At 36.1% G+C, this 288,358-nt stretch overlaps 10 protein-coding genes, 1 long non-coding RNA gene and 1 other non-coding gene across 27 annotated transcripts in view; 4 read left to right on the top strand and 8 right to left on the bottom strand.

The window, feature by feature from the left end:
• LOC116432284 (uncharacterized) overlaps positions 1-23,336 on the top strand; it is a 23,636-nt gene extending 300 nt beyond the window's left edge. Inside the window, exons 2-4 of one of the 2 annotated variants that reach the window (XR_012999947.1) lie at positions 17,944-18,011; positions 19,446-19,490; positions 19,560-23,336. This is a non-coding gene — a long non-coding RNA (uncharacterized LOC116432284). Of the gene's footprint in view, positions 1-17,943; positions 18,012-19,445 lie in introns of both variants that reach the window. The other variant, XR_004236102.2, reaches the window with a different exon arrangement.
• Positions 23,337-28,680: 5,344 nt separating this feature from the next.
• TRNAS-GCU (transfer RNA serine (anticodon GCU)) lies at positions 28,681-28,762 on the bottom strand. Its single transcript has one exon. It is a non-coding gene; the product is annotated as a tRNA-Ser (tRNA).
• Positions 28,763-29,642: 880 nt separating this feature from the next.
• Positions 29,643-32,185, top strand: LOC116432324 (tubulin alpha-1 chain). The gene is made up of 4 exons (XM_031989000.2): positions 29,643-29,862; positions 30,380-31,209; positions 31,551-31,714; positions 32,056-32,185. Exons 1-4 carry the CDS (start codon positions 29,688-29,690, stop codon positions 32,183-32,185), a joined length of 1,299 nt encoding a protein of 432 aa, XP_031844860.1. The 5' UTR covers positions 29,643-29,687.
• A 24,560-nt stretch (positions 32,186-56,745) lies between these two features.
• Positions 56,746-208,899, top strand: Oamb (Octopamine receptor in mushroom bodies). Of its 11 annotated transcripts, none has more exons than XM_031988908.2 (13): positions 56,746-57,223; positions 58,213-58,441; positions 59,611-59,904; positions 129,442-129,546; positions 182,428-188,014; positions 195,025-195,162; positions 196,699-196,797; positions 196,872-196,999; positions 199,603-199,740; positions 201,701-201,983; positions 204,660-204,821; positions 205,388-205,658; positions 206,668-208,899. In XM_031988908.2, exons 5-13 carry the CDS (start codon positions 187,754-187,756, stop codon positions 206,844-206,846), a joined length of 1,659 nt encoding a protein of 552 aa, XP_031844768.1. In that variant the 5' UTR covers positions 56,746-57,223; positions 58,213-58,441; positions 59,611-59,904; positions 129,442-129,546; positions 182,428-187,753; the 3' UTR covers positions 206,847-208,899. The 11 variants fall into 11 exon arrangements, with proteins under 11 accessions (XP_031844768.1, XP_031844767.1, XP_031844774.1 ...); XM_031988907.2 differs by having other exon boundaries at positions 56,746-57,252; XM_031988914.2 differs by having other exon boundaries at positions 56,746-57,252; positions 205,388-205,698.
• A 187-nt stretch (positions 208,900-209,086) lies between these two features.
• On the bottom strand, positions 209,087-214,355 carry LOC116432287 (facilitated trehalose transporter Tret1-like). The gene is made up of 6 exons (XM_031988903.2): positions 214,204-214,355; positions 213,152-213,410; positions 212,583-212,743; positions 212,043-212,285; positions 211,033-211,280; positions 209,087-210,497 (listed from the first exon to the last, which is right to left on the bottom strand). Exons 1-6 carry the CDS (start codon positions 214,283-214,285, stop codon positions 210,126-210,128), a joined length of 1,365 nt encoding a protein of 454 aa, XP_031844763.1. The 5' UTR covers positions 214,286-214,355; the 3' UTR covers positions 209,087-210,125.
• Positions 214,356-218,387: 4,032 nt separating this feature from the next.
• CPR16 (cuticular protein 16) lies at positions 218,388-226,418 on the bottom strand. The gene is made up of 4 exons (XM_031988902.2): positions 226,272-226,418; positions 221,902-222,094; positions 220,345-220,655; positions 218,388-219,892 (listed from the first exon to the last, which is right to left on the bottom strand). Exons 1-4 carry the CDS (start codon positions 226,278-226,280, stop codon positions 219,428-219,430), a joined length of 978 nt encoding a protein of 325 aa, XP_031844762.1. The 5' UTR covers positions 226,281-226,418; the 3' UTR covers positions 218,388-219,427.
• A 15,965-nt stretch (positions 226,419-242,383) lies between these two features.
• LOC116432285 (uncharacterized) lies at positions 242,384-246,518 on the bottom strand. Its single transcript, XM_031988901.2, has 2 exons — positions 246,083-246,518; positions 242,384-244,054 (listed from the first exon to the last, which is right to left on the bottom strand). The coding sequence occupies exons 1-2, from the start codon at positions 246,092-246,094 to the stop codon at positions 242,789-242,791; spliced, it is 1,278 nt and encodes a 425-aa protein (XP_031844761.1). The 5' UTR covers positions 246,095-246,518; the 3' UTR covers positions 242,384-242,788.
• Positions 246,519-250,352: 3,834 nt separating this feature from the next.
• Positions 250,353-252,323, bottom strand: HtrA2 (HTRA2-related serine protease). The gene is made up of 7 exons (XM_031988905.2): positions 251,735-252,323; positions 251,540-251,663; positions 251,357-251,443; positions 251,095-251,289; positions 250,872-251,022; positions 250,642-250,810; positions 250,353-250,571 (listed from the first exon to the last, which is right to left on the bottom strand). The coding sequence occupies exons 1-7, from the start codon at positions 252,094-252,096 to the stop codon at positions 250,409-250,411; spliced, it is 1,251 nt and encodes a 416-aa protein (XP_031844765.1). The 5' UTR covers positions 252,097-252,323; the 3' UTR covers positions 250,353-250,408.
• A 1,494-nt stretch (positions 252,324-253,817) lies between these two features.
• On the bottom strand, positions 253,818-256,212 carry LOC116432288 (rRNA N(6)-adenosine-methyltransferase ZCCHC4). Its single transcript, XM_076373071.1, has 4 exons — positions 255,815-256,212; positions 255,194-255,741; positions 254,407-255,106; positions 253,818-254,330 (listed from the first exon to the last, which is right to left on the bottom strand). The coding sequence occupies exons 1-4, from the start codon at positions 255,861-255,863 to the stop codon at positions 254,047-254,049; spliced, it is 1,581 nt and encodes a 526-aa protein (XP_076229186.1). The 5' UTR covers positions 255,864-256,212; the 3' UTR covers positions 253,818-254,046.
• Positions 256,213-256,358: 146 nt separating this feature from the next.
• Positions 256,359-263,734, bottom strand: sp3 (phosphatidylinositide phosphatase spermathreecae). Of its 2 annotated transcripts, XM_031988950.2 has the most exons (13): positions 263,503-263,734; positions 262,725-263,101; positions 262,391-262,651; positions 262,163-262,317; positions 261,915-262,087; positions 261,657-261,849; positions 261,257-261,584; positions 261,076-261,146; positions 260,602-260,826; positions 260,096-260,317; positions 259,708-260,018; positions 259,426-259,635; positions 256,359-259,347 (listed from the first exon to the last, which is right to left on the bottom strand). In XM_031988950.2, the coding sequence occupies exons 1-13, from the start codon at positions 263,597-263,599 to the stop codon at positions 258,377-258,379; spliced, it is 3,594 nt and encodes a 1,197-aa protein (XP_031844810.1). In that variant the 5' UTR covers positions 263,600-263,734; the 3' UTR covers positions 256,359-258,376. The 2 variants fall into 2 exon arrangements, with proteins under 2 accessions (XP_031844810.1, XP_031844811.1); XM_031988951.2 differs by lacking the exon at positions 260,602-260,826.
• A 225-nt stretch (positions 263,735-263,959) lies between these two features.
• Positions 263,960-265,700, bottom strand: Ublcp1 (Ubiquitin-like domain-containing C-terminal domain phosphatase 1). The gene is made up of 2 exons (XM_031988906.2): positions 265,392-265,700; positions 263,960-265,171 (listed from the first exon to the last, which is right to left on the bottom strand). The coding sequence occupies exons 1-2, from the start codon at positions 265,549-265,551 to the stop codon at positions 264,345-264,347; spliced, it is 987 nt and encodes a 328-aa protein (XP_031844766.1). The 5' UTR covers positions 265,552-265,700; the 3' UTR covers positions 263,960-264,344.
• Positions 265,701-270,365: 4,665 nt separating this feature from the next.
• Positions 270,366-279,669, top strand: Ask1 (apoptotic signal-regulating kinase 1). Of its 4 annotated transcripts, none has more exons than XM_031988942.2 (24): positions 270,366-270,503; positions 270,873-271,005; positions 271,075-271,295; positions 271,387-271,581; positions 271,659-271,828; positions 271,971-272,139; positions 272,274-272,573; positions 272,664-272,917; positions 273,002-273,161; positions 273,395-273,748; positions 273,819-274,080; positions 274,151-274,288; positions 274,357-274,523; positions 274,600-274,695; positions 274,764-274,903; positions 274,979-275,134; positions 275,448-275,555; positions 276,232-276,344; positions 276,417-276,586; positions 276,662-276,926; positions 277,013-277,340; positions 277,419-277,569; positions 277,652-277,728; positions 277,807-279,669. In XM_031988942.2, exons 2-24 carry the CDS (start codon positions 270,969-270,971, stop codon positions 277,868-277,870), a joined length of 4,095 nt encoding a protein of 1,364 aa, XP_031844802.1. In that variant the 5' UTR covers positions 270,366-270,503; positions 270,873-270,968; the 3' UTR covers positions 277,871-279,669. The 4 variants fall into 4 exon arrangements, with proteins under 4 accessions (XP_031844802.1, XP_031844798.1, XP_031844801.1 ...); XM_031988938.2 differs by having other exon boundaries at positions 270,385-270,503; positions 270,955-271,005; XM_031988941.2 differs by having other exon boundaries at positions 270,385-270,503; positions 270,955-271,005; positions 275,460-275,555; positions 277,807-279,667.
• Positions 279,670-288,358: the final 8,689 nt, after the last annotated feature.

Genomic DNA, 288,358 nt, shown 5'->3' with positions numbered 1-288,358 from the left:
TGTTCGTTATTATTCGATGGAATATCGATGATTTATTATTACTAAGTTTATATTTATGTTATACCTCGCGTGAATTTTTTCTTGTTATTGCCCTTTGGGACTGAAAGTGTTTTTGTTAGAAAGTATTCGTTATTATCTGATGGAATATGGATGATTTTTTTTATTATTAAATTTATGTTTGTATTATACTTCGCGTGAATTTTTTCTTGTTATTGCCCTTTGGGACTGAAAGTGTTTTTGTTAGAAAGTATTCGTTATTATCTGATGGAATATCCATGATTTCTCCTTTATTATTATATTTATATTTATATTATATTTTTGTCTATGTTTACTTTTTTTATATTACTATTTTATTTATGATTTGTATTATTATTATTATTATTATAGCTGCATCAGATTATCAGTGATTACATTTTGTATATACGATCGTAGGTAATTTGCACATCAATGGTAACATTTTTACAGTGATCTACAGGTATATTCGTAATGAACATATATCAGACATATTGCATACATATATTGCTATTTAAAGAATTTAGGATGAACGTTTAATTTATTAACTGGGAATATATGCAATTAAATGCTTTTCTACAGCCACCTTCACGTGTGCATTCTATTTGTATCTTGTAATATATTTAATCGGTTAATATTAAGAATCAAATCAACATGTATCAGGTTAGTGGTGGATGTAGTGGGGTAGCTGGCATTGTTATTGCAAGCTTATTCCTTAATAATTCGATATTTGAATACGATGTTACTTCAGAATTAATACGTACAAATTCGTTTCGCAGAAAGTCATGATCCTTTGGTAATACGATTGCCGCAATAAATGGGAGAAATGTGTAGCGCGCATTACACAACATTGAGCAATTGAAATAACAGACACAACTCGAATATTAATAGTCGGTAACAAGAAATACATGTAACCCTGGCAAGTGCACGATGAATCAGCGGAAACCAATGAATAAATGCAAATAACAAGTCATAAACGGCAAATAGTTATACGGAGTAAGTAACGAAGGCGACGTATGCAAACAGTATGCATAAAGAACAAGTAGTGGATCTAAAAAAAACAGGCGCGACGAATATTGGAGATGTTTGATACATGTAATTGGAGCACGCGAGCTTTATGCGAACTCGAAATTTCATGTGCCATCTTACGGAAAGCAGAATCAAATGACAATATACTTCTCGAAGAATTCATTAAAAAATGGAATTTAGTAATCTATAGCAAAATCTTTTACTTTGTTTATTTTGCAATTTCATTTTTCGTTCGTTACATCTTTTCTTATTTTCTTATTTCTTACTTAATATATATTTTCACTTCTTATTTTTTTATTCTTTAGTTTACCTATCCTCTCTTTATAATATCTTTAAATTTAACATTTACAAAAATATTTATTTTTCATATAACACATCAGTTTATTTTTCATTTTTCATTTATCATACTTTCGTTTTTTTTCCATTGCATTTATTCTTTACTTGTACCATTTTGTATTTATCGTATTTTCATTTCTTTTCCATTTTATTTATTCTTCACTTATTCAATTTTTCATTTATCGTATTTTCATTTCTTTTCCATTTTATTTATTCTTTACTCATTCAATTTTTCTTTTATTATACTTTCGTTTCTTTTTCATTTTATTTATTCTTTGCCATTTTCTATTTACCGTATCTTCTTTTCTTTGCCATTTTATTCATTCTTCACTTATCCCATTTTCTTTATTTTTCATTCCATTTCATTCTACATTGAAAGACCTGACCGACATACACATAACACACTTCATCGCGTCTCCGCGAATAGCTACGCCAATGGTTAGCTCGTATTTTCCGTCGTCGCGATCGTGTGCCGCCTGTGCCCGTGGATACGGTGTGTCCACGTGTACCTCGTACTTACGTTGTTAGAAAAGACGTACCACTCGTTGAGTGGCAAGAGCAATGGGAACAGAAGCAAAACGAATGCGGTGCGCGAAAGCTCTCTTGTACACGGTTCCGTTAAAATTCTTGCACCGCGTGTCGTCGCCGGTGATTGCGCCTTAATGCCTATCCTTTCAGACGCGAACTGTAACCAGCAATCTCGTCGAACAATATCCACTTAAATTGACCATTATTTCACCTGACGTTTCGGCCCAATCTGTTTCACATCGCACCTTTCCGGCTCAATGTTTCTCGACCCCGAAATCCTTTCTTCCTTCCGACGTTAGTTACCCTTTCGATGAAGAACGTCGTGATCTCATTATTTTAAGAGAGAACCAAATAATAATTTCATGCTGAGTTTAGTATTGTTTTTCTTATAGAAAAGTCACTGAAACAGAAACGCAATTCTGGAAGTTGCAGTGTAAATATTCGCCATTTTGGTAATTTTAGTAAAGACTAATTATTTTAGAGTATTTAATACTGATTGAGTACTCATTAAGAAGATTTAATATTTAGTACTGATCAAGAATATTTTTCATTCTTTCGTTTCCGTCTAATAGTAACCTTTAACCCATCGAATGTTGGCGAATTTTCAGAAAACATCATTATACGTAAACAAACTCAAATTTGAAATTACAATTGTTATTTAATTTCATATTCTTGCCTAACGTACAATAAGATTAAACCATTATAAAATTCTTTCTCCGAGTATCTCTCAATTGAAAATGCTTAAATATATTTTCCATCGTAAAGGATAAACAATAGAAATTAAATGCACCAACATATCCACAACGAAAATTACATTAAATCCACATTTCATCATATTTCCAGAACATTATCCGCATAAACGCGGCATACAGCATTTGTCAAGTGAGCCAATAAGCAACAAACGTCGCTAATTAATTGACCAATTTACCAAATAATCATTCCCAAACGAGCCAGAAATGATCTTGAAAAACTCGCCGGTGAAAACCACCACACGTGCGTGTCGGGGCTTACCTCGATTTAATCAAATCCGTTTAAAATCCGCGCGTGATAAATGGCCGCTACATTGAAGCTCGTTGGAGCTCTCCACTTATTTTTATGCCGCGATAAAGATTCGACGTCGCCGTATTGAAACAAATTATAATGTCGTCCATTTTTATTACGGCCAGAATTAAAACTCGTCGTCGCCGGGCGTCGCGTCGTTCACCAGCGGCTGCGGCAACGGTGGCTCGATATTATTCAATATCTTACACGTTAAGGCTGGCCGCATTAAAATCGTACATGCGGCTCAATAAAAAGACAGGTGATAATTAAAGCGGCGCGTATGCACGGGGCAGTGTTAAGAATTTACGCGGGTACGATTGATTTATCGTCGCCCGGCTGTAGCAAGGATATTACGCGGAGAGGCTCGCATGAATCACGAAACCGAAACAGAAAAACAAGAAGGAGGGCATGAGTCAATTACGCTCGGTCCAATTTCAAGCGTTCGTTAAATCGGCCCGATAAACAATAAAATCAATCGTTAACCCGAAAGAAAGGTGGATGAACGTGAAAGAGTGCACGCTGCTCGTACACTACCGTCCAGAAGTATCATTTCGACACTTGTTCGGATTCGATCGAGACTCCTTTTTTCATCATCGTTTTATTGCGTCAACGCGTTACGGGGGAACGCGTCGCGTACGGTGACCCTTTGCACTCGTATGTCATGCTGAAGATGACAATGGAAATTTCTTATAAAACTCGTACGTTGTATTAGAGCTGACAATGCTAATTTAGCCTAAAATACGTACATCACGTTGGAAATTGTTTTAAAAAGTATCATAGTTGAAAAGATTGTAAAAATTAAATTTTATAGTAATGATAATAATAAATAAAATAAATATAAAACGTTGAATTTTACCGCTGTATATTACTTTAATTCATTTGAGACAACTTTGAAAATGAATGGAGTGCGAAGGGTTAACGCATTGTTGACCGGTCACCAGTTAACTCGTCTGCACTTGTATTAGCTACTTGAATTTTTTAAACGCAGGACGAGATAGAATATTGGGAAAGTAAAATATTCAGAGTTATATAAAAGATATGTCCAAAGTTTCATTTCAATGTATCATGTATGTATAAAGTATATTGAAGATTATTTAAGTTGTTTCACTTTCGTATTTAATTATGGAATAATAACCGGTGATATAGGATATCTTTTTCTTGAAATTGCCGGTTAATAATGTGTTAACACTTAATACTTTAACTCTTTGCACTCCAGAGATGCCTCGAGAGGTTGCCATTTGATTTGACACAGCAAAATTGTGAAGTTTGGTGTTGTTTAATATTGAACTTTGTATAATGCATCGATATGTGAAATATTGAAAGAAAATAGTTTTCTTTCTCAATGTATGTGTGATTTCTCAACTCAATTTCGGAAAATGTCATCTGTAACTCCTTAGAAAGTATTGGGTATTTCCAATGAAAAACTTCTGGCAAAGGGTTAAAGTGCTGCGTTTTCTTTCGTTAACTTTATATCAATTCCTATAGTGTCTGATTAATCAGTGTTTCAATTTTTGTCTTTCCTTTCGTTTCTGTTTCTATCAAGAAAAATTTACCATCAAACTTATTTACTTTCATTTTGTAGTTATTTGACTGGTTACGGTAAGAAAAGTGGTGATACGGTTAGTATTAACACTTTATCCACCGCGAGCCTGTTAACCCTTATCACCCAAGAATATGATAGAATGATTACCGGTTGCTCTAAATAAATTTTGTTAATTTCAAAAAGAAAATTCAATTATGACTGTTGGATAAGCATAAAATAATATCAAAAAGCAGGAAATTAATTCATACATATTTTACCGTTGCAATTGTATTTGATGCATCCGTGTTTGGCAGTGAGACTGCCGGTTGGAGTGATAAGAGTTCAGGTTGACTGTCAGTGATATGTTTATTGTGAGCTCAGGCGACATTGTCCTTTCGAGTATTTTTGTTCGTTTAAAATAATATATCTATGGTATAAGTTACTTAATCTCATTATTAGTTACAATTAATTAGTGACTATATATAGAGGTAATTATAGAAAAAATTACTATTTCTTCATGACGAGTATACTCATATTCACAATTAAGGGGTTAATCACAGTGGAGCGTCGAGTTGCAGTTTCTAGTAATTACATCATTAATTATTTTGTTAAGAATTATTATCATTATCAATGCAAAACGTTGTCATTCATTTATATTTATTACTTCTGGAATCTCGGTGTCTTGTAAAAAAGTTAACAAGAGTTTCTAAGATTTTCACTGTAATTATTTTACAATTTATATCTTTCTTTCTTTCATGTTTCATCTAATAAACACCTATCTGGTATTTTCGTATATAATTACATATTTCTAATTTTCTTCTTTTTAGGAACAATATCTATGCTCAATTAAAAATAATCCTTCAATACTGATCTCCAGTCGAAGCAGACAATAATTCGTTTCTGAAAACATATTACAGATGGAACCAGTGTGCTTTCAATATTTCGTCGAATCAGTTTTTACACAGTTATACTAATCATAATCGTTAGAATCAGACAAAAATCGATAGACGATGTTTTATTCGGGATGTTCGAACGGAAACATCTGTGTACGTGCATATTTCATATTTTATAGCGAAGGTGTAAGTGTCCAAATAACTTCTGGACGGTAGTGTATACGATTCGCTCCTACGGAGTCGTCAACTGTAATTACCATATTTTTTGCCACTGTCCACCGGGAGCCGGTTCGGCGAGGAAAAAGAAATCACGGTAATTAAATTACCGAACAAAACATCCGTATCCTCCCGAATGAGCGCAAATCGAGTTCGGATGGACGATGTCACGCGAGCGGTCCCCAATAAAATCACGCTTCAATTCCGTCTGATGCTCCACATACAGTAACGCTCGTAATTATTCGAACGACGAACATTTCGAATTTTACCATTGCAACCTGAACGACACGAGTGTCGATGTTCTCGCATTATTTGTTGACTCAAATAATTTTTTTATCAGAGTCTACACTTACCTAGTTTTAGCATGTTACAGTAGCATTTATCTACTTTTAGTATGTTAAAGTAGCATTTGTCTATTTTCCTAATTAGAAAAATAGAATTACTGTAGAAAATATATTTTTTTTAATGAATATTATAAACTACAACTTGGATAATTTAGTATAATAGATAATTTAGAGTAATCCTCGATCGAAACAGTAATTAGTTTTCGATCAAATCCAAGTGCTAATAAACACAATTATAATAAGAATTATCCTAATAATTAATTATTCAAATTAATACTGCACTGTGATGAGTTCTGTACACTAGCCACGTGAAATAATTTTACCTTTCAGACGCAACACTTTAATTACTAACGCAGATAACTATTTACTCAAACAACAATTAAAAAAATCTCCCAAAACTTTACTAAAACAACAGTTAATGGTCCAACGAACCATTCATCTGGCAAAGTAGTTTCGCTTTCGCGATCCAAAAAATAGAAGAAGAAAGAATTGATGCAATTACACACACGAAGAACCGATTAAGTGCTCGAACAGTAAAATTTAAAAGCGTTTGAAAAGTGGAATGGCCACTTTGACCCGTGAACGATTCGCTTAACTGGCGACGATCCCAGAAACTAGGATGACGCCGGGGCAGAATCGTGATCGCCAGTAATTGGAATGCCATTCGAACGGCAATCGATTGATGAACGACGGAGCAGCTCGGATAGTTATCCGTGCATCACCCTCGCAGGCGTGCGTGCACGCAGCGAACGCGATCGTCGAAATAACGGACGTTGCCGACGAACGTACCGGTTGCAGTTACATGACACATTTTGCTTTTGTTGCTCGCAGCGAAATTAAGCACAGCGTAATTCGATTGTAAGTACATTGCGAATTTGCATGGATTTATGGAGAATTGAAAGTGTAAAGTTGCACGAAATACATAGGATAGAAAGGAATGTATAAAATATCAAATAATACGAGTATTTAATAAATATAAAGATAATTAACATTATATAAAATATGAAAGTATATCAAAGATATAAAACTAGTGTTTCTTTTAATATTCTGATAAGAGACTGTTTTTTGTAGTAGCTCTATATTTGTAATTATTTCTTAAAAAATTGGATATACGTAATAATCGACAGTTCATTGATTATGTATTAGGACTAACGATTCAAATGCAACTTTCATTTGACTGCAAGTTGTTGTAATTATTGATTAGCAATCATTAGGTTTTAGCTAGTTTTCAATTAATGAAATTGAAGATCACAAAAGATAATGTTATAATGATCGTATAAGACCATATACCATATTCGAATTATCTGTTATTTAAATAGTATAAGAACGATTAATGAGGAAATCAAATTTGAATAAAATGTTCGTTCAATCAATATGACGATTCAGTGAAGAATTGATAAATCTTCTTTTTTAACATTTCAATCAATTTCACCGAGAAACCTAAATTTACTGTTAATTAGTATAGATTGACGATCATGAAAGGTAATATGTTACCGAATCAATGATTACATTTGAATCACTGCCAATGACACGTAATCAGATTACATTTCGCTCGACTCTGGTTCGCAGAAACCGAGGAACGTGTTTCTTGTGTGAATGGAAAGAAACGTTCGACAAAAGCAACTGGTCGGTTAAAAAAGAAAACGGAAACGTCCGCGATTTCAGTGTTCGTGTGTGCGTAATGTTTTCAGACCGTTGGCTGCAGCGTTCAGCAAAAATGTTGTCTCGCACTTAACGTTGTTGTTACTTTGTTGTTGGCTCCTCTTCCGTTAATTACCGGGAAAAACTCATTGGGGAGGCGGTTAGTGTGTTTGCGTGCGGGAAAGTACACACGCGTGACGAGAAGAGCTTTGGATGCCTACGGAAGTGGTGCTACTGGACTGTTCAAAAGTGGTGAATTATAATATTGCTTGCCTGTTCGTGTTTCAACGTGCAAATCAAATTTTATAGAATATTTTAGAATAATTATATGGAGGTAATAGAAAGAAGAAAAGTTACTGTGTAGAATTTAAATTGATTTATGGTAGTAACACTTTTATTAATATTAATTTATTTTCTACTCTCATTTTTAATACTTTATTCTACGTTTCTCAAAGTTCTGCATTTTATTCTTCTGTTTATAAGTATTCGAGATACAATGTACAGATAAAAGTTGCCTACTGTAATTCAATAGGGTTACAAGACGATTAAAAAGTGATGGACTGTAATATTACTTGTAGGTTTTCGGAAATTTATTTGAAAGTTTATAGAATATTTCAAAGGGATGGCACGTAAGTGATAGAATAATATTGCTAATATTTATCTAACATTGAATATAGAAACTTTTAATCACAATATAAATTCTTTCGATTCACAATCTGCAACAGTACCTAAAAATATCCAAACAATGATCATTTTCCTACTTAAAACCACAAATGTTCAAAACTAATTTCAGATACAACACATGCCAATTTCTTACACAGTCCTTAATGTTTATTTCATAATTAATCAATACACACTACAGCCATATCTCAATAAAAGTCTCCTGAAAAAGTACCATATCCAAACCTCAACCTACAAATCTATACAAAACCAAAACCTCATCATAATTAAAATAATTTCCCCATACCTTCTCGTAACTTCAGTCCCATTAACACGTTCACTGCCACGAAAAACTTCAGTGCTTTACGTACCCCTAATTCTTCTGCGATGAAGACAAAAGGGAACAATTATCATTTATTTAATATCACAATGTTTACGTTACACTATTATCTAGTTACCCACGCCACTGAACATTTTTATTCAATTATCTTACGGAATATAATTTTCCTCAAATAATTTAGAGGCTCTGGTCATCGGTGACCGTAGCAGTCAACACGTTAAATATTATCACACGCATCCTACAATTACACGATTCAAGAACATAATAACTATCCTCAAACCGAGCGCATCGATCAATACAGCATTGCAGCATTTTCCATAGCAGCTACCATATTCCTCGCTCTATAAACTCTTCCAGCACTCGCGCCGATAAATTCGCGTAAACACAGGAGCGCCGAAACAGAAGCAAAAAACGCAGCAGCCGTTCATCGAACCGTCACGGATTCGCGTGAAACCGCACCGTAATCTCGAGCATCGATCCCTGAACATTGTTCACAGTTTATTTACTCATTCCGCGCGAAAAAATGCCCGAGCGACGATGAATGATGAAAAAAGAACGATTCAACGTCCGCGAGCAAAAAACCCTTACGGGGTAATTCAGTGGCACAGGTGACACGCGGCGCGAACGTATCTCCTGCAATTTTGTTGCGCGCCAGGTAATGGAGAAGCTTTTTGCGACTGGATGTCGGCATGTCAGTGAATTTACATAGAAGAAAATTTTATGTACAAGGCCAGAGAAGCGGACGCGTGTGTTCTTCACGGAAGGGGTGCGCGCGGTTCTGCGGAAGAGCCGGGCTCTGCAACATTGTCATTAATTAGCCTGTCCTCTACTTCGTTATAGCCACTTCCGCTATAAAGAGGATGGTTTCACGTCTCTACCTAAATTTACGGCCAGAAAAGCACATAAACGGGACAAGGGGAGCAACTGTCTGTATTGTAAGCGAACCACTACAGTGCCACGCAAACGCGATGAATTGCGTTCGGCCATTATCTTGTGATGATTTTGATTTAGTCTAGAATTAATGGTATCTTTAATATGAAAAGAGGAGTTTTGAATTAAATAGTAAGTTTTTGAGACTATTTGTGTGCAATTTGTGAATTCTATTCGTTCATGAGGAAGTTCCTTCTCGCTTGTTCGGCCATTATCTTATGATGATCTTCGTTTAGTTTGAGGTTGTTGGTATTTTTAATGTGGAAAGAGGATTTTTATTGAAACAATTAGATAGTGCATTTTTGAAACTTCTTTGTAGGTTTCGGAAAATTTCTTTTCAGTCTTTAATTTTATTCTTTGTTTCATTATTTCTCGTTAAACTCGCGAATGAAATTTTTAATTGAATTTGACGAATCATTTGTTACATTTGCAGAATATCATTCATCTTTCTTGCATATATATGATACATTGCTTTTCTATTATCAATCAGTGATTTACGCAGTAAATGTAACGATAACGGCTTGATTCAACAGTTTGCGGGCAACGCACTGCAACTTCGTTGCGTTTCCTTCTATAAATTAATGGTGGGTTTCCATGGGAGGTTTACACGAATTTACGAGTGGAAAAGCACACAGAAGTCACGAGGAGAGCAATGAACGTTTACGCGATCGAAGCTTGAGAAAACGGAAATAGTATCTCGCTGGATTGTTTTGTAACAAACGGTCTTTGATTCGCTGTTGGTGCTTTAGTAACTTTGTGATGTACCGTGTGTTACGTGTAAATCTATTGTTTGAGTATTTCTGTACCGATGGTACTATGAAGATGTTTTGGTTTCTTAGGAAATCAATTTAGTTCGTATAAACTTTGTGCACGGCAGTTATTATTTACTACTTAATTATTATTTATTTATTCTAAATCCTTCAAAACGGTACAGTGAAAAATTGATTAACTTTCTTTGTATTAAGCGAGAGTATTAATTAGGAAATGAAATTTTAATGAAACCTTCGTTCAGTTAATATGACGAATAAGTGAAGAATTAATAAATTCTATGTTTTAACGTTTAAATCAATTTCACTGAGGAATAGCACATTCGAGATCAATGACGCAATCCTACATCATTTCACACAATTAATAAAAATACCAATCACGTAATCTACATTATTCCTACATCTAAATTATTCCAAAATCCGCAGTCAAGCATCGACAACATAGTTCCCTGATACATTTTTTACATCCACACACACTGAAATAACAAATTGCCTAAAATATTCATCTACAGACTTCAACCCCTAGCCCTATAATTTAATTCTCAACTATAATCAATACAACTACTTTCTTATTAACACACTACATGAGAGTTATTTTGCTCATTGCAACTAATTTATTATTCCATATACTTTCATGATATTCAATTACAAATAGAAATATTTTCAATAGTACATAAAAAGAATCAAACTCTTACTTTCAACTTAAAATGTTAATCAAATAAATCACATTTATTCACTAATACCCAATAGTATGTGAAAAGTGTACTAATACAGTCCACGTAAAATGTATTAATGATGTTCCCCCTATAATGTTCGCTCCAAAGTAAAATGATTAATAACAGAAAAATCATATTTACCTCAAACTCTAAAGAACAAAATAACATTCATTCTTCTTAAATCTTCTTTAACACGCTGAACGCCGCACGGTTTCATAGAGCAAAATACACAAAATGGAAAAGTATAATATATAATTACTGGATTGAATTCCATTATCATTACTCCACGTACATCTATATGAATGCCAATGCGTTAAATAGCATTGTTCGTAATATAGAAATGTTTCCAAATAATCACCCTTTCATTGAATAAACCAGAGTAATTCGATTTGATTGATAATTACCCATTACCTCCATGGCATTCAATGTATCAAAATCTTCACCACGAATCCGACACGTTGCAAAGCAAGGAGCAAAAAAAGCTAGAAGCAGTCGCAAAGATGATACAACGCTGGCAATAATAGACGAACAGTACGAAACCGAAGAAAAAGAGTAAAAAGCGAGACGGTGAAGTTTTGAAACGAAGGAACAAGGACGTCCGCGGAGGGAACAACCGTGGATATACACGCGCGAAATAAACGCGGTCCCGCGAGCGTATAAATAAGCGGTGCGGCGCGCGTGCAATCGGCCGCTCGCGAGCGTATACACCTCTCGTGTCTCGCGATGGAATCCAGTTTGCCGGTGAGTTTTTGCAAAACCGTCGGTGTGCACGTCCAGAGCACTGATTCCCGGACAACGTGACGCAATTATGCAACGAAACAGCCGAGCTCGACCACCACCACCACCACCCCGCCCTCTCCGCCCACCCCCTTGTTCATGCTCCGGTTCCATGGCGTTTACTGGATACCTATCGTTGACCTTGAGGCCCTCGAGAACACACCGTCCACCACCGTCGGCCAGCTTCCCGCGGCCTTGCGCCATCGTCTCGGTGCATCACGAATCGACTTCGGGATACCGACGTCCCTCGACCCTGGCCTGGGTCTCTTACGTTAGCACGGTAATGCTCCGATTAACGCTCGAGATATGCTCTTCGAGGATGTAGCGTTAAACGAAGCAGCGTTGAATGAGGTCATCTTAGGACGATGTGAATAGGGATGAGGGGACGTGAGTAATTGTTGGGGTAGAGAAGTTTTGTTTTGGTTGCGAGGCTGTTCTTTAGTGAGTTGTGAAGTGTGTGTAAGGTGTGTGTGGAATTTGGGTTTATGGTTAAGATATTTGTGTTATGGGGAGATTGTGGATCAGGTCATTTTGGGATGCGATGGACAGGGGTTAGGAGGCAATGCGAATAATTGTTGAGAGAAATTTTGGTTTGGTTATGAGTTTGTTTTGCTGTGATTTGGAATGTATGTAATGTGTTATATAGAATTCGGATTTATGATTAAGGTATCTGTGATTTTGGGAGACGAAGCGTTGGTTAAAATAGTGTTGAGTGAGGTCATGGTGGGATGTGAGGAATAGGGATTGGGGGATGTAATGGTTGGAATATAGGAGTCTTGTTTTAATTTTAAGTTACTTTTATATTAAGCCTTTACAGTCGAGAGGTGACTTACAATCGCCATTCTGTTTGACGTAGCAAAATTATAATTATATGTTATATATAATATATTATACATCAATATTAAAGATAGTTAATGTTAAAAATGTATTGTAGATAATAAATAAATAGAAATAAAATAATTCTGCCCTCGATTCATATATTATTTCTATTTAACAGAGGCCAAAATTTAATAACTATCTCATTAGAAAAGTATGAATCTATGAAGTGAAACAACTTTCGAGTTCAAAGAGTTAAAATATAAAATATATATACTACACATACATTAACAGCTCGCTTAATTGTAACAAAAAGAAATTTTATTTTAATTCTAAATTAGCTTTACATTAACCCTTTCCACTCGAGAGGCGACTCACAGCATCATTTGATTCAACACAGCAAAATAAATGACAAAATTACAAAACCATACGCAGCATGAAAATAAAATAATTCTATCCCTAAATTCATACAAAATTTTTCTTTATGCAAGCTACAAATACTATTATCGATATTTCATCAGAAAATAAAGAATTCATATTTTCTAATGAAAATCATTGTCGAGTGCAGAGAGTTAACACTCGCGCGACTCCGGCCTAAGCGTGTGCACTACCCGACTGCATTACTGAAACGAATCGCGGCGTAACGGCCCGTTCGGACCGCACTTTATTTAGGTTTCCTCGTATAAAACGATCTTAGCGGGCGGGACACGCGTCTACCCTGGGATTAAGCGGGGGACGGCTGCGACGGGATAAGCCCCGTGGAATTCGGTATTTATGCTGTTCCGTCAATAGCACCCGGGAATTTCGCCACATTGTCGCGGCGAACGCGCAACGCTGTACGCTGTGTCAAAGGGAAAACAAGCTAATTTAACCCTCCGCGCGCGGTGGTCTGCGCTGGCGTTAATCTACCAGGGATAAAGTAAGAGATTGTAACCAAATTGAATGCTTTTGTGTGATATTAGATACTGCTGAGATTCTATTAATATTAATAGTATTGTTAATAATGTTATACAAATCATTAGTATTGTTTTAATATTGTCATATGAATTATTAATATTGTTGAGAATATTAGAATATTATATATGAATGCTTTTGTGTGATATTAGATGCCGCTGAAATTCTATTAATATTAATAGTATTGTTAATAATGTTATACAAATCATTAGTATTGTTTTAATATTGTCATATGAATTATTAATATTGTTGAGAATATTAGAATATTATATATGAATGCTTTTGTGTGATATTAGATGCCGCTGAGATTCTATTAATATTAATAGTATTGTTAATAATGTTATACAAATCATTAGTATTGTTTTAATATTGTCATATGAATTATTAATATTGTTGAGAATATTGGAATATTATATATGAATGCTTTTGTGTGATATTAGATGTTGCTGAGATTCTATTAATATTAATATTATTGGTAATAATGTTATACGAATCATTAATATTGTTTTAATATTGTCATTAATTATCAACATTCTATTAATATCGTTATAATAATTATTAATATTGTTAAGAATATTAGAATTATGTATATACTCAATAAAATAAAGTTGCCTAATATGAGAAGTATTGTATAGAATAACTATAACTTTTTGATTGAGAATATTTTTATTAATTCTCAGTAGGTGTTTTAACACGTTGGCAGTCAAGCTCTAGCTCATTAAAATTCTTTAAAGTGTCGAATTAAATTTATCTAATATCTGGTTTGAACGACTCGTGAAACTAGTCTTTTTTTAATTTTAATATTCAACTAGATTTTTTTATCTTAATTATCTACCCGCAATATTTACAACTACATTTAACATTTAATTCTCTGATATCCAAATATACATACCCAATTGCGAAAGTAATTGTACTGTTCTATCGGCACTGTATATCTTGAACCAATAATAATTCACGAGACTAAAAGATTAATCACTACGATAAATCTTAATTTCCCAGTGCCCAATCCATGAAATACATGGTCTCGATTTTGCAGAATATTTATGAACGCCGTTTCAGCAGTCAATGCCTTTACATACACAGATTTTCATAAAGCCATAACCAGGTAATTCAACGAGTCTCCCAAAAAAGCAAGCACTCAACCCATTAATGGTAAAATTCACTGATTAAGCGAGAATGTTAACCCTCATAACAATTTATCTCAGATACTTTTCTCCCCGGTCTCCCGTACACTCGTAAAAATCGTTCCGAACTGTACTCTCTTTCGCCGACAACGAAACCTGCGATCGAAATCAACAATCCAAGAAAATTAAACTCATACCGAGAACGCTCATAAAGAACAATCGCAATAAAATCAAGCCCTTTTTCCTCCGAAAACCATTCGAATCGTCCCATAAGAAAAGAAGTCAATAGCCGTGAATCGTTTTACGTACCCACCATCCGGGGACCACGCGGTGAACAGCGAACGGCCAACAGGATCTTGTAATTGGTCCCCGAATCGATCGTCGACCCGATACAACAAAGGTTGAACGGTAGCTGCGTGCGACGTGTGTGCAGCCGGTCCGTTTCAAAAGAATCAAAGGAAAAAATGAAAAATGAACGGGGTGAGCGGGAGAGGGAGAGAGAAAGAGAGAGGGGGGAGGAGGGGAGAAAAAAGAAGAGGAGGAAGCGGTCGAGGGGTCCCGGCAGGCTCTCCCCGCAAACACCTGCTGGCCGTGTCGTAACTTGTCTGACATCCTCATTGCCGAAAACAGAAGCTGCTTGTGCCCGGATTGGGCCGGTATACCGGTATCTCATAACGGCCTGCGTCGCGAAAATGGTGTTTTAAATTGCAGGCCGGCGTTATATCGACGCCTTATTAACGCTCGGACAGGCTCGCTCACTTGCTGGCCGGTTCGAGGACACCGATTTTTACCAGGACGGTCTCCTGCAGCCAATATAGATTAGCCGAACTTGGTCAGGCCGTTTTCACTGGCGAGCGATCTTCTAATCTTCGTTGCACGCCCACGCGAATTTTCGATTTGAATTTTAATTGATACCCTGTTTCTGACACCGGAGATAGTGTTCCAATTGACTGGTTTGTTTTTTTACTTCGTCGTCTTTGTTTTTTGGAGGCCGTACGGTGGAGTAGGTTTATTGGGAGTTGATTTGTTTGTAGAGTACGAGTGTATTTATTAGTTTGTATTAGTGAGTTCGTAAGGAGTTAAGAGTTCGATTGATTCCGGATGCGAAAAATAGCATCTCAGTTTGTTGAGGTCCTACCTATTGTTTGAATCCATTTGATTTTCTTGAACAACCTTCTTTCTATCTTCCATCATTCTGAGGTTATATTCTGAACCCTCTTCAACATTTACGAAGTACGAGTATCATATTTCAAAGAAACAGTTTTCCAATATTCCCAATAAACACGACTCAAGCAACAAATCGCTTCTAAACCTGTTTGCCCGTATCATTCAACTCGCCCGTTCCTTTCTCTGAAAAACTCTACAGACAAGAACAAACGAAAACAAACGATATACCAATATCTTATTACTTCAATAATGCGATAATTCAATTGCAGCTTTCTATTCCAAATATGAAAACATGATATCCTCAATGTAGCGACATTTATTCTCAATACGTGAAAAGCCTCTAACTCCGCAATGATTGCTACTGAATCGTCAAGAGGTATCGGAAAAAATCGGTCAGCCCGGCGAATGAAATTTCTTTCGCAGAAACGAAGGCAAACTTCCACGATGCAACGCTACCATGTGCATTCTGATACGCGAGAGGAGACGGGGTGGCTGGGGATCTCTGCGGTCTGCTACATCTATTTATAGCGTACGCCATACTAATGCATATGCGCCTATGCACCACGCTAACACCGCGTCCCGAGCATAACGGGCTTTTACATGCTGCACTGGATATTCCACGTGGGTTCCCTCCCTCCGCCTCTCGTCCTCGCGCCCTCCGATCCCCGTTCCTCACCCCGTCGATCTTTCTCAGGATTCCCTGTTTCTCGTGGTGGCTCCGCTGGTGTCTACGGAGGTCGCATCTCGAGTACACGCGTGCGAACGCACGTGCGCCTGCCCCCAGAGGAATGCACCGAGCCACGTAGAGATTTATGCACGGGCGCAGGTCCGACCGTGTAAAAGTCGACCGGCGCAGACCCCGGGTACCTTTTTCCGCGACCTTCCACTTCGTCAATGGTGCTCGCCTGTATTCGAGGAACAGCTTTTGTTGCCGTTGATTTATTGCTTCGATTGTAGCGGACTTTGTTGGGAATGAGTGATTGGAAATGGTAATTGGGTGATAAGAGTTTTAGGAAAAAGGGGGGGTTGTACTGTTGGGAAATCTGGAGATTTGATCTTTTGACACACAGCAGCTGTGTCTATGACTTTCCACTTCGTCAATGGTGATGGCTTGTACTCCGGAGAGTTTTTCTTATTTTTGGTTTATTGTTTCGATTGTAGGCGAGTTTGTTGGGAGTGAGTGATTGGAAATGGTAATTGGGTGGTAACAGTTTTATGAAAATAGGGGGTTGTACTGTTGGGATATTTGGAGATTTGATCTTTTGACCCAGAACAGCTGTGTCTATGACTTTCTGCTTCGTTAATGGCGATGGCCTGTATTCGAGAGAGTTTTTCTTGTTTCTGGTTTATTATTTCGACTGTAGGTGGCTTTCTTGTGAATGAGTGATTGAAATTGATGAGTGGATAATAGTGGTTTTAAAATAATTGGGAGTTAATTGGAGAATTGTAATTGAAAAATACAAAAACGTGATGTTTGTGTGGTATACAATGTTTGACCTTTATCTTCTATCTGTATAAGTATCTTTTTCCACGACCTTTCATTTGAAGATTAAATAGTAGTGGCTAATGATTGGGGGTGGGTCGACGAATTGAAGAAACTGGGAAATATGAAAATTGGATGTGCTTTAGAATTTTTGAATTAGAGAATTTTCTTATACGACCTTCCCCTTGATGATTGAATTGAAGCAGTTTAAAGAATATGGGGGATAGATTAGAGAATTGCAGGAAGTGTATTAACTATTTTCTATAAAAATTAGAGTCACTACATTAATCATGAAGGTGCCTTTGTAAACGATAAAATACCTTTGTAACACGTAAAACAATGAAACTGGCAATTTGTTAGATTAGTTGCCTATAAATCTCAGTAATTAATTTAAAATAATTTATAGTCTGTCTGGTCGAAGTTAAAACTACAACAAGCACACTCAATAAAAACCGTGTTCAAATGATATATTGCAGTTCCAATAAAATATTCCAGAGTCTTAACATTCCCGTGACCTACGAATATCTTGTGACCTAGTAAGATTTTTATCTTTTCAACACCTACTGTCTGCTAATTTTGTTTGACCTAGTTATACTCTTATTTTCTAAAAGAAATGTATCTAACATATGCACTTCTCTTTTTTCTAGGATTCCATTACATCCGTAGCTCAGCCGAAGACGGACAAATGATAAATAATTTTACACTCCCAGTGGCGGTATTTATATTAACAAATTACCTATATTATCATAACTTCATTAGAATAATAAATAAATTTAAACTCGAAATAGTAGTATACATTATAATAATGAACTGCCTATATTATCATAATTATATCAGTAATAAGACAATTTAAATTCAAAATAGTATTACATATTATAGTAATGAATTATGTTATCATAAGTAATTATATTATAATAATAAATCAATTTATACTGAAAATAGTAGTACATATTATGATAATGAACTATCTATGTTATCACAAGTAATTATATCATAACAATAAATCAATTTAAACTTAAAATAGTAGTATATATTATAATAATGAACTATCCATGTTATCGCAGGTAATTATATTATAATATCAGATAAGGTCCCATTCAAACTGGCAGTATATTATCTTTAAGCAACGAATTAAATTCCAGTCGTGGCCGGCTGATAAACGACTGGTCGCGGTATGCGCATCTAAATACCGTCGAGATTTAAAAGTTTCCCGCGCCCCGAAGCACGAAAATTTACGTTCGATTCGCAAGCGTCGCAAGCCAATATAAGGGTGTCGGGGAGCCCACGTCTCTGGGATCGCGGGCGTTATAACTTCGGCAGTTGTTACTTATAAATTACCATCACGGCAGTTATAACTCATAGACTGTACGACGCCTTTATAACTTATACCCCGGCCGTATAAGTTATAAACGCGGTGCATGTAATTTATATGTTACGACTGCCGATGTTATAAAGCGCCTCGGCGAGCCAACAAACGGCATTATTTAATACAAGATTAATTTGCTGCCGACAAACTTGAAGGTCCTCTTCTGCCCATCGACGTGATAGGCCCTCGATGCATCTCGTCGTTTCGTGTGTGCCCGAGGACCAGCGAAAATAACTTAAGTAATTTATTTCGTTTGTAATTAAGAGATCCAATGCCGCTAGGATCTAGAACGTTTCGTGTGTTACTTATTCTTACGGAGAACAGGTGAAAACGATGATTAATTATTTATTACTATGGCTTTATGCTGTTATTTATTTGGTTGTTTGGGCTATCAATACTATAAATATTGGTCAAAATTATGTATTTCTGATTTTTTCTATTAAAATTGTATCTATTTCTTTAGTTGCTTAGGTTATTGCTACTTAGGTTATTCTGATCATTCCTATTATACTTATATTCACTTTGTTGTTCAGGGTATTAATACTAAAACTACCAGATAACTGAAAATAACCAATTTCTGATTTGTTCCATTATAACCATTGAAAAGATAAAAATGCTTTTTGGGAATATCACTAAACAACTGAAACGGTTCATCGAAATCCCAATAAGACACTTTTACTCGCATACAAAAATTTTAAAAAGTCAATTTTTATTACTCAGTAGTTCTAGTATTAGCAATTTTTATTCAACGTCAGTCATCTCACACGTTGTAATTATTTTCAGGCAATTCGAAAGTGCCAGCCATCGGTGACCACCGAGGCATTCAAGGTATTAATCTGACATCGATGGACACCACGGATAAAAAGCGAATAGTTGATAATTCCAATATAATTCCAGTGAGCGCAACTCCGAAGAAAATCGTAGTGGGTTAATCCACTCTCTCTTCAACGGACAATAGACTGACCTCTAATGAACTTCGAAACGAGATCATCTAACTAACCACGCGTTTGAAACTTGCAAACGAGAAAAGAGCGAAGCCGATTAATTTCAGGCAACCGATGGTTATCGATTCGAAGGGAAATTAATGAGTAGTCCGCGTCGACGTAAGACGCTGCTTAGTGTAAGGTCGCGGAGTAATTACCAGCATTACCGCGGAACGATAATAGAAAGAACCGGCGCGATGGCAGATCGCGTTAGAGCACGTTTATAGTGGAGCTGCGATACTCGATAAAAGCGACGCTGAGAGCGAACCGAAATGATCTTTTCTTTCAAATGAAACGACGCGTAGACCTACGATCAGTGAATTGATCAACGTTCAATTCAATTGCTCACAAAAGTGAATGCGATGTTAATTCAATCGATAAGCACGAACTTCGAAAAATTCCAGTCGATAAGCGTCGCCATTAAAAATCCAATTTCTCGGACACCTGTAAGTAAAGTGTTATTTTTCTTATTGTTGACACGTTACGTACCGAAAACGGGGAATCTCGTTTTTATATAAATATTTACTTGTAAAACTTTACTGATTACCGCGTGATTATGAAAATACATTTGATTAGAACCGATTATTTGTTTTAGATATATTAAATAACAAGAGGATATTGTATTTTTCTACATTTGGTGATGTATGTTAATCTGATTGAAAATTGCCGGCCAAACAGCCCAGTTTCCTTAAAATTAGCCAATGTGTTAGCACATTGCGCAATAATTTTCAGAAACTTAGAATTTTTACTAATTTGCGTCGCTATATGTTTAACAAGATTCTAGTATCTTATTACTGAGTATATTCTGAACAGATAATCAATTCTGATAATATTGAATATGTTTAAACATTATAGACCTATCATTTGAGCCGTTTTTTTGTCCATTTTTCCATACATTGAGATATTCAATTATTTGCGTTTGAATCAACTTAAACATATTACCAAACGTTAATCGATTCTAGCAATGTTCATAAATCCATAAACTTGTTAGATTTTATTGTACAATAACAATTTATAAAATTATCAAAGAAAATCAACGATTTCTCTATCTAAAAATGGACTTATTCCAAAGAAAATATATCTACAATAACAATATACAGTTAAACTTCTCTAGATTAATTTATGAAGATATCGTTCGTCATTAATTGTATGAATATAAATATAAAAACAGGATATCTATATCTCACTAAAACTACCATTAACTCATTCCTTTCAAAAAACGGACCTATAGCATTAACACGTTGGATGCTATAGGGGTCACTGGTGACCTCAACCAAATCGAATTACTATTCATTCGATTAACCCTTTGCCCTATCATTTATTTTCCACCTGTAATTAATACAACAACTTCATCGCTAATAATTATTGAAAAAAGAGAAAAATTCTATGCACATTCCATGTCTACGTTTTCCCTACAATATAATCATTGATAACAGAAGAATAATATTTAATCGTAATTCAAAGTAGCTGAGTAATATTTATACTTGTTAAATTCTATTTAAAATCTTCACCACGAGTCTCGCACGTTATTGTAAACAAGGGGTTAAACGATTATTTGAAACTTTTCCAAATCACAAGTAAGACCACCTAATGCAGTGACATTCGACAAGATAAACCTGCAGTAATAATAAGGTAATCCAATTACATCATTTGATGTTACATTATTTTCATTTTGTACATTTTTCTCGCCAAAATCGTGCGGCACTCAACGCGTTAAAAAAGACAGCATTTCCCATTCCCACTACGCGACGTTTAAACAACAAAATTATCCACAGAACACTGTCATTTTATCAGTGAACGTACTCTTACGAACGGACCGGCTGAATATCCAGGGGGACGTTTTTCACGGGCGGCTGTAACGAGATTCGCTTTTTCGCGTGGCAAGACCGGTCACGGTGACGGTAAATTGACCGATAATGTTGCTTGGCACTGATTGCCGGATAGCAATGATGGATGCACGAGGGGCGCCCCTCGGCACGGCCCGTCCTTTACCCGTGCACACCAAGGTCGCTAACCCTACCGAGCCCTCGGGTGCTCTTTGGCGCCACACTCTCTTCACGAGCACTTTTAGCCGGGCTCCGGTGTTGTTGCAGCCGTTGTTCCGGCCGAAACATTGCGTCTGTGTTTTGATGAAACAGTGCGGCACATGCTGCTCTGTGAGGATTAATTTCGTCACTTTGAAACTTGACCCTTTGGAGACGGAAATTGTTTAACCGTCTGAGGCGACATTATTTTCTTAGTCTGATCTTGGTCAACTCTGATTTAATTCCACTGGTTTCGTGATTTCTATTGGACATGAAAACTTTGCTTACAGTTGTTCTGTGTTTAGACTTTTATTGGCGATTGTTTATAAAGAATTGTCGAAATGCGAATATTTTGGTTGGATATAGTGTTGCAATGGATGGTATTGCATAGATGACCTCTTTCAAGAAGTTTGTTTTATTGTATAATTATACTGCAGATTTTTGTGCACTAATTGGAAATTAGAAAGTGAACAATTACAGAACATTCACACGGTAAGGAAGACTATATAAAAGCCAAAGTGTTGTTTTTTTGTAATGTTTATTTTTAAATATTGGAATTTACGTACAGATCCACAGTCTAATGATTAATGGTACTCTATTTCTCAAGGTTACATACATTGTCAAGGTACCTAATCATTTGGAAGGTTTCTGAAAGGATCTATTTTTATCGGTACAGCAAGAAATGTAAATTGTTTACCATACGTAGACACAAGTTGTTTGCCATGTGCAATTTTGTATTCTCAAAAATCATATCTATCAGACGAGCCATTACTCTTGCGCTTGAAACTATCTACTTTATAACTTGAAAGTCTTCCACCGGTTTTAACAGTAGCAATTATTCTGTCACGTGAGAACCTCGCGCTTTGATAGATGCGGAACAATAAGCGTACCGGAGAAATCGTTCATAAAATGAAAAGCATGTCAATAGTCGGGCGATAGAAAAATCGTCTAGAAATCGCTAGTGTGAAACCGCTCTTATTTGTGTCGATCCTCGACCCTCGGTTTCTCCGTTACACGCGCGTAAACAATGTGTCAGCTGATCGTCCACATTTTGTGACACATCGAATATACCCCATCGACTCATAAAAAAGATGCATCTAAAAATATGTTTAAAAAAATTTATTTCAATATGTCAAAACATTGCTAGCTATACTATGTTTCCCAAACCATGTAGAAAGTTATTAATTAATTACTTTAATTGTGTTAAAGTTAAGTTAGTACAACCGTGAATGAAGTTATTTAATTAACACGTTCGCTATTAGCGTCAGATATTTGTAACGGCCGTAATCTTATATTTTACATAATGAAAGTGAAATTAATCCTATAGATATTGTTCTTAGATATTATAAACTATGACATTATATTTAGGAACTCAATAACTCGTTACAGTTTCATTTTCCTAATACTTTGTTTAGAAAATTTATTGGATTGGAGAAAATATAATTCAGGAGACCGTCATCGAAATAAGCGCTGGTAGTGAACGTGTTAAAAAATAAAAAACTAATAAAATAAAAAGAGAACATAGATGAATTAATTCATTAATTTTCACATAATATACTTCGACTTTAACATAATAGTGTTTAAAACACTTGTCAAGTGTCTATTCAATAGAAATCAGTCAGCATGTCTGTTCATGACTTACCACTTCCCCTTATAAATATCAATGCACTCGTATTCTGTAAATGACTGAATTTAAAATAAAGTATCTATGAAAAAATTATATTCTATATTTCTGACATACGTCTACATGCTCATAGATTTACTTTTTACCATTCTGCAATAATATTATACGTTAACCCTTTGCACTCGAGACGTCTCACTCACTACTTGATTTCATGCAGTAAAACTATAAAATTTGATATTTAATATTATACCGCGGATAATGCATCAATTTGAGAAATATTGAAATATTTCATTGTTCTGCAATGTATGTGTGATTTCTCTTCGAATTAGTTTCACAAGATATCATCTTTATCTCATCAGAAAATGTTCAAATATTTCTGGTGAAAAACTTTCGAGTGCAAAGGGTTAATTTATGAAAAATGGCTGCCATCCAAATATTAAGCGGGAAAGTTAGCAAGAATTTGAAAAACTGAACAGTGGCGCCATCTAACGGTTACACGCGCAAGCTTCTTCTGCAAGACAGCGTGTTCGAATTGTGCAACATATAATTATTAATATTGTCGTGAGATATCGCTTTTGCATAATATTAAAAGAGCAATAAGAATGTCGGTTGGGGTACGGTGTGTACTGAGAATCTGTATAGGGTCTTTGCTCGCCTCAGCGACCTCGAGTCAGCTACCTGCACTCAAGTCTCAAGGATACGGGGGTCCTTCGGCACGTGCCGCGAAGTCAGTGGTCAGTGGAGGGGTCGAAGAAAAGGATGCTCGACAGCGAGCCACACAGACAGAGTTTTCGTGTATATTCAATGTTGAGTATTATTCAAACCAAACTTTGTTTGGATAACAACAAAGAATTTCGTAATTAACTCATTAGCTGCCAATTACGAGATACCTGATAGTTTGTGCTTTAACACGTTGACTGCCACGATAATTTCGAGCGTTTTGTTACAGTAATCATTATTCCTTCGTAGTAAAGGCAAATGGTATTAGAAGTAATTAGTAATGATTTGATATTACAGTATTATTTGATATTGTGCTATTATCTAACTGCTTATGTTGCTAAAGATTTTTAGTCGATATCAATTTTCTTATTGTAATTGTTTTTAAGCAATTTCGAAGCTCTGGTCCAACGTGTTAACAGGTTCCGTGCCATGGAAACTTCGGGTATATTTTGCTTATGAACTGTATTGAGTTTCTCAATAAAGTAATAAGTTATATTCAAGTTTCTGGTCATTTTTATATATTTTGATATTGTTTCTTTATGTTTTCACTGCTTTGTAACGTATACCGCCGACTGTGGCTATGTATCTATTAAAAATATTTTCGTACAAACATTGGCGTGTACTATATGTGGTACACGTGGCACGGAACGTGTTAACAATAGATTTACATACGTTTATTCTACACTTTATTCTATTGTTCCTAGAAAACTACGTGTTCATCTATGTAAATAGCGAAAATTGTAACTTCGAGACTAGAGTATTGCAATGCGTATTCGCGTAATTGCACGAATCAAAATCGAAATTAAATTGTTACTAAATAATGTTTAAGAAATTCAACATCCGTCAAATTCATGGGTTTCGTAAATCTAGTGTTAACACTGTTTCTACCGAATGTGTTATACACCCTGTGAAGTTTTATTTTAAAATTATTTTCCAAGTTTAGTTGTATATTCTGAATTGACTTTTCGACTTGTGCAATAACGATTATAAAATTAACAGGAATTGTCTAAAATTCAGTTGAGGAGAAATTATTAAACTGAGGAAACAATTACAAGTTAAAATTTCAAAAAGTGCCTTTTGACAGCTTCGGTAGAAATTGTGTTAAGTCTGAATTAACTGCTACTTTCCACAAACGATAGTTTTAGGGAAACTATAATAGTTAATTGTTTATAGTAAATAAGGAAATAATTCTGTTTCCTTTGAAATCAATGTATGACATCTAGCATAAGGCAAATACACCTATGGTAAAATTTATTAAAAAATTAAAACAACATACAGAAGGGTTAAATATTTATTTGAAGAAATAGGTCATTCATTCGTGGAAAGGATTAGTATTATTTTGGATTTTATAAGATGACTTGTATATTTATCAAACGTAATTAACTGGTTAATTAATGTATGTGTAAATTTGCTGAGATTTATTTCATAATGAAATGTGTTAGGACATAGAGTGTGAATTTTGAATTCTAATATATTTCTTTAATTATAATATTATGTTATATATTTATTCAGTTTTAATGGAGGAATGTAGAGTATGAGAGAATATTAATGCATAATTTAATATTTCCACTGAAACCAGAACGATTTAGGTCAAACGAATTTACTTTATTCATTTAAGTGGGAAAACATGTATTTAGTATTAAAAACAAATCTGTTTCGTGTTATTCGGGGCATGTACCACGCATCTAATTAGAACGTCCAAAATAAAAGTCACAGTATCAAGATTACTTAGTACTGAGTTCAATTATGATTAACGGTTCAAATATACACACGAGAATTACGAATCAAGATAAGGAACAAGAACTAAAAGTTACTTGTTACTTTGAAATGGACACCATCAAATTATTGCTATACTATACATTCAAGAAACGAAAATATTTTCATAAATGAAATTTAATTTAATAAACCATTAAAAGAAAATTATGCATTAGTATATAAAATATCATATATAATATATGATAGTTACACGCAAGAAGAAAATTATTTTAAAAGAAAAGGAGATATAATTTTCCGAGTTTCCATATTACAGTTTCTCAATAAATAATTAACCGTAACATCCAAATTATTCGATTAAAATTACAAAATTACCGCAACGAGTTCAAATAATCCGTACAGATCTGTAACGTTATATCACACTGGCATGTAATACTTACATTCAATTTACCAACTGTAATCTCCGAGAGTTCACGATTGCCAAAAGGAATTCGTAGAAGATACCGGTGAATTCTCGAAATTATCTCTTTACACGATTTCTCCCGGTCTCAGGTTTCCAGAAACACGAACTGGAACCTTAGCAAAATAAATCGGTGTCAATCAACAGCCGGAAGGTGTATGTCTTCGGTCCTTGATCTCGATCCCTTTTAAGAGACGCGGGCAAAATCTCGTCGCTCCCTTCCCTTTTTTTCTTTTCCTTTCTTTTGCGCTCTTCTTATTATCGCTAATATCAGTGGTCGCACATCGGTGTTTCACTGAAACCATCTTGGAATGCGAACCGCTCCGATTTCAACCGCAATTCGACCGGACAAAAATTCTTAACATTGCTAAAACCGGCCGATGAGGTTATCGAATCATCCGGCTGGTATCGGCCTGTAATTACGAGGCGCAATTACATAAACCGCTTTTTTATCTCTGTTAATTAGCCACACGCGCGTTTCACGTCTGGTTATAATCGTAGATTACGCTTCGTTCCCGCTCGCTAATCGAAACGGCCGTTTCGATCGTGATCCGCTTTTAATAATTTCAGCCGATTTGCTCCCCTGATATCGTAAAATTTGCATCCTTTCGGTACGCTCGCAGAAACGGGAGGAAACCTTAACGGGCAAAAAGGGAACACCGTTTCTGTTTCTGTTTTTGATACGCGAGCGTAATATAAAATCCCCCGTGAAATTGCGATTCGTGTCGCCATCTGTCGCGGTCGAAATAACGAGCGATTGCTGCTGATAAAACGCGATCATTCGGTTATTAATCTGTGCCGTGAAGGACAATGTGCTCGATGAAAATGGAGCGGAGTTGAGGATGCAAAGGTTGTTGAGGAAATTTTGTGGAAATTGTCAAGTTATGAGCGGTGAAATGAATTTTTTGGAATTTTGATTTTTAGCGATTGTTATTTTAAGGTTTTTCGAGAGATTTTGATTACGTAAATGTCTTAATGCTAATGCGATCCAATTTTCTGTAATTTGTGTTGAGAGACAAATGCGGAAATATCATTCGTATCAGAATTCTATGTAATTATTGTAATAAATTTTAGATTTTTTCAACTCCCCTATTATGAAGATCAGATTTTACCCTTAAATATAGACTTCAATGATTCTTGTATAATATAGATATAGTAAATAAAGAGAAGAATCATTTGGTTTATGGAACCAGTAGTTTAAACTTAAATAGCATGTTTTAATATTAATATTTATGCAACTTAATGTTTAATATAATTTTACGACTAATTAAATTGACAACAATAATAGAATAAAATGTTAACGTATATTTTGACATTTTTTCATTTTCTATGATACAGATGAAAATGTAACAATTTTAAGGAATTGTGGAGATTATGGAAAACTGAAATAATAAGAAAAGAAGAATATAAATTACAAATAAAAATTTTAATTGTATAAGAAATGCGCGCCTTTACTCGATCGGTAAGGTCACTTTTGGTGCATGGTGACATCCGTGGTAAAATAGTCAAGCAATTTGAAATTCCATTATTGTGTCGATAATACTGATATGAAAATGATAACGAAGCATTAATGTTTTGTAAAGTCCTAAAAATACATTGGACGTTTGAACTATTTCTATATCTTATCAGTGAGCGTTTGTAAACAATTTCAAAACTATAGATAGTGATAAGATGCGTGCGAATTTTTAAAAACCAATTATATTTGTCAATACTAACATCACAATTATTAAAAAGAATAAAATTTTATGAGGAAGCAGCCAATGTTAATTGACATTAATTTTAATATTAAATTACTTCATAATTATGTATGTTAAGTGTTTCTAAATTTTTCATATTAAAATAGAGTTTAAATGATATTAATCCTATTTGATAATTAAAATTCGAATGATTTTATTACTCACCTATATTATCATATATATTATCAATTATATTAATTATACTTTAAATGCATACATTGAAAATATATTGAAGTACTCTTTTTTATACTTTTATATCTGTTTCAGTATATAATTGAGATCAAATTAACACAGGATCAACACCATTAACTGAATACGATATAAATAAAAAAATAAATATATATAATAAACACAGTAAATTAACATCGAAGAATTAGTATTTCTAAAATAAAATAGCACCTTTAATAACGTACAATTAACACAAAAGTATATTTATATTAAGGTATAAGTAGTATTATAAGTATACAAGTATTAATGTATATAATAACGATATGTAACATATTACTGCATTTTCTACATTTATGAAACAACACTTTCAAATAAATTGGATAGTAAATAATTTGTATAATAAATTTGTACTTGAAAGATCAAAATAACGTTTGCATTCGATTTTCTACGACTGCATGGTTCGTAGCTGAATATTTTTTGTAATTGGAAATTATTAGTAAACATTTTAATGAATTAATTAAAATGGCTGCAGTATATAAAAGAATTCGTAGTAATTTGATTACTCTAATACATTAAAAGCAAAAAACAATCGACGAGGATGGGATTCGAACCCACGCGTGCAGAGCACATTGGATTAGCAGTCCAACGCCTTAACCTCTCGGCCACCTCGTCTGATGATACACTTTGCAAAACTGTCCTTGGAACAGGGGTGACTACCCTTAATGATTTAAAAGAGATATTTCAATCTAATAGTGGCATAAACCTCCAGAAATTTATCTATATATTACATGATATTTATAAAATCATCAAATTTACTACTGTTACTTACATTCGAATCGTTTTCACATATAATTTTAGTATTTAGGTACAATAACGAATAACTTATTATGTGTTCTACTAGAAAAAATACATATTTCACAAAATATTCGATAAAATATATAGTTACTCAATAGATTCTCCTTAATTGTAATTCTAACCTCATTATAAATGTAGACAGGGTTAAATCTTCAGTTACTTATTTAAATGATTATAATAAAATATGTTAATTCGATATAAATATTTATCATAATAATTTTCACAATATTTTATATATTTTAATCCATGTATTATAGTTAAATAGAAGCTGCATTATATAAAATTAAGAAACATTATTTGTTATACCCAACCCTCGATAATTTCCTTATTTAATAACAAAAAATATTTTCACAGATTATAGTTAATCTGCTAATTATTTCATTATAATTACATCCGTTTCCTAGCAACGAAAACAAAATTTCTGAACAAATAATCGGTTATTCAATTGGATTCGGGCGTTCATCCTGTCAACGTGGTCGTTCATCTTCCCTTCCGTAAAATCTCGAAGGAATCGCCAAAATGGTAATTATACATAATTAAATGATTCGAAGATTACAGAAATATTATGTCTAACCAGTCTCTCCGAGTCAATTTCCAACATTGTAGTATTAAAACAATTCTAATCTGAAATGAAACTTGAGACTTTCTATGATCTGTGAAAATGTTGATCTTTTCATGAATTTTTCTTTGAATTCGCCAGCGTGAAGTACTGTCAGTCCACATCGGCCAAGGCGGCGTTCAAATGGGAAACGCTTGTTGGGAGTTGTATTGCCTGGAACACGGAATACAACCCGATGGCATGCTTCCACCACAGAATTGCTCCAATGACGATGGTTTCCAAACTTTCTTCAGCGAAACCAGTGGTGGAAAATATGTACCGCGGGCAGTATTTCTGGATCTGGAACCTACAGTCATAGGTATACCATATATTCATTATATCTTAATTAGAAGTTTCTTATCGATGATACATAGTTATTAATAAATTATAAATTTTTATGCATTCATGGGAAATTCGAAAGTGCAAAATTAATGTGGGTAAGGCATATGATACGAAAAAATGTTTAAAATATCCGAGGCATAGTGCTTTTTATAATGTTTGTTAAACAAAATTATTACCCATCGTAATTTTAATTTTCCAGTTGTGTTCTTAATTTGAACTTGCATACGGATCCACAATCTAATACTCGAATAAGTTATCCCTAATTTATCAAATTATTAAATCCCCAATTTATGAAATTCTCAAAACCTCAATTTATCACATTATCAAATTATCAAATCTCTAATTCATCGAATTATCAAATGAATAACTTATGAAATAATCAAATCCTGAATTTATCAAATCTCTAATTTATGAGATAATCAAATCCCTAATTTATCAACTTATCAAATATACCAACCCCAATTCATCAAACTCTCGAACCAACTACTTTTTAGACGAAGTTCGAACGGGGACCTACCACCAGCTGTTCCATCCGGAGCAACTAATATCCGGCAAAGAAGACGCCGCAAATAATTACGCGAGAGGTCACTACACCTTAGGAAAAGAAATAATCGACCTAGTCCTAGACAGGATCCGCAAAATCGCGGACATGTGCGTCGGTCTTCAGGGTTTCTTGATCTTCCATGCATTCGGCGGTGGTACCGGTTCCGGATTCACCAGTTTGCTAATGGAACGTCTGTCGATAGACTACGGGAAGAAAGCAAAGTTGGAATTCGCGATTTATCCGTCGCCGCAGATCTCCACTGCCGTGGTAGAACCGTACAACGCGATCCTAACTACTCACACGACACTCGAGCACTCTGATTGCGCGTTTCTCGTTGACAATGAAGCCATATACGATATCTGCAGGAGAAACTTGGACATCGAGCGACCAACTTACACGAATTTGAACAGATTGATTGGGCAAATAGTTTCGTCCATCACAGCTTCGTTGAGATTCGACGGAGCTTTGAACGTTGATCTGACCGAGTTCCAAACGAATTTAGTGCCATACCCAAGAATCCATTTCCCCCTGGCGACGTACGCGCCTATTGTTTCCATAGAGAAGGCGTATCACGAGCAACTGACAGTGATGGAGCTAACGTCTTCGTGTTTCGAACCTGCTATGCAAATGGTTAAGTGCAATCCCCATAGGGGCAAGTACATGGCCTGTTGCTTATTGTACAGAGGCGATGTCGTGCCTAAAGACGTTAATGCGTCCATTGCGACGATTAAGACAAAGAGAGCTATTCAGTTCGTCGATTGGTGTCCCACTGGGTTCAAGGTACAGTCTGGATTGTTTGAATTTTTATTTAGGATTTTATTAAGGAAATTTTTGTGATTTATAGGTGTACTAAAAATTTAAGTTTATATTATGCATTGTACAGTAAACAGTTTGGTATTTGTTATTTTTTTGTTTGGTATTTTATTGCTTGTTTGTAGGGGGATAATTGAATTTTTTGATAAAAGAAAATGCCTGTTTAGAAATCAACATTTATACTGTTGGATTGGTTATGTTTTTAGAAATCTTTAAGCTATAGAAATATTTTGAGATTCCAGTTATGAGTATTTACATTATTAAGTCTTTTAATACTGAAATATAATAAATATCAATTTAATTTTTAGGTGGGTATCAATTATCAACCACCGACTGTAGTACCAGGAGGCGATCTGGCCAAAGTGCAAAGAGCTATGGCAATGCTTGCGAACACAACTGCAATTGCAGAGGCATGGACGAGATTAAATAGAAAATTCGATTTGATGTTCGGGAAACGAGCTTTCGTTCACTGGTAAAGCTTATCTGAAAATCCTCTGAATAACTATTACGTTTTCTTTCATTTACCCTTGATTTTATATCAATCTCTATTATCATATTTCGATGAATTGATTCTTTTCATCAAACGTATAATTAACAAAATCAACGAAGTTTTCTTGAAAGACTTCCCATGCTGTATTTTCTTTAATTTTCAAACAATATCTGTGTTTATATATACGACTATTTCGATACTTGAACATTTTTTTAATTAATCACATTTGTGTTTGATCCTTACCATTAAATATTGATGAAATTATTTGAATAGATTCAATTTATAAAGAGTAGTACAAATGAGACAAATAATTATTTACACAGGTATATTGGTGAAAGTATGGAGGAAAGTGAATTCAGCGAAGCTAGGGAAGATCTGGCCGCATTGGAAAAAGATTACGAAGAAGTTGGCATGGACTCGACTGATGCTGGCGAAGGTGAAGATGAAAACTAGATCGAGTTTTTCATTTTTCAATGAAACTCAGTTGAAGGAACGATTCCATTATATAGAACGTATACACTGTTTTCGTCGATTTTCTTTATACTTGTCCTTGTACATTGTTTTAGTATAATTCTTTCTACTGTGTTTGTACAAATGTTACTTATTTTATATGTTAAATATACTTTTTACTTTCTTTACATTTCTAATTTCTTATTTCTTTGAAATATTAATAAGATTGTCTTATTCGCATTTTTTGATGTATTTGTTAGATAAGATAGGGTTTTTCTTGTACGTCGGGTTTAACGTTAACTGTAAGTACTAGCAACAATGCTTTGACTTTTTATTAAATTACGGGCGGAGTAACTTTATCTTGAGGTTTCGTATAGAAATATAAAAGAGTTTACGACTCGTAAAAAGAAACTTAGAAATTAAATTGCAAATAAATTGTAATACAGACCATCGATTTCGGTAAATATTAAATCCAGTTTCCGCGACATTGAAATTCGAATGAAAGTGAAATAAATAATACTGGAATATAAATTCCAATGCTTGGTGGGTACAAAATAAAATCTTTTTGGATTGACTGCGGCCCATCGTCAGTCAATTCCAGAGATTTAATAATCACTAGGCCGTCGCGATTTTGATTATGGACACGCAGTTACCATGGATCTTCCAGGAAATCCTTCGCAATAGCATTAAGTGAACAACCCTTCTCGCAGATCTAAAATAGCTGAAAATTCCTTAGATTCTTTCAATAGGTAAATAGCCGCAGGTAATAATAGTGGGGATCGGTAGCGAGTACGACCGGAAGTCGCCGAATATCGCCGAAAAGAGACGAAAAATGGGAAACAGGGATAATGATTCACAATGATACAAGGAAGGAGCTCTCTCTCTTACTCTCTCACTCTCTCACTCTCATCTCCTAGACAATCAGTCGTCTTCGCACAATTGTTGACATCATTACTATTTGAACTACTTTACATTTATCATTATTTATTACATACTGTTACTGTAAGACGGATAATCTCTCAGAAAGAACTTTGTAATAACCTTTTGCCTTTACAATAACCGTGTCACACTCGTAGTGAAGATTTAAAAACAGAATTTAAACCGTGTTATTTACAGTTGTGATTCTTTGTCAACATTTTTCAAATAAATTATATTATCACCTTGTTTTCACTATTATTAGTAAGAAGAATCATTTAAACTGCTCTCTACAAACTAATTATCTCTTCAAATGTATTTTAAATCAATTATCATAATAATACAGTTATCGAGGAAAAAATGCAAAAGAAATTCGGAGTGCAAGAGGTTAATCATAACTATTACTCGATTCTTTTGAATACCAATTAAATATTCTCCCGTCATCAATGAACACACTTGACGGTAAATGACATAGAATATACCCAGACTTTTGCCCTCCCTCAATAAACGATTAATGCCAAAATCGTATCGATCATGGTTGAGAAACAGATGAAAGAGCAAGGGGTTAAGTTAATTCGCGAACGGAAATGGGTCCCTCGCAGCAACCTCCTCGTGGTGGGCCTGGAAACCGGCATTATCGCCGATAGAGTAATTCCTATCGAGGATAATGCTGGGCCGATTGGCTGCGACATTGTACGATCCATGTAAAATTGTGGCGAGCAATTATCCTTTAGATTCATCACGCTTGTCTCGAGATCGGTGTCTGAGCTGAAAGGTGGTGCGCACCGTAGGGCGGTGGTGCTCGCGCCATCGTCCATCGCGGCAGTCAGTGTTGGAATCCTACTTCGAATTCTCACGAATTTTGAAGTTAATGGGAATCTGGCACTGGTTGCTTCGTATTTGCGTCCTTTTTTTGGCCCGATGATTGTTCTAAGGCTATACTAAGTTAAAATTAAGATTGTCATCCCTGATCTTGCTCTTGTTGAACCAGAGACTTCTTCTCTGATTCGTCTGATGATCGAATCATGGACTTCTTCCTTGATTCACTCCCTTTACTGCGATGATTATATAGTTTAAGTTATACGTTCAGGCTAAGCTAAGTTAGAAATATGCGTGCGAAAGAAAACGTCGGATTATTATTAAGTGTATTAAAAATAAGTGCGTTAAACATAAGATTTAGATGTAGAACAGGAGGTCGGTGGAATTGAATTTCCACCCACCTCCCAGGGTCCCTCGCAGCAACCTCCACGCGGTAGACCTGGAAACTAGCATCATCGCTGATAGAGTAGTTCCTAACGAGGATATTGCTAGGCTAATGGCTGAGAAATTGTATGGTGCATGTTACAGTATGCCGAGTAGATATTCTTTAGCCTCTTTTATCTCATTTGTAATCAAAGACTTCTCAGATTTCTGTCACTTCAGAATCAAGACCTTTTCCTTTTTAGTCCGACATTTCTTCGGAATACGCGGCGCCTCCTTAAATAGTTTAATCTAAAACTACTGAGCATTTAATCTGATTAATATGTAATCTCTATACAAATTTTAACAACAGATTATTTTCAGTTTGAATGCTTCGAAGATATCAATAATTTCAATAATTTCAGCATGGCATATAATAAATCTACTGCAACGAATAATTTTTTCCACTTTGTGCATAGCATATAATGCATATTGCGGCAAGAATTATCTGTTACCGAAAATCTGTATTTTTGACTGCCAACGCCATCCGTGGCAAACCGCTCAAACTGCTAAACAAACATTACCGATGTGGGAGTTCACTCGGGTAGGTGGTAGCGCCATCCGTATCGAAACGCTCAAACTGGTAGACAAACATTATCGATGTGGGAGTTTACAAGGTATGACGTGTTTCTTTATTCAATAAACTTATTTAAATGTTCACTGAATTATATTGACATATTTCTTTAGACTTTATTTATTAGGCCAGCTTTCTAGGATAGCTTGCGTTTCTAACTTATTATTTACAAAAAGAATATCATAAATATTAATAAAAGACTTTTAAAATAAGAAGTTAAATAATTTTTATTAACAAATAGAAATTGAGTTACTAATAAATTAGCTATAGAGGTGTAGCATGTTTCTTTATGCAATATATTTGTTTACAATATTCATTCAATTATAATGTCGAAATATTTTTATCGACTAGTTTCTAAGACGGCTTGTTTCAGACCATTTCCAAAAAAAATATATCGGATATTAAGAAAAGAATTTTAAAATGTGAAGTTAACCCTCTATAAGCCCATGTAACTTTGAAGTCATATATCAGTATATTGCCATCTTGTTGATTTATTTCATTTTACACTCAAAGCGGTGAATAAAATTAAGTAATCAGTTAACTTAAACTTATGTATGCTCAGGCGTGAAAGTTTAACGTCATTGTAACTCGAAAGTTATAAAATATATTCGTTTAATGAAATTATTAAAACTATTGAATACATTGTTAATTCGTATTCATATGTGGATATTCATTAATTTTGTTATAATCATGAACAAAAATTCGGCCCATAGAAGGTTAAATGATTTCTAATAACAAATAGAAATTGACTTTATTTACAATCTACGTTACCGACTCATTGACTACAAAAGAGTAACTGTGGCGTTATCCATCGTATGCTACACAAATTGTTAGTTAACATTTCTCTCGTTAGACTTCCTTGCCTGTCATGCTTCGCGCGTAGGTACCAGGGACTGATGAGATGCTTTTTCAAAGTAGGTTGCACCGAGATTTCTATCTCTGTGCTTATCGCACACTCGCTCTGTCCTTGTCTTACACATTACAGTATATAGGGAGAAACAATCCAAATTATTTACCGCTAGATGGCGCGTCTGTTTGTTCTGCCGAAATTCTCTGTTTTTGTCTGATACTCAGCAGCAGGGAAAACGCTCGATTTTGCAATCTAATCTTACCATCGCGCTGACTACCACTAATATTTATTCTTATGACTAAATTTTCAATTATATCATGGTATTTAAATATTTATTCTGTTTAACAGTCTATAAGTATATGTAAACATATTAGAACTAATTGAAGATAAGGGCAAAATTGTGACGGGAGAAAGAGGAAAAATTGCATAAAATCAATTAATATTTAAATAGAAATTTCATCGATTAAAATTAAATTTTAACACGTTACATATCTATTTGAATTAGAATATTCTTAGTACAGTAATTCAATATCGAAATATGAAATGCAGCTTTTCTTTACCTGTTATAAAATCTTTTACAATTTTGAATTACAATACAATATCAACACTGAATGGTTACTACATTGTTATGCAATCTATCTTACTTTTCGTCGATAGTAAAACACTTTACCAAAATATTTCTTCTTATGCTCACGTCGATATGATTGTTACTTTAAAAGTGTCGTAGCAGATAGTACTCCCAGTCCAAAGTAGCTCTACGAATTAAATGATTTTCCTCATGTGCATGAGATTCTGTAATTTAAGCGGTAAAAATTATTTGATATTTCTCGAAATTAAATCGTCTTCTCTTGTATATACCTGTCAAATCCAATTAGTATTTCGTCAACGTTCAATCGCGTGCTTGTCAGAAGAAACTCATTACAAATAAATCAGTCTACTCGAAGGAGCACAAAATTCGATGCATAATTACAAATTTTGTTGAAATGCGTAGTATATACGTTACAATTAAAACTTTGGTTACACGTTTGGTAGAAACAATCATTTAATTTTAATATGACTGTAAGCATAAGTTTACATTTAATGTATAACCATCGATCTATTTCTCATGATTTTTCCCAAATCCCACTTTTAATATTTTGCATTGTCTGAACAGAGAACTTACAACGAATGAACCTATTTTTATATTCAGATTATTTTATATAAACTAGACTAATAGGAACAAATATCTCTCATCAAATAGGAAATTCATTTTAGTAAAAATAAATTAAGAATACTATCAGCTTTTATTTATACGCATATCTGCTTCCAACTAAGAATTCCAGAAGTGTTATAACTATGTGAATGTCGTCAATACCACATACAAGTAATATTGGAAATCTGAAATAAATTGTTGACTGTGCGACAAATTTCGTGTGATTTGATGTGCCGCGCGTTTCCGAATCACTCGCCTCTGGCAGATACATCTAAAGATTCTTCGGCAAACTAACTCGGTGCAAGGCAGGTATCCCGTTCGTTTACGGGGTAAACAGGCAGACACAGTTTCTAGTTATCGAACGCCCCACAGAGTAACCTCTCGGATGATTTATACGCGGCGTCAGGCGTTCGTACACCGGCCACGAAATTTCCTTAATTAGAATTTGCGTATTCCTTGGATCGGGTAATTGAGGTAAATAAGACGGCACCGAAGTCTTTCCCTGATGTCGTCTGGAAGGAACCGGAAACTTGCGATTATATATATGAATTTATGGTTAAAATCTTAGCGAAACTACATAGAATTAATGCGATGAAATAAACGATCCTGGTCTCACTACGGTTTCATATCAAATTGAAGAATGTTCTTTCGAGTGCATACCTTGCAATTTTTAAAGGATTCTTCTATATTTATGTATTTATATATTTTTCTATATTCCAAATATAGAAATATAATACAAAATTCCAACCCTTAAGCATTTGTTCTATAATTTGTTTCACAACTGCTTCATTATTAATAACAATTATAAAAGTTTTTCTCTTAATCAATGTACTGGTCTCAAACCTTTGACCGACAGTGTTGAATCCACTTACGTCTAATTCAAGCGAGCTTCGCTGCAATTGTTGTTAACAACATTTAACCTATAGGTGCTAACAGGACACTGAAACCAAGCTTTTAACCCCTTGCCCTACGATACCGTGTCAGACTCGTTGGTGAAGATTTCAAATAGAACATAGAGAACATAAATATTATTCAATTTGTTTGACCGCAAATTACATGTTATTTCTCGTTTATCAATGGTTATAGCTTAGAGCAGATGTTGACAAAGAATAAAACTGGAGTTTCCTCTTAGTTTCAATAAATTATTAACACTAAACCTACCAGACGGGTCAAAATGACTCATTCCATTTCTTCTTTTTGCAATTAATAAAAAGATAACAGGTATTTCTCTGAGAAATTATTCAAGAAATTGCTTTAGCAATACGCAAACTGTATTGTAAATTAGTTAAAGCCTCGATAGATGTACCCCTAAACTTTCTATAGAGGAATTTCAAAAAATCAATTTAACTGCTCGGTAGGTTTAGTGTTAATAACAAAGTAGTTAGATCGATCACAGTTCAGAAAGAAATCATAGGGCAAGGGGTTAAAGCGTTTTTAGGTGCCAAGGGTAGCCAAGACGTTAATAAAACATTGTAACTAAGATTGCTACTGAAACAAACGCTAGTTGCGAATGTATTACAGTATAGGTGTGTCCGTTGGACAACGTCACCGTCGAGTGCTACGCAAAATGGCAAGCATTGTAACGAAATATCGAACGAAATTTCAGTTCAATAACACTGGTGTTGGTTGAAGGTAACGGTTGACGTAAATGTCGAGGGGGTTGCCCATGAAAAGAAACTATCTAGTGGGTCGTCGATGGAAGGGCGACTCGCTCGCTAAAGCGTTCGTTCTATTTTAATTACGGGATGGTTGCGGTAATTGTATCGCTGAATTGTTGTCTGTTTCCATTATGCCGGCCAAAGCGAATCGGGCCTTGGGTTTGTACCGTGTAAAGACGTGTCGTGTTACGTACCGTTACGACGGAAACGCTTTTGATCGAAATTTAAATTAACTCCGCTCGACGGGAACAATGCGAGTTGAATAATATTTGCGATACGGCGAATTAAATGTTGCGCGCTGCAGCCAGGACCGTTTCAGGGCGACCGTAATTTCCAAATGCTGTTCGAAACTTTGCGACAACGGAGCCCCGACGCGCGCTGTTTACTTACCTTCGAACACGATACACCGTCGATGTAATGTTTAATACTATTAGGGTACCCACCTGGCTTTGTCACTTTTTTCTTGGTCGCTTTTACGACAAATTCAGGGAGGTTCAGTTTGGTCGTAGTATTTGTGACTCGTGACGAATAGATATTTTTTTAATATAACGGAATGGAGAATTGATTGTGTAATATAAGTTGAATTTAACGTGACATTGAATTTTGTCTTCTTTTTGGAAAAATCCTGGGAGGTAAAGTTTAGTTGTAATATTTGTGACTCGTGATGACTAGATATTTTTTGAATACAATGAAATGGAGAATGTATTATGTAAAGTAAATTGAATTTATTGCGATACTTGAAAATACGAGATATTTTATAGTTTTGATCACCTTTGTTTTTATATTAGTGTCTATTGAAGTTGGAACTTTATTAAGTTCCTTTTCAAAAAGCAAGTCTTCTGTTATATAGATAAATTTCAGTCTGTTATTAATATCTTAATTTAAATTATTTCAACTTTGTATTAATATTCATTTAATGTTCATACTTCTTCAAATTCGTTTTCAAAAAAAGAAGCCCAATAAATAAATTTTGATTAAGTATTAGTATCTTTATTTATATTATTATAATTTTTATCGACATATCTAACCGAATCTCATACTTCATCATATTCCTTTCCGAAAAACTCCTCTCCTAACGAACAAATTTCAATTCGCAATAATTATCCATTTTTCATACACAAAATTGTTAACGTCCAACCCTCATCGTTCAATCCCGCGGATTCTAACATGCATCTTCAGTATGGATCGCGATTCCGATGATCCAGATCTTGCATTATTCCCCGGTAACGAAAATCCCGACAAGAACGGTGGATGAGCGAGATTATGATAACGCGGTATCATATCCACAATGCCGAGGGATTTATCCGCGGAACTCGTTTCCAGCTATAAATAGACGTTCTTTGTTGAGAACCGTTCGATTAATTCGGTAATCCCGAACTCGGTCACGATGCTATTTCCCGATGCCCATTGTACGCTAACAAGACTCGGCTCATTCAATGGATATAATATACAAGTACGCGTACATGTATACGCCAACGCCGCTCGGATGATCTATTGACCAGCTCGCCATTATATTTTGCAACAATTCACCCCTGCGTGTCCTCTGAATGCTTCGGATGCACCTTTGAAGGTGCAACCAGATGCTCGAGAATTTCTGTTTTCCATAGAATAAATTAGATACCTCATATTCTATGCCTTGGGGCATTCTTAACGGGTTGCCGCTAGGTTATACAACGTCCTGTACAGATAATACTTTCCGGGATTTGAGGATGTCGCGTTACAGAATTTTCGGTATTGAAATTTTCGAATATGGGTCTACCTTTTTGAAAATTAAACCATTCAGATCTGAAGTATATTGTAATGTAGACTGTTTTACTACTTTAATATCTGAAAGAATATTTTAATTATATATATAATTATATATTACCTGCCACAGTTAAAATTTTCATATTAATATTATTATATTGTTATATTGTTATATTATATATTAAATATTATTAGATCCTAGTTGTTAATATTGTATACTATATAAGTACTAGTAGGGTAGATTATCGAATTGACAGAAGAATCTAGTCCACATTTGTTGTATCCCAAATTATATCTCTCATTTTTAGTTTCTTATTTGGTAAAGGAAAATTAAAAAATTCTCTTTCGTTTTTCAACATTAATGTTCAAGTATCATTAATTCTCTGATGTCAAACCAAAAATGATCCGATTCGCCTCAGTCTCACTATGTAGGTATTAACATTATATAAAATAATTCCCTTTTATATAGTAGTACTTTATTCATTTTAATTTAATATTAATCCATATCAAATAGAACAAAGCGTATATCATCCACTGAGCACGACATTGCACCTACAAATTTCCCATAAACGCTCAGGAACACCTAAAAACGCACGAAAATGCATAAAAACAGCCGAATAATTATCCTTCAAGCCACTGTCACGGACCATTCGCGAACCAAACAATCTGTTTCCACCGTCTTCTCCGCTACTTGATACGGCGCCGCGCTAATTCATCTCGTTATTTAATTTCCACGTTAATCCGTAACGTTATTCTCACGAGGTTTCATAGTTTGAAGTGAAAGAAAAAGGAAAATTCCGCGATTTCCGTTCCCGAGGCGCGCGGTTTGAAACGGGATACGGCGGAATTGGCCTCTTCGCCGGCTGTTTTCGCAATGGCCGCCGGATTTCATAAACCGTAAAAAACTCGTGGCCGTTCCGTGCGCGGTAAATATTTGAAAGTGTGTTCGTTAAGGCGGATTTCCTGGTCCCCGTTTGTCCTATTTCTTTCGAAACCGTGCGGGGAACGGTTGAAACGGTGCAGGTTTGTATTTAATTACCGTCGTTGCTCGCCGGCTTACCGGGGATTCTTTGTTTTAATTGGGGAGGGGCTTAATAACATCGGAGTTGTAACCAACGCGCGCGTTTCGTCTTTGAGACGGCTACTATTTAGTTAATGCCCGCCGCGCAACATTTCTCCTTGCCCCGTTGAAACGCGAATGAGGGGAACAACGACACCGTCCTGGCAGACGGAAATATGATAGTGAGCCACGCCGTTTCTATTTCAATGCAAATTGGATCGCAGTAAACGTAATCGTATTCATGGCTTTGTTATGAGTAGTTATCAATGTGGCAACGTATGCGGGTGTAGGCGAGGTGAGTGCACCGAGTGTCTTTGGAAAATTGTATTTAACTACCGCATATGGAGTTCTATAAAGATTATTTGCCGAATGATTAAGTCGATTTTGATTGACGCAGTTATACGAGTGTGTATCTTAATTGTGTATTTTTTGAGATGAAAATGAATGGGTATTAAGTTTTCTAGAAATAAGAGGACAAGGTGCATAGTATATGTACGTAAACCTTGTGTTAATGGTTAGTTGTTTGATAAGGTGTTACAGTTGGAGAGATAATTTGTTAGGAGAGTTATTTGTAGATAATTACTTTTTGTCAAGTAATACTGATGTTTAAATTTAAAGTTCGCATTAAATTTGGGTTATTTGAGTGTAATATTAGAAAAATATTGGAAGAAGTTAATCTTGCCTGGGTGGTTTACTTTTCAGTATAAATAATTAACAACTTGTTAGAAAAAATAGAAGAATTATTTTTAATGCTAACGAGGGATGTTACTTAACCCAGAAATTCAAGAAATTATGAAACTTTGTGTGCAAGTAGATTAAGTCAAGCCTAACACATTCTGAAAAATTTTATTTTGCAGTTTTGTAGACGTGGAAGAGCAAAGTCTTTTACGTTTGAACTTTTTTTTATCTCTTACCGTTCTCAAGATAATCCAAGTGAAAGAAAAACTTGCATTTCCTTCAGGGGGTGGTTTCACCCTTTCAAAGTGAAATTCAACACGAGAAAAATTGCAATGTCTTGACTTACTTTACTTACGCAGAAAGTTTCATAATTTTTTGAACTTCCGGGTTCGACAACTTCTCTTGTGAGTAAATTTTGATTACACACGATAAAAATAGTAAATTGTGAAACACACCAGTCAATACTTACTCAACTGCATAACAAAATTTTACTGTATATTTTCATTGAATATCACGCATGAAATATGGGGCTGTTTGGTATTTGCTCACCCCGTATATTTTGAATAGTAAGAACCTCTCTGCAACGTTACAAGCGAGACGCAGGAAAATAGCTGTACACAGTCAACATGTTGATAATATTTCACGCTTTCTCGGTGGATCTCGCGGCGACAACGAGGAAACGAGAGTCGCTGGAAATGTTGGCCCGCGCCGAATTGATTTAATGCTAAATCACCGGTTGGTAGCATCTGTTCGATTCCCAGGATCAGGCAAACGGATTCGCATAATTACCGGACGAGCCGCTTTTCCCTTTAATATCTTCTGGCGGATCGCCGCCGCGCCCGGCTGCCATGAAATTGTTGCGACAATATTTCCACGAGGCGACGCAGACAATTTTCAGTGGCGTTTCCACTAATCGCGAAACGTTACGGCTCGTTAACGGCTGCGTCACTACGCGTTTCCTTTTGCGACTTTACAAGAGTCCTTACGGGACGCTACTTATCTTCGTGTTTCCTCGTTTCGAGTCTCAGGACTTTTATTTAAAAATGGGAATTTATATTCGAATTGTCGAGCTAAAGAAATTTAGAAATTGTCATTTCTAAAGATTGCTAAAATTTTTGGATATTTTCCTTTTCCAGTAGAATGCTGTGGACTTACTTGAGTTATTACTGAATTGATCATTGTACGTTTCATTAATAATAATTATTGTTACTAGCAGAAAATATTTAATTTTAATAATGAATTGAATCTATTTTGCAATATTTTATATTTAGTAGATACAATTTGAACAGTTAACTTTGTATTTCGTAAGAAATGGAAAATACGTAATTTAAAAGGAAATTTCCGGTCTTCGGTAGCGCTTTTATGAAATGAAAAATGTATATAAATTACATTTGATTCTATTGAATATTAGATTACAAATGTTTTAAAGATTCTTATAAATTATAGATATATAAAATTCGACAGTCTAGAAACAAAACACCGGTTTTAGCTCCATTTTCGTTACGAATAATTAAAAAATGTTCGCTTTCATACGGACCTGCCTCACGTGTGCTATTGTTGTACCGTCATAGTTCGTACAGGTTTTTAATTATTCATAACATGAAAAAAAAAACTGTAATTCCAATTTTCTTATTTTTCCATTTACATTTTATTTCAATTTTTTAAATCAACTCTTAACATTTAAATTACATTTAATAATTACCATACTTGGAAATGAAACATAAAGAAATGCAATACTAAATTTACAATTTCGCAACGTAAAATATAATATTTAATTATTGTAGTCTTTGAAGAGCTTCAGTAGCCACCATAAGTAACATTTCTAAGAAATGCTTCTGACAAGTTTCCTCTAGCATTTTAAAATATGCAGAAGCTTGCTGCGAAACAAAGGTAAAAAGGTGAAAAGGTAAAAAAGTAGAAACATACTCCGTGAAGATATCTCATAAACAAGTTATGCTCAAACATTCTAGGATTGCGTCTGAAGTCTTGAAGTTCCTATAAACATTCACTATAATTATTCACTCCCGACAGATACTGCTGCAATTCTAGTTTGGTCGCCATTGTTCCCAGATGCATTCTCATTGGATCTACCGTAATTAGCCGACTGCAAATTCCATGTATTCATAAAACGTGTTCGTAAGGTACACTGAAAAACAAACCTCAATGAACAATAATGGACTGTGTATTTACTTTCCCATATAATGAAGTGTTTAATGATGAAACCGAATAGCCGTTTTAGTAAGTGAAGTTAATTGTTTAACTTAAATTTCTGTTTTTGCGAACTTGGTTTCGAGAAAACACGTGTAATCATAACTTGCTTGATCATGATTTGCTTTTGTATTCTCTAACGTATGATATATAAACATTTTGTCAGTATTTAGCAAAATATAGATTTTTACACATTCATAGGAAAAATCAATATGCAAAATATTATATAATGAAGTATAATTTTGTAAATAATGTTTAACGGAATTCTTTATTTACCCTCGAATTTAATGAAGTTCATAACAAAGGAAACAATTTATTACTCAACCGGGAGTATTATAAATTAATCCTCGAACATTTGCATTAACATGTTAAATGTCGTGTCGGTCGCCATTAAAAACGCTTCAGAATTGCTTAAAAAAATTATAATGTATAAAATAGCTGCTATCGATTAAAAATATTTAATAATTGAGTTAACAATAGTGGAATGTAAGAATTTTAATACCAAATAATTAATAATTATTCCTATTTACTTCATAAGTTAGCAATAATGTAATGTAAGAATTTTTAATACCAAATAATAAATAATTGTTCCTATTAACCTTTTAAGTTGACAATAATGTAATGTAAGAATTCTAATGCTAAATAATTAAGAATTGTTCCTATTTACCTCATAAGTTAACAATAATATAATGTAAGAATTTTAATACCAAATAATTAATAATTGTTCCCATTTACCATTGCTACGAAAAAAGAAGCGTTATGTAAAACATCGAAGATTCTCGTGTTAACGTGTTAACGCCAGGAATACCCAGATTCCAGCCACCCCCTGGAAGCTTCCGATTTACCGTCTCCCGAATATTTCCCCAAACAAATTGCTAAGCGTCGAACTTTATCCCGGTTTCCCCACTTTCGCCGTATTATCTTTTGGAACCGAAGCCGCCGCTAATTTCCCGGGACCGCAGAACTTTCTCGGACTTCTCCCGAAATTATGAATCCCGTCCGTGCAACCCAATTCCACCGCTGTCGGCAGGCTTGCCAACCGCTAATTTCCGAAAACAGGCGCACTCATTGTCCCAATAGCGCTATTCGTTAATTACGTATCCGGGATCTCCCAAGAGCGTTCCGTCCAGAGACTTCTATTTACCTAAATGTGTAATATCTAGAATTTTAGTGTAGTTTTAGGAGATTTTTAAGAAGTTTGAATGAGAGAATGAGTGTGAGCGGAGGATCATAGAAGAGGGAAACCTAACGATCGAAGTGGTATATATTTGAGAGTTTGTAGAGAGTGAGAAGGATGATTGTGGAAGAAAGAATGATTTTTCAGTGCGAATATCCGGAAGAGTGTGTCGAGAGTTAGAAGAGGGAAGCCTAACGATCGCGGAAAACTGGCCTGCATAGCGTGGCTGTCCCAATGTTTCCAGTTAGACTTCGAAGGGGTGTATGTTTGAGAGTTTGTTGAGAGTGAGAAGAACGATTGTGGGGGAAAGAATGATTTTTCAGTGCGAATGTTCGGAAAAGAAAATGTCGGCCTCCGTGGCAGCAAGTCGCGTGTCGTTAGCATATTGTCTTTTGTTTTATTGTTAAATAAACTTAATTTTTTGTTCGTTTCTACATTCTTGTCCCAATTCTTCTCGATCCACATGTTTTAATTAATAAATGTATAATACTGATATTAAATTATAGATATATACGACATCAGTATTTTTGTCATATCTTCGTAACTCTTATAGAAACCGATATACAGGTGATTTATTTATTTTTTTTAAATATTATATTTTATAACCAGTTATTTGACTGGTTACGGTAGGAATAGGTGTATATAAACTTCTGATACGTTTAGTGTTTACTGCCTAATACTGTTTTAATATTAAAATAATATTGAAATTAAAACAGGCCTAATACTACGATCAAAATCATACTGGTATTAACACTAAAACTACCGGACGGGTCAAATCGACCGACTTCAAAATGTTCATTTTGTTAAGTATTTAAATTGTGGAGGTGTTTTTGTAAAATTTCTAATTAAATTTCTGTATTTGTAGAAATATAAGACTACAAGACCCTTCGAATGTTAAGAAACGTTTTATCAATCTTTTATGAAAACTAGAAGAATACTACTGAATAATCAGAGTGACTTATTTTCAATTTTTTATGAAAATTAGAAGAATACTACTGAGTAATCAGAGTAACTTATTTTCAATTTTTTATGAAAATTAGAAGAATACTACTGAGTAATTAGAGTGACATATTTTCGATTTTTTATGAAAATTAGAATTCTACTGATCAATTAGAGTGATTTATTTTCAAGTTTTCATGAAAATTGAAAATGAGTCACTCTAATTGCTCAGTAGTTTTAGTGTTAAGTTCCTGGTTCTGTCTCAATTCCGAGCGACGCGAAATTCATGGGAATATCCTCATCCTCGTCCTCGCGGCGAAGAAAAAGCCCAGGTTCCAGATGTTACGGGCGGGTCGAACTTTTCGAACTCTGTTCTCAAAGTGTCGCGAGGAACGTACACGTTTTCGGACAAAAAGGAGATTGACCGGGGGAATTTCGCGCGATATGGGACACAGAATTTCCTTAATTTCCTCGTTCGAGCTACCCCACGTCGCTTTCAATTACTGCCTCGCGTCCAAAGGGATAATCGAGTTCTACAAACGTATCGCGCATTGGCGAGAGGTGATTGAGTTGTAATTTTAATCCGAGTACGGTCATCAATTTGTCTAGAAATTCGAAATGTTATTGAAAAATGTAGGAGCACATGGTTTAATAATTGTTCTCCCGTCCAGTTAAATGTGGAACTCAGTTTTAAAAATCTCTCGTGGAATGAAATCAATCAATGACGAATATACATATCAAACGCAGAACAGATGCAACTATGTATTAAAATTATTATTAAATAATTTATATATTAAGATTATTATTAAATAATTTATATATTCAAATTATTTTAAATTATTTATATATTTATAAATTATGTTAAAATTAGATACTTTGAAATAAAATACTAAAGCAGAATGGAAAAGAATTAAATGTTCATTTGAAAAAATATATAATTAATTGTTAAGAAAATTAGTGCTATTTTGGATTTTAAGATGACGAATATATTGGTAGAACACAGTTAACTGGTTACATTATTTTTTAATTTAATAGTATGCTTGGTAGAATGAGAACGTGACAAAATTGTGAGAAGTAGATAAAGGAAATTCTGCTAAGTAAATGGAAAGATGATTGTGTCAAGAAAGACTAGTATGATGTAGAAGGGTTAATACAAATTCAATTTGATTATGAAAATTGATTATTTGGGTTTTGTAGTAAGTAAATGATGATTCTTTTAAAATATAAAGGAATTAAAATAAAACTTCAGGCTAGAGATATTTCAAGAAAAAAATCTGGGAAATATATATGGACAGTTTAAAGTTACTTTGTTTTCATACAAAGCACAACGTTTTACAAATTTTATCAAAAAATGCTGGCCTTTGGCTGATGTTGGTGCAATAAATGGCTGTCGGGTATATGTTGACATATTGACTGTTACGTTAGTCACATGGATGTTACATGTAATTCTTCGTTCGGATTTAATAAATGGTGTCTGTTATGATATATTGAGAGAAATAAATTTTGTGAGGATTTGTGAGGTGCAGGAAGAATGAAAACTTAATTTCAATGGCAAACTTTAATTTTTGACTTTTGATTTAAAAATGGTGTGTTCTGAATTCTTAAACAAATAAGATAAAACAGAGTTATTTATTTTACAATATTTAAATGTATTATACCACAAATAGCATGCATGAAATATTTTATATTATTAAGTCAAAATAATAATTTAATCATTTTTGATTTTTGTTCTGGTTTGGTTTCTAGAATTACCCCTTAAATTATTTGCTAAATAGTTGAACACCTTGTATAGAGGGTATGAACTATGACCTGCATTCAGATAATAAGAATTCAACGACATGTTCGGTAAATCAGGTTCCGTGTCAAAATTAGTACGGATAAACGGAGTTTAGACAAGTAGAGTCCTACTCCAGAGCTTTCGCCCTTCGTCTCTCGTAATTGGAGATTACGCTAATCGTTTCAGTCCATGGGGTGCTGTCCAAATCTAAATGACAGTCAAGTTTGAAATAGACATAGGTTACGACTCCGTTAGATTTCGACTGAGTGTGCGAATGAGTACCTATTGAAGTTGTGATACTACCTTGAGTAGTAGTTGTCTTAGTTTCGATGAAGTATATTGTATATTTGGAAATATATTTTGCTTGATGCATACTTTTTCTTAAATAAAATTCTCAAATTCTCAAATCTTCAAATCTTCAAATCTCCAAATCTCCAAATCTCCAAATTTCCAAGTTTCCGAATCTTCATATATCCAAATTTCCAAATGATCAAATTATCAAACTATGAAAAAGTCAAATTATCAAGTTGTCAACTTGTCGAATTTAAAAATTCACAATTTTTCAATTTTTCAACATTTTCTTATTCACATTTTTTCAATATACTCAACAGAGGATCGATGTTCGCACAATTTTTATTCCACATGAACAGTAAAAGCACAAAGCGAAAAATCGAGCACCGAAAATCAAGAATATCTCGTAATCACCGAGAGACTACCAAATATTCTGGTGTCGATATCAGCTGCAGACAGTATACGCAGCACTACGCGCCGACTACTGGAACCGCTTTAGCGTCCAGTGTCCTGCAAGATATCGCGGCGCGAACGCGAGTTCACTCGAATAACTTTACCAATTAAAATCTGGGTCGTTAAACACTTTCAGGCAGTCCCGGCAACGCGTGTCCCGATATACAATTCCTGCAACTTTCTTTCCGCCCCAATTGGAGCTTTTTCGCGTACTGTGCCTGGACCACCGTTTGTTTCCCTGGAAACGTTGATATCGAGTCATTTCGTGGCTGCCCGTCGTCCCGACGTCAACTACAACTGTGAACAAACTGACAAAAATTTCGGATGTTCGAGTAGATAGCAGAACCTTTGAAACTCTGTGTGTTACAGTTTATCAATTTTAAAGTTAATCGTGAATCGTTAAATTGGTAAAACGTATTAAACTCTTGCTCGTAATATTTTGCTTTCACAATCTTACAGTATATCAATTAAAAATTATTTTATAAATTTCATAACGAAAATTTTTAATTTTTACACGAATATTAATATTAATTTTTAATATATTAATTTTTTTGTTTTTCTTCGTTACCCATGTCTTGTTTGTGAAATGTTAATGAATTATTTGTTAATATGTTAATGAATGAAGAATGAGGTAGATATTCCGTTGCTCGACGGTTCGTTACAATTATTCTGATTATTAATTTATTTCCCACGAGAAATGATTATTTTCCATAAAATAATTTTCACTGCTTCAGTAAACTAAAAATAAAAGAATCCTTTTTGAATGTTGTATAGTCCATTTACAATTAATTATCCAATTAATAACACTAATTATAATCTATTGTATAACCGCACAATCAAATTTGGTAGATAGTTAACTACTGCATTGTAGGTACGTCCATTGTCAATACATTGCGCGCGATCGATTCGTTCGATGAAGTCGCGCTGATTCTAGACTTCTTCTTTACACTCTTAAAAATAGACTGCAAACCGAGACGAAAAGAAAATAGTATAGGTCGTGGGTATAGTATCTATTATTCAGTGGTTTACATTGAGCCTGTCGCATACTTCCTCGCGTCATAGTTCTATTTCGTCAAGAATAGATACTTCCTCAGTTAATGCTAAGACTTACAACTAGTCAGAAATTGTCAACGGGTAGACTTTCCATTAGCAGCGTTAAGTGAACCAAGTGATCTTGAATAATTAATTAACTGTTCCATGGTCGATGGTTGGGTTCCTTTGACCCGCGATTTCAATAAAAATTACAATTAACAATAAAAGGAGACTAGTGTAACGTAAGAATAGCGATGCTATACAATTAACCCTCCGCTAAAAGTATTTTCTTTCAATAACACAACTTGTTGCATAAACTCGAAACTTAATTTTAACAATGATACATGAAAGCAAACAAATTTTATTCGATCTAAAAGCAAAAAGGTTGAGAGAGCAATCTCTGCGAAGAATCCTGACTTTATGTGTTTCCTTAGGAAAACAGATTTTCCCGACCGGGATCAGAACAGCGTTCGAATCGATGAAAGCTTCAGTTTGAAAATATGGTCCGTATCGGCGGCCGGTAGGCGTGGGGAGCAGCGATTGGTCTTATAGGCGGGGGACACCGGGGTCGGGGAGGAGTTTAAACAAGTGCCGCGAGGACGGGTCGTTCAACCTGCACGAAATTGTCTGCGATGAGAACTGGAACTGTTCGCGGCGATTATTCGTTCTATTAGGATGGCATGCATCTAACGAGCCACTAACAACTTTATCGCCTCTCGACCGGCATTACGAGACCAGGGCGAAAGACAAAGAGGGGCGACCCAGAAACAGTGGGCGGGGACTGTGCGTGCCGTGGAGCGGGGAGGGGGAAGAGCTTTGACCAATTACGAGGAAGATTCTCGTCGAGGATATATTAGGACTTAGGGAATTCTGCCGGAACTTTCGAGGGTGCTCCAACCTCACCGCGACAACGATGTTTAGGTGGCTAATTAATTAAGAGTTTTAATTAACCGTCGCTGGTAATTGGAAGTAATTGGCCGATGACACGGAGACATCTACCCGTGTGACTATGGTGGAACAGTATTATAAATTGTCCACGGTGTACAGGGTGTTCTGTGAAACGTGCATTAGACTTATTATGTTTTCGTGGAAGTCGAATTCCTCTGAGAAATTGCATTTTCAACTTTGTGTAAGGCGGATCGCTGAAGTTTCTCGTGATATTGCTGAGCTGCGATTCTAATTTCGAACTTCAGCTTGATTTTCGAGATGCTACTTTTGTGGGAGAGGCCGGGGGAGTGGCCAAGCAATGGGGTGGAGGAAAGGGGGCAGTGTTTTTGTATATTGTTCAATAATATAGTTGCTTCAAGCGTATTCGTAGCAAAGTATTTCGGAGTATATTTAAGTATCGACTGAAAAGTTTGTTAAAAATTTAGTTTTGACGAAAATGACAGTTAAATTCTCAGTTTAGTATTTTTTCTTTACGAGCATTGGGCGTGGTTAAGAGGAGGATTATTGGGAGTGGCCAAACGATAAGATCGAGAGTTGTATTCGCAAGACAATTACAATTATTAGAAATTTAATAACACGTCTTATATTATTTCCATCTTTTATGAGCAAAATAGAGAAAAACACGAAGATGGTTAAATTCAATAATTTCGAGCAACAAATATCCTTCATTTTATATGAAATAATTTTCTCAGTCCTTTTAATCGTGCAGCCATTTGGCATTTCAATGTAAAAAGCATTTCTATATTTCACGCATGCAGTTTCAGAGCTATAATTCTTTCCTCATTAAATTATACACCCTGTATACGCAATGAAATATTATTTTCCCTACAGTACTGCACGTACCCTACACGTACTACTGAAATTAACCTCGCTTGTTCATTCGCGTAAATTAATGGCACGTTTATTAAACCGTGCGACGTGATATTTTTGTTACTAACAAACGTGCCCCTTATCACTTACTGGAGATAATAATTACTCCGAGGCTCCATTCTTAGTATCTGCTAAAGAGATCGATAAATTATCGTCCTTCATAGATATCTTCAAATTTCGATTTCACGTTTAAACAAATCATTAGTGAGACTGATACAAAAAATACATTATTTTTACTTTCAGCAGAAAATTGTATTATCTTATTTAAATTTTAAAATATTAATCTAAAGTATAATTTCTTTTGTCTTGTAGAAGAGATCGAACGCGCAGTACTTTATATAACATTTATTAAGGAAATCCATTCTCCATTCTAATTCTATTTAATTATATTAAAAAATATGAATTAAAAATATGAATCTGATCTGTAGTCTAACAACCAGCTTTCATACAAATAAAAACTTTTAAAAACTAGAAAAATTAATTCACGATAGGAAATGAATTTTCCTAGGGAACATTATACACAACATTTCGTATATTTCATTATATACTTATATATTGCGTGCATTTCATGCAGTGTTAAAGTTTCAATCCTTACAAATACTTGAAAATCATCAATTTACTAATAATTATAAATGAATTAAGGAATGCGTATCAAACAGTCCCGGAAGTATGCAAATCGGTTACGTTAATGTCGGCAGCCACGAGAATTGTTGAATGGTCGTTTCCAACGGAACGAAAGAACCGTGGAAAAAAAGGACGAGCCCGCAACCCGTCCAGAAAAATTCGATGCCGCTTAACGACCGCAAAAAAACGGTACGAAAATTCAGAAGAGCGTTACAGTTCGGTTTGGAAACGCGGCTAATTCGAGCGAAAGCCGGCTAATTCGAGGGGGAACGCGACGTTCCTTTCCTTTTTTCATGGAAATTTCCGAAGAGCAACTGGCGCGCCGCGTTCTTATCCCGAAACGCGGCACGACGTTTTTGCCGCGGAGCAAACCAGTCACGGCCGTGATCGATCGTTTTCCATTTTTCATTCGGTTTTTGTGAATTTTCACGAACGCACCTCTTGTCCTTACCGCGGAAAAAATTTTCGAAATGGATTATCGATGGAAAGCTGATAACGCTACTGATCGATGGCCATCCGGATCGAGGAAGTTTGAATGCGTAACGGTCGCAACCCGATGTAGAATGAGATGAATGAGAATTTTTCACGTTCACGTCTCGTCAATCGCGAGATCGATTTGAAAATTATAGTCTTTTGGCTAAACGTGTGTTCTCTTCTTTGAAAAATTGGGTGGGCTTCATTTTGATCGTCGCTGTGATTTAATGGAGTATTCTTGGTGATTTGATTCTAGAGAAAAATGAACTGTATATTTTATTTCATAAAATATATTTATTAAGAATTTCAAAAGCACCACTTTACTGAATAAAATTCTTCAGCGACTATAGAAGAGAAGTTGACAGTATCGAGTAAACGTAACTCTAACAGAAAGTGAATTAATATTATTAATAAAGTTTTGTATACTTAAAGCCATAATATCGAAAATATTTTGAAATTTAATTGGACATGAAATATGTGAATTGATTAAAATTTATATTCCATTTTATTTCATTATATCACTTATTAAAAACGGTAACAATAGATTTGTTCAGTTTCTTCATAACTTCATTATACTGCTCAAATGAAATTGTCTGCATTCCTAAACTCGCTTGTGATATTTCACCCTTTCAAGATATCAATAATTGCGAATTAAGAAAACTGAAACAAGCCATTTTGACGAGCGCGGCAGCTCTAGTGTCAAACCCGCTAAACCCCGCAAAACTCGAGCAGAAGCAGCGGCAGCATCGTTCGAGCACAGAAGGGAATCCGTGAATCGATCCGCGATAGCATCGCGAGCGCGTAAACACTCTATCACAATAGCGGGACTAAGCTCAGCTCTCCTCTGAAAAAAAAACGTAAATCCTCTCGCGCACCCGAAGCATCCCCGAAAACAGAAAACGCAAACTGTGATGAAAGCCATCGATCGCTTTTATCCTCGTTTTTTTTGTCGCTTTTCCCGCGTGTAACCAATTCGGGGAACGAAGAAGAAAAAAACGGGCAGAAAGGGGGTTCGTTGAAAGACGAGTCACGGGGGACAAGCGAAAGGGACAAAACAAGAGGTCAATTGCCCGATTCGGTTGATTTTTAAATCGATCGCCGTTTGATCTCCGCCGACGTTGAATCGGCACGGGGAACTCGGAAATCAACGGGACATGGTCGACTAAAGCAAACAGAACGAAACAGACAAAAAGGGACGAGAGAAATAAATAAATAAAATACAGGTGGAAGAGGAGAGGAAAAAATAACGACCAACGGAATTGGCGTCGCCTCGATTCGTTTTCGTTGCCGGCGAGCCGTTTGTCGTGTATTAAAATTTCCAACGAATTGCAATCTATACGCGTTTCATCTGATATTTACAGACAACTCGCCGGCGAGAATTCCTTTAGGGTAGTTTTCCAAATGAAAATGAGAAATTTTTCGGCGCCCGTGAAAAACTGGACGTCGCGGTCGGAGCGGTGGTTTGAACGGCGCGTGAGTAATCGAGTTTCCGGGTTGGATTTCGATTGATCGATTGACGGTGCTGAATGTTTTGACTGTTAGATTGATGTGTAGGTTTGTTGAGCGTGGTTGGTGGAGTTTGAGTTATCAGTTGGTTTGTATTAAATATGTATAAGAATTATTTAATTGTCTAGTCGTATGTTTACTTTGAAAAATTTTGAAACAAACTCATTGGGAGTGACTTTCCTGTTATTATTTGCTTGGAGTGTGTAATTTAGTTTTTCAGAATTTTGGAAATATTAGAATGATGGGTAGTTTAAGTATTTAGGTGTTATAATTGATTGTATTTATTTATTATTTTATTTATGTAATTATTTGTGTAATTGTTGTTGAAATTAATTTTATTTACGGTGAAATGATTTTAGTGTTACGAGAGTGTACTTCAGTTTTCTTGAGAAAGGATTTAGATATTTAATGTTTAATACATTGCTTGTTTGCTTGTACATTTTCCAATAAGCGAATGTTTTGGACTGTTCGGTTGGAAGCTTCTTTAATCATGAAAAATATTGCCACAGTGTGAGAGTGTTGTTTTGTGAAACGGATTGAAGCATTTGATTTTTCACGGATATCGAAAACCGTTTCACTTTAATTGGTTGCGATATTTAAATATTGAACAGGTTAACTGTGTTGTTTTATTTATGGGTAATCCTTGAAGGTCTGTTTTTAAATTCAGTATTATCTGCAGAGCAAAATACGTTTATTATTATTCGAAGATAATTAATATGGTGATTTTAGGGTGGTGATAATATTTTCCCAGTTTGTAAAATTATCAAAACGCGACTGTAGACTGAATAACAAATGTTATCATTAAAGTAGATACAGTTATCTAAATACATTTTTGTTACACAATAAAGTAGCTTTTTGTATCTAACATATTTATTAACATTATGTCTCTTCGAATTGAACCTTATCTTTTTAACGTTTTACGTATGTAGTTAATACAAGCAGATAGAACAAACGAATTCTTTCTTTTTCAACAAAGAGTTAAGATCTTAAATTAATAGATCCAATAATTGTCTTTTCTCTTTGTTCATTATCATTTCTGTATCATATTAGCCATCAAATGAGGAGCACTTTGATCTAAAAAAATTCATGGAACTTAATGAAAGTAGAGTAAAAATATATTCAAAGTTTCAATTAAAAAGCACTGATACTTTTTTCTCAATTTTCTTATATGAATTCAAACTTGGAAACAACGCTACAAAAACCGCTCAAAATTCACACAAAGCAATTAGAGTCAATACTGTAAACGAAAAAACAGTACAGTGATTTGCAAAATTTCGTTTCAATGTTCTTTCTTTCCAAAATTAGCCATGTAAACCCAAAACAGTAGTTTATAGCGATATATTTACAATTTATCCATTCTAAACATTCAGAATTGTTAAAAAAAGAAACATATTCACTAAAAACATATTAGCAAAAATCTATCGAATCAAATACAACATATTTCCATCGAATAAAATGTTCCAGAATATCAAATAAGTTTTCCTTTTCTCCGAAAAATCCGACATTTCATATCACACTGCCTAACACCTAACTTACCAGTGAATTTGTTTACACAAAGCATCCTCCACCTGTCACATACATATTTTATTCACATATAACACGCTAAAGCGATTTAAATGATCTAAACTACTGAGCACAATGTAGAACGCTGTTACAAACATCTATATTGCTTTCAGGCATCAATTAACACTAGAACTACCATACGATGTTTTTCTTTTGCAATTATTGATATCTTCGGAGAATTGAACATTCGAAATGGTCTTAAAAACAAATATTTTCACTTGAATACTATAATGAATGTTTCAAGAAACTGAAAATAATCTATTGTTACAATTTTTGTAGGGATTACATGTTAATCGTATTGAACGCTCGGTAGTTCTAGCGTCAATGTAACTGAAAATACAACGAAACTCGCGAACAACTCGGACCAATAAACACTCGTATACTCGTTCCGATCAGTCAGGTAGTAATAAAAGTTAACAAGTTGAATGCCATGGGGGTCACCGGTGACCCCCAACCAAATCGAATTACTATAGTTCACTCAGTTAAACTATGATTGTTTGAAAACATTTCTATATGATAAAAAATGCTATCTAATGCGGTGACATCCACCTATATGAACGTGCAATAATAATAATGCTAGTCAATCAAATGATTTAATACTATACTTTTTCCATTTTCTGTATTTTGCTCTATGAAATCTCGCGGCATTTAACCTGTTAAGGCCCGAAACGCACGGTCCCGCACATTCGGGCCGGTGCAGCGTGGGTGCATAAACATCGGAGGCAGCCGATCAAGTCCTCTGCCGTCGATAAAACCCCTTAACAGTGGCGGCCGATGGCAGTCCGACGCCGGCCGTCGTTGCGAGCGGATATGTCGACGCTCGTCCCACTTCCGCTAACCGGGACCGCTCCAGCTGCGACGCAACTCGGTGATCGTGATCAAGCAACCAGTGATCAAAACAATCGGACCCGCGAGCGGCGCCACGTTTTTCTCGATCCTCCGTCTGCCACGTAATCGAGGACCACCGTTGGAAACGGGATCTGGATTGATCCACCGCGACTCGTGCACAAGGGAACGCGCGGTGTTTTGTCAGTGCTTGTTGAACAGTGTCATACGATTATATTCTTGTTCGGTGCTGTTTAATATGGGATCGCTGGCAGATGTTTAACGCGTACCGCGTGTCGAACGGGAGTTATCGAATGTTATTGGACACACGTGCGGGAAAAGGGGAGTGGGGATTGATCGGGGTTCCTACGTTGTGACATGGACGCCTTGAGGGTTATGTTCGCGGAGATCATGGTTTCTTGGAACTCGGAAGCGAGGCAGGGTTTGTTTTGCTTTGGTATAGGGATATAGGTAAATAGCGTTGGGGGTTGTTTTAAGCGAGATGAGTGGTATTGTTTGAGGATTTTTTAATTTGGTGATTGAAATGCGATTTTTGGTTTCATTTGTGTTTGTATGTTTTGGTTTAGTTTGTTTGGGGTTTGATGTGTTTTGGTGTGCTTTTCTTTGAGATGGGGAGATGGGTAAATAATTTTAAGGGTGGTTTCAAGGAGTGGTATTTTTATTTGGGATGAGGAGATGGGTAAATGATAGTAAGGGTGGTTTCAAGGAGTGGTGTTGTGATCAGTTTTTTATTTAGATTATCGGAATGCAATTTTTGGTTTGATTTGTGATGGTATGTTTCAGTTTAGTGGTTTGTTTGGAGTTTGATGTATTTTTTGTGTTTTTATTTGGGATGAGGAAATAGATGAATAACTAAAAGTTAATGGTGGTTTTAAGTGGGACGAGATATTGAAATAATATTTTATTTTGGAGATCAAAATGCAAATTTTGTTTCGTGATTTATGCATGTTTTGTTTTAGTGGTATGTTAGATGATTATCAATACGCAACTATTTAGATTTCGTTAAATTAGTTTCCAAGATTAATCGAACATTCATAGAGAAATTTGTAGGATTGTAGGATAGAAATCGAAGATTATTAAGTACTCGATAATTAGTATTTCGCTAAAGAATAATTAAATAATTAACGATGCGAAAGAAATATATAACATTCAGTGAGTTCAGATATTCAATTGTCGCATGAAAATTAATAGACTCACTATTACTTTTTCTAAATGAATGTTATTCGCAGATAAAATACACGCCCCACTACAAATTCTCAAATTCATTAATGAAACACTAATAAGAACGACATAAATATATCTCATTTCATCAACAAACACACAGTAATCTTCTCAATCTCAACAATAAAATTCAGTAGAATCACTTAAGAAACAAAAATCAATAAAGATATCCATCGTATTAAAATTCAGGCTACACTGTTGCCAAAAGGAAGAAAAAATCCATCATTTTGCACGCGACAATGTTTGGAGTATCTCAACGAACCGGAGCACGTTTCCCGTAAAGTTCTCGCGTCGCCGCGGCTGGTCGCCTCGTTGGAAATGGAATTTGTTGAATATTCGATCGGCTCGATCGGCCGTGCACGCCGTGGAAAATGAGGGAATCACTTCCGTGACGTTGCCGTCTGCGGAACCGTCGAAGGTGAGCCGCACACGGAAGCGTGCAATTCCCGTACGCGCCAGTTATGAATTATCGTGATTGACATTCGTTCCTTGTGTACAAGTTATCTGGCCGCGCGATAAGGCGGCCGTTTTTGAGCGATCCATTTAAACGGACGTGAACGTTTCTTCCACTGAGAATAATAATGCGCTCGCGTTGGTTGTTCGTATGTGAAGCTGACATTGTTTGTTCAACTCTGAGGCACGAGTACCATGGAACGTTGGTCTTTAGGGTCAAGGCATCATCTTTTGTAGCTTCAACGTGTTGACTGTCGCGTTAGTGCACAGTTGACACAAATTTCGTCTGAATTCGAACATTTATGTGTACGATGTTTCATTGGAGAATATAATTTTCGTTCGAATTTGTGAGATTTTGAAGGACTTCTGTAGGTTTTGATTCATTCAACGTGCTAGATGCGAGAGTTCTCGAGATTTAGTATTGGTGATCCTCTATCGAAGATTCGGTTTACGTAATTAGTAATAATTTTCAGTCGTGTGGAAAACTTAGTTTGAAACCTAAGCTTTGAAAGTTCAATTCTAGGTTTAATTTTTGAGATACAATTTTAAAGGTTTCAAAATGAGAATTATATGTTTTAGGTTCAGAGCTGACTATAGTAGTTAGTGCGATCAATTTTAACAACCAAATTCAAAGCTCAACATTCACTTACATCTACCACCACAGTTTAAATACCAATTTCGAATATCTAAATTTCAGGGTTCACCGTTGAAAGCTTTACATTTACAGGCTCAACGTTGAGAATTATGAAAAGTTTACAGTCGAAGAGTGTAACTTTAAAGATAAAAACTAGAAACTTCAGAAACCAATTCGTTAAATTTCATAAACTAATTAAAAAAACAAATCCACTATATGCACTTCCCAATTAACCCCTTGACCTACAATATCGTGTCAGACTCGTTACGAAAATTTTAAACTGTATTTCACAAAAGTGTTACTTATTTTCTTTTAAGCCTGAATTGAACATTAATTTTCTATCGTCAATCGTTATTGTTTCAAATAAACGTAGACACAGAATAAGCATCCGAATTTTTGTTTCCTAATCAATTATTAACTATAAAATAGTTGTACCGAATATAGTTAAAAAACAAATCATACGACACAGGGTTAAATTACCATTTCAATTAATTTTCTAGCAACCTATAACAGTAAACAACACACGCAGTCACTGTATCGATCAGAATCATCGGAAAGAAAGTGAACTGTCCCCATTCTCTCGGATAAACCGTTCGCGAGTGAGTGACCCACGATATACGAGTACTTAAGCGACTTGGAAACAAGAGCGACGCGGAAAAAGTTCCCAACGCTTGCATCCAGCCCGTTGGTCCAGGCTAATTAGCGGTGTAATTTCGATTTTTCGCCGAGTCGACAAGAATTACGCGCGCACCGAGGACACTACTGCCAGTGTTGCAACTGCCCCACCGCCACCGGTGAGTTGAAATTTTTTCTTTGACCCTGCTAATGAGTTTTTAAGTACGCCCGTCACAATGGAGAGCTGAGAGAGTTTACGTGATTCTATTTCACTCCCTCGCACTCATGGCGGCCACTGGAAAGAGAGAGAGAGAGAGAGAGAGAGGATACCGCGCGAGCTCTTTCACTATCGAAACTAACTCGGAAATTTCCGCTATTGGGAGAGGGGGGCGCTACAGAAAATGTCCGAAATAATAATGGTTCTGTTAATTTCATTACATTCGGAATATTCCGCCTTTGTTCGAGTGTCTGCCGGTGTACGCGAATCGATGGTACACAATTATCGAATTTCTCTTGTTCGGTCTTTTATGTAACTCCGAACGAACGCGATTCGTGTCGAATGTGAACATCGGCGGCGAATTCAAAGTATAATGGATAACGAAAGACGGGGAAATTATATATTGATAATTGGTGGTGAAAATTTTGGTTATTTTGGTTATTTGTTGATGGGGAAGGTGTATTCAGAAGTTGATTAATATGCCGCAGATGTAATTTAAAATGTAACGAGTTTCAAAGGAATCTGTAATTATATATTAATAAATAATACTAATTGTTAGTTCATATGATTTCCAATTACTTGATCATTTATTACAGAGTGTCCAAGCGTACAAAATGTAATGAAATCAAGCATTTAACAAAGATTAGCATAGCTGTCAATCTAATTTTTAATGAATTCGAATTTACAAATAAAATGAATAAATGATTAAAACCTTTTCGTCTTGTAATATATTCGATAAGAAAAATATCTAATTAATTTAGTAATAAAATGTAGTATGTTTTAATAAGCATTTTTTTATTTATTTATTAAACGTCAATATAGAATTCTATCTCCCTTATAGATCGTAAGCCTCTCATTACTCTATATTCAATTTAATAAATTTTATAAATAACCGAAAGAAATATAAAATATAAAACGAGAGAGCTCAGCCTAATTGACGACTTAAATGACTATTGATAAAGCCGTATTTGGCCGAAGGAAATGGCAATTAAGTGTACTGAAAGGGCAGGCATTAGGTAGCAATCAATCTGAAATCCGATTAAGCTAAATCCTGAAATGGAGATTGCGTTCTAATTTATCAAATTCCCCGTGCAGGCATTCCTTCCGTGTTCATTCTTGAATCTTATAAATCCATCGATGGGAAATAAAATTAATTTCTTCAGCTGACATTGCAATGAACAGTGCATTATGCGTTTCTTTAATAATTATTAATCTTTGTTTTTAATCGGAAATAATTATCATTTTCTTTTCAAGAAAAATATGTAAATATCATTGAACTATTGAATATTTTTCATTACTATTCATAAACAAGTTTTATTTTCCTTTGAGTTGCTGAAAGTTTATTTAAAAAAATAAAATTTGTTTGCATTTTCCTTTTCAAGATAACATAGTAATTATCACTGATGAATTAGATACTATTCATTATTATTAAAAAATTATTTAATTATTTTTAATTATCTGATAGTTAGTACAAGTCACTTTCTTTCTCATGAAAAATTTTTTACATACATTTGCATTTACTTAACAAGTGTCTACATTATTACTTACTTATTTCTGTCGACATTTATGAGAAATGACAGGGCGCTTCACGATAAACTGATATAAATTATAATTGACAGATAATTTAACCGACGACAGACAGGAAATACTGTGCTACCATAAACGTTTACTAGAAGTAGAAACAGTGAGTAATGAACAGACACCTCAACCAGTTCATTTTCGTATGCAAGTTAGAATTTTATTCTGTCATTTCGATTTGCTTTTACGTGTAAAGTCACATCATCCGTACTTGTCCAATTAACTACCAGGCATCTCGTAAATTTACCTTGTGTCACGTTAGCTGTGTTTATGTGCAAGGTATCAGTGTATTAATAAATAATCCACCGTGATCTCAGTGTCGTTGCGATACACTTTAAATTCAGTACACTTTTACGATCTCTTCCTTATACAAAATTGCGTAGTATGATAGAAATATGTATAGAATATTGAGAATTTTTTAATGAAATTATTTTTTCATTATGAATATTAATGTGTAATATGAAAAATTCATACTAATAATTTGAAGCAACCTATCTTCGCAATTGATGTAAATACTTGAAGTTTATGTTTATTCAAATTGAATTTTGAGAAGGATTTAAATTATTAAACTTATCGGAAAATGTTATGCTAGCAGATTAACAAAAATAAAGGAAAATATTATGATTCATAATGTAAAACCTTGATTAATTAATTATAGATATTAAAGAATAATAACTACATTCATACTACACTAAAAATCATTTGATATTTCAATAGAAATTTTAAAATTTTTATAATAATTATATTTGTGATTTTATTTTTGAAACGACACACTGTATTCTTTTGAAATATTATTTATACTCATCATAAGTAAAAATTCAATATTTATAAATACAAAACAGTATTTTACGAACAAGAATATATTTAATTCATTAAATTCAGGGAAAAATAGTTTCAAATAACAAATAACAAATATAATATAATAATATAACAAATTCATTTTACTTTTCCATTAGCCAAATATTGTTTTTGAACTAACTAATTAATAATTATCAAAATTAATTAACTTTTAAGCAATACAAGGTTTCCCAGAACCCAGCCGTATTTTCCTGGAAATTAAACTCCGGAAACATTAAGCTTACTCCAATATACCAGAAATTCGAGTCGCTAGAGAAACATTTTCCAAAATGGAACCGGTGTGGATTTCTAGAGAGATTTAAATATATTTTCGGGCAAAAATCTACCGATCCAAGTATTCACGGACCGTTTGGTACCTTTATTTTAAGGTTCACTCGGTTGAATAAATGTTTACCTACATTCCAAGAATATCTTGCGTAATTTTGTATTATCATTTTTATTGCGTGACACAAAAAATGGGGTTGAATTTGCATAATATCGAGGAAAATTGGTTTAGTTGTAAATTATTTATATTTTTTTTATTGCTAGATTGTAAACCCTTATGCATTTATACAAATAATGGATATATAAAATTTTGTAGGATCAGAATTGTTACAAATTAGGGTAGTTTAATGTTATTAATATAATTTGGTATAATTTAATATCATACATATATCATGTAATGTATATTTTAATATTATTTTTTATGTAACAAGCTTTGGTTTAATTCTTGTTTTCGTTGACTAGTTAAGTGGCAAGACGTCATCTCAAAATTTATATTTTCGTTTTCAAATTGATCTACGGAAGTTATTTCATTATCGCTGCATTTTAACACATTGTTTAGTATAGTGAACAATAGTTCCAAATTTCTTAAAGTATTCGTATTATATCAGTGTTAACAACTTAAATTAATTATAATGTTATAGATTAATTAAATATCAATATACGATAATATTTCTTCATCTTCAATTTAAATATGGACAAAACTCATTGTAAATAATTTAAATTATTTGAATTTCCTCGAAACAAAACGGAATCAGTTTCAGTATACGTCCATTCTAATGTAAATCACTGTTCGTGTAAAAGCTAATTTCTAAATGCACGTGTGATAACATTTTGATAACAAATTATTTATTAAAAGCACATTAATTGCACATTCATGCATTGGTTGAATATTGCATGCTTTCTAAGTACTTATTTATTCAAATACATGACCATTTTAATAAATCATTTTTATCAACTCTGCCTCTGAATCTAGCATATTATCCTCACTATTATTCTCAAAGTAGACTATAAAAATACATTTTTTAAATTTCATATGTTTAATCATGCAAGTATTATAATACATAATTAATAAAGCATAGATAATATCATAACTAATCAATATAACGTCGTCAACTATAACCGTACATTTTCTATAATTAATTTTCTAAATAATAATTAAAAAGTGTCCTTACATGTATATACTTTTATCAAAATCGATCAACAATTTGTGTCGAGAAATTGATATTTTCAAAGTTATAAAGAATTTTTAATTCCGGTTGAACCGACTGATTTTCTTGTTTCAAAAGCTATCACACTGTATGAAAACAGTGGATTGTTATCAGTACCTCTTTCGCTGGTCATAATATGATAATTATGGTAATCCTGTGTTATGATATGAGCATAGAGGGAAAAGACAGATAATCCATTGTTTCCATATGGAGCGACAGCTTCTGAAGATTGAAAATTAGTCGCTTCGATTGAAACGCAAAATTGTTAATAATACTTCAGACAAGTATTGTATGATTGACTTATTATATGGTGGTTTTACTCTTATTTCTGAATTCTCGAGAAAAAAAGCTTCTCTGAAATATTTTCGCATTGATTAAACACTAATATTACAATGTCATTAATAACATCAGTTATTACTTATCAATATTAATAATTGCAATATTAATATTTATAACACTAACATCCTAATATTACTAACTACTATAACTATAATTACGTATTAATATTAATAATCTTATTATTAATATTTATTACACAAATAACCCATATTACCAACAATATCACTCACTACAAATTACCACTAATATCCAATTAATCCAAAAACACCTTCGATAAGCATTTCCCAAAAGCTCGAAAACTCTGATTAATTAATTAAATAATCCCAAACCACACAAAAATCCCAAACACTTTCTTCCATCGTCACAAAAACCGTCTGCTCAACTAAAAACACGAAAAACCTCTCCGCAATATACGAAACAAGCAGAACGGTCTGCTTGAAACCAATTTTCAATCGCAATGCGATCCAGGGTACAAGAAGAAACGGTCGGACGATCCTAAATCCTAATCAACGGTAGCTGTCTTCGTGTACATAGCCTGCCTAGCAGTAAAAGCTAGATATAGAGGAACATGTTCGAAGGATCTATAGCACATCCAGGATACGCGTATCTGTGTATGTGCCGGCACGATCTCGCTGGATTTAGTAGGAAAATCGGTCAGGTGAGTTATTCGATCTCGTAAGATAGCGTGTTTATTAATGCCCGAGGAACGGGATCTGGCAGACGGTCTGGTCTGATGCACGGCATAATAACAAGCGTTCCCGACTGTCACTTGGCGATAGAGAGAAATAAAGAGAGAGGGAGAGACAGAGAGGGAGAGAAAGAGAGAGAAAGAGAGAGAGAGAGAGAGAACGGCAGGGATACACAGCCGGGCCAGCCAGCCAAGGGGAAGCCGTTCTAACGAGCGCATTTCCCGTTGCGTCTAGCTCGACGTTCGCTTTATCGTCGCAAAAATAACCCGTGGCCCGTCCGTGACGAGAGAACACCGTGCCAGGCTATACCGTGTTTCGAATTTTCGGAATAGTCGCCGCTCCACGGGAACGGGCTGCGTCACGAGGCGTTTCCGGCGCAATCCGGGGAAATCGAGCGACGAGCATCGCCCGTAAATTTTCTCTTCGTTAACCTTTTTCTTGGACGTCGAGAGCAGTAGTTAGGATTTTATTGTGGACTATGAGTAACGAATTTTTAGGCACATTATTGGCTGCACTGGTAATTTGGAGTTTACTCTGAATAGGGGAGGAAATTTGCTTTGAACTTGGTTTCTGGGGATTTGAGTTTCGTGAATGGAACTGTGTTTCTGAGTTTGGGCATGTTTTTGGGAAATTTTGACGGTCTGTGGGGGTTGTGTTGCAGAAAGGGATTTTGGAAGTTGTTTTAAATTAGGTGGGATACGTGTTGGCAGTATTGATGTTTGTATGGTTGTGTTTAGGGAATTTTTGAGATGGGCTGGGTATTGTTTTTGGATGGTTTTCTAAAATGTTTTTTGATTTGTTTCGAAATATTGTTTATATTGTTGTTTGTTTTAACTTATTTTGGAAAATAGTTAAAGGAAATGGTTAAATTAGATTCTCCTTTGGATCGAGTGAATATTATAGTAGCGCAAGGTACGAGTGTCAGTGGTCTTCAACGTCAACGATCTGTTGACGTTCCCCTTCGCACAATGTAGGTCTCGTACGTACCATTGTGTTGGCTTACATCAATATTGTATTTATTATTTACAATTTATTTGCAATGGGAGTTTGCCTCGCTGATTACTTGATACTTTCCTTTTCTACGAAGAAGACATTTACAATTTAATTTTACCTTCGAAATTACATTTTTCAACAATTACGAGCCATACAAAATTCTTTCGAATTTATACCTGTATTGTTTAATGCTACTGTTGTATAGTTATAATCATAATTATACTGTTTTACACTTAAACTTCAACTTTTCTTTTCTTTCTCTGACAAAATCCTAGTAAATAACAATGTTCAACTCCGTACCATATTTAGAGAAAACGTGGAATACATTGGTCCATAAAAACATTAACATTAGGTTTATAGAACATATCAATTTGACGCATATTAATCTTTAGAAACATTATTTAGTAAATGTTTACGTCGACTTTGTAAATGAATAAGTATTCTAATCGTCTATTTTTAAATCCCTAATTTTCGAGATCTAAATGAATGCATATCCATTCTGCGGGGAACAATAAAGTAAACTATACAATAAACGTCCGTAAGCCTAGTGTTAAAAATCGCTATATTTAAAATGGAAATATACTCTGCGGATAGTAGACATTTTTAAATTACAATATCTAAGATGCTTGAGAGAATAATATACATGTGTATATGACGTTAAATACTTTTCTGGACCAATGTATAAGCTCCGTTTCCGGAAAACTTTGAAGGGAGTGCTTAATGACCATGGACGAAACCAATTGACGGTAGTTTAATTTGTCGGCGATGAATAATTCGCGAGCACTTGTTTACGTTGAAAATGGGTTTAAACGAAGGGAGAGGGAGCGACGCTGAGACGGTATTAAACGTGGCAGGATCGCGGGAATGTTCGCCGCTCGACTTTTTGCCGTCGAAATTTCAATTTTCGAAGCGCGAATGTAATATCGCCGGGCGATAACGTGGAAAAGTGTGTAGCTCGATTTTTATTCGGATCGTTATCCAAACGCATTATCGCGAGCGATCGATCAACGGGACAGTAGATTGGCTGTCGCCGAATTTCGTTACAATTATGGAACAATTAAAAGTGAACTAATTTATCATCGATCGATGGAATTGAATAGAGCTAAATTTAGATTGGAATTTATTCGTTTCGATGAATGATGCGTTTCTAATTTTAGTTTCTGGAAAACTAATGACAGTACATGGCAGTGTATATTTTTATTCTTTCAACGTATCATTTCAGCAGGGAATTTCGAATGTAAAATGAAATTTGATATAAAGATCGTTTCACCGTAGAATTTGTTAATAGTGGAATTCCAATTACAAGTTGGAAGATACGTCATCCTGGTTTAATAAAATTAAAAATGAATGAAATGGGACTGATCATTATCGGAGTAAAGTTTCACTTGTAATTCTTGGAGCAGAATTTTCGTTTTACTTTTGTATTCAGATTATTACTTTATATTAGTCAATTTCATTTGCACTGAAAAATATCAAATTCTATTCTGCAGCAACGAACAAGTTAATATTGATTTCGTTTCAATACCCTCACACAGATATTCAGATCGTAAACATTAGAATCGACATTCATATTCTGCCATTATAGTAAACAGAAAGGAAGAAAGAAATTGAAAAAATTGAAGCAACAAAGACACATATACATTCAACTGAACTCACGTTACAACTTCAAATAGAAGGTACATTTTCAATGAATATTCACTTGTGATAATTGTTTATAATTATTATACTAATAAGCGACAAATTTGAAAAGAAGTAATAACCTTACATAAAACTGGTTCACACTATAATAACAGTTCACCATTGATACGGTGTAAACGCCAACTCAATGAGGCATTGACATAAAAAAAAGCATAGTTATCGAAAGAATTTTCCTCCGAAAGGCGTCGCGTTGCCTTTAAGTGTTCCCAGGGGATTAAAACCGTTGCGCATTCAGGGCTCGGATCTGCGAGCAGAAAGGCATCTATTTTCGAAATGCTCGGTTCAGGGGACGTGTAAAAGCTATTCGATAAGCTTGTCCGGTAATCCAATTCGAATTTTCCCCGGCACGATGAAAAGAACGTGGAAGGCCGAGCCTTTCAGTATCCGCGGAAGAAAAGCCGGGAGATGATCGAGTAAGAAGGCCCGGTAACGAGATCACGTCAAAAATAAAGACAAGTAACGTCCCCGGGAGAATCATTTCAAACGGGCATTTTTCCTTTTCCGACCGAGTCGCTTTAATTGAATGACAGAATCACTTTGGCCGCGTCTCCTCGTCCTCGAATTTCACGCGGTCTGAACCTCAAAGAGAGCCGCATTCCTCGAGGTAGCTACTTTCACAGAACTTCTCTGCTCGCGATGAAAAACAGTTGGACGACCATATACATGTATATATGTTTACCCTTTATGCGAGCCGATTTGTTTACCTGGCTATTTACAATTTATCTTTTATCCCCTTAATGAACAGGCTTCCTTGGTGTGCATTATACACGAACTTCCAGTCGAGCATTAGTCATGTTTCCATTTGATTATCAATATAGAATTGCTACCATTTTTCCTAAAAAGCTTTTTGTTCATGTAAAAGGAATTAATTGCCGGTGGAGTGTGTGTAGGCGATGAAACTGTGCATCAAGTGGTTAACGGCGAAGGAAAGGTGGTCTTAAGAGATTTCTGTAACGAGCGTGTATGTACTCTGCTTCTTGAAAGTTTCTGTTTTCGATGTTGAAACTTTTGGTCAACCGTTTGAGGTTGGTTCTTTTGAGGTTTCCTTGGGAAGTGGGATAGTTTTGTTTGATGTTTAGATTCGGGGTGAGAGTTGTGGTAATGTAAGAAGTGGCATGAAAGTAATGATTATTATAGTGATAATAGTGTGCAGAGTAAACATAGGAAATTTTTTCTGGAACTAACTTCACGTTTGTAAAATGTTGCTCTTTGCTCGGGGCGAGGAACTTCCGGATCTCTGTTCCCTCTTGAAGGGTAATATGGAAATAACAGTACCCAATCTTGTAAACGCTATAGTAACTTTTCTTTGCGTATATTTAGCAATACTTTAGGTTGATCGTTGAAGGATGAAAGAATTTTTAAAACCTTGAATATTTAAAATTGCACGATAAATGATATTTAGGGTAGAAAAGAGGAGTTCTATATTTATTGCAATGGAAAATTTTCAATGAAATATATTTGCAATTCGAAAATATTTTCTCAATTGATGTAATCTGAATAATCATATTTATTAAATGCAAATGATTAGTGCAGTTTTTTAGATGTAAATTAATATTTAATATTAGTGTTGATTAATATGATTTACCATACTGGATCTGTTATTACTTATGTTGATATTACTGAGGTATTTATAGCAATATAATATAATTTTATATAATAAAATATAATAAAATAAAATTATTAATATAATATTATGTAATAAAATAATCATAGCAATATAATAAATTTTTTAAATACAAATTGATAGAGTAAACTGAATAACTTTTTACCCTGATTTTCAAGAGCTTTATTTGACACCTTCTTTATGGTGACTTACTTATCGCATCGACTGACGGATTAGTCACTATAGAAATTCTTCGGGGTTGGAACCCTCCCTTTAATAAAACGAATACGCTATAAGCTAATATTTGTCATACTCCAGATTTTTTGAACCTTATCAATCCTCTTGAACCCTCAACAAATTTATTTCAATTAATATTTCACTGTACATAGTAATTTTTCACTTGGTCTAAAATATTATATGTCACTGATATGACAGTCAGTCTACGTTTACTGACAACTGTTTATACAAGTCCTAGTAAGATAATAAAGTAACCAGATAGGCTTAAAGAAATCTAAATTGAATATAAATTATTAATAGAACAATTAGTTTCGAAAAGAATGTTCTATTGAATCGTTACACAACAATCGTTAAAAATTTTCTTTTATTATTTATTGAAACTCTCGAAAACATTAATTTTAATTAGCAGTAAAAAACAAACATGACCACATTTGGTATTTGCTACATTTTATAATTGTACCCTCTGCAATAACTTAATAACACAAATGAAATTATTATTTTCTACATCTAAATGTTTTTCATTTGAAAAGTAATTTTTATATTTCAATAATAAACGCTTTGATCTGAACAGTGTTCAATATTTTTAATACCAAAAACATTCAATTATTACTGATCGTTAGCATTCATCATGAAAAACAAACTTTCTATTATAAAATCACAAAATGTCGCGACAGACTTACCAGAACTGTTGATACAAGACACTTTTCAAGGTAATAAAGGCGGCGTGCGGGGAAAGGTGGTTGGATACTGCACGATCGTGCCCTAAATTCCGCTCCATGGTTTTCAAAAGGCGTCCTCGGGCCGCTTTCAAGACGCTGAAAGCGCATTGAACGCCAGTCTGGCTGCTTATACACGATATCCTACTTCGAGGGCTGTCCCCGTGAGTTACAGAAACACGCTAAATGGGAAACGCGTTTCCCATAAGACGTTTCGCGCGGAGGAAGGTGATGGGGGTGCTGTCGCCGGCAGAATTGCGACCGAAGGCACCGGCAATTTACGCGGAAATCGCGTTTCGGAAGAAGCCGATCACCGGAGAAAGCCTTCACGCTGGCTTGATTGTCGTTTGTTGAACCAAAACCGCCGCTCAATGAGGTAATTGACGCTGAAAGCGAGCGACAGAGCCACCGAAGGGGCGCCGCGTTGTTCTTGACTAGTTCGTCACGGTGACGCAACGTTTTTCTGACCATTCCATTCGCGACGAACGAACAACAACGGATTTGTCGGGCAAATTTCGAGTTCTTTATCGCAGATCAATTATAACCTCGAGTGGATCTTGTTTATAGTTTTATTCTTTTATTATTGATCAAAAATACCTTTGTTTTATTATAGAGTTTCTATATAATATCTATGATACATGGAGAAGTAAGTACATATATTGGAAGATGAGTAGTGTGTTTGATAATTATATACTTTTCTGAAACACTATTAACAATTTTCATTATTTTTCTTTAGATATTTGTCTAAGTTAAATTTCCGATAGCTAAGTTTCAGTTTCTAGGTTCTCAACAAAAAAGAAAATACATATTTATAATACAAATAAATTTCCTACCTTTATTAACTCTTCGTCTCACAATTTTCTTTCAGTTAAACTCACACGCATTCCTCCTTATCTGCTAATTTCAAAGAAATAACATATTCAATACAAACATAAATTTCCTATAAAAATCAAATATCCTAAACGACAACTCCAATCAATACAAAATAAATAACATTCATGTCAAGTTCCGTTCAAAATCCCCAATCTACAATACTCTGATCCAATCTCGAGAAAGTATATACTCCCAAATATATTCACTTCTCATCCTCCTAGACAATACCGCACAATACTCCCCACAGAACCGTAAGAGTCGAGAGATACTCGTTACCCAAGCTTACCTCTCGTCATCAGCTCAGAGGAATCACCTTCGAAAATACCTGCTAGCCTCCTTGGTCTACGTTCGAACGATATGTAGCTTTCTCGAAGATGTCTCATTGTTCCTGCGCGATGTAAGAAAGAGACGGTGAAGGGATCGCGGCTGGGTGAGGGACGCAAAGGTTCATTGTCTTTCGATTTCTACGGCGTACAATGCCGTCCAATTTAATGATCGAGGTTTGAAAGCGCAACGGAAGCTTCCTTCTGCCCGTTTCGTATCCTATTGTCGCTGGAAACAATGGCTGATAGTCGACTGCTCTCCTTCCGTAGCGTTCCGTCCCGCTCTGCCTCTTGGTTTCAACCCTTCGCCGCCTATCGAAAATACTGTCTTGGTGTATTGCCCGGGGGTCCTCGAAATTTTTCGCTGATTCGGCCCAGGTCCGTGGTGACGCGACTTGTTTGTTCGTTAGAAGTTCCATCGACGGGTATGGAATGGCCCCGGCTGTTTGCTCGTGGGAAACAGGACGGCTCGTTAGCGCAAGCTTATTTGCTTGTTAAGAGCCTGCACGCATGAAATTGTTTGTTTGCTCGGTCGGCTTGTTTGCCTCAATCGTATCTTGGCTCTGCGTACCTGTCACGATTGTGTGTCGATTATTGCTCCTGGGGCGATTGTGTCGCTGGATGTAGATTTTGGGGGACCAGAGTCTTTGGGTAGCAGGTGTGGAAGAGACTTCGTTGGATTTCGTTTGGAGGTTTGTTTGCGTTTTCTGTCGGTGTTTGGTAGTGTTTATTGAGTTAGATGAATGATACTGTCGAATATGTTGGTTGGTTTTATATTTTAATGTTTGAAGTGTTTGACTTTATTTTTGGAACTTAAGACAATGATCTGAGTTTTGGTTTAGTGTGAGAATTCTGAAGTCTGTTTGGAAATGTTTGAGAAGTAGTAAGATTCTGTTTATTAATTTTGTAGGTGATTGAAAGAAATGTAGCAATGTGATGATTTAATTAAACACCGAGGCTGATTTGATATGAAAGGACTGCAAAGGGTTAATACGTTTTTTCATTGATCGAATTATTGTTTCTCTGGAATAAATTTTCTTTAGCAAAAGTAATGTTTCCGAAGTTTTAATTTGTTCTTCGAGAGATACCCATTAGCGCTCAGAAGTTTAGGATCAATTGTTTTATGAAGAAACAAGTATTTTAAAGGAAAAAATACAAGTGGACCTACGGTGATTAAAATTATTAATATATACTTACTTAAAGCCATTGTTCTAGAATTCTTTAGATTCTTTTCTGAAGAAGTAAGTAACCTTGATTCCTCTTAATGAAGATTTTGTGGAAAAGTAATTGCCCGATGAAGGATATGAAGTATTATGGTCCTTACGGGGCAGTGAAGTAATTTCGAATGAGAAAATCCTACAATCCGCAAAACCTCTTAATGAAAGAAAGACAGACACAATAAAAGATTACTGCCTGTTAAAATAAAGAGAAAATAAAAAAATACAACTGAAGAAACCTCTAATAAAGCTACCAGAGGAAAGAAGTAATGAACATCATTGCTTCCTACTTAATTTTCTTTTACAAATTTAAGCTTTTGAGAGAAAATTACATTTTCAGTCATCTTTATATTGCATATTTTCCTTACTTCTTCATCAAAATAATTAAAAACAGCAGTAGCCATTTTGGTGAAACAAAAATTGAATTAAAGATAAGTTTTCCCTTTTACAGTATACATTTTTATTCTATATAGGATAACTCATGACAAATTAAATTACAGGATGATATATAAAATATTATATTACAAATTATATTTTTCATTTCATATTCTCTATTTGCGAAACAAGTTCTATTTAAAAATAATTATTTAAAAATTTATTATTTGCAAAAGGAAGATCTAAAAATTCTTCTCGACGTTCTATTAGCAATATTAAGAACTTTTATTCCTTTACTGTCAAAGACGATCCAATTTGCTTCACTCTTCCATACCCTGTTTCCAACCTTATTTTCTAGTCGAAAATTCGCAACCTTGAAAATCGTCATTTCGAACCAACGTTGGATCTCAACCAACAACCTCCATCCCCTTTCTCAAGATTTTACCCAATTTCTCTCAAGTTTTCCAGCAGCCATCAAACACCCACCTTCAGGATATTAAAACTGTTATCATTCCACTTGGTCGAAAGTAGCACGGCGCCGATCAGTCGACAATGAAATGCTTCACGCGAAAAGGAGCTCTCCTCTCATGCAACGGACCCTTTCCTGATCTCAGCCGATGGGACAGATCGTTGTGGTCGAGTGGCGAAAACGAGGGAGTATATGGAAGACGGAGGGAGAGAAATAAATTGTCTAGGAAATCGACGGTTGCCATAACTCAAAACATCTCAATAGCGCGTGAGCGAGCCCCGCGGGCCAGCGTGCACGTAACCGCCACGAATCAACGGAGTAGAAGACTCAGATATGGTTTTCTCTCTCTAGCGAACGTGCATCCGCGAGTCGGTGTATACAGGGTGTACCAGTCCATCGGAAAGACCTCTAAGTATGAAAAGGACAACAAAGATTCATATTAATATATGAATCGTTTAGTTCCGCTTTAAAAATCAGACTTAAAGGCCACTTTGACTCAGCTTCAAAGCTTGAATCTTCGAAGCTTCAAGGTTGAATTATTAAAGCTTCAGGGTTGAATTATCGAAACTTCATTGGTTAAACCATGGAAGCTTCAAAATTCAACCTTGAATGCTGAGTCTTCTAAGTTTTAAAGCTCAGCCTTAAAGGCTACTTTGACTCAGCTTCAAAGATTCGATCTTTGAAACTTCAAGGTTGAATCATCGAAGCTTTATGGTTGAATCATCGAAATTTCAAAAGTTGTATCATCAAAGCTTCATGGTTGAACCATCGAAGTTTCAAAAGTTGTATCATCAAAGCTTCATGGTTGAACCATCGAAGTTTCAAGATTCAACCTTGACCGCTGAGTCTTCCAAGTTTTAAAGCTCATCCTTAGAGGCTACTTTGATCCAGCTTCAAAGGTTGGATCTTCAAAGCTTCAGGGTTCAACCTTAAACACTGAGTCTTCAAAGTTTTAAAACTCAGGGTTAAAGGCTACTGTAACTCAGCTTCAATTGCTCGAGCTCTTACATCTTGAGGTACAGCTTTCAAGACTCGAGACTTAAGCTTCATTTTTACAATACTATGTTCAACAATCATACCAACATAAAACTAACTACATTTCCGAATTGTAGTCGAATAATACCTATACTTATATGAACTTTTTTTCATTATTTCCACGTGTATAATCCAGTGCTAAGAGGTCTCCTCGATGGACTGACTAGTACACCCTGTATTTTTCTCTCTCTTCCTCTTTTGCCCATTTTTAAACTCGACCAGAATATCGATTCGCCTGGCCAGTCATGTTAAAAGATAAGCTCCGCACGCGTATTTCAGCCCGACTATTCGTTTACGAGCCGTCTATGGTGGAATGGGTTCTTCTCTTCCCTTTCGCGAACGTCGCCCGAAAATATTTCTGGATTAAATTGGAGAACTTTTAAATTGGAACTGGACGCGTGTCAAATAAAATCGCGAGAACGTGTTATCTCGTTCCTGGACACGATCCTTGCCCCGACGACAACGACGATGACGAAACTGGACTTTCTGTATCCATTTGCTGTTGCAGGGCCATTTTGTTCCTCGATCGCGCTCAATGAATTTTTGCTGACTCCAAATAGGTCGCGGGAAATCAAACCGTCGTTTATGTTGGGAATTTCTGGTTCGCAAGGAAACGCGATGCATTTTTCAATTGGAACTTTCGTGTATCGAGCTCATTTCTTTGGAATTGAGACGAAGAAAGTTTATCGACTGATTTGTTTTGTTAGGTGTGCTAATTAATAATATTTGTGTGTTTAGCTATAGTGTCTTAGCTATATTTCTTATTATCGTTAATATTTCTTAGCTAAGATTTGAACTGTTTTGTCATTGTTTGTTGAAGATTTCGAAATTTTCTGAGAGAAATATTTAAGAATTTTTAATTTTATATTTAAGACTTAGAAGCCTTCTAAACAAGTTTTAGAAATTTTCTAAGCGAAGAATTTAGGAGTTATTTTAATCTTAACATTTGCTTATTAAGAGCTATTTAATAGGTTTCTAGAATCAACTATCTGAAGTTCTGTTAATTGATCTTTCAGTAACAATAGCAGTTATAATCGTGAATCAACAAGTCCTCTTCAAATGATGTAACAATTTCCTTTGGGGCTATTATTAAGGGGAAATTGTTATAAGGAAAGGGTTATTATTTAGTTTACTTTTATTATTGAGCAGTCTGTTCATAGGATTCTGGCAAGTAAAATGCTAACACTTTAACAGTTTCACATTTAACGCAAGTACCCTCATGACTCGCCGACGCGGCAAACATGAATCTTACATTTTCCTGCTGGCGCTTTTCGCGCAGTTGTTTATGGAGTAATTGAGACGTATTTATTGGAAGAAGTACTGAATGCATCATTTCAATGATACAATATAGTTTTAATTCTGTTCATGATAAAAATATTTTTGTAATTCCGGTAAATAAATAATAATTTCATTGAGATCAATTAATTTATTATTAAATTGATAATGAATGCATTACCTTATTATTAAGTAGTGCTTAATAAAATTAAACGAATATTATTCTTTATACCAAATTGTTATGAATTTACAAGAATAGTAAAAAATTTTACTGTTTTTATATTACAAAGCAATATTTATTTAATTAATCTGTGTAAATACAAAATTGAATTGTATTTAATTTAAGAAAACCAAAGATTTCTTATATGTTTCTCGAGACTATTGAAAAATGTCCAAATGTTCCATTTGCAAGGAAATGAATAAATAATTGAAGAAGTGAATGTTTTAATTCTTCAGGAAGATTTAGAAATTAAAGATCAGCATATCCACGGAAGTTTTAATGAAGCCCGCTATCTGAAATCATATTTTAGCTTGTTAAACGAGTATCTAAGTTTTTTCAAGATGGCGGCCGCTTAAATCGATGAAAATGGCTTTGTCGCAACGGCGACTCGAATGCAAATATCAGGAGCGATAGTTCAGAACAACCTTAAAAGTTCGATAAGTTTAGCTTCCCAGCGAGTCGCGCATTTTCTATTCGTCTTTTCAACTTCCTGTTTAATTTGTCCTCTCTTTCCGTTTCTTTTTTTATTCACCTGCGTTCCACGCTTCCGGTTTTCGTCGCGTCGTGCCCGAATTTCAATTGCAATTGTCGTCGTTCTCGTGTTTCGTTTAAAGTTTCAATTAACGAATTTTGCACGAGAATAAATTACTTTCCTAGTGTGCTCCGTATACCGACAACAATTATTTATTATATATTATTTAATATATTTATTATCTATTATACAATTCGTAATTAATTCAATTCACTTCAATTAATGAAAGATAGTTTAGAGACTCTTTGCGTTTAAACTTTCATAAAAATGCATAATATATTTCAGTCTTTAAAATCATTATTCACTGAAACATTGACAAACGGTTAAAATATATGAATAACTGATTTATTTCATCCAAAATAATTCAATCATTCATCTTATCCATGAAAAGGTAGGTTTTCATTGAAAAATTCTCTGACCCGAACAGTGGTAAATAGACAGGGAAATACGGGGAACGCGATTTCAAAAAAGGAGTTTACCAACTCCAGTATCTACCGCTCATAATTTTGCCGGCCGTCTCGAAAACGCGTGCAACAAAGTTTGCTTTCTTTCTACCAAAGTTTGTCTTCTCGTTTACATGGGCAGCATGTATACAAGGATGAACGGGAAGTAAAAGAGAATTTGACATCGCCAGGGAGTCTGTGCTTTCTTGTTACGGTAAACAAAGAAATTGTGTCAAACACGTCGTCCATTCTGGTGAAGAAGTGCAGTTCCGCCCGTGAAGTTTCCAACAGAACCACAGTACTCATCGAACTTTACTCCCCAGGGAAAACATTTGATTTTAATAACCGATGCATCGTGATGAAATTTTTTCCCCAAATATTTGTCATTGATCCGTACCGACACTTCCGTTGTATATTTTTTAAGAAACAAGAATATCGTTTACATTGTCTGTAAAATAGACTCTGTTCTGCGTATTCAAAATTTCGTTCAACGATGATCAAAATAGAATATGCAATCACTATTTTTATATTTCTTAATATAAAGGATTTCCAAAAAAATATATTTGATTTTAATCATTGACATATAATAATTAAAATATTTATCCGAATATATGCTCTCTATTTTCCTGGAAACTTCTTTTGCATTCAACTAAAAAGTAAAACTGTTTTGATAATTGTTCAAAATAGAAGCATGCTCTCTACATATTTGAAAGCTATATTTCCCAAAAGATTATAAAATAAATAGTAAATATTCCTGTGCAATTGAATATCATGCAAAATTTCAAAAAGAGAAAATTTAATTTAATCATCAATAACTACAAACAACACTGTTTCCACAAGATATTTTCTATACATTTATTTTTACACTAATCTTTCAAAACAGTTAAAAGACCAAAGGTTGCTCTCGATAGATTCTTTCCTCATCTAACAAAAACACTTTCCACCTACTGTAAATCATTCAGAATAAATCTGTGCGCGGTTACGCGGATCGGGATCCACATTCGAACCGTTTCCACGCGATAGAAAGCGTTTTACTTGAATAATCGTAAAGCCGCCGAGCGAAACGTTTCTCTAAAATATTTCACGTCCAAACGATTTCTGCTCAAGGGAATGCGCTCTAGTAGCTGGAGCAGTCGAAGAATTAAGTTATGTCGATGATTTATTGCTAAATTAACGGGGAATCGTTACTTTCCTCGAGATCGTCCTTTTCCACTCGGAATAACTTGACTTGTCCGTACGCCAAAGGGAATTTCGCAGCTTCGTTCGTCGGTCTAATAAAACGAAATGCTTCTCTTGAGCTTTCCGGCTTCACGAGCTCGTTTTATTTCTCTCTCTCTCTCTCTCTCTCTCTCTCACTTTCTCGTGTGCGCGCGGCGTGCGCGCGGAAACGTAACACGAACTTCTTTTTCGAAAAACGACTGTTTTTTTAAAACTGTCTGTAACAGTTTTCATAATGTCGTTAATACAACGATGAAAATTCCGTCCAGTACGTATTTTTCAAATTATTCTTCGTGCGATAGAAGGAAAGACTGAAATGATAATTGCATGATTATAGAATCGAGTTAAATGGAAACTATTATATTCTTTTTTTTGTATTCCATTGCTTACACATCGATTCGTGAACGAACGATGCTGAGTTTTTCAAGCGGAATGCACAGTGTTAGTTTTTCACATTGAAAATGAAACAATGTCAAACAAAATTGGTATTTGCTGAAGCTTCACGCAGTGTTAGTAAATCTGTTCTTTTCTTTTATTTCGAATCGGAATATTTTTTGCCATGAATTCGGCGTAGCGTAGAAAATATATTTTTAGTTTCGGTTCGTTTAGTGGTACGTTATTCGAGTATCTTGCAACACGTTCAAAAAACGATTAGGAATAACTATTCAGTTCCTGGCAAAAGTACATTTTATTTTCAGAATTTTTAGTTTCTATAAAAAGCAATCAGTTTTTTTTACTGGCAACATACAAATTTTACGACCTATGTATCATAAAAATCTCCTGACTTTCATGGGGAATTTGATTGCTTACAAAATTTCTGCCTTTATTTGTTTACAACAGTTCTGCATTGATTTATTTACCAGATTTGTCCATTTATTCATTTACAAGTTTGCTCCATTTGTTCGTTTACAAATTTTCGCAATTTTTTTACAAATTTCTTCACCCTGCTCCGATAATTTATCCGCGAAAAATCAACTGAGGGTAGAGCTGAGAATTTATTTTCGCTGCGAAAGAAACGATGAATTTCAAATTTTATATCCGCCGCATCTCTATATCGCCGCGCTTATCGAGCTAATGACGGGATAGGAGCGAAAAAAGAATTAATAAATAAGTGATCGTGAAAACGGTCGCCTCGATAGGTTCCGTTTCATTTATATTGATAGGGAGCCGGCTGCAATTAAACCAATTCCCATAGAGATCGAATCAATGTTGCTTAACTGCATAACCGGAGATAGCGACTCGGGGAAAAAAAGAGTCGGCAACCGAGGGAAAAAAAGAATTGATTGAAATTAACTTGGTAGAAAGGGCGGCTTTTCAAATAGTCGATTATCGGGGAGGCGTGCCAGCAGGAGAATGCAAATTAATTAGCGTGAATTATCGATGGGATTTTTCAAGGAAAATGCATTTCCACGCGGCTGTTGCGCTTTACCATGTTTCCACGTTTCTCCGATGAACGAGGATAAACGTGTTCGGCTTTGCAATCGTCAGTTGTATCGTAATTGGGGTTGATTGTTTCTGTATGATGCACTAATTTGGATACTACAGAATATAAACTTTGAAGATAATTACTCATTAATTACTGATATTACCAACGCATTTGATCTTTTGTTCTTTTGGGTAGGAAAATTTAGATATTTTTAGATGATTAAGCATTTAAATCAGTTTAGTATGCATCTATATTGAAATATGTATTAATACTGTGTTAATAATGTTAAATTATCAGTGAAATGCGCACAATAAAAATTACTGACATTATGAATTAAAATAGAAGGGATTAGTATATTTTTCATATTTTACTGTATATTTTAGACAGAATTGTTTTATATTTTATTTTAAAGATTCAATTTTTGAAATGTTTTATATAGTATTTTAGTTTAGTATTATATATTATTTTAAAGATTCAAGTGTGAAATAATATTAAAATTATTATTCCTATTAATAACTGTATGAATATTGAGATAATGATAAAACGTTTCTTCCCATTTTCATTAAAATATTCCCATTTCCGAGAGAAAATTACTGTTGACATTAAAAAGGTGCTTAAAGTCAGTAGTCATCATTTCTAAAGCGATCAAAAGAAGAAGAAAAGTAAGAACCATCGTTGAAAATCCCCATCGAGATCTGAAATTACAGTCTTTACTATCAAAGAAACGAAGAAACTCTTTCGTGACTATTCCAATTGAATAATTCGAGTTTTACAGATTAATTTTTTTCCCAGCGAAGAGCGGAGATCAATGATTTTATCTTCAACCACATTTAGAACAGAAGTACGAAACGATTAAAAGGTTTCCCTTCGCCAGAAAAATAAAGTTGCAATTTCTGTCGTGGCAAAGGGGTATGAAAGTTTTTAATTGAAATGTTGCGAAAGGATTGAGAGAAAATTGAATTCCATCGGATGTGTTTTCTCGGTCCAAACGGGCGGAAGTCGGTGGACCCTAATAAGGTCGAGCAATTGCGGTTATTATAAAATCAGAAGGACCTCGGTCCAAGTTAGATTGAATCGTGTGACAAATTACGGATGAATTATTCATAGGACTGTGAAATATCTGGGTAATATCCCAGGTATATTTTGCCGGTGCCGCGCGGACTTTTGAGAATTTCATTAAATCGATCATACCTGTGGACGAGCCGGAAGTTGGTCCCCTGAACAGTCGACTACGCGGGAAATTTTGAAAAATGTTTGTCATTAACATTAAAACTACCAGACTGGTCAAATTAACCCATTCCTGATACCCCCTTTTTGCAATTATTCAAAACGGAACAGATGTTTCTCTGAGAAGTTATTAAGGAAATTGATTTAGCAATACGAAAACTGAATTGTAAATTAGTTAAAGTCTCAATAGATACACTCTTGGAGTTTCTATAAAGGAATTTTAAAAAGTCAATTTAACTGCTTGGTGGTTTTAGTGTTAAAATCAGTCGGTTCTTTTGTGAACAGTTGATTCTGATAATTTATACAATTCTTTAATCGTATTTAGAAATAATGAGGTATGTATTAACCAATTTGTGTAATTTCTTATTATCAACAGTTTGGAAATTTATTGTAAATTTACTTTGAACGTAATCGATTGGTAATAGCAAAGTTTTTACTTTGAATATGCAATGAACACAATTGATTTTCATTAAATTAATGTGGACGTGTTTGTTATGAGTCTGATTCGTTATTATACGGTAAGGAGTTAAAATGACAAAACATGTTTTATGCACATATTTCCAATATTCAGATAGTGAATGTATATCCATTTTTTACAAATTTTGATTAAATTGTATTTTTAGAGATGTTGAAGTTATTTGAAAAATGAAATAAATTTTAAGATCATTGTGTTATGTTAATTAGGAAAATTATATATATTTCGTGGCACATAGAAAGTTTATAAACGTTTCCACAAAATTTTAATAATGCTCGCTACGAATGCTACAGGAAGGAATCGAAAATTAGTCCCGGAATTGCTGAAACAATGCTGCGGTATCGGTCGGTTTGGCATTCGCATTCTATAAATTATTCAGAGTTGCGGAATATAACCGTAGTAAAGTTATCTCGGTATTTCTCGAGAATTATCGACGAAGTATCCATCTCTAAATCGAAATTCGGTGTTTCTGGTGATAAGCTGGATGTCGTTTTCGACTGTTTCAATTATCATAAAAATTCAGTTTTTGCATTTTACTTCTACATGAGACTTCTAATAAAGTCATTGTTCTCTTTGGAACGTGCAATACATTAATTATATAAATACATATTTTTGAATATATAAAGTAAATCTCCTGTTAGAACTACTAAATATGTCTGATAAATAACTAATAAATAATAAATAATATATAAAATAAACCAAATGACATAAACAATAATTAAATAAAACTAAATCATAATACACAACATTTAAGTAAATACTAAACCTTAATTAAAGCTGAATTAACAATAGCTGTATCAAAGTTATCCAAAATTTTCATAAGGAACGACAAATGTTACAATAAATGTATGATCAGTCAAAACCTTAACTTTCAGGATGCAGTGTTAACTCCGAATGTAACACCTTGAAGGTCGAAAATAATCTCAGCTAATCATCTAACAATAAGAACTGTTTAACAATTTTTTTACACGACTCGAAGTTCAACGACGATCCTGTCACTTGATAGGTTCCGAAGAGGAGTTATTGAGCGAGTATTGCTGGGGATTTCGTTTGGCCCGGTGCAAGCAATTCCGTCGACGAAAGACGACGATGCTCATTCTCGTCGCGTTGCTGAAAATGACTGCCGCGGCCCGAAACGATTCTATTGTTGGATCGAACATCGTCTGGCCTGTCCCGGGCAGATGCTTAAATCAAGATCGAATCCAATTAAATCCGTCGCTGTGATTCACGGCCAACGGAGGGGACTCGCCGCGAGTTCGATAATGAAAAAATTGTTGGGAGTAAATCTGGGCAACATCGATCTTCCTCTCGATCGATGTCTGAGATCCTGACGAACCCATTTTACGTACAGAGTGTTCTTCAAATTATTCGAACGTCTTTTCTAATATTTTTTATAAGGCATTCTGAATAAAAAGAATTAGGATGGAGGCGAATTAGATCGTAAGGTGAATCAGGTCGAAATTAAAAGCCAAGCCATATTTCTTATATTATGAATTATATTTTTTGTTTCTTGTTTCTGAGTTAGGAAAGAAGGATTTAAAAATTCTTTTAGGTTTGTTATTATTAATGTTGAAGTATTTTCGTTTTGAAGTGTTGGGGAGGAAATAATACGATTTAAATCGGTTTACTGTGTTGTGCTGTAGTATAGTATTTAATGTTTATAGTATATAGTAATTATTATAGTATAGTAATAGTAATAGTAATAGTAAAAATAGTAATAGTAATTGTAATAGTAATAATAGTAATAGTAATAAAAAATAGTAAAAACAGTGAAAATAGTATAATATAATAATCTTTATAATAGTTTAACGCTAAAACTACCGAGCAGTCAACTTAAAACTTACTTCCGTATAAAAATTACAATAGCGTATTTATCGAAATTTTGATTAACTTATATTACAGTCAATATTATTTTAATTCACATTGATCAACTCATATTTCTATCTCAAGAAAATTATTTACAGTCTCTTAATAAAAGAAAAAATCTGAAACGTATCATTTCAAACTATCTAACACTTCTAATGCTAAAATATTCACGAATACTTCAATAATCACTGATGTTCCATGTAGATAACCCTCGTTTGTCATAATTAAAGTATAAAAAAAAGTGCTTGGCGTGACACTTTCGTGCATTACGAACTCAGTCGATAAATTTTTATCTTCTCTTGTTCAAAAGAAAATGAGAAATTCCGTGCCACTTTGAAATTTCTTGAATAAAATAAGCTCTTTTCGACACATAACGAACGCTTGATCCCATTTCAACTTGGAAGGGAGTTTTAGCAGCCTGATCGTCGAACGATGTCAGCCTTTGATTTTTTTTCCCCGGTCGGGAAAAAGTACATCGTCTCCGGAGATTTTTGTCGAAATTATGAGCTCTTACGCTGGATATTGAGATTCTTGTCACGGCGTGATTATGTTAAGAAGTCTCTGGAACACGATCTACGTGTTCCGTGGAGCCTTTTTATTATGTGCTTTTGCCGGGAACTTTAGATCTCGAGGGCGATAGTATGTTACATGCTGCGGTGATCGATAATGATCACACAGCTTTAAGGAATAGTTGGAACAACACTTGGTAAGTGTTTCTTGTTAAGCTGTTTCTATTAACAACGCTTGTTATAGCGTGCATACACGAATGCAACGAACGGCACGCTATGTTCGGTGTATACAGTCACTTCAGTGCCCAAATTGACGCTCACTGTAATGAATGAAATAATAAAATTTCTCTCGAAAGTTAAAGCGAGCAAATGATCACAATTATTACGTGAATATGCGAATGAGACGGTGGAAGTTTTGAAAGAAAAAAATAGAGTAGAACTTTATGCGATGACTACGAATTATTATCTTATTCCATTCGTATTTTTTTATTTTTTTATGCATTATGTTGAATATTAGCTGCTTTTATATTTTATTTGATAGTGGTTCCTTTTTATTGTAGTCTTTATATCGTTTGTTGCAGTGTGCATTAGAATCTTAATATTATCATTTTTTTATATGATTTTGTTCTACCTTTATCTTTATTTTACTATTTGCTGTAGTCAATGTTTATGTATCTTTTCTCGAAATTTGTTTCCATGGTTGCCAAGGAAATATCATTGTTATTATTAACTTGAATTCCTAGTTGACTGTACGTTTCAAAACTGTTACTTTCATCAGCCCTATATACTCTACCACTTTGCACAGTGTGAAACTGATCTGCACACAGTTTCGATCCCAAAGACGCAAGAATAGACTAGAACAGTAGTTCTCAACGAATACATAACCAAATCGCGTACCTTCCATATCTTCGATTAAAAAATAATCCACAAACAAACATCCATTAGAAATATCTATTAAACATACAAGCTATCCTCTAAATCCAATACCATTTAGACATATATTTTACATACTACCCAACAGTTAATAACATTATACAATAACACACGATATTACACATACAATAATACAAACATTTAATAACTAACCCCTTGACCTACAATATCCTATCAGACTCGTGACGAAAATTTTCAATTGAATTCGACAAACTCAAGTGTTATTTTAAAAAAATATAAATTAAATATTTCTATTATCAATCCACCTTTGGAGTAAACACATAGACTACATTTTAAATTTACACGCAAAATTTAAACACAAAATTCGTTCCTTAATAAATTATCGACGAACAAGTAGTATCGATCATACTTAAAAACTAAACCATAAGGTTAAATGAAACACCAAATTTTCATAAACACTTCACAATTTAACCACCTGTGGTACGCCGACAGGTTGACAACCACTGCACCACAGAACTATTCCGCCAAGCGGTGTACCCGTTGAACTTGATCCCGTTCCTAGTCTAAAGACGATGAACGCTCGAAGCCTGGATTCGAGGATCGCGTGACAGGGCCGTATATGTAACGCTCGCGATCAGAGACAAAAGTTGTCGAGATAGAGCTCCGTGAGCGTGACTCGCCGGGGCGCATCGGATGCCGGCCAGCGACAGAAAGAACGAATACGAAGCACTTCCGAACACTATCTCCGCCCGATAAGTGTATCCAAGTTTCCGCGACGCGACGGTCACCTTTCGCTGCGGCCTTTCATCGACCGCGCCGGCCGGCCGGCACCGAACTTCGTTCCCGCGGAAGTCCCTTTGTCGCGGACAGGAAAATTATTTTCTTTTGAATCCCCCGGGTTGGCGTTCCATTCGAAACGATTCCGCTTTACGGGTAGGCCGGAAGAAGGGCGGCCACTATTTCGGGATATTCTTGGGATTCTTAAATCGTTAACACTTAGCCAACCGAATGGAATCTCTTTCGCGCTTTTCGCTTAGCTAAGAATTGTCATTTATTTTGTTTAGCTTTTCCTTTTGTTAGATAGTAAGTCTTGAACTGGGGATATCTGAAATTTAATGGGTATCTTTTTTCCTTGTGTAAAATAGAGTTTTTAATCGGATTCGTTGAATGAGTTCGATTACAGTTAATGCAAGAGGTTGTAGTTTTAGGTACATTGTTCGTTGCGTATTATACAAGTAAGAATTGTATAATGGTTTCTTTTGAAAGTTGAACTTAAAGCAGAGGGTTTCTTCGTTTCGAGTTTGGATGTAAGCGGAGGTTTATGCGTCTGGTCGTGAATTACTGTCTCTACCAGTTCTAAATACAAATGGATTTTCATCTCGATTTTCTCAGAAATGAAGCTTCAAATGATAACACTCGATTTCGTTTCAGTTAAATTATCTCGTTAGGATTCTAATAGACTTTTAATATAAAATTTAATTGGATTTTAATCAGATCTATAAACCATTACCTTGTCAACCAATTTTTTCGTTACACAATACCGCAATTCAAAACAAACTTTCCCTATTTTATCTTTCCAATTTTCTCACGGCTCCCTATAAAAAAAGACACGAAAGTTAAGGTTAACCGCCATCAGCAAAAATAGCGGGAAATTCGGAGCAGGCGTGTCGACCAATGACCGAATGAAAAATCCGTTCGCTCCAGTGTAAATTCGATTTGAGTCCGTCGCCTTTGTCGTCGAACGGCTTCACGGGGCGAAATTCGAACGAAAACATTTGCCGCGATTGTAACCACGCCGGAATACGCTTAAACAATGCATGATCAGCGAGAAACGGCTGCATGATTCGCGACAACGGCGCAAGCTGCGCCGTTAATCATGCGATATTTGGCAGTCATTGAAACGCTGGTTAATATTCCGGTAATAATTGCGACGAGTAGGCGGCGGTGGGCGGGGCAAGGAAGCATTTCCGTCGAAATGTACCGCCGGTTCCGTCGCGTCGGGCGGCAAAATGGCGACGCGCGGGATACGCCGATGATTGATTAATTACTTGCACTAATTACATTTAAACTGGCATCGCGATTCTGTTTTATCACGAGGCGCCGTTTGCCTTTCATTAGCCGAAAATTCGCTGGTGTCCGAATCATGACGGCAATTAACTAATAATTCAGTGATCCGGGAATTGAATGTTTGGCAACTAAATGGCGGTACAATGTTTCGTATCATCTTTTTCTTATTCTGATTGTTGAATTTCTGATACTAGAATGTTTTTTACACGAATACGCACTTTTAAAAATATAACAGTAAGATTGAGAATTAGCAGTATCAAGAAATAATAACAATAACACTGAAAATATCAGTACTAAGTAATAATAGTTATAAAATTGGAAATTAGCAGTACCAAGTAATAATAACAATAAAACCGTAACATCTTTGCGCGTATCAAACTTTTTAAAGGAATTTGAACGATTACACTTTAAACATACTTCCAAATTTATATAATTTAATTCACTATATAAAATATATAATTCACTATATAAAATTAATATAAACTATATTAAAAAAATCGTAAATCATACGCCACAGAATCTACATAGCAAGGAACCATACAAGCAAACACACGACAATTACAGTCGACAATATCATCGAAACTCACAATTTCCACAATTCCACGATTAACCACTCTATAGATAAAAACAACAACTCGGCAAGCCTCTTAACAGACCCGACAATATTTCGTTGTCCCTATTCGCTTAATCGAGCCTCGCGAACCGCACGCGAGGCCGATGGTATCGTTCCCCGACTACAGATCGCGCGAGCCAGCGGCCGATTTCGTCGGATCGTTAGCAACGTGTATCATTCATGGAAACAGACGTGGAGTTGTAACACGAAACGGTTCGGTTCGAAAATAACCGAGCGATGTTAAAGAAATACGATCGATCGGAATTATTCGGTTGCGGAAGGGGCGAGGGGAGGGTGGTAGAGGCACGAGCCGCGTTGCATTATCGATGAACAGGCGCCGTGTATTCTTATCAATCATGTTTGACTCGAGCCAGAGGGATATATACACCGAGTCACGTGCCGGCGGTGTTTCGTGACCGAAATCGCTCGAGCCCTCCACGTCGCTGCCGATGGCTATCGTGCTGGTTTCGCCGGTGAATTTTTAAGATACGAGCCGCGATCATCGATTTTCTTGATCGATGTGCAACCGGACACACTCTACGAGCTACCGAGGAAAGTTGCTATCTGCTCTTTATTGAATTACAGCTGCTGCCTCGCAAGCAATGTGCTCGTAAAGCGATCGAGTCGAGGTAGATCTCAACAAATTCATTTGGGCAACAGATGTCTTCTGCGTCTGTGAGTCGTTTAGCCGGTAAACTGGTACTTCGTAAAAGTTTCTATTGAAAGCTGAAAAAGTCCCTAAGATTGTTAATCTTCATAATGTTTTATTAATCTTAAATGTTTCATAAAAATCTCTAATCACAGAGGGATACAAAAACTTAGCTAACTAAATCTCCATGTTTCAGTTTAGTTAGTACAAAGTATTTCAGAGCACAAGTCGCGTATAGAAATATTATATTCAATAAACTGTTATGTTGTATATGTTAGAAAAATGAAAGGCACGAACTTACGTTACATATATGCAAGAATATCCTTACACAAAGGGTATCACGATGAATGCAAGACATATTGCATCCCGCTACATTCTGACAGCGATGTATTCCGTATCATCGACGGTAACTGCGAAAGTCAGCGCTAGTTGAAGCCCTTCCCCGGTCGAACAAGTTAAATTGTCCGGCGAGAAGTGGAAGGATCGATTTATTGCATGGAGGATAGACCAGACGGAAACGTATTGCGCTCGCCGCGTTGCACTTAAGGAAAAAGCGAGTCGCAGGGTCCTCATCAAGCCATTCAACCTCTTCAGCCGCCAATTTTCGCCGGCTTCGAAAAGCGTTCTAGGCCGCCCCAGTTTCTTGAATTACCCATCCCCTCGCTCCCCAATTAGAGACCCACCGACCTTACAGCCTTTCTTCGGCTGCGAACCTATCCAGTCGTTTTACTACTGATCCTTGAATTTCCTTCCTTTAACATTCGGGCTTCTAATCCTGAGCGTGAGTACCGTGACACTCGTGTTTTGTAAAAATGCAGAAGAAAATACAGGATGTTAACGTAATTCGTTGGGATTCTTGTTGAATGATATTGAAAAGCTTCTGGAACCTTTTGATCTTTGGTTTTTTTCATAAAATTACTTATTCGAACTGCTTTATTCGCAATGTAGTAGAAATGGAAGAGAATTATATGATTATACCACGGATTTAGGTACTTTGAACATGAAGAATTTGTAATAGAAAAATATATAGTTTTAATTTGAATTGATATGATAATGACATATGCATTTCTTAATCTCTGATCGAAATTTTTGTCACGAGCTTGATAAGATATTGTTAATAGAATTTTGAGGATTTTATTTACTATTATTCGTTCTTTAATAACTAAGATAAATAGAATGAAAATTTGTTACGTTTTTTATGAAGTATATAATGTTGAAAATAATTTCTGTACTTTAGGAGTATATAGTATTATTTTTAAGTAAAAAGGTTAATTCGAAGTTATAGCAGTTCTATGGAAGCTGCTGCAGCATTAAATTATTGTTCGTAGCTGAGAGGATAATAGCTGCTATAACCATTTTAAACTAGAAACATGAGAAGATTCTCACTTTGTGTGTAGCTATCGTCTAATGTGAAGTAAGAAGGAATACCGTAAAATAACAGAATGGTGATGCATTGAAATAAAAATTTCAATTCTCACAGAAAAAGAATGCTTTTGTGCCTTCGTTTAAAGCAAATTTTAATAAAATTTATTTAAAAAGATTTAAATATTCAATAATAAACAACATTTTTAATTATTATAGAATCCCACTAAACATAAATAAATAAAATACTTTTATAATTACATAATATTTTTAATAATCTTCTTCTCTTCCATTCCCTCGAGTTCCTAATTATAAAGATTCTATTATAATTTAAAGATGTTACAAGTAGCAGTCAAAGATGTTCTAATTCATTCTGCTAAAAATTTTCTAGGCCATCCTTTCAGGAATTTTCATATCGAGTTAACAGTCTCCGTAGTTTGTAGTTGAGAGGCCGACCCCTACTTCCGGTTTGCCTTTCTCTATTATGCAGCCGCGTTTCCGCCTTCTTTGAGTCTCCTTCAGTTTCCTCAATTTATTTAATACTCTTCCGAGGAGGCTGTAATTCACGACCGACCGGCGTTTTATAAATGAAAGGAGCCACTTTGAGCAACTTCGAGATTTTCCGCGTTGAAAACAAATTAGGTACGCTGGATATGCCTTCGGCATGGCTGGATGCTGCACTGTCCTCTCTCGTAGAGAAAACAACGAGCTTCCTTGGCTGATAACAAGACTGAAATGATGAAACTTATAATTTAGAACTTTACTCGTCGCGTTTTTGAAACGACTACATTGGATACACGTTTTCTTAACTTTGAAATGAATCAGGGCCTGACTTTTTGTAGAATAAAGTACGAACTTATATTATCAGTGAATTATATGGGTACTCAGTGAACAAAACAGAATTTTAATGTAAATTTGTTAATTCCAGAACTACCAGACCAAAATGATTTGTTTTTGATATGTTTTATTACAATTGTTAAAAATATTAATTAACTATTTCAGATTTTTGGTTACAATTATTAAAAATGCAAAGATGCTTTTCCAGGAAATTAGTAAATAAACTGATTTACTAATGGCCAGTTTAATATATGAATAAATTGAAACTTTAAAAAATTCACTATTGTTATTTGTATAAAATTATGTACACAACTTCATTTACATTTAATTAAATATTAAAATTTGCATTTCTTTAAACTTCGATGAAAATTATATTAAAATTTTCTAAAACTAATCGAATATTATTTTTGTTATGTATTGGTTCTTATACAATAATAATATTTTATATTGTCGTAACTGTACTAAATTGGAATGTAGGTTTTATAATTAACGTTTATATCAAGTGCTCTCTGCATTCCATGCAAAGTATGTGGAACAAAATTAATTGCCTGCCCACTGAAGTCTTTTACTCTACCACGGTTACCGTTACGATCCTACGAGCACATTCCTCGGCCCTGTGAAGCAGGGGAAGGAGAGAGGAAAGGGGAAAAATTAAAGACAGAGATTAATTTTATCCTCTTCCAGATTTACTGCTGGATTTCTTCATTTATCCGTTTCGCGCGATGATAAATGGTTTTCGGGGACAATACTTGGAAGCGAGGACCGTCCCTGAAATTCACGTTGCATCGCAAATGAAACAGAAATCCTTTCTACGAACCATAAGTATCACGAGTTTAAGGATGCGCGATAATAATATATCGATTTAATATTGTAGGTTAATGTCTGTTCAGATTCGTATTATACGATCTTTTGTATTCATTTTCCAATCACTTTAAAGTAGCTACAAAATTTTCATCGTGGAAATATCTCAACTAGACACAGAAAGGTTAAAGATTAGAAATTAAAAATTTGAAATGAAGAACTAAAGATTAGTATATAAGAATAAAAACTAAAAAATTAAATATTATGAGCTAAAAAATAAAAAAACAAAAGTTGAAATTGTTACTAAAGTACTACTCTTACAAGTGAAAAAATTTCTCATTTTCGAACCAACGTAAAATAGAAGATGCAAGACCATTTTATTCTGTTCCGGTGATAACTCTTTATTTCTTGCACCTGTTCTTGCTCCTCGACGAACGTTTCAGGAACCAAAACTTTGCATTCATTTTTCGAAAGTTTCACAGACGGTGGGAATTTTACTAGCGTGAACAGGGGAAAGGAGATGCGGAATGAGAGAAGAAATAAAAAGTAGGTGATCCACTGCATTATAACGATCCGTTGAATTCGGGGAGAGATAGAAAAGAGAGAGAAGAACGAGGATGAAGGGTAGAAAGGGGGTGAGATCTGGCGGTGTAACGAATTCGAAACGCGTCGTGGTTTTCCTATCGCGCCACGTCTTTCTTTCCCTCGTTTCCTCGACGCGGAGCCTCTTCCACGTAAATTCTCGTCGTTTTACCGCGTTCCGACGCCCGTTCTTGCGAGTCCGCACTTTTCGACAAGCGAATAGGAGGGTAAGACGGCGTCGAAATTGTTAAATTGAAGTCGTCCCAGTTCCTGTCACAGGAAAAAGTTAATTGGTGATAAGAACCAGTTCGGAGTTCTATCTTTGAATACGTCGCGGACAGCATCTGTGGATTGAACGAGAAAAGTATCGCCTTTTTCGTGTTCTAATTGGAAAGTTCATTCGCGGCTTGCTTCGAAGTTTAAAGTTAGAACCGGCCGTGACTGTCGCGGCTGAAAGCGCACTGGAGCGGTTGGTAATTTAATGTCAATTAGCGGAGCGTTGACAAATCTTTGCACCGATGTAGTAATGATCCGATGTTACAGGAAGCTATTTTAGTCTGGCTCTGAATCATTGGGTATTTTGTTTCTTTGTAGTCAGTATTCATTAGAAGAAATCCACGTTTTAATGAACATTCAACATTTTGTATTGAAATCATTAAACCTTTCTCTTGTACTTCGATGGCCTGCTCATGGGCGTGGTTTAAAATTTCAACGAGTATTTCACTTCGTCGTAGTTAATATTCTTTAGAAGGCCACTAGTTAAAATATTACTTAAAATTGAAATTATTTAAATCGGCTGTTCAAGATTATCCGGTATTCTTTTCTTGTGTATTATACTCCGCCTTTGGGTGTGGCTTAAAAGTCATAAATTCTACTGTGAAAAGAATATCGTCTTCAATTTACATTTTAATTGACTTTTCTGTAGATGTAATTATACAAATTTAGCTTACCTTACTATTTTTCAAAGTAATTCCATTAAAATTTCTCATAACAACGTTAGCTCCTCCTTGTTCCGCCTACAGACCCCTCCCACGATAAACCTCTCCACCTCGCAAAGTCACCGTGCCTTCAATTCCCTTCACGCATTTGCAAAACATCAAGAACATCAAAGTGTTATAAAATTTCTGACAATAACAATCAATCACCTCCCACGTCGCTTAACTCCGCCCACCAACGTTTCTCATGGGCGGAAGGCGTTCCCCGGTAGACCATCAAATGATTTTGCGAAGCTCGGAAGCTGACTGTCTATTGTGACTGACTTTAGTCCATTGAAATAACCCCTACAGACAAATAAATGAAAGCACAAGCAGACGCATTTCTCGAATTGGCAGAAGAGTACAGCAATTGTATAGTTACATTGTGTAAGTAATATACGACGAAGAAAACGAATCGAATGGGCGGATCGAACTCAATTCCTCCTGCCCCCCGTGACGTCCCGACTGCCATCTCCTGAGGACCGCACAATACTCCTTCGAAAACGACAGAATTTCCATGCATGAATCCCGGGGGCAATATAAATCCATCAGAATCTGATAGATCGCGAAAGCGCGGGGCAGCTCGACCGGAAAGATTCCGATTCACCGAGCGCTGTCTTGAACTTTCGCCTCGGACCAGGGAGAGATCTTTGTATACAAAGGGCGCTTCTCTAGAAATCCGTGTTCCCGCGGGAGGGGGAGTGGCCACAGAGGAAGTGGGTGTGCAATAACGAATCGAAGAACACCCACGGCGTTCGGTAGTTCGATAGGGGGGGGGGGGCACACGTACGCCTTCGTTTCGTGCTTTTAAGTCCGCCGTGAAGCTCGAGGAATACAAATTGGAAAATCCTGCTGGTCGCAATGAAACACAAATATTAATTATTTATATTTAATACGTTCTAATTATTGTAATATCTTCTAATTTCCCCTAGTTTTCTTTATATTCTAATACCTTAGAGTTATTCCACAATTCATATAAAAATTCTAATGTATGTTGTAACATAGTTTCCTTAAACTACCCAATTCATTCCACAAACCACTTCAAACTATATCATATACATATATCACACAATTGTATTACATACCTCCAACTTTTCTAATTCACTCCCACTAAAATCCCATAAAGCTACAATCACACTACCAAGAAAATTACGACATTCTTTACTGATCGCCACAATTGGGATTTGTCTACAACATCATAGAAGCAAGAGGTATCTTTCCACTTAACAGTTCTACAGTTTCGATTAGTTATGTGTCACTGATGAACAGTAAACTAGCGATAGATAACATCAGCAACGAGTAATCAAAACCAACAGAAGAGTAGTCAGGAAAACATGAGAACTGATCAATCAGCTAAACTTCTTAGCCGAGACATCAAACGACCTCCTAGCAGCAGTTGCTCAAGTGTTTTATCTTATTTTTTTCTCAACGACAAGTGACCTGGAGCTGCTGCGAGCAATCTGAGATACCGTTGCGCACGAGAATCACTATCCGAAAGAAACTGTCGCAAATTACTCGCCACTGTATCCGAGCCCACGGCGTTCGGCAGTTCGACGGGAGGTACACGTGCGCCTCCGTTTCGTGCTTTTAAGCTCGCCGCGTAGCCCGAGGAATACAAATGGAAGCTCCGGCCGGCTGGCTGGGCCGCCTACGCGTGACATTTCGAGCGCTGGAAAGGCGCGCGGCGCGAAGGAGACAGATGGCCGGAGCTGCGGAAGAAGGATGAGAGGACCTGGTTGCTGTGAAACAAGCGCGACGACGCGACGCTCCGGGAAGAACGAAATCGGAGCTGATGAAACGGAGGCAATCGTGCCTGGAATGGGAACGAAGGTGGAAAGCAAACGAGTGTGTAAGCAGTCCGACGGGATGCAACGGGGGAACGGGATTGCGGCAGCGGCGGGATCATTCTAATGTCGACTCCGCTGCACTAACGACATTTCGCGGGGCGGACCTTCGACCTTTCGGCCCGCGCGACCCGCGACACGCTATTTCGAGGGGTGCCTTGAGATGAACGTGCTTCTGCGTTCGATGTTTGACGATCTTTAATTTGGATTCGGTGGGAATTCGGAAATGTCGAGGTCGGGTTGCTGGAAGTAAGGTTCCTTGTGAGGTGGAGGGTTGGTTTTGATGTGTTGAGTGTTGGAAGTTGTGATTGGAGAGTTTAGAATTTTGGTAATCTGGGATGGTGTGAGCGCGAGTAATAAATAATATCTAATGTAGTGTGGTATAGTGTAATGTAATAGTATTTAATAGTGTGTATAATATAATATAACATGATGTGATATAATATGATATAATATGATATGATATAACATGATGTTATATAATATAATATGATATAATATTTAGTATTAAAAATATGGAATTTACAATATTATATTTCTTTCAAAAAACATATTTTCAGTAATTAAGAATGGTACCAATATATTGCAAGAAATTACTGTTTTAATTTATATTTCGACGTTTTGTGATGGATTCATAAAAGAGAACGAATGCTTCACAAGGTGGTTAAAAAGTAATGACAAAGGTACTTTCTTACTCAATCAGATTTTCTGGATATTCCTGTTATTTCCGAGCGTATATTCCTTAAGAAATTCTTCCATCTAACAGCCATTCACGGGATAAAGACGTAAAAGAAGTCGATCGACGTGAGGTGGAAAGGAGACGATTCAGGATAGTCGGCGGCTTGTCTGAGGAAACGGTATTCCGATTGCCGCGGGAGATTTAATCGCGTTAATCGGTTCGCGAAATTGCCGTCCGTGAAGGGTCCAGCCTCTTTTCTCGGAGAATCCCTCTGTGGAGGCCGAGCGATTTATAAATTGAACGATAATAAGGTAGACGCCTGTGGCTCCTGGCCGGAAGCGGAACACCCGGTCTTCCTGTCGCGACGATTAAGTCTCTTGCTACTATAGATTCGATAAAATAACAATTCTCGTGGAATTGATAAAAAATTATGAATTCTTAACACGTTTAATGTATCTGAGATTTTATAATTTCCTTTATAATTTTTTAGAAAGATTTTATTGGTAGAATTTGGAGACACAAATTCTTATTAGATCGCTTGAAATTTTAAGTAAGTTTTAAATGTATTGACCATATTTGATACTTTATAACAAGAAGTTTATAATTTTTTTGTATAACTTTAGAAACATTTTATTGATAGCATTTCGAGATATAAATTCTTATTAAATAATTGGCAATTTTAAATAAGTTTTGATCATATTTTGTGACTTATAATTATTTTTATAATTGTAACAATAATAATTTATTACTTAGGATATTTAATTTAATTTTATATTCATTTTTTAATTAACATTAGTTAATATTTTGGTAAATTTGGTGTATGGTAAAGTTTCTGTAAAAGAGATTTGAAAAGTATAGGATTTTCTCGAGTCGTTTAAAATTTTGAAATAGTACACCTATTGATCGTAAAATATGAAGCTTTGTGATTATTCTATGAAGCTACGGTGATAGAGTTTCAGTAGCATGCAAACTCGAATCATTTACAGTTTCGAAGTTGTAAACCTGTTGATCGTGCATGGGGTTTAATTGCCAGATGAAGCTTCAGTGATAGAGTTTCGATACAATACAACTTCGAAATTGAAAACCTGTTGATTACACCTGGGGTTCCATGATTATTAGATAATACTCCTGTTAAAGAGGTTTATAAATTCGCGTAATAAATGAATAGGATTTTATTTCATTAGGAATAACATTATTATCATTTTCGTATTAACTTTATTATCTCAGGTCCGTAATGAACATCAGTGAAGTTCAAGTTAATTGTCTATGGTTAGAAAATGTAAGATTACTGTTACATGTCTTATCTGCCCACACATTATGAACTACTTTACATATCGAGTAACTTAATATTCGTAAACCTATTGAATACAAAACAGTAAATGTTTTTGAATAATTTGAAACGCAAACTAATCAAGATTCCAGAATGTAGCTTCAATTTAGATAGAAAAATGTTTAAAAAATTATCAGTAATTTTTATAATTAAAATATAGATAACTGCTTGTTAACTTGGATGTAGGTTTTTTTTTTAAATAGATTCAATTGTAGACATTCATTATACAAAAATACAACTATTTAAACCCCTTACTTTATAATTTACTCCATGACCGAGTTTGTAATAGGTAGTTTATTGCTAATAATTGCCTAGTGGTAAAGGAAATTATTTATTCATTATAAATATACGTACAATAATATTTCGAATGGGATGAAATAAAAGAGAACTTCAGAATATTTATATTCATATTTATATTTATTAAGATTAATAACATTTTCTGAGAACATTCTATTAATAGACATTCTTTTAGAGTTCAAATATTAATTACTTCTTTGTAATAAAATATACTATTCTAATTATTCTATTATTCTCTCTATATATTCCAATGTTTCCTGCAACGTTGTAGTCTCACTAGAAACTTCTATGAAGTCACGGGTCACAACTTCCTTAAACAACCCAACTGATTCTACATACTAATTACTTCAAATTATACTTCCAACTTCTCTAATTCAGCCGCACGAAAATACTGTAACATCCATTCCAACGTTTTCCTTCCCAAAATACTGTCACTCGGACACCTGACCCAAATCCCCAACAAAACTCCACCGTCATAAAACAAACAACAACAAAAAAAATCCAGAAATAAAAATAGGAATCGAACACGAAAGAGAAAAACGGAAACGACGGTTTCGGAACTTGCCGCGAACAATGTCGGATTAAAATCGTCGAGTTTCGAAATTCGTCCGGGATAAAAAGCGAGTTGCGCGACACTGCCCGGGACAAATTAGCTGCTTAACTCGAGTTCGCTAATTTCCACGCGGTTGTCGTGCGACCATCCATTAATTAATTCGACGACGGCTTTAAATAGTTTAAATGCTGCGGTGGACGGTGCCGGTAGGCGAGATGCTGCTAGCGGAGGATGAAGGGTTGAAGGGGTGAAGGAAGTGGGCGAGGCGTGTTTTAAGGACGAGTAAGCGTCGAGCTGCGCGAAATTCTGGCCCCGCTGGGATCCCCGGTCCTGAGGGTCGCTCGAAATTCAGGGGACGACGGTGGAGAGTCCTCGGTACACCACGGGAACACCCCGAATATTGGTTACGTACGTGCCTGACCCACCGCAACCTGGCTGATATGACACTTCTGGCTGGCCGAACATTTTCCTATATCACTCCGAAATTCGCGAAACTCGATCGTGCCACCGTTAACATCGATTCCGTGTACCTGCGGCGACGATTACGCCTAATCAGTCCGTCGTTCTCGCAGTTTAACAGTTTATTCGTCGGACGATTACCACTAACCATACCGGCACTTTTCCTGTCGTAACTAGTCAAATAACTGGTTATAAAATAGAGATAAACAAATTAGATGATAAATTTCTTTAGTGGAAATAGAAACAAAACAAAGGATGAAAATTGAAAAATCAATTAATCAGACAATATAGGAATTGATATTCATTAAATAAATAAAGGAAGACGCAGAATTTTAAATCTGGCCATTTGACCGGTTGCCGGTTAGTGTTAACCTGTCGATTGCCATATGAATTTGTAGCGTTTTTATATTTATTGGGATTATAATTATTATTGACTAATTAACCGCGTTCGTCGAGTATACGCGTCATTTTAATATTAAAGCTACCGAGCAGTTAAATTGACATTTTAAAATTTGTCTATAATAACTTTGAGAGTGTATCTATTGAAACTTTAACTGATTTACAATTCAATTTGCGCATTCATAAATTAATTTCTTTAATCATTTTATAAAGAAACATCGGTTATCTTTTTAATAATCTCAGAAAGGAGGAATCAGGATAGTGTTAGTGTTAAAAGTCATTATGATAGTAATTTTCTCAGCGATAAATTATTTATTTGTTCAGATAAACGTGTAATTCTTCTTCGTGTTGCTTTAATTTTTTGTTAGAATATCTTATGGGTGCATTTGAGCTGCGTTTTATTAGTATACACTTCGTTGTTTGATTTTATTGCGTGAACAGTAAAGACTCTTGAAACTAAAACTATTATCTGTCTACTTATGTTACTATATATTTTTATTCAGCATTAATTTTCTTATTGTAATTGATTATTGAATATTTTGAGTGTTATCGAACTGTTGAATATTTTTATTTCACGTCAGTTGTATTACATATTGTAATGTTTTCGAGCAATTCTGTAGAAAAATAATGATCACGACGTTTGTAAATATTTGTAACATTAACGATTTTCGTTGCGCAAGAGCAACCTTGTCTTGCTACCGTGAATAATAAGTTTTTGCCGGGATATATCCGGCAAATAGGAAGCAGACACGTGTGTATGTGCAATCAATACAGACATTAATATAAAATTTATGGACGCACTACTGCATGAAAGTTTGGTGCACGTTATACGTTGAAAGCATATGAAATGATTCTTCAATAGCTAAATGTTCTTTTGGCAATATCAATACCAATATTAATTAGCGTTATTTAATACATAAATAATAATCAATGCAATAACACTAATTACTACAACAATATTATATTACATACTATCACAGTAATCAGTATGATTATGATAAAAATGGAATTTAGTTGTCACAAAGAATAAAAACCATAATTACATTATAACTATTTCACGACAAACTAACACATCAAAAATTCCAATAACGAAGATCCCAAATTATTGAACATCAGTGCATGTTGGAACACCATCCATTACCAGGTGAAATATTCCCGCGAAACATTCCAAAATTCCAAATACCTTCAAAATACTAAATATTCATCGAAAACTTCAATATCTACAAAAACTCCGAGAACACCGAGCACTTTCTCATCATTTCGTCGATACTTAAAACGACCGTTTCCTACACAAGAGACAATAACACTAACGCGTATAGGATGTTACACGATCCAACGAAGCATTATTATTATTATTATTTCACGCGATTCTCTCTTGCAGCCGGCACGATCGTCTCGCAAAGCGCTTTCCTTTCTATTAGCCTCGCACGGCGAACGACGACGAGTAGGATCACGCCGCGCTGCGTCGATGAGAATTTACGGGACGGTACATTTTCCAATTTTCGTAAGTACACGATGAGCGCGGAGGAGAAACACGAGACAGAGACAGACGGAAAAATAGCGGATGAAAGATAGAAACAGGAGCAACCCTATGTTCTCACGCGGCTCCGTTACAGGTCCATTACTTTAGGCCGCTTTCACACGATACGCGTATGATGGATTGTAAATATGCAGCGTTACATCGATTAACCGAAATACTGAAAATAACATTAACAATTAATTTCATGTGAGATAGATTGAGCAAGTAAACGAATTGATCGTAATATTGAATAATTCGAATTTAAATTCAATCTGCTAATGTAATAAGATAAATGTTTAAACCAATAACTCTGAAATTTTTTAAATTAAACATTTTTTTAAACCTTTTAAGAGAGAAACAAATGTGCAAACATGCGATGGAACATTTAACCCCTCGTGAAGGATTTTTAACCCTTTGCGGACGACTGTTGACATTTCGGCGAGATGAAATTTTCATGTATCGAAGATGCAAACAAATTATTTAATTATTTAAACAGCAAGAGATCAGCACGTAGTTTCTGCTTTTTTTTCTATTATTTAAGCAATTGATATATGATTTAGCTTTATCTGCTGAAGGTTTCTTATATGTCAAAGAATCTTCGTCCGCAAAGGGTTAAAGGTATTAACAATAGGTTTACAAATGTATATCGAACAGTGATTTTTAAAACTTCCTTTTCAATGCAAAATCAAATTGTATTTGATAAATTAAATTCTACAGTTTTACTTTATTATTTTAGAGCCTCAATCTAACAAATATGTAAAATACATAAAACAGTATATCCTTCAAGTAATTTTGATTATCAACTTTTACATGACCAAAAAACTTTCTGTTATTTCATGAATGCCAAATCCAGTCATAATGAAATTTATTTTAAATATAAGAAATTAAGAGCCAGTGAAGCGCTTTACTGATAAAATCTGACAAAATTCAAAAAGTGGAGTTAATTGATTTGGTCAATGAGTAGCTCACGTCTCACTCTGTCGCATTCTGTTCCGTCTGCTTCTTTCGTCACGCGGCTTGACCAATAACGTCAACTGTTCTATAGCTACCGACGCGAGTGGAAGAGTCCCCTTGCCCCTGTGACATTTTAGCTTTTAGGATTGACTCGGGACGCGAGAACTATATAATACTATTAGGAGATCAATTAATTAGCTTTCATCTCCGATTATTTAATCTTCGATACCAATTTACTATTCGCCAATACGGTTCTAACCACTCAAAACCATAAACAAAATCTCTAGACCTCTCTTATCCCTGTGCCTCAACATACAGCCGCCTGTGAATAAAACCCCAAAATTCGACTATCCACATAACGAAAACTGAAGATTACCAATGCTTAGTCCCTGCTATTTAAAATGATTTTCATTTGAACAATGCAAATATGCAAATAAATTCCATTTCCCTATTTATATAACGTTTCGATTGAAACGCCGGATATCCATTGTCATTTTAAGAACTTCATAATATTACCATAATATAGAAAAACAATATAAGTACCACATGCTTAGCTCTATACCTTACAACGTTAATCTGAAGCATTTTCTTTTATCACTCATACTTTTGAAGTTACTGAGTTTTGTCCAGAAAACGACCGTTTGGCCGCACTGTGTGCCGTACCGCTAGACATTAAGTCATATCCCAATAGTACACGTGTCATCTTGTGAAAGCAGCCTTACAAGTCCATTACTTTATTTTGCCGGGGACGCATGCCGAACGTTCCTCCGCGCTCGCCATTCGAGAAGCAAGGTATTTAAACCTTCCAACGGAGTCACTTTGTCCGGCTGGTTAGCGGCGGCGGCGTAATGGTCCGTAATGTATATACCGACTTATCACGTCGAGAGCTTTCTTCCGGTTTCATCTGCGTCCTCACAATCTCTATTCAGCGAAAGCTACAGGCTGCTGATGCATTTTGTTCGCTTGTTTTCCACTCTATCCCGCGCAACCCCTTTTCCCTAGTCGGATAGACACGCTTCTCTTCTCGCTTTCTCCCTTCTCCTCTCAGTTCTACCCCTTTCCTCCCTAGTTTTCTCGTTTTCCATTCTCCCCGTTGCTTCCAGACATCGCGACGTGTTCGCGATCATCTTTTTTCTCACCTACGTCGTTGCCCCCCTTCCCCTTCCGCTCACTCCCGGCCGATTTTTTCGTCACATTCTCTTCTTCCCACCGCACCCTTCCTATCTCTCCTCCAAGCATTTTCCCTTTTTCGCCTTGTGTACTCCCGGATCCCGGTTCGCATTTATTTTTAGCTCGCTTTGTGACACGTACCGGCTCTCTTCTCCCTTCGCTTTGACTTCTACCCCCTGTCTGTTGTGCCGCGCCGCGTTTGCGTCCGCCGGCTGCAGTCTTGTACCCTCTGATGTCGCTTCTGCTGATATCTGACGCGATTCCGCGGAATTCCGCGGGGTTTCCGCGGGATTTCGCTGTTTCCCGGTTGTTGCTTTTGTTGCTCGCGTTGCTTGAGCCCGTTGGGGTATGGGGATCTCGACGCGGATCGATTTTTAAACTCTGTTGCCGTTGTTTCGGTCATTCTCTATACCACATTTTCACGTATTTGCGGCGGTGCAGAGTTTTAGTGTCATTATACAGTGTTGCTAGTTATATTGATGATATTCGTGTCATGATTTATTGATTATACTGCAAATTTCTGTGTGGTTGTAATATATTTTAATTTAAACAACACAATGAAACACGGGGTAAAGTAAACATTTGCAAGATTTTTGTGTTATTTTCAACCAATTGAAATTCTCTATCAAAAACCTAATTTTGTATCAGATGCAGAACATGAGAAATTTGTCAATGAAAATTATAAATTACATAAGCACCTGAAATCTATTAATTACGTATGAATGACGGTTTCTTCCTTTGATGATGGTGGTTTCTTGTATTCATAATGGTAATGATTCCTTCTATTGATGATTTCGTTTATTAACAATGACAATAATTTCGTCCATTTATGATTGCTTATATCGATAATGATGATGATTTCTTCTATTGACAATGATTTCTCCAATCAAAGAAGTCACTTTCGCCTTTCACACTTTCAAATCTAAATACCCCTCAAAAACCAAAGACACCTTTAACTTTAAACTCATAACGGTGACACCAGCGTCCCTCGCATCAAGAGTAATTAATTATACCTCCAGGGAAAACAATCGGACGAAATCAATCACATTCCACCACAAAAGTTGGTCGGCCCGTGGAATCAGCCCAGCTGAGAATTTACAAGTTATAAAGCGACGATGGGCCACGGGATGGCGGGATGACAAATTACTTTTTTGTACTATTGTACGCTATCCTGTCGTTCATCATTCGCCGCTGAAACAGCGACGTGCTCGCGAATTGCTTTCCTTCCTCTTTTTCAGCGTTCGTACGTTGCCGGCGCGAGTAATTAGCCTGTGCGTTTAACGCCGGCTCCGGTTTTCCCCCTTTTTCCACGGTGAGACGCGAGACTGGAAAATTGCGTGATTAGCCGCGTCAATTAGTAAACTACTATTCCGTGTCTTCCACCGTGCTGATTTGTTTATTCCAATTGAAACTAAAATCTTCGAGCAACTTAGCGATGCTTGATTATAGTTGTTCTACTATACTTTCTTTGGATCCATGTGGAAGAATAGTAGATCTAGCGAAACACTTTCTAACCGCTTGAAATTTAAACATTGTTTGATAAAATTCATCTGTTAATTTAATATATGTTGTTATTAATAGAATTTAATAGATTCTTCTTTGTTTTGTTCCATTTTTTAAAAATTTATTTACACGATGTGTTATTGGAGCTTAGATATTTAAAAAATGTAATTTAATTGAATATCAAGTGTCACTCTGTGAATTATTTAAATGATACCACATAGGAAGAGTAAAATAGAATAGCTAATAGATGAGATGGAAGGAAGAAAATGTAGTATATTATGTGAATAAAATTAAAACAAAAATGGGAATAATGAGATGGAGTAAAAGAACGTTATACATTTTTAACAATTTTTAAACGATTCAGTAACAAAGTCAGTAGAAATATTTTTATTAATAAAAGGAAAAGATGTTTGTATGCGTAACTCAGAGGGAAAAATAAAATACCGAACTTATTTTTAATTGACTTGATTAAAATACTGAATTCCTGTTCTTTTTTTCCCTCCATCGAACTATGAACACTACCTCCAATCAAACATTTACCGTAAACGCAAAAGAATCGCAGCAAGAGTTAAATCAACATTTCAATGGAAGTTGTCTTAAGGAGGGCATCGGTGAATTTCAACCTGAACGTTATGGGCCGTTCGAAAAGCGGGACAGCTACTGTCGCGCAGCGCGAAGATCTAATTTGTCACGTCTGTCGTGAAAACTGAAAGGGCGAAGGGAGCTACTTACGTCCAAGAATGTACCGAGACACCTTATCGGTCGTTTCACGGATGATAAACTGGTTATACACACGCAACTAACCTGTTAATTGGGGAAGACGTGTTTACTCGACATTTGTGCTTCACTGCTGCACCAGATAAATGGTTACTCTATGAATAATTAATCTGTCAAGGAGAGAGCGTTCAGGTAACTTCCTTTCTAAATATCGAATTAATGCTGTGTGACTGGTTCGTAAAATTACGAGAAAATTTATACGAGAAATGCTAAAGAAATACGAATTTTCTGGAAAATTTGTGTACAGACTTTCACAGACAAGAACGAGAAATAGATGGAAAGTTAACTTTAATTATTAAGTAATTCTTAGAGAAGTGAATGTTTCTATAAAAGTAATAGAAATTCGGTTGTCAAATGTTTTTACTTACAGAGAATGTATAAAAATGAATAAATCAAGACCAAAAATATCAAATGAATTTTCGTGATTTTGTGATGAATGTGAATTAAAAGGATCTTTTTAGTAATCAAGGAACGAAACATGCAAAATATCAAAAATATTTTACGCGCTAAAATAAAGTCCTTTAGAAGTTGTAATCAAAAGTTGGCAATAAAATGACGACTAATCTAAAAGTCTACGCAGTAAAGGAACGTATTTTATTTTTCATTTATTTTCATGCTGTAAAATCTCGAAAAAGAGAAACAAATTACTACGATTAGAAATATAGGTTTCGCTAAAACAAACACCAACTTCGTTTCCCTTTCGTAATAATAACGGTCCAGTGGGTTTCTCTTATCGAAACAATCGATTTTACGGAACACAATGGTAGTACACACCATCCTACCCCAATTCAGGGTGAATAATACACAGAGATGTTATATATGTGGCACAAAAACAATCGGAACTCACGACGAAAATAGATTAAAAATTAATACAGTTCCCACGCGGCCCATGGTTTCGTATTTACCGATTGCGTCCATTGTCCTTAAATAAATTTCCAATCAATTGTCTTTCTTTAAACCCTGCCTTACTGTCCTGAAATCTGGCTAAACATAAGCCCTGGCTGCAGTAGCCCGATCTACCAGAATATTTTCATCAAAAATATGTAGAATCGATGGTACAATTTATCTCTATTTTTGTTTGCTTTAAATATACATGAATCGCGTAATATGCCTAAGAATAAAATGAAACTATCATTAAAAGATACTAATTTAAGTGAATTATTCACATCTACCATTACAAGCTATACATTTTAGTTTATTATATAATGTGAGCTAACGAATAAAGTGAAGAATGGAAAAAGTAAAAGGTATAGAAATGAAAGATTAATGGCATTACTAAATTTGTATTTGCATTCTAACTTAAATAATAAGTTGAGACGATTTTTTATTGCAACCCCATATTCATTTTTAGCCAGAAATAACGGGAGCTGAGCTAAAAATTGAGGGACAGAACAGGTATGACGATTCTGTCGCGAACAAACAACGTCAGAATTGGCGCGTATCGCGGTGTTTGCAAGGGACAAACACGGGGCCATGGGAAAATAATTGAGGAACGAAGAGGCGGGATCCACTGTCGTATCAATCAATTTACCAATGTCTATTATACTTGCGACAAAAAAAAATGTTTGACATGCGGGAACACAAGATGAGACGCTAGATAAACTGAAAAACCGAGCTCACTGTGTTATTCCAACAATCTCTGATAATCTTGACCGTTAATATTCACGATGGAAATATGATTTTATTTAGGACTAACGGTTAAAATTGAAAATATTTTTAGATGGAAAAGAAAAATCCTCTAAAAAAAAATGATAGATTATTAAATTATTTACGACTCAGGACATTCTGATGGCTTTTTACATGAATTAAAATGAAAACTATAACGGTTTTACAATTATTTTACAATCAAACTAATAATGATATTATATTAGTCTTCTAGAAGATAAGTAATACTACAATTACGGTTAAGAATTGTTTCACACGTCAAATACAAACAAATAAAATCGCATCCAATTTACACATCGTGAATAATTTCAATTCACCAAACCTCTTTAACTTTCACAATTTTTTAAGGTATATAAAAGCATATCAACAATCAATTTTTTTCAAAAAATCTATTATTTCAATACCCTAAAACAAAGACCTCTTAATAATTACTCAGTCGGGACACTAATTAAACAGCACGAAAACAAAATACAGTACCTTTCCAAAATAATATCTAAATTTTACAGAATAATTACAGATATATAATTATAGCATTGCAAAATAATAATTAAACGTAAGTGCAGGCCACGCCTTCCGGAAAGCCCTGCACATAGACACGGGCACTCCATTAGAGAATTCGAGATGGATTTTCGGATGGGTCCCGATGAGTAAGTATGCTCGACGGGGTGTTTCCGTCGACGCGACGCGACGTTTGGATATTTCAGTCGGGCCGATCCCGTTTTCAGGTGTCACGAGGTCTCTTTTTCTCGCGGCTGTGCGCGGTGCGCGAGACGGGTTCGTGTACCTCGAGCCATCAGCATATCCGCCCACGTTCGGCCGTGTGTTGACATCCTCGTTGGTTGTCTGCGGTCGCCGCGATGCCTTTATATGGGCCGCGTGCATCGAGGCTCGCGAACGCACCTCATTCCATGATCTCCCGTACCCGCCGGATTTCTCCTTTTACCAAGTTCGCTCGCGCGCAGCCTCGTTTTCAGACGCCTTTCCATCGCGCAGCTGGTTCCTTTTTGCATTTACAGTTTTTAACCCTATGCAGTCGAAGATTTTTTAATGCATACGAAACCGTGGGTAGAGAAAACTGGATTATGTGTCGGATTCTTAGAGGAAAAGAAGCGTATGTGTGATAGTAATGGGTGTATGAGAATAAATAATTGAGTATATTAATATTAAAGGATAAGAGAACTATGTATGATAATAATGGAAGCAAAGGAATAGGTAGTTTAATGACTGTGTAAGTATTAAAGAAGAGAATTACATGTGATAACAATGGAACTATAAAAATAGGTAGCTTAATGGTTATATAAATACTAGAGAAAAAGAGAAACATATATATATATATAGGAAATTAACTTCTCTTGCATTCATGAAGTTTATACTTGGTAAAGGTTCGTTGCATCGATCTTTTACTGTAAAGTGCTTTTAATGGTTGACATCAGAAAGGAATGAATTAATGAATGAATTACAAAGTAAAGAGTATCGTGTGTATATTTTGTTTACCGATATTTTAATATTGAAACTTTGTTTGAGAGGCTCGAGTCTTTAAATTACTGGAGTCCGGAATAATTGGAACTGTGAATTATCGGGAGCTTGTTAATTGAGATTTTATAGTTAAATATAATTAAGAGAAAATAGTGAAAATTCGTGGAAATATATTTCTTGTTGTTATTAAATTATAGTTCTTCCTTAAATGAATTGTTTCAATTGATTGTCTGAGAGAGATGTCGGTCATTAAGTAATGACGAATCGTGTAGATTGCTCGAGTATCGGAGCATTACTAGAAAATGTTGAGTAACGTTACGCAAGTCCATAAATTCCCGCCTATGTAATTTCCATTCTGGAAAAGTACTTTTAAAAAAGACGTATGGACCACATTCTCGGAATGAAACGTACCGACAAGTACGTACCTACGTTAGTACAAAGCGAGTGCCAATAAAACGGAGTAACGTTCCTTGTACGCGAAGTTATCCTTCCCAGAAGCGATACGTGGTGATTTATACGTGTTTACGTCGAAACTTCGCTATATGGTATAGACACGCCTACGTATTATACCAGAAAAGTGTTAAATAGCAATGAGCTCTAGGCGGTTGTGCGACTTAGGCATTTACTTTCCACCAAGATGACTAGGGTTCGAATCCTATTGATGTGTTTCAGTCCGTTTTTTCTTCGAAAAAGGATTCAGAAAAATCATAGCAGTGTTTCTTATAGGGCACTATAAAAATATTATCTATGAGTGAAGATGGAAAATTCGTGGATCCCAACAATATTTATATTATTGGATGCATGATGATAAGTAAATTTTGAAATTAAATAAAAAAATATTGCTGTATATCATCAAACGGAAAATGTTATGTAAGATTTTATATATTAGGGTCTATCTAAGAAATAGCACATAGGAAAAGTGGATTCAGAATGTAAATTAAATTAAAACAGATTTAAGAAAATGTGTTGTGTTCTAACGTTATTTTCTTAAGGCGGGGTGAAGATCTCGAAAAGTCACAAAATAAATATTCAAATGATGCAGAGGAAAATTCCGGGAGAATCGAGGAAATATTCAGAAGAATTTTTCACTTTTGAGGGTAAGTGAGAAAGAAAGATGACATCTTCTTGAGGCTTTTCCTAGGTAAAGAAAATGCCCGTCACAATCTTCCTAAAGTTAGTTTTCAAGAAAAGAGCAGCTGCATACCAACTACAATAAATTCTGGAAAATCCCTTAAGAGAATTTAATAAAGGGAAAAGTAATAGTAAAATTTTCCATAAACAACATTATTTACACATCTTCTGGAGTTCTCAAAGACAAAAAGAATTCGGAAAAATCTCAATAGCTGAATAAAGAAAATCCATCTAATTATAATTCACATTCAATCTAGAGTAGTAAGTTCACCAAGAGAAATTCAAAAGCCTCAGAAACAGGAAAGTCATTAATATTCGAAAACCCAGGAACGAGTAAAAACTCTAATAGCTTAATTATAAAATCATTTATCCTAGAAAAACTGACTAAAAAAAATCTTCTTGGTGATGTAATAAAAGGGTTGGTCGAGTTCCATAGTACCCCTAAGTCTGCAGGAAGTAGTGTCTCTTCCGGTCCTTAAGTAAAAGGAGCGTGCTGCGCGGGCGACTTTTCTGGAAGACGGTTGATAAAGCACAGTAAACGTCACGTAACTCATGCCGCAGCTTTGCAATCGTGGCCGAAGTCATTATCGAAGCTGACAAAGGTCCCCCTCCCGTTGCTTTATGATCTTGGTGGTGGTAGCATCCCCGTCTAGTTTCTGTCCCTCCGTTCCTTCAAATTCCATTCTCCGTGACCGGGGATTAACTTGTCTCCGGTTTCCACGGATTTAAAATCACTATTCCCGCGACGACGGCGGTGTTCCAAGCAGCCAGCCGCGTGGAAACCGCCGTCAGGATTCGCTACTGATCCTGACAAAGGACTCCGTCGTTTCGTTCGTTATTTAGCGACGACGCTTTATCTTCCGCCATCGTTTTTCTCGATACTCTCTCTCTCCCGCGTTCCCTTTTTCCACGCGAACAAAAATGCTCGACGCTTCTTTTGAATGCATCTCGCGGATCCTGTTGCGTCCTGTTTTACGCTACCTCTTACCTTTACGGAAACGTTTTCCTGCGGATTTCCTCGATTTCCACTCGCTTTCCTGTTTTCGATTTGGAAAGGTTATAAGAGGATCGAGTTGTATAATTGGTCGGCGAACTTAGTTTCACGCTGCGGATAGAATGATAATAATTCGTAGTAGAAGTTCCTTGCGATTGCTGTAATGTGCATCAACTATGGTAGCAAATGTAGTGCGGAATTTATAATTATATACAAGGTATACCAAGAAGTAAACTAATTTTTATTACATGTTCAGTTTTATTTTAATACTATTCATTATCATTTTCCGATGTTTACATTTATTTATAGTTTCTATTCACTATTAAATATTATATTCCATGCAATTTAATACCATAATTCGACTTAATATTTAAGTTGATCATTGAATACTTTAATTTCAATTAATAATTAGTTTAATATTTCAATTTTAACATCTGTTATTAGTTTATTAAACTATTGTCCACTGGTACACTCAAAAGTGGTTCAAAATAGGATAAAACTCGACAATTGCCCGTTCAATTAAAAATTAAGCCGTCCCCGAGTACAACACATCGGAACACGCGGTTCACTGTGACTGCAATTTGCATCTTCCTCGGCTGTTACACTATAAAGCACTCAGGGACCGCGGACTTTCAACTGAGAACTCGCCTTTGAAATTCTCAGAAGTGGGAAGCACTCTTGATAATCTTCCCGCTAAATGTCCCCACTAACCGTCGCGGTAAAGAAGAAAACAGAAAGTGGGTGTCAACGCAGAACGTTTTCAGGTTGGAGCCTAAACTCCGGCCCGTTCTCACGCGCGTGTTTGACGCCGCTTTACACGAACGTTAATGTTCCACGAGTATGGCGGGAACTCGAGGGCGTCTCGTAAAGCCCTAGTCTGCGAACGACCGGCCCGCAGACGACGAAAAATCGACGAAAGGAAACCAGAAGCGCGAACGCATTAAAGAGGCGGAATAAAAGGTATTTGCGCAGCCTTTTTCTTCCTTTGCGTTCCTCTCCCTTTCTCTTTTCTCCCGTGGCTCTACTTTTCGTCTCTTTTCTCTCTCGCCGCTCTATCTTTCGACACTTTCCGTCCATTCTCTGTTCGATTTCACTAAATCAGCACCTTCTTCGACCCTCATTCTAGATCTGCGATTCTATAAAGACGGTAAGGTACTAGGAAACTTGAAATTTTCGGTTTCATTGACTCTTCTTGGTTATTTTGATGATCGATGTCTGTTCTTCGTTCGACTTTTTGATCCCTTCATTTTCTTTCGATGGAAGGATGAGGAGATATTTTATTCATTGGTGTAGACTAAGGTTTATCTTGATAAAAATTTTCTTTGCTCTAAACATCAAAGAGCATTAATCAAAACTATTTCATTGTAGGTTTTATGCATTTGTAATATTTTCTCCTGAATCTTGGCGTAAACAAATATTCAAGCTCGATAGGATTCTTGTTTTTTTAGAATCTAAAGGAATATTAAATTCCCATGCGTTTCGGAAGATGTACTATAAATTAATTAACGTATTCAGACTGAATTAAATTGTCGAAGCCACCAAGAACTCCCAATGAACTAATTTCACTGATTATTCATACTCAAGTAAAATATAACCACGAATGAAGCAAGCATAAATTTATTTTCTTTGAATACAACTTCAGATTCGCATCGACCTGTAAAATCCTTATTATCCTAAAATCTATAGAAAAAAAGAGCACACGTCTAGACGAACAGAAAATTGCGAGGGTCGGGAGAAGGTAAATGGACATATTTGTAAAGAAGAAGAAGGAAGAGAAGTGTTTGAATAAAATGGAGAGCCAGGGGAAAAACGCCTGGCATGGGGAAACGCCTAAAGCGAACGGCGTACAAAGGGAGGGAAAAAACATTAAGAAGGAAGGAACGGGCACATGTACCGGATTACGCAGTAGCTTTTTTTTATTCCGCGAGACGGATACGCGGGAGGGAAGGAAAAACAACGGGGACGGAGGGAATAGTGTAGAGAAAAAAGCGGGCGATCCCTTTGAAAGGGCGTCGGGTCGATGTGAACTGTGACATTTCTGGGAGGAACACGGGCTTATTTGTAACACGCGGCGTAGAAACACATCCGCAGGTAATTTCATGTCTGGGAAGCTGTTTCCAGTGTATGCAAATAAATTCTAATGTCTCGTCATATGTATTATAACGACGGGGTTGCTCTAAGCCGGCGATGTCCAGGAATAACAGCGAACAAAGCACGCGTCTGCTGTATTACTACTCCGCGGAAGTTGATCGTACCGCGGGAAATAATGTAATTAAAAGTTCTTACTTGTTCTTCGTCATTACTAGATTGCGGATCTTAACGCGAATTCAAATGATTTCAAAGTGAAATTTGAAAGTGAGTTAAGCAAATCTACATGTTATTTACTTCTTCTTTGATGTAAATTGAATATTATGTTTTTATTGAAATTTATATTAATATTATGTTCTCTGTTATCAATCGTTGAACCTTTGGGTAAACTTGGATACAGATAGGTATCGAATTTCTGCCTTTTTCTACTAAAATATGTACGATAACGTTTCATTAAGCACGATTGTGGAAGGAGTTATAGGACAAAGGGGTTATGAACGTTTGTATCGGTTGATAATAATTTATTTAGTTGTTTATTTGTTTGAGGGAATTGATTTCGTCAGTAGCACAATTACGTACTGAGTAAACCAGATGGATTAAATTATTGTAAATCGATAAAACGTGACGGTAATTTGTATCAGTGTAGATGGAGAACGGAGACAATTAAAAATATTTCAGAATGGAGATAATGGTTTGTTTGATTTATATAAGAAATGTATGGTGTTATTTGCTAGTAAATATATGATGAATATTATTCGGAATTTGTAATTTGTCCTTCTGCTCGTGCCACCATTAATGGACACCGTAATCAGTTAGCGCTTGAAGCTTTATGCAAATTTAAATTTCTCCACAGTAGTTTATAAAAACAGAAATTTATTTCTTGCGAGGATATACGTTTTCATTTTTCCCAATCTCATTCCAGGCTCCTACTTTGTTGTAAAAATATGAATGCACGGTCTCCTAATTCAAATTCGTTGTGAACTTACACTGCTGGATTATTGCGGAGGATTAATTCAATTACTATATTTTACTCGCAAAAAATCATCAAACAAGAAATTTACAAGCTACCTAAGAGATTAAATAAACCAATAATATTTACATTGGCACATTCCATTTATAACAGAATTTTAATGTAAATGGTACTTTCTAAATGTCAAAGGCCCAAATAACTGTCTTCTTATGTACCCAAGATCTCGACTGAACACAAATGAACCAATAACCTTAATGACTCATACCCCCCGAACAAACAGGATCAACATACGAGATCAAATCCATAACTTAGTAATCAATAATGATAAATATTCAATTTAACAATTCTTCCAATTTTATACTACTCTCTACAGTTTTTTTTCTTCGCCTTACACCATCAATTTAACTCAAACCTAATCTAAAACCAATTTCAAATGTTAACGCAAAACACTACGATGAAGATAAAAATGAAAAACAACCTCTGCAGATTTCCCATCGATAACGTGTAATCGACATTTTTCCATGGATTTTTCTTCTTGATGATAACAGCCTCGGTGGTATCCAAGTTCCCCTAATTGCTTCCGACGCGGTCCATCCTCTTAGCGCTTACCCCGGGCCATGATTCGGTCTTGCGGAGCTTATCACGGCGTACCGAAGTGATTCCGAGCTCTGCACAAGCTCACCTGCAGCGTTGCACAGTTGATGATACCCCGTGTTCACCTTGCTTCAACCTAATCCCCTTATCTGGAAGATAAACAGATTTGGCTGGGCATCGTGGATTCACCACCCCCAGCGCCGCCCCCACCCCCACGTAATAGTAACCGGTAGTTAGTTATGCGAGGAACGAACAATCCTAATGTCTACTTCCGTCTGATCGATCGACCTCTACCCACTTCAACGGGGAACCCGAGACACTCCAGACGATTGCGTTCGCTTCTGTGTGAGTAAGGATGGCTGAACTGCGATGTTCTACGAAAGATTAATGATAGTTTGCGTGGCAGAGATATGGTGCCCTATCGAATTTGAATATTCTGAATGTCTCCCTTGCTTTTGACGTTCGTGAAAAATGTTTCGGTTGATTTGATTTGGTTTGAAGAGGGAAATGTGACGAGTAAGATATTCTTATTGATGTTACATCGTTGCAGACATCAAGGTGGTGCATGGTTTTTTTTTCAATGGAACTTAGAGTTTTTAACGGCGAATTAATACAGCGTGTGTTATTCTGTATAAAAGTATGTTAATTATTTTTATCGAAGAGCTATTAGCTTACTAGATATTTTAAATTCAATATCGGATGCAGTGATGTTTTATGCTGCGACCTTTATGTAACTTGAAGTACGAAAGTTCAAAAGTAAACGGGAGCGTATGTAAGTACTGGAATGGCTGTGGTAAAGACTTCACTAAAGAAAAATTTCAATAAATATTTAAAAGCTTCCAGAAAAGAAATATTGTTATACTCTTTTTTCATAGAATCTTTGGATGATTTAATATCAAACTCCTTTTTTAATAATCCCCTACTCGTTTTTACATAGTACCAATTTAATACCAAAATAAATCACTACAAAGATTGATTTTCAAAGAATGAATACAATAAATTGTAATGTTCCATATAAGGTTCAAAAGAAAAGAAAATAAAGGAACTTCGCAGAAACTGAAAATCGATATCGATTTAGAATGCAGAACTGCAAACGCGAGAACCGGCGGCTAAGTAGAAACTCCTCGAAGAAATTTATTGCAGCGGCTAAAGGAAAAATTTAAATACGAAACTGTCGCACGCCCTCGAATCCGGCTGCCGATGTTCTTTAAGATGCCGAAGGTGGATGGGAATTGCAGGACACTTAAGGGAAGGAGAAAATGAACATTTTTACTGTGAATCACGTTCCCGTTACCGCGCGGCATAGCGGCGGGATTGTTTGTGATCACGTTCCTGCTGCAGCACGAAGCAATTGCGGGCGGTTGAATAATCCTGTCACGTGGGCCACGGAACCTAGGGAACTCGCCACCGCCGAGTTATTATTATTTTTCTGTTACGTAAGTCGGTTAGTTCATGGGGAAATCGTCATTTGCTGGAACCGTGACAATTTGACCGTGACAATCAACCGGCTCCACCACAAATGAACCGATAAAGCCGCAGTTGCTGGATACTAAAACAGAGCGGACGCTTGGGCTGGAATACTTTGTTAATCTTGACTTGAAGAATGCTGCGTTATACTTAAAAATTTATGAGAAAAACGAAAGGATTTGACAATTGTCCTATTTGATAAAGGTTAATTTGATAAAGCTTAACACTAACCGCACCAAATGATCGGATTTAAAATTCTACGTTTTCTTTTGTTCATCTAATTTCATATCGATTCCTATATTGTCCGATTAATTGGTTTTTCAATTTTCATCCTTCCTTTTGTTTCTGTTTCCATTAAGAAAAATTTATCATCTAATTTGTTTATCTCTATTTTGTAGCTAGTTGTTTGATTAGTTACGATAGGTAAAGTGTCGATATGGTTTGTGTTCACGATTGATGATAGAAAAGTAATATTTAGTACATATTCGAAGAAAGTAAATAGTCTGATAGGATATTGTAGAAGAGGTTAAGAAATGTTATTTTTTGTGTAATATTACTTTTATTTATTTCGACAGTAATGGTGAGTTGAGGTTATTTTAAATTATAATGATTGAAATGATTAAAGTTAATTAAAAAGATCAGGAAATCAGATGATTGTGAAAATAAATTTCTTTAGGTATCGTTTTGAAGATTTTTAGTTATACTTGATGCCTAAATCTATATTTTAGGCTATTGTTTAATATAAATACTGTTATAAAAGAGATAGTAGATAAAAGTGTTTTAAAAAATTGATTTTAGTGAATGAATTATTGTGGGAAGTAATCCAGATTTTACGAATACTTATTTATTGCGCCGTTTACATTTCACGCAGTTTTCATTTCTTTGCAACAGTGCCCATAAATACTTCATCCTTCGTAGCTTTCAATTATAGTTAAGTAAAGTTAAGGTTCAAAGCAATCCTTCAACCTGAACTTCACTTACCTGCATATAAAAGTTTCTAATTACTTTTTCTTCTTTTCAGCTTAGCTTTATTCTTATTTAATTTTCATGTAGAACAAGGTAGCCTGATTGTAATAATAATAAGATACGTAGATACGTAGATACACACCAATTGCAATAAAGGAATAAAAAATACACACACATACAACTAAGGAAACATTGAATATATTAATTGAAAATTTATAGACATTGAATTTAAAATAAAAGTTCTTTGCCATAAAAGAATACACAAGCTAATCGAGAAACTTCAAAATAAACGCATACCGGAATGCATATCATTTACAATTAGAAAATTAGAAATGTATATACCTACAACCGGCAAAACACCGGATACAGTCAGTGAAGTCTTACAAACATTGAAAGTAGATCGCATCGAAATCCGAAAAAAAGGCGAACACGACCAAATATAGATGCAGCACAGTCAGCAAATGCTAAAATGAATACACGCTAGAATACACACTGAAAAATTCATCAAACTTCAGCAGCACATTCAATGGAAACAAACATAGTTAAATCTGCAAGGGAAAAAAATGAATGTCAAACAACAGCGGCAGTTATAACAACAGTAACAACCCCGGTCGCGTTGTAGTGAAATTTACAATAACATTAACAAGTACATTGACAACAATCAACGAGTTGTTCACAACACAAAATAATTAAGTTTTCAATTTCAGTTTACAGTTTGTAATTTTCGAATATTTTTACATTTTATTGAATATTATTATATTAATATGACAATATATTAAATATTATATAACATTAATATATTATATATCACAATAATATTACTATAATATTAATATTACCGACTACTTCTTTATACATATATTTTCTTCCACTTTCAATTTTCATCTACTTCTCAATTTGTAAAATCAATCGTCTTAATGAATATAAATTACCTACCGCTTCACTAATAACCAAACAATCCTCATAGCAATCACATCAACAAACTTAAAGCATCAATGATACAGTCTCATCCAAGAGACACAAAAATCTGGCAATCCCATCAATGGTAAAGATAAAGAAGTGTTTGCCATCCAAGATAATTCACGCAGCGCTCGCAAAACTCGATTCCCGCTTAATTCTTCCATGCGACAGGATACAGAAGCTCCGAGGGAACGAGGAGAGAAGACAAACCGAGCAAATTAACGGACAAAAGCGGGCACGTGAAAGGAGAGCCGCGTGGGCGGACGCGGGACAGCGACTCTCTTCAATTATGAGTTATAGCACCGTTATTAAAGATGGCGATAGGCGCCGACGAGGGAAACCAAAGAGCTTACACCTCGTCGAATTAAGGCGGTGCGGCGCACGGGCACTTCCACGGCGATTAGAGTTCTCCGCGGGGGTGGAGACGGATGAAGAGCGTGACTGACCTTTTCATCCCTTTTTCATTTCAATGGGAGCTGTTCTTGGCTCTTTGGGAGTGTTCGACTGCCTTTTCGGCTGTCTTTACTGTACACTGTTATCAGACTGCGAATTTTGTGTATTTGTAACAGATGTCGTTGTAATTATTTTCAATGAGTTTATATTATTTATTTCATTATTTATTTTATTTATGCATTGGTAAAACAGTTGTAATAGTAGAATTATTTTATTGTAATAGTTTGGAGGATGAGAGAAGTTTCTGGTTCCAACATGAAGTTACGTTTATTTTGGATATTGAATACTAATGATAGAAAAATTATTTGGAATTAAAAAATGATTCTTTCATGTCTTTATTGAGTAATATCTTATTTTTCTATTATTATTTATCATTTTGTTCGTTATTCGTAATAATTATTTAGAAGAGAAATATACTACTAGGTTATCTGAAAAATTCCTAATGAAGAAAATAATTGAATGCAGTGATATCTGTTAATATGCAACTGATTAATTAGAAAAGAAATTGTATTTGTTTGAAGCATTTTTTTTAAGCGATTTTCGATGTCACTATGAAGGACCATTATGAAGAATAGAGTAACATTCTTTAGAAAACAACAAATAACCAAATAGCGAGAAGGCTACTTTAACGTCCATCTTCATTTCAGGATATCATAAATCAGCTATCGAATTTATCGCGGCGATTCGATGTGTCACTGTGGGCATCCAGCAATCTCGTGCTCTCGATCACTTACGAATCATTAAACATTGTCCCAGGAGAAAGCCAGCGAACGACGAAACAGAAAAGAATGAGGCTAAGATATTACGTTCCATTTATTCGTTTCTGATGATTTAGAACCCTCAAAGCAGCTCTCCGTTTTTCCCTGGTTTATCATTGTTACCTACCGGTTTGCCGAATGTCCTTTCGCATTGACAAAGTTGGACGGAAGTATAAAAATTCATTGTAATATTCCATTTTTAATATTCCTTTGAATATTTATAGCAATACTATGTAATATATAATATCTACTAATAGACTATATAATAGTTTATACTAATAAATACTATATAAAACGTCATACTTTAAATATTTTATAAATCGTTTCGTATAGCGTACATTTTGTGCAATTTAGCATTCTCAGATATCCCATAAATGCATAAAAATCCACAATCCAATGGTAAGTAAGTATCTTAGCATTTCTTCAGACTTTTGTAGAACTCGCAACAATAGAAAATCAAGCTTTGACCATAATAGCTCTATACTGTAGACCACGTTGGTGAAAAAGCATATCGGAGGCGGAGGATTAAGAATGATCTAAATTAAAACTGACGGAGCTTCGTTAGTGCATGCTTCAAGCTCATTCAGGTCTTTTAACGACGTCGAAAGAGGCGATGTAAGAATTGCAAATCCGATCGGATTATTGAAAATTTGTTGGCGGGAGAAAACGACGATCGGGCGTAAAACATTCGAACTCCATCGAGGATGAGGGAATCGCGCCACAAATTTCCTCCGTAAAAATCCCCCCTCGCAACGATCCGATCGCGTTATTCCGAAAAGACAGCTGAGATTTAAAGTTCGACGGGATGACAATAAAGATTGCGATCGAGCGTCGCAATAAATTCCGTTTCGCTCGCTACGCCTCAGACCTTCGTTTTGCAAGAGTCCCTGGTGATTTAAGCGTCGATGGTTTCGCGTCCTGGTCACTGAAACGCGCGCGCACCCTCGGAGTGGAGGTGCCATTTTCACTGGTTTTTTCAATGAACATCTTCATATATGGTTTCATCACCTTTTGGAATTCATTTGATTTCTGTTTTATTTTATTGAAATTTAATATATTTTTTATAGAAGTTGTAATTGTCTCTGCTTCTAGAAGTGAAGATGCCATTTTGAGTGGTTTTTTCAATGAACATCTTCATATATGGTTTCATCACCTTTTGGAATTCATTTGATTTCTGTTTTATTTCATTGAAATTTAATATATTATTTGTAAAAGTTTAAATTGTCTCTGCTTCTAGAAGTGGAGGTGCCATTTTGATTGTTTCTTCGAATAGTCATTTTTATATATGATATTTTCACGTTTTAAATGAAAGATTTCGAGAAATAAAAATAATCTAAGCATCTATACTCTGATTTATGAAAGAAGAGTCCTTGCAGGTAGATCCGACAATTAACAACTTTCCTCGCCTTCGAGCTCAAACAGTTAACGATTTTCCGTTTATTTTAATTATACGCCGCAATAGTGAGCATACTAAAAATTACACAAGCTAAGCAACTCTCTCCATCATCCACAAAAAACGTAAATATTGTCTAAATACTTACCTGTCGATGATTGCATATTTCACATTTGAATAACAAAATTCTCGCGGCCAATTAGCTTAACATAATCCTCCCGACTGAGCTTATCAAATTCCTAAAATTGACTAATGATGTGTCAGGGTCAATGCGAAAATATTTTATTTTGTATGCACTAACCATTGGAATTTATATTCTACTATCATTTATTTAACCTCCTTTGGAATTTTAATGTAACAGAAACTGAATTTGTAGCTAGATAGAAACTACTGTAAACATTACTGTGCACTTATTATTATCTCAATCTACGTCACTGTTTAAATATAATGTTTGTTGCACCGCTTGACTATAAATTGTAGCTTTTCTGTTAAAGTTAACATTGTTACATCAAATAATTTCATTGATATGTGAAGTTTATACTTTACTCGATAAATATCTTCACGTGGATTGTAACCCGATGAATATTTTTCTTTATGTGCTTCAATGTGTCCACACGAACTGCAAACAGACCCGGAGGGAGCAGCCATAGAACATTAAATATAGCGCCGGTGATGGTCACTGTGATGTCGTCGCCACGTAACATTACTCGGTTCAGAAACATATTCTGTGGATGATTGATGGTTTCCGTAGTTGCACGCACTCGATGATAATTTCCAAAGACCTTTATTATTTTCCTGATCTAACGTGACCGATAAAACAGGGAAAATAAAATGGCGGATGGTAGAAATCGTTATTTCTGCAGCAACTTTTCTCGAAAGTTAATTTAAAAACTTTCATTTTCCACGTGGGAGAATTCATTGAATTCTCGATCTCGCGATTCTTATTTTATAGTAATTAGATGTTCACTGAACTCTGCCGAAATTTTCGGACCTTAAAACTCTTGACGTCCTAATTTTACTTAGTAAGAAGAACATTGTGATTTAAGAACTGAAGTCAAAATCCTTATGTGAACATTCTTTAACTGAAACAAAATACAATAACGAAATAATTCTAACAATGATTCCTTATACATTGATTTCATGTCCTTTCATCCGAGTTTCAAGAGTTTCAAAAGATTCGAATCACAAAATAAAATAAAAAATTTCAAATTTTCAAAACCTGGGCTTCGGGAGATTTCAAAAAAAATACAAAATATCGAATTCCCGAAACTCAATAGTCCTGGGTCTCGCGACATTTTGCAATCACAAAAATAGAGAAGAGATACAAAATTTCGAATTGTCGAAACTCGAAACATTTCTGGATTTCAAAAGATTTCGAGATTTGTACGATTCGAGTACACTATCAAATCTTTTCATAAATCAATTTGTTCGTTAGACATTAGGCATTATTTTTTAAGTTGGCGGGTTGGAGTCGACCATTGATCGTCGTCGATCGTGTTTTCATTCGATACGGACTACCGGCTGAAAGAAAAGCCGGCCGCTGGCCCAGCAATCTATCCCTCGCATCGAATCATCTATTAATGGAGTAGCGTGGCCTGGTAGATTTGATTTCGATAATGGAGCCGGAGCGTAGGCGTGCGGCTTGCATGCAATACTCCTGATTCTCCTAATGGAGGATAATTTAGGCGGCAATTAAGAGGTCGATCGAATACAGGGTGTACCAGACCTACAGACGGAGATGCGTAAACGCTAGATTCTCTTTCGCCGTTCCTCTCTTTTACTTTTACTTCCTTCCTCTGTTTTTTTCTCGTGGTTCTATCGCTCCATTCTCTTTCTACTCTTTTATTTTCGCGTGACCACACCTCCGACCTATCCTTCGCCGTTCATTGGAATTCTATGCGAGAAGATTAACTACTATCGTACTGATAGGACTTAACTGGAAATGATGGGTGTTGATGAGTGAATTAAGATTCCTCATGAGGATAAATTACCCTGTTACTAAATTTGTTATATTTAACGTTTTTAGAAATCTATTTCGATTGAACTGATTATTACATGGGTACGTAGAACTCATTAGTCTTCTAATTTTGTATAATTGAAATCAATAATATAGAGTATAATGATGCATGTACATTTGAAAAATCTATATTTTCATCACACAATTTAATTCTACTTACCATCTTCCATAAGAAACTAACAAACTAAATATGAAATTATCTAAAAATAATTCATTCCTGACATACACTAAACAAACATCTTCATCAACCCTTTAGCTTATAATATCATGCCAGACTCGCGGTGAAGATTTTAAACAGAGCTTAACAAACATAAATATTGCTCCATGCTTCCGAGTTCAAAGTAAATATTATTCCGTTATGAATTAATATACTTTAGAGGAAACATGGACATAGGATGTCCTTATAATTCTTCTCTTTTCGCTAAATTATTAATGACAAAAGAACTGCACCGATCATAGTCAAGAAAGAAATCGTGAAGCAAGGGGTGGAAACAGCTTCTCAGGCGCATTTCCGTTGCATTTACTATGCATAAGAACGATACAAATTATTTCTACATCAACACTCGCAAAGAAACAGATAGCACGCGCGAAGGTAGTCCTTAAGTATCATTTGCACCTTCTCTATGCCATAATTATAACGCGAGAAATTAAAGACAGCATACGTGTGCTATCTTTCTCTTTGGGAGTGTATCACCTGAATTCGTCCCTCTAATCAAACATTCGAAACCGTCCGAAATTCGTTGAATCTTTCTCCTTCCCCTTCTCTTCGCGTTTCAAACGGGACGGTCGAGAAAAATAATTACCAGGCTCTTTCCCGCGTCCCATTTTCCTCGCGAGGTGGTAGTCGAAGAAGATGGAAAAAAGGAACACGGGGAGAGCCATTTGTCTCGGAGGAGCGCGGCCAGGCTGCAATACAAAGTAGCCTCTTTAACTCGCGCGGGGGATGAGTTCCGCGAAAGATCAGCGTCCCACGTGGTCGACCTCTTTTACGGGCTCCTCGAGGCTCTCGTAATTTGTCGGGCTTCGGGCTACACGGGATTTGGCCCGCATTTAACGATACGAAAGTGTGGCGGAGAAAAGGGGTGAAGCATAGGAACGCCGACACGTGGATAGACAATTCAACAGATTAGCACGGAGTTAATCTTTTGCACTCGAAAGTTTCCTCGCTATATATTTTCATTATATTTTTAATAAAATATTGATTAAATCCAATGAATAGATTTCATTAAATAGAAATAATAATAACAAAATCTTCATTATTTTCTTCTCGCTTCATTCGATTAACCCCTTACGCTAACATTTTCTTTTTCTGCTTAGCTTGTGTAACTTTTTACCGTCAACAATTTCCTGGCAACGTAAAGAAATTTTCCTCTTCATTATAAATGCAAATTTACTTTGAAGATAATAAATTCATAATAGCAAAGTTGTTGTTCACTTTGATCCATGCATAATGATCAACATTGATTTTTATTTTATGAGACTCACTCATCATTACACAGCAAGGAGTTAATCTAAGAATATTCTTATTCTTCGCACTCAATTCCTAAATGTCCAGAACATTCAGACTCTCCATTCGTCAGCAACGCAATCTTTGTCGTTTCTCAGAGAAAAAAACATCTCGACCGGGATCCGAAGCCTACGATCTAGAAGGCTCTAGTCCTCTGTTCCGCGGGCTCTTCTCAGCGAGACGTTCAAAACAATCGACGCGGATACGCGCACTCTGCCTCCCGTATCGACAACACGTAAAATATTTATCGAACGTCATCGAGACGGGGACGGCAAACAAGGAAACGGAAATTGGAGAGGAAATAGACGGAGCCCGGCGGTGCTCGGCGGAAAGGGGGAGATCAAAAGACACGTTCTGTAAACTCTTCCCTCTGGATTCCTGTCAACGGGTCTTGTAAATTAGAGAGAAGACCGAAAGGGAAAAATTTACCTCCGAAGAATTTTCAATCGGTTCTTGCGCGTACCTGAAGAATGTTTACGCGTACACAGCCTCGTATCAGCGTTTTCTGATCGCGGAACGCTTGAAAGCTGATCTCTCACGATCAACGATGTTAACCCTCTATAGGCCGAATTTTGTTTCGTGACTAGAAAAAATCTATTGTAGGATTACAACTTGGGCGTTCAAAAATATTGTCTCCAAGAACAAGTAATAAATTACTTATATTTAATAAAACTGAAATCTCAGCAGGCCAAACGTGCTGGTGCTTAAACTAACTTTCTTAAAATTCTAAGCGGTACCTGTGAAAACCTCGAAATTCGACTATACATATAACGAAAATTGAAGGTTACCAATGTGTTGTTAAGTTGTCTCTCCTATATAAAATGATTTTTATTTAAGAAATAACAATTTTGTGAATCGAAACGCAAAACTTCATAATATGATGTAAAAAAACAATATCACCATCATATGTTTAGCTCTATACCTTACAATTTTTGTCCGAAGCATTTCTTTGTATCATTCATACTTTTTAAGTTATTGAGTTTTGTCCAAAAAACCAATCCTAAGTGCCGCTATGATGCATCAACAGGTCAAAAGTCGCCTCCGCAGATGTACGGCTACGTTTTCCCCAGTCGTACATAAATAATCAACTAATAAAAAGAAAAATCTACAGTATGTAGTATAAAATTGACCAATATCAACACATAAATACAGATTGACAATGTACCAATAGTTTTAATAATTGCATTAAAACGAATATACTTTATAATTTTGAAATTACACTGACAACTTTCACGACAGAGGCTATAAACCTTAAAGTTAATGAATTACTTAACATTCTCACGTTCCGAAAATGCGTGTGAGATTGCCACTGATTTATAAAAGGATTATTTATTAATCCGAGAGTTAGATGATTTACAATATAAGCGTAAAATAAACGTGTCTCCGGAATATATACTGATATTTTCTTTCAACACTTTCGCCTGACGGTTACAGAACGATATAGGTACTATCAATAATGGTACTTCAGCGTAGAACATTTTTCAGAAACACAAGTTCCAAGTTGAATCTGTCTCCTGAAGTTTCAGAAAGAATTCGAACGCAAGACGAATCATTTTGTTGAAAATTAATTCTATCTAAATCAGGAAATTTCAGTTTCTAGGGAGAATCTATCTGTCCGTCTTACAGAGTCATTTTCGAAAAATACGCGATGATAAATCAAATCTCGGTTTCCTAGGGAATGCTCCCAGGTAGAAACGGAACGAGATGGAAAAGTTCCATTTATAAGGGAATTGTGGCAACAGGAGAAAAATTTGTAAGAGGATTGTGAAATAGATTTATTTCTTCGCTTCTTCGTTTCGACGGTAGTGTTCTCCGTTTCAGCATTGAGGTAGGATCGCTCAAGGTCACCGAACTTCTCCGCCACAATGGCTACCTAATCCTATTTGTGATTTCTATGTTCAACTGACATAAGACAATTACAATTAAAAATTAAACTACTATGAGCTAATACATAAACAATCATAGATTTACAGTCTTAATGATTTCCTTTGTATAATTTTAATATTTGAAGCTGTGAGTCCTAGTATTTTTGACAAAATTACACCAATAATTTGCATAGATTGGATCCAGTATTAAACTGACACATGGTTGATAAATCACCTGGCTTATAGATCGTAACATGACGCAACAAATTAGTAGGTAATAGAGTCCATATTTACATAAATATTCGTAATCTGATCGTTATATTTTAAATTAATATGGATTTGTAGAATATTCAATATTGCTAAATTCTATAACAATTAAAAGCTGATACGATTTCATAATGTCTTTATTTATTCTCATTTTCATGTTATACTTTCCAGGAAATTAATTTGAGGGAACAATGAAAAAAAAATAAAAGCGATGATTAATACGATAAATCTGAATTATAAATAATAAATAATTTGTAAATGGTTCAGCGAAATGAGATATTATTCGCTGCCTGTTTAAAATTAATAATATCCGCACAACCAGTCCGGGAAATAACAAAAGCATCGTGTGCAGTTGATAAAAGTATTTTTCAATGATATTCGCAATACGCGGCGGGGAACATTCGTGACTAGTAAACGAATGGCAGGTACCATCACGATTGATTCGCTGGAATATGATTTGCATAGCAACACACATGGAATTAATTCTCCGGGAAATACTAATGAGTATTTCTGAAAATGTCTCTGACGATCGTGTTGTTGTTGTTGTTGTTGTTGTGTATATATTATGCTTTTTCGAACGTCTCGATTTATTCCGAGAAATCCTACTTTTGAACTTTTGCACGAGTATTGTAGAAACATCGTACTTTATAAATAACACTGACGCGTATTAATAGAGCGTACGACAAGGATAAACAAAGGTATTTATTTAGTAAAACAACTCTGTTATTTTTTATCGTCGCAGTTACATAAAAATCTAAAGGGTTGACCTCTTCCTCTAATAGACAGAATAAATAGAAAAAAAAGCCACAGTCAACGGTGGATCAATTGCACAAATTGCATCGCCACCTTTTAACCGGTTCATTCGGTTAAAGGGAAGAATTCGCTTCACTCTTTTAGCCAAGGAAATTTTTTTCACTTGCGAATTTCTTAGCTAAATCGATTATCCGGAACCATCAGCGGTGCTCGCTTGTAGGCAAATACATTATCCAGCTAAACTGTTCTCGATAATAAATAAACGATGGCAAGTAATTGCCCATTTTCTGTCGAATAAACGTGAGTATCAATTTATAATCAAACAGAAACGTATTTATCATATTCCATTTCGTTTCATGCAAAAAATTGTTTCCTTGGAGTATTTGAAATTTATTGAATCGCGGCACTGGTTATTTGTCGAACGCCGTACATATATTTGTTTCTTTATTAATCATGAAGAGGAAAATTCTACGTTATTTCACTTCGTTCAGTTTAATTTTATTTATTATTTTTGTATTTACTCTTCATCTTTATTCGGTATTAAATTACTAAGTTTGATTTACTTCCTTTATTGATTTTCCCTGCTGATGATTCTGATGTTTTAACAGCAAAAGTAATATCAAATTAAATTTCATTGCGTTTTCCGCTTTATTGCGTTTCCTTTATCAAATTTTTATATAAATGTGAAAAACTCAGTTACTTGGCTATTGTCGCGAACGCGTAAGGGGTGAAAATGGACCTGAATACCGTCGGGCAAGGGTTAAAAAGGGTTTACCAAGTGACGAATCGATTGGACTAGCGATCAGTGATCCGAAAGAATCCAGAGTTATGCAATTGCGTCTCGGACACACGCTCGAGCGGATCTGGAACGCCGATATGATCGATTTGAGGGGTCGTCGGCGTAGGAAACAGTCCTATACGAAGTCGGTCCGCTGGAAACTATCGACCGGAGGAATGGATAAACGTGTTTCCCTTCTCAAGACTGATGAACCGCGCGCGTCGGCTTCCACCTCGAGGTTTACACACCTGTCTCGATGAATTTTAATTGAACGCGTTAATAAATTCCTTAGAAAAGCAATTATTGACCTTACTATTTGTTATATATTTCTTTACATTTTTATGAAGGTTTACAATGAATTTTTTTAGTAATATTTTGATACTTGGAACAACAGTTCTATTCTCTGAAATAAAATGACTAATCTTACCATCTATTATATAGATCTACATATTTCTATGAGAGCTAGCAATGAATTTTTTAATATTTTGATATTTGGAATAACAGTTGGATTCTTTAAAAAATAAATTATTGATTTGTCGTCTAGTGTACATTCTTATACACTTTTATGCGAGCTTAAATTAAATAAATGATTTTCCTTATTTAAATTATATAAATTAAATAGATTTTGTAATAATATTTTTATATTTGGAGTAACAGTTAGCCATTTTCAATTTTAGACTCTTTGCCCACTAAACGTTAATTTTTCAAGGGGCTTAATTTTTACAGTACTCAATTTAATTCTGTTGATTACATAACTCTTCATATTTAAAAAACAATTATGAATATTTAATTTGTTTCTCATACGAATTTTCATTGTTGAAAGTTACGCGTTTTATTGGTGAGTTTTAGCTGCAGACTCCCCTGCGAGCGAATATTAATTAAACGTGAAATTAAAATTCTTCGAAAAAGAACAAATTAATCGCAGCACCTCTCGTCGCGCTGTGATACATTGAAAATAATGATAAAGTTGTTTATCCGTTAAATAAACTTCGAACGTGTTGAGTAACACTTCGTTATCTACTTCAGATTTCTTTTAACCCCTATACTCAAACTGTCTGAGAATCGTTTCCCATTTTACGAATGAAACCGAATGCTTTCACGTTACATTACAATTCAATTACCACTCGAATGTTATTTTAATATTTTCATTAAGTACTCTCTATAGAACGAGAGAGGGAACTGATTCTCCGGGTTTTTGTTAACCTCTTCGAGGAGCCCCGGCCCCAAGAGAAGAATATTCCGCGAGAAATTCACTTCACTTGGATGACGCGAAACGAGAGTTCTTCTTTTCCCATCCGTAAGACGTTCCTTATTATTCCAGTCGAGAATTTACTTAGATACAGTGGAATTTTGTTTATACATGTGCACGAGACTTGACCGAAGATAACCTCGCGCGACGTATGATGACCCGAGTAACGTGTTCTTATATGTTGCTGTTTCAGGACTTTTTGTTACCATTTTGAATCTGAAGTGTCGCTATCTTAGTAATTCGAACAACAAAAAGAATAGTACATTCAACTATTAGTTTAATGAGAAATACAAGCGGATTTGAAATGAAATTTTACGTTCGTTTAATGTTTCATGTTTAATGTTTTTATTATTTTCTGTATTCATTTGTATTATTCATCATCATTATGCACGTTTGCGATAAGTCATAATTAACCCTTTGCTTTGGTCATTTTGACAGCATCAAATCTTCATATTTAGCATTCAAAGTATTAAATAAATCATTTCATCATTCAAATAACAAAGCATTAGGAAACAGTTCTATTTTTCTAGCATTTTTTTCTTCAGTGTAATTTAACTTTTTCCACTGAAGGTTTTCTTCAAAGAACCCTTAACTGTGAAGGGTTAAATCTTAAAATTAGAACATGTCCATACTTAATCTAAAAGTAATTATATACATTTGCAATAAGTCATAACTACATTTGCTTTAATCATTTTACCATCAAATATTCATACTTAGAATTCAAAGTATCGAACGAATAACTTAATTATTCAAATAACAATAGATCAGCAAACAGTCCTACTTTTCCTAACATTCCTCTATTTTTCTAACATCGTTTGAATTCGATGTAATTTAACTCCACTCAAGTTTCTTCAGGAAACCCTCATCCATGAAGGGTGGAACCTTGAAATTAGAACATGTCCATACTTAACCTAAAAGTATTTACGTTACTACCTAATAATTAGCGCGCGTTTATGGATCAGCGGAAAGTCAACGGAGCATCGTGAAAGCGACTGGCAGCGTCATCTCCGATTAATAACGCCGATAAAAGTCCATTGTTCTACGGTTGGGTTCGTGACTCTATTGAAAACCGGAGTCATCGTCGTACAATGATTTTCTATTTTCGTACGGGGTGGGGGAACGGTTGAGTCTCCTGGGCCACTTGGAGCGACCCGAAGGACACTGGAGTACTACTTCCGTAGGCAGTTTCTTAAAGAGGGAAACTAATTGGTTATAAAATGGCCACCCACGACTTGGCCTTGCAAAGTCGCGTGCTAAGCACCCTCGATTCCCAACCCCCTTTCGCGCGATAAAAACTGAACGAAACACTCTCGCCTAGAGCCTAGCTAGAGCAACTCCAGGAACAACTTTTTTTTTATAACTATGATAATTTATATTAAATGCACTATTTCTTATTAGATTAAGGGAAACCGTGGTGACTATAATGGCCTTGATGAGAGTAACACGCTTTTGTTCATCTACATTTCAACTCTAATTACGTGGACTCCAGTTTTAAATGTATTTAATGACCCGACGAGTGAAACGTCGAGGTAATTGGAATGTAATTGGTAGTTTCTTGCACTAGACTGATGGATATTTATTCTGCAGTTTGTACTATCGTTCCTAGAAAATTGATATTCTTTCGTTTAGATCTTGGAAATTGAACGTTTGAAAACTGGCAGTTAGAATATAGATTCGTGTAATCGCATGAATTAAAACCGACGTAAACAATTAGCAAATAATGTTTATAAAATTCAATATACGTCAGCATGTTTCTTGTTTAATACATTCCAGACTGGATTTTCTTTTAATAACTGCACCTAGAAGCCAAAACTAGAAGTCATCACTGTCACCTTTACTCTAATGTACAGTAAATAATCCATTTTCACTTCTGAAAATGGTAGTTAATATCTCGTCATTCTTTTCTTTAGATAATGTAGAACAATGAACGAAAATTTCGAAGTGTTATAATCTCTTTATATCACAAAAAAATCACTGTATCGAAAGGAAGAATGTGGTGAATACAATAAAAATTTGTCAAACAGAAAAGAATTTCCAAAATGAAGTTTCCTTTTCATTTCGATATTTCTGAAATTTCTCACAAAATGAAATACGACAAGATAGACTCGGACTCAATCGTCCATAATCGGAAGCGATCGAAACGGCCAGAGCTTAAAGAAGCGAGCCCCTCGGAGGAATTGAATTTTTCGATTTAATCAGATCTCTTAACCTCCTTTCAGATTCCTGACCGCTCGAAAAAAAACGGGGACCGTTTTGCTCGATCGCCGGGCGGATTATCCTGTCCTGTCATCCCAGGGATCCGATTTTAATGAAAGCTTTTCACGGTAAGTCCCTTCGCGATACGAATTTGTTGGCATCGATTACTGATGATTTCACTCGGCAATAATCGACTGTAAGGAACTCATTTTCTTCTGCACCGGGATCCGATACGTTCACCTCTGATTCGTCTCCTCGTTTCGACGTTCGATTGTTTTGTAACAATACTTACTGTTCCACAAAATGATTTCCTTTTCTCAGATTACAGAGAATTATGTAGAATTGTCTCTGTTTTAAGAAAACGATGATAAATGGAACATTTGTGAAATCAGGAAAATTACAAATGTCTTATAATTTTATATAATTAGATTACTACCAAACATTGTTTAAAATAATCAGAAATGGTAAAAAGAAGTTTTTAAATATATCTCTTTAATATTTTACTGTAATATATTTATTGTATCGATGTTACGAAATTGTGAAACAGCTTATATAATAATATTATGGTGTTTGTCCTGTATTAATTCATATATGGTCCATACAGTGGGCACTTTTATTTATGAGAGAAAACCTTGTTTAATGAGCTTCCGCGACGGATAATGCGATTACGGTTGCATTAAAAGTACTGTTGATTCAACGCCGCTTCATCAATGCCTGACTCGTATCACTTAATACCGGTATAATAGGCAGCGTATAGAGCCGTACCGTGTATTATGCAATACGACATGTTGTTAATGCATTGATTCGTTCGACGACAGCGATACAGTGACGTTCGATCGATCGGCAATAAAGATTACTCGATACCCCGCATTAAATGGAAATACGTTGTAAAATTTTGTAAAACCGGAAACAACATTCGTCGGTCTACATTTCATCGAACTTCATCGAATTCAAATAACGAATTAACAATTCTGTGAATCTTATCTTTTCACTGTCAAATGTTTTAAATATATTTATTATATAAAGGTTTTTATTTCTTGTATTATTAATTCAACAGTTGGGAAATAATTGTTAACATTAATGCTCGAATTAAATGCGAATAGTGTGAACACAGTTAAATAAAAATTTCAAATTTGATAATAAAAATTAAGAAACCAATATTAAAGAGCTGTTCTTTATTTAATTAAGTTATAACTGTAAATGATACAATCTGCTTCGGTTTAATTAAATAAAAAATAATGTTCCCTATTAATGTTTATACCTTATTCATATTATTGTTTTATTGATTGATTATTGTAACATAGCAGAATATATTGAAAGGGTATCTAAGAAATCATAAAAGGGACAAATCGTATAAATGAGAAACTTGCATAAACATTATTCTATTGAATCAAATTATAAAAAAATAGAATAATAATATCCATAAATAATAAATTTTAAGTAACATTATGAAAAATTCTTCCACATTCTATTATACCATCTTTTTCCCATGCCCCACAGCTGAAAAATCACCAAGCCAGAATTTATACACGTTTGTACGAGTATTCCATTAAATTTAATTAATGTAATCATTCGTCTAGTGGAAATTAATGATATTAACCGTTGATTAAATTGATCGCGACCTGGCCGTGCCGTGGAAGTAGGAACCGCGGTGCTGTGTTTCGTCCCGCACCCTAAATCAATTAAGAAATTAAGGAAGTACATGGACCAGAATCGCAGCAAAATTTTCAAAAATGTATACTTTTATATATTTATATCCATCCTATTAATGGAACAGTCAGAAATCATTTACGTCATGTTAGAAAATCAACCAAACACCTGACATTCTCGAGCGTACGAATTGAATTCTAAAGAAAATGAATTTGTCTGGCTATTACTGGCTGTTTCCACTTGAAGTGACCCTTCATACATAACTGATTGTGTAAATTCGCTGTTCTCCGATTATTCATTTGTACCAAATTATTATTCGAAATCAATAATAGCATACTAAATGCAGTCTATAAGTGTACACCTAAGTGGAAATGATGAGTATTCATCAAACACACGAGTCAAATTGTGAACATCGAACTGATCAAGAAATGTATTATTTCTGATGCTTTTAAAGGTTCATTTTGAATTGGCTTGGTTGATTATTCACTGTATCTCTTTGCGTTAACGAGCAATGCAGATCTGTTTGTACTACGTTAATTTGAATATTTCTTAAATTCCAATTTACATTAAATTATTCTACAGATGGAATAATATTGTACCACGATAACGTCCAGAACCATAAATTTCAGAACGTGTAACGAATGTTAATTAAACGCACGTATTAAATTACAGTTTGTTCTATTGTTCTGGCTTTATTTCGAATTAGATTGTCTGACTATTGTTCGCAATTTCTACTTGCAGTAATCAATTGAAACAGGTACAACGTGTACACCATTAATCTCGTTATTGCTAATTGCTAGTTCCCACTGAATTATTTTATAAAATAAATAACAGCTCGTACCAGTAGCAACATTAATAACTATAAATTCAACTAAAAGTGACTAATATTGATTAGTCACGAAATATACATTTTTAGCATCAATTAAATTGAAGATACATTAGATTTTCTGTTAAACAGAAGATATTTGAATCACTATATTTATCGTTCAATTTATTCTTTCAGGGATATACAAACTTGAATAAATAATATTTGTTATTTACTAACCATAATAAAACTCGTAAAAAAGTAAAGCAACAGGAAATTAATAATGTTATAATAAACAAAATCAAATTTGTACCGAACACACATTCATTGATAGAATAAATTCATATTTCGAATTCCTAACAGTAACCTTCTTTCAGGTTGCGCCATTACACTCTGTATTTAGATCGAAATTTTCAATTGGGAGTAGGATCGTTTCAGTACGAGGGGCGTTCTTATATCGGGGGAAGGGGGGTCTCGAGGAATGCATCCCCCGGGATTATGAAATATTATTCGAAAGGATACAGACTGAATTCGTCTGATCTTCCTGGGAGATTAAAGTTCCTCGGAACTGTATCGAGAATATTTCCTATCCCACTTCTGGCGGAAATACATACTGCAACCATTTTCTCAGAAGCCTCCTCGAGTATTATGTATTTTTCTTAAATAACTGATTTTTGTAATTCATTCTTTTAATTAATCTAAGAAGTGTATGCGAGGAAACTTTTTGTTCTTAGAGAAATTATAACATGTGAAGTGCATCGTCTGCAATCCTTCCACTTGATAAGTTAATTATACTTCTCGTATTCCTTCTAATTATATTATTTCTTATGCTATTTATTATTTATATTTATATTCATTATGCTATGGCGTAAAAAGCTCTTTTCTGGATCTGTTTGTTCTTTCAAGGGTACTTTATATAAGATATCATTTGCCGCTAACAATTGTTTTCTAAAAATAATACTAGTATTTGTAATAACCTATCTTCTTTATACAGAATTGAAAGCATACAAGGAAAAATATATATATTTTAATGTTAAAAAATATATACATTACCGCAGAATGGATAAAAATAATGATGATTCCAACACACGAAATCCATTAAATTTTCACACTAAAAATGTCAAATAATGAATTCAGTTATTTCATATATTTTGACACAAATTGCAAGAGTCCATTTATTAAAACTTCAAGTACCTTTACTAACGAATTAATTTATTTAACAATTCTTTTCATCAGTTTCTATGATAATTCTTTAGAAAACCACTTCGTTATTTTCAACAATCACAAAAGAAGGATCTAATTCTTTTTAGCAAGTTCTATTTTCAAACCCCCATGTTAAATCTCCAATTAATAAAAACTTAACACGTTCTTTTTCAAATTCATACGTTTATACAATTCGTTGATGTCTTAAAGTCAATAAACTATACCTAACATTTCCAACAAAATTTGTTTCCTTTGCGAGAAGTGACATTTCCTTCGTGACAACTTCGAGTGAAGATGATGCCTCGGAGATCATAGAATCGCCGCGCTTTTCGAACCGGTCCCGTCGGCCCGCTCGCGTAACAATTTGCGGATTGTTCTGGACGCGTTTCGAGCGACAGCCTGCAATTCAATTAACCCAATTGACTCGAGATAGCCGGTACGTGGTCCTAACACGGGACGTCGCTCGAATGTCAATATTTGTCAATGGCCAAACGGCAATAGGTGCCTAGTGATTGCACGTGCGTGCGCCGGGCGCGCGTTAAGCTTGAATTCGCGCTATCCGATAACCCGGTAAAAATCCCGCGATCCGGTGTCCTTTGAATCGCGTCATTGGACCGGCGAGTTTTGGATGGTAACCGTTGATGTTAACGACCTCAAGAACGATAAATAAATTGCGCGGGTTTATTCAATCCCACAGTTTCGTGGCAAACGTATAAAGAAACGGGATGTGAATTGAAATTCGTGTTCTCATTGTATTGTTCTAGAAAAATATTTTTTACTCTTTATGTGAAAATTATTTTGGTGCCGCTTTAAATAGAACTGCTTTCTATATTTCTGTTCATTTTGAAATGTTTATTTTAAACTACTATATAAGCTACCTGTTCTTCTTACCTTTAAAATATTTTGTTTGTTTTAATAAAAGCTAATTAGAATCTTATGAAAGTTTTATGCTTCTTAGAAGTAAGAAAAGAATTAATTATTTTTATTCAAATGACTTTTTAATAGGCGGAATACATGTTTTTTTATTATTATTTATTAACAAATATCTCCTTGTGAATTCAGCTCTGGGAACATTGGAAAATGTTCAAAAATTTGAATTGAATACGAATAATCTAATGGTGAATTAATTCGTGTTGTTAATTGTATTCTGGGCCATTTTGAAGAATTTCTGCCGTAAGAGTTCTGGGAACGAATCACAGGCAACATTGTCCCAAGTAGTACCATTGCCATCCGAACCCATCCAACGCAATGAAAAATTACGATTTTCCCCGTCAAGTGGTCCGCCGGGGAAATTGAGCGTTAAAAATTGAAAAGTTCCCCGGTCGTGGAAGGTCGACAGGTGCACGCCTCTTCCTCTGACCTTTACGTAATTTCCCTCCACCCCCGAAGTTTTCCTGCGAGCGAAGTTTCGCATTTTCCGGACGATTATCTGCCGCGCGAACCCGGGACTCCGCACTCGAGCCCTTTCATTCGCCACTTAGCGCTTTCTTCGTGGCGCGACTCCCTTTTCTCGGCGTGTCAAAAGCACGGAAGGAAAATTGTTCGGGGTTACAATTGGAAAAAGGAGAGAGAGAAGAGAATAAGACAGAGAGAAAAGGAAATGAGCGGAAGAGAGATGTAAGGAAAACGGAAAAAATAAAGGTAAGGAAGAAGGAAAAGGAGATAGAGAGAGGAAGAAAGGAAATAGAGATGAAGAAAGCGAGAATAAGGGAAGAAAGGGTTAAAAAGAAAAAGGCAGAGAGGGGGAAGATGGAGAAGAAAATAAGACAGAAAGAAGGAAAGGGGAAAAGAGAAGGACATAAACAAGAATATAAAATGTAAAATGTAAAATGGAAAATGTAAAATGTAAAATGTAAAATGTAAAATGGAAAATGTAAAATGGAAAATGTAAAATGTGAAATGTGAAATGGAAAATGGAAAATGGAAAATGGAAAATGGAAGTGGAAAGTGGAAAGGAAAAGGAAATGGAAAGTGGAAAGGAAAAGGAAAAGGAAAAGGAAAGGAAACGGAAAAGCAAGATAGAATGGAAAATAAAAAATAGAAAAATGTGAATGGAAAATGGAAAATGCAAAAATGGAAAATGGAAAATAGTAAAGCAAAGGGAAAATAGAAAAAGAAAATAGTGAAAAAATGAAAAATTAAGAAGGAAAACGAAGAATAGAAAAAATAATTTAAAAAAAGAACACAATCAAAAAAGAGAAAAATAGAGAAAGAGTAAAAAAGGAAAATGGATATATTATCAAGGAAGATCAAAGGAGTAAAAAGAGCAAAATACAGAAAGAATAAAAAGGAAAAAGGGGCGGATTATCAAAGAAGATGAAACGAGAAGCACAAAAGGAAAATGGAGGAAGAGAAAGAGAGCGCAGAAAGGAATAAGGGAGAAGGAGAGAGGTATCAAGGCTCTGTATTCAGCGTCGATTCAACTTCGTGTAATTGAATTACAACGGCTTCGTCGCGGCTTCATTCCGAAATCATTGTTATGCCGAGTTTAGTTTTCGGGATTGCTGTCCTGAAATCGGAATCGAGTTCCCCGCGGGCTGCGCTCTCCCGCCGATAAACTGTTCCCCGACTTGCCGAGCGTTACTCCCACGTTCGCGTAATAATACGCGCGGATGGTAAATATTATTCTTTGGTAATCTTCTGCCTCTGGACCGAACTTCGAAACGCTACATTAGACGAGCATTGTGCTGACTAGTCGCGGTCCAAATTTCGAAGTTCCTGTTTTCGGTTCGGCGTTCGCTTTTGTGCGAACAAGGATTTATATTTAACGAATTGAACCGTTTCATACGATATTAGCATTATTTCTTTTTAATTTCAAGATTGTTTTATAGATTTGTTACATAAAATGTTAGAATTATGATATTTAATTTATTTCACTACTTTCTAAATGATTGCAAATTCCTTGACAATCTGTTCTCGGAAATTAATACCGATGCTATTGCATCGTACGTTCTGTTAGAATTGCGTATCTGACTGTTCCCAGAGTTAATAACTAGATAATAACTGTGACTATTTCCGAAGTTGGTAACTAGATAATGACTATGACTATTTCCAGAATTAATAACTAAGTAAAGTTCATAACCACGTAATAACTACGAGTATTTCCGAAGTTAATAACCATATAGTACCTACGACCGTTTCCAAAGTTAACCAGCAAATAACTGTTTCTAAATTTACAATTTCTATTTGAACATTAAATTCTTATTCAGAATTTATTTTTCACGTCTTCACATAACTTTGATAGTTTCCATGCTAGAGATTATATTCCTCTTTTCAAAATACATCCAAAAACAGTTAATTCTTTCACAAAATGTTACTCGATAAGATCAATAACGCGTTTACATTTTTATATTATGAATGCCTTAATCAATTTTATATTCTCAGATCTTCAAATATTGCTAACACCTCCCGACTTATGATCTCTTAACCTCTTGCGCTGGAAAGAGGTACCATACACATCGAGATATTTTTATCCCAAAATTACCAATTACGTTTTATAGACATCGATACTTTTGTTGCATTACTTGTACCAGATTGTTTTGAAATATATCACTCTATATAAAATTATTAATAAACAAAATTAGTGTAACACATCTATGTAAACACTAAAATTACCGAGCAGTTAAATTGACTTTTTGAAATTCCTCTATAGAAAATACAAGAGTACATCTATTAAAACTTTAATTGATCTACAATTCAGTTTGCATATTGCTGAATCAATTTCTTAAATATCATATTCGAAACATCTGATATCTTTTCAATAATTGCGGAAATCAGGAATGGGTAATTTTGACCCGTCTGGTAATTTCAGTGTTAATATTCAATTCCAACCAACCACACATCCCAAAATCGATCCGCGACGCACCGACTCCCCGCGACAAAGTGTTTATCGAAGAATCCAAATTGAATTGCGTTCATCTAGCTTCGTAAAGTATAGCGCCTCGCATCGTCGCCGTGGCGAATGCATAATTCGCCTCATTACACAGCGATGAATGAGAAATCGGTGTCGCGACAATCGATAATTAAGCCGGTCTTTCTCTTTCGCAGTCTGTCTTCCTCTCTCCCTCTCTTCAGCGGTGATTGTCGACACCGGTGCTACGATGGAGAGCGAGGAAACCGGTTGAAAGAGAGAGAGGGAGAGAGAAAGAGAGAGAGAGAGAGAGAGAGAGAGAGAGAGAGAGAGAGAGAGAGAGAAACGGAGAGAGCGAGAGAGATGGATGGAATAGAAGAGAACGACGCGGCTGCTGAATGTCAATGAGGCTTATTAAAGTCAATACCGTGGGCACGGATTGCACTCGGCGTGCTCGAACATCGCGCGGACACGTGTATCGAATCGAGACGGAGAGAATTATCGTTTGCCGAGCGTCGTGATATTTTTACCGATTAAAAGTCAATTTAAATGTATCAGTGACGTGTTCATTTCAGCCGGGTTTCCCACGGCAGCGTGGTCAGTTACCGTATCGGATGGATCGGTGATCAACTGATCGCTGATCAGATATTTCGCTTGTTTGCGCGTATTTCGGTGGACGGCGATTTCATTTTTTGGGAGCGATTTTTAGTGAACGTTGGATTATTGTTACTCGATGTGTGGCTGTGGTATTTATTTGGGAGTATGATTTAACGTGCACGATATCAATTTCTTCTCATTTGTATATTTCTAGCTTGAGGAACTTTGATTGATTGTGAGAATTTATTGTTTTGTTGAATGTGGTAATTAATTCTTTTGTTAATCGTGATGATTAGGTAACTAGGATATTCTAGGCCCACGTTTGCATTTGGAGTGTTTATTGTGAAAGTATAACGCCATTTTTAAATGAAATTACTGAGAAAAAGAATTTATATAATTTGATATGAGATTTCTGTTTGTAAACGATTTGCGAACTTTTTTGAATTATGAATAGACTCATTTACTAATCAATTTTCGATTTATTAAAGTGTATCGATATCTTAAAATATAAATCAATTCGTATCTATAATAAAATTAATTATCTGCCATAATAATTTTCTCTACAAATAAACCTACACCACTTTCACAACGAACGATTCAATTTTTAGACATATGATAGGTTAGAGGCTTCGTTTCAACCTCCTCCCCGCCCCTATCATATTAGCCACGCAAGAGCCAGTCGAATTACGATTTTTCGGAACTCGTAATTGTTTTAGCGAGTTTCTATGCTCGGTTCCTACGTGATTGCCACTCGAGGGATATTCATGGCTCGTCGGAGTACCGAGCAAATACTGGGACGCACGAATTATTCATGCTGTGAAAGGCAGCAGCACGCGCGAATCTCGTTTTTGATAAATAATTTTCTATTTTTCATCTAGAGTGTTAACTCTTGATACTTCTCGTATGATGCTATAGAAACAATCACAGATTCTGAAACTCGCATATAGTTTGTCCATTTGTAATCTCAGCGAAGAAAAATAATAAAAGTAATTTCTTATAAACATGAATTAAAAAATTAACATTTCCTTATTGTATTATAATTCTCCGTCGGTTCTTCATTTCCTAGTTATAATAATATTGTAATTACATTAATTCTGTATTATGTAAAACGGAAATACACATAATCCATTGTTTCCAATCAGTACAACAGCTGTCTAAATGAGTACCTTGATACCAATTATTTTAACCGAAAAGAAAAGTCATTTATAACATCAAAAATAATATTTTCTATCCCTATATATTAGAACTTTTTACTATTTATCTTAGAAATTATGAATCCTTTCCTTACCATCCTGTAATTCAATTCACACAAACAAACCCATTATGAGTGAATCTCCCCACTAACTGTAAAATCATTTACATCTTTTGATATTGAATTTCCTATTCCTATTTATTAGAATCTTTTATTATTCAACGAATTACCGTGTACCTTAGAAATTATAAATCCTTTTTCTCCTACCCTATATTTCAATTCACACAAACACAAACTCACTACCAATAAATCTTCTCGCTACTTCCAAATCAGTCGAAATAAAAATTCATGAATATCGCACCCACACAATTTCGCATCGAAAGGATCGCTTTAACTCGTTCCCAAAATGATTTCGAATCGCCAAACGCGGCGCGTCTCCCGATCCCCGGCGGCTAATATATCGCAGCGTGGCGGGCCGGCTATTCTATTATCCCCCGTAACACAGATTTTCATCGAGCGTTGACGCGGCAACAAATTCCTCGGATTCCCCGGGTAAACCCTGCCTCCGTTTAATCAGATACGAGCGCCATTACGCCTCGTTATCCGTCGGCCGGGCATAATGCGGCAGGTCCGCGCTCACAAAAGATACCCGGCGCAAACGTGTAACTATTAACAGTGTATCGCGCGATAAACCGTAACGAAGTGAACGATCCTGATCGGCCGGGCTAATTACCGTTGCCATACGCTTTTTACCATTCGCCATGGTAACGGTTTGACCTCTTGGTTCTAAGAGAACGAGAGTTGAAGAGTTTTTCGAGCGGACGTTTGGTCTTTGTCGCGGCAACTGAGAAGGAGAAAGGATGTAGAGGATTGAAAGTGTCATAAATTGGAACTTTTGGTACTGTTTCTAGGTCGAAAGAGGATACTGAGAGTAAGATGTTGGGAAATATTTGTTCTCCGTAAAGTTGACGACAGTAAGGGATGTCTTGAAAAGTGTAAACTTGTATTAGGACTTTGTAACGTTTGTCGATGATTAATTTAATGGATCTCGTAGGCTGTGGTTGTTTATGACATTCGTTGCTTTATTGTTTATTTTTCTATTTATGTTTGTTGGTATTTACACATCTATCCAGCTATCTATATTTTTCTGTCGTTCTGTCTTTCTATCTGTTTTTCTATTGTTCTATCTTTCTGTTTATCTACTTTCCTATCGTTCTATATTTCTATCGTTCCATCTTTCTATTGTTTTATCCTTCTACGACTCCATCTTTATATCGTTCTACGCTTCTATCGTTCCATCTTTCCACCTATCTATTTACCTATCATTCTACACTTTCTATTTATCTATTTTTTTATCACTCCACATTTCTACCTATACATCTACCTATCATCAATCCATTCATCCATTTTTACCTATCTATTACATTCATCCACGTGTCTACCTATTTACTTATGAAGTCACACAAATCTCCCATGTATTCACCTATCTATATAACAACGTATCAATCTATTGATTTCCATCTCTCTCATTGTCTGCCTCTCATTAACTCTTCTTTGCCACAAAAGACGATCCGCGACATTTCCTGTTTCGAAACGCGCGCGCGGCGAACGATTAAACCTCGAGCCCGGTCCGGAACACCGACCCGGAAGTAATAAGCACGGCTCGATGATCAAAAGTGAATTTCGAAATTGAACACCCCCGCGGTACAGACCTTTTTATTCCAGGCCGCGTGGGCAATCCCGTCCATCGATGGGTCGGGCGTGTTTCATTTGGTAAAAATTTGATTTGGCCACCGTCCGCTCGATTCCGATGAACTTTATAGCACCGAGCAGCTGGAATTTTATGACGTAACCTGTGTTTGCCACCGGCGTGTACACAGCCACCCCATTTGTGTGTGTTATTCCGACCCCGGTTAGAGTGCCATTTCATTATATTGCTTCGTTGCGCACCGTTCCACCGGCTCTGTACGTTATTTTGATCCGGTTTATGCCAATTCCGGAATTGTCGACGGTGAATCTGTAGGAAAGAACGTCGCTCGGAAGTTCAGTTTCTGTTTCGTTGCGTTTCTGCGTTCGACTGGACTGCGGATTTTACGTTTTTCCTCTCTGCGGATTTGTCGAGGACGTTTTGTTAAATTGAAAGGGAAATAAAAGTTTTACTTCGTTTGAGAATAAACCTTTGAGATTTTTCAATAGTAATTCATTGTTATGCTATTTGATATTGGTCTCTTTAATTGTTGATAATGCTGTTCGTAGTTTTGATTGTCTTTTCTTTGGGAAATACAGTGTTTGTGTAATAATATTATTGTACCATGCAATGGTTGTAAAATTGCCTTAAGATGACTGCATGCGTGTGTATAGCAGTGAATGTTAGAGATACGAAAGCATTGTGCTGTTGTCTTAATATTTCAATCTCTTCAAACGTTCACTGCCGAACCGGCACTCATCAAAATCTCATAAAGTCGAAGATGTTTATTTAATGAAGCGAAAACTGGAAAGTTAAGATTCCTTGTAGCGAGATTGCTCCCTTAACCTTCTTGAATCTGGTAAATACAAGAAACTGCGGTTCCATTGATAGGTAGTCGACGTATAAAATCAATTTTAAATCTATAAGAAGAATTTTTTTCACTTGAATTCGTTTAATGCGACAGTCGACATGATGAAATATCTAGAAGAAATGGGAATAGCAGTTATTCTTTTATCGAGGTATTTGGTTTATCAAATATTTAAATATTATCATATCCAAATTCTCAAACTTTCAAATTTCCAAATTCCCAGAATTTCAAATATATATACTTTAAAATTCTTTAATCTTACAATTATCTTTAGAAATTTTTAAGTGTTCGAATTTCCAAATATTCAAATATTCAAGCATACAATTTTCAAATAATTATGACAACAGAACTTTTCGTCTTTTAATTAAATATAAAAACAGAACGATTCCTAAACCCTGAACTACCGATTCAAGAATGTTTATTTCTCCTACCTCTTTGCTGCCATTTCGAAAAGACCAGAAAGCCGAAGCATATTTTCAATTCAAACTAATAAAGGTAGTGCATGATATATTGGCACATCTAATATTTTAATTGGCAAACCGTGCATTTTCAGAAGACTGGATCGCATTGAACAGCTGGGATTTTATGATGGAAGCTGTTTGCACAGCGTGTACACAGTTTCCCCGTTCCGCGTGTTATTCTGGCTCCGGTTAGAGTGTTATTTCATTGCATTGCTTCATTCTATACTATTCTCGGTTTTATACGTTATTTTGATTTCGGTTACCGCAGTAATTATATTATTTCGCTATAATTTCTTCGCCTATTATGCGCGGAATTCTATTATGTTCCTCCATTACACATTTTTCCACGGTTATGTACATTGTTCTGACCTCGGCTAGTACGTTATTCCATTATATTGCCTCGTTATACATTCTTCCACGATTATGTACATTACACTGACCCCCGGTTCCTATATCATTACATCGTATTACCCTTTTATTAGGCGGATTAAAATTCATAAACGTGGAACGATGTAATCTTTGAATTTCTTTTGCGTCTTAAAAATGATTTATACCTTCGTAAAAGTCACATAGAAAAATCTTATATTTAAAGCACACACGAATCTGCAGATGGTAAGGCTAATAATTCGAATTCCTTTTGTTTCATTGCTAGCTTAATCGAAATATTAGTGAAAGATTTACTTCTGATTGATATTGAGTTCTTTATGTTATGACCTGACAGAATTGCGGACTGTGGAAAATATAATAATACGAAAATAATGTAAAGGAAAAATATAATATCTTTCATTTGTAATTATTAATTATCAGTAATTACCAAGATATCAGTAAAAACCAAGAATCAAGTTGAAGTGTGTGCAAACAATTATAAACTTATTGTTGAGTTCTTTATTGTGTACACTTCCTATGCAAACTTCATAAATAAAAATTTTACAAGTAAAACATACTTGTAAAATTAAGTGATATCATTGTAATATTAACTGATATCTAGAAATCGATAACAATAGATTGAATTCCTCAACGAAATGTTCCCTTTCGAGCACTTGATTCGTTACCATCGACCCTCAACTACCGCATGCAAATATCAAATGGAACACATTAAGACATTCAAATATCACGTTATATTTACTGAAGTCTAATCTTGTTACTAAACTGAGTCTAAATTAATTCACAGTCTGCTATCAATCATAATTCAAACTAGCTGCGCGTTATTAATTTATCAACGAGCCGTAGCTGTCGCGAGTACCCGTGTGTAATAAATAAACCACACATACTCAATCATCCCTATCCTGAGTTTTGGCACATCACTCGTTTCTAAAAAGTAACGTGTGGATATATCTGTGTTTGCTTAAAAATCCATAGTCTTACCATCATTTAGTTGAAAGTACTGAACATAAAATCGACTCATAATGTTTTAACTTATATTTCAGTTATTATTACATTAGATTGCAGCAAATACGACTACTATTAATTAATAATTAAAAATAAAAATATTTTACACTAATCTGTTAGGTTATCATTTTTTATACTATTTTATAACTTATTAATATTTATAAGTGTTTATAACTAATTTATTAGCTTATTAATTTTTGTATTAATTTATAACTTGTTTTAACTAAAATTTAAAAATATATCTTTGTATAATATTATCTTTATACGTGTTTGTTTTACAAATCAAGAGATATCCAGTACCTGATCCAGAACCGATATTCCAACTTTAGCATTCTAAAAGCGTTGACAATTCAAAATCCCACCCAAATAACTTTAGGGGATAATTTATTGACTTATAATTGTATATACTAATTTATATTTTAATTATGAATGAAATATATATTTTGTGCATTGTCTTCATGCGTTCCTGTTTTAAATATCCATATACCAACTTTCGCATACTAAAAGAGTTGACAATTCAAAACCCCAACCAAATAATTTCGGGGGATAATTTATTAAATTACAATTTTGTATGCTAATTTATACTTTAATTAGGAATAAAAAATATTTTTTAGCATTGTCTTCATACGTTCCTGTTTTAAATATCCATATACCAACTTTCGCATACTAAAAGAGTTGACAATTCAAAACCCCAACCAAATAATTTCGGGGGATAATTTATTAAATTACAATTTTGTATGCTAATTTATACTTTAATTAGGAAGAAAAAATATTTCTTAGCATTGTCTTCATACGTTCCTGTTTTAAGTACCCATATACCAACTTTCGCAAACTAAGAGGATTGACAATTCGAAATCCTGTCCGAATGATTACAAACGTCTCTTATCATTCCGCAGGTCAACACAGAGGGAAGGAAACACAGCCGCGGACACGGGGTCGCATTTCGGTTGGTTAATCTTAAACCACGGCTCTGTAATCACCGGACATTGGTAGGGAAAGCCCGGGCGAAACGGGTTGCTGCCGTGTAAAACGAGCGTGGCGAACGTGGCTGGGCCGCGCGCCTTCGTAAACGTTTCCAGGTTACGATCAAATGCCGTAATTCGTCGGAAATAACGCGACCGACCGGCCGAATTTGCCGTCTGTTTGCCGTGCGAGCACCATGTCCGGACCGGACGCCGGGTTTTGTCATTAGGCTAATTATTAATGCTGCTCGGGGGCACGCCTCAATGAATCCCGCACGGCGATCTACGATATAAACGAAAAATATCGCGTCGATCGTGATGCAGAACAAAGAACCGGGGTGAGAATTTATGAAATAAAATTGGAACTTCAAAGTGCGTATACAAAACTCTGAATTTCGAATGTTTTTAAATTAGTGAAGGATTCGGTGGACTTGAAAAATTATTTTAGAATAATTAAAATGATTTTGGTAGTGAATGGAATATTCTTTAAATTATTTTCAAAGTGTAAATGGGAATTATATATAATTATAATTGATTAATTACAAAGTGTAAGATATTTGAAATAGATCATTTTCAATAATATTTGAAAGTTAATTTGGAAATGTTGAACTTAAGTTTGAAAAACATTCGTCATAAGAAGATTCGTCATGTGTTTAACTATTTCGCTTATATAACTGACAACAGCAACCAAATCTGCTGATACATTTACATAATCAATTAGAAATAACCATCAACAACAAATGCACAAAAGAATCCATTCCCTTCGGAAGCTCCAACGCTACTTCCCCCAAATTAATACGTTAACTGCCACGAAAAACTTCTGAATTTTATATACCGCTTATTCCTTTGTAGCAAAGATACAAAGAAACGATTCTTTTTTAGTATCGCGATTATTAGGTTACTATCATCTACTTATTTACTATTGAAGATTTTCATTCGACGTCAGTTGTCCAGCAATATATAATTCTTCTCAAGTAATTTGGAAGCTCCAGTCATCGGTGATCACCGTGACAGTCGACACGTTAACCAATTCCAAAGTTACTACTCCGAATACCAACCAATCGAACCGAATACTTCCATCGAAGACGGCTCTGCATAGAAAACCCTCATTACCGAAATGAGTGGTTATAAGCCCGATTACCCGTCCAACGGAAGACACAATTAAAAACAGGGTCCCGAATGCTGGCTGGTTGGGAAGCCCATTGGCGCTTCATTTAAATGACTTCGCGGCGAGGAAAGTTTCTTCTACCGACGCGAAACTCTGCGGCTCTGAATCGGCAACGAGCACGGCGCACCCGGTCGTAGTTTGAAACGAACTCTACGGTAGAGGAGAGAGAGGGGGATGGGACACTAGTTCCGCGGATTGTTCGCGGGGAATCGAATTACGCAGCGAAGTTTCGCAAGGGATTTCCGTGAGGGTCGTCCAGCCGGTGACAGGTGAAAAGGGCCACGAAACTGGAACTGCTGGTCGGAGTGGGAGAGTCGGGGGTAGGGCGAGAAATATCGGCCAAGAAAGGAGAACAGTTCTTTCACTCGGCGGACCCATTGTTTCCGGTACACTGAAGACAGCGGGTTGACGGAGAAGAAGACACTCGTCCGGGTCTCTCCATTGTTCCGCCGTTGGGTCGCGAAGTCGCGTCTCCTCTTCAAAAATTGCGCCAAGGCACGAGCCTTGGCCAACCCGACCGAAACAAGCTTCGGACAACGTTTTCGTGGCGGGCAGATTTTCTAGCGACTGTGTCGGAGGCTTTATGGCGAATATTATGAGGATATGTGGAGGATGTTGCTGGGTGGCTTTTGGATTCTGGGAATATGGAGAATGATAGAAGAAAGGATGAAGTATTTGGTAGCGTTTGAGATTTCAAGAGGAAGACGTCTTATTTTTGTTATTTTTTAATGAAGTGTTTTTTTCGTGATGTATTATTTTAGGAATTATATTATTTTTATAGAAAGTTTGGGGTAATATTTAATAGATTAGTGGACAGATGATGGAATTCATGTCTAGTTAGAATGTTAGAATAATTGATGAGCTTTATGGTCGACTTAGTCCATAGCTAACCACTTAGACTAATGGCTTAGACGGCATAGCTCAACTGAGCCCCTAGATATTGAAACAAAGGCAAATTTATGTATTGTTTAATTTCTAGATAACAAAGGTGACATAGATTCAGCTCTAACTTAAATTTTAGTAGCTGCATGATAAATATAACACAGCTTATCTGTTGGAAGTTAGTTCTTGATCCTAACAGATCTAGCCTCTAGAACGTGGTTCCCAAAATCTAATCCCTAGAGCCCGCCCTCTAACTGATAAACTTATCCAGCTGATAAATACCAGCTAGAAGCTAAGATGCAGTGTTGATAATGTTAACTGCACTGTTAGCGAAATGTTAGAACAAGTTTTTCAAACAAATGCAATTTATACTTGAGTACTTCAGCTAACTCTAACTCTTAAAAACTAAAGTTAAATCCATTAGCTAGGTGCTAAGTTCTAAAGTATACCTTTAGCTGAAAACTGAGTTTCAAATCAGGACTAGACTTGGATTAGATTCATCAGCTAAAGGCACAATCCTAAGAATTAAATTTAAATTACGCTCATTAATGAAGACTTAATTCGAAAGAATATATGTATATGAATTTCTTCACCTAACACCATGATGTTAAGAACTAAAAACCAAGCTTCAGCAACTGATTAGATTTTAAAAACTAGATCCAGTGTATTATTTCGTAGTTATATAAAATACATTTAAGTTGAATTCCCTATTTAATTAGGTCTCTAGTACTTCCATCTATTAGACATTAATCTCAAAACCTACTTACCCATTATCCTCGTCTCATTCAACTTCTAAATAAACCTGCTCCCAGTGATGACACCAAAACATGCAAATCATTTCACGATACCAATAAAAACCATTCAACGAACACTAAAACCCCCAACTCCTCGGAATCTAAGGAAGATTCACCGTTCACGAGAAACATAAAATATTATATTCTTTCCATGTTATCCGATCCCCAGAGCGTCATTTTACGATCCAACGGTTTAGATTAATCCTCGACCGAAGAGGAGACACGAAACTTTGTTGCCCGCCCGTTGAGGCCGCAGCCTAAATGTTCTGATCCCGATTACGTCCCTAGAATTTCTCGCCGCCGCGCCACTTCCTTTCCCGCGTCTCCATTTGCACGCGGCCGCCTTTAGCCTCCCGACCCGCGAAACTTTCTGAAAGGATTTCAACAGATAAAGCAAACGGCCCGCGACACCGTCTTCCCGCCGCTTTTTTTTCGAGGTTAATGCATCCCGCGGGCCACATCGCTCGCGGCGCTTCCCGCTGGATTTTTGATCCGGGCAACGTCCTCCGCGCGACGCGGGAAGCACAAAAACTTCTCAGCCGCTCCCCTATGGTATGTTGGAACCTGGGTAGAAGACTGGTAATTTCGGTGACGCCATTCGAGGTTCGTTATTTTAATTAATTTCGTTTAATGAATACATCAAGCGTACGGTACACGGGTTCATAAAAATTCGTGAATTCATTTCTGCGGATTATTTTACGGTGTTTGTAATGAAATGATAATTTGTTTTTCTAAGGGTGTATGAAATTGGTTCCGTTTCGAACTTTGTTGAGGATCAAATTTGAATGGTTTGTAGTGGTTGTAGGAAGATGTATTTTTTTATTGAAGATTTTGAAGGGTTTGGAGAGAAAATGTGATTTTTATTAAGCATTGTGAACTTGTATTTTATATGCTGTAGTTTATTATATATTCGAAACTTCCATTTGTAATTCATGAAATTCTGATCAAAGACAATTTTCCATGTTATTTGCACAAGAAGAACGACACTTATAAATATGTATCGTTTTTATTATTTAAGTTCGGTACGTCCGAACATCAGTTGTTTCTATTCACCCTTCTGAGAACGAGAATCTCTTACAGTATTAAATCTGTTTCAAAAGGTACAATTACCAATTAAACTCTTAAGTACTAGAAAATAAGAAAAATATAATTAATCTTTCAATATTTAATTAACTACTATTTGATTGTATCTTACGAGCTTAAACAACTAACGTTCAACGTCACCAATACGACGACATCCATCCCTAAAGAATTAAAAGCCTTTTCCTTAAAAACCTAAATAATCTATCAAGCTCTTAAACGCCACGAAATAAACAATAACTCAATCTGTCATAATTTAATTAATTAAACTCGCTTCCAGCTCGCCGACGTCAATATCAATTCCCAGTGTACCAATATCACGTAATTCCTCCTTAATGTGTCAAATTCCCCGTACGACACGTGTAAATCAACACGGCTATAAGTAAATTCGCGTCGCGTACGAGTTTGGCCGGATCATAGCCGTTGCGTGGCGCATTCTCATGCAGAACGAGTGTCGGCGGCAACCCCGGCAAAACTTCCGACAAATCCCGCGGTTTCCCCGACAGTCGTATAAAACGAAACAAACGCCATTATTAAGGCTAACTGCGAAATGCCCCTGCGTGCGCGCGCGAGCAGCGTCCTCCTGCGAGCACGAAAATCTCGCGGGCCAAAGCGACTAGGCTCTACGAAGTTCTCCGCAGACATTCCGTAGTTAATAATGGCTTGTTAAGTGGCTGGCCTTGTTCGGCGCACTTAAGTCATGCATACTGTATGCACACCGGTGCAATATACGGGCAACAGCATCGTGATAAACTCCTGCACGTGTATTCCTTGCCCCCTCCCCACTATCCCATACCGAATTCTCGCCTCCAACCAGCACCCTTGATCTCCACCATTGTCCCATTTTCAAACATAATGGTCGCAGTATTTATTGTTTCGTTTATTTTCTTTGTTTGCGCCCTCGGCATGGATTGAAGGGTCGAAATAAGTGTTTGAAACTGTTATACAGTGAGCATTTGATAATTGCAACATCGGGGATCTCTTCATAATTGCAACATTGTCATACTCAAGGGTGTAGAAGGGTGTTACATGATCAGATTATTGTCGAGCTCGATGATTTCAACGTTTCTTTCCTTTTTATTCACAGTCCTTTTCTCCGTCACTTCGATCGCTTATTATACGAGGAATTATGATCGTAATTCTATTGTGTTTGGTGTCGTTTTAATCGGAAAAGCGTAACAAAGGTGAAAGTTTCATGCATCAGAAGTCAAAGATAAAGGAATTTGGTTTTTGAGTTAAAGCTCACCGCGAGTCTTTAATGTTGCCGAACGCTTGGACTCTCAGGCTTTCTTTTTCTTTCAATCACGTTGTGTATTTCTACGTCCGCTATGCTAAAATCTTCGTTTCTTGGGATGGATTCGATTCTACCTCTTCATATTTGCAACCATTCGGTCCTGTTGAGTATTGCAATTATTCAATATTCACTGTTTATCGATTTCGACGAAAATAGTCATGAAGAGCTAAAGTAAAATTGCAACTATTTTCAATCCCTGGTCTTCTGTACGCTACAGCGTCTTTATGATACAACGTTTATCTTTTCCTGTTCTGTTTATCTCTTTATAGTCTCTCTGGTGAACTTCTTTGTAAAATTTACTTTATTGTTGGTCATTTTGTAACAAGATAATAAGTTCTAGATTCGATGTAGATGCGCATTTGAGTTGTTTATAGGTCAAAGTAAATACATTCCAGTTTTTGAATGCTCTCAAGTTTCAGTGTTGTAATGCTTGACAAGTGTTTTAACTCGAGTTTAAGTTAAATGTATGTACTTTTTATTTTATGGAGGTAACCGTTTTGACAAGGTTAATGCTCAGTTTATGAAATTCAATTTGAAATGTTCATTATGAGACTGCCGTGACACTCTAAGGAGTTAAGCGTTTACTTTATGTTGCTTTTATGCTACTTTCATTCAGAGGTAGTTTTAATAGCTACTTTGATATTTAAACGCGTTAAATTACATCCATTCATGCTATTATTGTGTCGTTCATTCCGTACATGCTAATTTATGAGCGTGAACACTGTTCCTTTCAGTTATAATTTTAATAAACGCGTGATTAATAAAGACGCATTAAAGTTAGTAAGCGTATAAAGGGTTATATTCTTAAATAACTTACCAATTTATGCGAATATGTTATAGTCGAATAAACGAAATTATATCAGTTATCATTTCCAAACAAATAATGAAATACACAAAATTCATTGCTGCAATCGTTGCAGTTATTAACACGAACAATCTCCTGCACTGAATCATATTCATGACAACTATTCCCAAATTTCTGTAAAATCACCGTTCGAATTCATCTACGTCTCCTTCACATTTTCTTTCACTCAAACGTAAAAGCATCATCATTCTTCAGTGTTTGTTTACCAATTTTAATTAATATATAAAAAAATACCTGTAGAATATTTAAAACCCTCGTTCTTTCGTTCCAGATATTCCAAACTGTGTACATTGTATACACCCTCCGGGGAGGATGCATATATAATTATATGTAAATGTATTACACGCTTTGAAAAATACGCAGACAATTTTCTGCACAGATTCTCCTTGAAGGCAGCGCACAATGGAAATTCCACTACGGGTTAAAATGATCTCCGCATTCGTCTGCCGCGTTCGTTCCAGGCTATCCAAGGGTTAAACGGGCAGGTAAATACACACTACCCCTTTTGTTCCACGGTGCTGCTTGGTTTTAATCGTTCACTCCCGTATTATTCAACTGCGACGGATCGCTGCCTTTAGCTGGTCTGTGAAAGAGAACAATTTTACCTGCTGGAGGTAATAATAATAATAATTTGTTAAGAGACGTCTGAACTGCTTGCTTGATGCATCATCCACTTATCAACTTATCTTACCTTGACAATTATTGCTAAGACAATTTAACTTGAACAAAATAGTTGTTCTCAACAATTCCGTGCACTGTAGTAGAGTATAAATAAATGTTATGTATATTGTCTGTGTATATTAATCTTAGTTTCAGAACATTCGAATTTTAGAAGTAGAAGATTAAATTAAATCTTTCGTAAAACTTTATGTTTGTAGAAAAGGTGGGGGGAACAGGAAATTGAGTTATCAGTGAGATTATTCTAATCCATCAAATTCTTTATTTTATAATCTTTCGAACACTTTGGCACGATATAAAATTTCGGATATCAATTCATCCATTCAAAAGTTCTGTAAATAATATTTTTATTATGTATTCTATTATTCCCAATTACGTTCAATTATCGTTTACATAAAATTTTATATTTCTCACAAAGAATTAACCTTATAAGTTAGAGTTATATATAATTAGAATTTTCATTTCTAAAGTCACTGAACCTCAGAAAATTTTAAATAACCATATTAAAAATAAAAACCGAAATAAAAAATATTAATGAAATAATAAACAAAAAAATTCTCATTATCTCTTTTCGCATAATCTACAATATACGAAAGTCTAAATAATCATCACTCAATGAACTGAATTATATTAATTTTATTTCGTTGAAAGTCATCGATAGCACAGCATTCAACACGTTAAACCCCGTAGAATGGAACGATTGATGACCGCGTGAGTCAGGAAAGGAAATCGGTTTGCTGAAGACCGGTAATGGATCGACGGTAACATACGCCCCCGTAATTTTTCTTTTATACGGGACTTCTGGGACTTCGAGTTTCCGACGCGGCGCGACGTTGATCAGCTCGTCGAAAGGGGGTCGTTTCTATCCGCGCCGGGACTCCGTTTCTCACCCCATGCCCGAGGACTCGTTCGAGCGTACGAGAACATCCCTCGGTGAGTGGAAAACCGGCGGGGGTGTGATTTTCTTGCCCGAGTTTCTTGTTGATCGTGGAACTCAGCGCTGACAATATTTCGTTGTTCCCGTGCCTGCGAACTTGCTGGAAATTCGTTCGGGAAGCTTCGAACGACGGAATCTGATTAAATTCGAGTGAGAAAGAGAGAGAGAGAGGCAGGAAAAGAGTGGATTAACATTATAATAATGGAACTTCGGCTCGGGAATAAAATAATCATGAATTACGTCGCCCGAGGATGGAATCTAATTGCGGATTTTAATTATGAATAGACCCCGGATTTTTATGCATTTATTGGAAATGGTATTGAACCGAGTTCGATGAGGTAAAAATTTGATTGGGATTGAAGGGTGGCTCTTTTTCCTTCTTTCGATGGAAGAAGAGGTTTATTTGGATAGAGGGCTTTTATCTGAGTTCTGTGAGTTTTTGTGAATATGTGGTGTTCCATTGGACGCGAATTTCGTAAAAACTGTTATTGTTAGAATTTGAATTTGGCGTAACGTAATTTTTATGCGATTATGATAGTGACATTGTGGCATATAAAGAGGAATTTAAGGCAGATTATGGAGTTTTATGGAAAATTATAAAGAACGTGAAACCGTATTAATTAATTTTGTTGAATGGTCATCGTGCTGAACTAAATTTTTGTCTTTGCTTGTGTAAAATGTAAAATATAGTTGTTATAATATGATCCTGTTGCAAAATGAAAATTTAGAGTTATGTGCTTTACTATGAATTTGTCAATCGACAATATAGATTTTTAAATTGAAATATAATGCAAACAGACAATTGGGAGTTTATGATTATAATTAACGCATTCAACTGATCACAACCGATGACAAGCTACAATCACCACGTAACAGAGTTACGATGTTCCAATTAATTAATTTTGACCAATAAATAGATATATGTATATAATATGTATATACACCACCTTACCTAAGTCCATAACATATTATATTACCATCAACATATCAGTTCTTAATTAAATAAATCTTTTAATTAAATGCATTATTCCCTCACAATAACGAAACAACATCGAAATTCACTTGAACTTATTCCTATTTTATTTTATTTTATTTCTAGAAAAATAATAATACATAATGTCGCTTCCATACCACTTTAATTTCATTCCTATAAAAACAGTACAGCATAATTTCGCTTCAATATTATACCCATTTCGCTTCCACAAAAATAATCAAACAATTTCGTTTCGGTCCAACCCTAATTTTATTTCTCCGAAAACAATAAAGCACAATTTCGTTTCAATATTATATCAATTTCACTTCCACAAAAATACTAAAAACAGACCAATAACAGCCTCGCCACCGGAGCCACCGAAAATATCGCAGAACAATGTACAAAAGCGCCGCCAGATCCGAGTATCTCTTAATTAATCAATGGTGCACGTGGAAACAATTGAGGGAGCAATTAACGGTAACCAAGCGAAAATAACGAGTTTCTCGATCGGAAGGGAAAACCACCGAGGAATGGGGTTTCGGGTTGCACGGGACACACCGGCCCCACCGCAGCGCAAGAGGAATAAAATGTTTGCGATCTGTCGGCGTCGGTGGGGGTAATAACTGGCCAGCTTAATAACGAACATCGTAGACGATTAATGGCCGGCCGGTCGAGCTTTGCAACTTCATTGTGCTGCTCGTTCCACGGGCATTGTGCTCACCGCTCCATTATGAGAGCCTCGAAAGATCAACCGCAATTCTAGGGTCGTCCAAAGGCTTGTCTCTCGCAATCCCGCGTTTTCGAGACGAAAGTGCCTCGATTAAAGGGACGTATCGACCCTTGAAAACTGCGAGCGGTAAACTGCTGTAGAATTAGCCACAGGACCGCGGTAACCGTCCGCCATTTTCTTTCTTTTGGACGTCGAGAGAGTTAATTTAACCGTTGCATTTGCGATTTAAATGCACTGATTCTGGAGCGTTGTGACGACGGTATTGTCGTCGAGGGATTTGTATTTTAATTAACGAATGTTCGTTACTCGAAATGAATGTTACTTTAACTAGAACTTTTCAGTAGAGTTTGTCACTTCTTTCTGACGTTTTAAGCGGATTTAAATGGATTTTTCATTTCTTCGCAGTTTTGTTTAAAATACGTCTGGGCTGTGTATTTTTCAACTGGGAGAATTTGTCGAGAGAAATGAATATTTGAGCGTTTTCAACGGATTGCGTATTTCTTTATTTGATAAGTGGATAAATGGTTGAAAGTGATTGGCTGCGGCCCTTTGTGACTTTCATTGGACATTTTCTATGAAAAGCGAGACATAAGTAGATTTTACTTTGCAGAGACGCAAAAAATGTTGTTCGTAGTAAATGATTTCCAGTATTTTACGATAAATATATAAGATGGTTCATTATTTGTTCGTTCCCGATTCTTTTTTTTTGCAGTCTTTGGAAAAGTCATATGAAAATTCTGAAGAGTATTCGTTCGAATGAATATGTATACACGTAGAAACTTCGTTTATTTAAGCAGAGAGCGCTGTTTGTGACTGTCGTGCAACAGGGTGCATTAAAGAAACCGCAAGTATAATATCTCAATATTAATATTCAAATGAAGTCGAAATGTAGAATTTTGTATGTACGAATAACTTTACCACTACTCCCACGTTTGTACTATTTAAAATTTTAAATCATACTGCGTCTACATTACAAATTTATACATTTTTGTATGTTATTACTATTTAATTTAAATTAATAATAATTGAAGAATATATAGTCATTTCAAAACAATAATTACTATTTACATGTTTCGTTCGACTCAACAATAATTGCAATTCATCTATTCCACTCAAAATAACAACAATTAAAGTTTACATGCTTAATTTAATTTAACGATTATTGAAGTCCACATATTCAATTCATAATAATTACAATGACAATAATAACAATAATAATAACATTAATTACAAGTTACATGTTTCATTCAATTTAACAATAATTAAAGTTCATATACTCGGTTCAAAATAGTAATACTTAAAATTCCAATATGTAGCTCAATTTAACGATAATTGAAGTCCACATATTCAATTCATAATAACAACGACAACAACAACAACAACAACAACAACAACAACAACAACAATAATAATAATAAGAATAATTACAAGTTACATGTTTCATTCAATTTAACAAACTTGAAGTTCATATCACCTTAATCTGACCAATGTTAATATCCCGCAGACGTTTCTCTCAAACGACAGCCATATAGCCTAGTCGCAAAAGCAGCAACCAAGACTAATTGAGTTTCGTGCTTCATCGGGTCTCAAAGTCCGCCTCGTTTTCTGTCCACGAAAGAGGGACGGAGTTTATCAGCTAATATTTTATGCCGGTAGGGGCTCCTAATACAAGGAAGTCCTTAAAACACGGCGGCAAAAGGGGTTCGTAATTAACACGCGACACTGAATCGCTCGGAACCATGATGAAACGCTACGGGACCTCATGACGAATGCAGAGATCGTTCGCGAGATCGTCCGAAATACTGGAGGCGGGTCCGACCTATCGTCTCGGATTTCTCGAGAATTCCTGGCGAGCAAGAAACTGAAAGCTCTTGTGACTCACATTCGAGAGCTTCGGCAATCTGGTAACGGAGATCCGTGATAATCAGAATTCAGGATCGAGCAAATTGCACGTATGAGATAAGCTTGATGTTCTGTATCATACATATTTCCTGATACGTATGAACTACGAATGGAATAAGCTATATAACTTCACTTTCTTATATTACATATAAATGGAATTTTACTTTCTGAAATTACTTTTCGAGTCGTATGAAAATATATTTTTAGGGAAAATGATATCTTATTATGGATATAGTAATGTATAAATATAGCAGTGTATATAATGTAAATAATATAGTAATACAATTTTTGTTGTTCCGCTTTTTAATGAAATTCGAATGTATCTTTAAAAATAATGTAACAAAATTTCATATGAAATGTATCAATATTGTGTCATTTACATTAATTAAAATAATTTAACTTACTTAAGAATTTTATATTTAATCCTTACAATTCATCTACTTCTACTACGAATATGTAAATTCTTCCTGTACCAGGGAATTATTACAAATAAAGTAGTTCTCGCGTGCCTAAGCAAAAAGTAATTACACGTCAAGGGGTTGAAATATTTTCAAGACACAAGGGTTTAAATAAGAAGCAAAATTATCTCGTGGAATAAAGATAATCTACTTCTACTTCTTTCATTGCTGATAGCAGGAACGTTTTCTTCAACGAAACGTAATCGAAAATTCCTTGGGGGTGTCAAGAGAGTGTACATACAGGGAATCCTGAAAGCTGCGAGGGAACGACAGTAAACTGCAACGCCTAAGCCAAACCTTTCGCAGTGTTGCGTTAATATTTACGATCAACATCCGATGTGGGTCGTTCTGAATAACACCGATAAACATTGAGCCGAGTTAAACACGATAAAGAGTCGGGAGCAAGATTACACGGAGCTCGTGCGGTGATCTCGGTGGAAACGGTCGCGTGCACTCGTGGAAACGCGGCCAACGCTGCGAACCGGTAATATTGTTTCGAATGATTAGATTGGCCTCGCAATCTAAGATTAAACGTGCACTTTTCGTTCTTACGCTTAGGAACTCTTTCCTTCTACTCCAAGTTGTTCTCCTTTGTTCTTCTTGTAGAACTTGACATAAGAAAATTGCGGCTAATTTTTAGTATTTTATATAGTGTCTCTTTCTGCCATTCACTGTTGAATTGAAATTGAACTTCTAGGAACTCAATGATGGATCTTGGAATGTAATCTTCAAATTATTAGTTATTGTCATAATAACTGAAAATGTAGTGCGACTACTTTTAGAAAACTTTGATCGATCTAAATGTTATTAACTTCTTTCACATAGAGATTAAATAGTACTTTTATATTGTCAATGATTAGCCTCTGGAGTAAACGTAGATGTAGAATAGCAATACATGTTTTTTTCATTTTCTGAGAAATTGTTAAGGATAAATAGTGGAAATAGGAAAAATAAATAGGAAAATTGTGAAAGGAATCTAAAAGATTGATTTCAAATAATACAAAATTATTTCTTTATTTGTTCTTACTAATGAATTTTTATTCATTATTATTTTGTCTCAAAATTGTCGTTCATAGATGCCCCCATTTCATTTAAATTCTCAAATATCTATATTTTCAATCCTTTTTACTAGTACACTGAATTTTGCACAAAAGCGTATTTTAACAGTTCTTCTTACACATATTTACTTTCATAAAACGCATTATCTTCTTATTAAGTATCAGTGTCACTTATGATATAATATTTCTTTCGCCTTACCCTAAAATTCTTACGCCAGAGATAATCTCAAAGCGCGAACGATTGACACGTTAATTGCCACAAGAATTTCAAGTGTTCTACATATCAATACATACTCTTCCCTAACAAAGGCAGATGGTATTAGAAATAATTATTAATGATTCAGTATCACAGTAATCATATTACATTAAGGTCCACCCACTCGCATTACTAAACATTTGTATAGAACATCAACGTTCTTAATATAATTGTTCTCAAGCAATTTCGCATCTCCGGTCATCAGTGACCACCGTGTCAGTCAACGTGTTGAACAGCGCCAATTACAATCGGAACCCAAAGCTTCTGAGCGACAAACGTATGCGTTACCGCGTGAAAATGCTCGTGCAACCGTGTCCCGGTAGCGTTCGCAGCTTCACGGCGCCGTGAAATCTACACTGGGAACAGTTGAAAATTGGTAAACGTTGATCCGGCGCGGCATGCGCATAATTCCAGGCCCCATTGACCAAAAGGCCGGGCTAATAATCGCGTGAACACGATACGACACGGTGGCCGAGCGTCACAAAGTGGCGTCGCAGTACCCACTACCTCGAACGTTAATCACGACGCTCGCGATATGGCGTTTAATTAACATCGGCCATTGGAGATTGCCGGTAATTACTCGGCAGAGTTAAGCCCGACGTAACGACGTGTCCCGGGTTTGGATTTCAATTGGTCCGCCGGCGGGGGCAACTTCGGCCGGATTGAATATCCGGGAATCCGAATGACCATGTTGCGCCGCAAGTCCGTCACAATGGCATTCGCCGGCAACGACGCGAAGTCTGCGCCGCGCCGGGAATCGGAAGCCACGACACTCTCCCCGAGATTTAATATCGCAGATTGATGATATGCTTGAACGGAGAGCGAATATCCGGGCTGTTGAACCGACCGGGGAACCGTTGTCGATTGTAAGGGGAAAAATGGACATTCAATTGGTAAAGTGGCTTGAAGCTTACGCGCCCGCGCCGCGTGGCAGTCTTCAGGAAATTGTGAAATTCGAGGCGTAATTTAAAGTTCATTGTTCTGTTGTTCTGATGGTTCGTTTCAGAGTGTTGACAGGGGAAGGAAGTTTCTTTGGGTTTTGATTTTTCGCGATTTTGTTTCCATTGAATTTCGTTTCGTTTTCTTTTTGACTAATTTGTAAATTTGTACACTGATGTGAACATTAGTAATTGGGCTGTCGTTCTTTATGGATATTTTAATTCTGCGGAATTCAATTGAGAAAATAGCATTATAATAGAAAATAGCTTTCTCTAACGAATATTATGAAAAGAGTTATACTTCACGGATTTTCTATATTTTTTTAGTAATTATTGAGTAGATTGATTCATAAAGTTTGCAAGGAATCGCGGGAAAAATTCATTTTCCATAAGTGACTTTCTACATTTCGAAGCAGAGGAATCAATGTTTATTACAATTTAAAAAGTCGGACATAACAGTTCCAACTCTAACATTCATTAAATCAATAAAACATTCAATTGGCTAAAAAGTTTCGTTGTATTTTCGAATGAAGCTTAGCAAAAAATTTCACTGCGTGGAATTGAGCTTCTTTCAACTAGTCGACGTGCAATTTATTACAAATGTAGTACAATATGTAGAGTACCAATTAAATATAACATGAAATTAACAAACGTCAACTTGTTAATACAAATTAACAATGTATTCGATAGTTATAATAATTGTATTAAAACAAATGTACCTTGTAATTTTGAAATTTTAGTAACGTCGAACTTCACGCCTGAGCGTATGGAAGCTTAACTTAATTAATTACTCAGTATCCTTCGCTGCTCTCACACAGGCCTATAAAGAGTTAAATATTATACAAAATATTATAACAAAGTAGATAGATACTTTCGTAAGTAACCATATACATTTCACCTTAACACAAAAACTACCAGATTTCTCGATTTTGCGATTATTAAAAAAGTAACACATGTTTCTATAAGAAAATATTAAATAAATTGATTTAGCAATACGCAAAGTAAATTTAAAATCAATTAAAGTCTCGCTATATGCACCCTCGAATTTTCTATAGAGGAATTTCACATTATCAGTTTACTCCGTAGTTTTAGTATTAAGATGACACGTATACTCGTCGAACTGTCCAATACTAATTATAATTCCAATACAATTTATCTTTGTTATAAGAGAATAAGTATCATAGAAAACGTTAAAAATTCTCGTGACACTCGACGGATGACTCATCCGTAATTTCTGTACAAGAATCTCAAAAGGTTAATTCAACTGCTCGGTAGTTTTAGTGTTAAACAGATCCAAACGCTATCAGACATTTCAAAACAAATATTCAACACGCCAGCAAACAGCAGTTCACGTCTATAAAAACGCAATCCGCAATCTAATGACCGAGAATCGCTGGTGTTAAGCGTGAGCGCAGGTGTTCAACCTCTGCCGGTCGGGAAACATGAACAGAACGCGGCAGACTTCGCGAAGAGGGTAGGCAGATATCGGCGTCGCGTAGCCAGATCGACGTAGACGAGGTTCGCGAGCGTGGGCGGAGAATTGCGGGGGTGTTGCAACGCAGATGCAGAGGGATGTGTGGGCTGCCTGGCGGCCGTGGGTCGTTCCGGGAAAGGGGAATGCGGGGTGAAACGGATATTCAAGCGCGAAACGAACGCCAGGAGAAATATAAGCAGCGACTAACTTATAATCGTGACTTTCGAGACTTTCAGGAGTAAGTCTTGACTTATGTGCAAGTTATACCAATGTTTCGTCAGTATTGCAGTTGGCGTTATTAGGGGCTGAAGATGCACTGGAAAATGCATAAATAGGAGTTGGATAAAATAATGAAATTATTAGGGAGACGATTGTGGATTGGATAGATTAGTCATGGAGGGGGATAGTTGCAGAGTTTTTATGTGAAGGAGATATCATATTATACAGTATAATATTTTATTAAGTTTATGTTATATATGTTATGTAATATAATATTCTTGCAAAATACTTTACAAGTGTCCAAAAGTATGACTAATCTTAGCTATTAATACAGAATCTTTTGGCTAATGGTTTGTAATATGTAGTAGAATATATAGGAATATTTATGTATTCAACACACTGATAGTTATAAAATTATACTATTATTCTGTGAAAGATTGTAGAGGATTTATATGAATTTGTTCTTAGAAGAATTCAGTGTTATTAGATAATATAGACAGTGTTACAAAATATTAATGTAAAACTTTTTGTGTGTCCAATATGTTTTTATTATTTCGTTCAATTTTTGTACAGTGCTCGTGATTATGTTCTGGGCTAGTACTTATCAATTGTTTTTCAACTGTTCAGTGATTGTTTTCGTTAAAGAATTGAAGGTGATGTGATGAATTTAGTAGGCAAAGGCGTTTTGGTTGCTAAAACGTACGAAAGGAAAATAAAATAACAACCTAAAAACAGATTAGTGGTAACGCAATCATTGAAATCGAAGGAAAAAGAAACTGAAAACTCGGAGATTGTTTTTTGAAAATATACAATGAGACTGGATTCCTGATGCGGAATGAATTTATTAGTGGACGTTCACGTGGACAGGGGATGGTGTCGATTGATCACCGCTAAATGTAGAAACTGGTCACTGATAATTATATTTTCGTCACGCAACGGGCCGTGTTTCAGATAATTAAATGCAGATGGAATGGCGGTTCTGCATGTATATGTAACTTAGTTGATTCTTGTGAGGGTTATTTTTCAATGAATTCGACGGGAATGTTTCTTTAGTAAATGTCAGATGTACGAAGAAGATTAGCGACGTCGAAAAATACGATATAAGATTAAGAGATGTTGGAAATGCGATAACGTAAGACCTGGTGATATTAAATCAGCGTAATCTTCAAATAGGTAACATCCTAGCTTACGGGTTCAAATGTGAAGAAGGAAATTGAATGAGTACGTATGTCGCGAAATGAAATTTTAAGTTAAGGATTAAAAAGAACTGAAGGAAAATTTGATCACTTCGCATGAATATTATTTATTGACTGGATAATAGTATATAGACGTAAGCTTTTAATTTAAGATAATGACTTTTCAAAGTATAATACTGGTTGCTTTGTTCGTTTGTTAAATAAGTTGCATTATTTCTCGAGATAATAGATAACAAGCTTCTGCAACCCAACAGTTACAGAATGTAAAAAATCTATTAATTATGACCTTAATATTTCTGAAAACCCTCTAGAGTTTCAAGCCATAAAGTTCCATATTATTCACGATAAATTATTTCAGATTGACATAAATATTTTACACGAGGAATGGACGAAAACAGGAACACATTTCAACACGTAGAATTATCTAATTTTACGACCTTTAACCCGGTGCCTCATAATGTCGAGTCAGACACGTGGCAGACATATTAAAGTGAACTTTATGTATGCTACTTTGCGTGTGTAAATATTAAACTTTTTATGGTAAATAACATTTGCATAAATGTACAAACACATTTCTCACTGAAGAAACATTAGCAACGAAGTAACTTCTGCAAATCTGACCACGAAATAAATTATGAGAGAAGGGATTAAATTACTTGGAAACTCTTTGATAATGGAAAGAATCTTTTTATAGAGATGTTGGTGCATTTATAATTTAGTACAACACTTTCTTTGAAACATCGATACATTGATTACTCGCAATTTAGTGGCGTAATTTCTTTGAAACTAAATGCAGGATTTATTGGAAATGTATACTGAAATATAATATCTGTCGATGCATTAATGACGCACCGTTTGATGCGAACATTTCTTTGAAACCCAATACAGGATTCCCCGAAATTGTGCACGGCAATTTTTACCAATGCATTAATGACATAGATATATATTTATTCCCAAGAAATAGAATTTTTTGGAAATATATTAAATTACTTCTCACTGCGTTAATAATTCATAATTTAGTACAATAGGAAATTTAAATACAAAATGACCCAAAACCATATATGAAATTACTCATTGGTACATTAATAACTCACGATATAGCACGACAATTTCTCCTAAACCAAATTACAAAATTTCCACAGAAACAGAAATCAAATTACCCGTGTCTGTGACTGATCTTAATAATTCCCAATGCAACATGCTCAAAATTCTCCAATACCAAATGAAGAATCTCTTAAAAATTCCATCAATTAAATCTTCATTATATCAAAGATCGTCCACCCAATTAAAAATCATTACATTATTAATTCACAATTTACTACAACAATTTCCCCGAAACTAACCACAAAATTTCTCAAAAACACATCAAAATACTCATTTGCACACTGACAATTCTCTATTCATTTCAACAAATTCTTAAAAACCAAATACCAAAATTCCCTCAAACCTGTATCAAACAACTCACCAACTCATCGATAACACATACATTCAATTACCCATCTCCACACTAACAATTCAAATTATAATACATCAAATTCTTTAAAACCTATATCAAACAACTCTCCAACATATCCGCGAAACATACATTCAACAGCCCATCTGCACACAAACAATTCCCAATGTAATATAATGCATCAAATTCTTCAAAACCAAATACCAAAATGCCCTCAGACCTACATCAAACAACTCTCCAACGCATCGATAAAACATGCATTCAATTACCCATCTCCACACAAAGAATTCCCAACATAATATAATCCATCAAACTCTACCAAACCAAATTCAATGTTTCCCCAAACCTATATCAAACAACTCTCCAACGCATCGATAAAACAACGTCGCTGCACACCCCATCAAGGTATACGACAAGATAGAGATAATGCACGGTGAACGAAGGTGGATGCGGTTTAAGAAACGCCGAAAGGCCGCGAGGAGCCTCGCTGTGCCGTAAGGGGAGGGGACACATCGGAGATCCGCCATCGGTGCGGCGCATGCGGCCGCAGTCGCACGGGGCGCCCGGATCCTCAGTGCGCTCCTCACTCGCGACGCGTCCAGGACGATTTCGTTTCGGCCCTCCCGGGGAGTCCCGAGGGACTCCGGGCTTCCCTCGCGATCGTGACTGCCGTGCTCGACCACCTTGCGAACAGGTGCCGCGGGAAAACACGGCCGAACCGCACACGCTCGTCTCGGCGGGAAACACGCGCGAAATAATCACGGACTAATTAAGAGGACCCCCGAACCCGAACGATCGTGTCGGCCACTGAGAATCGAGGGAAACGATGCAAGGACCACGAAAATGGAGTAAGGACGATCGAGATTTGTGATCGATGTTTAATGTACGACACTTCATTAATTGGAACAGTGTGATTCTTCTTTCTTAACGCGTTGAATGACTGGTCACCGATAACGGATCATTGTAATTCGTTTAATTAAACGACGATTATTTTAAAATATTGCTGTATTATAAGTAATGCTATTATTTATTATAATAGTGACATTCGAGTTACGGGTGCGACAGAATGTAATTGAATAGTTTGATGTTCCATTTGTTTTATTTTGTGTATTTTGCCCTGTAACGTCGCGTATTCAACGTGTTAATTTCATCGTTTAAGCATTGAGTGCTGCAGTAGGTTTGTGGGACTGTTAAATGCTTTAATTTATCTGCGTTTTCTTTAGTGCATGACTTACAATGTTGAAATTACATGTAGTTTTCAATTGCACTGTAATGGTCAATCATTGAAATTGTGGATACTTTATGTTTTTGTTTCTGTTTTAACGTTGATTTGTGATTTGACAGTGGTCTGACAGGTCGACTGTGCTTAAGGGTTAATATCGCATTGATAAGTAAATCGTTAACGGTAATCTTTACTATATTACTAAAATCTCTGCTATAAGCTTGCATCTTTGAAGAATTCTATGGGGCTGTTTCTATTTTTTTTGTGATAAAGGAACTTGTTGAATTTGGTTGGATACTTTGGCACTACTGCAGTGTCTATCCATTCTTATACATTCAGTTGTTAAGTGTCTTATATTTTATCTCATGTTGCAAGTGTGGCTTTTGTTTTACTGTCGGATCCTATATAAAATATCGCGATTAGAAAATTATTGAAAAATAACTATGAAAGTGGGAGTCATCGTTTGAAAATGATACAAACAGAGGAATAAACAGTATACAAAAGGTGTCGGTGGAATTTGACGAGGAATTTTTTAATCGCCTTATAATAGGTCCTACTGTATTTTGTTTTATTTGGTTGATACTGTGAGAAAATTGAGTGGTACGGTTGGATTAATTATTTATTTGGTCTGCCTTTGGTTTTAGTAGAATTAATATTGGGTAGTTCTAATTATCGTGTAATGTTCCTTCTTCATAAGGAAAGATTGTGTATAAAAATTGAGTAAGGGTTGAAGTGGGGTTGAATAACGAATTTTAACATGATGGTTTTGGGGAAAGGGGAAGAATTCATTTAGTAATGGATTCTGTCTACTAAATTTTGTTTCGTTAATGACATTTACACTGTATATTGATGGTGAGAAATGTATAATGGTGGTAAGTAGAATGAGTAGGAAGATCGATTGACTTGTTTCGGTAAAGGGGATAATTTTGTTTTGTAAAGAATTTCATTGCTCTTTATATATTTGTTTAAAAATCCGAATGTGATTGAAGTTTCTGATGAATAGTTAAATAGTAAAATGAAAAAGGGAGAAACGTGTGGTGATTTAAGTGATTGAATGAGAATCGTGAATGGTTTATTTTACCAAAGAGAAAGGTTGCTTTCAGTTCTATGTGCCATTTATTGGCATTTTCATTAATTTCGAATGATACGGGATCTTCTTTTCATTTGGAATTATACAATTACCAAAGCAATTGACAATTATCAGAGACGTAAGCATTCTTCATTTGAAATATTGAGTGCTCCATTATAACGAGGAGAAAAAACAGAATTTATAGTAAAAATTCAAATTTTTCATTTGATATACTCTGATTTATAGTCCTTAATTATAGTAATTTAAAAAGTACACCGGGCATTGATTAATGTTATGCGTTAACCTCTAAAGTGGTGGGCGAAACTCTTTAATGTTAAAGGTCGGGTGGTTTGTTTAAAATACTAGAGACAAAACGGTATTTCTGGCTACAACTAAAGGGCAATTTTGATTAATGGTTGTTAGGAATCAGAACTTGTATTTAAAAAATTCACCTTTCATGTGTTAAGAAATTTAAATTCAAAATGAAATCTTAATTAATAAACTTCTGTTATTTAAAGCGTTAAGAAGTTAATTAAAAGTTGACTTGATTTTCTGAATTTTTATTTGATAGTTACGGAATTGTTAGGAATTATTTTAATCATTTCTATTCTATATATTAAACAAATCTTCCTCTAATTTGGAGGATTAATAACGAGTTTAAGGGAAGGATTAGAACAACGTCTTCTTCTGCTACGAAAATACGCTTCATTTGTTAGCGTGGTATTTCAGCTGCGTCATTTCTCAACGAAAACGACAGCTGGTGATTATGTATGCGATGTATGAGTATTACGTGAAATTGATTATAGTTGTATTGGTAGTAATCATGTCATTACGTCTGATATTAATCAGGTTATTAAGTCTGTTAATAAGCAGATCATTATGCTCGATAACAAACATCTAAGCGCGTTTCAAGTTCAAATCTAACTTTCATGATTTTCTTTTCAAACCATGCCTGAGATTATTGCGGGCGAAGGATTAATGTTATTAACATATGCAGGCTTTAGAATGTTATGAAAATACGTATTTAATTAAACAAATTATAATTAATTTATGAAACATATTCAATTCAATAAACAAAGTAATGTATTATTTATTCATAGACTTGGTATGCTTATTATTATAGGAGAGTATGATAATCGACAACATTCTATTAGCACTATATAATGAGCAAGAACAGTTTCTCTTATACTTGTAAAGGGAATTATGTAGATTGCTCGCTTAATGAGAAGAAATGCAGCGGGATGCCCCGAGATTTAACCTTAATTTAAATGAATTAAAGTTAACAGCAACTGCATTTCCATTTATAAATCACTGAAGATACGAATTTGTATATGATTGATCTGAATTCGAATTTACGTTTGATAGTTTCTGTATATATTAAAGTACTTCCGTTTATAATTAAATTACTAGCTATGTACATCATGGTATTTCGGTGTTTAAATATTTTAGTACGCATTTATTAAATTGCTGAGGTGCTGGTTCATTTAATCACAAATTTATCCAGTTTATCCTTCTCTCTGTCAATTAATTAATTATACACCTCAACTTTTTGATCGACCAATCCTTAATTTTTGCAGCCATTTAAATACTCCTCTATTTAATTATTCAATCAACCAATTTCTCTGAGAAACAGTCACTTGTCTTATTCGTTATTTAAATCGTCTGTTACTCTATTTATTCTACCATAAAATTAAAGTTCTGAATCAACAGCTCATAACCCTTTTACGAAGCTGACCTTTAGCAACTACTATAGTGTTCCTTGATCAACAATAGTTCAGAATTAAATTTCAGCTAACGCAATTGAATCGTTTTGGCCAATCGAATGAATTAGATTGACATTTGTTTGATAATATATTCACAAGTGACCTTTAAATTAAATGACAGCAATTTCATATTTTGATGCTAATGTTAAATGTTAATTAGTTCGAAACAATCTGAAAACTAATAAAATGAAACTTTTGTGTTTGTCAATACTTAAATTAGAAGTGCCTATTAAAATACAATAAATTTTAAATAAAACCGTACCATCGATTGTTACTAACATAAAACAATTACAATTTACATGTTTCATTGATTTGAATTTTTCACGGAAATCCTGTAAATCAGACGCGATTCAAAATAAAACAGAACAGTGATGGGAATACTTAGAATCCGCAGTCTCTTCACAGAAATATGCGGGAAAATTAAATTAACCGCAGCAATTAAGTCGTCAAAGAAATATCGTTCGAACCTATCTACAAAGTTGCCATTAATTGCACCGCAATTGAAGACAATGCAGAACGCGTGATTCGTGGTCGTTAATGTTGCATTCCCGTTGCAATTTTTCTTCTTATTTTTTCCCTACTACTTTATCGTTCATGACGTAGCAGTCGTAAATCCATAATTTAACCGACAGTCGACAATAAGAAACCCACCGCCATTTCTCTCCATTTAAATAATTTTCTATTTACATATTTTACTTATTTCTATCGTTTCATTATTAAAACTCTTTAATTTGCGTTATAATCATTTTTATATGTCAATCATAGATTATTTGATAACTGGATTCCAGATTTTTATGCATATAGTATACAATAATCATTCGAACGTTACAAGAGTCGTAATCAATTAAAATTTATTATTCCTTCATTTTACATCTCACTGAATCCTATATTGAGAAAAATGCAATCTGATACGTTCAGATTTATAAGTATGAATCATTTCATTGGACTTCTAAGAAATTCATACCAAATTAATTATGAATTAATTGAAAATTAATTCTATTCTCGAAGGAAATACATATAGACGGAAATGAATAACGAAACTGCGTGATTTCTTCTTTACTGAAGTAGCTCGAAATTGTAAATATAGATCAAATACAAAATGAACAGTGTGAGCATGTAGCTGTTGAAAAAAATTATATCAAAACTTAATATTTTCAGTAAAACAATAACTACTGATAGTATCAGGTCTAGTAATAGTTAATGTCACTTTGTTAGCACACTTTTGAAATTACTTATTCGTAAGATAAATAAAAATTAATTTATATATAATATAATAGCGATTATTAATTTTACACTTTCAATACGTATAACATATGTTCAGGTTTTATTGTTAGTTATTGTAGTATTCATATTATTACTAGACCTGATATGATATTCGCGTATCTATAAAATGATTCTCAATAAATTGTACAAACGTTATTTTTACCTTTTATCTAGCTCGTGCAGCTCATATAATTTCATTCTTCGAGATAGTTGGAACGAATAACGAGGCGAGTTCAAAGTCTCCCGCGTATCGATCGGATAAACATTGCCTGTTTGCTGTGACACGTCATTAGCGGTATTCTTTCCCTCGTTTTGAGCGAGATGATCACGGTAATCACGATCCCGATCAAACCGTGGAAAATAACACTTAACCCAGTCCCGTGAACACCGATATCGTTCCCACGGATCACCAATACCTTTATCGTCTTGCTCTCAGAGATCCAAAGAACCACGAAGATCAAACATTCCCTGCAAATATTCTTGCAGGAGCACATTCTCCGATACTGAGTAACAATCACGTATTCGAGGAGTCATCGGTTAATTTATAGTTATCAACCTGAATGAAGGCACTATTATACGTTCCTTTTTAATTAAGATCAATCTTCTCAGTGTAGGAAGTTTCTTGGGAGAGTTACTTTATTTGATTGAATCGTCTTTCAATTTCTCTAAATCTATTTGCTGGGATCGAAATAGTAGAAAGGCTGTCTTATTGTTACGAAATAAAAAATTTCTTGATAAAATAGAAGGAAATGAATTTTAAAGGAAACATACACACTTTGTATGAGTGAGTCATGCTTTGTTATTCTGAAAGAAAATCAATAGGAAAGGAGTTATGTTGATATAAATAATGTTTTTTTCCATTGTAAAATACACTAATTATTGCTTTCATAATTGGAGAATAATTCGTAATTGAAAATAAAATTGTAAATCATATTTTTTATCCATTTTTTACCTAATCTGAAATAACAAAACGATTATTCATTATCAAGCAAGGAATAAGGAACAGATTATTACGATTTAATTATTCTAATACTTAATAACACTAATACTTAACAATAGTAATACTTAATAGTGTCAATGCTTAATGATACTAATATTTACTAACACTACACTTAATAATAACAATACTTAAGTAACTTTTACTTAATCAAGAAATATAAATACCAACAACTAAAATTACACTTTCATTCAAACTTGTTACTTAAACACTTAAACATTTTCCTGCGTCCTAATAATCGTGTCACTCGAAAATCCGATTCACCATACCGACGACAAAATGGCGAACGTCGCGTCCTGTTCCCGCGCTCCCACAAATTTTCCACGACCAGTAAAATGCTTACCGCGTAATATTCAGCCGGAGCGTATCCAGCAAATAAAACGGAAATGTAAGATCGAATATGAATCAGCCGACTCGGGATCGCGACGGGAACGAAGCTTTCGCGCCGCGGCGCGATCAGCCGTCGGCCTCCGCTTCGATTAGAAAAATATTTGCCCGGCCGGAAAGTACAGAAAACTGTCGAACGTGTCAATTATCCGCGATGGATTCCCGATGGAAGAAAATGTCTGTTAATTGGCGATATCGACTAACGTTCACACCTCTCGCCGATCCGATTTCCATGCAGATTTTAGGGATTAAAACAGCTTCGCGCTCCATCATTTCTTGAAATCGGAATTTAACGCGACGGGTTTCGGAGCGCATTAAAATGTAATTGCTCGTTGGATGAAAATGTTCGAACGATTAAGAGCAGGTATTTTTATTTCCGTTCTTTTTTTTCATTTATTAGGGTCGATGGAATGAGAGCGTGCGACGTGATTGAACACTAGAACCACCCAACGTTTAATACGATTAATATTTAGTGCTTATAAAAATTGTGACAGTAGGTTTCTCTCGATTTATATATTATAAATATATTTTTTTATATGTTATTCATATATTCGTTATGGTGTTTAAGTGAAACTTTATTTTTCAAATCAATGAGGATGTTTTCAGATATTATTAATTAGATATCAATAAAAAAGTGAAACTACTTATTTTTCAAATCAATTAGGACTATTCACACTTTTAAAATATCAATTATTGCGCAATAAGAAAATTGATACCCGTCATTTTGACGGGTGTGGTAATTCTTGTGTTAATATTTTAATCCTCTACGATTCTATATGGTTATCTTTCACGAATGTAATGTTTTATTATTCTATTAGCGAGGATCGTTTAATTGTTCTATTTGTCTTCATAAATTTTGGATCGTGAAATTACATAGGATTTTATCTACCGACAGTTATGTAATAATCTTTTGAAACCGGGCATTTACGTAATTTATATTCTGAAGTACATTATCGCGAAATTTAACGCAAGAAGTTAATTAAAGTTAAACAGTAATTTTACGAGTACACTCGTTATCCTCGGTTAACAGGCTAATAGGCTTCCGGTAGATAAAGTGATATTTAATATCAATTAGTTGAGAATATTATGAGGAATCGCGCCGAAAGCATGGTAATTAAAGCTACGGGACATTTGGGAGAATTTACATTTGAGAAAAAGTAATTTAGTATTAGTCATTCTAATGATTTCAACCATTCAAAGATGTTATAAATTAAATCTATGATATTTGAAAAAAACTACAATCAAAGTTTCGATTGAAGAAATGAAACCTCGTGTTAGATAATCTACTGATTTGAATAATTCAGAAATTAATGTAATTATTAATCATATTTACGATGTTTACAAGCAATTAGATGTACCCAAAGTTTCATCCAAGAAAACGAAACTATATATTAATCAATCTAATTCTTTCTATAATTAAAAAACTATATTAATCAAATCTACGACGTTCGAAAGAAACTAAATCTACCCAAAGTTTCATGCGACATCAAGAAACTTCCAACTGTCCATCCTAATTACGTCTACAATTTAAAAATTACACTAATCACATCTCCGATATTCAAAAGAAACTTATATCAAAAGTTTCATCCAATAAAACGAAACTTGTCGCTGGCCGACCTAATAATCGCTACAATTTAAAAATTATATTAATCAAATCAACGACATTCAAAAGGAGTTCGTACCGAAAGTTTCACCGGAGAGAACGAAACTTCCTGTTGGCCGACCTAATGATTTCAAATTCCTCGCCGCTGCAACGTCCTCAGTATATACTAGCTGAAATTATCAGTTTTGCCGGCGTCACGAAAAAAGAAAATAGGTCGAGGGGAAGGAAAGGAATCAATGAAGCGCGGAGGAAAAGACTGATTCGCGTGATAACTTTTGGAATTTTTCGTAAAAAGGAGGGAAAGAAAGGAGCCCGTAACTTCGTTTCCCGAGGCTAGATTAGAAGCCGGAGCTTCTGGTCCCGTTCTCGCAGCGGGCTACGCATGCGATCGCGAAACTTGTTTGTTTAAAATTCCGCCGGCCTTCTTATTCCGTTTAAAGGGAAAAGTTCGCCGCCACTTCCTGCGCCGTCTTCTCGCGTTCTTTAATTGTAGTTCGCGGAAATTGTTTTCCATGTTCCTGACGAATCCTGTAGAATTCACTCGACGTACATACATACATATATATATATTTTCGAGACGTAACGACGAAACTTTGCTGCCTCCGTTGCGTAAAGAAGTCATGGCCCGAGAGTTTTAAATCGCCTTTCGAAACTTCTCGTTTCGTCTGCCGCGTTCTGTGCCGGGATTCGAGTAATCCTGTATTTAACGGGAACTTTATGAGCATTGTCGTTTGAAAAGTGTAATTATTAAACGTTGGCGAGCATCTGCTTTTAAGAATGCAGGGGAGTGATCGGAGGAAAGTTTGAGAAAGCAGAATCTTTATGATTGTATGCGGGCTGTTCTATTTAATTAAGTCTTTTCGAGCAGACTTAATTTGGAGGTAAGAGAGTTTAAGTGTTTCACGGATGTTAGTATTATTAATAAATGGAAGTAGCGAGTTATTAACAGATGTATTAATCGATTCTTTTTAAATTAACTGCACGAGCATTTGGAGAATTTTCAAATATTATAAAAATGAAGGTTTATTGAAAGATATTAAAACTTTGAGAGCTGTTTATATTTTTATTTTTGGAATAAAATTTGTTGATTAGTTACTTTCTATTTTCAACGCGTGAGAGTAGAAACAACGAGAATTTCATTTAAGAATTTTGAATGGTATTAATGAATTATAATAATAACATAATGCTATATTTATAATCAGTGAAATAATAATACGAGGTAACTCCGTGTAGCCTAAGATACAAATAGCAATGTTAATTAATCATTACCATTCATAAAAGCATACTCAATTATGTCAACGGATAAAGAAGTTTACTCGGCACAGGAACAAAGGGAAAAATAAAGCACAAGCATTTAAAGCTGGAATTAAAAATAACTTCGTAGCTTAAAGGTCGTTTAATTAAATTCTTCATTACCACTTGAAAACGAGAGCATACTGTAAACGTTGCAAATATTAAGTTAAGACGTCGCTGGGGAAAAAACTTTTCTTGAACTGATTGGCGGTCACCCTTGGAAATTGATAAGCCCTTTCCGGATTCCTGTTTAATTACAGCTTGTTCGGTAACTTCTCAACAGTTCCCCGCCTTTCCTTACGCTTGGTCGATCTCTTCGTGGACAGAGTTCAGGTATAAATTAATCAACACCGACTGGAAATATCTGTCTCGCGGATTTATTCGAGGAGAGATTCGTTCTCGAAATTCAGGAAAGGGATAAATCGTCAGACAATCTTGGAGATCTCGGTTCTGGATAATTAATGACGACCAAAAATTGATAGGACCACTCTATTTCGCATAATCTACTTTCAGGTGAATTGCATGGAATTAATAGGGATCATTGTAGTAGGAATTATTTGCAGATAAAGATCTTGATGTATGTAATTTCGCAAAATATTACTGTTCTCTTTTCAAACAGGGTTTCTCAACACCGTTCCATGATCTCTACAGAAATTACTATATCTCTCACTATAAATTCATACTTAACTTATTCAATCTCTAATACTGAATAATAAAACTGTGCTCCTTAATCTATACACACTCTCTCGTCAAATTTCAAAACACGTCGTCTGCATCTCGTTAGAAATTATTGAAAATTTCTAATAAAATGCTTCTGAAGTCCAAAGGGTTAATGAAATATTCATTTGTACGGTAGAAAAACCGACGGTACGAACTTATGAAGCGACCTAATATAAAACCGCAATCATGCCAGCTTCCCATGCCAAGGATCAAACATCCAAAGCCAACCGGTTCGAAGTTCAGCATTGTGTCAGCGGTGGCACGGCAAATCGAGCGTTGTCGCGAACGTAAACAGTCAGAAGGCAAGCACTCGCCGCGAAAGTTCGTCGAGAGCGTGTCGTTTCTTCCGATCGACCGGTAGCTTCGTGGTCGCGAGGTTTTCCAAGGTACACCATCCGTTCCCCGGTGTCGCAGGGTCCGCTCAAAGAGGGGCCACATTCATTTTGCGGTGTTTATTATTGCAAGCGGCTCCTCCGTCGGAACTAGCACTGAAAAGGGGGATAGCAGAAGAAAAGGAAGACGAAAATGGGACTCCCTGTCAACATCGCGGTTCCAGCGGCCATTCAGTCTATCTCCGCGCACCTCCGCCGGCCGTTGCGTCCACTCGACGGTTCTCCCTCGTTTCCTCGTGTTTTTCTTTGGCCCACGGACAACTTGTCCCCGCTCGGGAAGGACGGAGCCTTGGGCAAACGTCGACTGGCGAATTTCCCTTCCTCGCATACTAGGGAAACGCGATCTGCGATGGAATCATCAGTAATTGGAATTATGGAGGAATAAAGGGAAGGATATAATTAGGAGGGTACTTTGTGTTGGGATAAGGTGTATGTTGTTGGGCGTGTTCGAAATTGGAATGTTGTTTTGTATTATGTTCGTGTGGCGTATCGTAATTGGCAATTTGGAAACTTGTGTTTTTTAGGAGAAGTTGGTTGATTGGGAAAGTGGTTGTTTTAATTAGTGTTTGTTTCGTAGAAATTCTTGTGTACGCCTTATTTTTATTGTAACTAATCGGCAGGAATTTTTTGAAGTTAAAATAGTTATCGGAACTGAAATTGATAATTAAATAAGCTACTACAGAATCGTGACGCTGCAACTATTTAATTGTTTCATAAAAGTTTCATAAAAGTTTTTGTACATGTTTAATTCTTACTCTAGAGAACTCTATCAATTTATTTAAAGTTGAAATAGTTAATAATCAAGCTAATAGTTGAATGGAATGGTACTACAAAATTATGAAGCTACAACTATTGAAATTTTTCACAAACAAAAATTCATTCTCCACAGAAAATTTTTGTATATATTTCATTCTCATTCTAAAAAGCCATACAAATATTTTTAAATTTAAACAGTTTAACAATGAATCTAACGGTCGAGTAAAACAATCGAATAAAGTAATGCTACAAACTTGTAAAAATACAACTATTTAAATTTTTCACAAACAAAAATACCCAGAACAATTTAAAAACACATCGTCATTCCCCATCAGTGTAACATTAGAGCCTTAGGCGAACCGTCTACCGTTCCTCTCTCCCTTGCGTCTTCCAGGAACGCGATTCGCGGTCTAATGTCATTAACATGCTAATGCCAGGCGCGTTAATTGTAATTCACGCGGTCCGCGACCCAGCGATTCCCGGTTCAACGCTGGAACGAATAAATAACGACGTTATCGCGGCCCGTTTCGCTGCAGACGCGTCCCTGCCGCGACGTTTCGTATTTTTCGGTGATCGCCAGCGCGTGGGACGCGACGTTTGACGCCAGTGGTGTAGACCGTTATTGGTCCGACGCCAGGACCGTTGAATTTTAATGGAAAATTTGAGCGGGATTCTCGGGGTAATTATTTATAGATTGTTTGGCCGGGGCAGGGTGTTTACTGGAAGTTTGAAGTGGAAGAATCTGTGCATGATCCGGCACGTGAATCGATGTTATTCAATGTGTTATTGGTATTTAAAAGATGCTGGTAAAATGTTTTGAATACGGCTATGGAGAAGTTGTGAATAGTTTTTGGTAATGCGTTACTCATTCGATTCATTATTTTTATATTAATCTTAGTGGAATATCTTGTGTACAGTCAGACAATTAGTGATTTGATTCGTTCACATGGCGAATTGACTTTATGAGGGTGTAATTAATGAAGAGTTAATGAGACCTGTTTAGAGAAAGAGTGGATATTCTTTGAAAGGTAATTTTTATTGATTGGTAGAATAATATATGTATGATCAGACTTATTGAAGATTAATATATTTCAATGAGATGGATGTTACTAAAAATTATAAATAATTTTCAAATATATAATCTTACTATTAGAAGTATTTCCTATATATTCAAACAGAAATTACTATTAGCAATCAATAAATTGTTACATAAACAAGTGAACTAAGGAATAACGGCAAAAGATTAAAACTGATATATTACTCCCTACCAGTAGAATAACCATAGTCAAACATTTCCTAAATATGAATACTTAAAGAAACATTAGATCCCCATCCAACAATTCTGAAGTACCTAAGCAACAATGAAAAACTGCCGAATAATTTCCGAGCAGTAGAATATCCTTCCCAATGTCAGGCTCCAAAGAAAACAACTAACATCATTAATCACCAATTCCATACTGCAACTTACCTCAAAAAAGACCCAACACCATCACAATTGAATTTCATTCCACATATTCCAACTCCAAAACAAAAACTTCAGCTCGTGTCTGACATCCAACAGCGTGGCTTGACAAAACGTCATCAGTACAACAGTGGCATTTAATCTCACAGAAACTCTCGTCAGCTAATAAGGTTTCCCGCGGCGTGGGTTTCGCGGCGGGGGTGGCTAGAGTTCGAGGGTGGCACAGAAACAATTCGTTCAAAGCTCGTCCGCGCATGCTTACAGAAACGTATGTGCAAGAGGAATGGCAAATTAATAGATGGAATGCTTTCACGGGACCGTGGCCAAGGGAAAGGGCTTTGTCTTCTGCAGCGGTACACGCATACACGCGGACCCGTGGCACACTTGAAAACCGCCATCCCTGAGAGAGAGAAAGAGAGAGAAAGATAGAAAAAGATAGAGAGTACAGTCTTTCGGTTTCCATTGTTCTCGCTGAACGAAAATCTCTCCATGAAACAACGCTTCTCTCGCCTCTATCTTTTGACCTATTCAAACCGCAAACCTGTTTTTCATACAAAGATAGCGAATGGTCTTTAACCCTTGAATGACGGATAGCTATTTTACTTGTAATTGAGTTTGCGTTGTGCGCAGAAGGAATTTTGTTCATCTCTGAACGTACTGTTAACTGACGTTGCCTTTCAGTTTATTTTATTGTAAACCTGATAGAATGGAATTCAGTTATCATTTTACTTTATAATTGATAGTACAGAATTCATTCGTCGTCTCGTTATAGAATTCATAGAATGGAAACTCAGGATGTTCATAATACTTTTATTTTGAATTGAAATTTTAATTGGAAGATATACATTTTGGTGTATCAGAAAAATATATATTCCTTCTATATTTAGTAATACAGTACATTGATTTTCATGGAATTATTACTATCAAGTTATCAACGAGCTGAGCACATTGGAAATATTTTAATTCCAGGAATACAAATATTCTCAGCCTATCCTAAAAGAGACAATTGTGTCTTTGTAAACATTAAAATTCTACAGAAGACAACAACGAAAATACTTAATTCACTACTGCCAACCACTAACGAAGCAACTCTTCGAACTAATTATTCAAATTATATAAACAATCAACAAATTTCACAATTATTCAAAAACAATCATTACAATCCTATCAACAATTGTATCAAACGAAAGCTAAAATACCCTCAAACAAAAACACCGAAGTCACAGCAACCATTGTGCTCCACTCACGAACGATATAAGAAAAAATGATCATGTGGGTACGTGGAGAGAGATTGAAGACGCTCCGAGGAATCCGAGGCAGAGAATCACGAATATTAATGTCTCAACGAGCCGCGTTTGATTTTCCAAAGCATCCGGCGTATTCATGCGTTCCCGGGCATCCGAGTGCTCAGTTTACCCAAGAAAGGGAGGAGAAAAACCATTCAGTCCGAGCCTCGGGTTCTCCTCCGTCAAAAGGCGCACCCTCGTCTACCCCTCCCTTCCTGGCCGGCGATTTCGATTCGGGAAGGGGCGACGAAGGGCGCGGGGAGGAGGAGAAGGGGTAATCCGGATGGAAACGCCAGTGGCACATTTTATAATATCGCAACCGACGTGACTCGCCTCGTCCCGTATGCATGTGCATCGTCATTCGAGGGGCCTCGGCTTTTGTGCGAAATACAGCCCTCGGTAGGCGTACACTTCCGTCAACGTAAACTGCACGTTCCTCGGGACGTGAGACCGTGTGGAGCCAGATGATTCTTGCCGTGGCTTTCGCGAGCCGCGTACGAGCCGAGCGGCAAAAATCATTTCGGCTTGTGGGGAGGAATATTTGTTGAACGAGTTTGCATCCTTGCGGAAAGGCGTTAGCTTTTTGTAGTCTTTAGAAATGTAGGATTCCTGGCGGATTTTTGTTTCTGGGGTTATTGTTTGTTTGTGGACTTTAATATGTTTTGTTTTATTTGGTTGTATACGAATGTATGTATTTACTGTATTATTTAGAATGTGCATTGTAAATGAATTAGTTTAGGTTAACCTTTTAGTTTACAGTAATGTATCAGGATTTTAATTAAAATTTAACAAGCATAGATAATACTGTGTTCTTTTTAAATTAAATGTTATTCTTGTGTTGTCAGTTATTGTATTTTAACACTATTTCTACCGATGGTGTCGATAGATACTGTCTGAAATTTTAGCTTAAAATTGTTTCCTTAATTTAATCATTTTTCTTCCATTGAATTTTGGACATTTTCTATAGTTAATTTTATAATCGCTATTGGAAAAGTTGAAAAGTCAATTCAGAATGTATGATTAAACTTGGAAAATAATTCTAAATTAAAATTTCAAATGGTGTCTTTTAACACCTTTGGTAGAAATAGTGTAGAAGCAGACATGAATTTACAATATATTTAGAACTTTTTTCTTTTTCTCAATAAATGATTACTAGCAAAGTAAGTATACCAATCACAGTTAGGAAATAAATCGTAGGGCAAGTAAATCTTGGAAAGTCTTCGTTTAGGTGCCATCTTCTTTCTCACAAAACGGGCTGAACAGTATTAGCGTTTATTGAAATTATAATGCCATAATTGGTATTTATTGCAACAGTTAAATATTTATAAATCTTTCGAAGTACTTCATTGAATGCGTTCCCTTTTTGTGATGCGAGTTAAACAATATTGATATTTATTAAAATAGATTGGAAATCTTTGACTCCAACGAATTGACAGAATCTCCGGAGAAATAAAAAAATGTGAAAAGTTATCATAATAAACTTCTCGTAAACATAGTGGCAAACTCTTTTGCCCAGTGTTAATGATTAAAATTCTGTAATTTTAAATGTGAAATTGACATCATGATGCCTACATCAATTTTATTTTCACATTTTAAGAAACGAATTTTTCCTTTCTGATTATACACGGATTCCTCTACTAGATGTAAGTAGACGAGATCTACTGTCAATCAGACAATGTTTCTCAAATTTATTCATTAAATATTCAATTACAATTAGGACTATAGTATTGACACAGACCAGCTAATAACGTGTTTATCCACGGCTGACCATGTGCGAACTGTTCTACTGGTACGATAGTATGCAGTACCATACACAGTAGGAATTTGTAATAGAACAATGCTTCAACAATCTGTTACAGTGAAGTAGAATACTTTACATTGTTATTTAATCAAATCGTATAATTACTAACTAACAATAACTTAATCGATCTTTCAATAACAATGATAAATTATAATCTCGAACCAACAATTCTTCTATACATAATATGATATAAAAATTTCTTTCCAAATAATAATTTGGAAATTATTACTTCACAAAAGAATCACTCGTTTTCAAACTATCAACTTCTTTCATAATATATCACAGATATTAAGAAGTCAAAACGTCAAGAAACCACGAACAAAATAAAGTAACTTTCCACTTCTCTATCTGAAGAATCCCCTTTATTTTGAAATATTTTACCTATTCCACAATACGTCACTTTACACCGCACTTCAACAAACTCAATTTTAAAGACAAGACGAAGTTTCTTCCTTGTCCGACCATACACGTACAATTCTACTGCACGCGACGAGTAGAAGAAAATCGATAACAGTGGCATAACCATTAATAAATGCGTACGAATCCATGCAGCATTTGTGCCGGAATAATTTTGAATCCGCCATTGGAACTTCACTCTACCGGAACGAACAAAAAAATATATATATATATGTATATAAAATCGCTCGTGCTGTATAATCCTTCGCGGGGAGCAAGCATTAAAGCTTTAAAATCGCGATTTGATTCACCGAGGTCTGAAATTCTCTCGACCGGAAACAAAACGGCTCGATGTCCACGATGGGAGGAAAAAAGAGGGAAACCCTCTGGACAAGTCGTTATCCGTAGAAATCCGTGGTTCCATTCCGGTTCATCCTTGTCCTCACTCGTGTCGATCGTGTTCGGAGATAGGGCTATCGCCGGACGCTGCGTTTTTGCACGTTCAGGATTTATTCCGACAAATTTGATGATCGCTGCTCTCGCTTTCAAGCAGCCGGTGAAGATTGAAAGATTATTTTTGAATGTTGATTTTCGCGAGAATTAATGGAACCGCGTTGCTTCCAAAAATTTTTAACGACCTGCCTGTACTTTAAAAACGTTGGGCGACACGCGGATCGTTACGTTCGATTTAAAATTTAATTCACGCGAGCGCACGGTTTGACAGTTTGCACGGTGTTCCGCGTTAATGATTTTAATTAAAATTAAATGGAAATGTTTAACGTGAGATTTTGAAAAATGGATTATTATTCGTTGTCAATTACCAGTGGCTATGGAAGTGGTAATAACAGATTTTAATAGTATATTAGTTTTCCTTTTGGGAATATACATGTTGGAATTGAATTGGTCTGATGACAATTGTCTGAATCTACTTAACTGAATAAAAACATACCTTTTCACGGTTCGCTTACGTCAATTACACGTCAACTGTTTTACAATTCATATTTCCTTATGAATATTTATTCTTTCCCGCTTGTTCGAACGTTTGTTACTAAATTATTTAACAATTCTAGTTAACATACTCAGATTACTATTAAATGCAATGCTACCAATATTTATGAATAGAAATATTTCAATCTTTTATTATTCAGATATCCCTAATGACTCTTGTACACTTACACTTCAAAGAAATTATACAAATTAACTGGTTGAACATAATTTCCTTCCATACAAGAAAAACAAATAAAAACTCTATAATCAAAACAATAAAATGAAATTGTATAAATACAAACCTTTTCCTTACCTCAATTATTAAACATGTTTATTCTTCAACAATCGTCTTACGTGTTTTAATTATTTTTAAGGAATTTATAAGCTCCACTTGTCAATGACTAGTCAATGCCAGTCAATGTGTTAACGGTCAAAAGGCACATGCATGCATGTATTGTAGAACACCTACACTGGTCCGCGGACAAAGGCGCAACGTAATCGTCGCGGGTTATTCACGTGTTCGATGCCAGCAGTTCGCGAAACCGAGCGTACCGAACGTGACAAAGAATCGATTTTAATCGAGCCCACCGGATCCGACTGAAATCTCGCGCCCACGAAAAGGAATACCTACGTCGAACGGACTCCGTTAATCGCGTAATAACGAGCCGTTCCGTTTCCCATTCTAGCAATGACGAAAAAAAAAGAAAGAAACAAAAGTAAGAAAAAAGAGAGCCGGGGAGACAAAAGATAAAAATATCCGTCGAAGCAATTATCGTCGACGATTTTCGTCGGTGGTCGACGAGTTGCATGAAAAAAGAGAACAGACTGGCAGAGGGAGACACGAACGAGAAAAAGGTTCACGTAGAAGAGGGAAAAGGGAGACTGCGGAAGAAGGGATGTAGACCTGGCGAATGAGAACGCGTCTTGGATGTTGTACCACAGGTTTTTAAATCTAACATCGAAAGCAACGAATGAAAAGTAGAATTATATAATGAGAATTAGAAGATCAGTAGATATATTAATTGGTCGTTTAGAATCTTTTTGATTGACTAAATTAGTTATTTGGTTGTTTAAAATCTTTTTGATTGAGTAAATTAATTTCTTAGTTATTTAAAGTCTTCTTAATTACATAAATTAATTGTTTAGTTACTGAAGAATGTAATAACTCAGTTCGTTATGGAAACAATTTTTGGTATTCGAACTACCAAATTGGGAAAAATGGTACTTTTCATATTTCCAGTTTTAAAATCGTTCAATAAACGCACACGATTTTCTAATGAATTATTGAATAAGTAGGTTTAGTAACGTATGAAGTACATAACATATATGCCAATGGAAATCTGAATAAATGCACTTTTATCGGTGATAAAAGAAAATACAAGCCAGTCAATTTAACTGCTCGGTAGTTCTACTGTTAATTCGTCGGACGCAGCCTCACGTGAATTCCCCCCTTCTCTCTCTCTTTCCCTTTCCATTTTTTTCTCCTTTTCTCTTCCCTTTTTTCCTGTGTCCCGTATGAGAGAAATCATCTTTCAACCGCGATACACGGTGCGCTGGTCCTCAAACATTTCGTTCGTTCACACTGGCGAGCCGAAATTGCTGCTACCGTTCTGTTCCCCTCGTGGTGAGATTTCCGCCTCGCGAAAATCGGCCCGAGGGAAATTCGTCGCGAAATTATCGATGCGTGTCTACGAACGTGGTCACTCTGAACAGGTCCGTTTCGCGGAAAGAATTCGACGGTGAATGGTGATTTTGATCGAAGATTCAATGACGAACCATTGAAGATTCTAGTGGTAGCTTATGAACAGGTGTACATGAACCGATGATAGAGATGTTTATTGAATTGATTGCAAATTTTGTGTGCAGTGTGAGATGGATATTGGGGTGATATTATTAATGAAATGAATGTGTATGATTTTTTTAGTAACTGGTGCAGGACTTTTGGTGGGAAGTTATTTAATGATGGATGATATTAATGGATAAAATATAATTTTACGAAGGAATATAATTGAAATATTCCTTTTATTTTTAGATTAATTAGAAGTAGGCGTAGAGAAATATATTTAAATATTTTTCTTATTTTTGAATTGAAATATTTTCTTTATTTTTAGATCAATTAGTAGTAGGTGTTCAAAACGAATTAGATGTGTATTAATGAATGTGATTTTATTTGATTCGACTAGATGACTTTTCTTAATACTAAAATAATAACATCCACTTCTGTTGCAAAATTATGAAAAAGTTCTTTTATCTATAATACAATTATTTCCAACATAAAATTATAACACTAACACAAACATAACACAATCGCAACTTCCATCGCCTTCCAGTTGTAAAAATCCAATCACAATAATCACAAACACCCCACGTCGATTACAACCACGCATTAATTACCACTTACTCGACTAAAAGTAACCAGTTGGAATGCAGTGCCGTTACTGCACAGAAACTAATAATACCCGACAAACGTACGGACAATGTGTATAACCAAACTTATTTATATTACAAACCGACAAAACATTCTATTTATATTCTCGACGAACGTTCCACTTCAAAGGCCTAAAGCATCCCTCTCTTCTTTCTCTCGTTCCAGATACCGCAGCTCGCTCCCTCGCCGCGTTCCCGATTGACAGCGATCCGGTCACACCTCTGTCGAAATAATGCGAGCGAAGCGCATCGAGGAGGAGACGCGCTTCAGACTGCTGAGGTACACGCACCGCGCCAAGTGTCGCAAGATCATTTAGTCGATCGGACCTGATCGCGCGACGCGGGTCAAACTGACGAAAGAAACGAGACTGACACACGGAGGAGACTGAATAAAATCGCACGGACGACACCGGACCCTCGCGAGTCGACCCTACCACTCACCTGGCTGTGATTCCATACTTTTAAATTAAAATTAAAACAAGCCGAACCAACAGAATCGGACACCAGCGGACTCAATAATTTCTTCTCGTCCTCGACTTATTAATCGATCCTGCTCTCTCTACTCGGCGTACGTGTGTGTAACGAAGAAGAAACGTGTTGCAATCTCGAGTGAACTGATCGACAATTGTTAAATGAACGTTAATATCGTTGTTCGAAAGAAACACGCGAAGATTGGGTGGAAATTTAGTGAACGATTCGGTGAAATTGTGTCACGAGATCGTTGTCGTTTCTTCTCTCGCGTGGTCCTAAGAGCCGGGAGGTTCAGAAAATAGATCGGTGAGAACATTTCTCGGTGGAGAGTGTTGCGACAGCTTCGAGGGAACTGCGGGAATTGTTTTTGTTCGAGGGAGAGGAGTTTCAGAGAATCTGTGGCTGGAACTGCGTTGGATTTGAGAAAGATAGAGCTGACGGGAAAGCGTAGATCGTCGTTGGAGATTTTTGTGCTGGATCTAGAACGTGTTTGTTGCCAGTGGATGATAAAGTGAGAGTCTTAAAGAAATAATGATAGAATTGGAAGCGAGATAAGAAGCCAGTGAACCAACGTAGTGAAGAGACATGTGAATATTTCAAAAATCTGAAAGTGAAAATTGAAAGTCTGAGTACAGTAGACTTTTCCCTATTCGATAATTTAAGGAGGCTGATAGGAAATCGAGTATACAGAAAAAAGAATTTTTTCGGAGTTAGTGTAAAAATAATAATCTCGATGAGTTGAAGGAAATTCCGCCAAATAAGAAGAAAATTGATTAGAGGAAGCTGAAGTGAAAGTGTATACGAAGTTTGGAAGTCTCGAAGATACTTTGGAAATTATATATTCGTGGCTAAAGTGTGAAGTGAAGTAAAATGTAAAAGGATTAGAATAATTGGCAAAGGGATTTTGCGATTATAAGGGTAGTATTACAAATCACGAGATTTGTCGGGAATCCACGGGCAAAAGTAACGGAAAAAGTACTTAAAGGCTTTCGATTCGTAAAGAGACCCTGCGCGGTGAATTTGAATTAAAAATAAAAGGGATCTGGATGATAGAATTATAATTGAAAGAATTAAAAAGACTAGTGATTATCAATTGAAATAAAACACTCGCGAAACCCGTCGCGTATTAGGAAATAACTCAATCAATTCAAGGAACTCGAAACAAATTCTCTCGATTTCAAAATAAAAATATAAAAATCTCCTAATAGGTATTCAAACAATACAAGATAACCACTATTACACATTTACAATAAACATTTCAAAAAGAATTCAGGAACTTGTGAAATCAGTGAAACCACAAACTTATTTCAATATCTTTTTAAAAAAGAAATGATACGTTAAAGCTTCAAGTACCAAGTATTTTTCGCTGTCCAAGGATCAAAGAAGAAGTATGCAAAATAAGAATCATAATAAAAGAAACAGTTTTATCGCGATAAAAAATTGACAAATCACAGTACGTTAAATAAATTTCAATACCTTCCTAAAAAAGACAAGTCACTTCACAACTTCGAGATACCAAACATGTTTTCGATATTAAGAGGATCAAGGAAGAAGTGTATAAAATAAAATTCATGATAAATCGAGGAGTAGTCGTGTTATAATTAAACAGGCCGAAGTTTTTCGAAATATTTTTCAACCAACGAAAACACAGAAAATCCGCGAAGATCGCTGTCAAGAGGCTCCAGGAAGCAGCTCGAACGGGGATAAAATAGCAGCGAGAATGCCGAGAGAGCCGTGCGCCCGGGATCGAAGCTTATCCATCGATTTACCAGCCCCCGCGAAGGGTTGACGCTCGAAAAGAGTATTCGGGGATCAACTACGTGTCCCGGGGCAGCTCGAAAGAGATAATAAAAGGGTGTACTTCCCCCGAATCAGAGGAGCTCGCGGAGAAGCTAGACACTCCGGGGGTGGTTTAAGGTTCGAGGGGTTGCTCCGCTTTGACGAAAACCGCTCGGAGCGTAACCGTGCCGACGTCGAACGGAGAAAAGTAGTTGAAAAGGCAAACGTTGACGCAATCAAAGCGATATAGAAAAAGAAATTCCTGTTTAACAAAAAAATTACACTACCAGGGGGTGGATTTCGGTATTGAAGAGGTGGTCCCAGACGCTTACATATTAAAACGGAAGGAAGAGATTGAAAAGTTGAGACGAGAAATAGAAGTTTATACTGAAGATTGAGGAATTGTATCTGAAAGGGGTGGTTTTGAGTTATAAATGTATTTTGGTGGTTAGTGGAATTGATTCCAGTGAAATATCAATGGGGGGACATCGACGAAAAGGAGAAAGATAAGGAAAAGTGCAGTGATAAAAGAAAGAATATTTACAGTTTATTAATAAATTGTAGTGTAAGGCGGTGTTTTCAAGTTATAGGCGTGACCCATGTCTCTGATGTCGTAGGCAACTAACAACATTGGAGGACAGAATAAACATAGCTCAAAATATGAAACAAGAGATTAAGAATTTATAAATTATAAAGAATTATATTGCGAAGGAGTGGTTTTGATCTTCGACGGGGGTGGTACATGTTTCAAATATCCTAGTCAACCAAAAATACTGAAGAAAGGAGGAAACACCTCAAAGAACAATACGAAGACTTAGAAACTTATAAGCTACAAGAAATTATACTGGAAAGGGGTGAATTCGTTCTTCAAGGGGGGTGATCCGCATTTCAAACATCCTAGTCAATCAATTACACTGAAGCAAGAAACGAAGACACTTTAAAGAATGAACCAGCAAATTCATAATATATAAATTATTACAAAATTACATACTACAGGGGTGACTTTATTCTTTAGGAGGGTTGGACCACATTTCAAATATCCTAGTCAACCAATGACATTCGAGCAACAAGCAACAACACCTCAGAGAATAAACCAAAAAGTTCATAATTTATAAATCACTACAAAATCACATCCTAAAGGGGTGACTTATCTTCGAAGGGGAGGGTCCATATTTCAAACTTCCTGATCTCGAGAAATCCACGGAACTCAAGAAGAACACAGAAAATTACAGTCGGTGTGATATCCCGAAAGAAATTCATAGCGTGCTCCCGAGGGCGGAAAAGGATGCAGGGGGTGAATGATGGAAGGGAAACGAGTATCGAATGAGCAGCGTCAGCGTGCCGGTACGTTCTCCCCAGTGCGGTGAAGTCGCGATACCGAAATGGGAACGGCGATCGGGTTCCGGCGGCGATACTAGATCAACGACTCGTGGTCCGGGGGTGGAATGAACGAATCCGGGGAGGTGAACCGGAAGTCGACGCCGCGGAATCAGGACGGCGCGCTGCCGAAACATCCGAGGTGAGGAAAAATTCAATCGGAAGGGGTCGCAGCTGCGGAGACGAGGGTTAACGAGGATTCGGGATTGGATCGGTGAAATAATTGGGTGCGGAGGTATGCGCGAGCCGAAGGAGGAATTAGAAAAGGAAGAAGGAGTTGCTCGGCATAGATTCTCGGCAATTGAACTCGCGGAGAAACATTTTTTCCGGACATTCGTGCGGTACGCGAGATCTTGAAAGTATTAAAAACTGATTATAACAATGAAAGAGGGTTGCTTCGAGAAGTAGTGGAATTTAAAGGAACGTGAAGCAGTGAACAGTGACGTTTGGGGTGGCTAGTGAGTTTAAAAGTGAAATTAACGAAGACTTGAAGTGAAATTACTAAATATATGCGGACAATAGTTGACGAAAAGGATCAAACACAGGGTGAATAGTTAAATTTTTCGAGAGTTTGTATCATCTATAGCTTTGGTGTACTAACTTTGAAGACTGAATAATGGAAGGGGTAGCTTTTAGGCGGCGCGATAAGTGAGAATTGAAAAGTGTTCAGTGAATTCGAATTTAAAGATGGGATCAGTGAAGATTCTATTAAGCACGGACGACAGTTGACGAGGCAACAGGGTAGCTGAGTACTCAGCGTAAAACCGGAAGCGTCCAAGTTCCTGTGCTTCCGGTGAGCGACGAGAATACTAGGAGAGTTCTTGGAAGTTGTTTCAGTGTTTCCGACGTCGACGACGGCACAGAAAAGTCTGGTAAACATTCGACTTCCTCCTGCGACTTGAAACATCCGCTGGTAGACAGGAAGTCGGCCTCTTGATCGACATCCATCCCATCGGAAGGAAAAGTCTCGAGAGCGTAATTAAATTGATTGATCGAAGGTAATCCATGAATCTCGGAGTCAGCGACAGCTTCGCCCGTTTCGCGGAACGTTTTTATTCGTAACGATTCATTACAAGAAAAAGGGGGCAACTAATAGTTCTGGCTTAGCAAAGGAGCGAACGCAGTTGTAGGTGAAAGAGCATTAAGGTCAAACACCCGTGAAAACAGCGAAAGAAAGCGAACGGTGGAGCAAACTGGCAATCAACAAGAAAAAATATAAAAGAACATATTACCGGAGAAAAGCAGTTAGATCGCTTTGTTTGAAACTGGGTTAGGAAAGAAATCTAAAGGACCTGTGCAACTAGTCAACAGAGGTAACTAAGTTAAAAGAGTGACAGAAAATGAAGTTCTAAGAGGAATCTCTGATAATGAAAGCAAACAGACTGAAAACAAGTATCGAAGCGTGTACTCGATGGTACTTTAAGATCACGGTTAAATAATACAGGATTCAAGGAAGCAATCGTGCAAGGTGTCAGCTGAAAGGAGCTCGCGTGTAGACTGCTGAAGGATTCCTAAAGCGAAGAGGTCATCGAAGGAAAGCATGGGCCAGATGGAACTGGTCATCAAATTAAAAGTTCTGCTTTAATTCGCTTTGAGTGGAGCATTAAGAGCTGAAGAGAAGAGAAGTGAAGAGTCTGAAGTGGGTTCTAGCGGAGCTCAGCGGATAGTTAATGAATGATGACTTCGGTAATCCGTTGATCGATCGCTGATCAGTGGAAGGTTAAAGATGGAAATGGCGATCCAGGTGAATCCATGGTGTCTTTCGAGTCCAGTCGCCAGGCCATTCGAGTCCTCGTTCAATCGGAAGCCCTTCGCCGCCCTTGGAGAGGATCGTACGGACGCGGCAGAGGAGCTTGGCAACTAAGATGCGAGAACTGAACGCCACCGCGTGCGCTGCTTTGTACGAGCGCGTCGAGTGGTCCAGCCCCTGGAACCTGATTACCCTGATCATCCTGGCGGTCGTGAACGTGATGGTGGTGCTAGGAAACGTGCTGGTGATCCTGGCTGTCCACCACACCAACAAACTGCGCAACGTGACGAATATGTTCATCGTTAGCCTGGCTGTCGCTGATTTGATGGTCGGCCTGGCTGTGCTGCCATTCAGCGCTACGTGGGAAGTCTTCAAGGTAAGCTAGTTTCATTATTTCTTGGCAAAGTGTTTGTTCAATTAACTTAGAAGTATTTTTATTAACTGTTTAGACATTGGACGAAGAAAATAATGTTTGTTAATGGTAAAACGGTGTTACCGATGAAAGAACATTTTTCAGTTGTCTCTGTTTTCTTTGTTTGTAGTGTTAGAAGTATTTTAATCGTGTATATTTATCATGTCGTTCAGTCGTTTTTTATAGATTGATGCGAATTTCTGTTTGTATTCTGCTGATCTATAATTTCTGATTCTACTGTTAATTAGAGTTTTCGATATATTCTATTTTGCTTATTTTTCTTTATTTTCAAGTTTCCCGTGATCTTCCATTTAGATATTCAGGAAAATTAATATCAAACTGTGTAAATCTTCCTATATTTCTGACACACAACCAGCGGACTGTGTATAAAGAATCTAATTGACACAGACAGTTTCCAGGTCCGTTCCAATTAAAATCTGCAATGCATTTTTAACAATCCGAATAATTAGATGTACCCATTACTGCAGGGAATAATTATTACGGGAATCAAGTTACGTTGTTTAACGTTTGTTGCACAGAAAATATCGAAAAATCAAACGCTCGTCAACTAAAAATGATTCGATCTTTTCAAAGAAAATGGTAATTGGTCGACGTTTTGACATTTTCTATGCCAATTATCGTGATCTCAAATCGCTGGGCTTTGATCCTTGCTGTATTTACGATCCTCGTAAATCGATCGTCTCCTTTTTGGTCCGAGGAAGATGAACACAATGGCGTCAATCGAACCGGTGATGAGTTAGCCAGTTTCAAAGCGGCGAGTCCCAGCCACGTTTAACTACGAGTACTCTCTCGCGTTGAAGCATTTGCGGAAACGCTGTTTCTGAAATCCGAAACATTGTGAATTTATGATAATGGCCATGTAACAGCTGGATATCGATGTGGAAACGATTTCGGGATACCTGGAAATTTGCACCAAATCGCTCTCAGATAATTACCTTCTCCGTTCGTCAAACGTGGATAGTGGTCACGTGACCGACTTTATAAAGCTGTTTCCATAAATCATGTTAGCTTCTCGTTAATAAATTTAGATTTAATTCTCAATTTTGGAAGTTTTGCAGAAATAATAATACCAAATTTTATACGTTTAATAATTAAGTAATTTAATCATTTACACACAGAAATAATATACAATGCTAAAAACCTCTTGAAACCAGACAACAATATGATAAAATATGGCGTTCAATATTTACCATTTATTATTCAATAAAATCATTAAAAAATGAATCAACTCATCCATCAACCTTGTACTCCAAATGACCGAAGAAACGATACAAATCTACTATACAAAAATAAAATATATAGACTAATGGACAAACCACTAAACTGATATAAAATTAATTACGTAAATCGGAAATTAAATCATTAGAATGTTATAAAAGCAAATGAATATTGAATCAAATTACACGCGTCTAACGAGCAAACTCAATTTTCTCAAAAAGGACAATATAACATTTGATGTTCACTAATTACCGCAAAATACCCGATGTTCCATGTATTATGGCAAATATTCGCTCGCTTTTCAGCGTCGCGTCTCATCCACCCGAAGAATAACGGGCAAAAAGGGTGCACGCGAAAAATAACCGAGTCGCAGGGTAGTAGTCGGGTCACGGGGGTGGGTTAGGCGCAACAGTTTGCCGGATTCCGGACTTCGTCTCTGCCGAGCCGGGGTTGCGGCGCGCAGAAAGATGAACGTTCGCATTAGGAAGGGATCGAGGGTGGAAAGTAAGGGATGTCGAGACCCATGGCGCCTCTTATCCAGACTTAACAGCGAGGGTTCGGGATCTGAAGCGTTTTAAACTAGATTAAACGACTTTCATCTGATCGCCAAAACGCTCTTGGTGATCCCCTTGGATGGAGCTCGTCGACGCGAGGGGTTGGGAGACAAGTGTTACGATTTCGGGACGTTCTGAACTCGATTAAATGAACGGCCTCGTAAAAATCGTGGTATGGAGTGATACGAGGACTTGGATGTAAGTTTATTGAGTTGAGCTTGTTGACCGTGATAGAGATCATTCGTGAGATAAGGCAGTGAAGTATAATGTATTTATTAATTGAAAGTGTTATATATTGTAAACTTAAGATTTACTTTTTAGACAAACTAGATATTAAAAGTTTATACTATTTCCTTTTGAATTATGATTCTATAAACTTTATAGACTAAAAATTATTGTATCAACAGCTCAAGGGAACAATAAATTATTAACTATTATCTAGTAAGATAGCATTATTAAATATTAGTAAATTATTGGTGACTCAATAAATCTACATTGTAGTTATGTACACTATAAAGAAGATTACTCTAAATAATTTTTATTCAAACATTTCTTAATCATTATATACGTGTTGATTTAACCATTGATTAGTTAATTGGTTAAATAAAATTTTTAAGTATTTATGTAACAAGTATAATTTATTTTTCTCATATATCAACCCCTGGGAAAAAGAAATACGTCAAGAAATAATGACCTGAATAGCTAGTATTTTAAAGTATCCTGCGCGTAGGGCGACACCGGAGGCGATCCTCGCATATTCATCCTCCACCCTTGCTGGTGTGCACTTTTGAACCTCGGGTAATGGTAAATTGGAATAGCGTGCGAGTGCACAGAGAACTTCAGGGAAATCTATGGGAGCCTGGAGGAAATTCGGCCGGGAAAACGCGGTTAGGTTCCCGGGATTCAAACATGCGAACGCTGCGGTGAAAATGGACAGAGGAAGGAAGCGAAAAATGTTACTGACATACGCATAATTAACACGTTGACAGCTGAAAAATTCGCACAACGTCGGAACGTTTTTGTTTAAACCTGAAATTTGTTGGAGAATATTTATTCTATTTATTAATTTAATTTTTCTTCATTGTTTTTAATTTACGATGGCGAACAATTGCAGATTTTCACAGCGGATCGTTATTTTGATTCAACTTTGATATAGTGTGAATTTGTCTATTCTTCTTGACAACAGTTTGTTGAGACTTATTAAAATGTCTGATATATAAATGAAATTTTTAATATAAAAATTTGTAACGATTTGGGTGTGTAATGTAATGTTAAAGGTTTTAATATAAAAGTTTGAAGAATTTCTTACAGTGTTTCTTAGATACATATTGTACAGTTTACTAAATATGATTTGCATTGTTCAAAGTATAAACGAACGAATAAAGCAACGGAATCCATAGACTTTCTAGAACATTATTTTTTAATGGCTAATTCTTCAACGAGACTTCCCTCCCTTTTTCTTATGCAAACGCGACCGTTGTTGTATTCGAAGTCTCCTCGGTGAAAACAAAAGGTTCTCTGAGAGGAATAATTAATTAAACACCGTTAGCGCTGGGTTTCGTTACATTTCCCATAAATTTCCGCAGTATTTGCTCGAGTTTCAAACGACGTTATCGCACGGCGCGAGAATTAAATGTAATGCGGCTCGAACTGTACCGAAACTTTTCAAAAACCGAAACTAATTCCAGCTTGAAATGTAAATTGTTCGAATTGAAGCTACCACCATCAGAATAGATTTCAATCAATCTTGCCAAATATATAAAGCTTCCCAAAGAAAGTTACTTCGTTGTGAAATAATTTGAACATACTTCTAGAAATTCATCTGTACAACATACAATTTTAACGTGAATCAATAGTAGATGATCACAGATAGAAATAAGATCATAATACAGAAATCATTTACAAGCAGAATAATTCAAGCATTCAAAAGAAAGCCTTAATTTAGGGAATCGAAAATAAAAATTTTGAAAATTCATACCATGTCACATCATACACACATAAATACAATTTCAGTCCTTCTGAAATATTCTCAAATAAATTCCAAAAATGTCACCTCGTACCACATTCCAAAAATTCACTCTTCAAATCACAAGTAAAATTGGAAACTTAAAAAAACCAATAAAAATCTCTACATTAAAATTAAACTAAAATTAAATTTTAAAATAAACATTCAAATCAAAAAATCAGAAAAACACCCTTACAATCCTCCATCTTGCTTCCAAGCAAAACCAAACGAACAAATAAGCACTCAGAGCCCAAGGCAAATCAAATGAATAATACACATCCAATTAGACCCACAGCAATACATAACCTATTCATATCAATAGGCAATTGTAACCCGTCAACCCTTTGTACTCCAGAGACGCCTCTCAGACGCTATACCATTTGATGGATCAAAATTATCAAATTTAATATGTAATATTAAGCTTTGCATAATGTATTGGTACGTAAGACATTAAAATTAACTACTATTGTTCCTTAATTTATATGTGATTTCTTTGTCAGTCATTTTCAAAGAATGTTGCTTATATCTCATCAAATGATATTGCATATTTTTAGTGAAAAACTTTTGAAGTGCAAAGGGTTAACACGAATCGTCCATTCATCCCTGTATTCTTGCCGCAAGATGACGTTCACCCCCATTTAACATTAGATTTACGGAACCCGTCAATTTGACGGATATTGAATTTTCTAAACATTGTTTAATAAATGTTTGGATCGATTTTGATTGATTCAATTACGTGATTATGGTTTCTAACAATACAACAAAACATTTACAATACATGTTTAAACATTTGATTTCCTAGTTCTAAACGGACGAACATCAATCATTCTGGGAACAGTAGAATAAACAGTACAATAAATGTCCGTAAATCTAGTGTTCAGATCGAAATCATCAATCATCCATTTTGATTGATGTAATTATACGAATTCATATTATAATTCTCCGCTCTTGACACAGTAATTTCTGCCATCGATATGAAAAACCATGTAATCTTCTAGGAGCAATACAATAAAGTGTAGAATAGACGCTCGTAAATCTAGTGTTAATATCATCGACATTATCCAATAATCCGTCCGGTACCCGTGGGCGTCGCTACCAACGACTAGCCGGTGAAACAAACCGTGCCGCGGCCGTTTATCCCGAAGTTTACGGGATGTTGGATTAATAACAACGCGAGGGAAGCGTTATTGCGCCGGGCGAAGGGGTTGCTGGCCCGGGGGTTGACTAATCGAATCGAACAACGCCACGGCCAGGGGTCGAGGGGAATTCGAGAACAGGTGGTTGTACACGCGGCCAGCTGACGCGCCCTCTCACTTGCGCCCTGGACGTGTCTGTGTGTGCACTTACGGGGATGCGTTACCCCATTATGCGCGACACGCCGGCGAAGATCGAACACGCCAGCACCGTGTTCCCGTCTTAACCTGTAACAATGAATCGGGATGCGCGCGTCACGATGACCGATAATGGGCATCTGATTTTCGATAATCGGTGTTCCGTGCAGATGGCTGGTGCAACATTGTTGCCGGAGGATGTTGGGGATGAGAGCATCTCTGCTTGGATGGTACGACGGGTATTTGCTTCAGTGTAAGGGAACATGTGTATTGATGAGCACTCTATTGTTTTGAGTTTGATGGCTGGCTTTGAAGGTACTTGATTTTGACGGGAGAAAAAGTGTATTGCGATGTTTTGTAATTGTTGTTTGTTTTTTGGAATATTAATATCGTTTTGAAGGTGTACGATGGGGCTGAAAAAGAAATTATATTGCGATGTTTTATAGTTGTTTGTTTTTTTGATTATTAATATCTGTTAATAATGAAATTTATAGATACTATTATGATCATATGTGAGTAATAATATTGAAATCAGGTTAGTTATGCGAAAGCAAAATTTAATACGATTGTGTGGAAAGGTATTTAGTTTTGAGAGTGATATGTTTTATTATTCTAAAGAAAGTTTCTTTGTATCCGTAGATAGACATTGATTGGTTATCGTGAGAATATGTTTAATCGTGAATTGATGTAGATAAAATAAATTGAAAATTGGGATTCAGTTGATATCGTATTTCATAAGATACGCGCATTAAAACATGAATGTAAGTTACATGCGCGTCAAATATAGGAAGGATTCTTTTGAGTAAGGAAAATACATGAATTTCAAAAAGGTATCGCTTACAAATATAAATTCACATTTCTTCGCCAACCGAACGACTTTCTGGAGGCAGCTTTGCGCGATAGAATAAGGGGGTGTCTCGATACAGTATTGGTTCCGATACTCAGAAGGATGAGGGAGATTGAAATAGTGAATGGGGATGGATGAAAGAATTGTATTGTGCAATGGGTACATCGTTGAAACGAGGATTCCTGCGCAACTGTGTAACTTATTCCCATGAAAAGGATATCCAATACTGAATAACGTAAAACCATGGAAGAGAACTTAAAGTGAACGTATCTTGGGGATTCTTTTGAAGATATTGAAGAACGATAAGGGAAAAGGATAAATTAAGGGTCAATAAAGGATATTACGAATATCTACGATTGTTACGGAAAGTTAAAATTTCTTAAAATGTTTAATCTATCACGTCTATGGGTCTGTCATTTCAATTTTTCAAAAGTCTGATCCTTAGAATCTAGAAGTTTCAAAGTTTTCAAATCTTCAAGATTAAAAATTACAAATACTTAAGGACTTCAAAAATTTCAGATTCTTGAAGGTTGAAGTTATAAAAGTATCAACTTTCTTACAGCCTCATCCTCATATAACATTAAAATCTCATTATTCTAACGTGTTACATCAAGATTTCGAAGTTTCGACATTGTGGAACATACGGAAACTTTCCCATTTCAATATCTGAAATTGTTATCTCATTCAGATCTCTTAATGTTAATGAAAAATTTGAACCACTAGAAACATTAAAACTTTATTACTTCATCATTGTTAATTTAAACATTTGCAAATTTTAATGTAATAAGATAATATAACAATTAGTGTAACATAATAAATCAATATAATATAATAAAATAAAATACAATGTTATAATAAAGTCATATAATATAAGAAATTTCATGAAATACAATGATGTAATTAAATAGTATAATCTAATAAAAGAAAATTTGTGTCATTTTAATTGTTAAATGCAATCAATGCAATTGTCATCAATGATCTCTATTTGTTTTACTAAGGTCTGGATATTCGGTGATCTCTGGTGTTCCGTCTGGCTGGCGGTGGACGTATGGATGTGCACAGCATCAATATTGAATTTGTGTGCCATCAGCCTCGATAGATACTTAGCGGTGACCAGGCCAGTCAGTTATCCTCAGGCAAGTACCATTCTCCGATTATTCGATTTCGAGAAACAGGTGTACAAGCTGGAACGGTCGATGAAGCCATTCATCTCCTTCAATTTCTCCTTTATTCTCCCCAAATACTCCCTTTAGTATCCAATGTTTGCCTTCACTAGCTTAATTGATTGATATTCTCTTCACTGTACCATACACAATCAATACAGCTTCACGACTGTAAACGTAGGATTTCTTTGGATAGACGTAATTAATTAGAGTTAATCACTTAATGGCAATGTATATGTAACATACATTTGTCGCTTTATATCAATTTCACGTATTATATTATATTTTATTTATTAATCGACATGAATGAATCTTTTCATACATTTGTTAAACATAGTAATTTGTTATAGAATAATAGTAATAATTTTAATAGTTAGTTCAATGTATTATATAGAAGATAATAGAGTATTAAAAAGATTAGAGTATTAGGATTTTTGTATTAATAATTTTGTATTTAATAAGAATTTTTATAAAAAGGTATTGAACAGTTTCTTGGTTATTTAATATTATTATTAAATTTTATTTATCTTTTTTCTATTTTTTATGCTAGTTATGAATGTAGTAAAATGTATATATGTGTACTTGAATTTGACAGTATTGCGTAAAGAGAGCTTCAGGCTCACATTAATTGAGAATACGTTGCATACGTTGTCTCAAATTTGGAAATAACTGAAATTCTTAATTTACTATTATGCATTTTGAATATCTAAATAGAAAGAACTTGTTAAACTTCATATTATGGTGTGAATTGTTATCATTACGTAATTACCGGTGTCATTTAAATACGGTCGCGCCGACGAGACGTTATTTAACGGAAATATAAAACTACAAGGTGTAAAAAGAGCTTGTACGAATTGTAATTTCCGTTCTACCACTACGGAACATTCGCAGCAGTAATTTACATTGCTTTTAACGCGTGATACTTTCCAATTTCAATCGTTTATGAGTTGAACGTATGGAAAATGAAATTTAAATTGATGCAACTTCGATATTCGAAATATTTCAACATCTCCGCTGAAGTAATATCAGATTACAAACATCAAATATAAACTATCCAAATGTGTAATCCTTTAATTTTTAAACATTTTAAATATTAATAAACCTCTTTTAAACGTTTGTGTAAACGAGACACCAGAATTTAAACATCAAATTGTAAATATTCAAATTCTGTACCTCTATGACTTTTAAATACTTTAAAACGTTAATAAATTTCCTTCAAATTTTTACATGAAAATGTCAAATACATAAAATATTTGAGGTTGGACATTTTTTAATAGAAGTTATACAAATTTTGTAATTTTATAACGTATACCGATTGTATAGATTTCATAAGTTTTTAATAGATAATGTTTAAATTTTGTAATTTCTTAACAGATAGCTTAAATTTTGTAAGTTTTTAAAAAATAGTGTTTAAGGTTTGTAACTCTCCAATTAATAATATTTAAGTTTTACATTATGTTTTATTTCGTTGTCGATGACGTATTTAAAATAATAATCTTTAAAATACAGATCATGTCGCCGAAGAGGGCCAGGCTTTTAGTCGCTACTGTCTGGATCTTGAGTTTCGTTATCTGCTTCCCGCCTCTCGTCGGCTGGAAAGACAAACGGGTAACTAGAATCATCCCCGACAATTCATCCCTCGTTACAAGCTGTCTCTCTACTTTCTCACGCTCGTTTCGCAGTCTCATCCTACCTACAACGTGACGTTCGCACAAAATGGTCCTTTCAACACCACCACGATTCTGGTCCCGGTAAAACCGTGTCCTTGGATCTGCGAGTTGACCAACGATGCTGGTTACGTCGTCTACAGGTGAGTTTCATAAAAAAAAAGATGAGAGAAGTTGAAGGAAATTGTTCGCATAGAAATTCTAGAGCTTTATTATAGGATATAAGAAAGTGAACAACGTTTTATAGAATGTTTTAACATTCTTGAAAGAAAGGCTTCTTTAAAATTCAGAATTTTTCGAGTGTAAGATAAATACTCAGAACTTGTCAAAGTACAAAGTTCAAAGACTCAATTTTTCTAGTCAATACAGCTATGAAAATTTGTATTTTCTTTAATTCAAAGTATTTATTTTACATTTATTGGGATAGAAACCGTATAAATTAGCATCATTAGCATCATATTCATTTTCTAAACATCTAACCATCAAATTTTCCAGTGTTTAATAAAAGAACACTATTCTTCTACTACCTATTCTACAAAATTCAATAAAAAATAATCCCACAGCAATGTATCGATACTTTCAAAATCCCGCATTAATTCCATGAAACTCGTTGTTACTCCAACCAAATATTCCCAGAACAGTATTTCCCATCATTATGCAACCGAGTCTACTCTCAAACGCTGTATAATCTATTCTCAGCTTGATTCCAGTCCAAAACAATATGAAACTTTATAGTCCCCAAAATATAAACTCCATTATCTCGAAATATTCAAGTAGCTGCTCGATCGTTCCATTTACAAAATAAATGAAAAGCATTAGCTCATCGTAGAAAATACCGCAGACCGTCGCCGTATATTTTCATTTCATTCCTTTTCCACGAGGTGATATTTAAATTCCCTGCAGAACAAAGGCAACAATCCGTAGATCACGATGGAATCAATTTCAACGACACTTTCCCCGTACCTCGTCCTCGGACCTCTCTTCTTTTTTATTTATATATTCAAATGTGCACCCTTATCTATTTGTTGTTTGTCGTATAAACACCGAGAAATGTAATGCCGCGGGGGAAACGCAATATTTCCTGGGGCGGTGTAATAATTAAAACGGTTCGCGGACAATAAAAAAGGAGAAACATTTTGTTGCGAGGGACGCGTGCGCCTATTCTTTTCCGTCAAAGGATAGGACGCGGGTGGGACTGGCAAATAGCGAATGAAATTTTCATCGGTTCGCAGTAATTGAATTCCGCCGTAGCAATTCAGGGCGTCCAGAAGCTGAAACAGGAATTATTACGATGTCAAGTGCTGGATCTGAATTTCTGCCAACCGACCGACCGACCGCCCGCCGTCCGTCCCTTGTCGGTTCTATTCTTACCACGTTATCACGATCGGCGCATGCATCAATCCAGGCCGCTTTATGCGCGACGCATCACCTAAATCAACCACTGAGTAGACGTTTAATGCTCCATCGAGTGTTGGACAAATTTACGATCCGTTCCGACGTTGCATTATCTATTCCATTTTGTACAACGTTTCACCGAAAGGAGGCAATGAAAGTTAACCCTCTGGGCTACAATTTATTTCTTAAACCTTTTCATTACATAGGCGCCAATTGATTTGACACAGCAAGATAGTAAAGTTTGATATTTAATATTGAACTTTGTACAACGCATCGATATGTGAAATATTGAAAGAAAATAGTTTCGTTCCTCAATTTACGTGCAATTTCTCGTCAAGCCGGTTTGAAAGAATGTCTCGTTAAAAAATATTGAGTACTTCTAATGAAAAACTTCTTGGGTGCGAAGGGTTAGCCATAATACGACTGCAATACTTTGAATCATTTATTAGAAGGAAGGAAGATAAAGTTATTTTCTTCTAAATTATTTTTCCAAACACTTAAAGTTTGCAATGTCAATAATAGATAGAAAAATTATTTTTATATGGTTGGTTTACCAAAAACATTAGGCCAAGCATTCTTTGGAAATACATTTTAGAAGTGTCGAAATTCAACCAGTCATAAAGGGGACATTTACAATTACGTTCGTTCTTTGGTGCGCGTGTATTTTCCAAGATCTTTTGTGGACAACGGAGAAAATTGAAATCGTTAACTAACCTCGGACCAAACCGGAAGATCAAACGAACGTTTCAACAGCCGCGTCCATTAAATGTAGTTTCCATGTTTCGGAATCATTCGAAGGAGAAAAAGATCAGGACCGTTCTCTCTTACTCGGGAAATGATGTTTGCACTGTACAGCTGCTTCCTTATTACTATCGCCTCTATGAGCATCATTAAATAATTTACCACAACCCCATTAAAATATATTCTGTCCACATTATAACAATATTAAAGCGAAATAATATTATAAACTGTAACAACAAAATTATATTTCTATTACCATTCCTATTATTAATTATTACACTCCTACGTATCCACATACTCGACACAATTCATCTTAAAAATAAATCTTCCTGGCAGATAAAATAAAACGAATACTACTAAGCTCCATGAAATTCATGGCAATTGAAGAAGACAAAGAATACAATAAATTTTATTCCATAAAATTTGAATTTCATTAAAAGAAACATTTTTGTTCCTATATTATATAAGGAAATAATACAGAAATAATTGTATTATATAAAAGAAATCCCCCGAGCTCTGTTCTAACAGCGAACGGGCTAATTATTTCCTATTCTGGCACGAATGTGAGAAATGAAAGACTATCGTTATTTTTTTTTCTGTCACGTTCTAGTGCCCTGGGCTCCTTCTATATACCGATGCTGGTCATGTTGTTTTTCTACTGGAGAATATACAACGCGGCTGTATCCACGACGAAGGCCATTAATCAAGGCTTCCGCACGACAAAGGGCTCGAAAACTCTCGGCTCCAGGTAAAAGGGCGGGAGCAACGGCAACATTCGCCCATTGTTCTCGTCGAATTCGAGCTTTTCGATCAGCTGAACCGGAAGCGGCATCCGGCACGCGTCGCTTCACATTTCCCCTTAATGCGGTTGTTCTCGTGGACTGTTTTTATTCCACGTCAACGTTCCCGTGATTCCTTTTTTTCTTCTTCATATTTTATTTCCTCCGCCTTCGGACATTGTTGCTTGGATAGTATCCGGTTAGCGCTATCAATTGGTGCAGTTTTTTCTAAAACGCCGAAACATGGTTTCGGAAATACGTCGCATTCATAAGAATCGTGAAATATTGCTTTTGCGAAGCTAGTTTTGTGTTTTTTGTAATGTTGTACGGCGTCAGTGATTCCTTTTATTATTTCTCGAATTTCTTTACATTTTTTTAAAATGAAATATAAGGCGAAAGTACATCGTGTACTTTTATTGCAGATTGTGGTTTAAAAATATTAAATTCTTTTGTCGTAAGAAATTAAATAATAGATTATGTATATTGTATTTCTAATATTTATATATGTACCAAATTAATTAGCAAACAGTATTTGCGAATATTATTCCTTGTTTTTAATAATCATATTTCGAAATATATTCAACTTTTTTTCTTTCCATTTTTTCATTCGATTTTGCTTATAAAAATACCTACGTTCTTGTATTTAATTTAATACAGAACGTCACCTGTTTAATAAGTATATTATTTCATACGACGATTGAAATTAAAATATTCATTATTTCATTACTCGATAATTTTTCAATTAAAACATGCGTGTCTTTCAACTAACTCGGATGTGGTTAGACTTTATCGTATTTCAAGCGGAGCTGGATAAAATTCAAAGAACTCGCGGAATAAAGTATTTTTAAAAATATAAATTTTTCGTTTTAGTTAAAGTGAGTGTCCTGTTCACGTATGACGCTTTAACGTAACAGAATAACGAAGGATTATCTGTCTCGTCGGACTTTATACAAACAAGCCATAATACAGGATTATCTTATCATTAGCTAATATAAAACACTTTCACAGTGCGATAATAATAAATTCAAATGAAGAAATGATAAAAATGCAATTTTTTTAAAAGCATGCAATTCTCTGGTACAATGTTGTCGAGCGTGTATGTAAAAAAATTCTCTGTAAACATAGAGATAAGATAATCTATTTTTAGACAGCCCAATAGCTTTCTGCCAATAGTTCGTTATCCGTAACCAAACAATTTGTGGGACTTTGACAATATTAAATATTCAACTTATATTTATTAAGGTCTCTTTTTCATTCGTTAAATGGTATTTACTATCTACCATTAAATTTTTGAACTCCTCTTTTCTCACTCTGTGTAACCGCAACTTTAACCCTCAGCGTACGAAATAAAATTATTCGAAGATTCCAAAACATGTTTTCTCTATTATCGGTTTCTATATTTCTTTCTGGAATAAAATTTCCAAATACATAAATATTTTTAAAGCGTAGAATGTACAACTTTTAAAAGCGTGTCCATTAGCTTCAGCACAAAGTAACAAAATCAATATAACGGAAAGCTATGTAGACAACAAAGATATAAAAGATAACAAGCACCTGTGTAGACAATAAAGATGTAGCAAATAACAGAAAGCAGTGGAGGCAACAGAAATATAAAAGATAACGAAAATCAATATAGACATCAGAGATGTAACAAGTAACAAGACAATGTAAAGGGTGAAAATATAAAAAGTAACAAAAAACAATAGAAGAATAGAGATACAGCAAATAACAAAAAAGCAATAACAATAATAACAAAAAGCAATATAAATCAAGTAAAAGAAAAGAATTTTTTTTAAAACCTGTCCCATCTTCGTACGCTAAGGGTTAACCAAAATCCGAACCCCTAATCCTCCCTCCGAAATCGAAGTATTCGCCGAGGCCTGATCGCGCGCACAATGATTCGCCGGCCGCCGCCGCTTTTTCCCCCAGATTCGACGAACAAAGGATGACCTTGAGGATGCACCGGGGCCGGGGCAGCGTGCACAACGGGAGCAACAACGGTAGCCCGAGGAGCCCGGAGTCGAATAGCCGGAGCTCGGTGAAAAAGGAGAAGATAAAGATCTCGGTCTCCTATCCGAGCACCGAGACGCTGAATACAAAGTGTAACACTCTCGAGAGGACGCCCTCGAGATGCTCTCAGATCTCGGTGCATTACAGCAACGGGCAGACGCAGAGCCAGCTATGCCCGACGCCAAGGAGCACGCATCTCAAGGTAATTTTTCGCCGGGTGAAAGTGGCAATCCAACAATTGTTTCCTCCTCGATGTGCATTGTTGGACGATTGCTCATCTGCCTCGAGTCATCTTGTTTTTTTCGTATGCTGTGATGGCTGTTGTCTGCTTCGCCTACAAACAATGCGGACTACTCTTCACCCTTGACGCGTTCGTGGCCAGCGTTCGCTTCGGTAACGATCTTCGTAGTTACAATATTCTATTAACTCCAAGAAATTGTCTTTATACGATGAAAGTAGGATTTAAGGAAACATCTGATTAACTTCCTATGAGTTACACTGTGAGTTATTTTAGATAAAAACACGTCAATGGGATTTAGTTTCTTTTTTTCAAACTTCTTTATGTGACATATTTTTTATATTTCTTTCGGAAACCGAGTAGTATAATTGATGTATATATTAAAATAAGCAGCACACGTTACCGAAGTTTGATTTGTATTGAAAATAATATTACTGCACGACGTAATGACGCGGATGATCATTATTTAACACGTTAAAGCCGGAATTTTTTTTGTCTTTCGTACGTTGCGCAATTTAGCCTAAACCAGCGACGTGGAAAATATTAGGAATTCAATTGCAAAGGTCTTCTTACTTCTTATTCTTCATTAACATTATTACTTCGATTTTTATATACCGGAATATTTATATTAAAATTTCTTATACTGAAGCATTACTTATATTTCATATAATCGGTCATCGAAGACCACTCGACGTTTAATCGAAAGTTCCACTCAACCCTCAAGTGAAAAGTTCGCGTTAGCGTACAAAGTAATCTCAAAACAGGAAAGAAACGATTTAAAAGTTAAAAGTTCGATTCACAATTTCCATTCATAAAAGTTAACAGTTTCATTCGAGCCTTGACGAAGAACAACGAATTTATCGTCACGGTGGGCGGCTTGTTACGCGAGTTCAAGGATCATTTTCCCTGAAGTTCCAACGCCATCCTCGGCGCCTGCATTTTGAAATCGTTCCAACGCGACCGGTATTCTTTCTTTTCGGACGCGCATAGCTTCAAGAGGTTTACGCGCGATTCCGCCGCGATGTTTATTCGACGGGTCTCTGGGAAACATCCGGATTTTCTTAATATCGTTCGCCGATATTTTTGGCCCTCGAGTAATTTCCACAGGAGCTCCCCGAAGTTGGGGAATGATCTTGGCGACCCTGACACGTTTGGGGAATACACGGCGCCGGAGAAACGGACCAATATTAACGAGGGAGAGAAATATTATCTTGAACAGAAATTTTGGAAATTTTTCGGAGCGAAGAAAGTCTGATTTTCGAAATATGTCAGTGGAACAGTAATTTCAATGGAAACATAAGATCTTACAAATTTGAAAATTGTACTAGAAGAATTTATTGCGTTAGAAATTCTAACAAATGAAAGAATTTGTATTTTGAATTATTTAGTATGTACAATGGTCGTATTAATGTTACCGATGAAATGAATTCAAGTAATTTTGTTGTATTCTGAAGTACACATTGAATTTTCAATTAAATTCGTATAATATTAGGGAATAAAATTGTTTTGTATATATTATTTTAAAATTCACCTACAAAAGCTCGCGGAATTATTTAATTATTAGTTTAATATTCAGTAATTAGAATGAATATTTTCGAGTGTGTAAGTTTCATTATTATTTTCATTAACGTGGTTCTTGTTCCGCGAGCTATTTGTATGTTATCGAGGATAATGCCAAGAGAATGGTTCGAGAGCCATTGTTTAACATGGGATTCATTTAAATATAGAAAGTTACGCGCGATTCAACGAGCACGTGCAACGAAGTTCGAGCCCGGAAGGCGGCCGACTGCAGAATGTTAATTTCGAATCGATACTAGGCTTTCTCCCTCGTTGGCGATTTACCCGGAGAACATTGCTCGCCTTCTTTCGTGTGTAATTAAATTTTCTGAAATTTAAATCGCGCCCCGCGGAAAGAGATACTCGTCGACTCCTTGCGCCGGCGTTTATAGGGTTCCATAAATATGCATTAGAAGCCCTGAATACCCTGAAATCCATGCTGCAGGCTGCTCGAACGACCGGTTCGAACGACCTTTGTGATTTCCCTACGGCGCAGAAGACGTTACGTATTGTTACCTTGGCGTTAATAATTAATATCTTCCAATTTGAAGTTCGTGAAGATTGTTATCGAGTGAACTTCATTCACTCGTGCAAGAGGAAACCACCGAAAAATTTCGATATAAAACAATAGCAATTACTGTATTATATGTTATTATACATGATGTATTATATAACAATAGTAATTATTGTACTATATATTATTATATATTACATATTATATATGTTAGGTATTATTATTAATTCAGAATAATAGTAGACTTAAAAGGGTTAAGGGTTAGGGGTGGTTTCATATGTCTTTCAAATACAAGATATTAACGTCTTATTTCTTTCGTTTAGAAGATTTAAAAAATACATTAATTGATGTTAATGTGTTCGCGATTATATTAAGGAATAATTTTCAATTTGTTAAATAAGGTGAATCTGATATAAGTATAATTACCAAAGTTTAGTACCAAATTAAATAATTTTTCTTCACTCATTTCCTTGCATCGATCAAAATAAATGGGACATCTTGTACAAATTCGTAAATTTCATAAATGAAACAAGGAAAATACGATTGCTGAAATTAATTCGGAACAACAGGTGGGCGGGATCAACAGAGTAGGCAGCACCAGAAAGCCCAGTAGAAGAAGCAGTTGCGAGAGCCAAATGACAGGGGACGAAGTGTCACTGCGCGAGCTCGCCCCAGGCCCTGAAGAGAAGCCCAGGACGACAAGACTGGGCAAGAGGAACATAAAAGCTCAGGTACTGAATAATATTAACACCTTTCATAGTTAACAGTCTTTTAGAAACGTATAATCAACAATGAAAAATTATTTAATTATTGTTCAATGACATTTACAATAGCGAATCAACACATTCTCCTAAGTAATATAACATTGCAATTTATTGTAATTTTTTAAAGAAAATTAAGAACAAACATAAAAAGTTTCATTATTAGCAACCTTCCAACAGATGAAGTATCATGAAATATTTTGCAAATTATTCAACTATAACATAAGAAAAACGTATCAATGACATTCCTTGGTCTGAATAATCCTCGGACAATCCTTATCTAACTATTCTCTACTACAATCGATTACGTATCCATTTCCACATTGTCCTCGTCAAGGTTTTATATTCTTATGAAAATACCATTTTAAAAGTAACAAACTGTAAAGAACAACCTTGAACGTTTTAGTCGCACACGTGAAGGTCGAAACACAATACACAAAAATTTGAATGAAATTTCAGCTCCCTAGGTATCTAAATAATCGCATTTGAAGGCAAACTCCCATAAAGAAATAACGAGGTGTATTGTGCGGATTCAGGTGAGAAGGTTTCGCATGGAGACCAAGGCTGCCAAGACGCTGGGCATCATTGTCGGCGGTTTCATTCTCTGCTGGCTACCATTCTTCACGATGTACCTGGTTCGCGCGTTCTGTCCGAATTGCATCCACCCAACCGTGTTCAGCGTGCTCTTCTGGTTAGGCTACTGCAACTCCGCGATAAATCCCTGTATCTACGCTCTCTTCAGCAAGGACTTCCGGTTCGCGTTCAAGAGGATCATCTGCAAATGCCTCTGCAAGCGGCAGGCTGACGGTACTAGACGCGGCAGCGACGGAAGTCAGCTAACCGTGAGGTACATACGTAACTCCAAAAGAATATTTTCATACAGGGTGAGTCATTCAACAGTGCCACCTGAACCTGTTCCCACTAGTAAGCCATTTATCATATAACAAACATGTTTCCAACGAAAGTTATTTGGTATCAATCATACCAACCGCATTTTTAACCCTAACTTCAGCTCTTGATGCCAAACATCTTTTGCCCCGAACATTTCTTTACCCAACAAATAAATCTTGGTGGCACGATTAAACGACTCACCCTGTATATTTATTAATATATTAGAAGAAATTCTATTCTTATTCTATTCTAAAAACTTTTCGTTGCTAACTGCTTAGTAGTCACTTTTTCAGGTCAAATATTTCTAAGTTACTTATGATTTATTGGTATCTAAAAATGATCGTATTCAATATTTTATTTCGAGAAATATTTTGAAGTTACGTAGAAGGTGTTCCGAATTGTTCAATTCCCAGCTAATAACTAAAAGCTATAATTAAATCACGATGAATGTGCATTCGTGAATTTATGTTAATTCCCTATTTCCTTCCAAAACAATACCTACATCTTTTTTTCATCATGTATTCAAGCTGATCCCAAACCCTAGAATTCCTGTAGTTCTCAAAAGTGTACAGTGGAGAGATGACTTGTCTAGTGGAATAGCATAGGGCAAGAATTGTCTGTCTAGTTCACAGTTCTATATTTTTGATTGGTTACTTGCAACCGTATTGCAGTAAATTCGAGCTACACAATATCAAGAATTATGATGTAAAACTAACAAAAAACCTAAAAACTGATCAATCAGCCGAATTCCTCAGCCTAGGCATCAAGTGATCTCCCAGCAGTACATACAGATCCTCCATCGTAAAAGAAAATCAAACCCATCTCAACTAGCAATCTCAACAAACAAAGACTCTGCGACAGTTTGAAACTAACATATCCCCTGAATCCCAAGCAATATAGGAGAACCCTAAATTTTCTATCGTAGAAACGACCGAAGTCCCAGCTACTCGATCCGCATGCCCCAGCAAGGCGTGTCCATCGACGACTCGGACCTGGACCCGAGCTCGGAACCGACGGTGCACTCGCAGAGCGAGTCCAGATGACTGTAGCGTGCCAGGAGTGGCGCTCAACGCGTCACCTTCAACCCGAAGACCTCCAAGGTGAGGATACAATCCTTCTGAAGGATCCTCCAGGAGCCAAGTCCAGCGCTGTCGCCGCGGAATCGAGCACAGCGCAGTTCCGGCCAGCTGGAAAATCGCTGCAGCACTTTCTAGTAGACTTGGAACACGGACGAACGGTCGAGCTTCTTCGGTGTCTTACCTCGTTCCAGCAACCACAGAGACTTGGATCCTTGATCGAAACGAGGAATCACGTTCAAGCGACGACGAAGAACGAGAAAAAGCGAAAGGCAAGAGACGAGCAACTAATAAACTGGAATAGAATTTCAGTGACGGTGCAGTTTAGACAATTCATCCACGAAATACTCAAGAAAAACGCTTCATGTTCCGTGAACTCCATCGCCTAAAGTTCTGACGGAACGATCAGTCGAAGTGCGGGGTCGTCGACGAGTTTCGGGGAGGTGGCCAGTCCCGTGGCCAACTTCGACGTGTCCCGAGCACAAGTCCAAATAAGTACGTGTCGATATCTATATGTACGCTGCTATGTTTAAACGCAAAACAAAACCGAACCGTTCCCGCGCGCGGATCGTTTCTTCGAGACTCTTTTGAAACGTTGCTTACCGAGCGGATGTGGACAGACCTCTGACCTCTCAGCGCCGGCCCGATCCCCATTGTTTACCCCCCATTGCTTCTGTAGATTTTTTACCGTTCCTCGTTGCCAGTCATTCGCGATAATACTGTTAAACGAACGCTTTCGATGTTACGGCGAGTGTTTTGGACAGGGGAGCTGACACGGTTGTGTTACTAGTGGTTACGAGCTTATCGATGGTGTCGTTGGAGAAGAAACATTTCGTTTGGTTTTTTATTCGGTTTTCAGACGAGTTCAATGAAGCTGTGTTTTAACACGTTGATGGTAGCGTGTACCATCGATGGTACGTAGCTAGTTTACAATATTAAACTGAAGTGACGTTAATAATTCAACTATTTATTGGATTATTTCGATATTCAATTATTTATTGGATTTATCCACAATTAGCAATTGAAGTCACGAAACTAAACTAGTAACAAAAGAATGCACAACAATATCATTTTCGTAAGCATTGCTTGTTATTACGATCTGTGATGAAACATATAAATACATAGTTCGATGTGAATGTGTTAAACATTGTTTTCGTAAACTATGCTGGTTTTCTAGTAATTTATTTTATGGAAATATTTAAATAATGAATTGTCACGAAAGATGTTGCTGGTTTATCTCGTTTAATATGTTACAGCTTTAAGTGATGTTACGTGGAAGTTTTGCCTGATTTTATTTATTTCAAGAGATACTCCTGATTGGCTGAAGGTGGATTGTTAACACTTAAAAGACTGCTTGCGAAATATTGATACGAGATTTTGTATTTATTTCATAAGTATTTATTAAGTAATTTTTAAATATTAGAGAAGACCTTCGAGGTTAGAATTTTAAGTATTGGATAATGTTCTAAATTCTCTATGATCATTCAGTTTCCAACTTGAAATTAATAAAGTGAATGTAAGAAAGTAATCAGAAACAAAACATAAGTGTTAATAATTGCAATAATCATACATTTTTGGTTTATAATTGAATTTTTTCTTACATTTGATCACCAATAATTATTTATTTAAGGAATTATACATTTTGGTAAATTATATTGGCCAAAAAACAGTATCGACAATATCAATAATTGAAATTATTAATGATTGAAAAATACTATTAATGAGTGATGAGAATGTTGGTACCGGCACCTACACTACAGCGTAACTTGAAATAATTAATCGAGAAAGGGTTAACGTCGTTCGACTGTTCTGAAACGCCCTGTAACGCGACGAGACGCGCGTAACAAGGAAAAAAGCTCGTGAGTAAGTGTTGTTATATCTATGTGATTAAAAAAAACGAAGAAACTCGTTGGGATTTTTGTACGGTCGCGTTCAGACTTTTTCCTAGAGGCAGAGGAACGTCCGGAAACCGAGAGCTATCGAATTCAGCGCCCGGTCCATTGTATTATGTGATATATCGTCTGCATACGTAACGAACGAATGGAAAATAAATATGCGAATAAAATCCATGATCGTTGACATCCGGCGCGTGGCTTGTTCTATCCTCAGTCCAGGTTTTTCAGGGTTCCAGAACGTAGCGGCGGCCATTTTGTCAGTCTCAGGTATGTATTGATATAACGTAACAAATATAATAAAGTAAAAAAAGGAAATGATGTAAAATAAGAAATAAATATTAATATACTGGAGGTTGTGTTTAATACAATGGTGTAAGGATTGTAATTAAATTTATTAATGTTTTTAAATGATTTACAACGTTTGAAGATATTTAAGAAGTGAATAAATTTTTGTATAATTATTGCTTCTGTTAATTAGTTTAAAAAAGTACAAGTTTGTATGAAGAGGTGCACAGAAATTATTGTGATAAAAAATAGGACGAAAATTATTTTCCTGAGAAAGTAAGGTACAAATAATCGTTAAAAGGAATAGTGTGTTGTTCCGTCTCAGTTCTTTCCTTGTTGTATCATTTCAGAAGCACTTTACTGTAATTCGTTCATCTAAAATTTATGCGGACAATTGCATCCAGAAGCCATTTTCAACTGTTCCCTATAGTAACTCGAAGGAACGAGTTTAATTAAATTTCGGAATACGAAACTCAATTACAACGAGGTAGAAATAAACGTACACACTACAACGATAATTCAGCGAAATCTCGAAACTTCAGGAATTTCACCTACAATTACAACGAAAAGTTTTTTCGTGCTTGAAATACAATACATATCATCGTACTTGGCTAACAAGATATAATCTAGATGCTCTAGTCTCTTAATTTACTTAATACATTACTTTAACTACTACTTTCATTTGTTTGATTAATATTTTGACATTTATACCATTTTCTTACATTACCAAATTTATTGTTTTCATTTTTGCTTTGATTCAATTTTATTTTCTGTTTTAGAAACTATTTCCCTGAGTATTTCTCTTATGTTCCAATTACATTGTTTCCCGTTTTATTCGAGTAATGCCCCAAAATCTCGAATGGCCGTTAATTTTTTAGAATAATACACAACAAACAGACACTATTACATTAACTACCTTTAAATAATTAATTTCATTTTCCTCCAATTTAGACACGTGATAACTCAACCAAAAAGAGTCTTGTTGCATTCATTATTCAAAATGAATACATTCGTTAATCAAAGTCTATATAACAAATTCATCCATTTTACTAATTACAGTTTACTAGTTTTCCTTTCGTTGTTAATATTTTTCAATTATTTCCATTGCCATCTACGCGATCAAGTTTCTAGATGCAGTATCCTGAAGTGTCATGCTCCTTGTGCAATTCGATTTGTATCTCCTCGATGCTTCTTCCCTCCGTTTCCGGTACCAATATGGCGACAAACGCGGTACCGATTAGGCTAACCATTCCGTAAGCAGCGAACGTGGAAGAGATACCCATGGAAGATAGCATATCCTGGAAAAGTTTCATTGCCACGAACGCTGATAACCACTCGCATACGATACTCGCGGAGATCGCCGTCGTTTTCACATCTTCAGGGAAAATCTTTTCGATCAGTATCCAAGGTATCGGTCCACAACCAACGCCAAATGCGGCCACATAGATTATGAAAGATAAAAATGGCAGCCAAGTAAAATTTGAAACATCCTCTGTTTTCTAAAGCAAAGAGAATACACAAGTGTTAGTTTATTTTGTAACATTTCCAATTAATTAATTATTACCAAGCAAATATTTAAAATTTAAGATATATTTCTACATTCATTTATGGAACGTTAAAAATATTTGAATAACATTTTACAGTCATGATTGAATGGTATAATTTGAAAAAAATTAATCAGAGTTAAACAATAAAACATGATTTTCTCAATGCTAGTTAATGCTCCTATGTTATAATAATATTTAAATAAAACATAAATTTCAACGTCAACAGTTCAAAGATAATTACTTTGTTCTATTGCCTAACAAACTCTTGATCTTTCCAGTGACCCACAAAATTTAAATATTTTATCACTATTGCATGTTGTATGATAAATTCTACAAATAACACAGAATCATTAAGAAGCAATTAATCATTGAATTCAAATATTTCTCTTAATGTTTTATGTGAATCACATTTAAACCGTATAAAATCAAAGACATTCTTCTGTATTTCTTTCATCATTGCGAAATGATGCAGAAAAGGAGCATTTACCTGTAGCCGGAAGTAACCAGACAAAACGAACATGCTAACCGACATGATGGATAAACTAAGGAAAAGTAGAAGTTTCCTCTTCGTACGATCGATCAGACTTTCCGAAGACAGCGTGGCGATCACGTACGTCAATCCGACGATTATCGAACAACTTGTCGGGCTTAACGGAAACCTTATATACCGGAATATCGTCGTCGCGTAGGATATGAGGGTGTTCATTCCTGACAGCTGTTGAAACATCATCATGCCTGAAAAGGGCTGAATAGTAGGAATTCGCATGGTACCAAATCAGAACTAAAGACACATGTCACCAGAGAAATATTAACCCTTTGCACTCAAGATGTAACTCTCAGTCACCATTTGATTCGATATAACAAAACTATAAAATCTTATATGTAATGTTAAGCTTTATATAACATATCGAACGTGAAATATTGAAATACAATAGCTTTTATCTTTAATTCATGTATGTTTTCTCATTAGTTTGTTTAAGAAAATGTTATGTATATAGCATTGAAAAATGTTGAGTATTTCTAGTGGAAAACTTTCGAGTACAAAGGGTTAAATTACTCTTCGAGTTACAGTGTAACCATAATTTTAATATCACAATTACGAAAAGTAAAATTCTGAATTCTTCGTAATTTATGAAAATTTAAATTTTCAGAATACTATTATACCAAACATGTAAATTTGAATGTTACGAATTATAAATTTAAAGTTGATATTTACAAGGTGGAGTTTGAATCTGAATATTTATTTTGAATTTAAATTTAAATTCGGATAATGAAAAGTAAAATTCTGACTCACATACTTTGGATAGAAGCTACAATTTAAAATGTAGGCGAATTGTAATTTAGATTACAATATTAATTGGAATTTGAATATAATTTTGAGTTTAAATTTAAATGTTACGAGATAAAATTTATTTCTTTTTGATTTGTAAAATGTATTTTCTGACAGGAAGAATGTTGTAGTTTTTTGTGAATGTTTGTGATAGTAAAATGATTTACCAAGTGCAATGATTGTGGCCTTTCGATGTTTCCACAGTTCAGAAATCGGTACGCTTTCTCTGGAAATTTCTTGTTCCGACAGACGTCTTCCTCCGTAGTGTGTTAAAATCTCTTGAGCTGCCGTTTGACGGTTCTGTCTGATCAACCAGACAGGTGATTCCGGTATCGATTGAGTTGCGATCGAAAGAAACCCCGGAGCCAGAGCGCAAAGAAGCACAATTGTGGTCAAACTGTTGGTGAACTCTACAGAATTAGAATTTCTTGAAATATCAAGTTACACTGAAATTAAATTATTATAATTAATTATTGAAATTGAGAAATCAGTAGAGAAGATCTGTGTAATCTGTTTATGCTGCAATATTACTTTATTACATTATTAATATATATTAAAAATTAAACATATTATTCATCCATTATTAAAATAATTAAATATTAAATATATCATTTAATTAAATATAAAAATTACAATAATTTTGTTCCAATAATTCCTAATTTCTTAATATTCAATTTCTCTGTTACTTTCACAAAACCGCCGCTCACCCACAGAATAAGTGAACAAAACCCCAAGTGCAGTTGCAAGCTGCAACATCGTCCTCAAAGATATTTTAACGCAATCCACCATTATTTCAGACAGGTACAGTGGAATCAAAATGGACGACACACCGCACGACAAACCAGCTACGAAACGAGCTAGAAATAACCTTTGAAACAATCATTACATTATAAATTAGTTTTCGAAACATTATTATATAGCGAACGGTTTAATTACCATATAGTTTTACAATGAACTTTACCCTTTTAGGTGAAATTTCTTAGCACAAAGTTTTCTTAAGAAACTTCTTAACGAGATCTACCTATATACACTTATCTTCGAAATATTCTAATAAAAGTCTAATTTGCCATAAGTTAAAGGGTTTTAAAATTTTTTCATCCTCGGCGCTGGAGGTATTTATAGTAAAATTGATACCGAGGTATTCGTAGATTATCTATTTTATTATGCAATAACGTTGAGGGAAGAATCTCTGGTATTAACATAAAACAAATTTCTGAAGAACAGAGCAATGCGCGCCATTAATATTTACACAGGGTAATAAAGATATGCTACCCACCATAGTTTGCCCCGTGCAAACCCGATAACGAACCAACACGACGATAACAGTAGGCTGCTTATCAGAATGCTTCTCTTCCGACTAATCCTGCCAGCAATTGTTCCTGCTGGCAAGCTACCAATTATGGCGCCCAAGGCCACTGACGCACGGACCCAGGATGTACCCTGGTTGTTCGTGGGGTAGCCATTTTGATCGAAAATCGGCGAAGCAATCGCTGGCCACGCGAGGTATGTGCCAGTGGAAAAATTAGCGAGACCGACTACGGTTTCCTCGTAAACAAAATACAATGAACAATTTGAGCACTTATAAATTACAATTGGCTTCAAACTTTTATTAAATAATACAGTGGCACTTCAACTTATAAACTTCATTCGTTCCGGTCCGAACTTCTGGTAAGTTCTTGAAAAGTTTGTATCTCGAAACCCAGTTTTCTATTACATTATAACTTGAGATTCTAGCATCACGGTTTGTTCCTCGAAATTAAATTTGCATGGAAAGGTCGAAATGGAGCACGAAAAAAGTTCGTAAGTCAAGGTACCACTGTATTATAATTTTAATGGACTAATTTATGCTCTTTACGACAAATAGACAGTGAAAGTTATACAATTTCGAAATTTGTAAATCCAGATATAACTTCAGAAATCTGATTAAAAAAAGTGTCCCCAGTCAATAATCATATTTTATTAAAAATATAATACAAATTGTGATCAAGATTATTATAATCTCTATTTTACTATATATCACTATTAGTATCTGCCATCGATACATAAAAACCACTGTCTACTTATAAGCCAATAACATTTGATATTTAACTTTCTGTCATCCAAATCAGTGATCAAAAGACACAAAACTTAATGACAACAATCTCACGACCCATTATTCTATGAAAATAATCCAGCTTCACGAAACAACATTCTTCAGCAATGTTTGACAACAATAATTCACATGGAGTAATTTAAAAGAAAATTGAAGAGGATGTTCGATTAATTGACGATTTCATTTTTCGAGCTTAGATGTACGAGATCGATCGTTATTCCTGGATCTTTTCTCACCCAGCATCACCAGCGTGCACTGCGAACGCTTGGCGATCCATGGACCACGTGCTCGTTCGTCGTTCGCGAGCGATACCGCCATTTTAACGGCCGCGACAGATCACACTGCTGTAAGCCGCGCGACGAGACTCGCGACCGCTCGCGGCGATTGATAAATTCGATCGACAGAAATCCTTCACCTCCGCCGCGCAACCTTTTTATCGTGCTGGTCTTATCTGGCAGACGCTACCTAACTCGTTGACCTGTGTCCATCTCCGCAATTTCACAGACAACAAAGACACCGATTACGCAAAAATATTCGATAGGTATATGTAATACTTGAGATAAAGAATATTACCAACAAATGTTAAATTTATATAAATATAAATATTTCTCGTTTGCGTAGATGTAGGTTTTTAGAAATTAATTTATAAATATAAAAATAGGTTTTTCATTGAAAGTTGCTAACGAAGTTTCTACAAAATAAAATCTTTCACCATAAATTTCTTATTATATTGAATTTGAAAAAATTAAGTTTACTATAGATACACGCAGTCTATATTTTAATTATAAATAAAGTAATTTTCAATTATTAATAAAAGCACAAGCTTACGGGCGATATTTTGCACCGAATTTATTTCTGTGGAAACTTACTTCCTATTTAGTGTTTAATTTCGGAAGTTTGAACTTATATAAATCATCCATAGTTCTTTTACCAATCCTATTTTTCATAACACACAATAAAGATACAACGTTGTGTTCAAAATTGACCTTGACAATGGCGTCGAATTCGCAATCAGTATCATTATCATTCCAAACGCATACTTCCTCAATTCGTCAGTGTCCTTTCGTAACTATTTTTAGATTATCGCGGGAAACTTTTCACTTCGAGTGAAAAGTTCCGGTTGAGAATACACCGAAGATAGAAACGAGAGTGATAACTAGCTTCGAACTTCTCGTAAACGTAACGTAGACCGTCGTTACACGCCAGTAAAGTTTATTTATAGTCCTGGCCGACGAACCTTCCTTATTCACTTTCCTTTTGTCCGTTCCTGCAGAAATTTCAGCTGCTCTTTTACTGGAAGGAAATAAACATCGTACTTCTGGCTCGTCTCCATATACTTTCGGTAACGTGTGTAACGTGTACCAACAGTTGATATATGCAGATTGATATTTAATACTGCATCAGTGTCGGTATATTTGTTGCGCAACGCTTCTGTAAGTTGATACATTGTTTGGAACTCACAGAGAATGTGGATACAGGCCGTATTACAGGAAACAGCAACGCGTGCACGCGGTATTGGATCGAATATCCCAGAGGGAAAAATTTCAGAAAAATCGAAATTTTATTTTCTTGCTGGGTAATAAATTTTCTTGCAAAGCTGTGCGTTTCGAGTAAAGGAAAATGAATAAACATATATTACACATGTTATTATACAATTCTTCTTTTAGTTCGTTCTAATTAGCAAGTTTTTTGTATGATATAAATAAATTAAAATCAAACTGAATCATGCCTCATCGAATATGTATTTTCAGAAGTGTAGTTAAATTGTTTTTTAGGATCTTTTATAGTGAATATATTAAAAACTTGTTGTGCTATTATTACATTACATCGAAAGTATACTAAATCAAATTGAAAATACAAGTCTCCAAGCTTGTGTTAAAAATGACATCTAGAACATATTGTAAAAAATGTATATAGCTCCAAATGGTAAATATTGACTTGGAAATAAATAAATAGAATAAAAATATCAATTGGCAGTCATTTGGCAGAAACGTGATATTTGCAAAGTCTCGCGTATCAACCAAGAAGGAATGAAACAAATGAAAATGTCATTAAATATGAAAGTTTCAATATTTACAAAATGAAAAACAGTTAAGTCATTCTAAAAATATTATATATCCTAAAAATCCTAAAAATAATAAATAATTAAGAATTCCTATGAAAAATCATAGTTTTAATATTCATAAATTCGGAGGAAATTTCGATGCATTAGTGTAAATTTCGTTTTATACGTTTACATAATAAAAAAAGAATTATGGTAAAGTGGTTTTCGTACGAGCGACGTGAAGGTTGTTTTGGCAATCGCCGGTGTAAGAAGAAAGAAGCAAAAGAAAACGAATGGCCATGCTCTGTGGGTCAGGGTATCGACCATACACTGAATCAGCAGGTCTTTCACCTTTTGTTCACATCATTGGCGAATTCCTCGACAACGTAAACGTAGGTCATGGTTCTCATTCACAAGGAACGAGAAACTTTCGATAGGCACGACCGGCGGAACAGCGTCTACGAGTTGAATGAACTCAACCCTGCTCGTCTCTTCGAATCTGTATGTCGTGAAATGAATTTGAAATTTCACAATGATATTTTATACTTTTCTTTAAACAATGAGCCTTCATTTATTAAAAACATTTCTATTTTCTGCTTCTGTCAATCATTTTAATTATTTTAATTAAAAGATATAATTCCGATATTCGATAACGGTTATTTTACAAATAAGAATTCTTATTTTCGATATTTTGTGAATATTTTGCATAAAAAGAAATATTTCACTCTTGTTGATTAATCAATAATTCTACAGAATTTTGTTGGAGTTATATTTTCAAGAAATACATTCGTTTTTTACTATCAATTCCTTTGCATTCCTTTCCCTATTGCACATCGTTACTTTAATTAATACTTCACATCTTCCACATATGAAACATCAAGAAATTTCTTATTTCCAAATATCATCCTTTAAACGATAGAAATAAAATTATTAAACATTTTTCAATCAAAACTTCTCAAAAATTCTTTTAATCAATGCCAATCAAACATGTCGAAATCATAAGTCAACCTCCAAATCTACGAATAATAGTCAATTAATAAATAGTAGTCAATGAAGTAACATATACAGAATTACTAAATTAAGTGTGTAACGATGGATCATACGCTTTTCCAATTCAATTTTACCGTTTCAATACCGAGAACAACAAAACAAAAGGCAAACGATTGTTCGGGATCGATACACGCGGATGTTTTTTGATTAATTAATCGTTATTGTTTATTGGCACTCCAGCTGATTCCGGATCGAAGGGAATTATTCATTTAATTCATTCTGTCGGCGGTATGCGGGCAAACAAGTCGGGTCTCGTTCCATTAAATTTTCAAATTCAACCTCAAAGCCGATTCTATTCAGAACGGTCCGCGCTGCGTGGAATGCGGAATCACATCGATGACGCCCTGTAAACCGGTTGTTGAGTAAATTACCGAATTCATCGTCAAAGGACGATCGCTTTTGTAAAATACTGTGAATTCACAGGAATCCGGTGAACGTCCCGTGGTCAGGGCACCGGAGCCGAAAGTGCTTTAACTAATTCGCGACATTCTCGATCCTATAGCCGTGCTGCAATTCGTATAATCATGTTTATTAATTCATCATTATTCGAGCACCGTACGTCGGAATTTGTATTCTCCGTCAATAATATCTTATTCAGTAATGTATCGTTGTTTACAAGAAATATTCTCACCATCTGAGGATTTCCAATCCATAGGGTGTACCTAAATACAATAATTCCTTTACCTAAGCACACGATTGAATATTATTTTTATGAAAAACTATGTTTGTTTAATTCCTTTTGATTATATTGCATTCCGACTGTAAAAACCTTTTTAGAAGTGACACTCTAATTTAAAAAATTTTAAATTGTATTTCTCTACATTTAACTCGATAAATTGCTCTTCAAGCTCAATTAAATAATATTAATAACAAATAATTATTATTCACAAAAATAATAATGATCAAACCTCAAATTTAAAAAAATTGAAACATTACTCATGAGTTTTACCATATATAAATTAATAACAAAAAATTCTATTAATATAATATTAATAATTACAATTTAAAATATCTACGTTCCATTCTTTCTTTCATCGTCTACAAAAACGCAGAATGGCACGATGACCCTCTAATTACCATCAAAACGATACACGCGTAGACTCCAAGTGTAGAGGACAGAGCGGTCTCAATCGGGAAACATTGTGCATCGGGAGCGCAGCACAATCGAATTGAAAGCAGGAAACAAGGGTGAATAAAGAACTCGTTTCGTAGGTGGAATAATTTATTGTGAATCGACTTACCGCGACATGATTAAAAGGGAGAGGCGAATGCGAATTAAGTTCGTTCTCTGTTCGCCGGGGCGCGCGCCGCCGCCGGCCGCGCGGAACGAACTCGAAAAGCATTCAGAAAGTTTGATTACCCCGCACCAACCGAGCATCCTGTGGCGAGAAAGGTGTTCGGGAGAATTTGCGATCGACCGCGCGTGCAACGAAGATTGACCCGGGCCCCCTTGATCGCGTACGTTCGTTTGAAAAGTCGCAAAGAGAGGAGTTCGATCGGGGGAACTTCCGCCAGAATTACGTTCCGAACCGAACCGAAGCTGTTTTCTTTAAAAGGCAATCTCCTGGCTTTCCCCCGGTTCCCTCGGGATGTGTTTTTGCGAGGAAAAATTAATCTTATTCGGAAATTATCTTTGAAGAGGCTCTGGTATCAAATGGCCATCCCTTCAACGTGGAATCTTTGAATCAGTTTTCGTTGGAAATAGAATGTCTGGTTATTCATAATTATTTCTTCTTAACATTGTTTTGGTCCTTAGGGAATATTTGCATTATGTTTCCATGAAAATATAGTAGTAGCTTTTTAAGTCTCGATTGATATTTGAACCTGTGGTTTCTGAGTATGCGAGGTTATGGTATTGCTAAGAAATCTTTGATCACTTGTAATATACTGTTTATGAAATAAAAGAAGATAAAAGAAGAAATTTATTATAATCTTACGTGTACCAATTCTAAAATAAGAATTAAAAATAAATAATAGAATTAATACATATATATATATATATAAAATACCGAGCATCGAACAAGTAATCAATTTATCAAAGGAACCAACCAATTCCCCAAAAACGTCTCTACAAAGAAACCTTCGAAGACTTTCCTCAAGATGAAATTCCCTAAAAAGAAAGCACAATCCCAGCAATCTCCTAAACCAATCCATTTTCCAACGGACAACTTTCATCAAAGCGCGAATTACCAATTCCTCCGACAAAACCCACGTGGAACGAGTCTTCCGCTAACAGAACAGAAGCCGGATAATTAATACGTCCCGAACAAAAACGGTCTTCACCGAGGAGAGCGTGGAAGCGCTGGAAAAAAAAACGGTCCCCGATCCCTGAGCGACTGATCCTCCAAGGCACAAAGGAACTTCCGTTACTTGGCTTCCGGCAGATTGGTCGCAACTACCCTGAACCCGTTGTGGTCGGCCACGTAATGGACTTGTTGTAGGACGCCGTTGGGATCGATGTAACTGTAAGCACCCCTCGTCGTGCCGTCCAGGGACCTTGATTCGGTTTTCGCGCTGGAATCGCCGGCGTAAGTATAATCGTATTGGCCCAGCGAGTCCTGGGTATGATGGAGAGCGCTGTGCAGCAGTCGGTAAGGCAGAACCGGAAGCACGAAGGACGCTGGCAACGGCGCAGGCTTTTGGATCCCGTTCAGGGACACCAATTTCCCTATTTGCAAGGAATTCCCGTGCAGCTCTTCGGGTTTCCTTTGGTTACCGGGAACCAACGGCGGAGACAGTGTCGAGAGTTTCGCGAGACTCGGGTCCGGTTTCGGCACTTCAATTTTGTCTGCCTCGGAACGTGAGAGGAGGAACGGGCTCTTCGTGGTTTGCTAGAAAACAATGTAACTTGGGGTTTTGTTCGAATATATTGCTGAGTATTATGGTGAAATTTAAACATTAGAAATTATTAGCTTATTTTGTAGGGAAATAAGAGATGGTATTCTTGGTCTTCTGGTTTTTGAAGTTTTCGTTTGGGTACTAATTTCAAATTTGATTGAGAAAGTTATTTGAAATAGGTTTTTAACTTGAATATAACTTATTTGGAACTCGACGAGATATGCTTTGATGTATTGGAAAATTGGTAAATGATATTGAATTATAGTTGTAGTTAATAGTTGAATAATGATTATTATAGTTAATAATCTGTTCGATAATAATTACTACATCTAATCATTGAAAATGTGCAACAAAAGGATATTGTAACATTTTGGATCGAATTAATGAAGTAACTATTGTGCTCTCTTTATAAGTAAAGTACAAATATAATACAATAATTGCTTACTGCGATTTCTCGAACAGCCAGATTTTTCTCGTCGCCTTTACCCAAATGAGAGAAACTGAAATATGGTGGTAAAATGTTGTAAGACAGAATGTTCGATTGATAGTTGTTGGACTGTTCCCTCAACTGCGACTTCTGCAATTCTTCCAAGTGATTCTTTTTCGCTGCCGCCACTTCCGGTGTGTCCTGAATCGCTTGAAGATCATTTTTCGGTGGTTGCGGAAGATTGCTCGCGCTCACTCTGAACCCATTCTGGTCATCCGCCGTGTAAGTCACTGTTTGCAGTATTCCATTCGCGTCGATGTACGAGTAACCTGATATAATCAGAAGAAAATATTTCTCTATCCAATTGCTATTATTTAGATGAAAAGAATTTTTATTTCTTTAAAATAACAGATTTCAATCAATTTTTGTATAAACAGTAGATTGTTTAAAATTCCCCCTTTACTTTCAAGCAAATTAGTAAAATACTTTGAAATTCAATTTTGAACTTTTCAAAAATTGATTATGAACGTTTGTCACATTCTATTGAGGAAGATAAAGAAATAAAAATTCGAATAAATGTAATGAAAAGAAACAAGAAAGAAACATTATTATTCCAGCAGTTCACTTTTTATGTCTTTACGTCGAGTGTTTCATTTCGTCTGAGTCACCCTGTATGCATACGATTAACGGGATTGGTTGCGTTAAAAGCGCGCGTCAAGCGACGAGCTACACAACGTTCAGAAGAATAGGAGATGAACCCTTTGCTTGGGCGTTTGTTGCGTCACATCGATCATCGTTACAAAAGTAATCACTCGCGAACGTAGGCCGCGGTGTCTGCCGCTGATGTTCAGGAAAGGAATGTATGCCATTGACGCTTTTACGAGTCATCGAGCAGAAATGCTGCTTACGAACGTACCTGTCAATGGTTAATGAAGACGAACCTTATTCACCCACGTGAGAACTAGAATTCAAATCACGACTGAACTCCTAAGGAATATTTTATGAATAAAGAAAATATTAGAAGATATAATTATGGGAAGCAGATATTTCTATTATTTTATTTAATTATTAACCAAAACCTTTTCTCATATTGATCGTAAAAGTTTAAAAATAAAATACATTTAGTTAAAGAATCTATTCGTTAAACAATTTTCCACATTTCAATGTATTATTTATTAGAAATATCTATTCCTGTGTCATAATTGATAGAAACTAACAACTTTTAGTCTACCTAAATAATACTTTCAATTAAGTAGAATGCATCGACATTTAATCAGACAACAATACATTTTATTATATTTATTAAACTGTGTTACTACAAAAGGAGATTGAAAGTACAATAGAATTACGCACTAACCTTTAGATTAAAAGGTTAATATCGTTTTCGTAAAAATAAATGTGAACAAAACTTCTGTAGCTATGAAAAGTAATTGCGTCAGAAATTTTGAACTTCGTCTTTAGAACTTTTAGTAGCTTACTTTTAGAAGGACATGTGGTGAAAATAAAATGTTTAAAATTCAGTTTCTCATTATCAAATAAATAGAATTAGAGTGGGAAATAATTACGAGTACTTACCACCTCGTGTGATCCCATTCAAACTGGATTCTGATTTAGCTTGATGAGGCCCAGTGAACGAGTAATGGTATCCTCCGGATCCATCTTGTATGTGAAACTGGCGTAATGGTGTTAGAGGTCCCAAAGGGCTCAGCCAAACATTCGCGATCGGTGCAGCGAAACTTCGCCCGAGGAAGATACCAAACAGAATTCTCTGGAACGAAAATACATCTTCGATTCCATCTAGTACTTCCTCGAGTTCTATCAATATTCTCTGAAGCACAGTATTCTTGAATACTCAATTCACTGAGCTTAATTTAAACTTCTTTATATCTTTCGATCATAAATCCTTTTCAATATTTATATTATCAAATGATACAAAATATTCTTGCTAATTTCCCATAGGCAATATTTTAATATTTTTAATCAAATGATTCTGAAAAATTATTTTTCACTTCCAAAGACTTATTTAGTACTTAATTTCTTTGACAATTATATCATTTTAAAAATTGAAGAGAGTACATCTTGGCATTATTTTCTTGTAAACATAGAAAAATGTTCAATGAACTAATACATAGAAAAGTCTGTAAAAGTTTGAAAGCTAAGTTAAAAGTGTTAATTACTGAAAAGTAAGTAAAACATAGAAAATAAATAAATTTGATACGTGTACGTTTTTTCAGTAAAAATATTCTATTTAAAAAGGATGAAAATTATGCATGCAAAAATTTGTTAATTATTAATAAACTATTGCATTTGATCATGGTGGACTTGCCACGATAATGACCTTTGAACAATTTTAACGTGACCTATTCGCCAGGAATCGGATTCTATCGAGGCAAACGAAATGTCCTATGAATGTTCTATATACCGTCAGAACTTCCGGTTGGACTGGCGTTACCTTCGATATTTAACTTACGCACGAAGATTTGCCTCGATACTTCATCGTTGTAGAAATGTTTGAGCGCCCGAGGGGCAATTTGAAAGCGGCGCCAGAAACTCGACACGCGATTCCCGCCGGAAATTGCCGGAATAGATTCCGACAGGTCGGGAATCCTTTGCTATTAAGGAAGAAACTGTGACCCATTCACTTGCCTCGCCGCAAAATAGAACTTTCGTTGATTCAGTTATCGCTAGTTAGCAACGATATCGTTCGTTTCCAAATTGAATGGTACCTAGAGCATTTTCAGATGCTACATTTCGTGTATACGTATACTGTCAACATTCTAACGATTTATTAAATAAAGAGAATATCGTTCAATTATTAAATAAATAATTATTTTTATCGTATGACAGGTAATTATCTAAAAATATAGGTTTGTAATAAATTAATTTTTCGTGAAAAAATTGATATTTGATATTAATAATCGCGATGAAAAATTGAACAGAAGAAATTTGACCAACGTAGAAATAGTTTAACGAGAATGAAGATGAAATTTTTAACCGACTTTTATGGATATTTGTCAAGTTCTGAATAATATAAGAAATTCTTAAATGCCATTTGTCGAGTTAAAATAAGTGTTTTAAACCTGCGAAAAACTGTATTTATTCACTTAGATAGTTAATATGTAATATTAAAAATATTAAATACAGTATACAAACGCAAAACAAATTTGCATTCGTTAAAAGTCCATCATGTTATACAGGACTAAAATTATTAAGATGATCCGTGACCTATTGTGCACCGTGGCCGGAAAATCGAGTTTTCGTTGATTCAATTATCGATAGTTAGGAACGATACCGACTTGTTAGAAAGTTAAATGATGTTCGAGCATTTCGCGGAAACGTTTACCGGCATTAATAAGGCGTCTCGCGAGAAACTTCGACGAACTACCCAAGCACCGAGAAGTTGCGGGCTTCCGGAGATTATTTTGCGGATCATTCCGGATCGCCGCTTCCACGGGATGGAGGGAAACACCTCTGGAACGTTCAGAAACCCGCAATTTTCTTCCCCTGGTTCTTGCTATAGAATTTTAGAACAATCTTGATCAAACTTCAAACATACGCATTGCACATAAAAATTCAACAATTCTTTATAGATATTTTATAACCAGGATTGATAAACAATGTGTTTACTTCATTAATATTCAAAAAGTTAAAAATTAAGGGTGCACTAATTTTTATTAACGTTTTAAATTTTTCAAAGTTTCAAATTTACAATTTTATTCGTTGAGAATTCTTGATTACTTGTTACAGATAAAAATCTACTTATTGAAGCTAATCTTCATAATATGTAATATCCAAACACTCCACAATGAAAGACACTACAAACCAACAAAAAATCAAATCCAACCCACTTTAATACCTTTCCATCAATCTAAATCACAAGTCTTTTCAACGAGAACACGATGCATAGAAAACCTCCTCACGAAAAAGTGTAACATTAAAAGCGAAAAGGATCACCTTTCACGTCAACAGCTCTCCATGCCAAAGAAACCGTGTCCAAACCGTAAAGGAACTTTAGTATCGACAATCTCACAGTATTCGCCCGCGAAAGATTAAAAAGTGAATCAGCGAATTACTCGTCAGCACAGCCAACGAGAAAAACCAGCCCTTCCGCCATGGAACGGGAGCAGAAGTCGCCGCGTAATTAGCTCCGGAAACTATTCAGCGCTATTTAAATCGTTCCCACCCGTTGAAAACTTTTCATCCTGGATTCTCTCCAAAAGTTAACGCGCGCGCGTTTACAACGTTTCCGCGAGTGTTAATGAGAATCCTCGCGAGCCAGGTCGTTGCAACGATAGACAAACTGCAATATGCAGTTAAATATAATTATAATAGAGCGCGAGTTTAAAACTTCCGAGTTCGAAGGAGGCCGGCCCGCGAACGACTAATTGAGATCGCATCCCTCGAGCTGCTTCGTAAAACTTGAAAATTAGATGACAACCGTGACGCGCTCGGATTAAACTTCCCTTATTTGCACGCCCCGCGCCCGCGACTCTCTTACGACGCCCTTTACGCGACCATCTTCCCGAGCACCATCCCCTTGCCACCCTCTCGTTACCTTCGCCGTTGTAAACTGTATTCGGATTACAAATTTTACGCCTTTCATGTTCGAGCTTTGTCCTTTGAATATTCAGTTTTGCGTGTTGTTTGAGTTCAAGATCAAAGGGGAAAGCTTTGCGAGTTTGGGAGTTACTGATTGAAGGGAGTAATTGTTGCCATTTATTGTATTTATTGTTTGTTATTAGATAGTAGCATTTGGTATATTAAGAGAAGGTTCTGGTAAAAGTAAGTTGCAGAATTTAGATTTTTGAATACACGTATAACTAATAATAGAATTTTGTATATAAGATTGGAGAATATTTAAAACGGAGTTGAATACAAAATACCGTTTTATTATATTTTTAACCAACTTCATTGTATTTTAGTTTGGAACAATTTCATTTGCTGCAGCTAATAATTTTATCTGTGTATTAAAGTAATATCTCTATGTGAAGATTCAAGTATGGAAAATTCACTGTTTACTCATCAGGAGCTGAGGACTTGAAGATTCTACTGATTAATTTAATATATAGATTGTTAATTACATTACCTCAGTATCTGAAGGAAAGCTACGTCTGAGTATAAAATTCCTGGAAAGAGTGGCCTAATAAAAGTGTACTAAAAGAAGAACTTATACCAAGAAATTATATAAGTATATTACCCTTTAAAAGTTTAAAACATCAATTTCTCGTCAAAGAAATTTTAATTAACCTTCTCCATCCAGGTGTATTTATCTTACTCAGTATCTTAAAGTATTACACATTCAAGAAAATCCCCTGTTCTCCGATTGTACCATAAATATTCCCTAAACAGAATTTTTTCAAAAACTAAAAGAAAAAATATTTCTGAATAAAGTATTGTATTTAACACTAGAACCAACGTATCATCCAAAATAAATGGTTCCAGTTTTCTTACTCTGCAATTACTGATATAATACAAGTCTGAAACACCGAAAAGTATTTAAAAAATTAATATCTCCACTTGCACATTATAATAAATATCAGCAGAAATTTTAAAAAATCTATTATAACCTGATCTTTTTACATACTCGACAATTCTAATACTAACCCTTCGCACATAGTCTTTCCATAACGCCTCAATACATAACACGTCGAAATAAAATATTCTCATTACACAACTGACATCCAATATCTCGTTAAATCGTTTCCAAAAAATATCTCCATCTCATCAAAAATCAATACTCCTAATTCAAAGCTTCTAGGCAACCAAGAATAAAAATAAAATGATTACCAATTAATCACTCCCACCGAACAGAAGAAAATTACTCAACATATACCATAATCATAATCCCCAGAAAAATTCCAGCTGATTGCAAGAAGAAGAAGAAGTACAGCAAGAACACGAAGAAGAAGAAGAAGAAGAAGTCGAGTAAAGGCCGAGTCACTCACGAGTATCATGTTGTATCGGCCGTATCGAACACCGGACACGTTGGCTCGTCGATCTTCCTCCGACTTTTCACAGGTTTTTCCTTCCCGGCCGTCGGATAATCCCAGTAAGGCTCAGCTAACGGTTATGAGAGTGTGAGCTCTTCGAGGCATCCTCTTATATAGGAACCCGTGCTGGATATGCCCGTGCAGTTACGACGCGTCCCCACCAGAGCCGCCTGGTATCGGGGCCCTACGGGGCCCTACGGTGCACCGCGAAGCCCTCGGTGCACGGCCAGAACTGGCGAGGATCACAAATCACCCCGAGTTCGATTTCCAGGCCGATAAATCAATGTTTATTGGCCACGGTACGAGCCGTCGATCTCACGCGCATTCCGCCCGTACATCCGACCGGGGATGTTATCGTTGCTTCCTCTCGGCCCTTTTGCTCTCCTCGATCCAACGTCATTTTGGTCCACCGACGATTCCTGGAACAACGATTCGTTCCGCCGCGGCTGTCTTCGATCGTTGACGGTTTTCGGAACGATCGTGTTGTTTCGCAGACGCGAAGTCTTCGATTATTGATGGCTCAGGGAATGTTACTTCGTTTCGGTGTAATTTATGGATTATCGACGGTTCCTAGGCTACCGATTCGTTCTCGCGTTTTGGATTGTTTTATTGGTGGGGATTTTTTATCTGTGTCTTGGGTTAATTTTTGATGAATTGATTTGGGATATCGTTAGTGTTTGTAAATTTTATTTATTTTTCTGTTATTTCTTATGCATAGGTAGTATTAAACAATCTTTTATAATACAAATTTTCAAAATACGTTTTCTATTCTCATATTCCACTTTTCAAGCTATTTTTATCGCACATGAATATGGACATCTGTAAAAAATACGCGGTGAATACTTTTCAGCGCTCTACGTACACGCCGAGTTACATTAAAATCTGCATCTTCAAACAGAACGACGTTTCCTATTAAAATAATTTAAATATCTAATTCAAGAACAGCACGCAAGAGTTGAACACGAATACTAAAAAAATCAAAAACCTAGCAATTGACTAAAAATACAAATCTTCGTTAAACATTCATAGGAGACATCAAGTGATTCAAAGATACAAATCATCATAAAAAAAAACAAATAATTAAACATTACAATTTCCATTAAAAAATACATCATTCCAAAACACAACTCTCCACAAAAAAGAATAAACAATTCTAACATAAAACTGTCGAAGAAACTATCAAAAACAATTTTTCCCTAAAAAAGTATCAAATCAACCAATCCAAAAATAACAACCTACAAAATAATCTAACATCCAAGAATTCCATAAATAACCAGACTAATCAGAATCAAACCTCAACGTTCCTCCTCCTCGAATCCTACATCATCCACTTCCCGTCGCCGGCTCTCGAAACCAGCCCTAAAAGGGTCAGTGTCCACTCTGCAGTCTCATCCACACGACGACACGCGAATCATCCGCAGAAACACAGTCCCCCGTAGTCTCCATAGTGTCCCGAGACGCTACAGAAAGAATGCTGCGTCCCCCGTTATCGTTATCACCGCGTGGAACTGGAAACGCGGAACTCGAGACACCTAAGCAACGTGTAGGTCGGTCCGGGCGAGCGAAATTTATGATCGGCCTCGTCCCGCCGCGACGACACGCGGCCCAGGTAACGAGTTCATCAATTCCATTGGTATTACTCACGTAGCGGCGTCGCCTAGCGCAACAAGTCCCCGATGAGGCGGATTTTTCACCGGTGTCTAACGGCCCAACACGTGGGCGACTCGCGTTGGTTTTGACATTGGCACTAAACAGCGCTCCGCGCATTAAATGGCTGTCGTTGAGTACCGTACCTGACATGGTGCAGCTGCGTGCCGCGCATAGAAACCCGCCCGATGGGGAAAAGGAACCGCGCGGCGCGTTCTGGTACCACCGTGCGTGAAATACGTTGCGATTGTTCGGGCCACGGCTTCAGGAAGCTACCGGGAAACGCTTTGTGCCCGGGTACCTGCTTCGAAACTTAAACGGATTCCTTGTTTCACGAATCTTTTCGTTCGACGGAAAGTCTTTGGCCTGTGTTCTCTTTTCGCTTGTTGGAAATGGTTTATAGGATTTGTTTCGGAGACTATGCGGTAGCTTGTGGTGTATAATGTTGAATTCATTTGTTTATTGGCGGGAACACGGTAGGGCGATGTTCGAAGGTCTAGCTGTGATCTTGGAGTGGAGCGTGATTGTTAATTGTGTAAGATAGGGAAAAGGGAATTTTGTATTAAATATATAATAAAATAGAAGAATTAATGTTAATGATTTTCTAATATTCGACGCAAGAATTGTATAATTTTTGACAGAAAGTTTTGTAATGAATACTTCGATGGTACAGGGTAATTTTAATCTAGACTGATTTTGTTTTTATGGAGGAAGTTACTATTTATTAAATATCAGTTTATTTCAATGTTTTCAGTTTTTGGTAAAGAAATATTTGAATGTTGTTATGACAGCAACGAGGGGAATAATGTGTTAAGAAAAGCTTGGATGCCCTCGGAATCTTTGTAACCCTTCCGCCTGGTTTAAGTCGTGAATCACGAAACCCGACGTAGAATCCAATATGGCGTCCTCGGACGCAGCTCCTCAGGGGTCTTTGAAGAAGCAGTCAATTCTATCTCTTCGGATGCTTCGTTTCAGTAGCGTAGCCGTCGTGATCTCAATTAGTCCGTGTTTCAAAGTAATTGTCCTTCCGGCTATTCTAAGCGGCTTTCGAAAATTACGAGCTTGCAAAGGTCGACCCGACGTCTTTATTGCACGCCGGTGTGTGTTTCGCTCGTAAAACTTTCCTCCAGAAATGATCCCCGTGCTGCACGCCTTTTAGCGATACTTTTTCTCCTTCCTCCCGCCCTTTCTTCTCTTTCTTTCCATCCCGCAATTTTTTTCTCTACCGATGGACTACAATCACGCGCAGCATGCTGGACGTGCACCGCTGCACGAAACGTCTTCGCCGAGCCACTGTTACGGTGTGCTCGTGAATTTAGCAATTGTATCGATTGTAATTTCTGCGAACGCATAAATTCAATGGGAATAAATGCTTTAGTATTTTCTTTGCTGAATTGAGTACGTATTCATTTAAGTGGCGAATAAAGATTTACTGCATTTTAAAGTTATTATTATTTTGAAATTTATAATTTGATGAGAGAAAGGGGAATAATTTAAATTTAATTTTTTTGTAATAGGGATTCATTTCTCAAATTGTACAGACAGTTTCATATAATTTTTTTAAGTTTTACTTTAATTTCTTACTATATAAGAAATGAAGTATAACAGATATTTTTCAAGTAACAAACTTCTAATTAACTAACTTCTAATAACTCCATTTTGTTTTTACTGTAACTCACGATTAAGAAAACAAGTTTCTTATGTATTTATTATTTGAAACTGTTTTAGATGCTGTGAAATAAAAGCTAATTTATACTACTTCTTAACTAAGACTCTCTATTTCTAATACCATTGGACATTTGAAAAATACTATTTTTTTAATTGTAAACCAAACCTTCCAATCTCTACGTCATGTAATAAACAACAGTTGAAGTAATCGTAATAAATTTGCTGTTTTATATAATACATAATTTGTATAATAAATTGCAACATCAATACAACGATAACAACCTCGATGCAATTACTAAAATCAAAAGAAACGAATCAGGTTACACAGTTCTACGAACAGGACAAGCAAGTATCTATAGCCATCAAACAAATTAAAGGGCTCGCATGTCGAGCGTCGCGATTGAAATTTATTTATCGCGTTACATAGATGGCCGAACAATATCTGGGATCGTGACTTGAGATTTTTCCTGGTGCGTGGCTCACGAACGCAGTAACCGGAGCGATCACGTCCGCGTACGTTAAATAAAGTCCCGACCGGGCGCGGAATGGTCAATGAGTTTTGCGCGATAGAGTATACAGGTAGGTCTCGAGTAACGTAATATTCGATTTACCGTGAATTATAAAATATTACCGGGTAATAATAATTAATATTATTAACTTTCTATCATACAATAACGTCTGGGAGATATCATTTGTTTTATACTAATAATTTATTGTTACATATTAATTAATGTATTAATAATCTATTCTTATACATTAATCATATTAAACGTTCGGTAGTTCTAGTTCTAAATAATATTTTTAGAATTTCGTGTTATTTGTGTATCAAAGACTTATTAAAATAGTAATACTAGTACATTTAATAATTTAGCATATTAGTAAAATAGTAATATTAGTATCTTTAGTAATTTAATATTAGAATATTAATAAAATAGTAGCATTAGTATATGTAGCAATTTAATATTAATATATTTCTAAGATACTAATATTAACTCCTTTCCCTACGATTTATTTCTTAGCTACGCTCAATATAACTACTTCGTCGTTAATAATTTATTAGGAAATGAAACAATGTCGATGCTTATTCTATGTTTACGTTCACTCCACAGGTTAACGATTAATAATAGAAAAATAATTTTGAATTTATGCTTAAGATAAATGACAGAGTTCTCAAATTCAGCTTAAAATTTTTGTCACGAGTCTGACACAATACTGTAGGTCCAGGGGTTAAATTACTCGAAACAATATTTTGTACACTTCATTTTTTTCGAGAATTCAGAAATGGGTTTTAAACCACTGTCATTTTAAACTGTTCATATAAAGAAGCGCCGTCGAATCCGATGCACCGGGCAATCCTTTCGCCGAACCGATACAGCGGCGTATCGTAAAGAAAAATTCGCGACTCGAGAATTACGAGCGGGACCGCAGCAAAAATAGAAGCCCAGCGATAAATAACGAGTCGTGACGCAAGGACGAATACGTCGCGCGGAAAAAAAAAGAGCGAAAAGAAACGCAGACCGTGGAATTACGTTCGCCCGACCTGGGATTAGTTGTGGCGCGTGTCTTTAATGTAATTGGACGCCGGTATTAACGACCCTCGCGGCGAGTAAAATTGCTCGAAAAAATTTCCCTTATGAATTTCAAACTTTCGCGAATGTTTCTCGTGTTTCGTGATCCCGCGAGCAATCGATTGCGATACGGAGAATTAACCATTGCGTTATTACTCAAACTGTTTGTATATGATTAAACTTTGATACTATAATAATTCTGCGTGAACTTTTTATTTTTGAAACGTGAATCGATGTGAAAGTGTGAGAAACATGGAGATTTGAATAGTGTCAAATTTATAGGAGAACGTAAATTGTATAGAAGGAAATTTGGAAATTTTGTGTCAGTTAAAATGTTTTGTTCAGATTTTTGCATTATAATATTTTTGCATAAGGTTCTTTATTTTTGAAGCATAAATGGATGTGAAAGTATTGGAGAAACGCAGTGATGTAGCGATTTTATGAAATTTTCGAAGGGAAATATATTATGTAGGAGAAATATAAAGGAGTTGTCTCTTCAATGAGGTTTCCGAGGTGTTCTTTTTGTTTAGCAACGTTTACCACTGTTTTCAATCGCGGCTGGGCCTGTTTTCCCAATGGAATCGCGTTGGAATTTTCCGATCCCCAGCCCGAGATATTCCGGATATGGTAATTTCGCCCGTTGGGACTGAATGTTGACACGAGATTAAAATGTTCGTTTGCGCGATGTTTCCATTTCAATCTTACCGTGCCCAACGAAATTAATATTTCGGTGCAGGCTTGATTGAAATTGTTCCTTTGCCAACGTGATCCCCATCTGCACGAGATACGCACTTAAAACAAGTTGGATCGGTAAAGATTAATGACTGGCCGCATCTCCTTTTCAAATGAGAAATTTATGAAAATTGATGTTTGACAGGTAACAACCTTTAAGGAAAAATAACAAAGCGCTAGTATAAATAATTTATTAAATTTGAATTCTAATGAAATTAAAAATTTGAGACGGAAAATTAAATAACTGTGTCCCCTTTCCTTGTGATTATTTAAATAAATACGTTACTAGTAAACTAATAACAATGTTTGACAATATTTTTATTCCTTTTTCAGTTAACTTATATTTTATAATTTCCTTTTTATTTAACTTTCGTTATTTTTTAACTTCTCTGTTATTTAAATTGGACAATTCTATAATTTCCTTTTTACTTAAATTGACAATTTCTTAATTTCTTTTTTACTCGAGTTGTATAATTTTTTAATTTCTTTTTGTTTAAAATGTTAACAGTAATTAAAACAGTCACGATTCTCTGTACTCAACGATTATATAAAGTAATGTTTACTCGAATTAACAATTACATTTCAGTCGCCATTACCGACGTGTAATCGGATTACCTTTCGCCTCTCCCGTGCAAACACAAAACTCGTTTAATTCGAATCCTCCCCTCTCCGCCTTTCTCGTTGGCAGCTTCAAATTGTTGTCGAAGAGTTAATTTCGAATTCCAACGAGAATCTTTCTCTCGCGGATGATAGCGCAGGCGCTCGTCATCTTTTATTCATTGTCCTGGACGGTTCCGTCCGAGTAACACATTTAAGTCGCCAAAGCAAAAAGCGACTTAATCTTTCGATCGTTAATCCTGACACCTTTCCGAGTATCCTTTCCGCTTGCTTCTGTGTAAATCGTACTAACGAAAAGCGTTTAACCTCCGGATAAGCGACTAGGTTGCAGCAACACAGGGAGTCAACGCCGGGTCGATTGTGACATATATTAACGCTTTGCACTCTGAATTTCTTTTGCATTTTTTCCTCAATAACTCTATTTTATTACGACCTTTTACTTGAAATGCATTTTAAGAAATAGATAGTCCGTAGAGAGCAATGTTTGCAGGAACGATTCTTCTTACCAATAATATTGAAAATAACATAATAGTATAATCTATTTTAGAAATATCTTGACAAAGAAGCCGGTGAACAAAACTGATGTCAGGTCACGCTCGACATAGGAGCGCAATAATATTTAATAACATAAGTAGTTAGATAATAGTGTAATATGACTATTGTGATATCAAATCATTAATAATTATTTTCAATGCCGTTTTCCTTTGTTATTAAAAAATAAGTATTATTATACAAAACGCTAGAAATTCTCGCGACAGTCAACGTGTTAATAAGTTCATTCATAAGGTGAATAGACTGTCGAGGATTTTGATGAGGATAACTACAAGGATAATCGGCTGAATCGCCGAACACCTAGCGATCTTTCCGCGATCACTCGTCAAAAGCCTGGTCGAATTACCGATAGGGAAGAAAAACGACGAGGAGTCCTCAAAGCGATCAGCACGGGGGTGGGAGGGAAATAGAGTTAGGCCGCGTCCAGACTGATTACTGGCCGTCATAGCATTCTAATACGTACAAATTGACAGACAATCGACGCTTTAACCCTCTACGAACAAGAATTTTTTAAGCTTCTAAAATCTCCTCTCATAAGAGTCTAAACAATACCTCGAAGTATTAAATATTAGAAAAAAAGAAAGCTTCTCATTATTCGAACGATTAAATTATTCATTAGCAGCTTTTGAATGTAAACATCGAAACTCGAAGTCGTCATTATGGCGGCATTCTACAGTAAAGGGTTCTATGTACTTATTTCTAGCGTAAATAACTGGTTGTAAAATAAAGTTAAATAAGTTAAACGATAAATCTTTCTTACTGCAAACAGAAATAAAGGAACGATGAAGATTGAAAACTGATTAATCCCGCAATGTAAGAATTGATATGAAGTCAACTAAACGAAGAAACACACAGAATTTTAAATCAAATTTTAAAACCAGTCACTTGACCGGTCTCGGTACGTTTCCTGTTAAATCGCCAAGAATTCCATGAATTTATTATCCAGAAACCAGTTGCATTATAAACATAATATTTCCACTGGTCTACAGCTAACGTCTTCTAGTTTTTGTGGTATTAAATAGATAACTGTGTGGCACAGGCATATCAACACTAAAACTGCCAGACAGCTCAAATGAACCCATTTTAGAATTCTTCGTTTGAAAGTATTCAAATTAGGACAAAAATTGTCTCTAATTTTTATAAAAACTTAGAAATAAGTTACTCCAATTACTCGATAGTTTTAGTGTTAAACAGAACCGGGTTGGAAGTGTTAAAACACGGAAACACCGTCTACATTCGCGTACTATGACCTGTCACCCAAGTAACAGGTCGTAATAGCGAATCGAGGTGCGGTAACAAGTCTGGACGCGGCCTTAGTGGGGGTGGCGCGCACACACCGATCGCCGGAGCGAAAAACCCGGGCGTCAAAGAGAAAAAGCCTTGATCTCTGTCTCTCTCTCCCTTTCTCCCCTTCTCTCTCCCTCTTTCTCTCTTTCTCTTTCTCTCTCCGTGGCGATTGATCTTAATTGATTGGCGTGCCAGGCCCGGTAACCTTGCGGTTTTATCGGCAAACGCGTCCGTGTTAGGCCTCCCGTGGGAGGCAGGCCCGATAAAAGTTCCCCCGGGGCAGAGAGAGCCCGGTGCCCCGGCCAATCAGCAAATGGAATCGTTAGTTAGCCCCTGTAATCTCCGATCGGACGTTAGTTCTTCCTTGTAGTACACGGCTCCGTGGAACAATCGTGATTCACGATCGCGCGTCCAAGGCGGCCGAGTCGTGGATTCGCGCTGTTTATCGCGGCTCGCGGGGACCCCATCCTCTAGGCTAATTAGCGTATTATTCATCGATCGACTCGGATTGTCTAGTGATTCGCTCTTATGTTTCGGGCGGCCGATGGACCGGCCGATTTTCAAGTTCCAAGTGTTTTGAAACCGATCGCTGGTGCAGTTTACCTTCTGTGAATCGTTAAAACCGAGGTGGAATGGAGATGTCTATTTTCCGGGGAATATAGATAACGTTTTACAGTTGAAAAAGAGTTGCTTCTTTCTAGATTGTTGAAAGGAATATTTGAATGTGTATTCTTGAAGTTTTTATTGAAATAGGAAGAATGGAGAAATTGTATGAAGTGTTTCCTTTACTATTCGATATCGCCTTCTAACGACCGCCATTTTGTTTCTGTTATAACTCACGATGCGAAATACGTTTCAAAGTATTCATTTTCCAGTGACCGCCATTTTGTTTCTACTACTACTCGCGATTTTTAATACGTTTCTAAATATTAACCTCTTGATAAATTATTATTCCACTGTCAACGAATATTACCCACCAGCGTAAGCTAAAATATTAACGATGTATATATACATTGCTTTATTACTTTCTTTTATTAATTACAAATCATCTTTCATGATAACATCAACGCATTTCCAGTCTGAATATCCGAAACTTCCACCACAGAGAAATGGCCACCGGAAAGATATATTTGCTATAAAAAAAATGAAAGGCGATCAAGCCTCCATCGAAACTGCAATTAAAAAGCGACGAGATTGATTTCGCTTGGTCGACGATCGATTCGTCGCTGCGCCCCGCGTGCACCGGGTTCCAGGTGAATACGCACGGGAACAGATTTCCCCGGTCTTATCTAGCGGAAACGTCGAAATTTATGGCGTATTACTCGAAATAACCGTAAATCATCGTGCGGCTGCATGTCAAAACAGAGAGGATCCAGGAGAGGACTATTTATTCGGCATCCGTGCATCGGCCCTCTGGTCTCACCCGTAAATCAGCCGGTTTTACGTCGTGGACGTGGCTCCTGTGACAGGTATAGGCGACACCGAGATACCTGATCGATTTGTATTCAATGGGGCCCATCCGTGAAATCGAAATCGACTCTCCGCGGAGAAAAATTCGTGGCACCGTAAAAGGAAACGGTTCCAACGAATAATCCTGGCCGGGTTACACGCGCTCGTCTTTGAAAGAATATTGCGAGCACACTGTTCGACAGCCCTTTCTCTCAGCAATTGTTTGTCGCGGTACAATCGAAAGGAACAGGAACAATCCCTGAGATGCATTATGCAGGAGCGAAAAATCTGAATTGGAGCGCGATTTTATTCGAGAAGTGGTCAGTGAAAATAAAATATTTGGAAGCTGGGTCTTGGAGTTTAAAACATATGAACAGTTGCATTTGCTGTGGAAGAAGTGATTTATTTTGTATTTGATCGGTTATATACATTAATTAGTTAATAGATATAATTCTTTAAATAATTAATTTGATTTTAATGTTTGGTTTGAGTGGAAGTAATAGGTCGTAAATTTAGATCGTAATATTCTGATTAAAACTGGCTAAAAGTGATTGGTATTATTGGAATTGGTTTAATTGATATATCTTCTATTGCTGCAACAGTAAATTGGATATTTTAATTTCGATTAATTATTGAGTTGTTTACATTGAAAGGATAGGTGATGCTATTTATATAATTAATTTGAAGAGTCATCGAATAACAGGTAGATATCTGAAACCTTAATTATGCATAATTATGCGTAGCGGCCAACTTAATTTTATCCGATTGAATATTTCATTGACCTCCAGCGTTTACGGACTGGTTCGGCGGAATATATTGTATTCACCGAACTTAATATTTAAAGTTCTCCGTTTATATCCGGATTTTGAAAATAGGTGAATCAAAATATAGTTCACTCAATAAAGTTATCCTAAACGTTTTTGAATATTTTACTTAAGAGCAAAATAAATTCTATTTTACCATTATATACAAATACAAAAATGAACCAGCTAAAGTTTAAAAAGTTAACTCTGCATTCCAAACTGTTCTTAATTTTTCACTTTGAAGCATGATCAATATTACATAACTGAACTGCATATTAATAGTTCATGTCGACAATTTATTTTGGAACATCTGAAAAACACTGAAACTCTGCGTACACGTAAATTAACATATTACGAATAATTAAATCAAAAATAAATAAAACAATTAAAACTGATAAAACTTTTAATTAATAAATGCTAACTAAAGACTTCAAAATTACGTCATAATTCTCGCAACGACTAACAAACTTCCAAATCGCAAAATATTATATAGTTTACCCGAATCCAAACATAATCCGCAAACTCCACCGAAACCTTCTCCGTTGCTACAGAATCGTCCCGTAGATCCCGAAGGCCATTAATCATATTCGCGTAGTCGGTGCTGCGGAATCCAAAATCTCATGTTCCAGTCACAATTGCGACGCGGTGAAGCACGCTGAAAGCCGAGAACCTAACCGAAACACTTGGGAATCTCGTGTCTCTTGGAAAACGGAATATCCGATAGTGAAGCGGTTAGAGCAGGCCTGTCCAGCCACTTTATCTGTGACATATTTTACGCGTGACGCTGCTGATTGCCGTTGCTACGACGATACTAACATATATTTGGAATATGACATACCCTACTGTCTCTTTGACTATATCAAAATATCGCACATATATGACATTTATACAAAATGCTCCGTTCGGTTTATTCACTATGTTTTAAATCTATAAAAATTATATAAATAATACATCACATAAAACAATTGCAAAAATGGCACTGTCCACAGTAAGCGTATTTCAAATTTGACAGCGCTTGCAAACGTGTTAGCACTAAAATTACCGAGTAACTAACTATTCTATAAAAACCCCAAGAATAATTCACTTTGCTTATCGCTAAATCAAATTCTTCAATAATTTCTCAGAGAAACATCTGCCTACTTTTTATTAATTCCAAAATGAAGGAATCAGGAATGGATAATTTTGACCCGTCTGGTGGTTCTAGTGTTAAGTCCCTAACGCGCGGACCCTAACGTAAGTGTATTTCCCCCGCCTCGTGAACGTATGCCGGTGGCTTTGCCCTAAGCTCTGCCCGTGGGCAACCGTGACTGCCCTTACCCGCGAAAAGGCTTGTTGGACAGGCCTGGGTTAGAGTACCAGCGATGATCCAGCCCGTAATCGATGTTCCCCGCGAGTTCAGCGCTAATCCGCAAGGTTCATCGTGCAACGGCGGGGGAACGGGCGAAGATGTTTGTAACCCACGGCCGAGGCTAATCTGACGTCTTATTGGACACGCGATCCCAGCGTGTGCGGTACTTTAATGCCGTAATATATTCCGGATAATAGCAATCGGTATGGTGTTCAAGGTCAAGGGTCCCGCGGCATTTCCCACGACCGAGGCCCGTGACAAACTGCCCGCGGACCATTCGATACCCTCCGCCCCCGCCACGCTTCGCCCCTTTCTCCATTTTTCCTGGCTGCAGGCCGGGATGGAAATTCTTCCTGCTTCGATATGCCGAACGCGAATAAGTGAGACGTGATATTGCCAGGCGAACGCGATAGCCGTTGCGAGGATGGTACCCGGCGTGCAATAATTCGCAGATTTTTCCGTTTTCTGCCGAGTCGACGACCCTTCGAGCGGGCCCCAAAGGAAATCGCCGTTTACGGGTTCCTCGGCGAACGGGACGGGCAGTCCGTGGGTCCGGTGGACCGTTGTTTGATTGCGGTCGGCCTCGTTGAACGGTGGCCTATCGTCGGGTTTGAAACAGTATTTAGGTTACTGGATGATTGGAAGGAGTTGTGGTCTGAGGTTTCTGGAGTAGTTTTGTGCGTTGCTTATAGTTTGGTTTTAGATGTGATTGTTGAAGATGTGATCTGATGCTTGTAGGTTATTTATTTGCATTTAATTTTTGGTTTGTGTTTCTTTTTAAGTGATTGAATCTTTGTTCGCCTTTAAGTCTACTTCTAAAGGAATAATGTAATATTGGTCTGGTTTATCAACGTTTGTGGTTCATTTACGAAAGTATTCAAATTTTTTACGTTGTGTATTCTAAATGATCGTAGGATTTTGATATTTTTAGTATTTGGAAATCTAGGTTTCAACTTAACTGAAGATATTTTATTTGAATCAGTAATGAACGGTCTTCTGTATAGATGGAAATTTGATACAATACTAATTTTTCGTCCTACAACAAACGGGACTCGTGGCAAAATTTTCCAGCTCAAATCACTAAAAATAAAACACTACTTAACCATTACTCAATACTCAGTCTTAAATATGTAAATAAAATGTGCAACCGCAACGAACATAAAACTTCTTTGTCTCTAGCGAATAGTTACCAATGAAGCATCTACAGCGATCGTTGTCACGCAAAAAACCATAAAGCAAGGGATTAAACAACCATTCCAAAGGAACCTCTTTTATACTCATCATTACGCGTTCACATCTACCACAAACACGACGATAAATCGTCCACTTAATCGCATTTATCCCCAGCATCGCGATTCCCACGGATACCACAGAACATTCCTTCACGCCACCGAAAACCAACAAACCTCTCAAAGACCGAATGACCCATCCGCGAAGGAATTCTCGACAAAAACGTATCTCGCTCAATTAACGAGCCGCGCTGAACCAAATTGATCCGTATAAACATCCCGAAACCAGCCTGCGAGCGCGCTCGACCGATAAAAAAAACAAGGAAACCAAGAACAAAAGCGGCGCGTCCGCAAAGTTTCGCGAGAATTAATGAGTCCATTCTCAAACGGATCCACGCTGGCAATCTAATCCGCGCGGAACACGGCCCGCAAAAAAACGGAACGGTCGCGTTTAAAGCGGCTAGCCTTGTCTAGCGGTGAGACAAGAGTTATCCAGGATCCAGGATACGAAGAGTGGAACGCGAGAACGTGGTTTTATTGGCCGGTTCGATTCCGGTTTCATCGCGCGAAATTAAAGTTACCCGCGTCGCGTCGCGGACGGATAATGAAGAAAGCACGCGAGATCCTACGCGAAGACGCGTTCCATCGTCTTTCCACAGGTCGTTTGTCACCGACGCCCACGCACGGCGCGGATCCGCGGCTAGAAAGGAGCGGGAAACGAGTTCCTACAGGAAAAGGGAGCGGGCGTATGCGTGCGTGCTTTACCCTCGCCACCGTGGCCCGAAGCGCGAGCTTCGACGCGTATTAAGAGATTCCGTGATATTTCCCTCGCCGCGGTTCTAATCTTACCAGTCATTCGGTTCCTTGACCCCGCTACGCTCAAGGAACGCCCGTGCACTTGACTGTGGAAGGTGATCCGGATTCTTCGGCGTTTTTTTCCGCAGGTCACTTGACCGCGCTGCGCGTCGTCGCCTTGGGCCTCGCCCCCTCTTTCAGAAAATTGACTTTCAACGAACACCGGCGTCGCCGGCCGGCTTGTTCTTTGGGAGCAAGCTTGGATCTCTGGTTAGATCTACTCTAGCGGCGAAGTTTGACACTAGAGCTACAGCACCCGACAAGATGGCGGGTTTCATTTTTCTTGTTTTACGATTGGTAGTTATATTGTCATATAACTGCTGTATGGATAGAGGCTGATTCTATGTCGAGAAATCAGTCGAAAATATGGAATAAAGTTTTGAAGTATCAGAAGTTGTTCTCGAAAAAATCGATTTTGGCTATTTATTGAATCTCATTGCAAATCGTTGTCTTGACTGAAGTTTATGTTGATAAAGACTATCAGCGTCACGAAATTGTTTATCTTAGTTACTATCCTACTATGGTTGTTATTCTAGAGTAAGCCTTTAAAGTCTTGGCTAACTATCCATAAGCTAAAAGTGCATAGGGGCAGTTAGCTACCGTTCATATTTTTGCGAAAGAAATATATGTGATTGTTGATTTCATACGGAGACAATGTACAAAATATCTTAATCATAATAAAAAACAGATTATATATTTTTATTTGTTTCTAAGGACAACGGAAAACTATAGACACATTCTTTTGTTTTGGTAGTTCAGTCATTTGACTGGACGTGGTACATTTAGTGTTAAGAATGTTAAATATCTGAAATGATTTTAAGAATAGATAGTTTCATTTGAGTACTGTCTAATAATAATTTCTCCATAAATCAAATACTGAATGTAGTGAAAACAAGAAGAGAGAAATAATCTTTATAGAAGGAAGGTCGGAATGATCGTATAAAATATAATATGATTCTGTTGTAAAATGTGTAATATATGGAAAAAGAAAATAGTTGGAGATGAGTTTAGAAAGTGTTAAAAGAGTCATGAATGATTCTGCAGGGGAAATGATTGTCACAGTAGGGAGGCCCTTAAACCCTCGGTACAGCGAGACGTTCGCTTGAGAACGCGCGAAAGCGTTCTGCTACGTAATGACTTTCTTTGGAACTGAAATTGGAATTTTTGGTCGAGGCTTGAAGACCTTAAACACACGTTGCTCGTCTTGCAAATGAAGTTTATTCATCGAGTTGTTTCCCTTTGATTTATGAGACTATTAATCTACTATAACATTGGTATATAACTAAGTTCTTTTTCTCATAGTAGAAAATGTATTATTCATTCTTCATTACTCATTTTCAATTGTATATACTTCTAAAGATAATGCCTCGTTATTATATTTCTAACTAAATATTTCTATACAATAATAATTTTCTGATGTTTGGGGTTATAAAACTGTTAGATTCTAGTGATCAGTTAAGACTTGAAAAATGAATAGAAGTTTCATTACAGATCTATTTCATTCAATGATAAGTTCATTCGAAGAAAAAGACTTACACTCAGAATTGTTGCAACTTTAATTTCAGTTATTCACGCATTAATTCATTTTACATTTAAGATCGAGGAAAACCACACTTAAACCAACGAAGTACAGTATAACTGTAAAGTGTTAATTTACTAATCTCCGTTGATCATGTTTTTTGCGACAGCACCGTGTAGACACTCCCCGATTTTAACTAGAGAACGCGAAACAGGTTTCTGGCTGCTCGCGTATTCAACATGTTAAATTCAGATTGGCCGGTCATAAACTTGCAGTAAACACTCGGACAATTTTCTAGTCCCTCCTACTAATTTCACGGACAAGTAAAAACAATTAACGCCTGCGCCGTTAGTTTATCCCCTCCCATTAGTGACGCAAAATCAATATTAATCCATCGAGCACGGCAATATACGGACGAATGTCCGCAATAATTTCTCGTATTGCAGTATCGGCAGTCGATTAACTGGATAACAGCTCGTCGTCGAGATGTTTGTGAACAGTGATTAAAATTCTCATTAAAACTGCGGTCGGCATTGAGAAGGTTGCCACATCGCGTTGTCCTTTCTAGCGATGGGATCGAACGTTCCGTAAAATACAATAAATTAAATAAACATTGATTTAATTCGATTTAAATCCAAGCTAAAAATAACACAACTGAATCCGCATGAATCAATGGAAACAATAAAAAATAATCCCACAGAATCATAATTCAAAGTGAAATCAATACTTCAATAGCAGCTACCAGTGCATTCAAGCAGGTTGACAAATGATTCAACGACAGCAATTCACACACACAAGTCATTTTATTTTCAAGTGAATCATGAACAATAATTTAATACAAGATCGATCAAGCGATTCCGGATGCTGAAAATGAAGAGGCGATGAAGAAAGAAATAACATTCCCGAATAGGGGAGCGAGCTATCAGCCGGACGAATCTATCCTCGATCAATCATCCGTCGACACTCTCGCCGTCCGTTCGTAATGCAGGCGACCAATCCCGAAGAGAGCTACCTCGCACGAGGAAAAAACAACGTTTTTCCTGAGTCTCTATCGAAAACCCTGTCCTTTCCCGGAATCTGTTCGGCGAAAGATCGCAAAAGGTCGTCATCATTGCAGCCTGTCTGATGTGTCGTCTCATTTCCCAAGGAATAACGCGTCCGTCTCATGCCAGCCAGTTACATTCAACTAATCAAACCTTAATGAAGGTATAGAGGCAGGTCGACAATGGGATGAAGCTGCGCAAGAGGCGCGGTTTTTATCAGCAGCGTCGGTTCAATGTTCAGCTTCAAGTCCCCATGAACTTGGCTGACTCCGTGACTAGTGATCGAGGTGGTTACGGTGGGGGAAGCAAGCTTAGCTACCGGAACAGTTTCCTGGACAGCCACTGGCACAGCTTCCTTAGCTATCAATGTTGGAACAGCTAAAGGCTGCTGAACGACCTTTGTCGAGGGATGAATCTGGCTGATGCCATGGCTGGATATGGACGTGGTCACGGAAGCTGTAGCTGGGGTCAAGGTCTCCTGCGCGATCACAGTTGGCAGAACGGCCTCCTTCGTTAAAACTGGGGCAATCGAAACGGACGCGGCCGGCGATTGGACTAGGGCTAGCGGCTCAGAGTTCAGCTTCACTGCATCCTTCAACTGAGGTCCCTCGATACCCAACTGCTTATGAAGCTCAATTCGGTTCTCGTGATAATTGACGACCGGGGTCAACAACGGTAACGCGGACGACGCTGCTGGGAGGATGTAATCGATCGATTGCTTGGCCTTGTCCTCGCCAGCCGACAGCTTGACGTTCGCGCTGTTGTGGATTTGAACTTGACTCTGATGAGAGGTCGCCAGAGGAATGTCGCTGGACAGGATCAGCGGCTGATAGAGCGACTGCGCATCGATCTTCAGCAATGGTCTCGCCGGCTCCAGCTGGACGCCTCTGTGGATTTGCACCTGACTCTGATGAGACGTCGAGTACGGGAGACCTTGGATCAGGGTCGCCTCCGGCGCTAGAACCGTTTTCACGCTGGCGGCTGCTTCGACCTTCTGTTTCGACTCGCTCTGATTCTCACTGGCGTCTAAGCTACGCCTTCTGCGGTTTAGCTTCGGCTGTTGTTGCTCCGATGGTTTCACGCTTCTGGCCAGCAGCACGTGTGTCGCCGGTTCGAGGCTCACGTTGTCATCCGTGGGCAGGTCCGTCGCGGCCACGCGGAAACCGTTGTCGTCTGCGACGTAGAAAACGGACTGAAGGATACCGTTTGCGTCCACGTAGCTGTACGAGCCTCGGGTCACGCCGGCGGCATCTTTGATCTCCTCCTTGGCGGAGGGGCCGCCCGCATAACTGTACGCGTGCTCCCCTGTCCTCGTGTTCTGATACTGTTGGTACACCGAAAGCGGGTTGGACAGATAGACGTACGGCAGCAGCTTGAACTGCGTGCCCGAGACTAGGCCCAAGCCTACGATAAAGAGAATCTGGAAGGAAATGACGTTTTTATCAGTGATACTAATTTCTCTAGCAAGACATTACCTTGCTCTTGACATGTTGAAAGTAACTTTATAGAGGACAAAGATGATTTTAACATTTTACCTTTTGAATTATGTCAGTTTTCACTGCCAGTTTTATTGAAAGAATCTACTTTAAGACTTTTCAATTAACATATAGGTTAAATATAAGCAATAGAATATTAATATAGATAATGGTACTTATGGTACTTTAAGTTAAATGGAATTAAATTTAGACAATCTCGCATCAGTATTTTAATAAAAATGGCACATTAAAGTACAGCATTTTAGCAAAAGTGGGACATTAAAATACCTGTAGGATTCAAAGGGATGAAAGAGACGGCCAGAAAATTAGAAGCCCTGAGTGAAATGATCTAATTATGTCCCCAGAAAGTTTCAATGAAAATGGCCATTTTTTAAAATGAGTCCTGATTTCTGCTTCGACTCCTCAAATCCCAGCAGGCCGAAATGAATCGACGCGGGGTACTCCGTTCCCAGAACGATCATCGATGAAACGACGGGAAAGCACGCTCGTGACTTCGGAATCCCCTCGAGGTTCGCCGGTGCCCTCGACAAGGCTACATAGCCGACGAATCGTTCGAATTTTACGCCCGCTGTCGATAGCGCCGTGTATTCTCTTCTCGCCACGTGAGAGGGGGTAAGTTTATACTTGCATGAGCCCCGAGATCCAGCTCTCTTTACGATCCAATAAGAGACGAACGAGTAGCTACAGACGTGGCGAGCGGAATCACACAGAAAGGAGTCCGTGAAAACGAAAAACGCCGCTCCTAGATTTTGTTTCTCGGCATTGATTTCGGCCGCCCGTAACGGGCGGTGTTCATTTGAATTTCAACTACGCGGCGAATCGAGCCACTGCAACCTCTATTGGAATCCTATCATCGAGGCCATGATTTTTTTTATATAGCCCGACCGCCTTTTTCGTCGCAATGACCTTGATTTCAATTATTGTCAATGATTTTGTTCATGGTCAAAATGACGAGAGCTACTTTGTTGCTGATAATATTATAATTTTCTAATAGATCAAGGAATTGTATGTTGAGTGGAAAAGTAAATTTAGTGTTAATATTAAGTAATGTTCTTTAATTAATACGATCTTAATGATATTCGTATTTATTAGATTCGACGTAACATATTCATTGCAAATCTGACTCGATATTATGAGAAAAGGATTAAATATGTATGTGCAACGAATTTACAGATCGATGGAGATTGTGACAATTATAGATCTTTGAAGAGAATATTTTGTTCGTTAAAATGGAGGACATAATGTGCCGAACATTTAAATTTCTACGTTCAAAATTTCTAATGAATTTAACTGAACGATGCAAAAATATTTTAATGCACTGAATATGAAACAGTTATTATCTCTGCTACGTTATACTATTGTAACATTATCAAATAACCTCCAACAAATAAAAAACATTGTTCAAATATTTCTATAGCATAAACCGAATATTTCCATATATTAAAATCATGAATCCAATTAAAATGCCTTGCACTCGGTGATTTCAATGCATGGTTAACAGTGCCACCGGCCTAAAGTGTTACTACACGATCAACGAAGGCTATAATCAATAATTGTTTAATCAATAGTCCATCTTTAATTAACAAGCAACTCGAAATTCAATTTTAAAACACTTCAGCGAAAACAAAATGCGTATCACTTACCGTAAATTTAACAACAAAATCAATCTAAGCAACGTGTATCGACCATCAGTACTTAAACTTAGCAAAAGGTACAACTGTCAAAGTGCTAACAGTTCAAACAATTATAAATACAAGTTTCTCGAAATCAAACATTCGACAACTAATGATGCTTAAGCACCGACAAACAGTAACTACCAAACTAACATTGTATACGAAACAACAACTAATTACTAGAATACGATCAGCAACCAAGTCTCCATTCCGCAATGATCATTAAGGGCAAACCTTTGACCGAAATGCCCGCCAATGTGAATAAAGGTACAGACTCACCAGTGCCTGCATCTTGTGAATCGTGTATTCCCAGGAACCTCCTTGCTCAACGAAGGACTGTTCTGTTTGTGCACCTTGCTTCCGATCTGGTTTTGACTTATATACATGGCGGAGGGGACGAGCGAGCCGCGCGGACGGTGTCTTCGAACCAGGAACCAGAGGAACCGTCGAAGGACAAGCGTATCCGTTCACCGAATACTCGATCCCTCGATCCGGGATCCGGATCCACGTGAATCGTCTTTGCCACGCCCTCCCCGTCGTTCGCTACATCCCGGCCATTTATTCGCCCGGTTCGATTTTTCTCATTATCACCGCTCGATCCGCGCGATCAGCATCGTGCCGCGCCAAGCCAAGCCGGACAGCGTATCCAGACACCAAACGCCTTCGCGCGGCCCAAGAGCGAGCAAGTGAACGTGTAGCCAGCAGCGGAAAATGACATGGCTGTTCCGACAAATTTACACAGAGTAATCTCCATAGAGAGCTACCATTACGCAGCTATTATAGACAACCGCAAGAACATCGTCGACCGGCGCATAAAACACGGAAAATTTACTGCCATCGGGAAAAAAGAGATGGGCAAAAACCGACAGGTCGGCTGAAGGCTCTGCTCGGGTTCCCCCGGTGGCACCCACCACCGCCCGTAAACTTCTTACGCGCCTGTTCATAACGATCATGGTCCCACGGCGTATAATTAAGCCGGTGAAACGGTGAAGGCAGCCGATACGATTCGGCTCGCCAGGTTCCCGTTAAATCGGCCGTCAACCGGGCCAGCCAATGCCAAGGCGACATCGAGCTGGCTACGTCTCCTTTCTTTCGAAGGATTGATCGACCCCGACACACAATGGGAGCCGTGATTGCGTTTCCCGGCGAACGATTCCGCCGGCCTTGATCGAGGCATCAAGAGGCGAAATTGTTCGCCTGCCGCAACCTTTTTCCGCGCTTTTTTTCCCCCCCCTTTCTTTTTCTTCCGCCGTTCGAACCGCAGACAACCAGGAATCCACCCTTGCCACAATAAAATCAGCCGCTACACTCCGCTCCGCACCACGCCGCGCTCGCGCTCAAGGCCGCGGTGACCCGGACCCTGGCGACCGGGCGCGAACGCGGGATCGCCCGGAAAAATGATGAAACAAAAGTGATTGTCCTGCGTGTCGCGTGCGATCCGCGTCCGGTTGCGGACCCGCTTAATCGCGTCGCCATTTAAACCGGGAATTATTTGTCATTGTCGGCCCGGACATGGTCGGGCACTGCGGATTCTTCGTGGCGCCCCTCGCAGCGCACGAGAGAGTTCTGAAGATGGAGGGGTACCTTTTAAGTTTCGAATACCGCTGCGGTGGAATAACTCGTTCTCGTATCGCGGAATCGGGGTGCATAGGTGTCGTCCCTTCGGACGAAATTAATTGTAGCTATGATGCTGTTACTGCTTGTGCGCTGGTCGTGGCTTTTTAGAGGACGAGCTGTTCCCTCGAATCGGTGACAGTGACCGAGCGAATAATGATAAAGAAGTCTATCCCCTTGTTTGCGTTTGATTTATTCGAATTCCTAATTGTGTAGTTGCCTAAGTGTAGATAGGACGAAGATGCGATGGTAGTTTGATTTTTAAATATTATCGGTATGATGAGAATAATGTGTTCCTTGACACGTTGAACGCCGCACGATTTCATAGAGCAAAATACACAAAATAGGAAAAATATAATATCAAATAATTTCATTGAATTGCATTATTATTATTACATGTTCATCTAGCTGAATGTCGCCGCATTATGTAGTATTATTTATAATATAGAAATGGTTTCAAATAATCAACGTTTAATTGAATGAACTATAGCAATTCAATTTGGTTGGGGGTCACCGGTGACCCCCACGACATTCAACGTGTTAAATGTATGCAGCTAATAGCTAGAGTTTGAATCATAGCATTGATAATATGCAATTAAATGCAACTTGATCATTTTAAGGAAAATTAGGAAAATGTAATAAACCTGTCCTGCGTAACATGACTGATTTATGGGATTCGGTAAAAACCTGTACAGAATTCATTAACTCTTCTTTGATGAAATATAAGGTCACGTTTCTCACGGACGTGTAATGCTGCTAGTGGAGAATAAAAATATTCGAGTGCTACTTGCTCAACACGTTTTAATCGGTCCAAGTTCCACTCGTAGATTGTTGCAACTCCGGATCAACACGCTCGCCTAGTGGGTCTATTAAAAGATAGGCCACATCCTCTTCTACCAAACGGTCGGGTCCTTTAAGGAGATTTCTTGCTCCTGGTCATCGGCCGGTGGAAAGTCAAGATGTAAGTATGTGTAGGCGACCGAGCAATCCGGGACTATCTCGTCCGTTCCGTTCGTAGATACGAGGTCCCGATCACCTTCATGCCCATTTGTCCTCCAGCTACCGAGAATCGCTAGACACTCTCGTAGGAAGTTGCAACGCTTGCCCGTTGGCAAAGGTTCTACATAAAAGCGTGGATAATCAGAAAATTAATGTCTGACGCCGATCGCCGGAGTGGCTCGAGAAAAAAGTACTGTTGGAGGAAAAAGCTAATCATCCTCCAACTTTATACCACGCGAAACGAACGGGCTATGATAAATTTCTTTAGGAAATTAATTGAAAACGTGGGCTCCGTTATTTTCGCTTGGCCTTCGTTTGCTTTTATTCGAAGAACTGCGAAAGGATACAACGTATGCTATAGAAGAGCGTGTCAATTAATAACGCGCGTCGGGATTTTCTCTGCGTCCGTCGGATAAGAGTCGTTAGCTATTCTGGCGCTATGCTGATGGCAGTTATCGGCAATTATCATTCACGCTGGTGTTAATTGCGATTTATGGTTCCGCGGTGACTACAAACTCGTGGAAAGTTATCGGCCGGTTTCTTGAGTGCGTGCAAAAACGGTCGTGAAGCGGGGTCGTCCCTTGGATCTCTCGAGGAGGAACGATGTGGCGGCATTACATCCCGCCGGGACGGCCTGTTAGAATTCCAACAAGATGCACGCGTCCGCGGACAGTAAAATCATTTTGGAAAAATGCCGGGACCACACCCACGCTCCTCGAGATCCGGCCACATATTTGCGGAGGTCGCCTTACGTCGTAAACAACATAAACATAATGCAGCCCAGCCGGTGGACCACACCCGACGTACACGGCTGCGATGATTTTTGCCGCTCATAGGTGGAGGACACGCGGCAAGAATAATTCGAGTGCTGTGTATGCGGCCATTCAAACGTAACTCGGATCTTTGTTGCGATATAACTATAACTGCGAATTATTATGTGAATATACATTTTAGTATCAAATTATTCTGTACTATCGAAGTATTTATTGGATAAATATCTGTCAGACATTGACAGGCAAAAAATTCGTTCATTGAATATTATAAAAGCCTTAACATTAACGCTTTGCACTCGGAAGTTTTTCAGTAGAAATATTTGAATATTTTCTGATGAGATAAAGACTATATTTTGTGAAACTAACTGGAAGAGAAATCGTACGTATATTCAGGAACAAAGCTATTTTATTTTAATATTTTTCAAATTGATACGTTATACAAAATGTAATATTATATATCAAATTTTATAGTTTTACCATATGAAATCTGGTGGTGACGGATAGTCACCTCTCGAACACAAAGGGTTAATTTTTCTAGTTTGTGATGTTTTATATTAAATTTCCTTTCCCTCTCATCTTCATTAGATACTTAAATATTTACTCTCCACTCCAAAATCAAAAGTAACTAGTACCCCGTCCAAATTAATTCAACATTACCACAAACACCGTATAATCTCTTGTGTTTTTAGGTCCCAAATAAAGACTTTTTAGATATATAGATATATTTTCACGATACACGTTAAGTAACTTGTCATTACTAACAAAAATAAATATTTTTGTAAAAACTTCTATTTTAACTGTCAAAAAAATAGGTAGCAATTATTATGTCGATTTTACTACCCATTTCGCTACTGGTCCGCTAGTTCGTATTTTACCAATATTGAAATATGTGGTTTCAAGAAACTAGAGTTAAAGGAATCAGAATGAAAATCTGGTTCTTTTTTACTTGGATACAGATTGGATACAGAAACTTCACGAAGTAAAAAGGAACAGTAATCGGTTTTTAAAATTCATATAAAGACTAAAATGATTCGAAATAGTAATTTTTTTCAAAGATTGTACAACGATGTATATGTGAAAAGTTGGTGTACATTATTCATGGATATACGGGACAAGTGAAGGTTTTGATAACAGGAGAAAGGTATGACATACAAAACTACATATTTTAAGGCAATAAGTTTTTAATGTTGCATGTCAATAAAACGCAAGTACTGTCGTCTTAGGTTTCTTCTGGTTCGATCAGTAAATTTAACACTTCCATTCGTCGAATAACTACCAGTTTCAGGGCTTTCGACGATTCCACCGCTTTGTAAATATTTAGAGCGCTCGTTACGGGCTCACCGTTCACGTGTGTTATGATATCACCAGGTTGTAGACCACCTCTGAAATTAATAGACAACGATTAATATTTAGTTTGGGTTCATATTAACATAACTGATCTTAGCAACGCACGTATGAGCCGGCGATCCAACAATCACTCTGCAAATTAGTACACCATGTTTAATACTCTGTGAAATTCCTTCATGTCTTTGTTGCAGTTCAAAGAGTAAGTGAGGTGTCAGAGTGAGCATGGTAATTCCTATATATCTGTTTCTAGGTGTAGTCACTGTACTTTGAGCACCTAATGTCATAAATTTCATTTAGTATTCATATATTGTGCATAGTTTCAAGAATTAGTTTACCTTTGCTCTTTCTACGTATTTCTGCTTTCTTCAAGAATTCTTTAGCATAATCTATAGGTATCGCAAACGAAATTCCAGCTGTTACTCTCATCGCGTTTATACCTATCGCTTCGCCGTTTAAATTAACTAAAGGTCCACCTGAATTGCCAAACTAGAAATTGATAACATTTAATAAAAAAACAAATTTCACTTAGTGTGATACGTGAAATGAAAAATCCCTAACAGTAATTGCAGCATCTGTTTGTATATAACCCATCTGTTTATTGTAAAGACCAAGCTCTTCACTTTGCCGGTTTACACTGCTTATAACTCCACTTGTTATACTGTTGTTTAAAGCAAGCGGGGATCCAATAGCGACCACAAATTCACCTGGTCTAACGGTAGATGAATTACCAAGCTTCATTACTGGTAAATTGGTCTATATAAAGTATTTATATTATAATAAACTGTATGCGTGAAAATTAAACTTTGCAACATATATCAACCTTCTTAATTCTCACAGTTGCAAGATCACTGTGCATATCAACATCTTCCACAATACCAGTATACGTGCTTCCATCTTGAAGGCGTACCTGTAGAATAGATTGTGTGAGAACTGCTGAAAAAATGTTTCACAAGTTATTTTACATATAGTAAACAAATAAGAATCTACAAGATATAATAATTACTTTAACAGTTGTATTTGGTTTATTCACAACAACATGAGCATTTGTTAACACTAAACCATCAGATTCTACAATGAAACCAGATCCATTGCTAGCACTGACTGGTTTACCTGTAAAATAATCAAACCTATTTCGTAATTAATAATTGTTTATAACAATAATTATCCGAGTTTTCTTGCAGATATAATTTATATTTACCTCTTATTGTCCTTGATCTCAATGTAAACAACAGAAGGTGCTGAAATCTCCACTACATCAGCTATAAAATTGTATTTGTCTCTATTGTGATTAATATCTACTGGATTCATTGATTTCCCATGCACTTTTGGTATCAAATCATCTTTCCATTTATATAAAAAATAACTAAGTCCAGAAAAGAAGGCTGTATAGGTTAGAAAATTTTTTATGGTTCCATTAAATGTTCGTGAGTCTTCTTGATTTGTAGAAAAGGATTTGTATCGTGGAGATCGATCCACAAATGGAAAAACTAAAACTTGTTTATACTGCAATTGATTTTTCCTAAAAACGACCCGAGGTAAACGCGACAAGAGGGTCGCCATGTTTGGAATCAATAGAAGAACTACATGTCACGTGGATAACAGATTTTATATTCCATTGCCCGAATGATACAATTCTCTACATCAGGGACGTCTAACTTCCTCCCCTCACGTTAGTAACTTGAAACAGCATTCCCCCACTATCTCTACTCAAGCAGTTGTCCTGCAACTGTCCTGACAAAATCGAGCATTTTCCCTACAGATGCAATAAGTAAGACAAGGAGAAAAAGTATGTGCGACAAGGACAGAGAATTTCAGCGGAACGCGATAGGATCGCCATCTAGCGGTGAAAACTTTGGCGTGTTTCTCGCTATCCCTGTAAGTGTAAGACAAAGTCAGAGCTACTGTGCGACAAGGACAGAGATAGAAGTCCTGGTGCAACCTACTTTGAAAAAGCATCTCATCAGTTCCTGATACCTACGCGCGAAGTATGATGATAAAGGAGGTATCCAACAAGGACAGAGATACGATTTCATGTGAGAAAGAGAAAGACAAACAATGGCCGCCAGAACAGCAGCGAAATCGACACTAAATTTATTAATATTTCAAATCATACTCATGATTCACTGACATTTACAAATGGAAAATGTAGGATAGATCTTCAGCTACCTTTCTGTATCAAATTCGACAGGAGTTTGTTCCGCATTAATTATTTATTAACGATTTTTTAGAATATTGTATTACGGCAATCTGGAATTTGTTGACAGGTTCCAAGTAAACGATTAATTTTCTACCTTTATTGACAGAATTCGTGAACACTTGCAAGTGGAGAAATTAGAGCAGATCTCTGAGAATATTCGAGTATTAATTTTTATTACTTTCGAGCTGGATTTAATGAGTTTATTAGTGATTCTTGGACGGGTTAAATATTTCTTTGAGGTTGGCAATCTACAAGCAAGGACAACCCTATAGGCGAGATAATCACTAGATGGCGTAAGAATATAGTTCTTTAGCTCGATTAGTAATTTATAAGCTATATTTATTATTACTTTTATAGAAAGAAGATAAACCACGTCTTGTCTCTTTGAAAAACTCTTAATGAAAAATTCGAAATATGCGAGATTTCGAGCTCTCGAACAATTTTTCGGTTAATGAAAGATCCAAAAATTCGAAATTTACGAGCATTTTTAGTTTAAACTGAATTGCAAACGTTAAAGAATTATTTGTGGGATTCGAGTTCTTAATGCTGATTTCATTTTTTCCCCATCGACATATCGCATGTAATTAATGGCTGCTAATGCTGGATGACGCCACTTCTAACTTCACCCTTGTTTTACACCAAAAAATGCAGTCCTTATCCTTGTCAAGTACCTTCTTGATGATCCTGCTTCGCGCGTAGGTACCAGGAACTCATGAGATGCTTTTTCGAATATTCAGTGTTCGCAGTCAGCAAATGTAAAGAAATAATAATGGATTCCGATTCGAAATGATGCAAGAGGTCTTCAATAACTTATGCAATTAGAAAACTTCAGTTATGTCTATATAATCGAAATGTTAATGTTTTTCTATAGTCCTATCGAAAAATATTTAATTGCCGTGAGATAATGTTGTAAAGAATCGCTATTAAATAATTATTGCCAAATGAAAGCGTATTAAAGGAAATATGGTAAAATAATTGAAAACTCTATTCTTTAACGAGTAAGACAAGGACAGAGAATTTCAAAAGAACGCGTCAGAGTTGCTATCTAGCGGCTGGGTTGCGGTTAGAAGTTTTCCTATCTCTCTAATGAATAAGATGAATGTCCTTGTTCTACATAAATTTTAACTTAAATTTAGCAATAAGTGAATACCAAATATTTTTATAATATAAAACATTTGATTCGTGCATATATTTTGTACACTGATGATAATGTTTCTATACAGAATTTAAATGTTATTTACAACTTTACATTTTCTCACTTTTCTCCTTTCCACTATGCCATCATACAATAGAATTTTCAATTTTATTTATTATCATTTTTTAATAGTCTTGACTTTCAACATTTTGTTTTTTATCCTAACTTGATTTTTTACTTCTTTCCTTTTGTTTTTTAACTTTATCAACTTTTTGGCATTTTTAATTTTCAATTGTTTTTCTTTTTTTTTCTCCTTAGATTTTAGCGAATCATTTAGTTTTTTCTTTTTTACATTTTTTTCAGATTTTATATCACTGTTAGCTTTTCGTTTTTTAACTTTTGTACTTATGAGTACTCTATCACGATTCCTCTCATTAACATTACATTCTTTCTCTGTATGACCTGAAAATAATAAAAATTAGTTATGTAAATTTATGTGGAATATTTTATACAGTACATATAGAAAGATGGTATATACCAAGTTCATTGCATTTGAAGCATCTTCCAGTTATTTGTGGTTTCTGACCACACACATGTTGCGCCGCAATACATCTTTTACAGGTTTTACAATGCTTCCAATAAGGTTTTACACATCTTTCACACACATTACAGTGTACATATGTGGTACCATTTTTCGAGGTACAGTCATTACACTTTTTACAGTGTTTGTTTTCTTTGGAAACCCATCTCCGACATTTTTTACAATATTTATAACCATCGGATTCAGGTAGTTCCAACAAATGTAGTGGTATATTTGTAAAGATTCTAATGGGCGAAGGGAGCTTATTATTTTTAGGATTTCCTACAAACATGGGATGATTTTCATAACACACTTTGTAATCTGTTAGCTGCAAATCCTTCAAACCCCCAGATATGCCAGGTGGGTTACTTTTCTGCTTTATTAAAGATTCCATAAAATATGGAAATATAAACATGATTTTCAAACAATCATTTTCATTTGTAATGTTATTCCATTTCTTATGAAGATCAGAAAGTTTCTTTATGGTCCACGACATTGCTTCTACTCGACTGCCAAATGGTGGATCACATATTACATATGTATTTTTGCCTTCATTTTGCATCATAAAATCTTTAAATACATGAAAAGAGTTCTCATTGAAGAAGTGGTTGTTCAATAAATTGTACCAACAATAATTTAATGGTCCAAAAAAGTTGTGCTGTAATGTAATAATATAAAAAATCAAATTCCGTTTTAGTCACCCCCTGTTTTTTGCATTTTATGTTTTAAAATTTAATGAACTTACAAATCTTCCATCGAAATCTAATAAAAGGGAGGACATTTGATCTTCATATTTATCTAAAACATATTCATGAATTCTTGGGGCACCAATACAAATAACTTGCTTTGCACCAAGTTTTATAAGCATATTTGTTATATCCTCTGTGGATTTCTTTGAAAAGAAATATTGAGCTTCTTGTTTAGAGTTTTCTAAGGGCTTTAAAAGTTCTGTTGGATATTTCATCTCATGATCAGTAATACCTTCTTTCACGCTATGATCATTGTGACTCTTATTTTTATCGTGAGAATGTAATAGTTTATCACATGTATAACAATAATTTCTTTTCTCTGGTGATAGATTCATTATCTCGTGGAATGTCAAATATAATAATCTGTGACGATAACGGGAAGCATATTCTTTTTTGTCTTTTTCCCATTTAGCTGCCTGCTGTTTTGTTAATTGTTCTCCTTCCTTCAAATGAAATTTACATAGCTTCTTGTCACGGCAAGCTGCGCATACATAAAACTTCTCTAATTTACCATTTTCATATGTACCGAACAATAAAGTTGGTCCTATATAAAAACATCATTAATTATTTAACGTTTATTATGCAACAATGTAAAAAAATGCAGTGTGTAAAATCACCATGTGGACACTGTGGATGTTTACTCAGATCAGACCAAAAGCATTCCATAATTGTTACCTTCTTGAAGGAAAATTAATAAATTATATAAATATTATCCATAAACGGAGTATATGTATAAATTATATAATTAATATCTGATATTATTCACTTATTTGTCATATTAAGTATCATGCGGAAAATGTTAAGGTTAATCAAAACAAAACAGCATGTTACCATGTGAGATTAATCGATACTCGTAAGTGTAGGCAGTTATATAGATAATCGAACAGACTTCGATTCTCGAATCGCATACAATAATCGACAATTTAAATTCATACTTCGCCGCTGGAAGTATAAATCAACAGTTTGAAAGTTTGAACAGTGCAAACCATTAAAGTGAATTTTAATTGTGTTTATAAAGATTATTAAATGGAAAATTAGAAAATAAATGTTTACAACTGTAAGTAATAAAAAATACTTTTTTAAATTTTATTTTAGTACATTAAATTTGAAGTTACAAAATTCTTTTGGAAATAATGAAAATACGCTAATCGGTGTTCACTGCATTTTATTTTAATTTTTTTCTACAAGTGCTACCTTACTTACTTTATCACATGTACATATTTATATATATATATATATTTTTTTTTTTTCGAAAATGTAACTGCTAATATGTATATAAGGCAAGTTAAGCCTCTACAGGCTATAAACATTTTCGTGCGTTGTTTATCAGGATTGTTTGTAATTGTCCTATTGTAAAAATACACATAATATTATACGTTACAACGTTTTGAACGCTCAAAACATTTAATTGGACCATACATTGCCTCAATATGAAAAAAGGAACAAAAAAATATATAGTTTTGGTTCTCTTCAATGATTTATAATACTGTATCAATAAATAAGTATTTCGCGAATAGTTAAGAATATGTTAGAAATAAGCTGATGTACACGGAATGAATGATTGATCATAAAATATGGGTAATAAATTCAGCTAAACATAGCAATCATTTAAAAATTGTCCTGCTTTACGTGTTCTCATTTATAAAGCATTCCTAAATGACCTATAGAATCGACACACCTTTTTATTTGCTCATTTCTTTTAGGCTGTGTACATTCTGCTAGATTATATCACAGACTATCATTTGCAGTTGAAAAAAAACATTCACTAGAAAAATTCTTATTCGTGACACTTCTACCACATGTTAGTGCAACTATGAAACGTTTACAGCATATTATGAATAAATTAAATTATTTACATACAAGAGTCAGCCATCTAAATTCAAAACTTATGTTATTTTGTGTACATTGTTCTAAACAGAATATTAAATAACAACGTGTATTTAATACATCGTATATGTAAATTTTCGCTACAATTAATTGAGTATAATAATAATATACGTAATACTATAGTTATGCAAGTCTATAAATGTTGTAATTATATCACTGATACTTGGAACTATCTGCATATAATGCAATTGGAAGTTTTTGGTTAAAAAAAAGCTTTCCTTTGTATGTTCAAAATAAATTGAAAACTTGTTCTGTCTTTATAATCAAGTAATACTTCTAAAAATTTCATTACTACTGCTTCACTCTTAAATACTACCTCTCATACTCCAATTTATTTCAGCATAATTACCAATACTAGTTTGCACATTATACAGACTTCTAAAAAGGGTATTTATTTTGCACATCTTGCGACTATACTTTCGTTTAATTAGCAATATTAACGTTATTCACTAAACTATACTTAAATAACTCTTTGTATTTACATAATTGACTACAAAGCTTCTTTGCCCATTTTGCTGCAAAAATAAATTTTCAATCTATAAATACTGTTAAGTTCGTAAATGTCACATGTATATCCCAGTCAGTAAACTTACTAAAAAAGTGAAGGTAAATCTTGTATAATAAATAAATGAAATTTGGCATACTAGGAAAATTTAATTATGCAGCAAAGATTTGAGCGTCAAAGAACGCTGGAATTAAATTTCATTTTGTAAGCATACCATTTTGTTAAATTTACAATTCAACTTTTTAACATCCAAATATAGCAAACATCAGAATTTGTTCAAATTGTTACAAACGCTATTCAGGTGAAAATTTTGTACAAATATGCGAAAAAGCATTTTGCAAATAGTCATTCGATCTAAAAACGAAAGTTTAATTGCCCTTACCAGTGTAGAATACTAGAAAATTTGTAAGTAGACACATCAAGAGATTCGCTGTTGATTAAATATTGACCACATTGTACTTTGTAGAAGGTAATAAATACGATAAGGTATAGGAAATGTTTTACTAGTAGCCATTCTTTTCGCGAGAATTCCTTAGCAAGATGGCAGTAATCCAAAATAATCAGAAAAGTTAAAGATGTGCATGGTAATTTAAATTTGATGCAGTTTTCTTATGATACTATTTCTAGTAAGTACCAATGGCAAAGAGAAATACATTTATCAATTCCAATGCTGAATTGTTTCCACGCCTATTACGCAATTTCTGTGTAATCATATACTATCGCGTATCCCTAAATTGTAATTACATCGCTAGACATTCAAATTTTGAATACTAGATTTTCAAAAAATTTACAAAGCAATGAGTTTAGATTGACAAGAACCCCACCTGTCTTCCAATTTTTGACGCTGTTCTACATGATGGTCTGATAGATTTCTTAGTAATCCTCCCTGTCCTGCTTTCAACTTTCTAGGATCTAAGTTTGCTCCTAATGTTTGAACCCCTTTAGCAAATTTCGAGAAAGGTGACAGAATATCTTTGGCCGTGGATGCTACTGGGCTGGTGACGTTAGTAATATTGGTTTTTATAGATTTTAAAGCAGACTCGCTTTGAGAAGATGTGATATTCAAAGTTAAATCTTGTTCTGACGTTGACCTTTTTTTATCCTGTAATCTATTCTCTGTTTGTAAATTGTTCGCATTCGTGTTGTTAAGCATTAATCTACTGTCAACTTCTTCCGATGAATGACTAATATTTTTTGTAAGATTTAATGTTGAAGGTGGGACCATTCTCTCCTTATCTTCAGTCAAATTCTCTGTTACATTCTGGATTGTTATTTCTGGTGTCTTCTGTGGAGAAGCGCTCAAAGTACTTGTCCCGGATGTAGCCTCTGGAGCTAACAGGTTCTCTGCACTTAATTTTTGATCATGTAGATTATTAGGTCGTGTTATCAAATTGTGATTTTCATTGTTTTCATCGGGTTCCACCACGTCTGCATTTTTTACGCCCATTATAATACCAATGGATGGTGTATAAGCTTCCATTAAATTTTTATCATGACTGAAGTTTTCTGGTTTTTCTAAAGGACCAGATGGTATTTCTATATTTTCATCGTCGCTACTGCTACCACTGCTGCTGTCGTGTTTCCCTTGTACTTTGCCAGATATATCTCTACTACCTACTGTAAAAGTGGGTTTTGGGGATGGTTCAGATTTCTTGCCTATACTTCTTGCTATGTCGATCGGTTTTCTAGTGCTAAAGCTATGACTGAGTTTGTTTAATTTGCTGAATTGCTCTGACATGTTGTTTAAAGCTTTTGTTCCTGAAAACGGTAAAAAATTTTGTAATGTACAATTCATATAAATACAAATAGATTACTAAGTTACAGAAATATATATACCTGCACTTTTTAGAGCTAGTAACTGTGTTTCTGAGACATTTCTAGTCAACTCGGGGAGCGATGAAATATCTAGAAGACCTGTAGATCCTTTAACGTTAACTAACTTACTCTTTCGTCTATCTAATGTTACGTCTATCGTTATCGGGGTGTTTAGTAATCCTGCCATTTCCATTGCTACAGTGAAAGTTTCACAGATTGCCCTTAAAGATTCTACAATATACAAATTAATGTATCATTCACCTAACAGTTCAATAATAAATAAAATTTAATTATGTCTTTTACCTGAGCTTTCTTCTTCGGTTTTTATAACAGCCATGTTATTAAAAAACTGTAAATTTGTACTGCGAAACATGTGAAAATAGCCAGATTCGTTGGCCACTTTGTAATTTATTCTAATGCAGTAAAAATGCTTATTTTTAAACAGGGAAAGTAAACTCTCAGACTGTCCACATTCGATCAGAATAATATCTTCCAGTGGAACTCTTTGGTAGTTTGTAACTTTGTCAATCTGATCATCGTAATCAGCTACGTAATAACAGTCTCGTGTTAGTATAAGAATAGTATCCATTTCCGTTTCCGTTGGGTCTCCAGTTCTGTTGAAGGAAAAAATTATGATAAAGAACTCACTATAATCCCAAAAATTTATCCGAATTGTAAATATATAACGTACACTGGGTCCGCATCGATAAGACCCCAGCTGCCTAAAATAACTTCTGGATCAGGTATCAGTAGTTTCTTGCAATCCTCTATCAACAGTTTCACATGAATTGCAGTTGCAGCATTATCTTCTTCATCTGTTCGTTCTTGAAATACTTCTTCGCTCACTGAATTTCCTAACATCATATCAATGGTAGCTTGTCTATAGACATCCTTGAAGCGGTTTAAATAATATCTGAAAAAAACATATTCCTTCAAAATGTTTGTATTAATAGTATCATAAGGTAAGTACTAAGAGGTTGTTTCATAAAGATAAGGGTGTATTTTCCAGGATTGAAATCAAATTTAAAAGTCAAGCAGTTGACATGCAATAGAAGCTTTATCGTGCATCACAAAAGTCAATACTTAAAATTTATATTATCATTGTATTTATTATCCAATAACAGACTAGTAATTTAAATTAATATAGTTTACACGTTCTTCAGTTTGAAAACTTTGTACACAAAGCCTAGAACGAACCTTACTAAATGATAGATAGCACTGGCATAAATAAAGTCAGGGTAAGTAGCAAGATGAAGCTCTACGCTTGTCAGTTTCACGGGAATTAGCTCATTGCAGCAATTATCAAAGATGTCTAAATAGTGCGACCAATCGAGATTCAGTTCGTTAACGTTGATGGGATTCCCTAGCAAGGTATCTATCGCCGCTTGACGCATTTCATCCATAAAGTGTTGTTGAAAATATCTATGGGAAAATGAAAGGATAGTGTCAAGGTTCTATGCATGTATAAAGAAATCAATATATAAGTGATGATCGTGTGTTAACGTTATTGATGATGTAAACAGCTTGTAATAATTTATTTGTATTGAAAAGATTACAGTAGTTAAAAGGATTTTTTTTAACCATATGGTGATGTGTGGTGTAGGATGTATGAATGAGAATGACAGTCTAATGCAATGCGGGGCATGAATCATAATGGCTGTCCAATTGTACCTGTTTGCAGAATTCATGCCATCTTTCATTAAACCAGTAAATTTTCTTTCCCCTGTTCTTGTATAATCTCCCTATAATCAATTAGAAACTATATATCATAAAGGTCTGGGTGTCTGGAACAGCTTTGTTTACAAACAATCGACGAAAAGCCAATAAAAGAAAGAACTACTACAGTACAAACCTTCAAAGCATTTGTTCCAGCATATTGTTTACTAATAATATCGCCGTTATTGGCCCAAAGCAACTGAAATGTCTGCTTAATATTTGTTGGTAGCATACCATCTGGAGGTATTAATCCTAGTTTAGAAAACTGCATTTCCATTACAGCTTTACCCAGAGCAGTTTGCACCACATTTGTTCGATCTAGACAATCTATGCAATTCACCCGAAACACTCCCTTCTGCATGCAAATTGTGCCTTGCTTATCACGCCAACAGTATCCCATGTCTGTCAGTACCGTAGCCAATGCATTGATCAAAATAGACACATTTTCAAAATGCATTCCTCTACTGTGTTAGGTACAAAAGTATATTTAGCCACAATTCAAAATACGTTGAGCTGAAAACATTGCAAACACTTACCAGTATTCATGAAAATCAAACGACGTGTATGTTATATCTTGTTGATTATAATTTATTACATGGTTACTATAAGCTTCCCAAATGATTTTCTCTTTCCCAGTTTGCTCTACAAGATTGACAATACAAATTGGACCATACAATTCAAGTTCTTCTGTAAAATGTTTCTCAAATGCAACTTGTGTTTCTGCTTCACCTAAAATATTATAAGTGTTGATTACTTTAATTCATTTACCTATAATGATTATCCCAATTAATTACCCTTGTCAATATGTGGTGGGGGCTTGTATTTATATCCAGGTTGAGACCAGTATACAGGTACACTACCTCGCACTTGTACAAAAGACATTTGATGGTCATGATACCACACTAATTGCTCTGTTTCCACATAATTTGCACATTTTCCTTCATCATCAACACCACGTCGCTTATATCTTTGTGATCACAGAAAAAATATTCTTACATATGAAATTATTAATGAAATAACCATGAAGGTGGAAGATATTTACCTTGTTCCTGCACGAAATCTACTTCTCCTTGATATAACAGCCAAATTAAACGTTTCGTGTTGTGATTGACCATCGAAACCTACTTCTACATTACACCTCTCTATCTGTACATATCCTTGAATAACAGGTAATATCCAACAATTTGCTTTATCTGTCTAGAAAAGTAAAATATTTCATAAAAATATGATTCCTATTGAAAAAATGGGTTAAATTTATAAAGATTCTAACTTTTAGATTGATTATATCCTGCAGCATATGCTTATTCCAAAAAAACCTGTCATCTACTCTTTGCCAAAGTGGTTTATTTATTTCTTGATTTTGCTTTGACTCTGAATTGCAAAGCCTTTGCAGACTGTTAGTAATATCACCCGTTTGACAATAATAGAAGGAATCAGTTTCCGTAAAAATTTTGTTCAATTCCTCGAGAATCCTTTTCTCAAATTTTTCTTTATCTTTAACAATACTTCGTTTGGATACTGTGGATTTTACCTAGGAAAGTAATCTTCCATTATTTTCATATTCTATTAACTCATATCATTTAATACTTGAATTTAAGAGATACCTGAGATGTTGCAAGTGCTGCTGCTTGTTGTGTAGTAGTTTTTATAGTATTAGTCGCACTTTTAATGGTTCCCCATGTCTTGGCAAGAGCAGCTTTCTGTGGCACATCAAATAAACTACTTTGACTTTTTTTCTTTGGCAAATTTTGATGCTTCTTGCATGGCAAAAGTCCAATATCACTATTTTCCGTGCCAATATGCAAAAATGCAATAGATTTTATCTTATATATAACATGACCTCCGTATAATTCCCCAGCTGATGAAATTTCTTTGATTAACATCAAACGAGGCTCTAATACAGATGGCTGTTCTATTTTTCCAACTATTCCATAAAATATCCCAAGACATTCTAAATCCTTTGGGGAGGCCCATTCCCAATCTGCAGAATAATTTATAATCAATAACAACTAACAATATTGTTAATCTGAAACCATAAATATTACCCATAACTACATTAAATGTAATATATCTCTTATACATTTATATAATTCATAAACTATAGCTATTTCAGAGGAACACGCAAGTTACCATTTAATGAATTTATAAGTATTACTTGAGTAGCAGTAATTTAATCATGTTTTAATGTAAAATAAAAATTTGTATTGTGTCAAGTGATGCCACATTCCTTAATTTACAGAAATAATTAATGCAAATTTATTTCAATTATATCTCGCAGAAAATTATTCTGATTACGTGTAAAAAATACAAAATAGGAATTACAACGTGTGTTCTGCTTGACGTGCGAGAATATACGTATTTCTATCAAAGGTGTATACCCACCCGATTTCGCAGAGAATTCGCCCGTAAATTTATCACACCACAAGCTATATCTCTCTTTCACAAAAATAAAATGCGTGTCAGTACGAAATAGTTCCATTCTTCTAATTTATTCACAGAATGATGATTCTCAGGCTACATGTGTAACGACACCTCTTCTAACGACAGTCCGCCTACGACGAACACTTCGCCATCTTGCTTATAGATACATGCGACTATACAATAAACCTGTTTCGCTGATTATGCAGACTGAAAAAGAAAGTAGATGGCGACAAAAATGATATGCAAATCCAGCGATTAATTTGATAAACTTGATAAGAATGTACAAATTTCGCAAATTTTTTTACAGTTTAACAAAAACAAAATTTATCATTGTTCGAACGTGACCTATTTCGCAACTATGATATTATATTAAGATCAAAAAAACATCAATAATTTTAAAGAAAAATAAATTGTTTTTATAGTGTACAGGTTTTATTTAGATAATTTTTGATTACACATTTTGTACATATTTCATGTAACTCATAAGTACATTATAAATACATAGAAGCGTGTGAAAATATGCGAATTTACGCAGTGTAGCATGAAAACTTGAAGCGCTGTAAATAACGATTAATTAAAATTGTTGTACATCATTACACGATCATTCATGGAAGAATACTTAAGATTTTTATGTTTATAAGTATTTTGCGTATTTTTTATCTTTGTATATGCTCTTTATACAGAATTTATTCTTCTTTCTTTTTTCTTGTTATCCTCATGACAGTTAATGATGGATTCTAAATATTTTCTAAATAATGGGAAGATTCATAAAATTTAACAAGTATTCAACATGTTCCATAATTTTACTCATTGTTAGTTTCATTTCTTCTTTCCTTTTTAGCTTTCTTAGCTGTATATTCTTCCCATTTTCTGTGATTAAGAGTTTGAAAGTCATCAAGTTTAGCTATTAATTTTAAATATTTTGATAACTTCAATAGCTCTAAATCTTTACTCCTGGTAAGATGTGCATGCCTAAAAGGTTTTATTCTCAAACCCGATTGTGGGTTCATAAAAAAATTCCTCCTGATGTCATCAAACATTATAGTATTTTTTGCAGATAACTGTTTATACTTTCCCCAGATAATACCAAGAGGCTTTACTCCAACTAAACCATACTTTGGTATGTGAACAGAAATCATAGCTAGAGAATCAAGATGAAATGCTATTTTGTATTGGGGATGATTCGAGACTCCAAGCAACTTCATTTTCTCATTGATCCATCTCATACTAGTTGCTGACCAAATTACTATATCATAATCTATGTAAGCTTCCATTAAAAATTCATGAAGATAAGGTCGCATCAATTCCACTCCACTTTCTGCAGTTGACCTGTGGTCAAAAAGTGTATAATCTATATCCAGTACTAGAAGCTTTTTTCCTTCTCTAAGTGGATTTAATTCTGTGATAGCATAATGGTCAATTCTCTTTTGAATTTTAGAGAGATAGATTTCTGCATTTTCAATTTCCACTTCTTCCTCCTCTATATCCAAATCATTAATTACATCAGGCATGTCTTTTGGAGCATGGCTTACTTCCGCAATATCCTCTTCTCTGGATCCCATTAACATAAGCTTAAAACCAGGCCTCAGGCTCAATTTTCCTATGATATCTTCATCCTGAGCTGCTTTGCCTAGTGAAAGTAAAGATTCTATAGATACTTGAACAAATTTTTCATTAATTACAAACTTTTTTAGTGGAAATTTTGAATCATTAAGGACAGCACTTAAGAAATGGCAAGAAAAATAATTTAAAGAAATTATTATATAAATCAATAGAAAAATTAGTGCGTTATTGTTACTCTAGAAAAATATAACGTTGGGAATAAACATAAAGACAGTTCAAAACATAACCTTTGAATTTCAGGTTCAACAACTTTTGACGTTCCGGGAGAACACCCGTTTCTTTGTGTATACGTTCCTTCAAAGAAAGAACAGTATCATCGTGCTGTATGTTCGGAAGCTCGTATTCTTTTCCACTCCATTTTACGATAATCTTCACTTCACCCTCCATTCTTCTAAAAAATAATGACGCGAGACCGAACGATGCGTACTACGAAATCATTACCTGTACACATATGTAGGTACGTTTCACATGTAAATATCCAACGTCACTGTGAGCAACAGTACAAAGCATTTGTATGGTACGTTATGTCCGATAGTTAACATTTACTTGTCGGTAATGCAGTGTTAAGTTTTTTCTTCATTTAGAATTTTAACTATAGAGTTCGCTAGTATATTGGGACAATTTTGATGGTGTCGGTATTTCAGAACAGTAGATAGCAAAATAGATTGAATGTACGGTCTATACTTATTTTAATAAAATGATTATGTAAGTAATATTTTATAAATTAAAAGTGATACCGAGATAATAGATGCGAATTTAAGATATTATTCGTTCATTACATGATGTAATTATAAGTATAAAGCTAACAATTTAGACGTTCCAGTAGTACTTCCCTCACGCTAATAATTCAAAAACAGCGTTCCTCCACTACCTCTAATCAAAGTGATGTCCGAGAACACAGGCGAGATATAGGATAGACATAATATGCAATTTAAAAATTTTGTCACGCGTTCCCAGGGATGTTACTACCTGTTACCATTTTCATGTCACTCCATGTAACTCCATTTCCTGTGAAATGCGCAAACTTAGCTGTCTACCAGTTTGAGCGTTTTACCATGGATGACACCACGGACAATCCACATGAACTCCTACATTGATAACATTTGTCCAGCAGTTTGAGCGTTTTGCCACGAATGTCACTATCAATCAAAAGTATAGATTTTCGGAAACAGATAGTTCTTGCCCTTATATGCATTATATGGTACGCACGGAACGGTAAGAATTATTTATTGTAATAGAAAGCTCATATACTGTATTGAAATAAAAAAAAAATTTTCTTATCTTTGCACGTTTACCTTGTCGAATGTCGCCACATTTGATAGCATTATTTGTAATATAAAAATATTCGCAAATAATGATCGTTTAATTAACTGAATTATAATAATTCGATTTGATCGGTGGTGACCTCCATGGCATTCAACGTGTTAACGTGTTAAACCATGATGATTTCTAGAAAAATTGAGCGTTTCCCCTATCTTGCAATAATTAATGCAAGGTCAGAGGTACTGCGCGACAAGGACAGAACGAGAAATCCTGGTACCACCTACTTTGAAAAAGCATCTCATCAGCCCCTGGTACCTACGCGCGAAGCATGACAGACAAGGAGGTATTTGACAAGGACGCGCATATGATTTCGAGGCAATGAAAGAAAGACGCGACACAAGCTTCGCAAAAATCGGCATAATCGAGGTAAAATTCATTAATGATTGGACCACCACGGACAACTCATTAACCTTGCAACTGGAAACTATAGAACAGACCTTCAATTAAGTACCTACACGATGACGAGCTACGTACGTGATCGCCATGATGAGTGGGCGTGACGTGTACGTACACGCATTACACGCATTCCTCGAGCAATTTCTACACCGCGAGGCTCTCCGGAGACCAGGGCAACATCTGGGATCAAGATGTCGACTTTCCACCTTCCCTTCACGTCATTCCGTACATTGCTCAGTCGGTCATTGAGGAAACATGAACCGTATTTTCTCTGCTTTTATCAGTTAAATATAACTTTTAATACGTTGAATGCCATGGGGGTCTCCGGTAACCTCCAACCAAACCGAATTACTATAATCCATTTAATGAAACGACGATTATTTGAAAACATTACTATATTATAAATGATGTTACCTAATGCAGTGACATTCAGCTAGATGAACATGCAGTAATAATAATGTAATTCAATCAAATGATTTAATATTATATTTCTTCCGTTTCGTGTATTCTGCTCTATGAAATCGTGCGGCATTCAACGTGTTAAAAATGCTAAAGACGGGGTATATAGAATAGAATGAAATCCGAAGTATAAGTATGCTACTATGGATTCAATAAAATCCTTAAACGAGGAACAAAGTGCTACCAAACGTTCTTTCTTATAAATCAATGGTTTAATACTGTGAATTTATAATATATAAACATTTGGGATGGAAAGGAGAGGCGCAAAACCTCGAAATATGAAAATATACGGATATTTATTATTTCTTGAAATATTTATTAAGAAAAATCTTTCGATGCAATATATTGTATTCTGTTTATACTTTTTAGAACAGTATTCATATAAAAATCTAACACTCTTTAATACATTATATAAATGCTCAAAGGTTCGTAGTTCGTAGTAATTTACTGATGTGTTATACACGAGGATAGCTTATTCTTAAATGACCAGTATCAAATGATAATCAGTTTTCTATGATTATCGCAATTATTTACAGTTTCGATGTTAAATGCTACAAGGCTGTTTCTATATCGAGTATCAAAGGATTACATAGCCTTCGTTGCACCTATTGTTTCTTGGAAGATGCGAGTAACGAAGGTTGACTAAACAGAGCGAGAAAATCTCTCGGTGTTTCTTGGTCACGAGAAATGACGTGTTTTGCTGGTCGATCGTGGGGCAGGCCAGTTCTCGGGGACCCCCTATAACAGACTGACAGGATAGAAAAGGAGCTAATTGTTACTTTTTTACGATTCCTGTATTCCTATTCAGAGGTCACGGTTTTCTATGCGGCGAGAAAAAAGTGTAGGAAGTTAACTCCATTTGCATCGTAAAGTATTACGTAGACCTTTTTACACGGTCTACGTTCCTGGTCAAGAAACATTACCTTTTACGCAGCGAACAGAAAGTGTCAGGAGATCGATTGTGCAAGTAGCTTTGTAATCTCACTGTCAGCCGCGAGGCATACATCTTGGCTCATTCTGTGTTCCTAGTGAAAGGGGAGCGCTGCGGAGTGGCCGCTCCGCGCATCACTGCGCCCCACTATTCTTCACGCATTCGTAAACCGCGTACATACGAATCATGTTCACCTTTCAGACTCTTTCTACTTACGATTAGAGTGGCTTCTACTACTGAATACAGATTAAGTAACAGTTGGTCTACCACCTAGATCGTGTGGCATTGGCAGCTTTCTATTTGCTGGAGAATATTCATCGTCTCATATCAAACTGTATCGAGTGTAATTTGTTCAAATTATACTTTCTCAATTTTTGAAGTGTGATCAAATTTCTTTACTATCTTATTTAAAAAGTATTGTCCAGTGATGCGGACAGATCGGATGACAGTTGAATCAGTAGAGTTAATATCAATTCCTTGCCATTCATATTCATCGCTTACGAACTAGAAACGTGTATATAGATATTTATAAATGTGGTACAACCGAAAAGAAGATGATTCTCTGTAGAAAGAAAGTCAAGAATATTAAACTTCTTTTTTGAGAAAATTATTGTAAAAGAAACTCATTACTATCTTATTCGGTGCAACACGTTACCGAGTAACATTTACATTTAATTCTCTAAAACGTTGAGATTTAATAGAAAAAGATTTTTCCCTGTACATTCTTCATACATTTTTATAATGATTTACCTATGTTTTGGTTACACCGTATTGGCAGATACATCACCATGTAAGTACTAGAATTATCTGTTATCAATAAAAGATTATCATTGAAAGATGCGATCTTGATATAAATATGTATTGTAGTCGTAACCGATTTTTGATAAATGCATAGATAATGCAGTCATGGTGCAATGTATTTACAATTGAGTCGTCTCATTTCATTCAAGGATAACTTAACAGGCGTAGCTTCCGGCAATATATGCTTGTTACAACAACTTCTCGTATTCCTGACGTCCTGCTGCTGTGGAGTTCATTGGTACGTTTCCACGGTGCTCCGTACTGTAGCACCCAGTGCATCCGAGTCCGAATGACCTAGAAACTCATTATCCGCCTTTTCTGCGTCGATGCAGACTCCTCAACGGTTATAATAGCCGAGTGAACCGTCGACTCTAGTCGATCGACAAAAGTGTTTTGTGGCTGTAGCAACTCTACTCTCCGTACTATCTCACGTACAGGTTTTTCGATCTGACAATATTTAATAATCGAAGCGTTTTTAACAATGATTTTAAAAGATTTAATATAGTTATATATTCGACTAATGCTAGTTGCAAAGCGGTCTTATTATATTTCTTAAGGATATGTATCAAGAACACATTAAACTGCGGATACTTATACTAGAGCATGTACTGAAATAGCAAATAATGTATAATTAATAAAATAAAGCATTTATGACAAGAATTATCCGATGGTTTTCATTAATACAATATCTAATATACACGCAACATCTGTTTCCGTTTTTGAAATAATAAGTATGCATATTACAATAATTTTTCAGCGCTCGTGTTAATATTTTAATAAAATATCTTTGATCAAAAACGGTGAAGTAAATAGTTTCTTTTTTTATGATTTATGCAGTATATAACAATTATAATAAATTAATTTTATTCGAGTTACATTTTCTACTTGAAAACAGCTCTTTGTCCACGTCGAAACCAGTCTGACCATTGTTTACCTAATCTACTTACCAGAGAGTGATACGATGATTACTTTAATCTATAAGTTTCAATGAATCTCTCTGTTGCTACGGTTTGCAATCATGTGTGGAGATTAATCGAAGGTTCGGATTATTGGAGTAAATATGATAATGTATGAATGACATTACTATCTTTGTCTAGTAGAGTTTAACAAAACAAAATTCTGTGAACTAATGGAATAATTCGAATCAGATTTTATATTGATATGAAATATTCTGAGCTATTATCCGTTCGTGATTCATTTTTATATCAACGTCCGTATTAATCACAATTATCATTTTATTTTTATTATAATGCGTTCTATCTTGAGGGGATCTATTTTTATACCGGCGGAGAAGCGGGACTGCTTTATCTGCCATCTGTGAACAAACAGGAAAATTCTTTATGCGAATTGTCTTGTGCACGACCTCGACTCCGGATTTCTGTGTTCTAGAAGAAATGGACGGTCGTTTCTATGATGTCCAACGCAAAAGGTATTTTTCTACATTATAGATTAATTGGACAATGCATTTATTATTAGAAATATCATATCGGAAGCCGGAATATGATGTTCAATTAATTTTTTATGATGATTAACATGATTACTATGATTAGGCGATATAGATATTAGAAACAGGCAGAATTTTGTTTCATTATAAAAACTCCTTAAAATAATGCATTGCTTGTTGGAATACATTAACTATAAAAAATGATGTATTATTTGCCAGTAGGAATATATAATATATTATAATTATATACTCTTATATTCTTACGTATCAATTTGTAATGATTTCTATAGATCACAGACTGAAGACTCATTTGTGATTATTGTGTTTATATTATTGCTTTATGTATCTCTATAGGTAACTGTGGAACTTCCAAATCCATTGAAGCTTCCAAGAGCCCTACAAGTACAAGTTAAAATATTAGTTTTATTTGCTATAGAACAATTGGACAACATGCTTTCCAATTGTGGTGATACAATTGATATAATTGGTAATTATTGTTATTTTTTATATGTAGATGAAAGTAAGGTTTAAAACTTACAGTTAAAATGTGTTTCAGCTCCTTCGCAACCAACAGTTACAGAAGGTATCTCTAGCACCGACAGTGTTGGTACACACAGTGATATTTCTGCACACACTGCAATCCTTGGAAGGCCCAAAATGGATGTGGCTTGTGTTTTGGACCTGCAACAACCAGAACACTTAGCGCAAAGGAGAAGAGCATTAGAGGAAGTCAGACAAGCATGTAATCTTGTTAATGCTAATATACATCATATACAGGTATATCTTAAAATTTTAATACCCCGAACAAAAACAATTTATGACGCATTGTACCATTTAATATTAAACCTATAAAAAATTGCTCGTTTAGTTTGAGAAATTGGACTTTGGGGAGACAAATGTACTCGACACATTCTATAATGCGGATGTGGCCGTAGTGGATTTAAGTATACAGCTACAGCAGTCAGCCCTGTTTTATCATCTTGGTGTTAGAGAAAGTTTTGGCATGAAAGAAAATATATTATTACACAATGATATGGATACAGAAACAACAATTAGGCTTAAGGTATATCCACTGTTACTGACAAAAATTTTTGCATTTTAAGCATCAATGATATGTACATACTGTACTTAAATTTACAGTTGTCATGTGGCAGCTATACATTTGTGTCATACCGTGTGGTAGACTGTGGTTCGTGTGTAGCTACAAATCCAGCTACTACCAGAATTACTGGGGAGGAAGCTATAGATCCGAAGCAACACTTAACATTGAGGCTTAAAAAGTTGTTTGAAGATGTTGAAGTACAGTCTAAGTATGTTTTGACTTATTCTTTTTTTTGATGATAAGAAGTGAAGATATATTACTTTGGAATCTTTGTTGCCGTTTCCTTATCTTATCATTTTATAGATGCAGTTATAATAAATCAATGTTTTGAATTGTTTGAACTTTTTTAGAGCACACATGAAAGAAAAGTTCCTAGCAGACTTACGAAAAGCACGGGAAACGTATTCGGGTGAAGAGCTTTCGAAAGCTCTAAACAACATGCGTAAACGCTTGGATGACCCGAATGTGTTGTCTGGAGAAGTTGTCTTAAATGTTCTTATTTCTTTTCGTGAGATACAGGTAATTGTATGAACGTATTTTACTAAAAACAATATACACGTAATCCTTTTATAACGCGATAGTCAGGAAAGACAGTGTTATAAGAGGGTTGATTGTATTATGGACAACCATTAATTATTATACCGTATCATTAGGATTATGATGCAATGGTGCAACTGGTCGATGATTTGAGAACTATACCAACGCACAAAAATTATATCAATACTCCGGCTATTCGATATCTGTACGCGTTTGCGTTGAATCGACGAAACAAAGAAGGCGATAGAGAAAGAGCGTTGAAAGTTATAGAGAAAGCTTTAGAAAAGAAAGAGAATCATGTTCCTGATATGTTATGTTTATGTGGAAGAATATACAAGGACAAATTTGTAGAGAGTAGACACACAGACGAAGAAAGCTTAAAAAATGCTATCCACTGGTACAGAAAAGGTTTTGAGGTACGATGACTATCTTTTCTTCGTATTAAAACAGAAAGTTGTTAAATAACGTAATTTACTTTGTCATTATGAAGTTACTTTGTGTCCTAGGTACAACCAAATGAATATGCTGGAATAAATCTGGCCACGTTGCTGGTTATAGCTGGGAACGAGTTTTCAAAAAGTGAGGAATTACAACACATAGGCATGGTGTTGAATAATCTTATTGGCAAGAAAGGCAGCTTATCGAGTTTGAAGGACTATTGGGATGTGGCTACGTTCTTTGAGATCAGTGTATTGGCCGAGGATTATTCGAAAGCTATTCAAGCCGCTGAGTGTATGTTCAGATTGAAGCCGCCAAACTGGTACGTATCAGTTTATCGTTCAAGTATCACATGTTTATATAAAAACGAATTTGCAATATTAACGAAAATATACTTCATTTGCAGGTACCTGAAATCGACAATAGGGAACATATCGCTGATAGATAGGATTCGTAAAAAGAATGAAGAAGCAGAGGTATCACCAGAGGAGCAAATATTTAGTTTTTGGATGGACTACTTTGTCGAAGCGACGAAATCGGAAGTTGGAGATAGTATACGGTTTCCAGTAAGTTGATAAATGGAATCGTTCTACAAAGGATCCAGTTTCCAATTCGGGAGACTATGGCTTATAATATTGTGTTACCAATCCAGCTTACTTCTGTACATTTTGGGTCAAAGTAAGAATAATATAAAACTGCTCTTAGTGCAGGTCCTTAGCTTGACTTTAATGAATCAATTTTCTAATAAGATGTTAGTTCAATGAAAAAGATGAATTAGTCACCGATCTTTCGTTTTCAGCTCTTAGTGCTGGAACCGTCGAAGATCTTAATGCCAAGCTATGTAAACGTTAACCTCGGAGCAGAAGAGAAATCAGTTCAACTTTGGAACTTGTGCTTGGACAATATGAAGAACAGTTGCAAACAAGTCCACGATTGGCTCTTCACTGCGAACATGATACGTAGTGTAAGCCTGTATAAACGAGATGAACGCTGCCTTTTTTTATATGTACATCAGAACTCTGATGATTTCCAAATGTTCTTCCCCTCTGTCCAATGCAGACAAAGGTTCTACGATTTAATTCTGGAAATGACCAGAGATCAAGAAGGCATGGTCACAGATTTGGATGCATATCTGACTGACGATAGAATGAAGGTTTGTAGACATTATTTCTTCATATTTGACTTTACACGATTTGTATTTACTAATATTCGTACAATTTTAGTTTGAGTATGAATTGGATGATCAAAATAAACGAATAATACTGGGTAAAGGCACCTATGGCGTTGTCTACGCGGCGCGAGATTTGGACACACAAGTTAGAATTGCGGTCAAAGAAATACGTGAACGAAACTTGGGAGATGTGCAACCTCTGCACGAAGAAATTAAGTTGCACAGTCAACTGAGACATAGGAATATTGTTCAGTACCTTGGATCAGTAAGCGAAGATGGATATTTTAAAATATTCATGGAGCAAGTTCCTGGAGGTAAAAAGATGAAATGTAACGTTACACACAAGTGATTTTCAGAGTAATTATACTGTTTTAATTTGCATAGGAAGTTTATCAGCTTTGTTGAGATCAAAATGGGGCCCCTTGAAGGAAAATGAGTCTACAATCGCTTATTATACTAAACAAATTTTAGAAGGCTTGAAGTATCTACACGATCAAAAAATTGTTCATCGGGATATCAAAGGTAAATACCATACAACATTTCGAAATACAATTGAAGACTTTCGGGTGTTTATGATAACTCACTTTTAGGTGACAATGTTCTGGTGAATACATACAGCGGTGTAGTGAAAATTTCAGACTTTGGTATGTCAAAACGTTTGGCTGGTTTGTGTCCTAGTACAGAAACATTTACTGGGACGTTACAGTATATGGCACCGGAAGTGATCGACAAAGGACAACGTGGTTATGGGGCTCCTGTAAGCTATATACTTGCTAGATATATTATATTTCAAGTAGAAGTCAGATATTATTATAGTTCAACGTAAATTACAGGCAGACATTTGGTCTCTGGGTTGTACCATTGTAGAAATGGCTACTGGTAAACCACCATTTATAGAATTGGGTTCTCCCCAAGCTGCTGTATTTAAGGTAATTTGTTGAAAATATTAAAAAAATGTGTGGTCATAAATCTACATAAAAGTGATATTATTTAACAGGTCGGATATTACAAAATACATCCCGAGATTCCGTCAGAACTGACGGAAAGAGCAAAAAGTTTCATACTACGTTGCTTTGAACCAAATCCTGATATAAGGGCGACCGCAGCTGAGTTACTAGAAGATCCATTTTTAAATGAGTAGGTAGTATATATAAATCGATTACTGTGTAAGTAAATATAAATAATGGTTTATATACATATATATATTCACAGAAAGAAGAAAACTAATCGGTTGGTAGCTCCACCAGATTTTAGTCGTAGCATCTCCGTACCGGCTGACAGGTTTGAACGCTTAGGAAAGTCTGATAAAACAAACAACAATCATATTGTTTCCGCTGCTCCTATACAGACGTCGCAATCAGACGATAGGTAATGAAAACTTATGTGTTTGTATAATATTCAGTTACGTGTACATGGTCTTGTTATTGTAGATTTCGGTTATCAGTTTTTCGTTTTGCTTTATCGCAAATAAAACATTTTCATGTTTATGTCGACGTAGCTTTTTGTGATAGTCGACGCGATTTAGAAGCAACAGTTCGTTTTATTCGACGAATAATAAATCTGAATACATTGCGTACAATATATTCGAGTTAGTCCCATTACGTTATTTATAGCTTTTTAAAAATATCTCTACTATTACATTTTTATCAATTATCTATTATGATGAAATGTAATCGGAAAGTGTTACATACAGTGGAGGGCTGACTAAGTCTAGCCCACTGAGGGAGCGCAGTCCAGCACACCTTCTGTCTCCCATCAGCATGCCCACTGCAACCTTATCTTTTAACAGGTACGGTAACTAACGTTATAAAAAGATTAATCCCGCCCACGAAGACTATTACTACTAATAATATCATAGTAGTTTAAAAAATCATTAACATTAATGAAATAAAACGCAGCGCTTTGTGTCGTTACGCACTCATTCGATAGGGGCAATAGAACTTGTTGGTGACTACAATACGTGTAATTGATTCAGCGTTAAGCTTCACAATGGAAGAACATGTTTCCACGCAATGTCAATCTCCTTCCTGTACATGTTTATACGAGGTTTCATTATATACAGACATTTTTGAACGACCTCTTTTCCTCATTATTTTTGTGTCTACTAAAACCTCTGAATTTGTATCCATACGTTATGAAACATCGTATATTATAAGCTAATAATACTATGATCTGAAGCTTGATGTACTAAACAAGTACAATGAAAATGTATTAAAAACAAGATTATATAATACTGTATATATGCTTCTCAATCATGCTTGCACTGACTGTCTCGAAACAGTGTTCAGTATCTACTCCCAGCTTCAGTGAGTGTTATATGTATTCAGGTTTATTTCCAATCAGAGCTACTGCCAGGAAATGTTCTTGCCCTTGTGACACGTGCATCGCACAAGTATAGAATTGAAAGCTTAAGGACAGAGACGTAAATATTATGGAAAATTAACATCGATCTTTTGGCTTTTTAGCACTATTGGAAATACACCCTCCATAGAAACAAGTGAATCGGATACAACAGGAGCTTCGATGACTAGAAGAAGTTCTTCAGGGGGATTATTATCCCCCGAAGTTGAATTGGGAGGTCAGGCATTATAAAGGGTTCCCTATTTTTTAAGTAACAATTCAGTTTCAATATTATTCATATTATTAACAGGTCAACCTGGCCAAAAGACTGGAGAAGAACAAGAAGGTTTTTATTTACTGAAAAAAGAAAGTCAGAGAAGAATGACGCTCACCAGAGTCCTCACGCAAGATGAAGCGAAGATTTGTGAAGTTTGGATGAGGGGTATACATCAGGCAGAGGGCCAAACTGTTCTCCAATCAGTAATTACTTTTATATCACTATCAATATAAAGTACAAACTTGTTTTCTCAATAACAAATTTATTTTATTTTTTAGACCCATTTAGTACTGTTAATGCGAGCTTTAAGAGATTACATTGCCGATCAAAATCATGAGGTAATAGTGACGGCCATCAGAACATTAAAAGAAGAATTGGATTTCGACTCCATTGCCATTAATCATCTAAATCTGGCAATTTACCTCTTTCAAACCGCGGTGAACGAAGTTCTGCGTATGCACAGTATAAAACCGCATTGGATGTTTGCGTTGGACAATTTAGTCAGAAATGCGGTTCAAGCCGCTATCACTGTACTGTCTCCTGGTAATAATCTAGTGCTTTTTAATATAATGCTGACTAGATTTATACGATTTCACGTTATCTTAAATGTTCATAAATATAATTTTCAGAGCTTGGTGCCAATTTACTCGGTCAAGAACGCGTGCAACCAAGCGGCCAAGGACCTGAAGAGGGATCCACGTCTGGTGTGTCCACCGTAAACTCCGTGAAATCACAGAAAACCGGAGATTCCATGGACGATAAGTACTGGAAAGAATACCGAGATCAAATGGGCGATTTAAAAATGGAGAATATGAAATTACTCCAGGAATTAATTGAGAGTCAGAAAGCATACCAGGTCTTATTGCAACAAGCTCTCGAAGAGCAGAGAGCTCAAGTTAATACCTTAACACGGCTTTGTGACAATATCAATAGGAAAACTTCAGGACAAGAATCAGGGTAAGATTTCCGTCTCTATTTTTAATCCTATTTCTATTCCTATTTAATGTATTTTAAATAATACTTCTGCATTTGCAGATACAATTCAACTGTCTGCGGAAACACATCTAATCTATCAGTACCAGTGATTGCTGGTAATACATATTCTGAAACATCTTCTTCCAGCCCGAACGAAGCTCTTGTAGAATGGCTGCAAAATCTTCATGTTGATGAGAGGTCAATTGAAAGGGTGAATATCGCATTTGACACTAAAATAAATTTGAAATATTTCTCAAATCGCTAGTTGCTATAGTAGCTATTGTTATTTACAGTTTATATATGAACAATACACGTTAGATGATATTCTGCATCACGTTACCCGTGATGATATTCGCAGACTTAATTTGAGGTTGGTCATAACATTTCAGTTTCTATAAAATATATAATTATATCATTCTTATTGTATTGATGAATTGTATTTTTATAGAGGAGGAATCGAACTAAGGATATGGCAAGCAATATTGAAGCATCGACAAAATGGCGGTGAATAATTTAAGAGACGAATTCAATTGAGTACAACACTGAAATTGGTCGACTTCATGCAGGGTAAAATACTTGTTCAAAACACAGCTGCCACGAAATGCCGTTGAATAATGAAAAGAGTTGCCAGCTGATTGAATAATAAACGGAACACCTGTGTCGTTTGTTAGTATGTCCGTGGACTGAATCTTCGCAGAGTTTTTAAATGCACAAAATGATATTATTAGTTTATCTTGTAGTTCCTAAATATAGATTATTTAATAGTTACGAGGCAGGTGTGTGTACATAGGACAAATTTCGCATATATACTGATTTGTTTCGCATGAAATTGTTACGGTTGAAATTCAAAGAATTTGAGAATATACTCCACAAAACTATGTCGCACAGAAATCAGTATTGCCGTGTCGAGTAAACCTACGGGTTGTCGATACTGCTCGACCCGTTAGTTTAGAATTCTGATCTTGCCAAGTTTAAGAAATCGACATCCGGAAACGAATATTGTTTACCTAAAAATTTGTCGACGCTACTGCCAGAAAAAATTTATATTATCAAAGGGAAAAGAGAATTAAATACACGTAGAAAGTTGCCTTGTGCATTCGTGTTTTAAAAGACCAGAAGGTACGAAGAGTTACCGGTAAAGGCTGAAACATGAACGGAAGCTAGGGCATGCGTTTATTTGCACGTCTCGTGACAACGCAACAACGAAAACTATCAAACTGAAGCCATCCGAGGATCGTAGTGCCTTACAAACCAGTGTAATAGTACAAGAGAAAATATTTATTACGTGCAAACGATCACGTTTTGTTATTGTATTTCTAGATTTCAGAAGGTTTACGCGTCTTCCTAGACGCACACGGAAAGAAGTTCATGCGTGTCGTAGTTTATGTATATACATGTGCTTGTTACACATTTTAATAGAACGTTTCGTGATTAACAGCAGCTGAAAGTCTGCTATTATGTTTCATTGATCTTTGTAGATAATTACTTTTATATAACGGCTGATGTCGTGTTTTCTTGTGCAGCCATTTGCGCAGGGAACTCATGCTTCCTTTATACATTGTATAGAGCAACAAATAAAAGTGTCTTCTAGCGCTCGAACGCAGTGATAGACCATGATCGATCGACACAAGTGCCTAAACGCATCAGGGATACCCATAATATCGATTCAACTCAATTATATTTCCATGTTAACGCGCGTTGATCTACATTTGAGACGAAACGTTGTTCGAGGCGATCAGAGTATGCTTCACGGATTAAAACCTGCAGATTTTCTCGGATCGATGATGTTCGCAATTGTCCTTCGTTATTGTTTATCTTAAGCACCGAAACAGATAGAATAAATTCGAATCGCAACAAAGATTCCGCAATCCTCTAACCACACTGTTCTTTAATGTTGCTACTTTCATGCGCTATAATCCATGGAAGATATTGCTGCGCTGGTTACGTGTTGTCTTATCACGAGCTGCTCAAACATCCAGCTCTCTTCAATTGTTTGTTGATCGCAGCGCAGCACAGCGCAATTTTACGTCTGCGTTTTAAATTAACGAAAAATAATCTGCCAAGATGTTACACGCGCATCCGATTGTTCGCCGATAGTAACCGTCAACGCGAGCACCTCGATTAACATTTAAGACGTTTCCATTGTCGTTCCCATTCACTGTACTCGTTAGGATTAATTATCCTCGTTATTCTTGCAGGCTGAAATTTGTAATAAAGATTCCAGCGAACATATAACGCGTCTCCTTTCGTTCCCTCCACATCCCACGGATCACGGACGAGGGTTGCTCGGTAAGGGAAATTGCATCGTTTAATTGAAATCGAAAGTAAGCGAAGACTGGGGCGGTTCCTGCAGGGGTTGAGGTCGTGGGGAAACGAGTACGTGATCGGTTTAAGCTTTGCCTCCTTTTCGCTATAGTCGAAATTAACCAGTTAACTGTGTTCGAGGAGTATACGCGTCACCTTAAAAGATCTAACATGACGCTAATCTTATCAATGATGAATTATTCATTTTTCCAGATAAACATGTCCTTTACATTTTCTTTGGTTTCTCATTCAAATATTTAATAATATTTAATACAGGATATATTCTAGGTGCGTTCGCCTTGCATTTGAGGATACGTTTCATTGTTTAATTTTATGGTGCGCACAATAAGAGATTTGTCAAACTAAACTCCACAGTCCGCAGATTGAATGAACCGGAGATCGATCCTAACGGCGCACGATATTTTCATCGTGGATTCAAAATATATAGCTCTTGACTAGTGGATAAATGTGAAACGTGGAATAATCGAATGTTGCAGTGGGGATGAAGTCGGGTGTCCTTGAACACCCGATTGATTTCGCTCCGACTATAGCGTTCACGCATTGATATGGATGAGGCGTTCTCTCCTTATCCGATCGTGACGCTCCGTTTAAAAGATAAGCCAAATAGATTCGCAGCTCATCGACGGGGAAACCTCCTTCGAGCTTTTCTTTTTTCCTAGGGGATTATCTTACACGATACGATCTGTCGGAGGGTGGGCCCCGTCGTCGGGTTTTCAACGCACGATCACGGAGTCCACCGGTCGCGTCGGGATTTTGTGGTGGAAAAAAAAAGAAAACAGAACGCGGTGGTTGAAAATTTTTTCAGGAAAACGAACGCACCGACGAGCCAGTCGACGCGCAAAATTGCAAAAGTTTCGGACGAGGGTCGGACCTATTCATTTGCACTACAAAAAAGCCGGTGGCTTATAAGCGCACCCCCTCGGACCAGCCGCTTATTTTCACTGTCGGGGCCCTCGTTTTTTCTCTTTAGCTTCCACCACGCCGTCTCTCTTCCTCTCTCTTTCTCTCTCGTTTCCTTTTTTCCAACCCTGTTTTTCCGCTCGTCTATTCGTCTCGATGCATTCGGCCGCGCGCAATCCACCCCCGACGAATCGGTACGCTGCACGAACCGCTGTCACCGGCAAAATGTACTTGGACTAGTGAACTAAGCGTCCGTTAGAAAAATGATTCCACTATAAGGTAGACCGAGGCAGATCAGACCCAAATAAGATTATAGGCCACATTTATTACATCGTGAACTATGTTTCCCGTTTCCTGTTCCTTATTTGCTAAAGATTTAAAAACTCTTTCTCACTGTTGATTGTTCTCTTGTGTACATTTGACTCTTCCGTGATAAACGGAAAATTTGTACAATTTGGAAGAATACTATATTATGGTATATATTATTTTTATAGAAGTAAATACTACTTTTCATACTTATAGATTAATCTAAATTTCATTTGAAATATGGCGTTCCGTCGTTTTAATTCGTCGGGGAACGATATATTTTATCATCGGAAACGATTCTCCTAAAAATGATTTTGACGGAACGCTCTCTGCCAAGGGTTGCTCGCATTTTTATTCATATTTCTCCCCGTTGTATTATTACACTGCGAAACAATTTCTATTTTTTTCTTCGATCCTCCATCTCAATTATTTGTCGATATTCCTGTCGTTACTGTGGCCGTGTAACCATGATTGTCGGGGATGATAAAGCATCCCCCGCGTCTTGAATGGAAAATTTCCATGGGAGGGAAAGTTTCTCTGATATTTCGATATTCGGTGCAGCGAATATTCTTTCACGCTATCGGACAGGTTCGAGTGGCAGCGTCTGTTATTACAGCCACCGTAAACATCCCTCCACCTTCGGCAACTCGCTTATCATTAGCAATTCCATTGCGAAATCGAAGACCTACGATCGGCTGTGGCTTCCCAAATATAAATGTTAATGTTCCTTCGTCGGGTTTCCGCATAAATTACGGGTGGCGCGCAAAATTCGCGAAACAAGAACGAGGGTGGGCGAGGCCGCAGCTAGGCGCCTCGATAGCAACCGTCTACGGCGAGCAACCTTGCTTCTTTCGGCGAATTATCATTTCGGGGCTGGCTACGTTCGGTAGAAGCATTATTGATTTTATATCAACTTCGAGTAAAATAAGTATATGCCCTTCGCTTTATAAATAATTAACACGTCGATTACCATGGGGTTTCATTGCATTCATCATCGAATAATACGGGATCAGTCGTCAGTGACTGCCAAAGCAGTTGTTAAATTAATAATATTGCAGTTAGCCCTTCACTAGCATTATGGAACATTAAAGGCTAATTGAAAGTCTCATTTCTTCAAAACTTCACCACGATTTTTATCTCTATTGCGAAACGATATGAAGATTTAATTAAAGTTCCTATACTAAATCAGGGACTATAACAGGTATCTTAGAATTTCTTTAGATTTTTACAGGACTCGCAACAATGAAACATCAAACTTGAATATAAAGTATCCATATTAGCAGCTATGTTAGTGGAAAATTATATTGTTGATGGAGGGTTATCGTTTCAATCAAGTGTTCGCGTGGAAATCGTCGCCTAGGGGATGAAAAATGCGAGAAACTTCGCGGTACGGTGAATTAATGGTGGCTCGGATCGAACTGAACGTTCCAACGGAAAAGTCGTTCGTAATTTCACGGAATGGATTACCGGGATTCCCACTGAATATCGAAGTCGCGAGTAGAACGACGCAAACGTTCGCCGAACGGCGGAGAAAGGGTTACTTCGCCGCGATCGGAAAACAAATCCTGGGCTCCACGCGGCCTACCCTTCCGCCCTATCTCTGGCCGGCTTTCTCTCTTTACCTTTTAATTAACTAACTGCGCCGACGGAGTAACTAAAGAGGATCCGCGATTTTCGAGTACGGGGCTTTCAACGCCGCCCGAAATAATCCATTTTCCCGAGTGAAAGGCTAAATAAGATTATCGCGTCAGGTCTCGCCACTCTCCTCTGTAAGAGAGTGGAACGGCGGTGGAGAAACGGAGACGAGAGAAAAAAATAGGAGAGATTGTATCCGATAATCCCCTTTCCAGTTTCGTCTAATTGATTGCAATCCTTCCGCGTTTCGGTGTAAGCGAATTACGAACTTGTCCCGTCTCGGGGGAGGATTGATCCCCAGTCAGTTGCTCGAAATCTCGCGGATGCTTAGAGGCGACAGATTTTATCATTGCACGGTACATCATGCTGAAATGATCGTGGATCATAGTCGTCTGTTGTAATTATGTATTTAGAAACATTTGATAGAGAATGGAGGTAGAACTCCGAATAAAGTAGACTGAGAAGAATTGAATCTTCTGTTTCACAGTGAACAAATAAAACTACTTGAACATTAACCCTAGAACTACCGTTTAATACCATTAATATGTAATCATTATAAAAACTGTAACTATAAACTCTTCTTATCTATTATATCTGACGCTTTTAAGATATCAATAATTGCAAAACAAGAATTGAAACCTGCCATTTTGACGTTTGCGGTTGTTCCAGTGTTAAATGATGGTAACAAGCGCTGTACCAGCGGTCTTCGCGAAAGTTAGAACCTTTTGCGTGAACGCGCGTCGTTTCTTCCTCTGGTTGCCTTCGGGGAACCCCGTTTCTCCCAGGAAATCACCGTCGTCGGAAAGCCAGACGGTAAGAAAAGGGGAGGGAAAAAAAGAAGAGAGAGTCCGTCGATATGACGATTAATCTGTCCGGAAAGCGGAATCATCCTTTCCGAGCGCTTTCTTCGATGCAGACGAGCGAGACGAACTTATGAACGTTCCCAGGGGATTATGGTGAGAACAATGAAGCCCGACTCCCACCCCGTCTCCTCGTTTCCACGGAGTGACACCTTGTTCGTCGAGACTAATTACTTTCGGCTTAAAATCCTTAATTTGTTGCTGAAAGGCCGGCGACGTCGTACTCGCCTCTCTCCTCGGCAGCACCCCGATAAAATCTTTCTTTGCGTCTTCTCCGGTCCCAGCTCCGTGAAAGACGTTTTAAAAAGATAATTCGTCGCCGGAGGGGCGGGGAGACGCACGCGAAAAGGTGGCCGGGAAAAATGAGAGCGGACAATGATCCGCCGGGTTTCTTGATAAAAGCGGGGAGAAATAACGCTGACGTTAACCCCTTCTCAGGCGCGGAATTAACTCGACCTCTCGCGATAAATCGTTGCGAATTCCCGTGGGTTGGGAAAGAAAGCTTTCGAAAGCTATCGAAGTCACTTCTAATACTAAACGTAACAGCACTTTGTACGTACCTATTCCTATTAGTCAAATAATCGGTTACAAAATAAAGATAAACAAGTTGGGCCAATTTTCCTTAGTGGAAACAGGAACGAAAGGGAAGATAAAATTTGAAAAATTGATTGGACAATGTGAGGATTGATGTGCAATTAAATAAGCGAAAATACAGAATTTTTGCTCGAATTTTAAAACCGGTCATTTATTGTACTATTTACTCTACTGCTCATAGAATAATTCATGTTTGTTCATTCAGATTCTGGAAGTCAAAAGTTTAAAAATAGATAATTGAGGTACGTACTATAAATTATTTATTAAAGAGGCATTTCTACGTGATGCTCCGAAATATAGTGAGGCGATGCTGAAAAGTATGATTTTCAAAGCGATTTTCGAGGTGGACCAACCATCCAGAATTCGTTCGTAAGTTCATCACGACGAAACTGGCAGCCGCCTCGCCGGAAGAATTAAAATATTACAAATTGCCCTCATTCTCACCCTCGTCCCTTATCCACGAAATTTCTTTATTGCAGCGACCGAGGGGGATCTCCGTAAAAAAAATGGACCTCATTCAGCGATCCCCGGTGCCATTCATACGCGCCTCGCCGATGTAATAATTCACGCGGACGATTTAATTAAACCGGCATCTATGCGCTTTTAAATTACGCGAAGATCGGCCCGTCAAGGGAAAAGAGTCTCGCGTGTAGCCTGGAAATTTCGACAGCCCCCTTAGCTGGCAGCAACTTCTGTCGGGCTGCGAACAACGAGTGGACCGATATTGAATCGCGTCCGCCACCCCTTTCTCGTCTCATAACGGCGGAGGATCGCGGGGCAACAGATGTAGCTGATACATATTCATATCCGGCCTCGAAGCCGCTCCGTGTTATTGTTACTGTTATTATTGTCAGGCCTGAGACAGTCGGCAGTAATAGCCTCGAGAAGAACGCGCCGGGGCAGCGGAAACCCCGGTGGTGTTCGCTTTACTCTGACCGCGGCTAATTTCACGCCCCATCCGTGGATTATTGATATCGCCAACGGGATTCCGTTCTTTTTATGATCCCTATGCTGCCCGGTGGACTTGGAAAATAATTTTCCTCGAATTCGTTCGTGATTTTTGCCGATTCTTCCGATTGGCGAATGAAATGGTGAATAAGTTTGTTGGACAGTAGGTTATTTGCGAACATTGCGATAGATAGATAGATTAGCTAGGTAGCTAAGTTGGTAATAAACAGTCGGGCAGTAGATTATTCGTAAATGCTGTAGATGGATAACTAGATTAGATAGGTAGTTAATAATGAACAAATTCGTTGGAAAGTAGATTACTTGTAAATGCTGTGACTAAGCCGACAGGTAATAAATTAGTAAGAAATTTCATTGAAAATTAATCGTGATAGTTGATGAATTTTGGTCGTTACTTTTAAAGTTCTCGAAAGATTTTCCATAAGAGGGTTGAATTTGAGAATCAGGATCGGGGTGTGTTTGGTTATGTTAACGGAGTTGCTCTGGGTGAGGAAGGGGTACGAGAACTACGAAAGTTCGCCAACAAAAATATCGCAAGGGGTTGCAGGAAATCCGCTGGTGAAACCGCAGAGCATCGAACTTTCCCCTCGGGAGGGGGGTGAATTTTCTGCGCGGAGCAGCCCGTGGTCCAGCGAAACGAAGCCAGGTGGAAGTTTCAAACTTCTCCATAACGCGGCCGAATTAATGGCAATTAATGGCAGCCGTGTTTGCCGGTCGGCTGTACACAAGGGCCTGTTTGCGCAGCCAGCTCGCCGCAAACCGGAGCACGTGTAAATTTCCACTCTCGTTTTCGAGCCAAGACTCCGATCGAGGGTCCTTTGGCCGCGCCGCGCAAACAGACCCCTAATGAATCGCTTGTTATTCGAAAGCCGGGAAAAAATCCAATTAACTGGGAATTCGAGCCGATTCCGCTCCGGGATTTGTTGATTCTTGCTCCTCGGTCTCGTTTTCGCGATTCAAATTGCTGACGCGGGAAACGAGAGAGAGAAATACCGGAACGCGTGCGTTTAAATGCAACTTCAACCGTTTCGTGATGTTTAGGAGCTTACAACCGAGCGGAATCTGTAAAAAATAAAATTTTCAAAGACTAAGCAAACTTAAACAAATTGCCTTTGGGAATGTTGTGCCCTTACATTTATCTGTGACTGAGTTTGATTTAACTTAACATTTAATTTAACTTTGACTAATCATCACATCCCGAACAATCGAAATAATTTTCTTAATGGCACGGGAACTGAAAAGTTAAGATTTTGCATAACAACTGCTCTGTTGATCTTGTAGCTCACAGACTCTATGGAACTTAGTTCACTCTAATTTATACGAAAATTTAGTTTTCTAATTTATACAAGAGATCATGTCACTCGAATTCGAGTAACATGGTGATAAAAGTGTTAAGCAGAAACAGTCCGCAGTTGACGGTGCGACGGAGATTGCCACGAGGCTCGTGTCACTAAAATTTTCAACGTGTTCAACGGATGGATCGATAGGGGGTAGTCGATCCCCGAGGTGGCGCACGAATAAAAGATTAATAGTGGCTGCGAATAGCCTAGCGGTCCTTTAATCTACAAGATCTATTGTCTCGCGCCCAGCACACCGCTGGTGAGAATTAGCGCCCCACCCCGCGGGCTCTAGTTGAATTATTGCCGAGCATATCAGGAGGCAGTGACGCCGCGGCAGAACCAGCACTGAAATGTTTCGCTGATAATGCGTTTCCATGGGCGAAATTATTCGGCCGAAACGTTGGAACACGAACGGAAAAGAAGGAAGAGTCGCGGAAACCGGCGGAGACGACAGGGAGCTCCTCGAATTATCTCGAGCGTGTCGCGCAGATCCCAGGAAAAGAAGTTCCAGAAAAGAGAACAGCATCTTTTCGCCAGCTATGAATTATGCATGATCTTTCTAGAAAAATTTCGCAACGTGCATATACTGGCTAGCGAAGATCCAAATCGTTCAGTTCGATTCTGACTTTACTTAATCGTTTCATTGAATCTCGAGGGTGGTTTTACCTTTTCATCTTACTTAACATTAATTAATTCGTTATTCTGCTTTAAATAAAATGTATTTTCAGGTACTATTGTATATTTCCTCTTATCTACGAATTATGCAAGCAAAACATATAGAAACAAAATACGAGAAATGCGCAATATTTAGAGAATATTCACTCTTATATACGAAAAAATAACTTGTGCATGAAATTACGAAAGTGTTTACGTAAAAATTAAATTCTTTTTATGCAATAAAGATATTGTTAATATTCTACACAAGTTGTCAATGTATTATTGCCCGTCCCTTTATTCCCACTCCCTCCAACTCACTTCTCAATGATAATTCCTATTCTTCCTTAGCGTTTAATAAATTCATTATGCAAAGATCATTTAAAATCAACGACGCGGGAAATGATTTCAAACCGATTCACAAAATGGTTGGCAAGTGGCGCCACGACGTCCGCAGCGCGGTTACGTCGTCGGACAGGTGTCGTGGAGTAACCGTGTGTAACGCGAAGAAACAGGGAAAGAGACGCGGGTGAGTGAACGCCGTAAAATAACCGTGAACTCGGCGAAACTTTCCCGCGACTCGGGAGCTCGGACAAACAGCGTTCCGCGTGGTTCTCTGGCCACCGTTCCCCGTTCCGCCGCGTCGGGGGTGGTTTATGGAACGTAAACAACTCTCGGGTAGGAGGAAACGAAGAAAGACTTCCGCTCGAGCGGCGGGAAAAAGGTCGCAACCAGCTTTCTTTTGGCGCCGAGTTTCTATTTATCCTCGCGGCATCGGTGAGAGGATTCTGTTCCTCGAGCTGAACCCTTTATCAGGTCAGTCCAAAGGTTCAATTTTCTCGAGAATTTCGAGACGTCGCGAATGGAACACGTTTTACTGTTTCAATCAGTGATTTGCCTCCGTTATCCACAAGTTTCTGACATTTTATGGGTGATTTCTTTATTCCACTTGTACGCAGAATAAGAATTAAATGTATGATTCGAACACCAATGAAATTATGGACTGACCCGTTGTTTCTCGTAGCTCGCTAGGGATAAGAAACCGCTTGCATCGTTACGCGGCAACAACCGCTCGTTGCTAGGAAGTTTGTTTGCCGAGACAATGACCGCACCCTCGCCGATCTGCCAATTAGGCAACGGAGGTGACAACAATTAAACGGTGAAAGGGAAACAACGAAAGGGATCGGTTCTTCGTTTCTCGTGCGTTTACACGGACAAGGGTACGCGCAAATTTTCCTCGGACTGGACAGCGGCGAGACTCGAGGGAAATGTTGGTCTTCGCGGTTGGAGCTTTCGCGCAGACCGCGTCAACCCCATTTCGCGCCCACAAAATCGCTGGGCTCTTTACCATGCCAGCGTTAAGCCCCTTTTACACTGACAGGTTTGTATCGCTTGTGATTAAGCAGCTTTTCCTCGGGTT

Source organism: Nomia melanderi, chromosome 13, assembly GCF_051020985.1.
Source record: "Nomia melanderi isolate GNS246 chromosome 13, iyNomMela1, whole genome shotgun sequence".
NCBI lineage: Eukaryota > Metazoa > Arthropoda > Insecta > Hymenoptera > Halictidae > Nomia > Nomia melanderi.
The sequence above is the reverse complement of the archived record's forward strand: the minus strand, read 5'-3'. Positions and strand labels throughout refer to the sequence as shown.

What these genes read in the sequence shown, in the direction of transcription:
- LOC116432324 (XM_031989000.2), top strand. Translation starts at nt 29,688, where the DNA reads ATGGGAAACGCTTGTTGGGAGTTGTATTGCCTGGAACACGGAATACAA. An exon ending in TCTGGAACCTACAGTCATAG is followed by an intron (nt 29,863 to 30,379) that starts GTATACCATATA and finishes ACTACTTTTTAG; the next exon opens with ACGAAGTTCGAACGGGGACC. An exon ending in GGTGTCCCACTGGGTTCAAG is followed by an intron (nt 31,210 to 31,550) that starts GTACAGTCTGGA and finishes TTTAATTTTTAG; the next exon opens with GTGGGTATCAATTATCAACC.
- Oamb (XM_076373025.1), top strand. Translation starts at nt 187,754, where the DNA reads ATGCGAGAACTGAACGCCACCGCGTGCGCTGCTTTGTACGAGCGCGTC. An exon ending in TCGGCTGGAAAGACAAACGG is followed by an intron (nt 196,798 to 196,871) that starts GTAACTAGAATC and finishes CTCGTTTCGCAG; the next exon opens with TCTCATCCTACCTACAACGT. An exon ending in GCTGGTTACGTCGTCTACAG is followed by an intron (nt 197,000 to 199,602) that starts GTGAGTTTCATA and finishes GTCACGTTCTAG; the next exon opens with TGCCCTGGGCTCCTTCTATA.
- LOC116432287 (XM_031988903.2), bottom strand. Translation starts at nt 214,285, where the DNA reads ATGGCGGTATCGCTCGCGAACGACGAACGAGCACGTGGTCCATGGATC. An exon ending in TTTGTTCACTTATTCTGTGG is followed by an intron (nt 212,286 to 212,582) that starts GTGAGCGGCGGT and finishes CTAATTCTGTAG; the next exon opens with AGTTCACCAACAGTTTGACC. An exon ending in CTGGTTACTTCCGGCTACAG is followed by an intron (nt 210,498 to 211,032) that starts GTAAATGCTCCT and finishes TCTTTGCTTTAG; the next exon opens with AAAACAGAGGATGTTTCAAA.
- CPR16 (XM_031988902.2), bottom strand. An exon ending in GAATGGGATCACACGAGGTG is followed by an intron (nt 220,656 to 221,901) that starts GTAAGTACTCGT and finishes TGATTATATCAG; the next exon opens with GTTACTCGTACATCGACGCG. An exon ending in TGGCTGTTCGAGAAATCGCA is followed by an intron (nt 219,893 to 220,344) that starts GTAAGCAATTAT and finishes ATTGTTTTCTAG; the next exon opens with CAAACCACGAAGAGCCCGTT.
- HtrA2 (XM_031988905.2), bottom strand. Translation starts at nt 252,096, where the DNA reads ATGGCGACCCTCTTGTCGCGTTTACCTCGGGTCGTTTTTAGGAAAAAT. An exon ending in AACCAAATACAACTGTTAAA is followed by an intron (nt 251,444 to 251,539) that starts GTAATTATTATA and finishes TCTATTCTACAG; the next exon opens with GTACGCCTTCAAGATGGAAG. An exon ending in CAACTGTGAGAATTAAGAAG is followed by an intron (nt 251,290 to 251,356) that starts GTTGATATATGT and finishes TACTTTATATAG; the next exon opens with ACCAATTTACCAGTAATGAA.
- LOC116432288 (XM_076373071.1), bottom strand. Translation starts at nt 255,863, where the DNA reads ATGGAATGCTTTTGGTCTGATCTGAGTAAACATCCACAGTGTCCACAT. An exon ending in TAGATTTCGATGGAAGATTT is followed by an intron (nt 255,107 to 255,193) that starts GTAAGTTCATTA and finishes ATTACATTACAG; the next exon opens with CACAACTTTTTTGGACCATT. An exon ending in CTTCAAATGCAATGAACTTG is followed by an intron (nt 254,331 to 254,406) that starts GTATATACCATC and finishes TATTATTTTCAG; the next exon opens with GTCATACAGAGAAAGAATGT.
- sp3 (XM_031988950.2), bottom strand. Translation starts at nt 263,599, where the DNA reads ATGGAACTATTTCGTACTGACACGCATTTTATTTTTGTGAAAGAGAGA. An exon ending in AGATTTCGTGCAGGAACAAG is followed by an intron (nt 262,088 to 262,162) that starts GTAAATATCTTC and finishes GTGATCACAAAG; the next exon opens with ATATAAGCGACGTGGTGTTG. An exon ending in CTGGAACAAATGCTTTGAAG is followed by an intron (nt 261,147 to 261,256) that starts GTTTGTACTGTA and finishes AATTGATTATAG; the next exon opens with GGAGATTATACAAGAACAGG.
- Ublcp1 (XM_031988906.2), bottom strand. Translation starts at nt 265,551, where the DNA reads ATGGAGGGTGAAGTGAAGATTATCGTAAAATGGAGTGGAAAAGAATAC. An exon ending in GTTGAACCTGAAATTCAAAG is followed by an intron (nt 265,172 to 265,391) that starts GTTATGTTTTGA and finishes TACTTTCACTAG; the next exon opens with GCAAAGCAGCTCAGGATGAA.
- Ask1 (XM_031988938.2), top strand. An exon ending in ACGTCGCAATCAGACGATAG is followed by an intron (nt 275,135 to 275,447) that starts GTAATGAAAACT and finishes GTAATCGGAAAG; the next exon opens with TGTTACATACAGTGGAGGGC. An exon ending in GCAACCTTATCTTTTAACAG is followed by an intron (nt 275,556 to 276,231) that starts GTACGGTAACTA and finishes TTGGCTTTTTAG; the next exon opens with CACTATTGGAAATACACCCT.